Genomic DNA, 246,080 nt, shown 5'->3' with positions numbered 1-246,080 from the left:
CACAGTCCCTGGCCTATTGTGAGTTGTTTGTTTCCACAAACGTTGAGGCTTTTATCTTTCCATTCTGGAGGGCAGAAGTCCATTTAGTCCCAGTTGGGTGAAGATCCATGAGTCGGCAGAATGTGTTCCTTTCTGAGGATTCTAGGAGAGAAACTGTTCCCCTGCCTTTTCCAGCTCCCAGGGGCTCCCCGCATACCTTGGCTTGGGCCCCTTCCTGCAGCCTCCAAGCCAGCAATGACCAGTTGAGCCTTTCTCACACTGCCACCTCTGGTTCCCTCCTCTGCTTCCTTCTGCTACTTCTTTTTTTTTTTTTTTTTTGAGACGGAGTCTCGCTCTGTCGCCCAGGCTGGAGTACAGTGGCTGGATCTCAGCTCACTGCAAGCTCCGCCTCCCGGGTTTACGCCATTCTCCTGCCTCAGCCTCCCGAGTAGCTGGGACTACAGGCGCCCGCCACCTCGCCCGGCTAGTTTTTTGTATTTTTTAGTAGAGACGGGGTTTCACCGTGTTAGCCAGGATGGTCTCGATCTCCTGACCTCGTGATCCACCCGTCTCGGCCTCCCAAAGTGCTGGGATTACAGGCTTGAGCCACCGCGCCCGGCCCCTTCTGCTACTTCTAAAGACCCTCCAGATGCCACTGGGCCCACCCAGATAATCCAGGATCATCTCTCTACTTTAACTCAGTTGATCAGCAACCTTAATTCCCCTTTTCACTGTAATTTTTTTTGGAGACAGTCTCACCCTGTCACCCAGGCTGTACTGCAGTGGCATGACCTCGGCTCACTGCAACCTCCGCCTCCCAGGTTCAAGCAATTCTCCTGCCTCAGCCTCTTGAGTAGCTAGGACTACAGGCGTGTGCCACCACACCCGGCTAACATTTTTGTATTTTTAGTAGAGATGGGGTTTCACCATGTTGGTCAGGCTGGTCTCAAACTCCTGACCTCAAATGATCTGCCTGTCTCGACCTCCCAAAGTGCTGCGATTACAGGTGTAAGCCACTATGCCTGGTCTGCCATGTAATCTAACACAGGCACAGGTATAGCACATGAACATCTCTGAAGGGTCATTTTTCTGCCAACACAGAGGCTCATATGGAAATACTCTTTTTCTCTCTTTTTAGAGATAAGCTGCTTCTCTGATGCCCACACTGGAGTGCAGTGGCATGATCATAGCTCACTGCAGCCTCAAACTCCCGGGCTCAAGCGAGCCTCCCCTCCTGCCTCAGCCTTCCTAGTGTCTGGGACCACAGGCAAGCACCACCACGCCCAGCTGATTAAAAAATTTTTGTAGAGATGGGGGTCCCACTATGTTGCCCAGGCTGGTCTTGAACTCTTGGGTTCAAGTGATCCTCCTGCCTCAGCCTCCCCAAGTGCTGGGATTATAGGTGTGAACCATCACACTTGGCCAAAATATTTTAAAGGCAGAAGAAAGAAACCTTTAAGTAAAAAAAGTTTTAATATATGATATTAATATTTCATCTTTATACCAATGCAGTTGTAAAGTGTAATTTTTTAAATGGAGGATGGGACACCCAGATCTTCTGTGGCTCTGTCCACCTGGCCTTCAGGTCCATAGGCCTGTGTCCTTGCCAGGAATGAATGTCTCTGGGATGCTTCTCTAATAGGAGGAACCTGGAGTGAGACCAGGAACCTGGAGAACTAGCAGCTGGGTGATTGGAAAGGAAACCATCTGGGGTGGGGTTGGGTCTGCAAGGCAAGAGGTGTCTGGGCAGAGAAAGTAGGGCTGGGGCGGAGAGTCCTGCCTCATCCCACTCTCCTGCTCACTCCTTCCTAGATCCCTGTCAGGGCAGTAACCATGAGCAAGGCTTGAGGCTACTTCTTATAAACAGTGGCCCTGGGCACATTCCTTAGCTCACCTGAGCCTCAGTTTCTTGATCAGAAAAAATGGGGACAATAGCAACCAACCTATCTCAGAGGGCTGTTGTGAGACCCTGGGCCACTGTTTCTCAAACTGCCCCTGAGATCACCTACAACAGAATGGCTGTGGGGTGAAGTTTGAGAAGCGCAGCACAGGTGAGGTGGTGCGTAGGGCAGGCCCTCCCACACTGTAAAGTGCAGTAAAAGCTGATATTCCCACAGGCATCCTCAGAGGGGGCATATTAGACTCTTGAGCACTGATTCCATTCGAGGTCTGCGGCTTAGAGAGGACAGCAAAGTAAGGCACCACCAGGAGCTTGTCCCTATGGGCCAAGGACGTGTCTGGAGATGACTCCTGCCTTGTGGCGCTGTCAATGCCTCACTGTCCGCATTCTATCACGCCTCAGCTCCTGGCTTCCACCCTGGTGAAAGGAATCTTTCAATATCACCCACCCAGCCACAGATGCTTCTCTGCTTCTCTGGCAAGGCTGCACCCCTGGCTAGGTGGGCAGGGCCAGGGGCTCCTTGAGCCAGTCTGCAGCCACTGACCTCTCCAGCCTCCAGAGCAGAGGTACAGTCCCAGGGAGCGTGGCTGATCTGAAGGCAGTTCTGGCCTAAAAGGGGCCTTGTCCCTTCCTTGTCCTCATTGCTCTCAAGGCCAGGTTGGCAGCAGTAGCAGTGGGGTTGGATGCTACCGGATGGGAGAAGGTGAATGGACTCGGAGTGCAGAATCAAACTGCGGAAGCCAAGGGCCTTGGAGGGTCATGTACAAGGGACAACTGCAGAGGAAAATAAAGGAACACTTTGTGATTAGCCCTGACTCTGGCTGAAATCGCAGTGCAGAAGCATAGTAAGGAAGGACTGGGTGGTCTGGGTTTAAGGCCTAAGAACCACCTCTGCTCCTCTAAGCCTGCATTAGCCCTGTAACCTAAGGGTCCTGGAGATCCTAAAACCTTCTGCAGAGAAGGCTCCAGGTCCACTGGGCCTTGTGGGTGGAAGAGCAGAGTCACAGCCCTGCACTGGGGACGTAACAGGTGTGGCCTTGCTAGGGCCCTAGAATCGGACCAGAGTGGGTGGGAGGGGACAGAAGCTCCGAAAGCACCCCCTCCTTCCTGAAGCCTGTACCTCTCAGACACATCCCAGGACCCACTATGTGGTTCCCCATGTCTCTGCGTATTTTCATTCAGCTCCGAGTAGCTCTCCAAACTGTGTTCCAGGGAACCCCCGTGTTAACCTGTGAGGGCCTGGATCCAGGAAGGGGGTCCAGGTGGGGCATGCTGGGTGGGCTCTGGGTTTCTTTACAGGAGCTCTCATATATGTCCTGGTGCGGCCTGGGAATCTACTACTGAGTTGGGGGGTGGTCTAAGTCCGAAACATTCCTGACCTGCCCCTCAAAGAAAGGTCCCACTGAACAGTCTGGAAAGCTGTTTTGCTGAGCTCCTGTCACCAATGAGGCACGGGTGGAGTGTGGAGGGAGTTTCCAACACACAGTGGACCCCGCACAGGTGTCTCTCCTCGGGTGGTTGGGGAGGGGAGCACAAGAAGGCACTGAGGTCAGAGGGCAGCTGCCACCAGCACCTGGCACCACAGGGCAGTCTGGCCTACAGGGTATTTTCTAAACCTGGCATGTGAATGGGTTCCATGGGGCACCCAGCTGCCTCTAAGACAATAAGGGCTTGTTGTGAGAATAGGAATTGCAGCAGGCCCCAGGAAGCTGCCAGACGCACACGGGCACCATGTACAGGGCTTCTCAGAGACGAGAGCAGGGGACGGAGAAGTGTGGGATCAAGAGGGTGGCCGCGAGCAGGGGGCTGAAGCGAAGACCAAGGGGATTCATGAGCCAGATCCAGGGAGGGGGTCTCCCAGCCCCGCCTGCTCCACTAGACTCCTCTCCTGCCGGAGCCATGGCTGTCAAGGCCGCCTTCCTTAAGGCATCAGGGCCACTGCTTGTGCACACAGCTATCATCAGCAACGCGGATTGAGACGGGGTGTGAGTGCAAACTGGGTCTACTCCCCAGGGCTCCAGGGTTGGGGCATCCCTACCCGTACTGCCAGGGTGTAGGGATAGCAGGGAGCACTCAGGGCACATGTGTGCAGGCTGAAGGGAGATGTATTGGGTTTCAGAGAGGGAAAGAGGGCCCCACAGGTGCCCAGAGACAGTAACCCTCTGACATCGCTGCACCAGCAAAGGGGCCCCAGCTCTGGAGAAGATAAAATGCATTTTAATAGTTTGAAGTGCCATGAGGTGTCTGCATGGCACTACAGCCTGGGTGAGGGAGGACAGGGCCATCATACAAAGTAGGCGGCCAGGGCTGACATCTTGTCCTTGGGCCGTCTGGGGTTGGGCTTCCCAGGGGGCCTCCTGGCCCGGCCCCGCCCTCGACCCTGCCTTCTCCCTGGCCCACCACGGTGCATGGGGTGGCAGGAGGCCGCATGCTTCAGCTCCACCAGCTCCTGGAAGACGGGGTCACAGAAGACACAGCCCATGTGCTGCGTCTCGTCACCCGGGAGTGGGGACTTGGCCTTGTTGAAGTCCACGTCAAGCAAGGCGGCCTCACAGACACTGCAGGTGTCGGCAGACACCCGCACGCGATGGGCGTTCTCGAAGCAGTGCGCTACCACGCTGCACTTGTTGCAGGCCACCTTCCACTTGGGGCCCGAGGTGGGGTCCAGCACCAGCACGCCGCTCTCGCATTCCACACACTGGCCGATGCCCAGCATGCTCAGCGAGTGCTGGCAGGAGGGGTGCGTACACTCGTTGCAGCCCATGCCTGGTGGGAGAGGGGAGCCCCGTAAAGGCATGCCCACTGTGCCCACCTGCCCTCTGCGGCCTGCTCCCAATGCCTCAAGCTCCTGGATCCTTTGTCCCAGCAGAAGGAACTCTTCTTGGCCTCGCTCTTGGGGACAGCCTTGCTCATGCTTTGGCTCCTGGCTGCCAGTACCCCTGTTTTTTGCTTATCTGAAACCTCCTCAACTTTCAAGGCCCCTTGCTGGTGCCATCCCAGTGGGTTTCAGTCGACTCCATCCCTGCTTTGCTTTGCTGCCACAGCTCGTTACTGGTAATGCCACATGACCCTCGTGTCACTGGGCCACATGGGACTACCCTGTCAGCTGTTCTGGAGGCAGCAGGAGAGCGGGGATGGGGGTCTCACTTTCCCGGAAGCACGGGTGCAGACTGACGCCTGAGGAGGCTCTCTGCAGAGCACACGGTGAACGTGGGCAGACACCTCACTCCTGCTGGTTCCTGGTCTGGCTTGGTGCTCTCTGTCCTGTATGCCTGGACACATGCACTCCCTCCTCCAGTAATGAGGACGAGGATGAGGATGGAGGACAGTGGTGGACGCTGACTGGGGGTGCCTGCTCACCGGGTGGGTCCCCCGACTGTTCCATCCTTTTGCTCACTCAGCTCCAGAGGGAGCACTGCACACCTGTGCCCAGGTCCTGAGGGTGGACTAGGGTTGCCTGCTCAATTCTGACACAGAGAGGGGGTGGCACCACTGCCTGAGGCCTGACCAGTGCCCTAGTTACATCCAGGGTCTCTCGTCTCAGTGCCAATGAGTGCAGGAAAGGCCAGGGTGAGGGGTCCCCTCAGAGTCCATCCTGGTGCAAGGCAGGGGTTGGCACTGAACAGAGACTGCTGTTACCCATGGATAGGAGGGAGTGGCCGCACTCACCTTTCTTCATGTCTCGGAAGGGTGGGTGGTTGTAGCAGTAGGGGCACAGTGGGTAGCTCTTGCCCCGAGAGCCTGATGACCACAGGACCAGCTCGAAGTCATCCAGAGGGCAGCGGAGCTCCTTGTAGAGCTTGATGGTGCCATTCTGGGGGAGTGTGTAGGTCTCATCACAGTGGGAGCAGTGCAGGCGGCTTGGCTTGGCCTACGGCAATGCCAGGCAGGGGGCGTGAGGGTCACTGGGGCCACCACTTGGCCTGCACCCCCACTCCTCTCATAATACAAAATATGTAACCTGTCATGCAGAACCCGTGACACACTGCCAGGCAAGGAGCATGAGTCTCTGGCCCTTGTTCCATGCATGCAGAAAAGGCAATTCTAAAATCTCTGTGCGTACGTTAATGCCCATGATGGCAAGTGGCATGGTGTTAGGGAAAAACGCACCACGTGTATTTGCGCGGCCTAATGGCTGTGTGTTCTAGGGGACATGGGGACACTGGATATTTTTTTGGCAAGGCTGCTTTATGCTCATTCTTCTGTGACAACCAGGACAAAGAACATGATTCCTGCGTGACCAGCGATAAAGCTGAGGCCTACAGGGGTGAGGTAGCTTGCCTGAGTTAGTGTTCCCTGCACCTACCTGGATGTACTTCATGAAGCGGTGGCACTTCCCACAGCGTGAGAGGGGCTTGCCTGTGGCCGCCAGTGGCGAGAAAGACACCTCCATTAATTCATCCATGCCTGCGGGCAAGCAGAGTGCAGGAGTCATCTCCCTCCCAGCCTCCAGCAGAAGGCTCCGAGTATGAAAGGGTCCCTATAGATAGTGGTTTCTACTGCCCTGTGTGTCAGGGGCGCATGCTCCTGACTGTGTGTGGTGTTACTGCACCTGCTCTTTCAACCCAGTCAGGAGGTGTCACTGCCCTCGCCTATGGAGCCCAGATCTGGGAGCTGGTCCCATGTGGGGACCTAGGTCCCCAGGTATTGGTAGCGCTGACAGAGACACCCCTCTGGTGAGGGGCAGGCCGGAGGCAGACTCTACCAGCAATGGAGTCGACAAAGTAGTGGAACTTCCTCTTGAACACGTCCAGGGTATGGCCCAGGACCTGGCGGTAGTCGGCCTTGCCCTGGGCGATCAGGTTCAGCTGCTTCTCCACTGCACTGCGGATGGTGGGGAGCACCAGCTCTGCATCTGCAAGCGGGCAGGGGGCAGATGCTGCCCTGAGCACTCGCACCCAGGGCCATGCCACCCCCTCCCAGGCAGGGCTACTGCCCTGTTCACCTCTCCCGCTCTGGCCCGTCCTCCTGGCCTCTGCCCTGCCCACCAGTCCACAGCCTCAGATGGTACCAGGCTGGCTCTTATGACCCCAGACCTTTCCTGATTTCCCACCTGGAAATCTCAGGCAGAGTGGACAGGGACGTCCTGTGGCTAGAACCACATCACAAATGAGCTCCAGGCCGCCCTCGGGCCAGTTCTATGCTCTTTCCTCTCCCCTTGGCCCCTGGGGAACCTCCAGGGAACAGGGCTGAGGCACCTTTGCCTTCCCTTTTGGTTCCCTCACATGTCTGTTCAGCCTTCAAACACACTGAGCTCCCGCTCTGGGCAGGTCCTGGGGGTCCTGGGGCAGCGCCCCTTCAGCGGGTGTTGAGGGAGTATGTGTGGGGCTGGGGGATCACTGCAGGGCAGGGGCCTGTCTGGAGCGGGCAGCAGAGCCAACGTCCAGGGAGAAGTCAGGGAGCTTCCGTGGGCCCTGGAGGCAGGACTGAGGAACTCACCAATCTTGTAGTAGCCGTGCACCAGGACGATGCCGAGGTTGGTGGGCTTGAGCCGGCGCCCACTCTCCACGGTGACGTAGTTGCGCTGGCAGATGTTGTTGATATGCACAGGGATGCTGGCATCTGTGCCTGCAATGTACAAGGCCCCAGGGTTCCTGGCCTGCCTTGGACATGCCCCATTGAACCATGTGCTGTAGCACCTGTCACGGGGCTGCTGCTCAGGCCCTCACTGCTTCTGGCCACAGGAGGGAGGGCTGTGCCCTGAGCAATCCCTGCACTGTGCTGGGCACCAACTGCATGCATTTCATGTTCTGCCTTGAGAACACAGAGGCAGCCCTCCCTGCACGGGGTGCCTACTCCTGCTTTGCGGCAGAGATGACAGGCTCAGAGGTTAAGGAACTCTCCGAGGTCACAGCGCTTATTCTGCGCCTGGTAAATGTGACTTCTATGGCTTCTCCTGCCTGGATCCTGTGGCACCCACCTGCTCCCGGAGCCAGAGCCCCATTCCACCAGAACATGGAGGTGCTTACAAGCTCACTGCAAAGCTGCCCTCCGCTAAACCTGGACAGTTCTGCCCACTTCCTGTTTCCCACCTCCTCCCTCTCTGCAATGGCCGTCACAATCCCCAGGGCAGGCTCCCAGTCCCCAGGATTCCACTCTCTCACCCAGAGGAACTTTCTTGGCAGAGGGGCGCAGCAGAGGCTGAAGCATTCTGACTATGGCAGGTGCCAGTCAGAGGGGCAGAAAGGAGGCTCGGGCTCCCCACAAGCTCACCAGCATGGGCAGGTGACACACACCTTCCCAAAGTAGCTCGGAGAGAATCTCACATGGGAAGAAACTGGCCTTCAGGGGCTAGGGAGCCTGCTGAGGGCCCATGGCTCTTGGCACGAGGCCAGCTCTGCACCCTGTGTGGCAGGCTGTGGGTGGTGTGTGCCGCTACCACCCCAAGTCTGCCAGGCACCATGACGCGTGGTGTGGGCTCCTCTGCAGTGGCTCTGGTCAGGCCCTTTTTACACACTCCTGGGGGCTCAGTCACAGGGCCACCCTGACTACTCTCCTGTTGCAAAGGTAACACCAGAGCCCTCTTCACTGTCACAAAATTGTATTGCTGATTGGGTCTGGCTCACTGGCTAGCACAGGGCTGCCAGGAGCCAGTGTCCCATCAATGAGAAAGGGCAGAGGATGCAGGGGAGCAGAGTCCACACTCCACAGTGGGCTGAGGGCTATTTCAGGACCCTGGCAGGTGTCCTGGACCCCTGAGAGGAGCAAGCCCAGAGCTCTGCTCTCCTGCCAAGGTCGCCATGGTCACCAGGACCTCAGCCTGGGGAGACATTCTCTGAGAGTCCACCTATATGACTGCTGCTGGAGCAGAGCCTGGACACAGTGGCTGTGACATCCCACAGGCCTCCAGAGCCCGTCAGCCAGGGCAGTGCCACAGGGAACAGGCAGTGCCCAGCAGCGCGAGCACCACCTGGGGAGAAGGTTCCGGCAGTGAGGCTGGCCCCCAGCATGTGAGACATCACTCATAGCCCCAGGCCTGGGGACTTGTGAGGCCACCTCTCCTATGAGGAGTATGTACTGGTGACTATACTTTTGCTTTGATAAACTCCCCTGGGCTGCCCACTTTTGTATGGAAACTTCCTGGTCATCCTTTGGGGAGCCCTGTCCCTGGGACAGGCATTTCTGTTCTCTCCCAGGGAAGCAGCTCCTGTTAGATCTCATTTCCCTGTCACCTGATTTCAGGACAGACCAGGTTGGCTCTGTGGACTCAGGAGACTGCCCATATGATTTCTATGAGTCGCTTGGCATCTGGGCCAGTCTTCAGCCTTGTGGGCGTTAGTCGGCGTGTGCACATCCCACAGTGCACGAGGGCACATCTGGGCCTTCACAGGGAAGGCCAGGTCCTGAATGCAGGCCTCAGGAGGGGATGCCAGCTGTGGACCTGCCTGGCTGGCCACACACTGGGTCACCAGTTTCCAGACACCAGCCTGTGGACGGGTGCTGGGCTGGGCACACAGGGGTGGTGGGGCAGCTTTGTAAGAAGACTCAAAGCCTGGGTACTGGAGACGGAGCCGGCTCTGGGGCCTGGCCAGGCACACCCACCGATGCCATGCTTCTCCATGAGCGTGATGAGCTCAGCCTCTGTCAGGTAGTCGGGCGGGCTCGTCTGCTTCTCCAGCATCTTCACCTCACCCACAGGGAAGGTGTCGCCCCGCTGGCAAGTGGGCAGGCTCTCCTCCAAGGGCACGCTCTGCCAGGGCATGATCTCCGTGAAGCCTGGAGAGACATGCGCCACCACTCAGGGTCCCTAGCCTGGGTGGCTTGGGCCTCAGACCCTGGGCCTCCCATCCCCAGACACGATGTAGAATGTTTGTTTTGTCTGCCCGTGAAGGCGAGGAGGAAAGCTGGGCCCGCGGTGTGACCTGGGGAGAGGACGGTCTTCCCGGAGCAGGTGAAGAGCTCGGGCCCGATCCTGAAGGAGATGGTGCTCTGCAGGTACTTGCAGTCGTGGCTGACCGTGGCGATGAAGTGTCTGGTGATGTACTCATAGAGCCGCCACGCGTCACCCCCTGCAATAGGCCAGGGCTAGTCAGCTGGGAGCCAGCTGGGGGCTCTGGCTGTGAGGAGCCCCCAGTACTCTTGCTCAAGCAGCAAGGTCCTGCTTACAGAGCCGCTGTGTGAGACATGCTGCAAATCCCGGGGAAGGAGGAAAGAAAATGTGCAGGAAGGTCGGGCGCGGTGGCTCATGCCTGTAATCCCAGCACTCTGGGAGGCTAAGGTGGATGGATCACTTGAGGTCAGGAGTTTGAGATCAGCCTGGCCAACATGGTGAAACCCCGTTTCTACTAAAAATACAAAGAAATTAGTTGGGTGTGGTGGTGGACGCCTGTAATCCCAGCTACTCAGGGGGCTGAGGTAGGGTGAACTGGTTGAACCTGGGAGGCAGAAGTTGCAGTGAGCCGAGATCGGGCCACTGCACTCCAGCCTGGGTGACAGAGCAAGACTCTACCTCAAAAAAAGAAAAAAAAAAAGAAAGAAAATGCAGAGGAAAGGAACACAAGCCTCCGTACCTCAGTGGTTCCTTTCTGGCTGCAGCTCCCACCACCCTGCCCGACCTCCTGCCCCTGCTTCTGGCGGAACTGCTCTTCAGGCGTTGGCCTGTCCTTCCACTGTCTCGTGACATGACACCATTGCTTCAAACTCAGACTGTCCACAAGTGGCCCCTGTCTCTATTTGCACTGCTTTTCCTTCCTCATTTGCCTTCTCCTGGCACTCGGACCACTGGTACCACCTTAGGCCAGCTGGGAGGTAGGAGGTGTACCACCCCCTCCCCCATGCCACCACTCTCTGGCTTGGTTTCATTCATGTCCCCTGTTGTGTCTGCCCCTCGCCTCCCTGCACCAGCAGCTGCTGCCACCTCTTCACTCCTGTCCTGGCCCCACAGTAATGGAGTTCATCTTCCAGGTGGCTCCCCATCCCCACAGCCAGGGCAGGCAGAGGCTAAAGGAGCCCCTACATTGCCAACAGGGCCTGCAGCCTTCACTGTTGCAGGTTGCCTTTCCCTCCCTGGAAGCACGCCGCGTATGGGGTGACAGCGGTACCTAATTCGGCCTCTGTAGCAGACTTCATGGGGGTGATGGGGGGATGGTCACCAGCGTCGTGGCCTTTCCTCGGGCGGTTGATACCTTCTGCTAACAACCGCTTCACCTGAGGGAGAGAAGACAGAATAGAGTCTGCAGCAGGGCTCGGCTGCCTGCCTAGGTTCAGCTGAAGTACCAGACCTGGTCCCAAGGCCTCAGTGACACAGACACATGCTGGGGCCGGCCTGGCTCCACTCACCGTGTCGGCCCAGTAGGGGTGGTTGGCCTGCTGCCGCAGAGAGCCCTTCAGGTCAAAGTTCTCAGGGTAGTGGGTGGTCTCTGTCCGTGGGTAGCTGATGTAGCCTTGCGTGTAGAGCCGCTCGGCTGTCTGCATGGCGTGCTGCGGTCCCATGCCTGTGAGAGACAGGAGGCTCTCACAGGGCCAGGTACGTGGGGACGGCCACGTGCCTGCCCTGGCCTATGCACTGTGGCCTATGGACACAGTGGCTGTGACATCCCACAGGCCTCCAGAGCCCGTCAGCCAGGGCAGTGCCACAGGGAACAGGCAGTGCCCAGCAGCGCGAGCACCACCTGGGGAGAAGGCTCCGGCAGTGAGGCTGGCCCCCAGCATGTGAGACATCACTCATAGCTCCAGGCCTGGGGACTTGTGAGGCCACCTCTCCTATGAGGAGTGTGTACTGGTGACTACACTTTTGCTTTGATAAACTCCCCTGGGCTGCCCGTTTTTGCCGTTTGGGCTCCCCCATTGTGGCCGGCCCCTCCTTGAGGGCGAGGGTGGCTCTGAGCAGGCATGGCTGGAGTGCAGAACTGCTGGCCGGGTGGACACCTGTGCCACACAGCCTTGTCTGAGGCTGAATCCTACACCCAGGATGGGCCTGATGGGAAACGCCGCTCACTCTACCCCGCAGTGCATCCTCACGGGGCTCATGGCCATGGGGATGAGACATGGCCTTCAGAGCACCACTCCCCATGCACTGGCCATGGAGCCATAACCACGCCTCAGGGCTGGCTGATGACAGAGCTCCACGCAGCCCCATTTTGAGCCCTTGGGTGTTTTTGTCCTCATAGCACTTTGGGGCCACTGAGAGGGGCTTGTCCTGCTACTCCCTGACCGGCAGAGGCTGGCGCTTAGCTAGCAACCACTCCCAGCATTGCTGCCCTCTGAGGACGCTGGAGCCACCACTCTGAGAGGACACTGCCAATAGTTCCCTGCGGGGGGAGGCACCAATGCCTAGGGGCTGACAGCTGCCAGAGACCACCAGCTTTCCAGACACCCTCCTTGCTACTAAGGAGAAAAGGCTGAGGAGACGAGGCTGAGGGGCAATGTTCACACCAGTTCCTTGAAGGCGACATCTGGCTGAAGCCTCTCCCCTCAGCAGGGATAGCTGCTCAGAGACTTGGGATGTCCCCTCAGGTGGTGACCAACTTTACCACCTTTACAACCTAAGGAGAAGTGAAATCCTCATGAGGCTCAGATCCCCTCGAAGCCTCGGGTACCACGCTGCATCCCTGGGCACTCGCTGCTCCAGGCTGAACCTGCCTCCATGAACCTGCCTCAAGATGCCTTCTGGCGACTTGAGAGAAATATCCCTACATACCCAGAGAAGAGCTGGCCACACGCAGCATCTCCACGGTGTTCAGGGCCAGGGGCCTCTGCTTGGCCTTTTCTTTCCTGCTTGTGGCCTCCACCTGGAAGACAGGACAGTCAATGATTTGGAGGAGGATGAAGACACCACCATAGAGGGAATCAAGATGTGTGGATGAAGGGTCTGATTTCATTCATTTGGTCTCCCTGTTTCTCCAACTCATTCTTCCCAACAGTCTAAAGACTTGATTGAGTATTTATTCAGGACCAGGAAGGGAAAAAGAATAAAAATAATTAAAAAAAAAAAATTTTGGCTGGGTGCTCACGCCTGTAATCCCAGCACTTTGGGAGGGTCACCTTCAGGCGGGTGGATCACCTGAGGTCAGGAGTTTGAGACCAGCCTGACCAACATGGTGAAACCCCGTCTCTACTAAAAATACAAAAATTAGCTGGGCATGGTGGAATGTGCCTGTAATCCAAGCTACTCATGAGGCTGAGGCAGGAGAATTGTTTGAACCCAGGAGGTGAACGTTGCAGTGAGCTGAGACCACACTATTGCACTCCAGCCTGGGTGACAGAGGAAAACCCCATCTCAGAACAAACAAACAAACCTTTTTTTTTTTTTTTAAGAGACAGGGTCCTGCTCTGTCACCCAGGCTGGAGTGCAGTGGCACCATCAGAGCTTACTGTAGCCTTGAACTCCTAGGTCAAGCGATCCTCCTGCCTCAGCCTCCTGAATAGTTGAAACCACAGGCATACATCATCATGTCTGACCAATTTTTTTTTTTTCAATTTCTTGTACAGACAGGGTCTTGCTATGTTGCCTAGGCTAGTCTTAATCCTCTCGCCTCAGCTTCTCAAAGTGCTAGATTACAGGCATGTGCCACCATGTCCGGCTACTTTTTAAATTATTTTTTTTAGAGAGAGGGTCTCCCTGTGTTGGGCAGTCTGGTCTCAAACTCCTGGCCACAAGTGATTGAATATTCTTTTCTGGAGACTTTTCTAGTGAAAGAGAAAACCTGGAAGATTGAGGAGTCAGAGGGCTGCAGATGGAAATCCTACAGAAGCTGGCATCAGCCAAGCTACAGGGATGGCAAGTGGGGCCCGTCCCAGGGGAAGTGCTGCTCCTTGCTGTGGGGAAGGCTGCTGCCTGCCCCTGCTAGTATTGCTACCTCTTCTGCTTTTTCAAGAGAAGCTGGAAGGCAGAATTTTAGTATGAAATCTCATAATTTTTAAGTGCTGGTAACTATTCGGGAATTTGTGTAAACACCATACAGGTTAGTGGGGTGTATCCGTGAGTTGTGCTTGGTTGGGGTCCTACCACTACCTCTGCTGAACACTTGTTGGAAGAGACAACTCTTTGTTTTGCCTGTGGCAAAAACAATCCAAACAACTCAACTCCAGGCCCTTGCCCTTGTCAATCCCAAGTAGGCTGGTCATGGCAATGCCTTCTGCATTCCAGACCGACAGATGTGGGTGGCCAGTTGTTATGTGCAGCAGTGAAGCTGGGCTCCCCGGCGTGAGGCCTGGAGGTGGTAACAGTGTCTCTGCAGGAATGTGATCAATGCTGACAGCCTGGAGCAGCTTTAGAAGTCTCAGATGCCTGAGACGATGGCATGGCGGGCAACAGGGCACTCAAGGAACGCTGGAGAAGGACAAGGAGAAGGTGGCTAAGGAGGCCAGGCTGTGTTTCGATGGATCTGGTAGCTGTCACGCCTGTAGCATGTTTACTTCAATAGCCACAGACGTGGCCCCACCCGTGCAGCCCGGTCACCTCGCCCTTTTTCTAACAGCCAAGCAGCATGTCCTTTCAATTCATGGGAACCCTGAGTAAGAAACATAATCCCATAAAAGCACACAAGCTGATTGAAATTGGAATCCCAAGCCTATCCCCTGCTAGCTGTGACCTTGGACAAGTTCATCAATTTGCACGCAGGTCCCTCAACAGTTGTTAGCTTGAATCTCTGTGTGAGATGGAGTCCTGCCACACAGAGGTACTGCCTAGTGGGTCACGTGGAAAGGGGAGAGTGGAAGGGGTCTGACAAGGTCACAGGCGTGGACAGTGCTTGGTATGAAGCGGGCATGCAGTACACTGTGGCTATTGCATTGGGCAGAAATATCTTAGGAGTATATGGGGGAGTAACCTTTCGGCTTTCCAAAAAGATGTCTGTGTTTTAGAAAGGGGGAGGAAGACATGGCCTAGGATCACAGGCTGTTCCTCCAGCGGGAGGCATCCAAGGGCCACCCTCACCTAAGGCAACTGTGATAGGTGTGGGTGGAGCAGGCGCACCTGGGCTTCCTTCTCCAGCTTTGTCATGTTTAAAAACATCTGTGCAATCTCCCGGTCGAACACTCTTACTCGGTCCCAGTCCAAAAGGAGAGATCTGTCTTTGTCAGTGTTAACCTGCAGGAAAAAGCATAAAGTGTGAACGCACAAGAAAAAGTCTCCAGGTGAGCCCAACGCCAGGAAGAACCAGGACAGATGAAGCTGTTCCTTGTCTGGGAGCAAAATAGCCCTGGCTCTAATGGCTCACAGCTGCACCTGTTCAGGCGGGCAGATACACAGGCTGACATCTGGCCCTCTCCACCCCGTGCCCTGAAACCAGGCAGTCAGTCTCAGGAAGGCAGCCCGAAGCTGAGGCTGATGTGTCCTTAAGAAGCACATGAGCCCCTACTTCTCACACCACCCCTGCCTATCCCCAGTGCCTGGCCGGTGGTAGGTATGGCCACCACTGGTGTCCCAAGCCCCATGTCAGCCAGAGTAGCTCCAAGACAGGGTCTCACTGTGTTGCTAGGCTGGAGTGCGGTGGCACAATCGTAGCTCACTGTAGCCTTGGACTCCTGGCCTCAAGCAATCCTTTTGCCTCAGCCTCCCAGGCTGTTGGGATTACAGACATCAGTGACTGTGCCTAGCTGTATTAAGTCTTACAGTGAGCTTCCATGGAAGTTTTTATTTGAAGAAAGGGTTCCAGGAATTTTAAAAAGTTTGAAAGTCAGTGGCCTCAGTCCAGTGCTTGGACCTGACCACTGCAGCCACTGATTCATGTGGGGTGACCTCACCCTGCACTGCCAGAGCTGAACTCGTTCCAACTTATCCAGATTCAGCACATACAGGCCCAGTCTCTTCCCACTGTCCCCATGAAGGCTGGGGTCCCTCAGCCCTGGGCACCACAGACCATTTCCAGGTATAGCTGTCCACAGTTCTGCCCTTAGCCCGGGGCCTGCCGGCTGATGATGATGGAAGACTCTCAGAATCCGTGCCCCAAACCCAGAAAGCCCCAGCATGCATAGAGAAAGGCAAGGAACCTTGGCCTGCAGCACCCAGTAGGTCTCTGGTTTGAAGGACTGGATTTTATCATGTCTCTCCACGCAGAATCCCAGGGTTGGAGTCTGACACGGCCCAAAGGAGATGAGAGAGCTGTCTAAATCACCGTATTTCCCCTGGAAATATTTAGTCTGAAACCTGGAGGGAGTGGAGAGAAAGATATTTTGGTCACTGATTCACTCAAGACACTATTATGGCCACCCATGTGAGTCCAGCCCAAGGCCAGGGGTGGTGCATGAGGGAGGTGGCACCAGGTAGTGTCCCCGCTTAGAAGCCAGTGGGAGCAGAGTGGGCATAGCCTTAGGGAGGATTCATGTGTGTACACGGGTGACAGAGTCAGTGAGAGAGTAGACAGAGGTTTCTACTGTCTTGGGCCAGGGAGCCTTCTATTCTGTTCTATCTACCGCACACTCTCCTCAGGACCCAAAAGCACGGACACACTTTATCAAGCAGGGCATAGGTGATCTCTGCCAGCTAAATAAACAGTTTTCTTTAGGTCTTTTTGGTTTTTGTAGAGACAGGGTCTTGCTGTGTTGCCTAGCAGGAATGCATTAATGGGGATTCACAGATCATTGCAGCCTTGAACTCCTGGGCTCAAGTGATCCTCCCACCTCAGCCTCCCAAGTAACTGGGACTACAGGCTCATGCCACCACACCCAGCTAATAAAAACAAAATGTTTGGACAGGCACAGTGGCTCATACCTGTAATCCCAGCATTTTGGGAGGCTGAGGCAGGCGGATCATCTGAGGTCAGGAGTTTGAGACCAGCCTGGCCAACATGGTGAAACCCCATCTCTACTAAAAGTATAAAAATTAGCCAGGAGTGGTGGCGCACGCCTGTAATCCCAGCTAGTCAGGAGGCTGAGGCATGAGAATCACTTGAACCCAGGAGGCAGAGGTTGTGAGTGGGCCGAGATTGTGCCACTGCACTCCAGCCTGGGTGACAGAGTGAGACTCTGTCTCAAAAATCAAACAAACAAAAAAATACATTTTTTTTTTTTTTTTTTGAGACGGAGTCTCGCTCTGTCGCCCAGGCTGGAGTGCAGTGGCCAGATCTCAGCTCACTGCAAGCTCCGCCTCCCGGGTTCCCGCCATTCTCCTGCCTCAGCCTCCGGAGTAGCTGGGACTACAGGCGCCCGCCACCGCGCCCGGCTAGTTTTTTTGTATTTTTTTAGTAGAGACGGGGTTTCACCGTCTTAGCCAGGATGGTCTCGATCTCCTGACCTCGTGATCCGCCCGTCTCAGCCTCCCAAAGTGCTGGGATTACAGGCTTGAGCCACCGCGCCCGGCCCAAAAATACATTTTTGTTTAGCCTGGGTGCAGTGGCTCCCATCTGTAATTCCAGCACTTTGGGAGGCCAAGGTGGGTGGATTGCTTGAGCTTAGGAGTTTGAGACCAGCCTGGGCAATACAGTGAAACCCTGTCTCTACAAAATACACAAAAATTAGCCAGGCATAGTGGTGCACACCTGTAGCGCCTGTAGTGGAAGGCTCAGATAGGAGGATCTCTTGAGCCTGGGAGGCAGAGGTTGCAGTGAGCTGAGATTGTGCCACTGCATTCCAGCCTAGGCAACAGAGCAAGACTCTGTCTCAAAAAAATAATTTTTTTTCAAGCAATCCTCCCATCCTGGCCTCTAAGTGCAGGGATTACAGGTGTGAGCCACTGTGCCCGGCCTTCTTCAGGGTTGGTGAAATCCCCTGTTGCTCGTCCTGGCTCTGGGAGGCCTAGGGGCCCCCAAGGGGGACCAGTAGAGGCAGGTCTCTGGCTGAGGGAGAGTGAGGGTGTGCTCAGGACTCCGTGGGTGTGGCCAGCACCTGGTGAATGCACAGCCGATTCGCAGGTCCAGTTCCTGGCGAGCATCCACTGAGAGCGCCTCGTTGTGGTCAGGCTCACCCAGGCAGGCCATGGCATTACAGATGTCTGTGTCCGTGATAGAGCTAAACCTGGCCCGGAACACGGTCTTCTCACCACCATGGGCCTTGTTCATGACAGGCAGAACAGCATCAAGAACCTGGGGGTGGGGAGTGGCCAGCTGTGACCCACCTCCCAGATCCCTGCCACAGCTCCCCACCCCACTGTGAAGCCTGGCTCCTTCCAGGAAAGAACACGTGTGCTCAGCCCCTCTCCTGCCCCTGCCAGACCCTCCTCTATCCCCCGGCTTTCCCGAAGCCCTGGGCACTCCACAACACCCCACCACACGACTTCCTTTACTCCCATCTAGAAACATATTAGAACACTCACTCCCTTCTTACTCCCGCCCTCTCTCTTCTAATCCTCGGCTTTCATCCCCACCAAATCAGGAAATGCTACTGCCAAGTACACGAGGGACCTCTTTGTCCCCAGACCCATCCCACATGACCCGATTCCCTGCCTTCTAGGAGGGAGGGCTTGGAGGGGTGGGTGGAAATTTTAAGAGGCTGAAGAAAAGACAGGGAAGGAGAAAAGAATGAAGGCGAAAGGAAATGGGCAAGAGCAGGAAGGCCACGGGTGGTCCCAGCTTGTGGTGGGGGCAGCTCGGGCTAAAGCACAGCAGGGGTCCTGGAGCCGAGACTCACTAGGAAGGCCGTGCAGTGGGACTAGGGTCGCCGCCGGAGCCTGTCCACGCAGCTTCCTTACTGGGAATAAGTGGCTTCATTTCTGAAGGGAGAAAGCCCCATGAGCTGCCCCCATTCTCCACTCCCAGATGCAAAGGCCCCCAGGGAGGAGCCGCCCTGCAGGGGAGGAGGGAATCTGGGAAGAGACAGAGTGTGATCGCATTTGCTGAGGGTGCTGTACTGCAATGCCAGGTGCCTAAGCTCTGTCTCACTGACCAGCTCTTGAGCCACAGGCGAGAGCTGGGGGTACAGGAGCACAGGGGCGACCCATAGGGAACAACAGCCTGAAGGGCACCAAGTGAGACCAGCAGGCATGGCCACTGTGAGGGCATCATGGCCAGGGCAAGCATGGGGCATAGGGTGTGCACAGGGAGCTGCCACCTGCTTCTCTGCAGGGCTCCCGGGGTTGGCTGGAGGCGGGAGGCATCCTGGGTGGGGCAGGAGATGAGCAGAGCGAGGCCTGCAAAAGGAGCTCAGTGTTGAGGTCAGGAATCAGCCAGCATCAACCCAAGGTCCCTGAGAAGTCACGCTGGGCACAGGATGCTGAACACCAAGCTGCCCCATGACAGTCCCATTCTGAAACCTGCATCCACCCAATTTTGCCCCTCCTATGTTCACTCATACTGTGCGGCCCCAGCAAGCAGAGGCACAACTGACCACCTTTAATACAGCCTATGCAGTTAAAAACATCTATGGAATTCAAAATAAAGGGAGGTGAGAGGTGTTTTTAAACCAGTACAGTTTACTCCCTCCTTTGGCCCCAGGAATGGTGTGACTGCTGGTGTCAGTTTGGGGCTGGCGTCAGAAAGGCCAAAAATGAGGACCAAACTGAGCCTCATACTCACCTCAAAGCAGATGTTCTCCCCTTCCTTGTCGCAGTCCAGCCACAGCACGATGTAGTCGCAGCCTCTGCCCTCCACCTGCCACATAGCACACGTTCACATGCACCTGCTGCAGACCCAGCCCGTGCCACCTGCCCCGTGCTCCTATCCAGGACAGGGCTTGGTCCCAGGCCCTGAACCTCAGCTAGGAGGACTGGTACCTGGGCTGGGTAAGGAGCTGGCTGTGCTAAGGCTGGCTCAACCAACAGAAAAGAATTGAATTTATAATTGATGTTTTTTGGACCAAAAAAAAAAAAAAAGTGTAAGTGCAACATGATCTGAAACCCCAAAACTGCCCAGAAAAAGGGTTCCAATGAAATAACCCTAAATGAAAACAGCAGTTGTCTTGGGTAATATGATCATGAGTAATTTTTTTGTCTTTCTTTTTTTTTTTTTTTTTTTTTTGAGATGGAGTCTCGCTCTGTCACCCAGGCTGGAGTGCAGTGGCCGGATCTCAGCTCACTGCAAGCTCCGCCTCCCGGGTTCACGCCATTCTCCTGCCTCAGCCTCCCGAGTAGCTGGGACTACAGGCGCCCGCCACCTCGCCCGGCTAGTTTTTTATATTTTTAGTAGAGACGGGGTTTCACCGTGTTAGCCAGGATGGTCTTGATCTCCTGACCTTGTGATCCGCCCGTCTCGGCCTCCCAAAGTGCTGGGATTACAGGCTTGAGCCACCGCGCCCGGCCATTTTTTTGTCTTTCTACTTATCTGCACTTTCTAATTTTCCATAATCTGTATGCATTTGTTTTACAATTAAGGGGAAAAAAACCCCAGCCAAACAAGCTATTTTTTTTTTTTTTTTTTTGAGATGCAGTCTCGCTCTGTCGCTCAGACTGGAGTGCAGTGGCGCGATCTCGGTTCACTGCAAGCTCCGCCCCCCGGGGTCACACCATTCTCCTGCCTCAGCCTCCCGAGTAGCTGGGACTACAGGTGCACGCCACCACACCTGGCTAATTTTTTGTATTTTTAGTGGAGACGGGGTTTCACCGTGTTAGCCAGGATGGTCTTGATCTCCTGACCTCATGATCCGCCCACCTTGGCCTCCCAAAGTGCTGGGATTACAGGCGTTAAGCCACCGTACCCGGCCCAAACAAGCTATTTTAAAAGCAGAAGGCCTGCTCTCCAGGACTGAGGGTTGGCAATGGCAACAGCCTTGTGTGTTGGGGGTGCCTGCAGGTGCCTCGTGGGCCAGCAGGGGGCACTCAGAGAAAGAGCTAGCAAAGGCCCCCCTGTCCAAGGGGGATTAGGACTCAAGCAAGGGTGGCCAAGGACAGCTGTGGAGGGTGGGGAGCCCGGGTGTGCTCATGCCCAGGCCAGCCCCACGCACCTGCAGGAACTTCACCATGTTCAGCTTGGGGTTAGCTTCTTTCTTCTCCGTGGGAGCTTGGCTGAACAGTTCTGCGGGGTCCACTTTGTCCCATTTGTTGTATTTTCCTACAAACCAGTCACAGTGACATTGAGTCACACCTCACAGTTCACAAGGGCTCAACCTCCGAGACCATCATAACCCCAGGACGATGTTGGTTTCTTCCCACAAATGAGGAGGGGAAAGTTTGGAGAACAATTTGCCCAGGGTCATCATGATGATCAGAGGCAGAGCCTGGATGTGGGTTCAGGCCTCTGGTAACCCCCTCCCATCCAGCCTCCTTTCTGCTCGGCTGCTGAGCTGACACCACACTCCGGCCAACCACAGGAGCCAAGCAAGCCCTCTGGGGGCTGCCGCTCTGGCCTCACTTCCGGGACTTTCCCTGTGGCTGGGAGCATCATTCCTGGGCTGGCTCTCTTTGCCTGAGCACTGGACCCCACCACTGGTGTCTTCATTGACACTTCCAACCTGAGTTTCTGGAACTCCATCCTTCTACCCAGCACTCTGTGGGGGCACACATGTGCGCAGTCATTCCTGTTAAAGGACCCATCTTTTTGAGCCTCATGCCCAGCACATTCACCTACTCATCTACAGAGGCCCAGTTCTTGCATGCTCAGCTGTCTGGCTTTCTTTTAGGCCCATTTCTTTTTTTTCTGAGACGGGGTCTCCCTCTGTCATCCAGGATAAAGTACAGTGATACGATCATGGCTAACTGCAGTCTCAACCTCCCAGCCTCAATCCATCTTCCCACCTCAGCCTCCCAAGACTACAGGTGCGCACCACCACGTCGGCTGATTTAAAAAGATTTTTTTTTTTTTTGTAGAGACAGGGGTCTCACTATGTTGTCTAGACTGGTCTTGAACTCCTGAGCTCAAGCGATCCACCTAGGCCCCATTTCTTGCATCCTGGGAGAATGGGGTCAGACAGAGCCAAATTCAAATCCCAGCTCCCCACCTGCCAGCTGGAGATAAAACTTGGGGTCCAAATGCTCAGCCACACAACTCAGTCACCATCCTTGTCATCACTGTCATCAATGAGCAGCAAGAACAAGGGCTGAGGCTTTGCCATGTGCCAGGCCCTGTGCCGAGTGCTCTGCCCTCACTGTCACACTGAATCCTTACAGTCTTGGGAAGAAGATGGCATTGCTGTGAGACCCATTTCACTATGAGAAGCGTAAACTCACAGAGGCTGTCAGTACCCTCGTCTCCAGCCAGTGAGCCGGCAGAGCAGGGGGAAGAGCCTGGATCAGACTCTTGCCAACCACACGGCCCCATACCTACACCCAGCAGGTCACTAATACCAGCACTTCCAAGGTAATTGCTAACAGTAACAATACAGGAATGACAACGACAGCCACCAAATGACCGACAGACGATGGTCAACTCGGCAACAGCAGCAGCCTTCTCTCAAATGCCTGCACAGGTCAAGCCCTTCCTAAGATAGGTGCCGCCACTTTGTCTACATAGGACGGTGCACAGGGAATGCAGTAACTAGGGGGTACTGCTATGATGGGGACCCAGGGCTGAGCTCCAGAGCCTGGGTTCTGGGTACCGCACCCAGGGACCCTCTCATCACCACTCCATGATCTGCTGGCCTTATGACTCATGGAGTTGGGACAAACTTCCCTGCCTAGAGGAATCTCCTGGCTTCAACTGGACCCTGGCCAGTGCCATGCAGAACTCCCTTCTGTAGGATGGAGGGTAGAGGGGCTTACCCAGGAAATCCAGGGTCATCACGTGACCACAGACAGACGTCATCTTGAAGCGCACTGGCTGGCCAGCAAAGGTCCCAGTGTACTCGTGGACTGAACAGGCCCCGTTCAGCCCTTTATGTGAGGACAGGCTCCCTGGGGATGAGGAAGCACAAAGTGACTGGCTGCTTCAGCTGAGCTGAAGACACTGTGGAGACCCCGGCCTGGATGCCACCTCCCAGAGGGCCAGAGACCTTCCTCAGAATGGTGAGTGACAGCATTCTGCAGACTGCTGAGGGTAATTGGGCACTAAGAGATGGGACGGCACTCAGTGAAAACAGCATCTGCCAACAACCTAGCACAGAGCACTCTTGATGCAGAACCCCAGGCTGCCAGGAGCCAGGGGCAAGAAGGCAGGGGTGGGCTCTTTCTTTGTATTTATGTTTTCACTCTTCAATTCCGTTTTTGTCTCACTTCATTGAAACGTTATTCGTTTACTAAAATGGGACTCTAGATCTACTCTAGGTTACCAGGGACCTTCTAATTATTGAATTCTCACCCTCTCTACTGACCACATTCAGCCGTACTTTCTCAGGTTCTGGGCACCGGGCACCAGGCACCACTTTTGGGCCTCCTGTCCTCTGCGGACCATGCCTTCTCAGCTGAATGAGGGTCTCTTCCCCCCTCAACTGCTGGACCAAGGGGAGGTCAGGTAGGTGCCTGTCATTGCTGGGTACCCAGCATCCAAAACTCTTCCTATTTGGAGGGAATTCAAAGATGGGGGGAAACAGCACCCTACCAACCACCCCAGTGGCCAGAGTTGGGGGTGAGTGGCAGACATTCCCTCTCCAGCTCCCTGGTGTCTCAGTAGTGTCTGTGGCCACAGCTCAGTCCATTGGCTACTCTGGAGTGACGTGAGGTCCACAGGACAGTGGGAGTATCCAGGGGTGATAATGCCTGGGGCATAGCCTCATCAGACCTCAACTGGGGTGTGGTCCTGGCTGTGTCTCCTTCCTTCCAGGTCTGGTTTCTGCTACCTGTACCTAACAGCCCTGCCAGGCCTGGCATATGGACAATGACTGTCCTTCCACTTCACTGTAAGCTGTGCCTTGTGCCTTTTGGGAACCCCAGCTTTGGCACACTGCCAGGAATGGAAGCAAATGCACCCCACTGTGACATACTGAGATGCTTCATTACCACCTGGTGACCCGAACCAAATCTACCCCAGCCAGGGTGGAGTCACATTAGGAAAAAGAGATGTCCTGTAACACATAAACGGCCGTGCTTACAGACCAAAGCAAGAAAGCTTGCGCAGGGCTGGTTTCTCCTACCTCTAGACAGGATTTTGGCAATTGACTGTGCCAAGGACGGCTTTTCGGCAACCATGAGCACAGTCTTCATCTTGTCTCAGCCCTTTACGCTCCAGTTTCGGGGTACTGGCAGTGAAAAAGTTTAGACTCCACTCTTCTGCAGCACAGCACTATTATCAATGCTGACCCCTAAAGAGAAGAAAAGACACTCAGGATAGCAATGCTGTCAAAAGAACCTATACCACTACAAGGAAACTCACTTTAACAAAGAAAAAACAAGACCAACCTGAGGCAAGAAGAAGAAAAATTAGGGAATTAGGGACACTTGAAGACATCTGAGATAAAAAAACAAAAACAAAAACAAAAACAAAAACAAAACTACCAGGTCAACTGAAGTGGCTAAGATGATCCTGAGAATCTGGCTCCTTAGGTCAATTTGATTCCTAGATCCATGCTAGGAAGATGCCGGGACCTGGGGATCTCCAGTGATGGGTCAGGCCAGGTGGATGCCTGGCCCTCCTCTCTGGACTGGCTCTTCCACCTACAGGTGGACTCACCTGGAGAGAGGAACCATCATGGCCGAGAGCAGCACCACCCCCTCAGCTAAGCACTTGGATGCCCTGGGACACTTTACAAAATGCAGATGTTCAGGCTGGGCTCCCCAGGTCCTTCTGATCCATGATGGGCCTGAGACCCTCTGGCTAGTCGGTCCAGCACCAAGCAGACATCAGGGCTCTGTCACATCTATCTCCTACCTATTCCACTGCACCTTTTGCTTTGCAGGCCATGCTCTGGCCAAATTAAATCAAATATCATCATCTAAGCAAACACTCACTTGAAGCCTCTATGCCTGCGCTCCCCTGCCTGAGAGAAAGCTCCACCAGGCCTGGAGGGTGCAGCTGGACGGCCCACAGGCCCAGCTCAAGTCTCCCAACACCACTGGCAGGATAAGTCAGCCCTCCTGTGCCCACGGCTCTTGGGCTAGGTGACCATTCCAACCCACTCACATTATGCCATCATCAGCGACTACCTCACCCCCGAAATAGGACATGATGGGCTTTGTTCTGAATCACTATTGGTCTTTGCAACAGCTTTCTGTGCCTGATACATGACATTCAATACCTGCTAGCCAAGTAAAACAAAACCACATGAACCCTTTTTGTTTTTTCAATCATTTAAATGTAGCACTGATGTTTATAAACATAGCATTGTATTAAAAAAAGAAAAAAAGACTTGTATTGAGACAACTGGGAAACCTGCTGGGAAAAAAAATAAAGTTAGACTCCCTGTTTCCTAACTCCCACTAAAACCGATTCCAGATCTAGCAAAGGTTTGAGTAGAAACAATGAAACCAGAAAAATATTAGGAAAAACATGTGCTTTTAAAATAAATCTCATGAGCCGGGTGTGGTAGCACATGCCTATAGTGTCAGCCACTCAGGAGGCTGAGACAAGAGGATCACTTGCTTGAGGCCAGGAGTTCAAGGCTGTTGTGTGCCATGACTACACCTGCAGATAGAACAGCCACTTCACTGCAGCCTGGGTGACAGCAAGACCCTGTCTCAAAAAAAAATAAAAGCAAAATAAAATAATCTCAGCATGAAGAAAAACAACCACCTAGATGGGCATGGTGGCTCACGCCTGTAATTCCAGCACTTTGGGAGGCCGAGGTGGGCGGATCACTCGAGGTTAGGAATTTCAAACCAGCCTGGCCAACATGGCAAAACCCTGCCTCTAATAAAAATATAAAAATTAGCCAGGTGTGGTAGTGGGTGCCTTTACTCCCAGCTACTTGAGAGGCTGAGGCATGAGAATTGCTCGAACTCAGGAAGCGGAGGTTGCAGTGAGCCGAGATCATGCCATTGCACTCCAGCCTGTGCAGTAGAGTGAGACTCCATCTCAAAAAAAGAAAAGAAAAGAAAAAAAAAGAAAAAAGAAAAAGAAAAGAAAAGAAAAACAACCACGTAAATACCTTTGTGGCATCATGTCCAACAACACTCACGGAAGAAACTCAGAACTATAATGAGCTTGTGCTTATCATATAGGGAGAGACTCAAAGTCGTTGCACACACAGCAGACGAGGGTATGGGGAAGCTAAATGGGAACAACCTCTATGTGCAGCAATTCAGCGATCCCTCTCAAAGTACAAGTGCACATCCCAGCAATTCCACTCCTCAGAATGAACGTAATAGTCCAGTTATTTATTGAGCATCTACTACATGCTTGGCCTAGTCCAGGATTCAGGGAACACAGCACAAAGCAACATCAGGTCCTGCCTTCCCAGAACGCGTGCTGTAGTATGGGAGCAAGGGAGGGACAGGGCAGGGCTGGGTGACACCTGGGAGAAGAGTCCAGGCAGGAGCAGGGTAGGTGAGGTCCTTGGGAAGGAGATGGCTAGGCACAGCGGCTCGTGGGGCTGAGGGAGGGAGCAGGTGTGTAGAATGTGAGTCTGCTCTAGGGTGCTGGGAGGCAGCACAGGGTTTGTATAGGTGTGGGATAATCTGACTTCAAGTGTTAAAGGGACGTCTCTGGCTGCCACATAGAAGAGGATGACTGGGCCCTGGGTAGCAGTGGTGGAGGCTGTGAGGGAAGTCAGAGTCTAGGCAGACCTAGGATGGGAGGGACATGGGAGAGGGAGGGGAAGGTGAGTCAAGAATGATCTGAGGCAGGGGCTGGGCATGGGCTCACACCTGCCAAGGGCTCACATTTGTAATCCTAGTGCTTTGGGAGGTCAAGGCAAGAGGACCACTTGAGGCCAGGAGTTTGAGAAGAGCCTGGTTAACACAGTGAGACCTCGTCTTTACAAAAAAGCAAAAGGGACAACCCACAGCTTTGGCTTAGGGATGACAGGAAGGGAGACTTCAGGTGTGTTAAATGTGACCTGCCCATTGGACAGCCTGGGTGGCCTGGAGGAGGTGGCAGCAATGTGGAAGAAGGCTAGGCTGGGGGTCGGGAGATGAGGAGCTAGCAGGGTGAGTCAGGAGGGGTAGGGTCCCGAAAGCCACCAGAAAGAGCACTTCAGGGCAGTCATCAGCACCTGTGGGACCCTGACAGGCCAGGTGAGATGGCAGCTGAGACCTGACCATAGGGTCTGGCAAACTGAGAGCCTTGGGTAACCCTGATGGGGCCATCTGGTGAGTGATAGAGATGAAAACTGCATGGGGTGAGCTCAACAAAACCTGGGAGAGGGGAGAAGGCTGGTGCGCTGTCCCTTTTTGTTTTAGGATGGTGGCTGTGCCAGCATGTTCTCCACTGATGGGACTGCTCCAGCGAGAAGGAAAAGAGAAGCTGCGTGCAGGACGGGAAGGAACTGCGGGAGTGATGGCCTTGGGAGGGCGAGGGGCAAGAGAGGCAGTCAGTCAGCATCCAGGCGGTGCAGAGCTGCCACAGGGCTGCACTTCTCTTGGTGGAGGAGGAGGCATGGTATGGCTATCCACTGAGGGAGAACAGGGGGTGACACTGCGGGCAGGCCCACAGCAGAGGAAGCACTGGATTTAGTTAGATGGGAGAGTTCAGGTGAGTAGGAGGGAGAGGGAGTAGGGCAGGGTTCTAGGGGAGAGATTACGATGACAGAACCTGACTCTGAGCTGGGTGAAGAGAGAGGTGAGGGTTGGGGAGGGTCCACAGAGGGTGTGCTCTGTGGGGTCCAGGAAGCGAGGCACTAGAGCAGGAAGCGAGAGTCAAAGAAGCAACTCCCAGGGGGTGGGAGGCTCAAACAGGAATTACAGAGGGGCCCGGGGTTGGCATGCTGACCCAGGGAGGGCAAGGGCTGTGAGACAGGTGCAGAGTGAAGTCACCCGGGGAGAGTCACAGGAGTCAGTGGTGGGCCCTGGCAAGACTGTCCATGTGGACTCTGAGTCCCCAGGAGGCAGGACAGGGCAGTGCTGGAGTGGACTCAGGCTGGGCACGGTGGTGCCTGTGACGAACCACATCACTGGGGAGTTCTCTGCAGCATTATCAATCATGATAAAAGATTAGAAACAAGCTGATGTCTGTCAACAGGGAGGTGGTTAAATAAAAGCATGGCATTCTCTGGCCAGGCGCGGTGGCTCACGCCTATAATCCCAGCACTTTGCGAGGCCAAGGCGGGTAGATCACGAGGTCAGGAGATGGAGATTATCCTGACTAACACGGTGAAACCCCATCTCTACTAAAAATACAAAAAATTAGCTGGGCTCCGTGGCGGGCGCCTGTAGTCCCAGCTACTCGGGAGGCTGAGGCAGGAGAATGGCGTGAACCCGGGAGGCGGAGCTTGCAGTGAGCCAAGATTGTGCCACTGCCCTCCAGTCTGGGTGACTCTGTCTCAAAAAAAAAAAAAAAGCATGGCATTCTCTACAGTGGAGCATCTGGCAGCATTAGAAAGGAAAGCATCTGCTTGGTACATACTAACGTGGATCAGATCACTGAGATAAATCATGCTAAGAAAGCTGGGCACGTAACAATGTGTAAAGAGCACTGCCATCTGTGATCACACATACGTGCGCACACGTGTGCATTTGATTATGAAGAGGCAATATGTCTGGATGGAACATAAAACAAACAGTCCAAGCAGTCACCTGGAGTGGGTGTTAGGGCCTGGAGGTCAGGGCTAGGGAGGCCTCACCACATTCTCTTTTGTACCTTTTACATTTAGCACCTGGACACAAGTGACTGAGGGACAAGAATTAAGACAGGGGACTTTAAAATAAAATAAAACCAGAAAAATAAAGGAGGGTTGGAAAGGGCATTGTTCAGAAAGGATGCCAAAGGAACCTCCTTCACTAAAGGGGCTTCTGCTGCTCGTCATGCTGTGCAGGGGAAGAAGTCTGAGGTTGGCCTTGGGCTGTCAACCTTGTTCCCCACTTAAGAGATCACAGGACCACAGTGAAATCAGTAAGCTTGACCAGAAAGCTGCCCCAAATAAAATGACAATTTGCTTTTTTCCTCAAAATAAGTAAGTGGATGTTTCCCCTAAATACACAACCATCCCAGAGTGAAAGAGCCGAGGCCTTGTGGAATGATGGCACTGTCTGCAGATGCGATCTCCAGCCCATGACAGCTCCAGCTGCATCTCCCACGGCTCTGCTGCACACCCACCTTTCCTCCCCATGTGCCAGCAGGCTTCGGCCTAGGCCACTTTTCCCCCTTAGTCTACTTGCTCTGACCCTGGCCCCTCCCCCTCCTGAAGACTGCATCTGGCATCAGCCATCTGTCTCTCCCACAATTGTCAGGTTCATTGCCATATTTCTGGCACCCAGCATGCATTAAATGTCTGCTGAGTGAATGAATGAACAACCAAGGTGGTTGTGAGTGGCCTCTGCTCTCTGTTCTGGGGAAGTTTTGATTCTACCAAAATCAGAGGCCCAGAAGTGAGGTTTAAAAGAGACCTAGGTACTCCCCTTCCCTCACCCTGGGAAGCCAGAGGCCAAAAGGGAAAACTCGCAGCAGAGGCGGATTGTTCTGTGAGGGTGTGAGTTTCCCATCTCTTCCAAAGTAGGAAGTTTTGTCTTAAAATGTTTCCTCAGATTTTCTCATGTCTATGCCACAGAGTAGCCAGCAATTATGTATGACATAACGAGGACACACCAGGGACCAGGCAGTCCTGCCAGCATCCTAGGCAGGGACTGTGGGGTCAGAGAGACCAGATTTCCAGTGGCTGGACTTGGTTGTTCTAGATCCCGTGCCCCAAGCCTGATCCTGCCCTGCCTCTGTGAGCATTCTGATGGAACAGCAGCCCAGCTTTGCTTCCCTGAAGCACTCACCACTACACCTGGTACAGCCTTCATCTACTTATTTGGCTCGTCTTACAGCTTCTAGAATGTAAGTAAGCAGCACGAGAACAGGGGTTTTGCTTTCTTCATTCTCATGGTAAACAGACGGTGAGCAAATACTTTGGGAGGCTGAGGCAGGTGGATCACCTGAGGTCAGCAGTTCAAGACCAGCCTGGCCAACATGGTGAAGCCCGGTCTCGACTAAAAATACAAAAATTAGCTGGGCGTGGTGGCGCGTGCCTATAATCCCAGCTACTCAGGTGGCTGAGGCAGGAGAATCACTTGAACCCACGGGGCGGAGGTTGCAGTGAGCCGAGATCGCACCACTGCACTCCAGCCTGGGCGACAAAGTGAGACTCGGTCTGAAACAAAACAAACACAAGAAAAGAAACAAGCAGATTTAGCTTGGGAGTAGGCCTAGCAGTGGTCTGAATAGCATTAAAATTCCTAGGATTTACTACCTCAGTAACTTTACCAAATATTTCTAGAATCAGGAAAAGAGGGAAACAACCATTTCTTGAGCTCCTCCTTTGTACTAGGCACACCATAGTTACAAACACGATTCAGTCTTGCCAACAACCCCATAAGGCAGGTGTTGTACTTTTTTAAAACCGTGAGTAAATGGAGGTTCAGAACAATTCACACTAGTGTCAGGTGACCTTGGCAAAGGAATCCCAGGACTGGCTAGCCATCAAGACCAAGTTAGGCTGGCCTCTCAGGTCCTGTTTCCAAAGGTGAGAAGATAAAAAGGCAAGACGAGGAACATCTTACCTTTCACTTCTGCGAGAAATTATTGCCCCTGGATTCCAGCTAATTTGTTCACAAAAGTACCCTACTTCATTTTCAGATAACAGGTCAGAGAACCTGGGTGCCCTCAAAACCCATCCAGGGCCTAGGGGGCGGCGAGTGGAAGCTGCCTGGGCGTGTACTGCACCGATCTGGGCCCCGGCGGCTGCACAGCCTCCCTCAGCCTCAGTTTCCCTACATGTGAGACTGGGACAGCAGACCTCACCTGAAATTGCTGTGGGAGGGTTCGGAAAAAAAAAGTATTAACCACAGCGCCTGCTCCCTGCAGGCACAGGGCGGGCCCATCTCCACCTCCCTGAACCCCTACAGCAAGCCCCGCGGGAGAGGATCAACCCCGCCAGGGAAGAGGCAACAAGAATGCAGAGCCCGGTCCGGGCCCTCTCCCGAGCTCGCAGGTCCTCCGCCGGCCTACGTTGAGGAAACAAGCCAGAAAAAGGCCTGCGCTTCCCGCCTTTTTGAGCCGCCCGGCGAGGGGCCCATAGCCCGCCGCTCACCCGCAGCTACACCTCGCATCCAGCTCCGGTCCTTGCTCCCGGGGCGGCCACCGGCAACCCCTTCTTCCGGGTCCAGCCGCTTCTGGAGTCCCCGCGTCCGGTGTGCCAGCGTCTACCCTCCGGCTTCGGCGGGTCGGCGTTCTTAGGTTCCGTGGCTCGAGGATTCCAGGAGCACCCCAGGAAGCGAGCGGCACTTCCACGCCGCGGACCGCAGGGGTCCCCGAGCCCCGCACCCAGATTCCTCCCCCCGACGGAGAGACAATCACGACAATTATCATTACAATGATTATGAAAACTGGCTTGAAAACATCTTTGCTGTTAATAATTAAAATAATAAAAATGTACCGATGTGTGTATGGCAAGTTCTTTCGATGCTGTAAAAAAATCTGTGGAATGAATGAATGATCTGTGTAAAACATCTGGAAGACGAATTCTAAAATTAAGTTATTTATTTATTTATTTTGAGACAGAGTTTTACTCTTGTTGCCCAAGCTGGAGTGCAGCGGTGTGATCTCGGCTCACTGCAACCTCCGCCTCCCGGGTTCAAGCATTTCGCCTGCCTCAGCCTCCTAAGTAGCTGGGATTACAGGCACATGCCACAAGGCCCTGCTAATTTATGTGTGTGTGTATATATATATGTGTGTGTGTGTGTATGTGTATGTGGGTGTGTGTGTATATATATATTTTTTGAGGTGGAGTCTGACTCTGTTGCCCAGGCTGGAGTGCAGTAGTGCAATCTTGGCTCACTGCAACCTCTGCCTCATGGGTTCAAGCAAGGATCCCACCTAAGCCTCCTGAGTAGCTGGGACTACAGGCGTGCACCACCACGCCCGGCTAACTTTTTATATTTTTTTCAGTATAGACAGGGCTTCACCGTGTTAGCCAGGATGGTCTCAATCTCCTGACCTCGTGATCTGCCCACCTTGGCCTCCCAAAGGTTTTCATGTTTTTAGTAGAGACGGGGTTTCACCATGTTAGCCAGGCTAGTCTTGAACTCCTGACCTTAGGCGGTCCGCCTGCCTCGGCCTCCCAAAATGCTGGGATTACAGGTGTGACCCTTCATGCTCAGCCAAGTAATTTATTTGTTAGAGCATTAGGATTATGGAAGGTTTAAAATAATTCTCATGATCTTATTTTAAATAACACACACACATTTCCCTTGCTCCCTGTAGATTTTCCCAACCTGCCTTTTTTTTTTTTTTTTAAGACAGGGTCTCACTCTGTCGCCCAGGCTGGAGCACAGTAGTGAGATCACAGCTCGCTGCAGCCTCAACCTCGTGGGGTAAGGCAATGCTCCCACCTCAGCCTCCCCAGTAGCTGGGATCACAGGTGCCGGCCACCAGGCCCAATCAATTAATTTTTTTTTTTTGGTAGAGATGGGGTCTAGGGGGAGGGTCTCACTATGTTGCCCAGATTGGTCTCAAACTCCCTGGCCTCAAGTGATCCTCCTGCCTCGGCCTCCCAAAGTGCTGGGATTACGGGGGTGAGCCATCGTCCCAGGCCCCAACCTGCCTTTATTGGAATGATCTGTGTAAAATATATCTGGAAGATGAATTCTAAAATTATGTATTTATTTAATTTATTTTGATAAATAATAAGTAGCCCAGATAAAGGCTCTGGAAAAAGAAAAATTCTATAGGCAAAATTAAGGTTTGGAAATGTCATAAATTATGAGTCACGGTGAGACTTAACTGTCTTTTTTTTTTTTTTTTTGAGACAAAGTCTGGCTCTGTCGCCCAGGCTGGAGTGCAGTGGCATGATCTCGGCTCACTACAACCTCTGCCTCCCAAGTTCACACCATTCTCCTGCCTCAGCCTCCAGTGTAACTGGGACTACAGGCGCCCGCCACCACGTCCGGCTAATTTTTTGTATTTTTGGTAGAAACGGGGTTTCACCGTGTTTGCCAAGATGGTCTCGATCTCCTGACCTTGTGATCCACCCGCCTTGGCCTCCCAAAGTGCTGGGATTACAGGCGTGAGCCACCGCGCCCGGCCGAGACTTAACTTTCAGAGCAGAACTCTTGATGCCAAACCCACACCTTGGTAGATTCTCCGTTTCCAAAATGGCAACTCCATCTTCCTGGTTGCTCAGCACAGAACTTGGGAGCATCCTGGACCACCTGCAAATCCTGCCATCGCTGTCTTTACAATACAGATGCTCCTCAACTTCAGATGGAACTACATCCACATAAACCCATCTTAAGTTGAAAATATTGTGAATTGAAAGTATATTTTTGACTTCCGGTATTTTCAACTTACCATGGGCTTACCCAGATGTAGCCCCATCATGAGTCAAGCAGTGTGCAGAACACGTATTGGTTTTGCAGTTGAAAAATCCTGTAGGTGGAAACTGTCCTAAATCGCAGACTGTAAATCGGAGATCCCTTCAAGTCTCCCTGCCTCCCTGCCACCACCCTGATCTGAGCTCCTCCTCTTCTTCCAGGTCTCTAACTTGCCGCCCTGCAGTGTGTTCTCCACATACCAGCCAGGGCTAAGATCGGCTCTGTTGGGTGCTACCAGTTGGCTGAAAGAGACACCCAGAGGCCCTCAGCTCATTCTATCAATCCAGTTCCAGGGTTCATTCTGTGGAGCCGGAGGAAGGACCTGAGGCCTGGGCCAGCAGGAGGCGCTGAGTGGTCAGCTCTGAAGGCCTGGGTGTCAGGAAGCATTCTTGGTCAGAGCAGAGAAACTGCAGGTGCCTTGTGCTTTCTTCCCGGAGAGCCCCGCAGCCAACCCTCCACCAGCGCTTTGGGTCAGACTTTCTCATGGACCCTTAGGTTGACAAATGACCCAGATTCAAGGAACCTTTCGACTTGAAGGTGTCTCCCTAGTGGGACTCCCCTCAACCCCATCTCCACTCTGACCAGGGAGGTGGTGGCCTAGGATCGACTCAGCGGGAGGGGCCTTTCTTCTTTCCCCATGGCTGGGGAGAAACTGTGACTCCCCTAAAGGGCAGCGGCAGACTTGCACGCAGAGGCCTCCTCTAAGGAGTGTGGAGAGGCCATAAGAGAAACTCAGGTGCCCTGACCCCGCCATGGAACTTCAGGAAGCAGAGCCCTGGGGTGTTTCCACCATGGTCTCGACTTTTCTCCTCTTCCTCACCCTCCTCACTTACTGGGCAGGTGCCTGGTTATGGTGGATGGGATAACTGAGGGCTCCTGGGCCTCTCTTCTCTCTGGTTTGGCATAGGCTGGTCCATGATTTTGGTAATACTGTTAATAGTTAACGTCATGAAGTGCTTACTTACTCTGTTCTAGGCACTGTTCTGTTATGGACACATTTAATCCTCATTACAACACTAGAAATTAGATATTATTATCCTTATATTACACATAAAGAAGTAGGACATATAGGCCAGGCGCGGTGGCTCACGCCTCTAATCCCAGCACTTTGGAAGTCTGAGGCGGGCAGATCACCTGAGGTCGGGAGTTCGAGACCGGCCTGACCAACATGGAGAAACTCCGTCTTTACTAAAACTACAAAAAATTAGCTGGGCATGGTGGCGCACATCTGTAGTAGTCCCAGCTACTCGGGACGCTGAGGCAGGAGAATCGCTTGAACCCAGCAGGCGGAGGTTGCAGTGAGCTAAGATCGTGCCATTGCGCTCCAGTCTGGGCAATAAGAGCAAAACTCCATCTCAAAAAAAAAAAAGAAAAGAAAGAAAGAAGCAGGACACAAAGATGGAAGCGGCAGAGCAACCTAGTTCCAGAAGTTACTTTAAAAAAATTTTTTTTGACAGGGTCTCACTCTGTTGCCCAAAGTGCTGGGATTTATAGGCATGAGCTACCACGCACAGCCTTAAATATTACTTTCTTTTTTTTTTTTTTTGAGAGGAGTCTTGCTCTGTTGCCAGGCTGGAGTGCAGGGACGGGATCTTGGCTCACTGCAACCTCCACCCCCCAGGTTCAAGTGATCCTCCTGCCTCAGCCTCTCGAGTAGTTGGGACTACAGGTGCATACCACCATGCCCAGCTATTTCTTTTTTTGTGTGTGTATTTTTAGTAGAGACAGGTTTCACCATGTTGGCCAGGATGGTCTCGATTTCTTGACCTGGTCATCCACCTACCTTGGCCTCCCAAAGTGCTGGCATTATAGGCATGAGCCACCGCGCCTGGCCCAGATTACTTTTTGAAGTTTGAAAAGGGCAATGAAATCTGAGGAACAGGACATTGACTGGCTGCATGCTGAGGCCATCCTTCTCCCGTCTGGGAGAGGGACTTCTGTCACTGTGCTGTCCCCAGAAGTGGGTGGAGCTTAAAAAGTCACAGAAGCCTAAGTGATTTGCAGGGTATGTGGAGAAAGAGCTCTTGGCAGCCTCTCCTGTGACCTGAAATCAACATGTCTTTTTTTTTTTCCTTTGAGACCGAGTCTCGCTCTGTCGCCCAGGCTGGAATGCAATGGCACTATCTCGGCTCACTGCAACCTCCGCCTGCCGGGTTCAAGCAATTCTCCTGCCTCAGCCTCCTGAGTAGCTGGGACTACAGGTATGCGCCACCACGCCTGGTTATTTTTTTTTATTTTTAGTAGACATGGGGTTTCACCATCTTGGCCAGGCTTGTCTCGAACTCCTGACCTCGTGATCCGCCCACCTCGGCTTTCCAAAGTGCTGGGATTACAGGCGTGAGCCACCACGCCCGACATCAACATGTGTTTATACTCCTTTCTTCACAAAAGAAACAACTGAAGAACAACCAGAAGGTTCCAGCATATTCTGTGAACACCAGCAAAAAACCTACGTAAATAAATGATGGCAAAAGCAAATTATTTACACAGGAGAAACGACCTCCCTGCCTCTCCTAAAATATCGAAGGATATCATAGTGATAAACACAAAGCCAATATCCATAATAAATTTTATTTTGCCCAGTGAAATAAAAGGCAAGTCAGATTACTGTTGGAATGATGAGTGGTGTTAATTTCAATTCTTTATAATATTTTCTTATTTTAAGAAGAAATACTTGTAGTGGTAATTTTGGAATATGACTAAATGAACGTGCCTTTCATGTGGAAGAATAAACAAACAAGAATATTGGGCCAGGCACGATGGCTCATGCCTGTAATCCCAGCACTTTCGGAGGCCAAGGTGAGGGGATCACTTGAGGTCAGGAGTTTGAGACCAGCCTAACATAGTGAGACCCCGTCTACAAAAAATAAAAAAAAAAAATTAGCTGGGCATGGCGGCACATGCTACTCAGGAGGTTGAAGTGAGAGGGTGGCTTGTTCCCAGGAGGTTGAGGCTGCAGTAAGCTACGATTGCACCACTGCACGCCAGCCTGGATGACAGAGTGAGACCTTGCCTTAAAAAAAAAAAAAGGCCAGGCGCGGTGGCTCAAGCCTGTAATCCCAGCACTTTGGGAGGCCGAGACGGGCGGATCACGAGGTCAGGAGATCGAGACCATCCTGGCTAACACGGTGAAACCCCATCTCTACTAAAAACTACAAAAAACTAGCCGGGCGAGGTGGCGGCGCCTGTAGTCCCAGCTACCCGGGAGGCTGAGGAAGGAGAATGGTATGAACCCGGGAGGTGGAGCTTGCAGTGAACTGAGATCCGGCCACAGCACTCCAGCTTGGGTGACAGAGCGAGACTCCGTCTCAAAAAAAAAAAAAAAAAAAAAGTCAAGGAGCATGAGGAGAGAATGGGGAGATAAAAATGTTACCAGCTAGTACAAAGCCACAAGAGCCCAAGACAGGCCCATGAGATAAATGGAAATGAGAGAAAGAACATCTCTGAGAGTTCACCACAATAACCATTCTGGAAAACATCTATCCACTCATATCTTCCTTTATTCTCATACTCATCCAATATTTTTTGGGTACCTACTGATTGCCAGGCATTGTGGATGTGAGGGTGAATGAAACAGAAAAAAAGTCTGCTCTCTTGGGCCTTATTTTCTAGTTATTTGTGATAATTATCTTGGAAAATGTATATAAAACACAAGGCACAGTGTATGACAGTCAACAAAGTAGTGGCCACCACTACTTTGATAATCATGTTGGTTTCATGTTTGCAATGACCAACAGTCAGGGGTTAACCGAAAGACCCATACACATATCCATTACTCAAATAACTTTCTATGTGCTCCAAGTTGACTTTGCCAAATAGTATGAGCAATACCCCTAATGCTGCAGGGTGCACAGTGTCTCTATAGTGATGGTGTGAGTAGTTTCCGGGGGTGCAGGTGCCACCTGCTTCCTTGGTTGTTTCTAGGGAGCTGGCACATGCTACCTTTGTGTGTGGAAGTGGCTGTGGTGCAGGCCGAGGCAGGAGGATGAGTTGGAAGCAGGGAATATCTGGGAAAGCAGTTCATCTGGCCCTGGCCTAGAGATCCCTACCCACCACAGTCCTGCTTCTACAGGGCAATAGCAGACAACCCATTCTTTTCCTCTAATCCTACTGAAATGTTTAGCTTTCTCCCTCCTTCCCTTCTTTTTCCACTCTCCCTCTTCTCTTTCCTGCATTTCCTCTCTTGACTGAGGCCTGCGTGGGGTTTGCTGGTGCACCTACTGCTTCTTCCTAGGGATCCCCTGGAGAGGATTGTCTACTCAACCGCAAGATGGGGAAGGACTTATTGAAAAAGACCCACATGACCACCACTCTCCTGAAGATTTTCCAGGGATCATTTCCCTGAACCCTCCCACCAATCCTCCCAGCCAGGTTCCTCTGACCACTCTACTTTGCTATGGGACCTCGGAAGAGTCCCTTCTTTTCCAAGAGGATTTACTAGATGCCAGGCACTGTTCTCAGCATGTAACCCTTCTAAACAAGTAACTTATTCAACATACACGTAATGGCGTGAGGTAGGGACTATGATTAACTTTGTGATTCAAAATTCTTAAATTCATAGATGAAGAAACTGAGCCACGAAATAGTGGATGCAAACCACAGTCGGCTCTCCTAACCCTGACTCAGAGGCTGTTTTGTCCCTCAGCCTGGACTGCAGGAAAGCTTCAAGCAAGCTCTCAAGTGGGTGCAGGAGGAGGAAGGTCTTATGATCTTGGGGAAATTTGGTACAGATACTTCCAGGAGCAAGCATCCTCCAATATCGGACTAAAGAGCAATACTGACTCAGGCAAGGAGAAAGTGAGTGGGCAGAGTAAGGAGGAAAGCAAGTCTGAGGTCATGGCAGCACCTGTGCCCTCACACTGCTGGAACGACATGTCACCAGAAGGTACCTATAGGATGCAATGGGATTTCATTCATCCAATCTGATCTTACACTCTGATAGTGACATGTGGAACAGCTACAGTTACATGCCTGCATGGCTACATCATAGAAAGGCACATTGTGTGGATCAGAGGCTATTAGCCAGTCAGGGTTTGGGGAAGCATCTGATTTTTTTCAGCAGAGTAAGTAACGGCACAGTGCATCAAGCCCCCAGTGCATTTCTCTGTATCTCAATCTTCCTCTATTTGTGCTTTTCTGTTCCTCTGCCTGGAGGTTTTGCCTCCATTCAGGTCTCTGCTCTAAAACAGACCTTGTGTGTACTTTATCCCAAACAGTTCCCTTTCTACCCCTCAGCAGTGGGCCCCACTCCCTCTGTCTCGCCCTTTCCCAACCTGAAAACGTGCCATTTACCTGCCAGCTTGCTTATCTGCATGGAGCCCATGCTCCACTAGGGTAGGGACTTTGAGTTATTTCTGTTGCATCCTCTGCCCTTGCAAAAGTACCTGTCACCTGGGAGGCACTTAGCAAGTACTTGTTACCTAAATGGACAATGTGAAAAATCACCATGCTCCATTCTCAGGCCACACTGCTGGAGATGACTGTATGGTTTCTGGGCTAGCCCTCTGAGCGTGATGCGGTACACAGAGGAAGGTGGGTGCACAAGGACCGTGCTGTTCTGTAAGAATCCTATGAGGAATCTGCTGGGCACTATCACAACCTGGAGTCAGGGTAGTTCGGGAGGCACTGAGGTTGCTGCAAGATGGCTCATGAGAGCAGGCAAGCTCCCTCGCCTGGATGGAAGAAGGACTCAGCAAGCGAGGCACTGAGGACCCTTCCACTAAGTAAGGCTTTCTTACTCATCTCTGGTTCCAGGAGTTACATAGGTGGAACCAGGATGCCTACAACAGAGCTTCAGCAAGGACAGGAAATAAACAGAAAGTGACAAGCGGGCTAGCAGAATGGACTGAAGCCTGTTCTGTAAACCTCTCCCACCCAGCAGTAATTCTCTGGTTTTCCCTGGGCCTGTGTGTCAGTTTGGTCCAGGCCTTTCTATGCAGCCCCTACACATATCTTGGTCACTCATAAGTTCCCCTGTGTCTGTCTTCTGTCTCCATCTACATCAGCCTTGACTGTATTCCACCTACATGGTGCTGGGGGCCTGGGCCTGTGAACCTCTGACCCATCCTCTCCTGCCAGGCTCAGGCCCAGTTCTCAGCCGCTGTTGTTGCCGGGCCCCTCCCAGGGTGCCTGACTCCAGATCTCTGCCACACATCGAGGACTGGACTCAAAGGTCTCCTCTCTGAGGTACCTTCCCTGACCTGCTTTAGCAGCCACTCCTGATTCTTCTGACTTTGCCCTGTTGTAGGGACTTCCTAAATGGCTGCGACCCATGCTTTCCATGTATGCCCGGTCTGAGGACAGCAGCACCTGGCCCCAGCACATGCTCGATGGTGATCAGCTGACTGATGGCCGCGTGCTCTGGGTTTGGTGCCAGGCACGTGCTTCCTTCCAGTCTCCCAACAGCCCCCAGAGGTGTTCAGACTCCAGCATACAGCTCATGTCCAAAGGTGGGGAAGTCAGCTAAGGACCCACTTCATTCTATCCAGAAGCATAAGACAAAGAGAAACTGAATGAGTGGCCAGAAGAGGGAGTGTTTGCCGGGGAGGGCTGGACCTCTGGGGTCTCTGGTGACCTGGCGGTAGGGCTACCTGGATAACGTGTGGCTGGATAATGAACAGGTGAAACAGGCCAGGCTTTGCACTGGGAAAGGGGAGCAAGGGGAATGAAGAAAGCGCCAGACAGTTCCCATGGAAGTTTATTTTATGTTCCTTGCAAACAACATGTGGCCCCAGCTGTGATTCCAGCTGCCCTCTCTGACTTCTGTTCTCTGAGCCTGGCTTCTGCTCTTCATTCAAACTGCACCAGCTGCATAAGCAAGGGCAGCGGGGGGCTCCACTGCATGTCAGCCCGCTGCATGGCCTGCAGCTGCTTCTGTATCTCAGCCTGCAACTGGCACAGCTTGTCCTTGTTCACGGGACCCCAGGAGAGGCCATGCAGGTACATGCAGCAGTCGACTGGGATAGGATAGAGTACCTGCTTCAGCTCCATCAGCCCCATTGTGTGCTCCAGCAGGCTCAAGAGGCAGGCACTGGAGATGGGGTTGTCGGAGAGGCTCAGGGAACTGAGGTGGGAGCAGCGGCACAGGGCAGGCAGGAGGGCATTGAGGTGGACATCCTTCAGCCGGCAGTGGTTCAGGTCTAAGTGCTGCAGCGTCCCTGAGACCTCCCTCAGCAGAGTCCCCAAGGGCCCAGGGATCATGTAGGACAGGTTGTTGCCACTCAGATCCAACTTCTTCAGGCAAGTGGTATGAGGGCTCTGGGACAAGTAGGTGATGTCAGTGTCGAGAAGCCTGCAGTAGCAGATCTCCAGGGAATGCAGTGGAACCCATAGACAGCTGAGGAGAGAAGGGTGGCTATGTGAGGGCAGGGCCCAGGACCCCCGCCCAAAACACCTACTTGTTCATGAGGAGGCCAGTCCTATGGCCACCCCCTCATCAGGGAAGCCATTTACCAGCAGAGTCAGAAGCATGTCCTTTGGTGTCCCAAGGCCTGGCTCTCTCTCAACAGACCTACCAGGTCCTCCACGAACCCCTCCAACTCTAAGTTTCTCTTTGGTGAAAGGGAGACTCACATTATCCATACCCAATATGACTGCTGAGAGGAGCCACTTGAAAGAGCTTATCTGATGAGAAGCAACCATAGGCTGAGCCCATTATTCCTCAGGTTTGAGTTTGGGGAAGCTGCTGCTCGGGCTTCCGTTTAAGCCAGGGCCGGGGGTCCTGAATGCCCTATCTGGAAATTTCTAGGAGATGTGCACAGAGTTGATACTGATTGTCCTTCAGAGCTCTGTACCCACCTGTCTGGGGCAGTATGAGCTCAGAAGGAGAGGCCTAACCTGTGCTGTCTCAGGATCTTTCCTTGGGAACCAGTGTAACATTCAGCAGTGCCTGAAAAGGTTTGCTGAGTAAATAAACATTATTAGGACAGGCGCAATGGCTCACACCTGTAATCCCAGCACTTTGGGGAGCCAAAGTGGGTGGATCACCTGAGGTCTGGAGTTCAAGACCAGTCTACCAACATGGCGAAACCCCATCTCTACTAAAAATGCAAAAATTAGCCAGGCGTGGTGGCCCATGCCTGTAATCCTAGCTATTTGGGAGGCTGAGGCAGGAGAATCACTTGAACCGGGGAGGTGGCGATTACGGTAAGCCGAGATCATGCCACTGCACTCTAGCCTGGGTGACAGAGACTCTGTCTCAAAAAAAAAATTAAAAAATTAAATGAAATACATGGAAGCCCACTGTTTTGGACTAAGCTCCTGCACTAGACCTCAAAAGACCAGAGCAAACCAGAATGTAGTCACTTGTGCTAAGTGCCAGGTAATCAAACTGAACTTTGAAACTCGTCAGTTTTCCAAACAACAGGAGATTCACACCAACTAATCAGAAGTGGCCCAGGATGATAAGGAAGTGCCCTCTGTTTTAACCCTATAAGGAAAGTAACTGTCAACTGACCAATCTGCTTTTTGTTTTGGCTTTTTTCATCACTTTTCTGCTTATAAAGCCAGTCTCTTCTGCTCAGCTCATCAGAGCTCTTATTCTATTTTATAGAATGGGAGGCTGTCCCAATTTGTGAATCACAAACCTAAGCCAATTAGAAGGCCAGGCGTGGAGGCTCATGCCTGTAATCTCAGTGCTTTAGGAGGCTGAGGTGGGAGGATGGCTTGAGGCCAGGAGCTCAAGACCAGCCTGGGCAGCAAAGCAAGACCTTGTCTGTACAAAAAAGTTTTTAACAAATTCGCAAGGTGTAGTGGTGTGCATCTGTAGTCTTAGCCACTTAGGAGGCTGAGACGGGAGGGTAGCTTGAGCACAGGAGTCTGAGGCTGCATGAGACGTAATTGTGCCACTGCACTCTAGCCTGGGTGACAAAACGACCCCCTGTCTCTAAAGAGAAAAAAAGCCAATTAGATCTTTAAATTAAATTTGTTGTAATTTTTTTTGAGACAGGGTCTCGCTGTGTTGCCCAAGGTGGAGTGCAGTGTTGCAATCATGGCTCATTACAGCCTCAAACTCCTAGGCTCAAGCAATCCTTCTGCCTTGGCCTCCTGAGTAGCTGGGACGAAAGGTGCACTACCATGCCCAGCTAATTTTTGTTTTTGTTTTTGTTTTGTTTTTGAGATGGAGTCTTGCTCTGTTGCCCAAGCTGGAGTGCAGTGGCACGATCTCGGCTCACTATAACCTCCACCTCCTGGGTTCAAGAGATTCTCCTGCCTCAGCCACCCAAGCAGCTGGGATTACAGGCACATGCCATCATGTCTGGCTAATTTGTGTATTTTTAGTAGAGATGGGGTTTCACCATGTTGGCCAGGCTGGTTTCAAACTCTTAACCTCAAGTGATCCACCTGCCTCTGCCTCCCAAAGTGCTGGGATTACAGGCATGAGCCACCGTGCTTGGCCTTAATTTTTGTGTATTTATTTGTAGAAATGTGGTCTCACTTTGTTGCCCAGGCTGGTTTCCAACTCTGGCCTCAAGCAAGCTTACCACTTCAGCCTCCCAAAGTGGATTTTATTTTTATAGCAACATGCATCTTTCCCCATCAAATATGTTTCCAAAGCAGATCCCAGCCATCAACTGCATCTGAACCCTGGGTTCCCAGGCTGTACCCACAATTCCATGAGCATCTAAGAATGGGCCCCATTTCCTGTCTTGTTCCCCTGTCCTGACCTCACTTGGGAGTATTCAGGGAACTCTTTGGATGCCCCTGTCCACCCATTCACCTGAGTACATAATGTAGGTTGCCTGAGAGGTAGGAGTAAGACAGGTGCAGCTTCTGGAGGTGGCCCAGCCTGGTGAGCTGTGAGAGGAAGTAGCTGGAGGGCCGCTCGCCCCGTGAGGAGAAGGCCCAGTTGTAGTAGATGAGTTTGAGGCTGCGCAGGTTGAAGATCCTTCCCAGCTGTGTTGCAGATAGGTTTGGATCTGACAATGCCCAGAACCAGTCAAACCAGTCAAACACCTCCAGCTCCTGGATGAAATCCAGCTTGAGTGTCTTCAGGATCCCCAGCAGACTGTGGAAGGGCATCTCCTCAATGTGCAACTTCCTACAGCAGAGATGCAGGGCCCCGTGGCTCTGTTCCACTTTCGTCAGGAGGCTGGAGAGGAACTTATCTAACTTGAAGGGGCCTCGTAAGAAAAGATCAATGTGTATTTCCACTGCTTCCCTTGGCTGCTTTGGTCCTTTTTTCATATTCTCTGTTGGCTTGGGCCTGGCCGCGGCCTGGGGCATCTCTGCCTTAACTGTTGATGGTAACCAAAATGGGAACTTGGCCAAGGCTTCAGAAGCCCCTTTACTGTGGACTTGCTCAGAGTCCAGGGTGAAATCCAGCATCCTCAGTTCTGACTTCCTGTGGGGAGACGGATGTGATGAGATGCTGGGGAGCCCAGGTAAGATGAGCGGCAGCAGTCCTGGGCCGCTCCCCAGACCCCGGTACCAGCCCGCCTAGCCTCTCCTCTCCAATGGGCTTTTTGTCCCTCACTCAGGCTCCTTGCCGGCCCCTATTCCTCATACAGCTCATACCACCACCCCTAGAAGGTAAAAAGCCCACTCTTTAAAGCCTTGTAGCTGTACCATCAACCACTTAACTTACAAACATATAGTTTCCCCACTTGTCCCCCTAGCCGATTTAACGCTCCCCTCCCCTGGATCTCAGCTCACCCTCCCTCTGGCTCTGAGCTGAGGTCTTGCTCCCAGCATCCCCCTTACCTGGGACAAGCCCTGTGGGCAGAAAAGGCCTCCAGCCCATCCACCACAGCTTGCAGGCTGTCTTGGTTGGGCCACTGCACTATCAGAGAGCCCAGACGGAGAAAGGGGAAGGGCCAGGCCTGCACCAAGGCCTTCAGAGCCTTTCTGTGCCCCTTGGCAAATGCAGCAGTGAGTAGTGGCGGGAAAAGGTTCACCGTGAGCTGTTCCAACACCAGTAGAACTGAAGCCTCATTGCTCAGCAGGCTGTGGGCTGCAAGTTCCAAGAGCCTGAGAGGTGCTGGGTGGTTCACCTCCATGTCCCTGGAGCAGAAGAAGGTAGAAATCTTCAGAAGACTAATGGCTCACCATTGCTCCCAGGCCAACGTGGGAGATGCAAGTCTTTCGCATCTATCACAGAACCAAATGCTGGCTCCTCCCTCCATTCAGGACCAAAACCCCAACATTCAGGTCTTGTAAGCCTGAGACCCTGAAGCCCTCAGGCCCTGGGGACATGGGATCCAGAACTTCAGGGGTTTAGATCTATTCCTTGCCAGGCTGTAGAGGCTTTGAATTGACCCACACTTTCCTCTTCTGCCTTCACCATTAAGATCAAGAACACATAACTAAGGACACTGTCCCCAAACTCCACATCAATTCTCCTAAAGCGTATGTAGATTCTGAGCAGTTCTCATCACTTCCAGTTTTACCAAGCCATTATCTCTTGCCCCCATTACTGCAGTGGCCTTCTAACTTGTCTCTCTGCTTCTGTCCTTGTGCGCCCTGTGGTCAAACTCAGATCATGACACTCGTTTGCTCAAAACTCTAGTGGCTTCATTTCACTGTGAATACAATCCACCCTGCAGCTGCCCCTCAGAGTCTAGCATCCGAGTATCTCAGGGTCCACCTCCTGTCACTCCCCTCACTATTCACTCTGCACCAGCAACCTACACTGGACTCCATTTCTCTCCTCAAACACCAGCAACGCCCTGCTTCAGGGCCTTTGCGCTTCCTGTTTCCTCTGCCTAGAAGTGTCTTCTCCCAAATATCCTCATGGCTGGCCCCCTTACTTCATTCAGGTTTCTGTTAAAATTTCACCCTGAGAGGTCTTCCCCGACCACCCAAGTAGAATAGCACTCCCACCCCTTAATTACAGCTTTATCTTTCCTAACCTGATTTACAGCGCTTCTTATATCACCCCTTTTCTGTCTCTCTTACACACACACATACACACACACACGCACATGCACACACATAAATGCACACAGTCGCATATTATCTGTCTCCTCTCTGCTAAATTATAAGCTCCATGAAAAAAGGGGCTGTGTCTGCTTTCATTACTGCTATAGTCTGAGTGATAAACATAGTTCCTGACATACACCAGACAAGTAGTATATATATTAAATGCATTTCAAGAGCAAGTTTGCACAATAGACGCTTACCACAATGCCACTGATGGAGTTGAGGGTTATATGGAATGGAGGATATTTTTTTTCTATGCTCTCACAGAGCATCAGGTTCAGGTTAGTTATGGATTCTTTCAACTGCCCAAATGCCTCCTTTCTTCTGTCCAGTGAAATGCGGGAGTGTAGACCCATCCCATCACTTTCCACAGTCCACCACAGAGCAGGGCTTTGTGTAAGGAGGGGGAAGTTCTAGACCTGCACTGTCTGATGCGGGAGCCCCAAGCCACATGTGGTTACCAAGTACTTGAAATGTGGCCAGTGTGACTAAAGGACTGAATTTTAAATTAAATTAAATTCTAATTAATTACAATCTAAATAGCTTCACATAGCTAGATGCTACACTTTTGGACGGCAGAGTTCTAGAATCTATGCTAGTCAGAGACACAAAACATTCATTTACAGTCTCACAAGCTATGAAATCCATTTGCATGAGGCCACTATAGCCTTGGCAATAAACTGGGCGAGGACAAAGGACAGTATAAGAAAGGACAATTATTGGCCAATCATACATTGGAAGCTACCTAGCAAAGGCTTAAATACTAGCAAATCAAATCAAAGGCCTGACACATTAAATCTATAAATTGATTGAGCAAGAATGGTTAATGTTAGGTTTATTAATTATTAATGTCAATGCATTTGGGAAAATCAAAGAAGAAACAGAAGGGAAGCTTCTGAACCTGATACTTAGTAGTGGTGTTTTATAAACATTGCTTTTTTTTTTTTTTTTTTGAGACAGAGTCTTGCTCTGTCACCTAGGCTGGAGTGCAGTGGCGCAATCGTGGCTCACTGCAAGCTCTGCCTCCTGGGTTCATGCCATTCTCCTGCCTCAGTCTCCCGAGTAGCTGGGACTACAGTCGCCTGCCACCACGCCCAGCTAATTTTTTTGTATTTTTAGTAGAGACGGGGTTTCACTGCATTAGCCAGGATGGTCTTGATCTCCTGACCTCGTGATCTGCCTGCCTCGGCCTCCCAAAGTGCTGGGATTACAGGTGTGAGCCACTGTGCCCAGCCAACATTGCTTTAAAAGTTAGAAACAAGATGAAGATGGTGCGGCCACCATGAGAGTGTGCCCTGCACCTCCAACTCAGGAAATGCACCTGAGCAAGGGCCTCACCCACTGCCCTTAGGAATCCCTGGTAGCCTTAAGGCCCAAGTCACACCACCACATGCTGCTCACCAACAATGACTGGGGACAGATCAGTTCCTGGGAGACAATGTGACAGACTAGTTCCTGGGAGACACTACTCCTGTGACAACCACCTTTGGCTTGAGGACTCCCTTATGGCTTTGCCAAATCTTCCTGAGTGCACGTTTCCACCCAACCTTCCCTCCAGCTCTGCTTCACCAAATACAGCGATGCAGGTCTGTGGGGTCTCCATGCCTTCCCCACTCACTCCTCAATGCCCCTTATAGGGAGCTCCCCTAGTAAAATCCTTGGATGTTTTTCCGTCTTGGTATCTGCTTCTAGCAGGACTTTGATGGAGTTCAGGATGTGCCTTCCCAAAATACAGCAACTTAACATACTGAATATTTTAAGCTGAAGGAATTTGAGAAACAGCATGGGCAGGCAGGATTTTCTGACCTTCCCCTGTAGTAGGTATAAGACCCTCCTGTGAGAGGCGCTCCCCCTACACCAGAAGGAAAGGCATATCCTTATTTCAAAGACGAAGGCTTGCCAAGAGGGATCTGAACACATAGGCCCGCTGTTTCGCCACTTTATTAAACTTGGCTCATACTCTCATACTCCTTTTGTCTTATCATATTTCTCCATGACTAATCAAAAAATTGTTTTCTCTCTCTCTATAAACATACATATATACATATATATAATATGTGTGTGTGTGTGTGTGTGTGTGAGAGAGAGAGAGAGAGAGAGGAGCTGTATCATGGGTAATTTTGTTGATGTTTGAATTAGAAACAAGCATGCACATTATCAACATTGTTTGGGAAAGTTGTAGCCAGTGCAATAAGACACATAACAGTGGGACTGTCTATGGCAATAAAAAGAGGCAAATAATTATGTACATAGTGTAGGAAAAAAATGGTGTTGTGGCTCAGAATGTCACCCCGAAATACGGCACTTAGAAGGTCTCTCTCTGACTTTTCCCTGCTTTTCTGTGTGAGAGCTAGTCATAAAGGAATTCTCTGACCTTCCTCTCCTGAAAGTAGGTCGTTAGACCCCCATGTGACAGGTGTCCTGTCCTATACCAGGAGGAAAGAAATGCTACACAGAGGGGCCAAGAAGAATCTGAACCAACAGGCCTTGTTAAGTTCTCCCCAGCTTATTACCATTAGACCACAGGCTTTTTGTCCAATCATACTTATACATGACTGTCCACCCTTCATCAAACCTAAGCATAGATATATACAGATAGTCAGGTGCAGTGGCATGCACCTGTAGTCCCAGTTACTTGGGAGGCTGAGGCAGGAGGACTGCTTGAGCCCAGGAATTCAAGGCCTGTCTGGGCAATATAGTAAGACCACAGTCTCTAAAAAAAAAAAATTAAATTAAAAACTAAAGTTCTCCTTGGGTCTTTGAGTCTTCATTTCTGAAGGTTCCTGTTCACGTAAAACTTTGATAAATTTGTTACGGTGTCCTCTTGTTAATCTGCCTTTTAGAAAGAGGAGTATCAGCAAAGACCCTTGAGATGGGTGAGGAAAAGCTATGATTTTTTCTCCTCTACAATGGAAAGCAATGGATCCTCTGTAATGTACCCTTCTGGGTTATCAGATTTGAGCCCTATTCATTATCTTTGAGCTATTTTGTAACTTTATAAGTTGTAGGTAACTGATAGACATATAAATTCTGTCTGGTCTGGTAAGGATTTTCCCCTAACTTCTACCTGTGGAAAATTTTGTCTCCATCTGAAATTCATCTCAACATCCCTTCATGTTATAGAGATGTGTGCTGGCTTAACTCTTCTTTAACAGCTGCCTGGTACTTCACATTATATGAGCAAAATAAATTCTTTAATACATGTTCATTTTTATATCTGTATAAAGTCACAATTCTACTTTTCTGAAAATTATCTTTTAACCATTGAAAGCTAAAAAGGATAAAATAGGAAACAGCTAATATAATTAATAGGAGTATTTCTGCTGATGTGACTGCACAAGAGTGTCTAGTATTTCCAGCAAGAACTGAGAAGTAAATGTATACTAGCAGAAGTAATTTAGACATGTGAAATAAACCATTCACTCACTTTTTTTCTGTCATCTAGGGATAACAATAAATATGAAAACAGTATTAAGAATTAAAAAATTGGCTGGGCGCGGTGGCTCATGCCTATAATCCCAGCACTTTGGGAGGCCGAGGCGGGCAGATCACAAGGTCAGGAGATCAAGACCCTCCTGGCTAACATGATGAAACCTGAAACCCTGCATCTATAAAAATACAACAAATTAGCCAGGCGTGGTGGTGGGCGCCTATAGTCCCAGCTACTTGGGAGGCTGGGGCAGGAGAACGGCGGGAACCCGGGAGGCGGAGCTTGCAGTGAGCTGAGATTGTGCCACTGCACTCCAGCCTGGGCGACAGAGCGAGACTCCGTCTCAAAACAAAACAAAACAAAGAATTAAAAAATTAATGTAATGGAGTAAAAATAATAAATGGAAAGATATGTAAATGGATGAAGAGAGCAAATATTGAAAATACATAAATATTATAATTAGGACATTTTAAATAATGTCTAATTATAACTTTAGAAGAAACAACAAAAGAAAAACTAAGAGAAGACTATTGGAGAGATACTAATGTGAAATTAATTCAAACTGGCTGGGCATGGTGGCTCACGCCTGTAATCCCACCACTTTGGGAGGCTGAGGTGGGTGGATCACCTGAGGTCAGGAGTTTGAGACCAGTCTGGCCAACATGGTGAAACCCTGTCTCTACTAAATATACAAAAAAAAAAAATTAGCCAGGTGTGGTGGTGCACGCCTGTAATCCCAGCTACTCGAGAGGCTGAGGCAGGAGAATCACTTGAACCCAGGAGGCGGAGGTTACAGTGAGCCAAGATCAGGCCACTGCATTCCGTCTGGGCAAGAGAGTGAGACTCTGTCTCAAAGAAAAAAAAAAGAAGTTCCAACTTAAAGTTATTGGAACTTGAAATTATTCTGAGCCTTGAGAGAAATGTGGCTATGTGGCCTGAGTCATGTAATATGCAGTTGCGACTTCTACTTCTCTGATTATAGATCAACTTTCTTCCTTATTCTTGTACTACAGAAAATTAGGAAGACCAAATGGCACCAGATATAAGACCCCTTCAGATCACTACCTCTTCTCAGGGAGTAACAAAGTAATCTTTCTTGGAATATAGCATTCTATCATCAACCAAATCACTGTAAGGAATGCACTGGTTTTGTATGGAAAACTCTGTAATCCTGCTAACATTTCTCTGTCTCTGCCTATATAAGTGAAACCTTAACTTCACTGCTTTGGAACTTCGCTGACCCTGCTCATCTGGAGTGAGTGTTTCCTGGGTGGCTATACTCAAGCTTTGTGTGCAAATAAACTCTGTATTTAATCATGTATTCCGATCTCACTATTTAACATTAACACTAATATTACCACATGTTTACATAAAACAATATTATGTTGACCTGAGAACAGAAATCAATCCATGAAAACACACAGAGCAAGCTCTTCCAAGAGCTCATAGAATTATTGAAAGATCTGATTTTCATTATCCACAGAGCCTGACCACAGATAGCTTAGGCAAAAAGAGGAGCTTTCTAGGAGAGGATTCCATTGTAGCTTACCTAACTGAAGAAAGCTGTCTAACAAAGTCAAGGCCTTGGCAGCAGGAGGCCCTGTCTACTCTCTGCTCCCTATCCTTAGAGCTCTGTCACAAACCCAGCAGCAAAAAACCCTCCAGGATGGTTCCCTGTCTCTGTCTTCTCTCGCTAAATGTCAAATGGCTTTGAGAAGGATAGATTTGTAAGATGCACCACCTAGGAAAGAAAAAAAAACGCCTGCCAATAAAACTGAAACCTATGAAGGTAAGATCCATACTGATTTTTCTGAGATTTCAATCTCCGGCACATCCATAATGAACAATGAATGGGACTCCTTGGTTGGTGAATGAATAGTGCTAAAAGGTGGAGTACAGTGTTACACAGTGAGAAGATAATTTTTTGGCCAATAAACATATAAAAAGACATTCAATATTACTAATTAGGGAGACACAAATCAAAAGTACAATGAGATATTACCTCACATCCATTAGGATGGCTACTATCAAAAAAACAAAACAGAAAAAAATGTGTTGGTGAAGACACAGCAACATTGCAACCCTTGTACAATGCTGGGAATGTAGAATAGTGGAACTCCTGGGAAAACAGTACGGTGGTTCCCCAAAAAACTAAAATTAGATCCAGCAATTTCAATTCTAGGAACATACCCAAAAGGACTAAAAGCAAGGTCTTGAAGATGTATTTGTACACCCATGTTCACAGCAGCATTATTCACAACAGCCAAAATGTGAAAGCAACACAAATGTCCATCAGCGGATGAATGGATAAACAAAACGTGATATATAAATACAATGGGATATTATTCAGCCTTAAAAAGGAGGAAAATTCTGACACACGCTACAATACATATGGACCTTGAGAACATTAGGCTGAGTGAAATAAGCCAGTCACAAAAGGACAAATACTGTAGGATCCCACTTGTATTTCCAGATTGAAGATACTTTTAAATGGAAGACATTTTGAGACACAGCAGATGCAGAAAGAAGCCATTTCAGAGCTTCCCGTATCTGGCTAAAGGTAGAGCCTTCTAAGAATGAAGTTGTCATAAAGCCTCTCTTTAGGAGAGCTTCACTCCCAGACAGGGCCACTTGCAATGGGATGATAAATTGTATAAGAACACATTATCATCAAGTGTCATACCTTCCATTTATTCCCCTAAAAGGCCACTTATCTTTCCCATGGAAACTCTTTCTCCCCTCACCCTTTCCCCTATAAAGATGGTGTACAAATCCCTATCTCTAGTTCTTCAGGGAGCTTCTCATTTAAATGCTGCCCCATACACATGTAAAGAAATCTTGTAATCCCAGCACTTTGGGAGGCCGAGACGGGCGGATCACGAGGTCAGGAGATCGAGACCATCCTGGCTAATACGGTGAAACCCCGTCTCTACTAAAAAATACAAAAAACTAGCCGGGCGACGAGGCGGGCGCCTGTAGTCCCAGCTACTCGGGAGGCTGAGACAGGAGAATGGCGTGAACCCGGGAGGCGGAGCTTGCAGTGAGCTGAGAGCTGGCCACTGCACTCCAGCCTGGGCGGCAGAGCCAGACTCCGTCTCAAAAAAAAAAAAAAAGAAATCTTGTCTTTTCTCCTGTTAATCTGTCTATTGTTTGGTTACTTTTTCCCCCTGTTAATCTATTAATTTGCTCATTTGCAGCTCCCACACACCACTGGACCTGAGCTGGCAGAGGAAAAGCTTTCCCTCCCGCACAGTTATATAAGATATCTAGAGTAGTCAGATTCATAAAGACAGTAAGAATAGAGGTTTCCAGGAGCTTGGGTGGGGGAGAAATGACACAAGACATGGACCCCCTCTTAGCGGCCTGGAAGCTCCCAAACATAAAAAATTTTAAAACTCTTGAGTTCCTCCAAAGGAAATTCTAGATATCTAGCTAGTCCTAAAAAATAAATAAGTTACTTGGGGCTGGGTATGGTGACTCACGCCTGTAATCCCAGCACTTTGGGAGGCTGAAGCAGACAGATCACTTGAGGCCAGGAGTTTGAGACCAGCCTGGCCAACATGGTGAAATCCCGTCTCTACTAAGTGGTGCATGCCTGTAGTCCCAGCTACTCAGGAGGCAGAGGCATGGCAATCGCTGGAACCCAGGAGGTGGAGGATGCAGTGAGCCAAGATTGCGCCACTACTCTCCAGCCTTGGTGACAAAGCAAAACTCCCTCTCAAAAAACAAATACATAAAAATAAATAAATAAGTAACTTGATAAACAAAATGTATCATGTTTTGCAGGTTCTTATTTAAAAAAAAAAAAGAGAATAGTAGCCTAAAATAATTGCCAAGGAAATTAGATCCAAAGATGTTCAATTTTCCTATAAAAATGCAAAATAACATCTTAACATATATCTCTGAGTTGTCTTTCAGAAGCCCGGACCCTTACCAAATGCAACTGCTGGCTCATGGACCCTTGATAAGAGAGTTGAGGATTGAACTCTGACCACCATTCTTTGTTCTAAATTTCTTCCTGAGGGGGCTGGGTGTACTGGCTCACAGCTGTAATCCCAGCACTTTGGGAAGCCGAGGTGGGTGGATCATCTGAGGTCAGGAGTTTGAGACCAGCCTGGGCAACATGGCAAAACCCTGTCTCTATAAAAAAATACAAAAATTAGCCGGGCCTGGTGGCATGTGTCTGTAGTTCCAGCTACTTGGGAGGCTGAGGTGCAAGGGTTGCTTGAGCCTGGGAGGTGAGGGTTGCAGTGGGCCAAGATTATACCACTCCACTCCAGCCTGGGCAACAGAGTGAGAGCCAAGATTGTAACACTCCACTCCAGAGTGCACCATTCCACTCCAGAGCCTGGGCAAAATCAATAAACAAACACATTTTAAAGATGTTATTTAATCGGTTAATGAGGAAACTGAGAAGGTGTTAAAATCATTTCTAGGGAGAATCCAAAATAAGATCCAGAATATTGAAATGAATCTGCAAATGGAGGTAAAATTGGCTTCCAGTAGGCAGAGAAGCCAACTGAATAGGACAAAATGTACATGTCTAGAGACAAGAATTATGTCGCAATGCTATCACCAGTCTTCTAAAGTAGCTCAAAACAATGAAAGACTAGAGACAACCTGGAAGGGTTATGATCCACTTCAGGGGAAAACTATCCTATCCTATCCACCAAGGATAGGATAGAATCCATCATTTAGCCAGCTTACTCATCCCAGGCCATACTAGATTCAAGTTTGAGTTGTATGAGACTGACTAAAATTTACAGGGCTATTTCATTACCAAATTCTAAAACATACATTGACAATGATGCCTCTAAAAATTAAACTACTGACCAATCTCACTTACAAATATCAATGCAATGGTACTGTTAAAGACAGTTAATTGGGAACTCACGAGCCTGAGATGGCTCCAGCACCTTGAGTTCCTACTTAAGTCAACCAAAACCCAACTCAGTGTAAACAGTAAAATGAAATTTAAGCTTAACCAATCAGAAACTGCCAACTAACCTCTCACTAGGGACTTCCCACTTTAACCAATCAAATATGTTTTCTTTGTCTTGTTTCTGTGAATATTTCATCATATTTCCTCCATTGCCCCCTTTCCTACCCACCCACAGTGGAGCACTGAACTAGATGTGGTCTGGTGCTGCCTGATTCATGAATCAACGAATGCTCAAATAAAGTCATTTAAATTTTAACGTGCCCAAATGTATCTTTTAACAGCATCCAGCAGCACATGAAAATAATAATGGAGCATGAGTAAATGAGAAATATTAATAATGCAAAGAGAGTCCAATATGAGCACATCAAGTCACCATATATACAATAAAATTTACCAAGTTAATAAGTCAAAAGAGAGAAAAAAGAAACACTTCACAAAACAATTTCCCAAAAGAAAAAAATACGGCCAGGCATGGTGGCTCATGCCTGTAATCCCAGCACTCTGGGAGGCCGAGGCGGGCGGATCACAAGGTCAGGAGATCGAGACCACCCTGGCTAACATGGTAATACCCCATCTCTACTAAAAATACAAAAAATTAGCTGGGCATGGTGGCAGGTGCCCATAGTCCCAGCTATTCGGGAGGCTGAGGCAGGAGAATCGCTTGAATCTGGGAGGTGGAGGTTGTAGTGAGCTGAGATGGCACCACTGCACTCCAGCCTGGGTGGCAGAGTGAGACTCCATCTCAAAAAAAAAACAAAAAACAAAAAAAAGCCAGGCACGGTGGCTCACCCCTGTAATCCCAGCACTTTGGGAGGCCAAGACGGGCGGATCACGAGGTCAGGAGATGGAGACCATCCTGGCTAACACAGTGAAACCCTGTCTCTACTAAATATACAAAAAATTAGCCAGGTGCGGTGGCAGGCGCCTGTAGTCCCAGCTACTTGGGAGGCTGAGGCAGGAGAATGGCGTGAACCCGGGAGGCCGAGCTTGTAGTGAGCCGAGATCACACCACTGCACTCCAGCCTGGGCGACACAGCAACACTCTGTCTCAAAAAAAAAAAAAAAAAAAAATATATATATATATATATACACACACACACACACATATATATATAAAGATTATTACATATTATATTTAAACAAGCAAAGATTAACTGTATTGTTATCCTTGATTATCTGTTTATAGTTTAGTGAAATTGAAAATAACTGTAAGGGGATTATTAAATGAACCATAATACATTCACTATGATGGAATATCAGTAATTATGTTAAATGGTAATAAATGTACTTCAAGTAGAATGAGATAATTTGGACAGGCTATTATGTATTTATTTATTTATTTTGAGATGGAGTCTCGCTCTGTCGCCAGGCTGGAGTGCAGTAGTGTGACCTCCGCTCACTGCAATCTCTGCCTCCCAGGTTCGAGCGATTCTCCTGCCTCAGCCTCCTGAGTAACTGGAACTACAGGCGTGCGCCACCACACCCAGCTAATTTTTGTATTTTTTTTTTTAGTAGAGACGGGGTTTCACCATGTTGGCCAGGATGGCCTCAATCTCTTTACCTCGTGATTCACCTGCCTCGGCCTTCCACAGTGCTGGGATTACAGATGTAAGGCACCACGCTTGGCCTTAATTTTTTTTTAAAAGCATAAAAAGATTTACTGTGTAGTGTGCTTGATTATATTAAGATATACAGCTGGGTGCAGTGGCTCATGCCTGTAATCCCAGCATTTTGGGAGGCTGAGGTAGGTGTATTGCCTGAGCCCAGGAGTTTGAGACCAGCCTGGGTAATGTGGTGAAACTCCACCTCTACTAAAAATAAAAACGTAGCCGGGCATAGTGGCATGCACCTGTTGTCCCAGCTATTTGGGAGCCTGAGGTGGATCACCTGAGCCTGGGAGGTAAAGGCTGCAGTGAGATTGCGCCACTGCACTCCAGCCTGGGTAACTGCTGGGTAACTGGAGTGAGACCTTGCAACACCACCACCACCACCACAACAGATTTACATGCTACAAGCAAGTCTTTTTTTTTTTTTTTTTTGAGACGGAGTCTCGCTCTGTCGCCCAGGCTGGAGTGCAGTGACCGGATCTCAGCTCACTGCAAGCTCCGCCTCCCAGATTCATGCCATTCTCCTGCCTCAGCCTCCCGAGTAGCTGGGACTACAGGCGCCCGCCACCTCACCTGGCTAGTTTTTTGTATTTTTTAGTAGAGACGGAGTTTCACTGGGTTAGCCAGGATGGTCTCGATCTCCTGACCTCGTGATCCACCCGTCTCAGCCTCCCAACGTGCTGGGATTACAGGCTTGAGCCACCGCACCCGGCCTGCTACAAGCAAGTCTTAAAGTAAAAACAGCAAGATGTCATTGGGGCTGTTTTTCACTCTCCTCTTCACAAAGTGCTGTAAACATTCTTATCAGTGCTCAGGTATTCCTTTTAACTGGTTTGTTTATATTTCTCTAGGGGCTGGGGGAGGGAGACTATGGGAAATGTACTTGAGACTCCTTTTGTGGTAAAGTCTAAGCAGTCCTACTTCAAGTCTGAAACCTTCCAGCCAGATTAAATGATACAAACATGGGAAAATAAAAAGAAAATGGAATTAAATGACCATCGACTCACTACCCAGGATGGTATATTTTAAAATTACAATAGTAACTCCTAACATTTAACATTAAACAAGTGTTTAATATCAGTTTACAACCACTACTCTAATTAATCATCACACAACACAAAATTTAAAATGTCCGTAGCACCTTATTCCCATTTTACCACTGAGAAACACATTGTGTAAGTAACACAGGAAAGAACTGGAGCTAAGTTCTTTTTTTTTTTTTTTCTGTTTTTTTTTTTGAGACAGAGTCTTGCTCTGTCACCCAGGCTGGAGTGCAGTGGCCTGATCTCAGCTCACTACAACCTCCGCCTCCCAGGTTCAAGCAGTTCTCCTGTCTCAGCCTCCCAAGTAGCTGGGATTACAGGTGTCTGCCACCATGCTCAGCTAATTGTTTTGTATTTTTAGTAGAGACGAGGTTTCACCATGTTGGCCAGGCTGGTTTTGAACTCCTGATCTCAAGTGATCCGCCCACCTTGGTCTCCCAAAAGGAGCTAATTTCTTAACACCACACATTGGTCTCTCCCCTATGCAAAATGCTCAACTCAAAGGGCAGTTCTAAAGACTAAATGTGAGGTTGTGCACAGTGGCTGATGACTATACTCTTAGTGCTCTGGAAGCCAAGGCAGGGAGATGGCTTGGGGCCAGGGGTTTTGAGACCAGCCTGAACAACATATCAAAACCCTGTCTCTACAAAAAAAACAATAAAAATAAAGATTAAACGTGCATCCAGTTGCCTGCCCTATAGTTAGTAGTCATTAAATGATAGCATTATTCTTAAATTATTAATATTTACTTGTGCATAGCCTGGGGTCCCATGTAGAGGTTTCCCAACCATTTTGTTCAATCCGTATATTACAATATTGTATGGTGCACAGGTGAAAGTGGGAATGGCTTCAAATCTATGATTCCATAAGTCAATAAAGGATTAAGGCAAGAAAATAGAAACACAGTTGAAAATTTATAAATAAATCACAAGTTGGTGAAATTGTAAGTCAGGTTGATGTGGTAAGACAGTAACTGAGGGCCGGGCGCGGTGGCTCAAGCCTGTAATCCCAGCACTTTGGGAGGCCGAGACGGGCGGATCACGAGGTCAGGAGATCGAGACCATCCTGGCTAATAGGGTGAAACCCTGTCTCTACTTAAAAATACAAAAAACTAGCCGGGCGACGAGGCGGGTGCCTGTAGTCCCAGCTACTCAGGAGGCTGAGGCAGGAGAATGGGGTTAACCCCGGGAGGCGGAGCTTGCAGTGAGCTGAGATCCGGCCACTGCACTCCAGTCTGGGTGGCAGAGCAAGACTCCGTCTCAAAAAAAAAAAAAAAAAAAAAAGACAGTAACTGAGGAAATGGGACCGTCCTAGTTGCAGAACAATGTTCTGGTTGTGAGTTCACAAGTGGCAATACTTCAGAATGGGTACCACATTCTGGAGAATGGCTCTTAGCATTTGCAGTCCAAAAATTAAATTTAATCAGTATACAAATAATTATTTCGGGTCTTAGAAATTATTAAAACGAATCAAAGTAACCAAAAGTCTAATCTTTAAACCATATTGTCAATTATGTATGTATACATAGAGATAAGCCTTTCCTTAAGGTAGAATGTTCCATCCCCTTATTGCCCTGGCATCAATAACTCATTATTGCTCCCACATTGCTCACTGGAAATCATTTCCCTAACCACAGCACTTCTTCCCTGAATCTGCTTTATTTCCTGTAGCATTCATCACTATCTGAACTTAGCTTATTTTCTTCTTGATTGCCTGTTTTCTTCCACTAGAATGTCAAGCTCTCGAAAGTTTGTTCACTGCCATATCCCCAGCTTCTAGAACAGAGCCTGACACATGCTAGGAACTCAATACATGTTTACTGAATAAGTGAATGTAATCTGGAGGTTGTAAATCCAAGTTATATGGAAGTCAATACAAACTCGTTTCCCTCAACAGGTAACAGTTCTCTTTTTTTTTTTTTTTTTTTTTTTTTGAGACGGAGTCTCGCTCTGTCTCCCGGGCTGGAGTGCAGTGGCCGGATCTCAGCTCACTGCAAGCTCCGCCTCCCGGGTTTACACCATTCTCCTGCCTCAGCCTCCGAGTAGCTGGGACTACAGGCGCCTGCCACCTCGCCCGGCTAGTTTTTTCTATTTTTTAGTAGAGACGGGGTTTCACCGTGTTAGCCAGGATGGTCTCGATCTCCTGACCTCGTGATCCGCCCGTCTCGGCCTCCCAAAGTGCTGGGATTACAGGCTTGAGCCACCGCGCCCGGCCAACAGTTCTCTTATGACTGGATTTTCTTTACCTGTTTCTGAGAGTCAGTTTGTGCTCTCAGAAATCCCCTCTTAAATACAATTTGTTAGGCTTAAGCTGAGTTATAGAGTAACTTGATTTGACTTTTGGCTCCACATTAATCATTCAATAAAAGACAGCATGAGCTACAGGAGGGTCAGCTGTGGAGTAGGATGTGGAACTCATTCATTTCCTTATCCTTTTATCCTATATTAGTATCTTGTTAGGTGCAGGAAAAAGAGAGCTCTCTGCTGCCTCATTACTCAGTAATTACTCAGTAACTAAAAAATAAAATAGCAAACTTTTATTAGTTTTTCCAGCCAAAGGAAAATGCCCTTGAATGAAAATGGCTCCATACAGTGTCAAAAGAAAAAAAAATCTCTATACTGTAACAAATTTATCTTAATGACAAAACAGTTTAGAACATATGGGGTGGTGGGAGCATCTAATTCAGACTTGGGAAGTCCAGGAATGCTTTTCAGGGGAAGCAGTACAAAAGCTGAGACCTAAAGGATGTGTGGGAATAAGCCTGAAGGGGAGGGGGAACAAATTTTTGAAGCAGACAAAAGAGCAGACATGGATACTCGGCAGCAAGACAGAGTTGGGTATTACTGAAGAACTAAAAGAAGTGGCTCACGCCTGTAATCCCAGCACTTTGGGAGGCCAAGGCGGGTGGATCACGAGGTCAGGAGTTCGAGACCAGCCTGACCAACATGGTGAAACCCTGTCTCTACTAAAAATACAAAAATTAGCCGGGCGTGGTGATGCGCACCTGTAATCCCAGCTACTCAGGAGGCTGAGGCAGGAGAACTTCTTGAACCCAGGAGGTGGAGGTTGCACTGAGCCGAGATCATGACACTGCACCCCAGCCTGGGTGATAAGAGTGAAACTCTGTCTCAAAAAAAAGTTCCATCTAGTGAGAACCCCCTTTTTTTTCCCCCTCCTATCTCAGCCTTCCAAGTAGCTGTGACTACGGGCCACGCCTAATTTTTTTTTTTTGGTAGAGACAGGGTTCCGCCATGTTGCCCAGGCTGGTCTCCAACTCCTGAGCTCAAGTGATCCACCTGCTTCAGTCCCTTGAAGTGCTGGGATTATGGGGATGAGCCACTGCACCCAGCCAATATTCCTTATTTTAAATTTAAAAGCCAATAAAGTATATTATAGTTTTATTTTTAAAATGTAAAACATTACTCCTTCCTTAAGAAGGGAAGCAGATCACCCTGGATGTTTTTATTTTTATTTTTTAGATGGAGTCTTGCTCTTGTTTCCCAGGCTGGAGTGCAGTGGTGCAATCTCGGCTCACTGCAACCTCCACCTCCCGAATTCAAGTGATTCTCCTGCCTCAGCCTCCCCAGTAGCTGGGATTACAAGCCCCTGCCACCACACCAAGCTAATTTTTTTTTTGTATTTTTAGTAGAGATGGGGTTTCACCATGTTGGCCAAGCTAGTCTCGAACTCCTGACCTCAGGTGATCCACCCGCTTCCCAAAGTGCTGGGATTACAGACGTGAGCCACCGCGCCCGGTCTAATTTTTGTATTTTCAGTAGAGACGGGGTTTCATCATCTTGGCCAGGCTGGTCTTGAACTCTTGACCTCAGGTGATCCACCTGCCTCGGCCTCCCAAAGTGCTGGGATTACAGACACGAGCCACTGCGCCCTGCCTGGATATTTTATATTCTGCAGTTTGGTTCTGGCTAAATAGATGAGGCTTTAGTGATGAACAGTTTGGTACTGGAATTTTGACTCTACACTTACTGGTTGCATGACAGTGGACATTTTAAGCTAAGTTTCAGCTTCCCCATTCGTAAACTGAGGGCAGTAACAGAATCTACCTTCAGGGGGCGTTCATGAGACAGGCTTCCCTCCTGTTACTAAGCCCTCAGGATGCCTACTATTCTCTAACTCGGCAATCTTCCCGCAACCCTCTGGCCTCAGAGATTCCCTTTCTGTTACAAATCAATAAAGTAACCCTATCTCGTGATGTTAACTCCAAAGATATTTTAAGGAGGCAACAGGTTATCATTAAGGATAATAAAGAACCCTTCGAAGGGAGAAACCATGGTCTAACACAACGGTAAGGGAGCGCCCCCGTTGGGGTGATCGTTTGAACTGACCTAGGATTCCAGGGAAGGATAGGAGAAGGGCCCTGAAACAATTAAATGAACATTACATCAGCAAGGAAGTTCTCGGAGCCTCCGTGGACAGCCTCACTTCAGAGCCAGTGGGATCCGCTTCCAATCACAGCTGGGAACCCAAGGTCACAGGGGTGCCCTCCGGGAGCTCGCCGGGATGAGCCCAAAATGGCTGGCGGCTGTTGCGTGCCGTGGCCCCGCGTATCCGGCTGAACCGGAAGTCCGTTCCTCACCGGGCTTTGCGGGCTGCGAGCCGGTGTTGTTGCTTATTTTCTAGAGATTGGGTGTGGTGAGGCCCTTAAGGGCCCAGGCATGGAGCCCTGTACTAGATATTCATAAACCATCTCTGCAGTCTAGGCTAGGTTGGCCCTGAAAACCCCAGGAAGCTTGGGGAGCCAGGGAGAGACATGATGAAGTTGTGGCAGGGTGAGATGTGCCCCTTCCTCCTCCTAGGACTGGATGCAGAGAATTTGTATAAAGCTCTTTACTAACTGGAGTCTTAATTAAAGGAAAGGATTAAGGAAAGCCCTAAAGGATCTATGGGAATAGGTATCTCCACCGTGGCCTTGGTCTCAGCCATTCCTCTTTTTGTTTTTTGTTTTTTTTTGGGACAGGGTCTTACTCTGTCGCCCAGGCTGGAATACAGTGGGACAATCTTGGCTCACTGCAGCCTCTGCCTCCTGGGTTCAAGCAATTCTTCCACCTTAGCCCCGCAAGTAGCTGGGACTACAGGCGTGAGACACCATGCCTTGATAATTTTTGTATTTTTTGTAGAGATGGGGTTTCACCATGTTGCCCAGGTTGGCCTCGAACTCCCGAGCTCAAGCCATCCACCCCCCTTGGCCTCCCAGAGTGCTGGTATTACAGGCGTGAGTCACTGTGCCCAGCCTCAGCCATTCCTCTGGAGGTTTTCTTACAGCTTAGGAGTTACATAGCAACACAAGCTGCGATCTAAAGTCAGGCTCGGTGGCTCAAGCCTGTAATCCCAGCACTTTGGGAGGCTGAGGCGGGCGGATCACCTGAGGTCAGGAGTTAGAGACCAGCCTGGCCAACAAGGTGAAACCCTGTCTCTACAAAAAATACAAAAATTAGTCTGGTGTGGTGGTGTGCACCTGTAATCCCAGCTACTCGAGGGGCTGAGGCAGGAGAATCTCTTGAACCTGGGAGGCAGAGGTTGCAGTGAGCCGAGATCGCACTATTGCACTCCAGCCTGAGCAACAAAGCAAGACTCCCTCTCTAAAAATAAAGTCACACAGATCTGTGCTTAAATCCTGGCTATGTGTAACTTTGGTAAGTTACTCAAGTTCTGTAAACCTCCTATTTTTACATCTAAAATGCAGAAAGAAATTTTACTTGTTTTAGAGTTATTGTGACAAAATACATACACCACAGAGCACAGAGTCTTGTGCCCAGTAAGTGCTCAGTTGACACATGTGCTTTTAACATTATGTGCATTGATGCAAACTCTTCTACTTTGCTTTATCTTGTCCTAGTGGCATACGGTACCCTCTTGGCAAACCAGCTAGACCAAAACAGAAAGATTCATCACAGATTGAAAACTCTTTATTTTAGGAGAGTATAAATAAGTTGGTTCTCATTGTGTTACAAAGTGCAAAATAACATTGTAAGGTGGATTGTCACCATAGTTTAGGGCCTTTAGGTTCACGAAAGGATTTCCAGAGGAAGAGGCATCAAAATGAAACACTGGAACTAAGGAGGAATGAGCCCCGAGAAGAGAGGATAAACATTCCAGGCAAGTGGAATGTGTGAGAAGGCCCTGAGATGAGCTGGAGCATGGCAGGCTTGGAGAACTGAAGTTAGCCCTGTTTGAACTAATTTATTAATGAAGGAATGGAGAGAAGTCTGGAGAGAAGCAGGCCAGATCTTCTGTGGCTTTGTAAATCATGTTAAGGAGCTGTCGTTCAAATTATCCTTCCTGATCGTGTAGTTGTAATGTATGCATTAGATTAATAAATATATCTTAAAATATAGACAACATGCACTTAGCAAATTACAGCTACTTCATACATGGTAATGAGGCCAGCTTTCCATAGAATACCAGGTAAAGTGACATCTCAGTTTTATACATGATGTGGCATGAAGAAATGCCATACTTTAAGTGGTTGGTTGTGGCTCTTTCGGGAGTCCCCTTAGAGAGGATCTTGGAAGTATCTGGATAAAAATCTGGCTTGTAGCTGTTATTGCTAATTTAGCCTCATTCAGCAATTGTTTTGAGGATATATATCCCACCTGTCACACTGGAGAAAAGGAGAGTGAATGGGAGATACAATTTTGCTTCCTGAGAGAAACTTTCCATCATCTTACTTCAGGTATTGGCAGCAATGTCTAAAGCACTGATTTCCCATGGGCATGAGAGAAACATAGTGGTTATAACTGGGGTTTTTTCATGGGGTCAAGCTGCTTGGGCTTGTAACTTTACTCCCAAACAAGTTATTTGAGTAAGTTACCTAATTTATTTGACCCTTAATTTCCTAATTTATAAAATGGGAACAGGAGTCTCTTGACCATGAACTCATTAAGAGGAGTTAGTAAGATATTTCACAGCTAGTCCTACCCTAATGCCTGGCGCATAGTAAGATCTCAATACATCCTATTCATTATGATTATTAGTATTTTGCATCTTTTAATCTTTCACTTTTTTTTTGTTTTGTTTTTGAGACAGAGTCTTTCTTTGTTGCCCAGGTTGGAGTGTAGTGGTACAATCTTGGCTCACTGCAACATCCACCTCTGAGGTTCAAGCGATTCTCTTGCCTCAGCCTCCTGAGTAGCTGGGATTACAGGCGAGGGCCACCACACCTGGCTAATTTTTGTAGTTTTAGTAGAGACGGGGTTTCACCACGTTGGTCAGGCTGGTCTCGAACTTCTGATTTCATGATCCTTCCGCCTCGGTCTCCCAAAGTGTTGGGATTACAGGCGTGAGCCACCGCGCCCAGCTAGATTCAGTCCTAACCTGACTGCAGATACCATCTCTTCCCCTTCTTCTTCTTCATTTTCCTTTACATGACTTGTTAATACCTGTCATATCATATATTTGTGTGCCTGGTGCATTGTTTCTCTACCTGCTCATCATAACAAAAGCTTCATAACAGCTTTATAAGGAAACTGTGGAGGAGGCAAAAATCAGAATGTGCTTAATCAATGTTCTCTTCTAACGTAGTGATTTTTCTCTTGGAACTTTTTCTTCTTGAGACAGTTTGGGAGGGAGGTGTTACCTTTATTTTTAATGATGATTGTTCTTTTCTAAGCTGAAGGGATTTATTCAAAGTGATAGGCATAGCAAGTCTTATGATGAGATTTTTTTTTCAGTGATACTAATCAAAATTCTAGCCTCCAAAATCAACTCTGATAGGATTAGAAAAGGAAAACGAAGAAAAACATGTGTGTGGGGTGAGGGGGCTGTTTGGTACTAGGATGTGTGGGATGGAAGTTTTGGCTTGGAGCAGGAAGTAGACTAGTGTCAAAGACACAATACATTAGACAATTAAGGAGAAGATATTATTCAGATTATTGCAGTAGAGACAGCACCTCAGATCCAATGGCTAAAGTGTCTCGGCACAGTGGTTCTACCTTAGACTTTTTTTTTTTTTTTTTTTGAGACGGAGTCTCGCTCTGTCGCCCAGGCTGGAGTGCAGTGGCCGGATCTCAGCTCACTGCAAGCTCCGCCTCCTGGGTTTACGCCATTCTCCTGCCTCAGCCTCCCGAGTAGCTGGGACTACAGGCGCCCGCCATCTCGCCGGCTAATTTTTGTATTTTTTTTAGTAGAGACGGGGTTTCACCGTGTTAGCCAGGATGGTCTCGATCTCCTGACCTCGTGATCCGCCCGTCTCGGCCTCCCAAAGTGCTGGGATTACAGGCTTGAGCCACCGCGCCCGGCCTACCTTAGACTTTTATAGCGAGGGGTAAACAAGTTGCAGATGGGGTTGTTTTGCAAGTAGGGGAAGTCTGAATGTGGGGGGTTATCTGAACATCAAACGTTTTCTCTGCGGTTAGTTTCAGTGGGACAGACCCTTCTAATCTGCTAATCAATCAAAGAATGGGAGGTTGGAGCATATGGGTCTAACCTTGTGAGCAGGTTCAGGTAAAAGGGACTGTTTGGCTTCGCCACGGGTAAACAAAGGAGTCATCTTTGACTCATGGAAGTTGTGAGAAAGTAGATAATAAGTCTTATATAAGTCATATGGGGAAGAGTAGTTCTTTGAGGTAAACTCTTTCCAGAAACACAAAAGGATTTTTGAGGGGGTCAGGGAGTGGTCTAGAAAACAAAAGGATGAGGGTGCTTCCTAACCATCACTGCGTCCTGAGAGCACAGGGCTCAGGTAAAGTTCAACCTTGTCATAAGGTTGCCCACTGGAGGACAGAATAGGTGGGTACACTGCTAGAGTTTCACTGCCTTGAGACAAAAAGTGCCCCCAGAACTCAGCGTACTGAATCAGATGTACTCAGGTATAAAACCACGGATGCAGTTTAAGGCCTGGCTTGTACTGAGCTGGGAAAAAGTGGAGAATGGTCTCAAGGGAGTTGCTTTCCCATCCTTTTACCTCCGAAGCACAGAACTGAGCAGTTACAGTCTGATAGTCTCCCACAAGACTGCTTTTCCTAAGAGGCAGAAGTTGAAGACTGGTCCTGAGTGTTTAGTAGGGTGGGCAATGACTGTTTTTTCTGGTGCTTTCCACCCAAAGGCTCATCCACTCTACATCCTCTCAGCCAGCTGGAGATGACTGGGTTTGGTGTCTGGTCTTTATCCATTTCTTTGCCCTATAGAAGAGCCTGCTGTAGAGGAAATAACTCAGCCATTTCAAATGCAAAAGAGCATACAGGATTAAAGATGCCACCAGAAGCAAATACATTAGAAAAGAGGAACACAGAACTTAAAATCAGCGTAAATAAGCATATTAACAAGGGTAAAGGGTGCTTTAAAATAAAACGAGAAAATAAGATAATTAAGCAGAAATATGCATACAGAATAGCTGAATCAATAAAAAATACTGCTATGGGGAAAATGGATACAGCAAGGAACAAATGAGGGCATTTGAAGAAGATGTTGAATAAACAAGTTGGAAACCAGGGTGACAAACTGTCCCAGTCGCCTGAGACTGCGGGGTTTTGAAGACATGGGACTGTCAATGCTAAAACCAGGAGAGGCCCAGGCAAACCAGGACAGCTGGTCACTTTTGAATAGACATAAAAAATATAAAAGCAAAACTAAGAGCAATGGAGGAAAAGAAGTGCAAACATTCAGCTAATTGTGATCCCAGAAGGACAGGAAAATGAAAGAGAGAAGAAGAAATACTTGAAGACATCATGGAGATACCTTTTGTAGATTACAAAGAAAAAGCAAGGCTTCTGGTTTCTGGTCTGAAATGTAAGAAGCTTGGAAGTCATCGCTCCATTCTAACAAGTAGTAAGCTGAACAAACTGAAAAATCAGCTCTTCTTAGATTCACAAGAGAAGTGAGGCCACAGGACAAACTGCTTCTCCCCAAACTGAAGATACAGATGGGCAGATACAGAGAATCACAATTTACCAGAGCAGAAATCCATGAGCAGGAACCTCCATGGGAATCAGTGCTGGGCAGAGAAACCTGAATTTTGTTGATGAATTACTGTAGGCTCAGTGTAGATATATCTGAGAGATAACTCCAGGGGGTCCCAGCTATTGGGTGGGCCTCACTTTTCTTTTACTTCCTGGAGCTCTACCAGTTCTCACAGTAAGTATCAGAGAGAAATCTCAGACTCTGGTAGAGAGGGGAAGAATGACTTTGAAACATTCCAGATAATTCTGTTAAATGCTTTCATTTAACAGAATTATTATTAATATTTTGTAGAGACAGGGTTTTGCCATGTTTCCCAGGCTGGTCTTGAATTCCTGATCTCAAGCAGTCCTCCTGCCTCAGCCTCCCAAAGTGTTAGGATTACAGGCATGAGCCACTGCACCTGGCCAATTCTGTTTTTCACAAGATCTTCATTCAGGAGAGACTACCGTAAGTCCTCAATGTCATCACTAGGTTCTTGGAAACTGCAACTTTAAGCAAAATGACATACATATGTCCTTGAATAATGTCCATTTGTTCAATGTCATTTCCTTATAATGGTGATGAGGAAAAAAAGTTGGTTTTGCTTAAAGTCATAGTCAATAGTTTCCAAGAACCTATTGATATTAAGTGAGGACTTACTGTATTTAACCAGAACCTAATCTGTTAGGGTTTTATCAGAGCCTAATGACCTGGAAGAAGAGAAAACCTCAGCTCCAGTCAGCTGTAGCCATCCTTTCCCACCTAACAGTGGGGAAGAACTGAGAAGCACCTGCGAAGTTCCCAGTCCAGAGGCACAAGCTCACTAAAAGATCAAGACCTAGTCATGGAGATATTGACTGCTTTCCTCCCCTCACACCTTACCATATTACTAAAAGCCTATTTATTGCCGTTATTTTTATCCTATACATCATATTGGGCTATCAAGAAAAAATTACAGGCTGGATGTGGTGGTTCACATCTGTAAATCCCAGCACTTGGGAGGCCGAGGCGGGTGGATCACTGAGGCCAGGGGTTTAAGATCAGCCTGGCTAACATGGCGAAACCCGTCTCTACTAAAAAGAGAAAAAACTAGCTGGGCATGATGGTGCGTGCCTGTAATCCCAGCTACTCATGAGGCTGAGGTAGGAGAATAGCTTGAACTCAGGATACAGAGGTTGCAGTGAACTGAGATTGTACCACTGCACTGCAGCCTGGGTAACAGAGTTAGACCGTGCCTCAAAAAAACAAAACAAAACAAACAAAACCCCCCAAAATATATAAGAACTCATACAACTCAACAGCAAAAACAAAACAATTAAAAAATGGATAGGCTGGGAGTAGTGGCTCACACCTGCAATCCCAGCACTTTGGGAGGCTGAGGCAGGTGGATCACGAAGTCAGGAGTTCAAGACCAGCCTGGCCAACATGGTGAAACTGCATCCCTACTAAAAATACAAAAATTAGCTGGGCATGGTGGCGGGTGCCTGTAGTTCCAACTACTCGGGAGGCTGAGGCAGGAGAATTGCTTGAACCTGGGAGGTGGAGGTTGCAGTGAGCCGAGATCATGCCATTGCACTGCAGCTGGGGCAACAAGGGCAACAAGAGCAAAACTCCATCTCAAAAAAAAAAAAAAAAAAAAAAAAAAAAAATATATATATATATATATATATATATATATGGGACCTAAATACACATTTTTCAAAAGAAGACATATAAATAGTTCACAGATACATGAAAATATGCTCAACATCACTAATCATCAGAGAAATGCAAATTAAAGGCACAATGAAGTATCACCTCACACCTGTTAGGATGGCTATTATAAAAAAATCAAAAGAAAACAAGTGTTGGTGAGAACGTGCAGAAAAGGGAACCCTTGTACATTATTACTGGGAATATAAAATAGCACAGCTTTTATGACAAAACAGTATGAGGGTTCCTCAAAAAATTAAAAGTAGAACCACTATATGATCCAGCAATCCTAGTTTTGGGTACATGTCCACAGGAATAAAATCACTGTCAAGAAGAGGTATCTTCACTCCCATGTTCACTGCAGTGTAATTTACCGCAGTATTGTTTACAATAGCCAAGAAATGGAAACAATCTAAGTGTTCATTGACAGATGAATGGAAACAGAACATGTGGTGTATATATACAATGGAATATTATTCAGCCCTAAAAAAGAGGAGAAAAATTTGGACCCAAAGACAGAGGGCTGAGAAGCATGTGAGGATGGAGGGAAAGGTTGGAGTTACATTGCCACAAGCCAAGGAATGTCTGCAGAGACCCAAAGGGTGTATGTAATAGGCAAGGAAAGATCCTTTGCTAGAGATTTCAGATGATGTATGGTTCTATTAACACTGAATTTCACACTTCTAGCCTCTAGGACTTTGAGAACAAATTTTGGTTTTAAGCCACCCAGTTGGGTGCTTCTCTATGGCATCACTAGGACATGAATACACTACCCAAAGTGACTTACAGATTCAGTGCAATCCTTATTAAAATCCCCATAGTGTGGCTGGGCATGGTGGCTCACGCTGATAATCCCAGTATTTTGGGAGGCCGAGGGAGGTGATCACCTTAGGTCAGGAGTTTGAGACCAGTCTGGCTAACATGGCAAAACCTAGTCTCTACCAAAAATGCAAAAATTAGCCAGGAGTGGTGGCATGCACCTGTACTCCCAGCTACTTGGGAGGCTGAAGCAGGAGAATTGCTTGAACCCTGGAGGCAGAGGCTACAGTGAGCCTAGATTGCGCCATGGCATTCCAGCCTGGGCAACAGAGCGAGACTTCATCTTATTAAAAAAAAAAAAAATCTCCATAGTGTTAGGCAAAAGATGGAAAAACTCATCCTAAAATTCATATGTAATTTCAAGGGATGCTAAATGGCTGGAACAATCTTGAAAAAGAATAAAAGTTGGGGTAATCCAATTTCCCAATTTCAAAACTTACTGCAGACTGGGTACAGTGGCCCATGCCTGTAATCCCAGCACTTCGGGAAGTCGAGGTGGGAGGACTGCTTGAGTCCAAGCACTTGAGACAGCCTAGGCAATAAAATGAGACCATCTCTACCAACCCCTGCCCCCACCACCAAAACAAAAAACAATTGGGAGGCTGAGGCAGGAGGATCACTTGAGCTCAGGAAGAGGAGGCTGCAGTGAGTCATAGTCATGCCACTGCACTCCAGCCTGGGTGACAGAGCAAGACCCTGTCCCCCCAAAATTAAAAAGTTTACTATGAAGCTGTAGTAATCATAAAAGTGCAGTACTGGTTAAGGTAAACACATAGACCAATGGAATAGAATGGAGAGCCCAGAAATAAACTCTCGCATCTATGGTCATTTGATTTTTTTTTTTTTTTTTTGAGACAGAGTCTCGCTCTGTCGCCCAGGCTGGAGTGCAGTGGCTGGATCTCAGCTCACTGCAAGCTCCACCTCCCGGGTTTAAGCCATTCTCCTGCCTCAGCCTCCCGAGTAGCTGGGGCTACAGGCGCCCGCCAACTCGCCGGGCTAGTTTTTTGTATTTTTTAGTAGAGACAGGGTTTCACCATGTTAGCCAGGAGGGTCTCGATCTCCTGACCTCGTGATCCGCCCGTCTCGGCCTCCCAAAGTGCTGGGATTACAGGCTTGAGCCACCGCGCCTGGCCAGTCATTTGATTTTCAAGAAGGGTGCCAAGCCCAGTCAATGGGGGGAAGGAACAGTCTCTTCAACAAAGAAACTGTTGGGAAAACAGGATATACACATAGAAAAAAATGAAGTTGGACTCTTTCTATCGTATACAAAAATTAACTAAAAATGGATTGAAGACCTAAATATAAAGGTGAAAAGTACAAAACTTTTAGAAGAGAACATACAGACAAATCTTCATGACTTTGAATTTGGCAATGTCTTTTTTTAAATTTTAAAATTTTATTTAAAAAAAATAGAGACGGCCAGGCACGGTGGCTCAAGCCTGTAATCCCAGCACTTTGGGAGGCCGAGACGGGCGGATCACTAGGTCAGGAGATCGAGACCATCCTGGCTAACACAGTGAAACCCCGTCTCTACTAAAAAAATACAAAAAAAAAAAAAAAAAATAGAGACATGTCTCGGTATGTTACCTGAGCTGGTCTTGAACTCCCGGGATCAAGCAATCCTCTGGTCTCGGCCTCCCAAAGTGCTAGGATTACAGGCATGAACCACTGTGCCTGGTCTGGCAATGTTTTTTTAAACTGATACCCAAGGCACTGCAACACAAGAAAAGATAAATAAGTTGGATTTCATCAACATTTAAAACTTTTATGCATCAGCAGCCACTATCTAGAATGTGAAAAGACAACCCACAGAATGGGAAAATGTTTGCAAATCATAAACCTGATAAGGGCTTAACATACAGAATATATAAAAGAATTCCTCTGACTCAACAACAAAAAGAGAAACACCCAATTATAATATGGGCAAATGATCTGAATAGACATTTCTCTGAAGAAAATATACAAATGGTAAATGAACACATGAAAAGATGCTCAACATCATTAGTCACTAGGAAAATGTAAATTAAAACCACGGGAGATAGCAATTCACATCTACCAGACTATAGTCAAAACAAAATGGAAATAAGAGGTACTGATGAGGATGTAGAGAAAGGATAACACTTATACATTGCTGGTGGGATTGTTAAATGGTGAGGATCCTGTGGTAAACAGTTTGGTGGTTGCTCAAAAGGTTAAACAGAATTACCATATAACCCAGCAATTCTGCTCCTATGTATATGACAAAGAATTTGAAATAGGGACTCAGACAGATACTTGTATGCTGATGTTCACCACTGTACTCCCCAGAGCCAAACGGTGGAAACAACCCAAGTTCCCATCAACAGATGAATGGAAGAACAAAATATGGTACTTACATACCTAGAAGGGAATGAGGTTTGGTTACATCTGCAACATGGATGAGTGTTGAAAACATTATGCTAAGTGAAGTCAGCCACAGAAGGCCATTGTATTAGTTTCCCAGGGCTGCCATAAAAAAGTACCACTAAGTGGTTCACTTGAAACAATACAAATGTATTGTTTCACAGTTTTGGTGCCCAGAAGTCTGAGATGAAGGTTTCAGCAGGGCCAGGTGCTCTCTGCAGGCATTAGGAAAGAAAGGATCTGGTCCAGGTCTCTGTCCTAGCTCCTGGTAGCCTCAGGTGTTCCTTGCTTTTACCTGCGACTTTTCCCAGTCAAACATTTCCCTCTGTGAGTGTATGTCTCTATGTCCAAATTTCCCCCAGTCATAATGAATTAGGGCCTACCTTAATGACTTCATCTTCATTTTTTTTTTTTTTTTTTTAGATGGAGTCTCGCACTGTCGCCCGGACTGGAGTGCAATGGTACGATCTCGGCTCACTGCAACCTCCACCTCCCATGTTCAAGCAAGTGTCCTGCCTCAGCCTCCCGAGTAGCTGGGATTACAGGTGCCCACCACCACGCCCAGCTAATTTTTTGTATTTTTAGTAGAGACGGGCCACCATGTTGGCCAGGCTGGTCTCGAACTCCTGACCTTGTGATCTGCCCACCTTCAGCCTCCCAAAGTGCTGGGATTACAGGTATGAGCCACCGTGCCTGGCCAACGTCATCTTAATTTTATTACTTGTGTAAAGTCTCTATTTCCAAATAAGGTCACATCCTGAGGTACTGGGGATTAGGACATCATTATGTCTCTTTTGGAGATTTTCAACCCATAATAACCATTTACTGAATGATTTCCCTCATATGAAATATTTAGAATAAACAAATTTATGAAGACAGAAAATAGATTAGAGGTTATTGGAAGTGGGAAGGTGGCAGAATGAGAAGTTGTTACTTACAGGTACAGAGTGTCTGTTTGGGGTGGTGAAAATGTTTTGGCAATTGATAACGGTGATGGTTGCAGAACATTTTGAAAAGTAGTGACATGAAATGGTACACTTAAAATGATTTAAATGACCACTTTTGTTTATATATATATATTATCACAATGTAAAAGTTTATTAATTTCCATAGAAGGAACAGAGAAAGTTATCAGAAACTACAATGCAGGAAGCACCAAGCCAAGACAGTTTTATAGGGGAATGCTACTAAATTTTATCCTGAACAAGGACATCTCATTCTAAATGGGGTGTGTTGGAGGCATATCTCACAATGTCAGGGAAGGGACAAGAACACCCATTTTCATGTACTCTAGTTATTACTGTACTGGAGATCCCAGCCAGGGTGCTAAGGAATGAAAATTATGTTAAAGACACAGGATTAGAAATGAATAAATACAATTGCTATCATTGCAGATGATATAGAAAACACAAAGTATCCACAAATTATTTAAGAATTAGAAGGAAGAATAGCAATAGAAGTTCTCAAGGAGTGCAGGATGGGTGAGGGGCAGCATGGGGATGAGACATGCATTTAGTATCAGCAACGTATGCAACAAAAATTATTAAAACAATTCCACTTAATTAGCCTGTTTCCACCTTAATCACCTTTGTTCCATCCCAGTTGCTTCTTCTCCAGGTGACTTCACGTGAAGGGCCAAGGGTTCCATGACTCTCCATTTGCAGCATCAAAAGTTTTGGCACATCTTTCATCCTGCACTTCCCTGATTCCTTCTTCTTCTTCTTCTTTTTTTTTTTTTGAGATGGAGTCTTGCTCTGTCGCCCAGGCTGGAGTGCAGTGGCACGATCTCAGCTCACTGCAAGCTCTGCCTCCTGGGTTCACGCCATTCTCCTGCCTCAGCCTCCCGAGTAGCTGGGACTACAGGTGCCTGCCACTACACCTGACTAATTTTTTTGTAGAGATGGGGTTTCACCATGTTAACCAGGATGGTCTCGATCTCCTGATCTCATGATCCACCTGCCTCAGCCTCCCAAAGTGTTGGGATTACAGGGGTGAGCCACCATGCCCAGCCCCTGATTCCTTCTTGCTGTGCCTCTCATTCCTCTGCCTGAGAGGCCTCTCCTTATCTCTCTTGATGTCTGGTTGCTTCTCAACCCTCACCCGTCAGTCACTGGTAACATTCACAGACAAGTCTTTGTTCCCTGATCCTCACTGCTCCCCACCACCCAAGCAGAGTAGCCCCCAACCCACAACCCCAGTAGCCCTCCGTATGGGTCTTCTGTTGTTCTCACAGCACTTCTCTGAAATCAGCTTTCTTAATGGTTTGCTGACTTGTTTAGTGTTCTCAATCCCTTCGGCTTAAGTTTTTTGAAGGGAAAAACGGAAGATTTCCTTTATCTTTGTATTCCTCAGTGAGGAAACAAAGCAGCAAGTCAATAAATCCTGGTGGAATCAATGAGTGAATGAAAACTCTGTGCCAAGCACTTCATACTTACCTATTCCTTCCATAAACAATTCAGTAATCCCATTTCATAAGTGAGTGTCTTGGGAAGAAACTCACCCAATTGCTTGTTCCAAGTGGCAATGCTGAAGCAAAAGGAAAGAGAGATTGGGCAAACAGACCAGAAGGAAAACTGCAGGGAGAGCTTGTGTTTTTATCTCCAGCATTAGAACATCTCTTGCACAGTGTAGATTCTCAACCAGTGCCTTTTGACTTCATGAGACATTGAGCCCCCGCCCTGTCCAGAAACAGCAGTCACCACTAGGGTGTTCCTCAAGGCATTTCTTGTGTTGACAGTTTTCTTTTTTTTTTTTTTTTTTGTTTGTTTTTGAGGCGGAGTCTTGCTCTGTCACCCGGACTGGAGCGCAGTGGCTGGATCTCAGCTCACTGCAAGCTCCGCCTCCCGGGTTTACGCCATTCCCCTGCCTCAGCCTCCCGAGTAGCTGGGACTACAGGCTCCCGCCACCTCGCCCGGCTAGTTTTTGTATTTTTAGTAGAGACGGGGTTTCACCGTGTTAGCCAAGATGGTCTCGATCTCCTGACCTCGTGATCCGCCCGTCTCGGCCTCCCAAAGTGCTGGGATTACAGGCTTGAGCCACCGCGCCCGGCCGACAGTTTTCTTTAAGCTACACCATCCACTCAGGAAATCCATTGATACAGCTCTCAGACCCACTGCTATTCCCCTTCCCCTTCAGGTCAGCTGTGCATTTTCATAAGTTAGGCTTGAGGTAGAATTAATCAACTCCATGTCAGCCTGCTGTAGCGTTTGCACGCTGGCAAGTTCCACTCTGTTGAGATTCTCCCACCTATATCCATCCAAGTACACAACGCATTCAGCAGAGACAGGGTACTGCACATGCTTCAGCTCCTTCAGCCCTGCTAAGTGCTGAAGCACGTTCATGATGCCTGATGTGGAGATGACATTGTGGTGGAAGATGAGGGAGCGGAGGTGGGAGCAGCAGCACAGGGCAGGCAGGAGGGCTCTGATTTGGGCTTCCTTCAGCTTACAGTTTCTCAAGTTCAGGTGCTGCAGGGTGCCTGATACCTCACTCAGCAGAAACTCCAGGGGCCCAGGAACTATTTCAGACAGGTTATGGCTACATAAGACCAACTCCTTCAGCTGGGTGGCGTGAATGCTCTGGGACAAGTAGGTGATGTCATTTTCAGTAAGCCTATATCCATTGACCACCAGAGTCTCCAAAAGTTTCTGCAGACCACCGTGAAGAGACAGACACAGTTACTCCTTGGAAGTTGAAATGGAGCACTAGGTACATTTGGGAAAGGCCAGAAATCCTGCCTGGGAAATTTGTACCACCCCTACCTCAGTCTAAATGCAAAAGGGTGGAGCCAGCCTTCTATACTGGATAAGAACACAGAGCTTGGAATCAAATATTTCCCATTCCCAACAGGACCCCTCCCCTATTTCAGAGAATGGTGTCAGGCACGCCGACCTCTCTTAGTCTCAGCTTCCTAAAGAGCCACATAAACATAATCAGCACTCATGCTCCGTAAGTTGTTGTAGGAATGAATGGAATGTAGATGCAGCCCCTACACATGGTGTGGGGTAGGTTTTTACTGCATGGAAGGTGCTGCCCTATGTTCCTTTGCACCCAATGACCAGACTCCAGGAGAACAGCTCCTTATTCCAGGGTATGCCACAGAGAAGTCTGTGAGACATAAATGAGGGGAAGGGGTTGGCCAAGTTAACTGGGCTTAGATGCTGTGGGGACAATTGATTCTCCCAAATACCACCTTCACAACTTTCCATCCATAGTCACCCTTCTCTATGCAAGCTCTAGAAAACCAAGACCCTGTCTGATTATTTTCAAAGTTTTATCTCCCAATCTTAGCTCTATGCTTGGTATGGACTAAGTACTGGAGTGAATGTATGAGTGGATGAGATGCTAATTTCAGACATGTATCTTTTCCTTCTATAGCAGTCAACAACCGCTGGTTGGCCCCAGGACCCCAGCCTTGGAGTCTGTGTCCATCAGTGACTCTGCAGGAATCCAGGGAAGGGAAGTCTGGGCTTGCCTTTTACCCTGATGTGACAACAGAGAAGTATGCAGGGATCCTGGCCTTTGTATCTTCAGGGGAACTTTCCATATACTCACCTGAACATCTTATGTAACTGGCCTGAGAGGCAGCCAAAAGTGAGGTGAAGCTTTTGGTGGTGGCCCAGGGGACTGAGCAGGGAGAAACAGTAGGCAGGGAAGTCCCAGGGGATGTCACTCATGATGAGGTTGCTCTGCCCTACCTGGGTGAAGAACTGGATCAGGTCTGACACGAAGCAGGACCTACTCCTGTGGTGCAGTCGCACCTCTCGGATGGTCTCCAGCTCCAGCATTCCCAGGATCTCTATGAGGCTGTGGAGAGGCACTTAGTTAATGACCAGTGTCCAGCAGCGGAGGCGCAGCCAGCCATGGCTCTTCTCAACTCTCTGCAGTATGTAAGAGGAGAATCCATACAGGTGGAAGAAACCAAACAAACCATGTAAGAAAAGATCTGTGTGTATTTCTACAGGTTCTCGGTCATGTTGAGGCTGCTCTCGGGAACTGGGCATGGGCTGGTCAGCCTCTGGCTCTTCCACCATGTGTGTGATGACAAAGGGTGTGGACGAGGTCTCAGAGCGTTCCTCTCAGTTGGAGTGCTCAAAGTCATGGGTAAAATCCAGCACCTTGAGCTTTGATCTCCTGTGGGGATTGAGAAGCAGATCAGAGATGCTGACATTCTTTTTTTTTTTTTTTTTTTTTGATACAAGGTCTCACTCTGTCACCCAGGTTGGAGTGCAGTGGCATGAACATGGCTCGCTGCAACCTCCGCCTCCCAGGCTCAAGTGATTCTCCTGCCTCAGCTCCCCAAGTAAAGTAGCTGGGACTATATAGGTACACACCACCATGCCCAGCTAACTTTTGTATTTTTTGTAGAGATGGGGTTTTTCCATCTTGCCCAGGCTGAGGGATGCTGATTTTCAAAACAGTGCTGGTATGAGACCAGCAGCAGCAGATCTGGAGAAGGGGCCTCCATGCCAGCCAGCAGTCCTGTGCTCCCCTGTCTGCCACGCCTTCTAAGTGGCACTCTTCCCTCAGATCTTCCTTAGTCCTCACGCTTACACAGTCTTGGGACACCACCTGGGAGTTTAAGCCACAGTCTTAACCCCCTCAGCAGTATAATCAGCTCTGAACTATGTGGGTTCTTTCTCTGTGTGACCCTGGGCAGTGGCATCCAGGCTTCCCAGCAAATGATTTCTGCCACCAGTGGATTCTGGCACATCTTTGGACACATATCAGTTCCAAAGTGGAAATGGGAATTATAGTATCATTTCATGTATAAAGTTCTGAATCCAGCTGCCTTGCCCTCAACTCCCTGTGCCTCTACCAGCACCCATCTCTGTAGTTACCTGGGGCAAGCAGTGTTGGTAGAAACAAACCGCAGCTCATCTAGCACAGCTTCCAACAGGTCTTGAGTTGCTGACTCATCCCTTAACAATCCCAGATGAAAGCAGGGGAAGGGCTAGGCCTTCACCATTGCCATCACAGTCTTTGTGTGGTCCTCACTGAAGGCCGCAGTGGACAGTATAAGGAAGAGGCCCACGGGGAGCGCTCCCAGGGCACGCATGGCTGAGTCCTCATCACTCAGCAGGCTCTGCTCTGCAAGAGACTAAGATGGTCGTGTCTGCTCATCTCCACCAACCTGGTCCAAGGCAAGGGAGACTCCTGAGTGGATTTCACCGTTCTCAGCCTTCCACTGTTGGACCAGGACAACCCAGGACCACCCTTCACAGTGGCAACAAAGGATTGAGGCCTGAGGCGTCCCCCACCCTTCCTGCCATCTTGTAATTTCTGGTCATAAACCTCTAGCTCTTTCCCTGCCTGTGTCAGCCCCAGTGTCACTGGCCCCAGTACCAACTGGCTGAGTTAAAATTAAAAAGGGTTTTATCTCTGTCCCTCAATGGGCTTCAGAAAGTATAAATTGTTCCAAACTTAATTTATTGACCTTTCTCCAACATCATCATTGTCACCTCCAGGGGATTTTAAGGAGCACATCTGAACAACCAATCTCCTCCTCCCCAGTCCCATTGCTAAGAGAGTGCATGTCCTGAGGTTGTCCTTGCCTTCTCTGGCAGACAGGGCTTCTAAAATTGTTAAGGACACCTTTCCACATGGGCAGCTCTCCCCTCCCTCCCAGTCTGTGTGTGCATTTCCACCCGTGTTCACCAGGCTTCACTGGAATTCACAGATGAGAAAATAATTGTCACAAACATCAACCAGACATAAAAGTCCTTTCATGGGGCCAGTAAAATTTTGACACAAAAAGTCAGAAAAAGACAAGAAAAAGGGAAATTATAGTACAATTTCATGTATAAGGTTTGGAGTGAAATATTGCCAAGTGGAGCATAGCAGTGTCTTTAGAAAAGCAGGATCACAAAGGGTTTCTTCCAGGAATGAAAGGAGTGTTTATCAATGAACTTCCCCTTCCAATCACACCTGGACAACTGAACACAAGTGCCTTGAGCTGTCCCCTTTAAGCCCAAGTGAAGTAAAGGAAGACTTAAAGCCAGAAAGCCAAAAAAGAGTGAACTAGATATCTCCCCTCCCCCAGAAAAAGCAAACTTTTAGAATCTGAACAAAGTAGATCAGCAGAACTGGTGTGTGTGGAGTCCTAATTAGGGAAAAGGAGTCAACCTGGCAGGACACAGGGAAAACCGAAAGAGAAAGCAGATAAACTCTAAGTCTGTCTTTCTTCATGGTCCAGGACACACAGCCCTGCCACACAAATAACTCACAATCTTCCTCTACACAGCCACCACCAGACACCTGCAAGTTAGCTCACTGCAACCTTGGCATTATCAGTACTGCATGCAGCCCTCTTCAGTGCACAGCATAAACTCCATCCTATAAAATCCCCCGCCAGCCTGTGTTTCCTTGAAGTTGGCTTCTCTCTTGCAGCCTGCTTGCTGCCTCCCTGGCATCTTATTTTCCTACTCTCTCTAATAAAGCTGCCTTTCTTTACCTACAGCTGTCTTTTTTTTTTTTTTTTGAGGCGGAGTCTTGCTCTGTCGCCCGGACTGGAGTGCAGTGGCCGGATCTCAGCTCACTGCAAGCTCCGCCTCCCGGGTTTACGCCATTCTCCTGCCTCAGCCTCCTGAGTAGCTGGGACTACAGGCGTCCGCCACCTCGCCTGGCTAGTTTTTTGTATTTTTTTTTTAGTAGAGATGGGGTTTCACTGTGTTAGCCAGGATGGTCTTGATCTCCTGACCTCGTGATCCGCCCGTCTTGGCCTCCCAAAGTGCTGGATTATAGGCTTGAGCCACCGCGCCCGGCCCCTAGATTGGTCTTGAACTTGAACTCCTGGGCTCAAGCAATCATCCTGTCCCAGCCTACCAAAGCACTGAGATTACAGGTGTGAACCACTGCACCTGACCTATCTTGGTAAATTCTTTTACCTTCATGCTGCTGGTCCAGATAGCCGCCATTCCCTAGAAGCCAGAACCTATGGCTACAGGGTGTGGTGAAGTCAGTAAGAAACCAACCGTAGAACCCACAAAGGCCTCAGGAATGAGATACACAGGTATGTCTCTGGGTAGGGACTAAAGATCACGGCCAGCCAGCAGTGGGGCATTGCAGAGTCTTCACAAACATGCGTATTTATCTTCAACACTGACCGGCACAGCCAGAAACCCACACCTCGGACCCAGCCTTCCTCCAGTGTCCATCCTGACTCTGCATGGCTGCTCCCTGGAGCGGCCCGCAGCTCTTGTCTCACAGCAGGCCACTTTTCCTTGGGGAGATGGGAGGAGGGCACCCTAGGGCATGGTAAATGATCATTTTAAGGATCAAACTCTGAGATTATGACCTGACCTCCACATACATGTGACTTGAGAAGGGGGACCTGCTGAGAGAGGCTTGGGCCTGGTGGGCAGGCTGTGCAGCAGGCAGGGCAGGAGGCCAGGCCCCTGTCACAATCCTCCAATTGTTCTGAAGTTGGAGCTCCTCTGAAGTAGCTGGAGTCCTTGCTGCAGAGGCAGCTATGGTGAGTCGAGTCTGAACCCTCACCTCTGCACTTCTTTTCTTTTTTTCCATTTAAGATGGAGTTTCACTCACTGTGTCACCCAGGCTGGTGTGCAATGGTGTGATCTCGGCTCACTGCAACTTTCGCCTCCTGGGTTCAAGTGATTCTCCTACCTCAGCCTCCCGAGTACAGGCGTGTGACATCATGCCCGGCTACTTTTTGTATTTTTAGTAGAGAAGGGATTTCACCCTGTTGTCCAGGCTGGTCTTGAACTCCTGACCTCAAGTGATCTACCCGCTTTGGCCTCCCAAAGTGCTGCGATTATCGATGTGAGCCACCATGCTGGCCTGTGCTTCTTCCAAATTGTTCCATTTCTCTTAAGGAACATTCCACAGGAAGTCCACATGACTGCTACAGAAATAATGTACAGTGACTGGAGCTAATGCATGAAGCAAGAAATGCCTGGGAGCCTTAGGGCCGTCTCTGCTCTTGCCCCTCCTCTATGAGCAGACAGAGCTTCACATCTCTCTCATTTACCAAAAACAAATCCAACTACCATGCTGTTCATGTGTGATGTGCATTTTTTCCAAAATCTTAAGGGGACACAGCGCAAGCTCATGACGCATCTCTGTGAGACAATCTGCTCTCCTCTCCTCCACCTGTCTTGCCTGGACAGGGGTAAGGTGCCTCCCCGATCTGGACAGTCTTCTTCCAGCCAAACACCTTTCTCACGAGGTGCCGTGGGTTGCTGGCTGTGCCGGTGGTGGAGATAAATACGCATGTTTGTGGAGACTCCGCAATGCCCCACTGCTGACTGGCTATGGTCTTTAGTCCCTGTGCATCTAATTCCTGAGGCCTTTGTGGCTTCTACGGTTGGTTTTCCCCTGACTTCACCACCCCCTACTCTGCCTGTCTTGCCTGGACAGGGGTCAGCTGCCTCCCCCATCTGGACAGTCTCCTTCCAGCCAAACACCTTTCTCACGAGGGGCCTCCTGGCATTTCCCGATTGAATTCTCACACTCCCTGCTCAGCACCTGAAGGTCCTCATCAGTTCCCACCTCCAGTTGAGGTGGGTGTTGTAAGTAACACGTATTTCAGTTATCTGATTCTCAGGGCCTTCCACATTCCAACGCAGATCTTCTCCATTGGGATTTTCAGCCCAAGGCCATGGGTCTCTACGCAGCAGGACATAGTGAGCTGGGACCTCTGGTTCCCGCAAGTAGCTAACAATTTCAGCCACTCTTTTCCTTGTCCATGAAAACCAGGGCTGTTCGCTACTGCCTACTCATGGCCTAGGCCGGGCTGCCTGTCTAGTAAGACTTGACTCAGGTAATAGCTCTTCTCAGAGGTTTTTGGTTGGCCTGTGTCTGCTGCAGGTTCAGTAGTAAAGAAAAGGGTGGAGGGAGGGGCAGTTTCATTTCTTAAGCTCATCACCAAGACCCCAAGAAAGTGAATGCAGAGGTCTGTTTCTGGGGTGCATCTGAGGTAGATTAGGGGGGGATCAGCTACCCGAGAGTATAAATGTATCCATTTATCGAACCACTAATTATTATGCTGTGGATGGACCAGGTACTATCCTAGGTGCTGGAGATCTCAATGTGAACAGGCAGGATACCTGTCCTTGGGAGAGGTGAAGTGTGGCCCATGTTGACTTCTCCAGGAAGTGGGCTCCAAGACAGAGTTTAGCGTGTAGGACACTTATTAGGGAGTTTCTTTGGAATCAGTATATGTGGAAGAAATGAGGAGGAAGCAGGACTGGACAGAGAAAGAAACTGTGCTGCAGGGTAGGCCTGAGGTCCTCTGCCAACCCCACAAATAGCCCTGGAGCCAATATGCAACATCAGAGTTGTCCCACACTGGGCTTCTATACCTGGCCTTGATCAACCTTTGGAGGTGGGCTGACCCAGGAAAGGTATGACTTTGGGCAAGGCATCTCTGATCAGAAGTGAACCCTGAAGGGACTGACTGCCCATGGGTGCCTACCAACAACAATCTCAGCCTCAGGGGAACAGTGCTTCCTCGAAGGGGGATCTGGGAGGCACGCACGTCTCCATCCCAGGCACGTCCACCATGTGCGTGGTCAGAATGCACTGCTTTGTAAGTATCAGGGAGGGCTCCAGCAGGACTCCTCTATTCCTGGAAGAAATTCAGAAGAGGAAGGTTGGTGGCCTTGGCCACTGCATTTGATGCTCACCTTCTTCTTCCTCTATCATCCATTGTACATTTCCCTCAGTATTAGCAATCACCTCTGCCATCCTTAGCAGCTTACCAGGTGGCCTGCTTTAGACCTTCATCTCTGCAAGGTCTGAGCCCCTAGTCACCATGTCTTCTGTGGCTAGAGTTGCAGCACTTGTGTTTTTACTGACGCAACTGGGCAAGGGAATACTAAGAGATACAGACATAGATCACTATGGAGTCGAACATATTCTTATCTAACCCCGGGTTTAAATGCAGCCCTATCTTGGTCTTGTGATCTGAGCCATTTACTACTGCCAAGATGGGGACTTCTGTCTTTGCCATATGGGTGCTGGACACAAAGAGGATAAGGGGCAGTCACAGTCCCAGCTTACAACTCAATGGGATGCTACTCTTCAACAATGGGTTGCTGTTGGGCCTAACCAACTTTAAGATTTGGTGGGCTTGACACAACTTACCTTGTGACAGGCAGCTGTGGATGTGTGGTCGACAGGTATCTCATGGTCCTCTACCAGGGCCAACAGCACTGCAGAAGCTGTTTTACAAAACACATGTAATTCATTACTGCAGACTGCACTTAGCCTTGCTCTAGACCCTGAAGGGCCTGTGCTGTGATTCTCCCGCTGGAGCTCACTGCAAATTCCACATGGTATTTTTTCTTACCACCGATCCCTCCAATCCCCTAACTTCTGCCAAGTCTTATGGCCCAAGCAGCAGGGCTGTTTTCACTGCAGCCTGGTCAGGCAGCAGCAGACTTTGCTATGCCAGGCTGCATTCAAAGGTGGCAGCCTTCTGTAGACCGATGGCAGAGGCCAGAGGTGGAACATGTTGTTTCCAAAACCTGAAGAGTTCTGCCAGGCATTATGCTTGGACGATCTGACCCAGCCTGCCTTGACCACTTAGGCGCTCAAAACTGTACTCATATGACAGGTCCCTGAATCTTCATACAGATTTATCTCCTACTCTTTATAGTGCATGTTTCTTTTTTTTTTTTTTTTTTGAGACGGAGTCTCGCTCTGCCGCCCAGGCTGGAGTGCAGTGGCCGGATCTCAGCTCACTGCAAGCTCCGCCTCCCAGGTTTAGGCCATTCTCCTGCCTCAGCCTCCCGAGTAGCTGGGACTACAGGCGCCCGCCTCGTCGCCCGGCTAGTTTTTTGTATTTTTTTTTTTAAGTAGAGATGGGGTTTCACCGTGTTAGCCAGGATGGTCTCGATCTCCTGACCTCGTGATCCGCCCGTCTCGGCCTCCCAAAGTGCTGGGATTACAGGCTTGAGCCACCGCGCCTGGCCTATAGTGCATGTTTCTTATGAAGGCCTCCAACATGCTAGCCATTTCCTACTAAACTAACTCAACTAGCATGGTGTCAACATCACAGTCAATCAATGGGATATTCTGTGGGATGCCCAGATGGCAGAATTCTCCCACATCAATAAAACTCACCCTTATCTAATTTTCATGTTCTCGTCCCCCTCCATCATGCACCCTCATGATCCAGTCCCATGCCTAGCCCTTTGACTCCTGCTGGTACCTGCTGGTTAGGTCTTATGGCTCCTCTGGGGTATAGTCCCTTTTCTCCCCCTTTTAAAAAATGTTTTGAGACAGGGTCTCTTCTGTCCCTCAGACTGGAGTGCAGTGTCATGTTCATGGCTCACTGCAGCCTTGACCTCCTGGGGTCAAGAGATCCTCATGTCTCAGTCTCCTGGGTAGCTAGGACTACATGTGTGAGCCCACAAGCTCAGCTAATTAAAAAAAATTTTTTTTTTTGTAGAAGTGAATGTTCCACTATATTGCCCAGGTTGGTCTCAAACTCCTAGGCTCAAGTGATCCTCCTGCCCCAAACTCCTAGGCGCAAGTGATCCTCCTGCCCCAGCCACCTGAAGTGCTGGGGTTACCGATGTGAGGCACCTCACCCAGCCTTTTCCCCCTTCTCATGATGAGCACATCTCCTGCTGTGTTGTGCTGGGACTTAACCCTAGTCCTAGGCCAAGAGGGTAATTAGGCAAGATGGTGAAGAATGCATATTTTGTCTTAGTGAGAGAAGCCTCTGTAAACAAAGGAGTTTAGCTCTTAATAGGCTGAGTTAGTCCACTTCTGTAGGCTTAGGAGATGGAGGAAAATCAGTGACTTAAGATTTTAGAGGCCTCAATCCAGATAACTCTATCAATATATATGGGGGTGTTGACCAGGCAAGATAGTTCATGCCTGTAATCTCAGCACTCTGGGAGGCCGAGGCGGGCAAATCAGTTGAGATCAGGAATTTGACACCAGCCTGGTCAGCATAGAGAAACCCCATCTTCACTAAAAATACAACAAAACCCTAGGCATGGTGGCATATGCCTGTAGTCCCAGCTATTTGGGAGATTGAGACACAAGAATCTCTTGAACCTGGGAGGCAGAGATTGCAGTGAGCTGAGATTGTGCCACTGCACTCCAGCCCGGGCAACAGAGCAAGACTCTGTCTCAAAAAACCCCCCCACCACCCCCCAAAAAAAGAAAAAAACCTGACTTTTCTCCAGCAGTCTGGATCAATCACCGCAACCGGTCCAGTGATCCCTGATGGTTGAGCAGCATTAGAACCCCAAATTTCTAGGGTCAGACTCAGCTTCCAGTTTATTAAGTTCCATGCACTTAACGATTGTTCTGCTCGATTTTGGGTCAGCAGTTACATGAACTCCAGTGTTCTGGAGATGTGGCTCAGTGCAGGGCTATGGTTTCAAAGTTACTCAAGCAAAGCCACCAAAAGCCTGTAGCCCAGAATACCTGTCATAGGCCGTCCTGTCAATCCCTGAGACAGTCCCTTGTTGTTGAAGATGAAGCTCTTTGGCCTGCAGCTGGTTGCCAGAGCTTTCAGGAAAGCATCAGAGTGAAACAATCATTTCTGATGACAAAAGACTTAAAATGGCTGTGAAGAGCTCTATTAATTCCTCAAATGTTCATTGCTCTATGTTTTTTACTCTCCTTTTATAACTCCTACTGCCAGGCTATTGGCCTTTCTACTTCTATCCTCACCCTGGCATTCCCACTTTAGTAAATGACCCCACAAGTACTTCAGCTCCCATTCAAAGACCTTGGATTACACTTGGGTCCTCTCTCTTACTCAACAGCCCATCCTATGCCAAGTCTCACCAATTCTTCTGTCTCTCCCTCTCCACACACACACGTGTACAAACTTATTTACAAACAATTATTTTTAAAAATCTCTCTTCTGAGGTTCCAGCTCTTCTTCTTCTTCTCCTTCTTCTTCTTTTGAGACCTAGTCTCGCTTTGTCACCCAGGCTGGAATGCAGTAGCACAATCTCAGCTCATTGCAATCTCTGCCTCCTGGTTTCAAGTGATTCTCATGCCTCAGCCTCCTGAGGAGCTGGGACTACAGGCATGCACCACCACGCTCAGCTAATTTTTTTGTGTTTTTAGTAGAGACAGGGTTTCACTATGTTGGCTCAGCTGGTCTTGAACTCCTGACCTCAAATAATCTGCCCGCCTCGGCCTCCAAGGTGTTGGGATTACAGGTGTGAGCCACTGTCCCCAGCCTCTCTCTCTCTTTTTTTTTGAGACAATGTCTTACTCTGTCGCCCAGGCTAGAGTGCAGTGGTGTGATTTTGGCTTACTGCAGCCTTAATCTCCCAGGCTCAGGCCATCCCACCTCACCCTCCTGACTAGCTGGGACCACAGGCATGCTCCACTATGCCCAGCTAATTTGTGTATTTTTTTTGTACATACAGGGTTTCACTATGTTTCCCAGGCTGGTCTCAGACTCCCGGGCTCCAGTGATCCTCCCACCTTGGCCTCCCAAAGTGTTGGGATTACAGCCACCACACCCAGTCACAGCTTTCTTTTTAGAGTTCACCACAGTTTGAGTGATTATTTGGAATTTTTAAGTGGCAAAAATTACAACAATATATTTGTAAATGAAAGAGAATTGTGAAATGTATTTGAAATTTTAACTTTAAGATTTTCTTTAAAATACCCATAGTGAATGAAGAATATCAAAGTAACTATTGTTAAAAAATGGGGCTTCATTTGGGTTAAAACACAAGAATGATGAACATGATCAAAATTCTTCAAAGTGCTTGCTTGGAATGATACAGAGAGGATTAGCAAATACAAGTGATTTTTTTTTTTAAGAGATGGGGTCTCACTATGTTGCCCAGGCTGGTTTCGAACTCCTGAGCTAAAGCAATCCTTCCGTCTTGGCCTCCCCAAGTGCTAGGATTATAGGTGTGAGTCACCACTCCTCACCAACATGCTAATCTTTTTTTCTTTTTTTGAGATGGAGTTTCGCTCTTGTTGTCCAGGTTGGAGTGCAACGGCCTGATCTCAGCTCACCACAACCTCTGCCTCCCAGGTTCAAGCAATTCTCCTGCCTCAGCCTCCTAAGTAGCTGAGATTACAGGCATGCACCACCACACCTGGCTAATTTTTGTATATTTAGTAGAGACAGGGTTTCTCCATGTTGGTCAGGCTGGTCTTGAACTCCTGACTTCAGGTGATCCACCCACCTCAGCCCAAGGTGCTGGGATTACAGGCATGAGCCACCGCCCAGCGATGCTAATCTTATGAACGACAACCAACAACAAATTCTGAATACTAAAGTGTGCAAAATGTATTTAATTCTTTTCATAGCACAGATGAGTTAACTCACGATGTGTTGTCCCAGACACTGTGGAGTCATCTTGAATTCCATGTTCTAAACAAACACCCTTGGCCTGGAGGAATGCACTTGCATATCATGACAGGACCTAGTGTCTTAGATTTAGTCCGGAAGCTTTGAATTTTGAAATCCTCTTTGGAGCTTCTTCTGACACAGCATCTTTTCTCTCTGGAAAGGTAGATGACACCTGAAGAACACAGGCATGATGCGGTGTCAGAGATGGAGCTAAGAATTCTTTTTCTACCACACCCCAGGAAAAGCCTCTTCTGTTCCTGGTGAGGGTGAGAGCTCTGGCTGAGGATTTCCTCTTTCTTCTTTCTTCTCCAAAGAGGATTTTTCAGTCTCTCTGCAAATGGCTGCTTCACAGCTAGGGTTCGTCAAAACCCCTGGATCGTCATGGCCAGTGGTTTGCATCTCTCCAGCGCCACTCCATACGAGTGCCTTTCTGCATCCCGGTCTCATGATGGACTTCTGAGGGCCATGCTCCTCATTTGCAGGGCTCACAAATATTTTGTAAATATCCACCAGTGTTCTGAGAACTGGGTGACCCAGGACAAACTGACCATCTCCAGGGTTCAGGTCCCAGCCATGTCTAGCTTCCTCTTTCCTTTCACTGAAAACTAATGTCCTTTCTGTATCTATATGGACCTTTCTGGGTTCAGTGGTGTGGGAAAAATAGATTGTTGGTGAAGACTCATCTTCATCTCCCGAACTGCCATCATCGCAGTGTTCAGAGTGGGGATGGTGCTCAGAATCATTCCCTTGACCTTGCCTTTGACCTTGCGTTAGTTTTGACTTTAAAATGTCCTTATGAAAATTCCCAAATACGGAAGCCCATAGTCTTATCAGAGATCCCACCTTTTCCCTCTTCCTCTCCATTTCTTTTTCTTTCTTTTTGAGATGGAGTCTCACTCCATTGCCCAGGCTGGAGTGCAATGGTGTGATCTCGGCTCACTGCAACCTCTGCCTCCTGGGTTCAAGTGATTATCCTGCCTCAGCCTCCTGAGTAACTGGGACTACAGGTGCCCGCCACCATGCCCGGCCAATTCTTTTATTTTTAGTAGAGATGGGGTTTCACCATATTGGCCAGGCTGGTCTTGAACTCCTGACATTGTGATCTGTCTGCCTCGGCCTCCCAAAGTGTTGGGATTACAGGCGTGAGCCACTGCATCCAGCCTCTTTCCCTCCATTTGTGAACTCCATCCCAGGATCATGGTTGAGTTCACCCAGCAGGTTTTCTTGCCTCTCCAGTTCTTCCAGTCGAGCCCACAGTTCCTCATTTGTAAGCAAAGCATCCTTGGACTTGACATCATTTTCAAAACCTGAGGTTTGGGATTCTGAATGAGGTTTATGTGCAATCCAGGGTTTTCTCTTTAATTCAGACTTGTTTTGAAGATGTTTTCTTATGTCAACAAGATCTCCATCCCCATGGTTCCATCCCTGCAGATCTGCTGTGAATGCAACTTTAGATTCAAAGTTTCTCCTGGCTTTTGTAAAGTCATCTAGTGCCTTCCTCACACACTCCTTCCTATGCTCCACTAACCCTACTGCTTGCTTTGCAGAGTACTGGCAAAACCAGTTGTCCCCGAGGAGAACAGTGATTTTGTTGGTATCCACAAGCCTTCCTGGTATGAAGGCAAGAGCCCAGTTGGCACCATGAGTTTGCAAGACAGCCTATTGGGCAAGGTTTGGAGTCGCTCTTAGAGGGTGTTATAGTCCCCCTCTACCTTTTGCCAGTGTGTGATTTCATCTTAGCACCTAGAGATCATCTTTTCCTGTTCTCCTTGGAGCCTCGCAACCTGTTGGGGATGCAGCTGCTTGAAGGCAGCCGAGGAGGCTGCACGGTGGGGAACATGGTGGGGCTCCATGGCTCCTGGTTCTGTGTGTGTGCTGTGGTTGGCACTGCTCAGGCTGCTGTCCCCAGTCATGGAGACTGCAGTGCCCAGCTTCCTCCAGCTGGGTCCTCACGAGATCCTTCCTGCAAGCAGTGCTCCCAGCTCCTCAGTCCCTTCAAAAGATAAATCATTCTGGAGATGGGTGGTGGTGATGTAGCATGACAATGTGGCTACCTTCAATGCTACTGAGCTGCATACCGAAAAATGGTTAAAATGCAGAATTTTATGTTATGTATATTTTACCACATTAAAAAAAATTAGCTGGGCACAGTGGCTCACACCTGTAGTCCCAGCACTTTGGGGGGCTGAGGCAGGAGGATCGCTTTTAGCCCAGGCATTTGAGACCAGCCTGGGCAACACAGTGAGACCCCATCTCTACAAAAAAACCCACAAAATTATGTGGCCAAGTTGATTGCCTACCTGTAATCTCAGCATCTCCGGAGGTGGAGGTGGGGGGATCACTTGAGCCCAGGAGTTCAAGGCCTCAGTTTATTGTGATCACATCACTGTGCTCCAGCCTGGGTGACACAGCGAGACCCAGTCTCCAAAATAATAATAATAGTAATAAATAACAGTAATAATAAATAATAATAAATAAAAAATAAGTAATAATAAATAATAAATAAAAATATCCACTTTGGGCTGGGCACGGTGGCTCACACCTGTAATCCTACCACTTTGGGAGGCCGAGGCAGGCAGATCACGAGGTCAGGAGATCGAGACCATCCTGGTTAACACGGTGAAACCCTGTCTCTACTAAAAATACAAAAAATTAGCTGGGCGTGTTGGCAGGCACCTGTAGTCCCAGCTACTCGGGAGGCTGAGGCAGGAGAATGGCATGAACCCAGGAGGCAGAGCTCACAGTGAGCCGAGATCGCGCCACTGCTCTCCAGCCTGGGCGACACAGCGAGACTCTGTCTCAAAAAAAAAAAAAAAATTCCACTTGGGATAATTGTCACAAGAACTTTGCTGTTATGGTTGTGATTTTTTGGAACAATTTCTCAAGGTTCTAACTAAACCAAATCAAACACAACATTGATTTGAACGCCCATGCTCACAGCAGCTTTATTCACAGAAATTACAAGGTAGAAGCAACCCAGATGTCCATCGACAGATGAATGGATCAGCAAGATGTGGTCTCTCCACACAATTCAGCCTTAAAAAGGACGGAAATTCCAACACATACTACAACATGCAGGAACATTGAAGACTTTATGTAAACTAAGGGTACCCACCCCCTACCTCACTGTATTCATATGCTGAAATCCTAACCTCAAGGTGATGGTATTAGGATATGGGATTATTAGATTGAAAGTTTGGGAGGTAATTAGGTCACGAGGGTGGAGCTCCCATGATGGGAGTTATGTCCTTATAAAAGGGATTCCAGAAACCCCTCTTACCCCTTCTGCCATGTAACAAGAACACAGGAAGTCAGAAGTCTGTAAATGAAAGCGGGCCCTCACCAGAACCCAACCATGCTGGCCCTTCATCTTGGAATTCCAGCCTCCAGAGCCATGAGGCATGAATGTCTGTTGTTTATAAACCACCCAGACCATGGAACTCTGTTATGGCAGCCTTACCTCACTAAGACACTAATCTAAATAAACCAGTCCACAAAAGAACAAACACTGTATGATTCCACTTACGTGAGGTACCTAGAGTAGTCTAATTCATAGAGACAGAGTAGAATGGCGGTTGCCAGAGACTGAGGGGAGAGGGAAATGGAGAGTTGTTTAATGGCATGGTGTTTTAGTTTTGCCAAATAAAAAAGTTCTGGATTGGTTGCACAACACTGTGAATGTACTTAATGCTTCTGAGCTGTACACTTAAAAATGGATGCCTGGGCATGGTGGCTCATGCCTGTAATGCCAGCACTTTGGGAGGCTGGGGCAGGGGACTGCTTGAGCCGAGGAATTCAAGACCATCCTGGGCAACATAGCAAGACTCTGTCTCCACAAAAGGTTTAAAAAAAATTCACCAGGTGTGGTGGTGCACACCTGTGGTCCCAGCTACTTGGGAGTCTCAGGTGGGAGGACGGCTTGAGTCTGGATGTTCGAGGCTGCAGTGAGCTGTGATCACACCACTGCACTCCAGCCTAGGCAACACAGAGTGAAGCCCTATCTTTAAAAAGACAGTGGTGAGGCTGGGTGTGTTGGCTCACACCTATAATCCCAGCACCATGGGAGGAGGAGGTGGGTGGATTATTTGAGCCCAGGAGTTTGAGACCAGCCTGGGCAATGTAGCAAGACCCTGTCTCCACAAAAAATTAGCTGGGCATGGTGGTGCATGTCTGTGGTCCCAGTTACTTGGGAGGCTGAGGTGAAAGGATTACTTGAGCCTAAAAGATTGAGGCTGCAGTGAGCTATGATTGTGCCACTGTGCTCCAGCCTGGGTGACAGAGGGAGACCTTGTCTCAAAAAAAAAAAAAAAGGATAAGGTGTTAAGTTTTATGTTATGTGTATTTTCCATTTTCACAACATTTTTTAAAGAAACAGGGTCTTGCTATGTTGCCCAGGCTAGAGTGCAGTGGCTATTCACATGGGTGATCATAGGGTACTACAGCTTCCAATAACTCAGCTGGAGTTGAGATGATTCTGCCTCAGCCTCCCGAGTAGCTGAGACCACAGCTGTGCACAGCTTTGCCTGGCTCTATTTTACTACACTACAGTGTCTCTCTTTTCACATGGTTGTTGCAGTAAAAGAAAATTCAGTGTATATAGAAACATCACAAACAATTGTTTTAAGATTATATGTAAAGTGGAATTAAGTTGTAGACTCATATAATTGTCAATAGGTTTTCTACCATAAGAACTTTGGGTGGGGCACTTGAGAACTGATTCAGATGGAAGATGGTTCTAGGCTGGTGGAACAGTGTTGAGAATTCCCGAATATGTAGCATTCCTAGACCTCTGTCCACCAACTTAAAGCAGGTCCCCCTACCACCATGATCCTACATGGGGCATCCCCCTTACTAACCTATGGAATCTGGCCCGGCCTCTTTCTCTAGCCTACATTGAGACATTCTCCTTCTTATTTCTCTAGGCCTCAGCCACACTGCCCTTCTTCTATTTCCAAACACACACGAAGCTCTCTCCTGAAACAAAACCTTCCCACACACCACATCTCTGCCTAGTACATACACTGCTGGCAAATTGTGTATTGGGGCTGGGCCCTTTCCACTGTTCAGCTGTCACCCTCTTTTTTTCCTCTGTCAGGGGTCCTTTGAAAACTACTTATTCCAGACCAGGTTCCTGGACATTCTCTCTCATGATACTTATTAAAACATGTTATTGGCCATGTGCGGTGGCTCACACCTATAATTCCAGCACTTTGAGAGGCCGAGGCAGGTGGATTGCCTGAGCTCAGGAGTTTGAGACCAGTCTGGGCAACACGGTGAAACCCCGTCTCTCCTAAAATACAAAAAATTAGCTGGGTATGGCAGCGAGTGCCTGTAGTCCCAGGTACTCGGGAGGCTGAGGCAGGAGAATTGCTTGAACCCGGGGGGCGGAGGTTGCAGTGAGCTGAGATCGCACCACTGCACTCCAGCCTGGGTGGCAGAGCGAGACTCCATCTCCAAAACAAAACCGAACCAAACAACAACAAAAACAAAAACATGTTGTTGTAATTATTTTCCCACTAGACTCCCACAAGATTCCCCACTGGACTCTAAGTTCCACAGGGGCAGGGGCTATGCATATTCACAGTGTCTGCTCCTACTAAAGAGTCTCATAGAGCAGCCTAACAGGTTAGATCAAATAATAGGTTCATATAAAAACCCAAGTCCCAGTTTCTCCTGAAATGCTTTTCTCCTAAAACCCAAATTAAGAACTCTAGGCCTGTACTGGGAAGCTGCCTCCCCTTTCAGACAGGGTCTCCTCCTGATTACCACAATCCCTCCTAGTCTTCTCTTCAACTTGCCTCCCTATGTGGTCATTGCAGGCATTTGAGTTTGTAAACCCGAGTTTACAAAAGGGGATTAGAGAAATGCCCACATCAAATGATCTCACTCACCCGTTTCTCAGATTCTAGGTCCTGATGGTTGGCACACGTTGCAATGAGTGGGGTGGGGGGAGTCCAGCCAGGACCTCAGGCTGGCCACAGACTTCTTCAATTTCCACTCTCTCAGGTTTGGTCCTCAGACTGGAATTATGGTTCCTCAATTCTCTGCAGACAGGAAGTGTTGAGATCTGACTCTTAGTAGTAATTTAGGTGAGAGAAAAAGAGGAGGAGGGAGGTATCTTTGTATCCTATTTGTATCTAAATACCAGAAAAGGCAGGGAGTGGTGGCTTATACCAGAAAAGGCAGGAAGTGGTGGCTTACACCTGTAATCCTGGCACTTTGGGAGGCCAAGGTCAGAGAATCTCTTGAGCCCAGGAGTTTGAGAATAGCCTGGGCAATGTGGCAAGAACAAATCTCTATAAAAAATACAAAAATTAGTTGGACACGGTGGCATGTGGCTATAGTCCCAGCTATTTGGGAGGCTGACATGGGAGGACTGCTTGAGCCTGGGAGGTCAAGGCTGCAGTGAACTGTGATTGTACTACCGCACTCCAGCCTGGGTGACAGAGCAAGACTGTCTCAAAACAAACAAACAAACAAACAGAAAACAACCCGGGAAAATGGCACTTTGGGAACAAGGAACTTGGTCAACCTATTCCTTATTGAAGCAAATAATGTATACAGTGGTCCATTTCTAAGACAAAGTGCCTTGAATCGGCTTAGGTCAGCAAACTACAGAAGAAAGAGGATACACTAGGCCCCTGCTTAAGACAGCCAGTCAATGCCTGCTTGTCAGCCTCGCCTTCCCCACCTTCCCCCCTTAGTTGCCTTCACCAGAACCAAAGTACTTTAGTTTAAGATGAAAGTTTACTAGCCTGCGGCCGGGCGCGGTGGCTCAAGCCTGTAATCCCAGCACTTTGGGAGGCCGAGACGGGCGGATCACGAGGTCAGGAGATCGAGACCATCCTGGCTAACACGGTGAAACCCCGTCTCTACTAAAAAAATGCAAAAAATTAGCGGGCGAGATGGCGGGCGCCTGTAGTCCCAGCTACTCGGGAGGCTGAGGCGAGAGAATGGCGTAAACCGGGAGGCGGAGCTTGCAGTGAGCTGAGATCCGGCCACTGCACTCCAGCCTGGGCGACAGAGCGAGACTCTGTCTCAACAAAAAAAAGAAAAAAAAAAAAAAAAAAAAAAAAAAAGAAAGTTTACTAGCCTGCAAAATAGCTCTTTTTTTCTGTTCTTAGCCTGCCCAGCTACTTAGGTCATAAGTCAAACACTTGAAGAGCCCCGAAGGTAACTAAGATTACAATGCATTGTGGGCTGCAACATGCAGCAAAAGGACCCTAAGAAAACAAAAAACACCTGACACTCCTACCCAACAATCAACATGCGACGTCCGAGAAGATTATGACCCTGTAGTACTCAGCCTATGAGGAACCCAGGCAGGGACCTGTGCACTAGGGGATAAATTGCTTGTTGAAACTACTGGGTGTGCCTGTCTGTCAGACACCTGATCTTGCAAGACTGTCATTAAAAGTCTCACTTTCACTGTTCTCCGGGCCTCTCAGTCCATTTTGGGTTTGGATGAGTGAGATTGTTTCTCACTTTATGAAAAGCTGAAGGTTAAGTGAACTTGAGGAATACTGCCTCCTGCTGGCCAGATGCCATGTAAGCCTAGCCCACCAGCGGAGAATGATAAGCTGGAGTTCTGGAGGGTCTGATTTCCAAGGAATCACTCCCTTGGAAGCTCCTCTAATACACTCTAATGAGATTAACCTGATTAGGTCAATTGTTTGATAAAAAGAAGAGGAAGTTTAGTCACTTCCACATTCTTTGCCCACGACTAACCTCGATTGGATTTGGGGCTATGGTTCAAATGTTTGACCGACTTTTTTCATTTCATCTGTTGGACTTTTGAACAAAAGTTCTCTGAAAAGGAATTTAGAGGAAAGAGACTTATTCCAGTGAACAGTTAGAGTTTGCAAACCCAAGAGACACAACCTTTGGTACAAAAGGAAGTTGCATTCCAGAGAACAAGGGTAGGCTTTGTCTTTTCTAGAGAAAATTCCTGCTTAGGTTCCCACTCAGGTCTGCTTATGCAAATGAAAGATTCAAACTTGTTAGTTTTGACTGACTCTGGCTGGGCTCTGATTAGTCAAAGCAGGTCACAGTCTACTGGTGGCGTAAACAGGAACAGGCAGCTATGTTAAGTCCCAAAGTTTTTCCAGAAACTCCAAGTATGTGTGTGACTTCCAGTCAGCAAATAGCCACTTAGCTTTAATTTAAATTTAGGCCCAGGATTCATCTTGAGGAATCGGCTCTTTCAGGGTTCACAGACCCATCAAAATGTCTATCAGAATGGTTGTGTTAAAAAGCAAATAATGGGCCGGGCATGGTGGCTCAAGCCTGTAATCCCAGCACTTTGGGAGGCCGAGGCAGGCAGATCACCTGAGGTCAGGAGTTCAAGATCAGCCTGGCCAACATGATGAAACCCCATCTCTACTAAAAATACAAAAAAATTTAGCTGGGCATGGGGGTGTGTGCCTGTAATCCCAGCTACTCGGGAAGCTGAGGCAGAAGAATCACTTGAACCCAGGGGGCGGAGGTTGCAGTGAGCCAAGATCATGCCACTGTACTCCAGCCTGGGTGACAGAGCAAGACTCTGTCTCAAAAAAAAAAAAAAAGCAAATAACATTGCCCTGTGCCATGAGCCACACACTCAAATATTTACATAGATACAGTGGAAGTAAAGAGTAAATATGGGCCGGGCGCGGTGGCTCAAGCCTGTAATCCCAGCACTTTGGGAGGCCGAGACGGGCGGATCATGAGGTCAGGAGATCGAGACCATCCTGGCTAACACTGTGAAACCCCGTCTCTACTAAAAAATACAAAAAACTAGCCGGGCGAGGTGGCGGGTGCCTGTAGTCCCAGCTACTCGGGAGGCTGAGGCAGGAGAACGGTGTGAACCCGGGAGGCGGAGCTTGCAGTGAGCTGAGATCCGGCCACTGCACTCCAGCCCGGGCGACAGAGCGAGACTCCGTCTCAAAAAAAAAAAAAAGAGTAAATATGGCTTGATGTGAAAAATAAATTATAACCACTGGAATTTCCTAAAATGTATTTTATTGATCTATAGTGTTAATGCACAACATCCACAAATATCTATATGATGACTGTTTAAAATTCAAGTTAAAATACAAAATGTTAAGTAGTATTTACCTACTTTTACTTTGTTAATTTATGACTCTTTGGATTTGAAATGAGATTTGATATCATTGTATGTATAGACACTCATTGACTTCTTGTGTTATATACCAATAAGCACATTGTTAGGTTGAAAACATCATAAGTCAAAAATGTGTAGCTGGGCCAGGAGCTGTGGCTCATGCCTATAATCCCAACACTTTGGGATGCTGAGGCAGGAGGATCACTTGAGCTCAAGAGTTCAAGACCAGCCTGGGCAACAAAGCAAGACCCCATTTCCACAAAAAATTAAAGAATTAGCCAGTTGTGGTGGTGCATGCCTGGAGTCCCAGTTACTTGGGAGGCTGAGGCAGGAGAATCACTTCTCCTGCCCAGGAGGTCGAGGTTGCCAGGAGGTCGAGGCTGAAGTGAGCTATGACTGTGTCACTATGCTCCAGCCTGGGTAACAAAGTGAGACCTTGTTTTTAAAAGAACACACAGAATGTAGCTGAGTGGGGCTCCTGCTCACTGCCACCGCCAGTGTCTGAAGAATGGTTCCCACTGAATGCATCTCAATTTGGAACCATAATCAAGTAGAAAAACTGTAAGTCCGTTCATTATAAGTTTGGGACCGTCTTATCTGTGGTCTCATGACAGAATACTGTTTAAAAGTGTAGATCCATCAGAATGCTGATGAATTTGTTGTGAAATGCTTCCCCTTGTGTTGCTTCTATCTGATCTATGTGTAGCAGTGGCCGTTTTTTTTTTGTTTGTTTGTTTTTTTAAGTGAAAAACAAATCATGTGCTTCCCTTGATTCTCTCCCCCTTGAAGTTTCCCTTAGAGAACATTCCCTCCCTTCCCTTCCCAGTCCCCACCTCAGAGATGGAGCAACCTCTCCCTTTTATCACACTTCTTCCACTCTGAGGCTCTAGGCGATCAGTTCTGGGTCACTCCCACCCATATGAAGGTTTTTGATGATGCTTGCAGGAATGGGCCCAGATAATTTTCGTGTGGGCAGAAGGTAGATTTTTAGCAGCTCTTGTTAGAGGTCACGTAGGAGATTGTCTCAGCTTCAGCTGCTATTGTAAATACCGATATTGTAGACTGGGTGGGTTGAAAATACCAGAAATGTATCACTCAGAATTCTGGAGGCTTGATGTCCAAGATAGGGCGGGTCTGAGATCAGGGTGTCAGCATGCTTCAGTTCTGACAGGAATCCTCTTCCAGGCTATAGACTGCCAACTTCTTGTGTCTTCGTGTGGCAGAAAAAGGGCTAAAAAGATCTCTAGCGCATTTTTTTTTTTTTTTTTGGACAAAGTCTCACTCTGTTGCCCAGGCTGGAGTGTAGTGGTGTGAGCGGCATGATCTTGGCTCACTGCAGCCTCCGCCTCCCAGGTTCAGGCAATTCTCATGTCTCAGCCTCCCAAGTAGCTGTAGCTGGGACTACAGGCGTGTGTGACCATGCCCAGCTAATTTTTGTATTTTTAGTAGAGATGGGGTTTCAACATGTTGGCCAGGCTGGTCTTGAACTCTTGGCCTGAAGTCATGCACCCGCCTTGGCCTCCCAAAGTGCTGGGATTACAGGTATGAGCCACTGCACCCAGCGGGGCCTCTTTTATAAAGGCACTAATCCCATGCATGGGGTTCTGCCCTCATGACGTAACTACCTCGTAAAGACCCCACGTCTGAGCACCATCACACTGGCGGTTAGGATTTCAGCTTATGAATTTTGGGAGGACACCAACATCCAGTTCATAACAGGATAGTGTTGTCATCCACAATTTTCTTTTTTTTTTTTAAGGGACAGTGTCTCGAACCCTGGTCTCAAGTGATCCTGCTGAGTCAGCCTTCCAAAGCTCTGGGGTTACAGGCATGCACTACCACAGTCAGCCACATCCACATTCTTAATCTCCACCATGGCCTCATGAGCCTCGTCCCCTGTCAGTGGGCTGGGGCCTCAACACAGGTAATACACATATTAGCTGAGGCTCACGAACCCAACTGACTTGTGTAAGAATTTCCAGCTGGTCCCGCAGAGTAAGAGGCTGAAGAGTGGGGAGCAATGCTAGTGTGGCCACTGCTACAGCTCTTGGGCAATATTGACTACTCGCAACCTGTATGTGTGCCCAGGTGCTGGGTGAGCATTTCACTCCACACGAGAGGCATGATTCACTCATTCATTCGTTCATGCCGTTATACTATAGTGAACAGTAAATTCTTGAGTAATATGGGGTTTAGGGGAGCCAGTCCCCTGTTCGGTGGAAAATCTGCCTGGCTGTATATAACTTTTGACTCCCCCAAAACTTAACTACTAATAGCCTGCTGTTGATTTGAAGCCTTATTGATGATACCAACAATTAACACATATTTTGAATGTTAAACATATTATGTACTGGAGTGCAGTGGCACCATCTCTGCTCACTGCAACTTCCCAGGTTTAAGTGATTCTCCTGCCTCAGCCTCCCAAGTAGCTAGGATTACAGGCGTGCACCACCACGCCCAGCTAATTTTTGTATTTTTAGTAGAGATGGGGTTTCACCATGTTGGCCAGGCTAGTCTCGAACTCTTGACCTCAAGTGATCAGCCTGTCTCAGCCTCCCAAAGTGCTAGAATTACAGGTGTGAGCCACTGCGCTGTGCCTGTACTGTATTCTTATAATAAAGTAAGCTAGCGAAAAGAAAATGTTATTAAGATAATCTTAAGGAAGATAAAATCTATTACTATTCATTAGGTAGAAACAGATGGATTATCCTACTGGAGGAGGAGGAAGAGGAGGGGGTTGATTTTACAGTCTCAGGGGTGAAAGAGGCATAAGAAAATCTGTGTATAAGTGGACCCAGGAAGTTCAAATTTTTGTTGTTGAGGGTTAGTGGTATACAGGGGACACTAGGTAAGTTAAAGGTTGGGCTGGGAACGGTGGCTCACACCTGTAATCCCAGCACCGTGGGAGGTTGAGGTGGGAGGATCGCTTGAGGCCAGGAGTTCGAGACCACTCTGGGCAATATGGTGAAATCCTGTCTCTACTAAAAATACAAAAATTAGCTGGGCATGGTGGCATGTGCCTGTAATCCCAGCTACTTGGGAGGCTGAGGCACAAGAATCACTTGAACCTGGAAGGCAGAGGTTGTAGTGAGCTGAAATGGTGCCACTTCACTCTAGCCTGGGTGACAGAGTGAGACTGTCTCAAACAAACAAACAAAAAGATTAGCTAAAGGTTGAACTTTCAGTGATGAATTTAACAGAAACAATCTCATAGAGATTGTGGACAGAAGAAACAAGCACAGATGCAGTTAAAACCCATGATAAACGCCCTGGCAAAAACAAGTATTAGGCCAGGCGTGATGGCTTACGTCTGTAATCCCAACACTTTGGGAGGCCGAGGCAGGAGGATTGCTTGAGGCCAAGGGGTTCAAGGCTGCAGTGAGCTATGATTACACCACTGCACTCCTGCCTGGGCGGCAGAGACTCTGCTAAAAAAAAAAAAAAAAAAAAAGAAAAAGAAAAAGAAAAAGAAAAAAAAAGAGGTTGGGCATGGTGGCTCACACCTGTAATTCCAGCACTTTGGGAGGCCGACGTGGGTGGATCACGAGGTCAGGAGATCAAGACCATCCTGGCTAACACAGTGAAACCCCATCTCTACTAAAAATACAAAAAAAAAAAAAAATTAGCCGGGTGTGGTGGTGGGTGCCTGTGGTCCCAGCTACTCAAGAGGCTGAAGCAGGAGAATGGTGTGAATCCGGGAGGCAGAGCTTGCCGTGAGCTAAGATTGTGCCACTGTACTCCAGCCTGGGTGACAGAGCAAGACTCTGTCTCAAAAAAAAAAAAAAAAAAAAAGAGCACCTGGAGGAAGGAGGTTAGTTCTGAGGGATTGGGATTCATCCTGGCATTGGGACCATGGACAAAGGTCCTGTGGTGACAAGAAGGAGCCTGGTGCCAGCCTGGCTTAGCACCACGTGAGAGCAGAGGGGTGGAAAGGCACTAGGTAAGCATGCCTTCAGATGAGAAATGAGGGAGATGGGGACTGCGGGACCCTGACATGAGGGAGGAGGAAAGGAGATAGGGAGAATGGGTGACCAGAGGGACCACTGAACCACCGAGGGCGGGGGCTTGCTAAGATCAGAGCCATGTGCAGGAGAATGAGCTGCAGTCTTGGACAGACCTCCCGGCACAGCTGGTCCAGCCATCAATGGCCATAACCACGTGCATGATTGCAGGTGGAACCGGAAGAACCAACCAGGCAACCCACACAACTGGGGAACTAATCAAGTCTTGTTTTAAACAACTACATTATGGGTGGTTTGCCATATAGCAGTGGATCACTGAAACAGAGTCTAAAATATCTATTAGGCCGGGTGTGCAGTGAGTAGCTCAATGCTAGTAGTAATCCCAGCATTTTAGGAAGCTGAGGCAGGAGGATCCCTTGAACGAGGAATTTGAGACCAGTCTTGGCAACACGGCAAGACCCTGTCTCCACAAAAAATAAAGAAAGAATTAGCTGGGCGTGGTGGCACGTGCCTGTAGTCCCAGCTACTTGGGAGGCTGGGACAGGAGAATTGTTTGAGCCCAGGAATTCGAGGCTGCAGTGAGCTGTGATTGCACCACTGCACTCCAGCCTGGGCAACAGAGTGAAACCTTGTCTCTAAAAAAAAAAAAAAGAAAAAAAGAAAAAGAGTCTACAAACCAGGCAGGAGCACTGAATGCCTCCTGTCTCCCCTGAGACCCTTGTAGACCTTGAGGTCTGTCACAGAGCTCACCAACCTTCTCTTGGTCTAGAATTATCTATAAATAGTTGAGTGTAGCCGGAGAGGACTGAATACATGGTGTTCTTCAACCCCACCAAACTGCTGTGCCCTGCAGATGATCCTTGAGCCCAGGTGTTGGTGCACTGAGGACAAGGCTGAGGGGACAGAGGCGGGAACAGCTGCCCAGGGCCAGGAGAAGGCAGAGTTCAGAGTGTGTGACCTACATCTAACTCTATATTCTCCAGGGGTCTGAGACCATTTCCAGCAGGGTCTGGAAGGTCCAACCATTCCCCAGCACACACAGTCACCACTGGATACAATCCTTCCCTGTGAGTGGTGCCAGGGTCCTGGGGCAGTGAAGTCTGTGAAACAAAGTTGGGACCAGAGTGTCTCTACTGTTGAGGGCTGGGCTTATTTGCTCTCTAAATATAACTGTAAGTGCAAGTAGAAACACCTATCTTCGATCTTAAAAGGATCAAAAAGCTCTGACAGTGTCAGTGGTAGGGCTGGTGCAGGGGCTGCAGCAGTGCTGGTGCACAGGTACGACCTTCTCCTGCCCTGATTCCCAAGGACTGGTGCTCTGGGACAGGTCTGGGAGGCGTATTTCTCTTTCACAAATACATACACGACACATGCAGGAGCTACTGGATGAGGGAAGAAATGAATGAATGAGTGAACAAAGCTTCCTTTCTCCTCTCCAGAAATTAGCGTTCACCTGTTAGTTCCCCACTGCACACCAGCCTGTACAGAGGAGGGAGGGGCAACAAGTCATAGATGTGGTTGCAGCCGTGACTGGACAGAATGGTCAAGACGTCCTGTATCTGCAGAGGCCCTCCGCAGCCCTTGCGTGGGCAGTGGAGCTGTTGGCCAGAGAGGCAGTGGGAAGAAGGGTGGGGCTCCCAGAGTCGGCCCAGCTGGCTGAAACTGGTGCAGTCTGCACCTCACCAGGCACAGTAGATGTGAGGCAGCTTGACATGGAGCAGGGGGCTCATCTGAGCCTCAGGGGTGGTTGCTCTATCAAGTGTTTGCGAGTAAACAGTCCCAGTGGACACCCAGCTGCTCAGTGCCATCTCCCGCACCCAGGGCCACTTCAGCCCTGATCACAGGCCCGCACAGGTTCCAGGGAGGGGACACTTTAGCTTTGTGTGGGAGGATGAGTATGTGGGATCAGAGACTTTAAGTCCAAATTTCCCTTAAATTTTTTTTTTTAATCTTGCAGGTAGTATGCAAACATACGTTTAATTAGTTTATTATTTTTATTCTCATTTATTTTTTCGAGGCAGTGTCTCCCTCTGTTGGCCAGGCTGGACGGCAGTGATGAGATCTTGGCTTACTGTAACCTCAACCTCCCAGGCTCAAGTGATCCTCCCACCTCAGCCTCCCAAGTAGTTGGGACTGCAGGTGCCTGGCCACTATGCCCAGCTAATTTTTATTTATATTTTTGTAGAAATGGTGTTTTGCCATGTTGCTCAGGTTGGACTCAAACTCCTGAGCTCAAGTGATCCTCCCACCTTGGCCTCCCAAAGTGCTGGGATTATAGGTGTGAGACACTGCATCCGGCTCCCAAATTTCCCCTTTTTATAAGGATACCAGTTGTACTGACCAGGGCCCCACTTCTGTGACCTCATTTAACCTTCATTAGCTCCTTAAAGGCCCTATCTCCAAATACAGGCACACTGGGGGTTAGAGCTTTAACCTATGGATTTGGGGGATGCAATTCAATCCATCACAGCGCCAAACTGCACCTGCTCGGTGAGCCAGAACGCGGGTGGGGAAGATGCCAGGGCCCTGGTGCTTCTTTCCCTAGCCTGAGTCACTTTGCTTGGTTCTGGGAGGCAGAGGAGCATGGGCTGAAGGCAGTGCTGGAGGGTGGAAGGGACAGTGCATCCCAACCTGCTCTGGGCCCCCAGTTGTACAAAGCAGGTGTTTTCACCCCCCGAGGATGTGTCCTCCCTTTCTGGCTCACCAAGCATTTAAGTGTGGACAGAAAGTTATTTCTCTGGGGCTCAGCTTCTTCAGGGGGAAGTTGAGGTCACATCCCCTGAGGGACCTGAACCCAAAGGTCTCCAGGGCACTGGCCCCAAAGTCTCCAGCAGGTGCTTCCTCCCTGAATGCTTCCACATGGCAAGATCAGAGCCACAAATGCTGCCCCCACACTGTTCCGGTAACCGAAGAAAGTCTGGGATGGTAGTGGCCAGGAACGGGGTGTGCCACAGCCCCACCTCTCAGAGCAGGGAGGAGGATACTGCACCAGCCCTTGGGGACCCCAGGCACCGTGGCCACAGGAGTCAGAGCTCTGCGGGTCTGCACCATGTCCTGGGCTCCTGTCCTGCTCATGCTGCTTGTCTACTGCACAGGTGAGGGAACCCCCAGAGCCCAAAGACCCCTGCCCCTTCCTTCACCCCCCTTGCCCCTACGGCCCGCATGCTTCTGTGTCACCAGGTTGCAGTCCTCAGCCGGTGCTGCATCAGCCGCCGGCCATGTCCTCAGCCCTTGGAACCACAATCCGCCTCACCTGCACCCTGAGGAACGACCATGACATCAGTGTGTACAGCGTCTACTGGTACCAGCAGAGGCCGGGCCACCCTCCGAGGTTCCTGCTGAGATACTTCTCACAGTCAGACAAGACCCAGGGCCCCCAGGTACCCCCTCGCTTCTCTGGATCCAAAGATGTGGCCAGGAACAAGGGGTATCTGAACATCTCTGAGCTGCAGCCTGAGGACGAGGCTATGTATTACTGTGCTATGGGGGCCCGCAGCTTGGAGAAGAAGGAGAGGGAGAGGGAGTGGGAGGAAGAAATGGAACCCACTGCAGCCGGGACACGTGTCCCTTGAACTGAAGACAGAAGGGGCATGCATCCCCTTGGAGAGGGTGTCATGGAAGAGGGTGGAGCCGTGGCCTGAAGCGCCGAGGAGGCCGAGCCACTCCGCATCTCCTGGTCCTGCAGTGTTGCCGTAAATCCCCACTGGAGACTGCACTAGGGAATTAAAGCTGCTTGTGACTTTTTGCTGAGTTTGGTCTGACTGTTGTGCGATCTCGTAGTACCAGCCTCGGGCAAAGGCCCAGGGCCCCGGGAGACTGGTAGATCACAGTCTGCTCAGCTGAGGCATTGTGGTGAGCGCTCACCTGAGTCCCCACTTTTGTGGGCCATGGGAGGCAAGGGGTTGACTAAAACACCCTAGAGGGGTATCCCTGCCAAGGACAGGACCCTCTGGTGTCATCTAATTCTGCCCAGGGGTTACAGGGTAAACAAGCTTAGAAAGCACCAGGCCTGGGCCTCCGGGGAGAACAGGAGCCAGGTGATAGGCCTAGAGCAGGTTCTCCACCTTGGTCCTATTGATGTTTTGGGCTGGACAGTTCTTGGCTCTGGGGCTGTCCTGTGGATTGTCGAATGATGAGGGGCATCTGTGGCCTCTACCCACCAGATGCCCCTTCCCAGTTGTGACAAACAAAAATGTCTTCAGACATTGCCAAATGTCCCAAGGTGGTAAACTCACACTGATTGTGAACCACTGGTCTAGATGAGCAAGTAAATGCATTTACTTATTTGCACAAGAGTGGCAGGTGCCGGCAAACATGTTCTTTTCTTTCTTTTTTTAGAGACAAAATCTTGCTCTGTGGTCCAGGCTGGAGTGCAGTGGTGCAATCACAGCTCACTGCAGCTTCGAACTCCCAGGCTCAAGTGATTCTCCTGTCTCAGCCTCCTGAGCAGCTGAGACTACAGGTGTGCATCACCAGGCTTAGCTATTTATTTAGTTTTATTTTTGGAGAGAAGAATGTCTCACTATGTTGCTCAAGCTGATCTCAAACTCCTGAGCTCAAGTGATCCCCCTGCTTGGGCCTCCCAAAGTGCTGGGATTAGAGGTGTGAGCCACTGCACCCAGCCCATTTTCTATAAAGAGGCAGATGGTAAATATTTTTGGCTTTGCGGGCTACACGATCTCTGTCACAACTGCTCAATTCTGTCCTTGTAGCAAGAAAGCAGCCACAGACAATATGTGAACAAAGAGGCATGGCTGTGTTCTTATTAAGCTGTATTTACAGAAACAGATGGGGCTGTGCTGGGCTGGGTGTGGTGCTCAGGCCGCAGTTTGCTGAGCCCTGCTCAGGAGCACTCCAGTTCCTGTCTCCAGGTTTTAAGCAAGCCATGCTTGGTGGGACAATCAGAGTTCCCCTCAACTTATCCTGCCTGTGACCCCAGGCAGAAGCCTCTGGACCCATGGAGATACCTAGAGGCATGAAGGACGTGGTCTCACTGAGACTATGTTGGACTGGCTGGGTGAAGCAGCAGTGGGGAGCTCCCCGCAGCCCTGGCCCACAGCAGGGCCCCCTGAGCCCGTGGGTGGTGGGTCTGAGTATGCCTTGCAGAGAGGGACTCTCTATGTTGGGTGTCCACACAACCTGTAGACATGCCTCATACTCAGAGAGGTGCCGGCAAACCATCTCCCTTGTAACCCCAGCTTGGCTGAGCACATCCTTTCACCACAGCTAAGAAGATCCTGAGGCATCTCCCCAGAGAGGTGGGCACAGGCCAGTATCAGCCAATATCAGCCTTCCATGTGTGGTCACAAGTCCCCCTCTTGTTAAACAGCGGTCTCCTGCACTCTGGGAGGCCAAGGCGGGTAGATCACCTGAGGTCAGGAGTTCGAGACCAGCCTGACCCACATGGTAAAATCTCATCTCTACTAAAAATACAAAAATTAGCTGGGTGTGGTGGCGCATGCCTGTAATCCCAGCTACTTGGGAGGTTGAGGCAGGAGAATAGCTTCAACCCGGGAGGGAGAGGCTACAGTGAGCTGAGATTGCGGCACTGCACTTTAGCATGGGTGACAGAGCGAGATTCCATCTCGAAAAAAGAAAAGAAACAAAAAAGAAACAGTGATCTCAGCTTATGCCATACTCTATGTACTGGGTTCTTCGTGCATCAGGCTTTTACCCCTGGGCCAGGCCCACATTTTAAAACATTATTATTTATTTGTTTATTATTTTATTTTAGAGATAGGATCTTGCTATGCTGCCCAGGCTGGACTGCTATGGCTGTTCACAGGTTCAATCATGATGCTCTACAGCCTTGAACTCCTGGGCTCCAGCGATCCTCCTGTCTCAGCCTGCTGAATGGCTGAACCACACGTGTGAGTTACTGCACCTGGCCATGGCCCACAGTTTTAAAGGCCAGCTAGATGGTTCCAGAGGAACTCTGTCTTCTGCTTGTAACCTGTCCCTCTCTTGCTTTCATCCTTCATGATTCTGGGACTCCATGCTATGACAAGAAATCTAGAAAGCCAGGAGATGAGTTGGACTCCAGTATCATCCTCATGCCCCCGCCCCATTAGCTCAATGGAAAATGAGACCTGGAACTCAGGCTCGAGGCCAGACTGAGCGTGAGTCTTAGCTCTGGAGGAGTCACTTAAAATCTAAGCCAACATTTCCAATGTTGTATGTAAAGGGGATAATCATAGAACTGATTAACTTATATAAAAAGTTTTTATCTGACTGGGCGTGGTGGCTCACTCCTGTAATCCTAGCACTTTGGGAGGCCGAGGCAGGCAGATCACCTAAGGACAGGAGTTTGAGACCATCCCAGGCAACATGGTGAAACCCTGTCTCTACTAAAAATACAAAAATTAGCTGGGCATGGTGGTGGGTGCCTCTAATCCCAGCTACTTGGGAGGCTAAGGCAGAAGAATTGCTTGAACCTGGGAGGCGGAGGTTGTAGTGAACTGAAATTGCACCATAGCACTCCAGCCTGGGCGACAGAGTGAGACTCTCTCTCAAAAACAAACAAACAAAAAGTTTTTATCCATCATGACTGCTCAACAAAATAATAGTATCATGATTTCCCCATCAGTCACCTGCCTGGCCTTCCCTCTTGTCAAATCCTTTCCTTTAGTCTGAGTCATTTCTCACCTTGACCATTATTTGGTCTCCTTCCCATCCATCCTCCTGCTACCACTCCTCATCTTTTTGCTCCTAGATCTGACCTTGCCTGCATTCCTCCTCTCTAACCCTTTATTGTCTCCCACACTCTAAGGAACACATGTAAGCCACATCTGTAATTTCCAATTTCCCAGTGGCTATATAATTTTTAAAGGGTAAAAACAAATAGGTGAAATTATTTTTAATGTTATATTTTATTGAACACAATATATCCCCAATATTACCAATTCAACCTATAATCAATATAAAAATTAGTTACTAGATAGTTGAAACTTGTTTTTCTTTTGTATTCACTTTCAAAAATCTGGTATGTATTTTATACCCACGTCTTGGATAATTGGGACCAGCCAAGGGGTCAAGAGCTACATACGGCTTGTGAAGAGATCACTTGGGTTGAGGGGATGCAATTCAGCCTCCTTCCCATGACACAGCCTTTGAAGGCTGGCTCAGGCTTGGTCCCAAGTCCCATTTCTTGTGCACCCTCTCTCCCTGTTTCTGCCATGTTAAGCCAACTGCAATTGACCAAACACCCGAGTCTCTTGGTTGCTTCTAAACCTTTGCCCAGGCTGTTTACTGCCAGGACTTCCTGTCCCTTTGTGGTGGCCTCCAGCTGGCTACATGGACTCGGGGCTCCACAAATGTTTCAAATCTTACTCCTTGGGCAAGACTTCCCTGAGCTCTTCATGCAGTTATTAACTTCCTCCACTGTGCAAACAGCATGTTTTCCTAACTATATTTAGCATCTACTGCACCGTTCTAAATTTATTTAGCAAAGCTCCCTCCCGTACTAATCTGCAGATTCTAAGTGGGCAGGATCTACTCAACCCATTGATGTGCCTGATAGACACTTGGCAATTATAGTTGAATGAACAAATGAATGAATGTGTAACTGAATAAACTCTCGGGTTCCAAGGACACTGCCACTGTGGGATCCCATTAGGTGGCTGGGGTCACCACCTTAGGGAATTGTGATTCCCTAAGAAGGGAGAACCAGCCCAGACCTTCTCTCTATCACATTAGCGACTGGCCACATTTCCTCTCCTTTCCCTTTTTCTCTCTCCCCCACACCATTCCTGCATGACAGTGAAGAGAAAATCCACCTGGTCAACCGAACTACAACTTTTGGCCTCATCCCTATCCCTCCCTCGCCTTCTGACCAGGGCCACAGTCACCCTGTGGGTTCTTTGCCTCGAGCGTCTCTCACGCCCTTCCTCCTCCATATCTCTGAGACCAGCCTCCAGTCCCCCTGGCCTGCTCTGTTGCCTTCTGGCTCTTTGTCGAACCCAAGACCAGGGATACCCTTCTAAAGAGTCAGTTCCTTCCATCCAGCCTCCTTTTCATAATCTCTATCAACCCCAGATAAGGAACCAACCCAATCCCTCACCCTGACACATAAGGACATCTGCAGTTAGGATGCAAATGACCTTACCTAACTTTCCACTCCCACTTCATGTGCTCAAGTCCACTCTTAGTGGTGTATTCTGCCATCCCTCACCAAGCCATTTAAAGTGCCTGATTGTCATTCTATATTCCATTTCTCTCCTTGGACTATGATATGCTTTCTTTGTCCCCCAGCAGGACCCCACTCTCCACTGACACACCCAGTTACAGTTACAGTTGCCTCCTTCCCTGGCCCCTGTGGAAGGAGCTGCCCAGGCCTTTGCTCTCAGAGCCTTCTGCATTCCCCACTGCCTGCAGCCTCCTTACATTGGACAGTCATCATATTTCCCATGTGTCAAATGTAGAAGTCCTCCGTGGAAATGCTGTTTATTAATATTAGTTACTTTGGGGCTGGGCGCAGTGGCTCACTCCTGTCATCCCAGCACTTTGGGAGGCTGAGCCAGGTGGATCACTTGAGGCCAGAAGTTCGGGACCAGCCTGGCCAACATGGTGAAACTTCGTTTCTACTAAAAATACAAAAATTAGCTAGGCGAGGTGACATACACCTGTAATCCCACCTACTTGGGAAGCTGAAGCATGAGAATCACTTGAACCCGGGAGGCGGAGGTTGCAGTGAGCTGAGATCATACCACGGCACTCCAGCTGGGGTGACAGATGGAGACTCTGTCTAAAAAAAAAAAAAAAATCAGTTACCCAGAGCAGGGGTATGGCCATGGATGCTGTGGACTGACAGCGACCAGCCTCTCAGGTGACTCCACTCACATGACTCCCACTGAGAGACTGCAGTGTGGCCAGTGAGCAGACAGACCCACTGTGGGTCTGTCTCAGGGTCTGCGCAGAGGGCACCCACAGCTGTGCCACCCCCCAAAACTCCCCAGGGCTGGGGCAGTAGAGCCTGTATTTGCTGCTGGGGACTCACTGTCAGATCTACTCTTCTGGGGAATATCAGGTGCTCACAGTACAAGTTCCCCCAGGGCTAGACTTGTCAGAACCTCTAGCAGGGGTGACTACAAAAGGTCCAGAGAGAAGAGGGGAGGCTTCTGTCTCACTTCCCCTTGGGTCTGGAGCACTGCGTAAGCATCCCCGAGTTAGTGGAGGCATCTTAGATCCAGAGAAGCAGCCGGGGATCCTGGATCCCCGGTTGCTTCTTTGAGTCTGACTTAAAGCTCACGAGGTATCTCCTGGCCTGTGCTGGTATCAACGTTATCACATAGTCACCAACACTGAGGCCACTACTCAGGGTCTGGGAGAGTCTGGCAGATGCTTCCAGGGATGTAGAGAAGGAGGCCTGCTGAGTCAGCACAGGCTGGGAGAGGGAACCTGCAGACACAGACACTCGTGGGTGCTGGGGCAGAGACCAAGATTATGTGTCTTAATGGTCAGAACCACAGGAGCTAACACGAGCTAAGGAGGTAACCGTGGACACCTGAAGCCTGCACTCACCTGTGCAGTGAGAGTGGCGTACGATGGGGAGAGGGGTCCAGGCCATGGTAAACACTGCCTCCTAAGGCTGCAGAGGGCTGGTGGTCCTGGCTTCTTTTGTCTTCTCCATTGTCCTGTAAAGGAAGAGTTGTTCACACAAATTTGTTTTGAATACGAGTGATCTCTGCCCCGCCCTGAGAATCGATTGAGATCTGACTTTGGTCTGAGGTGTGAGACCCAGAGTTGGCCCCCTGGGAGAGACCAGGTAAGAATCAGCTGCTGGTACCTTCCACAGACTGGTGAGCAGGAGCCTTTGCTTAGCCTGGGAGGACACAGCTGCAGCCTGAAGAGGAGGCTATTATTGTAAGATAAGGCATGATGTCAGTATGCTTACACAGTGCTCTAGACCCAAGGGGAAGTGAGACAGAAGCCTCCCCTCTTCTCTCTGGATCTTTTGTAGTCACCCCTGCTAGAGGCTCTGACAAGCCTAGCCCAGGGATGACTTCTATTGTGAGTACCTGATATTCCCCAAAAGAGTAGATCTGACAATGTCACGTTCTCTTCTTCAGTTCAACTTGTAGCATGATCCATAGCTTTTTCTTTCTCACCTTATTCATGTTTTTGCAGGCAGAAATCTCTTGCTCAGAGATGACAACTTCTCAGTAGAGATGTTAGAGTAATCAAAAGAGGCTGATCCCAGTCACGCCCCACTCAAAGTCCAGGAGTGACTCAAAATGCCGGTGGGAGCTTCAATTTGGTGGTTTTTTTTTTTTTTTTTTTTTGCTTGTTTGTTGTTTTTTTGGTTTTGTTTGTTTTGTTTTTTGAGACGGAGTCTCACTCTTGCCACCCAGGCTAGAGTGCAGTTGGCGCGATCTCGGCTCCCTGAAACCTCTGCCTCCTGGGTTCAAGCTATTCTCCTGCCTCAGCCTCCTGAGTAGCTGGGATTACAGGCGCCCGCCAGCACACCCGGCTAATTTTTGTACTTTTAGTAGAGACTGGCTTCCACTATGTTGGCCAGGCTGGTCTCGAGCTCCCGAGCTCAGGCAATCCGCCTGCCTCAGCCTCCCAAAGTGCTGGGATTACAGGCGTGAACCACTGTGCCCAGCCCCGTTTAGGTTTTATGACACAATACCAATCTGTAGAAATGAATTGTGTTATGTATACTAGCAATGAACCATCAAATATTACAAAATAAAAGCAGCACCATTTATCATAGCACCAACAGGAAAGGCTTAAGGACAAATTGAGAAAAACAAAGTTTTGTAACCTGAAAACTACAACAAAAGATAAAAAAGTGTTAAATAAATAGACACTATATTCCCAGTTTGTGTTTCCAAATACTCAATGTGGTGAAGATGATAAATCTTCCCAATTTGTTTGATAGATTCACTGCAAGCTTTTTCTGTAAAGTAAGTTTGCAGTGAATAGGTAGAAATTTTAGCAGAGAAATAAAAGATATAAGAAAACACATCATGGAAACGTAGCTCTGGTATGCTAGCCCCAAACTTTGAGCTCTGACTCAAGGGAGGTGGGCTGTGGTCAAAGTGAGCAGGGACCCAACCCTCACCTCTGACTTCAACGTCTTTTAGGTTCTTATTTCCAGGCTGGGCTGAGTCATCCATCCATGATGTTGGGCTCAGAGCTCAGGAACATTATCTGCATCTGGAAGAGCAGCAGCATTGCGACAAACAGTGTGGTCTGGCAGCAAAAGTCTCCAGGGAGGAGCCCTGGAAATGTGGGCCCTGAGCGTTTAACCCTCACTATCTTAATTACTGTAATTTTTGCGATGAGTTCTAACACCTGGTAGGGAAGAATGTCTTAGGAGAGTGTTGGCTAACCTTGGCTTTTTGAATTTTCATGTAAATTTTAAGTATTAATTTATAATTATATAATTTTAAAAAGTCAGTATCTTCCAATTAGTTTGGAGAACTGAGTGACATCATACAAAATTAAAAATTGCAAGACAAATTTTAACACAAAGTTTTACTTAATTGGCACATGGGATTTACAACTGAGTACTATGACATAGTAAACAGGAAAATGAATTCTTTCTGCATGTTACTGTGAGGTATCGTTTCCACCATTACAACCATTAAATAACAGTGAAATAAACTCATTTTAGAGACACACATTCAAAGTCTTATAACAATAAAGTATTGAACCAAGTTTTCAAACTTAATAAACCATATTTAATCACATTTTTCACATCAAAAATAAATTATATACTTTCCTGATTTAATATATTAAAGGCAAATTCATTGACAACAAAACCTTGAAGAAGTAACAACATTCTGAGAGTGTTGACATAGTTCATGTTTCGGACATGAAGTGTAATTCAATAAATGCTGCCAACATTTTTCAAAGAATCTCAAGTGTAAATTTTTAAAAATCTCAATTCTAAAAGGACATAACTTACGTGCACATTTCTAAACACAAAGGAAGTTATTGCCAAGGAAATAATGACCAGGAAATAATAAGAAAAGGGATTTATTTTTTATTCCTTTAGGATTATTTTAAGAATTTCTCCCTAGCTTAGCTAATTATCTTCAGATCCCAAATACTATATTCTCAAAGATCACACTATCACCTACTACATCACACAACAAGTTATATGGTGTGAAAGGAGATAAATCTCGGGACTCCCAGATGGACAGAACACAATGTCATCTCTCTGCTCACCTGAGACAAATGCACATTTTGTTGCTGCTTCTGCTCTATCCCTTCACTAAGCCAAACTAAGGCATAAGTGAAGATTCCTCTCCCCTCCTCTCACATATAAATTGTGTATGCAGAAAAAGGCTAATCGGAGACTCAAAAGAATGCAACCATTTGTCTTATCTATTTATGACCTGGAAGCCCCCTCCCATGCTTTGAGTTGTCCTGCCTTTCTGGACAAAATCAATGGACATCTTACACATACTGGTTGATGGCTCACATCTCCCTAAAATGTATAAAAGCAAGCTGTAGCCAGCCACCTTAGGCAGGTCCTCAAAACTTCCTGAGGGTGTGTCACGTCCATAACCTCGGCAAAGTAAATTTTCCAAATTTATTGAGACCTGTCTCAGATATTTTGGGTTCACAATGGAAAAACTTACAGAGAGAGGTCCTCAACTTCCTGCTGGACAGAGCTGACTCGAGTCCTCTTCGGTGATCCCAGGGAGTTCTCATCAGACCCCGCTCTGGTGGAAGAACACGCAGACATTGGGTATCTTTGGCGTACACAAGTGTGCGTTTGCTTTACAGCGCAGCATTAAGAAGTCTAAATAAAGATTTTCTTGTCTTGACAATCTAAAACAAAGGGCCCACGAATCCCCCAAGTAACTACTCGCTAAATGTGTTGAATGCAAAGTGTAGGTAAAATGAGGGTCTTTTTAGGGTATTGCTTGGAACGGAAGTCAGGGGACCTCGGTTCTGGCACTAAAATGGATCCCTCATTTGGAGCGTTATGTTGTGGAGGAAGGGTAGGAAATAAGAGCTGTTTGGTAATAGAGTAAGGGAAAGAGGGTACATATCATATGGAAGGCAAATTTAAGCAAATGGCAAGTAACATTTAAAAGTATGTTCGGTGGCACAGGGTGGGATCATCCCTGGCTTTGGCCATTTCTGCAGACTGGCCAAATCTAGGTAAATTCCGGCAATGATCCTCTATTTAACCCCTAAAATTTATCACCATCAAATGCATGACTACAGTGGCATGATCTAGAACTTGAATATAGTGAATCTAGTGCAGGTGGAAATTTGGAAATGCCCCTAGAATATCTCAAAATTAGGTTTCAGAAATGCTAAGATCTCTGCCAAATGGTTTTCTTTTTTTTTTTTTTGAGACGACGTCTCGCTCTGTCGCCCAGGCTGGAGTGCAGTGGCGCGATCTAGGCTCACTGCAAGCTCCGCCTCCTGGGTTTACGCCATTCTCCTGGCTCAGCCTCCCGAGTAGCTGGGACTACAGGCGCCTGCCACCTCGCCCGGCTAGTTTTTTGTATTTTTTTAGTAGAGACGGGGTTTCACCGTGTTCGCCAGGATGGTCTCGATCTCCTGACCTCGTGATCCGCCCATCTCGGCCTCCCAAAGTGCTGGGATTACAGGCTTGAGCCACCGCGCCCGGCCTGCCAAATGGTTTTCAAATAGCTAACTGTGATTGGGTTTTTTGACGTAGTTTCCCTCATACATTTTTTGTCCTGGGAGTGGGGGGTTTGGAGGTAGAGACTGCTTTGCCACGCTGACTCATGAATATGGTAAAAGTACAGGTGCTAAAAATATATTCTCTAATTAATTATGCTCCTATGTAAGTGAAAAGGAAATTTGAAAATTTTAGTGGACAACTACTTCTTCTGAAACTTTTAAGGTCAGATTTCTTTGTTAGTTTCTCTTTGATACTCATTTCATCCTGACAGCATGCCTCCCCTCCCCCACCTTCTCGTGGTTCTATAGCTAGAGCAGCAGTACTAGAAAAAATAGTCTATTCTATTCTTAATGTAAAGAATCCTACTTCCAATTTTACATAAAACTAAATTAAAAATGTGCTTTACCAAAGCATTTGCACTCCAGGGCTCATCATTTAGGTCTAAGTCTTCTGTAACTGTGTCATTAAATTTATACCACTTTCCTTTTCCACACCCCCTAGAACCCAGAGATCAGACAAACATAACGTTAAAAACAAACATCCTTATCCCCAGCATTTATCTCTATGCACTGTCTACAAATAAAGTGGCTGATTACCCATTTTAAACATTGAAGAAAAATGTGGCAACAATTATTTCAATTTATAAACTTTTCGAATTGAAGGGGTAAAACCAGTTACAGCAAGCTTTAAAAATTCAGAATGAAATGAGGTCAAAGAACAAAGCCAGCGTGTCCTGCACCACAAAGGTGAGTGTGGATGATAAGGGAGGCGGAGAGGACAGCAGAGAGGCTGCTGGCCGATGGATGAGCAAGCACCGCCTCCAGAGATCCTCCCCACCTGTCCTTCAGGAAGGAAAAGCAGGGGTCTGCCTGTGCTGCCCGTTGTATGTAATGACACTAAGTGCATAGTTTTCTGTGAGGGCACTTTTTTTTTTTCGGGAGCCCTCCACCTTCCTAGATTTATACATACTTCACCTATCTTCACCAATTTCCAAAGAAGAATTCTACTGAGCCATTCCCAAAACTGTAAGGCTCCACGTTCAGCATCCAGGGAAACTATGCTTTAGCAAAAAGACCATATTAATGTAGATTAATAACAGCAGGACCCAACGAGGTCAGATACAGATAAGAAGATGCGATTTCCTAGTTTAATTCCAGAATAACTATCTCTTCAGTTAATTACAGTATCTCAGAAAGGCCAAGTCTGGGAAAGCCTGAGTAGCCCCTGGCTTGAGCATTAAACATTTTCCTTCACAGCAGTGACAAGGCTGCCCTCTAGAAACAAGGCTCCTGTGACGAGATCTGCCTGTTCAGGAGCAGCAGCTGCTTCAGACAAGGGGCTTCTCGGAACACGGGGCCACAGCCTTTCACATGGCGAATGAAACATGAGAACGGAAGAAGAAAGAATTGAGTGAGGAAATAGTTTTTAAAAATTTCAGGAAGAGAAAAAGTTACCCTTATTTGTTTTTTTTTTTTTGAGACAGAGTCTCGTTCTGTCACCCAGGCTGGAGGGCAGTGGCATGATCTCCGCTCACTGCAACCTCCACCTCCCAGGTTCATGCCATTCTCCTGCTTCAGCCTCCCAAGTAGCTGGGACTACAGGCGCATGCCACCATGCCCAGCTAATTTTTTGTATTTTTAGTAGAGACGGGGTTTCACCATGTTAGCCAGGATGGTCTTGATCTCCTGACCTTGTGATCTGCCCGCCTCGGCCTCCCAAAGTGCTGGGATTACAGGCGAGAGCCACCGCATCCGGCAGTTACCCTTATTTGTTCATCGTGTTTACTGGAGCATCTAATCTCCCAGTCAAATCCAAATCTCATTAGGTCAATTACCAAGACACCAGGTCAAAGCTTAATGTAAGTCCTTTCCACTGAAACAGAATTCACAGACATAAACAAATACATAGAAAAGGTAAACCTGACAATGAACACAATCCAGCTTGCTACAAAGTAGTCGTCTAACTTTCTTTTCTGTTTTTTCTCTGTAATTTAAAATTGACTCATGTGACAGAAACTTGGTGTTGGTGACTGGAGTCCAGTGAATCAGCTGGGTTGAGCCACAGGGTGTGGGAGAGGAGTCAGGAAATCTGATTTTGGCTTGCTACTCATCACAGCGATTCCCAGGAAAGTTGCTGTACCTCAGGCTTCTTGTCTGTGAAATGAGAGAATATTGCCTGGATACCTCACAGGCTGATCATTTCAAGGAAAGGTTAAAAAATAAAGCAACATACAAACCTAAGAAATATGTTTTTTGAGGACAGATACTTTATAATGGGTTGATAAACTACACCAGTGGGCCCAGTCCAGCCTGCCATCAGCTCTTGTAAAGTCTTAAAGCACAACCATGCCCATTTGTTTACTATTGTCCATGGGGGCTTTTGCACAATGGCAGCGAAACTGAGTAATCAGGGACCGTATGGCACTGAAAGCCTAAAATATTTACTTTCTAGCTCTTTACTAAAAAAACAAAAACAAAACCAAAAAACAACTCGCCAAGCCCAATCTAAGACATAACTTTGCATTTGATAAATGAATATGTAAAGACACTTTTTTTTTTTTGTAAAGGCACTTTTAATGAATTATTTTATACTATTTTTTTTTTTTTTTGAGACGGAGTCTCGCTCTGTCGCCCAGGCTGGAGTGCAGTGGCCAGATCTCGGCTCACTGCAAGCTCCGCCTCCCGGGTTTATGCCATTCTCCTGCCTCAGCCTCCCGAGTAGCTGGGACTACAGGCGCCCACCACCTCGCCCAGCTAATTTTTTTTATTTTTTAGTAGAGACGGGGTTTCACCGTATTCGCCAGGATGGTCTCGATCTCCTGACCTCGTGATCCGCCCGTCTCGGCCTCCCAAAGTGCTGGGATTACAGGCTTGAGCCACCGCGCCCGGCCTATTTTATACTATTTCTACTGCATGTATCTTCATCTTCCTTTTTTTTTTTTGAGATGGAGTCTCGCTCTGTCGCCCAGGCTGCAGTGCAGTGGCGCCATCTGTGGGACTACAGGTGCCCGCCACCACTCCAGGCTAATTTTTTTTTTGTATTTTTAGTAGGGATGGGGTTTCACCGTGTTCGCCAGGATGGTCTTGGTCTCCTGACCTCATGACCCACCTGCCTCGGCCTCCCAAAATGCTGGGATTACAAGCGTGAGTCACTGCATCCGGCCTTCCTTCTAAATGGTCATGACCCCAAAGCTCCTTCCTGGTTATAAAGTGACATGATAGAGAAATTCCTTTTGGTTTTGTGGCTTTTTAATTTGACTACAGTTCTCTGAAGAGACAATACAATGCTCACTGCATTTTAGGGGTCTCCTCCCCAGAACTGACCTGTGGAGTGCATTTATTGGGATGGTAAAGCTTCCTTTAATTAGAGTGGATGTGAACACTAAAAACACCCACATACCTAGACTCAAACATGAAGAAGAATTGTCCAGTGTGCTTCGACATCTTTGAGGCTTCTAGGCCCCAAAGGAGCCACGTGAGTTCCCCTGCTCCCTGCCTGGCTTGTTCCCCTGTTGGCTGAACCAGTGTCCCCCATCAATCCTCAACCTCACGTGTCTCCATCTCCTGCCAGCCCATTAAACAAGCCAACCACATCCTCCCACAGGCACCAGAGGCCACCACACCCCCTTGTTCCTGCCTCCACGCCCCTCTGCTTCACTCTATTCCTGAGTGCACCCCTCGTGTGGCCCTGCCTGGTGCGTGGCGTCCTCTTCCCCAGGCCATGAGTATATGTAACTCATAAACTGCTGTCAATCACACATCTGTCAAGCGCTAAGTTTCATGTGTTCAGCTACCTTGTGCTCTTTAGGGTGGGGCATTCTTCCTTCACCAACATGGTGAACAATGATAACAGAATGGGGTGCAGCTGGGAGCCACCAACAGCCAGGTTATGGGTAAATCATTTCTTTTTTTTTGAGACGGAGTCTTGCTCTGTCACCCAGGCTGGAGTACTGTTGCGCAGTCTCGGCTCACTGCAACTTCTGCCTCCTGGGTTCAAGTGATTCTCTTGCCTCAGCCTCCCCAGTAGCTAGGATTACAGGCATGCGCCACCACACCTGGCTAATTTTTGTATTTTTAGTAGAGACAGGGTTTCACCATGTTGGCCAGGCTGGCTGGTCTCGAACTCCTGACCTCGTGATCCGCCCACCTTGGCCTCCCAAAGTGCTGGGATTGCAGGTGTGAGCCACCACACCCAGCCCTGGGTAGATTATTTCTAAGAAAGGATCCTGGCAAAGCACCACAGTGTTCACTAAAGTTAATCCCTTCCACTGCACAGATCAACTTGCTTTTTACATGAAGTTCGTTTCATTTGAGAAAAGCACTGGGACAATGAGCACCAAAGAGATTCTTCCCTATGCTGTATTACGTGGCAGCAGGCCGACCTCCCGCTGATAATCAGAGTCAATTTTCCCTGCAGGTTGTGACTTTTTTCTCTTCTGGATGGTTTCCTGCACTAAAAGTGATCAAGCAGCAGCCTTAGCTGAGAGTTCAGTGAGACTCCTGCCCACTGCTGGAAGTAATTTCCTTCTGGAAGTCAGGACTTCTCAACATGTAGAACTTGAAATTGCAGGGACCAGAGCATACATTTCAAGTGAGTCACAGACAGTTATGAAGAAGGTGGCACCATCTCTATTTTCCATCCCTTACACCAAGTGAAGACACAGCGGTGTTACATAACAATCATTGATTTCAGGTGTATACTCTGCCCTGGAAAACAGTACCTGTGGTAAATTGAATATGGCTGAAGATACTTTGCTATGGGTCCCACTGAGATGTCACTGAGAGGGAGAGTCTATTTCCCTCCTCCTGAATCCGGGCCAGGTCTGTGACTTGTGTGGTTAACAGTGTGCTACAGAAGGGATACCCCATGAGGCTGGGACAGTGGCTCATGCTGCAATCCAAGCACTTTGGGAGGCCAAGGCAGGTGAATCCCTTGAGTCCAGGAGTTCGAGATCAGCCTGGGCAAAGTGTTTGTAAAACCCCATTTCTATAAAAAATACAAAAATTAGCCGGATGCAGTGGCAGGCACCTGTAGTCCTACCTAATCAGGAGGCTGAGGTGGGAGGATCACCTGAGCAGGGAGGTCGAGGCTGCAGTGAGCTGTGATTGTGCCACTGTACTCCAGCCTGGACAAGAAGAGTGGGAGGCTGTCTCAAAAAATTAAAAAATAAATAAATAAAAAATAAAACAGTGGACGGGATAAAGAAAACGTGTTACTTATACACCATGGAACACTATGCAGCCATTAAAGAAAGTCATGTTCTTGGCAGCAACGTGGATGGAGCTGCAGGCCATTATCATAAGTGAACTAAGTCCTGAACAGAAAACCAAATGCTGCATGTTCTCACTTATAAGTGGGAGCTAAACCATGAATACACCTGAACATAAAGAAAGGAACAACAGACACTGGGAATGACTACCAGACGGGAAAAAAAAAAAAAAGAAAAAGGGAGAGGGGGAGTCTGCTGAAGACCCAGTCTGTGGGTCCTCCCCTCATTACCTGGGTTATGAGGTTGTTGGGACCCCAAGCCTCAGTGTCATGCAATCAACAGATGTAACTAACCTGCATGTGTACCCTTTAATCTATAATAGTAAGAGTAAAGAGCATTGAAAGAAAAAGTCAAGATTAGAAGCAAAGAAAATAATAAATGAAAAAACACAATCTATAGTTATCCAAACAATCCACGACTGTCACAAACACAGAACGAGGACCCAATGGACAGAATGAGGCAGCCAAATACTCAACCCAACATGCTATGTAGGGAACATATTTTTCAAAACACCAAAAAGACACAACGGGAGAGAGTCTAGTTCAATCAATGATTTTGAGAAAACTCAATATTCACATGCAAAATACTGAAATAAGACGTTTACATTGCATGATATACAAAATCAACACAAAATAAATTAAAGACCTAAACTCAATCTTGAAACTGCAGAGGTCCTATAAGAAAACATAGGTTGGGTGTATATTTTAGGAAACCTGTATCTACGCACACAGGCTGCAAAAGGTGAAAAATAATCATAACACTAAAGGGAAAATTAGAGGAACTACACGCACAGACAATGCAATGGCTTGGCTATTTATATGTGTGTGTGTGTGTGTGTGTGTGTTTTGTGGGGTGGAGGTTTGGATATAAAAATTACTGCTAACATATGCAAATATAAACGACACTAGTGACACTTTAGAACTTCTACAGGGGGAAGGAAACAATGAAATAAACTAACAAAATACAACCTAAAGACTGGGAGAGAATTAAGGAAAGTTCTACCTCTGAAAGAGATTGTTATCTAACACCTACAACACACTGATTCTACTAAGGGAAAACAACAAAAACAACAACAACAAATACCAAAGCTGAGAGGATCTGAATAGACATATGTAAAGAAGACAGGAAATGGACTCACAGGTAACAGTTTCTCAGTATCACTGATCCTCACGAAAAAGTGAATCAAAACCATACTCAGGTACCATATAAGTCCAGTTAAAATGAATATTAAGAAAGAAAAAAAATCAAAATTGTTGAAGGTGATGGCTGGTGTAGACTTGCAGGAAGGAAAACTCTTGTACGCTCTTTGTGGGAATGTAAATTAGTATACACGCTATGCAAAACTGTTGGAGGTTCCTTAAAAAAGTAAAAGGTCAAAGTACAACTACCACTCCAGGTAGCAACCCCACCACTGGGCACACATTTAGAGGAAACGAAACCCCTGCATTGAAGAGGTATCTGCCTTCCCATGTGTCCAGAAGCACTACTCACAATAGCCAAGATATGCAATCAACCTAACTGTCCATCCACAGATGAAGAGATAAAGGAACCGGATATATACACTATGGAATGCACTTCAACTGTAAAACTTCTGGAAATCATTGAGCTGCAGCCATGTGAAGAAACCTGGAAGACAATTAGGTGAAATGAAATGAGCCTGTTAGAGACCCACACTGCATGACATTAGGCAAATGGAATCCAAAAGACACTGTCTCCTAGAAGCAGAACTTTCAATAGGTGTTACTAGAGGCTGGAGAGAGGAGGGGGCCTGGGCAGGGATTGCTAATGGGTACAGAGTGATACTCAGAGACTCAGAGGTGAGGAATCCATTCTGGTGTTCTAGTCCACAGCAGGGTGCCCAGGGTCAACAACGTCTAAGGGAATTTTTCAAAATCAGCTGGAAAGGATGGTTCTGAATGTTTTCTCCACAGGGAAATAATAAGATGCCAGACACCACGATTTGATCATGACACTACGTATACATATATCAAAATGTCCCTTGCACCCTCTGGTTATATACATACACTCTATAGCAATGAAACTGCCATCAACTGTTGGGAGAATTCATTCTAATTGGAGTGAGATAGAATCTGAGTGTGGTTTCATTTATGTTTTGGTGTGAATCAGCCACATTGATAATCTTATCTTTTACCTGTGCATCAACCTCATGTTTTCAGGTCCTCTGCCCACTTTTACACATCAAATTAAAAACAAATTAATAATAACTTGGCAAATATAACTAATGACGCAAACACACAAAATCAAAACCACCACTCAGATTCCATCTCACGCTAGATGGAATGGATACTACAAAAAATAAAAAAAAGTGAAAAGTTTTAAAAGACAAAAAATGATGGTGTGGATTTCCACAGAGGCGGAACTTGTCTCCACAATTCATTGAAACATAAACTAGCATACACACTAAAGAAACCACTTGGAGGTTCCTCCAAACCTTAAAACTACAACTACCATTTCATCCAGCAATTCTACCACCAGGTGTATACACAGAGTACATGAAATCAAGCCATGGAAGAGATTATCTGCATTCCCAGGTGGAATCCAGCACTATGCAGAATGGCCAAGATGAGAAATCAGCCTGCCTGTCCATCCGCAGATGAAGGGATAAGTAAACTGTCCCATGCGTAGACACTGGAATACTCTTCAGCTAGAAAAATACAATGAAATCCCATCACGGGAGCCACATGGTTGCACCTGGAGGACATGATGGTAAATAAAATGAGCCAGGCAGAGACAGACAAACCTTGCATCCTCTCACTCATGTAGAAGCTGAGAAACTTTATCTGTAAGACCTAGAAAGCATAATCATGGTTACCAGAGGTTGGGGGGAGGAAGGGAATGGGCAGGGATTGGAAAGGGGTACAAAGTTCCCCACAGATGAGAGGAAGAAAATCCTGTTTTTCTATTCCACAGGAGGGTGACCAGGGTTAACAGTATTAGATAGCTTGAAAGGAGGATACAGAAGCTTCTCATCACAAAATAATAAACAATGGTACAAAATTACAGAGACACTAAATACCCTGATTTCGTCATTCCACAATGTATGCAAAGACCAAAATGTCGCACTCTACCCTCTCATTGTATTCCTTTACTATTTGGCAAATTTATTTCAAGAAATATAATACATGATGCTAAAATTCACATGGGACCCTGAATCACCCTGAATTTCTTCCAAAGCAATCCTGAGACATCCAGACCACATCAGATGCATCTCACCCACTGAGTTCAAATTTCATGGAAAAACTGAGTACCTGCTTCCACATAGCGCAGTGGAACACAAAGGAGGACCCAGAAGTAAACCCACACACCAAAAACCGTCTGACCCTCAACAGAATCCACAAAAATAAGCAAGGGGGAAAGGATGCCCTCTTCAATCAACGGTGCTGGGATAAGCGGCTAGCCACGTGTGGAAGAGTAACACTGGGCCCCTACCTCTAACCAGACACAAAAAGAAACCCCAGATGAATGAAAGGTTTAAATGGAAGACCTCAAACTATTAGAATTCTGCAAGAAAACATACAAAATACCTTTCTCCACACAGACTTTGGCAAAGAATCTATTTGGCTATGTCCCCAAAGGAAATGACAACAAAACTTGACAAGTCAGGCTTAATACTCTAAAGAGCCACCACACAGCAAAATAAATTAGCAACAGAGTAACAGACAGCCTACAGAGTGGAAGAACATGTTCCCAAACTGTATCTGATCAAGGTCTAATATCCGGAATCTTCAACGATCTTATGCCAATCATTCAACAAGAAACAACAAAAAATCCCGTTAATGTATGGGCAAGGAACGAGAACACACACTTCTCTAAGGACAATGTGCAAGTGACCAACGAAGAGGAAAACATGCTCAAACTCACTCCTCAACAGAGAAATGCCAATCAAAAGCAGGTCGAGATACCATCCCACACCACTCAGAACAGCAATGACTATGCAGACAGAGAGAGATACTGGCGAGGCAGCTGAGGAGAGGAAATGCTGATGTGGTCTTGGTGGGGAAGCAAACTAGTACAGACACTGTGGAAAGAAGTTTGGAGATTTCTCAAAGAGTTTAAAACTACCATCCAACCCCACAATCCCACTCCTGAGGGTCTACCCAAGGAAAATATATCCTTCTATCTAAAAGACACAGGCACTTGTATGCTCATGGCAGTGTTATTCACAATGGCAATGGAACAGAATCAACCTAGGCGTTCATCAACAGTGGGTAAGATAAAGAAAATATGGCAGGTGTACACCACAAAACAGTACACGGCCCCCAAAAATCGCATTTTTGGCAGCAACATGGATGGAGCTGCAGGTCATTATCCTAAGTGAACTAAGGTCAGAACAGAAATCCAAAAGTCACACATTCTCACTTATAAGTGGGAACTAAACTATGAATGCACCTGAACATAAAGAAGAGAACGATGACACCAGGAATAACTACTAGACCAAAAAGAAAGATCTGAGAGTCTGCATTTCTAAAAGGTTCCTTTACCCGCAAATCCACATATGTGTATTATTATTACCAAGTTAATAAGAATGGTCAAAAATAAAAAGGGAAGCCATTAGTAGAAACCTTAGTCTTCCTCTTCATCCTTCTCCTCCACTGCATGGGTTGGGATGGTCCTCAGCATCTTGATCCCCCAGGTCACTGACATCAACTCCAAAACTCATGCCAAGAATGTCCTTCCCTCTTCTCTTTCCTTCGGGTCATAATGAGTGTCTATTTTTCCAGCATCTTTCTCCCAACCTGTGTTGACTCAGCCACCCTCTGTATCCGCCTCCCTGGGACAAAAGGTCAAACTCATCTGCACTCTGAACAGGAGCTACGGCAGCTGCTACGTAGACTGTCCCCAGCAGAGCTCAGAGATGGGCACCAGGTTCACGATGCCAGTGGGCAGTGGTGCTGTTATTGCATTCAGTGGGTATGGAGTGGTTGTCCAGGCACAGACAGACAACCACACAGCAGGAACAAATGTACGTGCTGAAATTTAACAAAGACAGAATAAGGGACACTTGGGGAATAGAGGTCTCAATTGCAGAAACAGTGAGTGCCTCAATAGTTAGAGAACTGGGGTCATCTCTGCCATGGCTAGGATTCCTCTCTCCTTCATCTTCCTCAGTCATTAAAGATTGCATTGGGGGTAATCAAAGGATGCTGAGGCCTACTACTCACTCCCAAAAAAACACCAGCAAGCATTTCAGCAGGGAAAAAAGAAAATGCTCACAAGGATGGGGTTAGATTTAGCCATAAACCAGATTATGTGGCAGGAGGGAGAACATATCCCCCATTTTTGGCCACTCAGAAACTGGGGGAGCTAATCTGAGGAAAGGCACCAACACCTATTCATTAGTGTTTCAGCTCTGTGTGGTCACGGGTCTGTGTGAGGTCTCAGCAGCTGCCTCTCTCAAGATCTCCCCACAGGACAGCAGGGTGAAACCTGGGGCAGGAAGACAGGGGAAGCTGATTTGCATAAAGAACTTTTTTTATCCTGTTGGCTCTGGGGAGGCATGAAAAGGCCCTGCGGAAAACAAACTCCAGCTGAGAAGCCTGAGAACACTTGGCCTTCATAAGCGTCCCCACCATGGCCTGGATGATGCTTCTCCTCGGACTCCTTGCTTATAGCTCAGGTCAGGGCTTGAAGGGACTCTATCCTTGGGGGGACCACAGAAAACAGGGTCCAGGTTACTGTCATCCACATGATCACAACTGTGTCTCTCCTGTTCATTTTAGGAGTGGATTCTGAGACTGAGGTGACCCAGGAGCCATCGTTGTCAGTGTCCCCTGGAGGAACAGTCACACTCACCTGTGGCCTGAGCTCTGGCTCAGTCTCTACCAGCAACTACCCCAGCTGGTACCAGCAGACCCCAGGCCAGGCTCCACGCACGCTCATCTACAGCACAAACACTCGCCCTTCTGGGGTCCCTGATCGCTTCTCTGGCTCCATCCTTGGGAACAAAGCTGCCCTCACCATCACGGGGGCTCAGGCAGACGATGAATCTGATTATTACTGTGTGCTGTACATGGGTAGTGGCATTTCCACGGCGATTTAAACGTATGAGGAAGTGCAACTAAAACCTCTTTATATACTCACAACAGTTCAGCCCTTACAGATAGCAGGGAAAGTGACAGGATGGAAATGGTCAACACGGTGAGTGAGGAGTCTCCTTGCCCCAGCCTCTGATGCAGGGGTTCACTGCCAGGTGCCTCATCCAGTCTCTCCCCGGGTGTGTCCACCTCCCCAGTGTGACTGTTCCATGGCTGTGCTTCCTCGCCACTGAGAATAATGTGGAGGGAGAATTATCTACAAAATATATAAGCTCACAGTGAGTCACAGAGACCCCTGTGCTCCAGGAAGACACTTCTTACTCAAAGAGAATTAACAGGCATATGCTCATTCATTAATTTGACCATGGAGGCTGACTTAATATTTTATTTATCACCTAAGTGGGAGCATTTTCAGGGAGCTTGTTAAAAATGCAATTCTCCAACCTAAACCTACTAAGTCAGAAACTTGTGTTGGTGCCAGATAACCTGTATTTAACACCTGCACATGAGATTTTTCATTAGTGTTAATGTTTGGGAAGAGCCTATTTTTATTATTATAAAATTATTCGTAGGGATTTCCATTTAAAATGATGTCAGGTTAATATTCCATAATCCTACTCTCCTAAATTCCCATTTAAAACCCCCCAAATACTTAGAAACAGATTTTTAAATCTCAAGCCATAGCAAAAATTATAAGTTGATTAATGCAGACAGACTTGGGAGGAATTTCGAAAAGCGTAATTTCTTAGGTGCCAGGTGTGCTCACTCGTGCCTATGATCCCAATACTTCGGGAGGCTAGGCAAGAGGACTGCTTGAAGCCAGGAGTTTGAGACCAGTGTCTTCCACATAGTGAGACTCCATCACCACAAAAGAAAAAAAAAAGATATGTCCCTTCAGGAATTTCCAAAAACATGTTTCCTTTGAGTATATTTAGTGGTCCATATGAATATCTGTTACTGAAAACCATCCCATGGAGGACTGGCTTCCAGAATCCCTTCTCCCTCCCACTGAGCTCACCTACCTGTGGCTCTGGCTCTCAGGGTCTTTGTAGGACACAGGGCTCAGCCTTCCCTATCCTCCACCTCTAATTACAGATTGTTCCACAGGATCATGGTTCCGCTGAGATCCTCTCCCATAGATACGTACTTGTCCTGAACAGTGTCTCTTAACGTAATGTTGGCAAGACGGGAAGGACTGAGGGGTGACGGAGCCTTGTAGCCACCAGAAGATGGCAGTAATGTCACTGCTGAGCTTTGCTGGGGCAGACTCAGGCTCCCACCCTCCTCCCTTCCTCTGACTCTTTCTTTGGGCCAGCCAGGGTCCACGAGCTTTCTCCACTCAATCAAGGCTCTGGGGTCACCTCAGAGAACCTCTCAATAAGACAGAGGAGGTGCTTCAGGGGATCTAACACAAGTGAGGGCAGATTTTAAGACTGCTCATGCACAGAAAAACCCTATGAAAAGAAACAAACCAGCCCTACTTGTGTCTGTGCACCTGAGTCCTTAGGACTGTTTTCCTGATCTCCTGGCTGAGTCAAGATTGCAAATGTGTGATTTATTATCCAGATCAAGAGAAATCCATGACAGTTTATGAAGACAAAGATGACAACTACCCTATCTACTTGTCACACAATTAAGACACTGGCCTTAGATCTGTCCGTGCCCTGGAACATTCTGGAAGAAGAGGGTGAAGGTTACTTGGCAAGTGTTGGGACTCAGACATGAGGATCTCATCATGACCCAGAGGGATAAAGGTGGGATCAGTTGTGAGGGTAGAAAATGTGGATTTCTTAAGGCCATTTTGTTGGTCCTTTTCTCATTGCAAAGGATTTAAACTGAAATGAACATGATTTTTCTAATAAATGGTTATGAGAATTTCCATTACATTTAATTGTATTTCCTGCCTTAATGAAAATAAGTATAGAAAATAAGAAATAAAACATACTTCCATAACGCATTACAGATTGTGTATCTTTAAACTAGAGGGAATCATTACTTTTAAAGAAAAGTTACAAGGGTTGTTTGCATTTTAATCTGGGATCCTACACGATGGCTACAGACACAGCTGTTGTTTGAGGTTTTAGCCTGGAGTCTCTGCCAATTCAATAATAGAGGCAATAAAAATAGACGCAAGTATTATAAAGTCAGAATTCATTTATTTTGAGAGTTTTGAATGCTGTGAATATCTACCAAGAATAAAATAAATTGTACTGAAAATTTATTAGAATAAATTTAAAAATGCCAAATTCACAACTGATAAAATTATAGTTAAAAATTCATACATTTTTCTGTCTCAGTATAAAAAATAAACATTTAATGTATCTATTAGAAAATAATTAACAATTTTGTAAATGATATAAAAGAGAATTTGAACAAATGGTGAAACATTTTCTTATCTGCAGACACCAGATTAAAAAAATTCAGGCCAGGTGCAGTGGCTCACACCTGTAATCACAACTACTTTGGGAGGCCAAGGTAGAAGGATCTCTTGACCCAAGGAGTTTAAGACCAGCCTGGGCAGGGATGGGTGCAGTGGCCCCCACCTGTAATCCCAGCATTTTGGGAGGCTGAGGCGGCGGATCACAAGGTCAAGAGATCAAGACCATCTTGGCCAACACGGTGAAACCCTGTCTCTACTAAAAATACAAAAATTAGCCATACATGGTGATGCATGCACACCTGTAGTCCCAGCTACTTGGGAGGCTGAGGCAGAAGAATCGCTTGAACCAGGGAGGCAGAGGTTGCAGTTATCCAGATTGCATCACTGCACTCCGACCTGGTGACAGAGTGAGACTCCGTCTCAAAAAAGTTAGCCTGGCACGGTTGCATGTGCCTATAGTTCCAGCTACTAGGGAGGCTGAGGTTGGAGGATTGCTTGAGCCTGGGAGGTCGAGGCTGCTGTGAACTGAGACTGTGCCACTGGACTCTAGCCTGGGTGACAAACTGAGATCCTGTCTCGAAAAAACAAAAAATAAAAAGAACAAAAAAACCCCGAAAGTAAAACAAAAATTCAACAGCATGCAGATTAATAATGTTAGTGCTTTATTTTTTAAAATTATTGTTAACTTATAGGGATTTTCCTCTGAGAAGGTGCACTGGAGGGTGTCAGCAGAGCAGATAGCCCAGACCCCTCAGATTTCAGAAGCAGGGATTTATGGTAAATGAAAAATGCCAGTAACTTGTCAGCTTGCACAGGCAGCTATGCCCTCTCTGTGTCAGGCTCTGTGTCAGTAGTAGTGTGTTCCATGAATCCTTTTCAGAGTCCTGCATGTCATCTATGTTCACTCAGCCAGGCCTGTCACCTAGAAGTAACAGGCAACTCCTCCTGCACTGGAATTAGTGGCAGAGTCAGGTGAATAATGTGGCCTGGCCACACCACCTCTCAGCAAAAGTCCCCAATGGTGATGCCCCATAGTTCCCAATCTTTCTTAAGTGTAATTAACTCACTTCAATTGAATTAAAAAAATCAATCACTTCACTATGACACATAAGGACATTCACCCTCTGGCTTTAACGATCCTTGCCTGCCTTGTGATTATAATTCCATGTGCCCAATACTGTCAAAAGATGTATTTTGCCATACCCTCCACATGCATTTCATATGTGTGATTCTTATTTCCAAATTCTATCTCTCTTCTAGGAATACGGTGTGTTTCATTTGTCCTGCTGCAGGACTCCTCTCTCCACTCAGATTAAATTATGAAATTCCAGATAAGAAATTAACTTGGAATACTGTTGGATCAATGGCAGAAGTAAGCAAAATAATAAAGATATTTCAAAATGCAGATTGATTTTTTAAAAGTAAAAATGTCACATACTTCACTTAGAAGATAACAGGCTGTACTACAAATTCATTAAACTATCCCCTTCATGCCATGGGCCAGTCATGTTCCTGAACTTAACCTCTGTCTTCTCGGGTGAAGTTACAGGCCAGGACAGCATCAGCCACCCACAGTCCTAGTGGTGGAAGCTGGGAGCAGAGGCAGGAGCCTGTGCCTGTGGCCTTGGCTGGGTGAAGGATGACATTTCCAAGGCTTCTTGCTTGGCAGCCATCCTCACGTGCAGATGGCCTGGCAGCAGCACTGCAAAACCCAAGCATAGGATGCCCCACTGTATGGCCCAGTGGTAACTGTGGTGGCCATTGGCATCTGGGGCAGATGCAGCCATATGAGTTGGCGGGCTGTGGCAGCCACCCCAGTGATGGTTTCCACCACTCCCGGGTGGTGGTGGCTAAAACCACATAGTAGGATTTTCAACAGCAGTGGTACCATTAAGCAGAGCTCCTGGAGGAGGACTGGAAGCAACTGCTTGCATTGAAAGACTGTAGCTATAGTGGAATTATTGAACCACATTATATTTGCAGCAAGGATGCAGAATGTATTACAGATTATAGGAAGCAGTAGTTGAGGTTAATCTAGTAGAGAGCCATGAATATGAGAAGGAAGCTGTCTACTGGGCGGATGCTATCATAGCCGCAGGAGGTGATGGTGTAATGCTTCTACCAGTAAGTAAAGTTTTGTACAAACTTAAAGCAGTTATGGGGTAAGCCCTGGTCCAGCACTACCTGAGGGTCACTTATGTTGGCCTATTCAATACACACATTTCTTCCCAGAAGCCTTACCAAAGGTCTATAGTAGTGAGTTCGGTATGGAGGCAGTAATCAGGTCATATCTGGAAGGAACCGGCATAAACTCCAATCCTGTGAGACATCGTGGACAGCAACTAAATTCGAATCAACAGAGTAGAGCCCTTGACATTGAATGAGTTTGTGGTGAAAGATCTGAGGCTTCAGGACTCTGACATTTGTGAATGAGAGCACTAAATGAAGTCGTTATTGGGTAACGTCTATCCAGAATATCTTATGCTTGGGCTGTGGCACTGGATAATCTAAGAAGTAGACCCACTCTAAAAGACTGGTTTCCCACTGTGAGATTTCAGTTGATAATGGTCCATGCAAAAAATGGAAGAGTTCAGGGCTCAATGTGTGAACTGGAGCAGGATCAAAGGTCATTCAATATTAACAGGGTTGCAAGTCAGGCTGTGGAGCATGATTAAAATATTGCAAATGACAAGGACATTTGAGTCTTGCATTCAACTGAGAATTGATAGAATAACAAATAAATATAATGAATCACTGTTCTAGAGTCCAAAACAGCCAAAAGTAATTTTTAGTATTCAAGAACTAAAAAGTAAGCAGTTTTCTCAAGCATCCATGAGCATTGTTTCTCCTGACAGATTTGTGCTTGTTCTCACTGCTGGGACACCTGCATGGTTGTAGATGAAGGAACATCTTTTGATGTTCCTATTTTTATATCAGACAAAACAGACTTTAAAGCAACAACAGTTATAAAAGACAAAAAACGGCATTATATAATGATAAAAGGATCAGTCCAACAGAACAATATCACAATCCTAAATATATATGCACCTAATACTGGAGCTCCCAAATTTCTAAAACAATTATTACTAGACCTAAGAAATGGGATACATGGCAACACAATAATAGTAAGGGACTTCAATACTCCACGGACAGCACTAGACAGGTCATCAAAACAGAGAGGCAATAAAGAAACAATGGACTTGGCCCAGCGCGGTGGCTCAAGCCTGTAATCCCAGCACTTTGGGAGGCCGAGACGGGCGGATCACGAGCTCAGGAGATCAAGACCATCCTGGCTAACACAGTGAAACCCCGTCTCTACTAAAAAATACAAAAAACTAGCCCGGCGAGGTGGCGGGCACCTGTAGTCCCAGCTATTCGGGAGGCTGAGGCGGGAGAATGGCGTAAACCCGGGAGGCGGAGCTTGCAGTGAGCTGAGATCCGGCCATTGCACTCCAGCCTGGGTGACAGAGTGAGACTCTGTCTCAAAAAAAAAAAAAAAAAAAAGAAACAATGGACTTAAATTATATCCTAGAACAAATAGATTTAACAGATATTTACCTAGAACAAATAGATTTAACAGATAACCCAACAACTTCAGAATATACCATATTTTAATCAGCACATAGAACATTCTCCAAGATAAATCATATGATAGGCCACAAAACAAGTCTCAGTAAATGTAAGAAAATTGAAATTATATCAAGTACTCTTTCAGACCACAATGGAATAAAACTGGAAATTAACTCCAAAAAGAACTCTTAAAACTATACAAATACATGAAAATTAAATAATCTACTCCTGAATGACCTTTGGGTCAACAATGAAATCAAGAAGGAAATTTAAGAATTGTTTGAACTCAATGATCATAGTGACACAACCTATTAAAACATCTGGGATACAGCAAAACTAAGAGGAAACTTCATAGCATTAAATAGTCTGAAAGAGCATGAACAGACAATCTAAGGTCACACCTCAAGGACTTAGAGAAACAAGAACCAACCAAACTCAAACCCAGAAGAAAAGAAATAACAAACATCACAGCAGAACTAAATAAAATTGAAACAAAAAATACAAAAGACAAATGAAACAAAACTGATTATTTGAAGAGATAAACAAAATCGGTAGACCATTAGCGAGATTAACCACGAAGAAAAGGGAGAAGATCCAAATAAGTTCAATTAGAAATGAAACGGGAAAATTACAACCAATACTACAGAAATACAAAAGATAATCAAGGCTACTATGAACACCCTTACGCGCACAAACTAGAAAATCAAGAGAGACGGATAAATTCCTGGAAAACAAGTTATTATTTGAAAAAGACCATGGCTGGGTGTGGTGGCTCATGCCTGTAATCCCAGCACTTTGGGAGGCCGAGGTGGGCGGATCACGAGGTCAGGAGTTCGAGACCAAACTGGCCAACATGGTGAAACCCTGTCTCTACCAATAATACAAAAATTAGCTAGACGTGGTGGTGCATGTCTGTAATCCCAGCTACTCAGGAGGCTGGGGCAGGAGAATCGCTAGAACCCGGGAGGTGGAAGTTGCAGTGAGCCGAGATTGTGCCATTGCACTCCAGCCTGGGCAACAAGAGTGAAACTCCATCTCAAAAAAAAAAAAAAAAAAGACACTTGAACACATTTATAGCAGCACAATTTACAACTGCAAAAATACAGAACTAGCACAAATACATGTCAACTGATGAGTGAATAAAGAAAAAGTTATTTTTTAATTTTTAGTAGGAATTTCGCTCTTGTTGCCCAGGCTGGAGTGCAATGGTGTGATCGCAGCTTACTGCAACCTCTGCCTCCCAGGTTCAAGTGATTCTCTTGCCTCAGCCTCCCGAGTAGCTGGGATTACAGGCATGTGCCACCACACCCGGCTAATTTTGTATTTTTAGTAGATATGGTGTTTCTCCATATTGGTCAGGCTGGTCTTGAACTCCCAACCTCAAGTGATCTGCCTGCCTTGGCCTCCCAAAGTGCTGGGATTTCAGGCATGAGCCACTGCACCCAGCTAAAAATGTGATCATATATATATACACACATGGTATATACATATATACCATGAAATACTACTCAGACATAAAAAGGAATAAAATAATGGCATTTGCAGCAACCTGGATGGAGTTGGAGACCGTTATTCTAAATGAAGAAACTCAGGAATAGAAAACCAAACATTGCACGTTCTCACTTACAAGTGGGAGCTAAGCTTTGAGGATGCAAAGGCATATGAACGACATAATGGACTTTGGGGTCTCGAGGGGAAGGGTGTGAGGAGGGTGATGAAGAAAATTCTACATATTGGGTATAGCGTATGCTGCTTGGGTGATGGGTGCATCAAAATCTCAAATCACCACTAAAAGCTTTTCCATGCAAACAAACACCATCTGTTCCCCCACAACTACTGAAATAAATAAAACTGAAAAAGGGGAAACATTATCACTAAAAAAAAAAGAATGAGAATGGGTTCTATAGTACATACATGAAACACAATAGTTTTGGAATTGTCTTAGTACTGTGGTGGCTTTCATTTAGTTTATGTTGTAAATATTACTTATTACATTTGTAGAATAAAATGTTACTGCCTTTCTTTTTTCCCATGATGATAATTCATTTATTTTTGGAGGAACTCAGTTTTGTGTAACTCTTGATCCACTTAGGGTAAGCAGTCTGAGAATGTTTGCAAGAAGTTCCCAGTGTTGCAGGATGAAATAGTTGGTATCTCATGCCATTTATTGAAGGTGTTTTGTTTATTTACTGGTGAAAATGTCTAATTATTGACAAACATTTATTGAAAATCCACTCTGTGCCATGTACTCCTATGTCAGGTGTTAGACACACATTGATGAATGACACAGACTCTATCCTGATGGAAATGGCACCTAGCAGGCACCGGAGTAAGTTCTGTGAGTGCCAGGATGAACAGTCAAATTGAGCACTCTTAGATTTGCCAACATTTAACATGCTGTTCTTACCAATTTCTTTTAAAATAAATGTTAGTGTACAAAGGTAATCTAAGTTGTAATATATATCCAGAAATGTCTATTTTCCTTAGTTAAGGGTATCTGCAAGACACTCACAGCAAATACTTTATAGTATGCATCAGATATAAATAAAAGTAAATGAAGTCAAAAGTGTTTTTCTCAGAGCTGGATCTAGTTTCCTACTTGACTTTTTAAAGACACACACAAAATACTGCATTATAAAGAAGTATTGTTCCACACTACGGAAACTCCCCTAATAGTTTTAAAACACTTTCTTAAAAAATGCCAACTCTATCTTTAATCTGAAGGAAATCTGACTGTCCAAATAGCTCTGTTGATATGTAACATGTGAATACATTATGTACTATGTAAAATTATGTATAAGACACATTTTAAAAGATTTTAAAATACTTAATGTGCTCACTTTGTGCTATAACTTCTAACATTTCACCTCTGTGGTGATGACTTACTTGCAAGAAATGAGGGGCAGCAGGGTGCAGGTGCAGATTGTGGTTGGATGGGTTGGCTGACCCCAGGGTCCTCTGAGCTAGTCTCAGAATCGCTGTCACCATGACCAGTCAGTTGCAGGTGATCCAGCAGCTGCTGAAGGCTGAGAAGTGGGCCACTGAGAAGGTGTCAGAGGCCCACAAGCAAAAGAACCAGAGGCTGAAGCAGGTCAAGGAAGCAGCTCAGGCTGAAATTGAACAGTGCCACCTGCGGAGAAAGAAAGAGTTCAAGGCCAAAGAAGCTGCAGCACTGGGATCCCATGGCAGGTGCAGCACTGAAGTGGATAAGGAGACCCAGGATAAAATGGCCATCCTCCAGACCTACTTCTAGCAGAACAGGGAAGAAGTCTTGAATAACTTTTTGGCCTTTGTCTGTGACATTCAGTCAGAAATACATGAAAACTACTGCCTAGATGGATAGGAGAAGAGAGAAGCACCAGTTTCATGGACTGGCATTTTAGATGCTCTTGTGGAATAATAAGCTCTAGCAAAGTTCTAGGTATATTCTTATGAGAAGGGATTGAATTATTTTATTATTTTGTACACAGTTGTTCCCTTCACTTTTTAGAGAGGAGCAAATTTACCTTCTTTGTACAAACTTAGAACTAAAGATTTCATCTTTTTATCTCAAGTTTCTTAGAAATTTAATAGCTATATGCTGTTTTTCTATGCCTTTTGGCTCAAGCAAAATGTATCAATGATGACTTTTTCCTTTTTAGATCTAATAAAACAACAACAACAAAACAATTATTTGAAGAAAGAAATGGGGGAATAAAAGAAAAAAATGAAGAAAGGAATGGTTCAAATATTCCCCTCCTCCAATGCTTTATTGAAGTTCAGGGACTTTGTGAAAAAGTAGTAAATAGTTATTTGTAACCTATGTAAATCAGCAGCCAGTCTTAAAGTCACCCATTCCTTCCAACAGTTAGAACAGTGACTGCTAGTATAATTGTTTGGGCTGCTTTTAGTTTCTCTAAAAATTACTGGATGATAGGTTGGGCACAGTGGTTCATGCCCGTTTAATCCCAGGACTTTGGGAGGCTAAGGCAGGTGGATCACTTGAGGCCAGAAGTTTGAGACCAGCTTGGCCAAAATGGCTAAACCCCATCTCTACCTAAAAAATGTTATATATATAAATATACACATATAAATATATACATATATACATATATAAACATACATATAAATATATATATATATGTTTGGTGGCACACACAAGTAATCCCAGCTACTCAAGTGGTTGAGGCACGAGAATCGCTTGATCCTGGGAGGCAAAGGTTGTAGTGAGCTCACACCACTGCACTCCAGCCTGAGTGACAGAGAGAGACTAGACTCTGTCTTAAAAAAAAATTACTAGATAATAGAATTCAAGAATTTGTTACATATTATTACTTGGTGTACTGACAATCATTTAAAATTAAAGACTCCTTAATTTAAATTTGTCATCCAAACAAACCAGAAATGAGAGGCAAAAGACGTCAGAATAGCAGAAATGTTTTTCTGAAAGTTAACCTTTTAATGGCAAGAATATGTGAATAAAATCCAACTATCTTTTAAAATATTCATTAGAATAAAATGACCAAGTTTATAATTAATACAATAAAACATATTGTTTCTTATATAATTTAAAACATATTTCAGAATGTTTATTATTCTGCTCTCATCAAAATGATAAACTTTCAAGTGTATGTATAAGAAAACAACCACAAAATTCAGCAATACAGGAGATAATTTGAACAAATGGTGAAATATTTACTAACCTGAACACAGAAACTGAAAATTTCAGCAAGTAGGAGATACGTATTGCAGACATATTGTACTATTGTATTATTGTGTATTTTATGTGTTTTACCTTAAGATAGTGCACAGGTGGGTGTCAGCAGAAGAGAGAGCACAGGCCCTTCCGACGCCAGTAGCAGGAGTTAGTAAATGACAAACACCAGTCATTGATCACCATGCAGGCGTGGCTGCCCTCTTTGTCTCAGCTCCATGCTAGAGGTGATGTGTCCAGTGTGCTCTTCCAGGGCCCCGCACTCTGTGCTCACTCAACCAGTCTCATTTTCTAGAAATAAGGGTCACCTCCTTCTGCACTGGAACAAGCAGCAGAGTCATGTGAATAATGTGGCTTGACCCCACCACCTCACATGAAAAGCCCCAAACAATTATGTCTGCTGTTTCCCAACTTGCAGGGTTCTCTATTAGGGCTCTTGTTCCCGGTCTGGCCACTTGGCCTCATTTACTACTCTGGGTTTCTGTCTGAGGATGAGGGTGATGATTGCTGATCAGGATGTGGAAGAAGCCAAATGCTAACCCAGAGCATCTGCCCCACAGGGAAATAAGGCACAAGTCTCTTGTCTGATCCCACACTATGACCTCTAAGACCCATTCTCCCCTCTTGTCACCAAAACCAGAATCAGGAAAAATTTCTGCAGGCGTTTCTCCATCCTGGATCAAGGATCTGAGACTCTTCACTGAATCTGTGACCTTCTATCTAGCCAATATTTATACTGAGCTATTAAGATAAACATCTTAGCCTGGTCATTGCCACACAGGCAGGCAAGGCAGCTCAGGTGGAAAATACTTTTGGTCATCCCATGTGTTTCACATGTCCGTGTGAAGAGATAACCAAACAGGCTTTGTGTGAACAACATGGCTGTTTATTTCACCTGGGTGCAGGTGGGCTGAGTCTGAAAAAGGAGTCAGCTAAGGGTGGTGGGATTATCATTAGTTCTTATAGGTTTTGGGATAGGTGGTGGATCTCACAAAGTACATTCTCAAGGGTGGGGAGAATGACAAAGACATTTCTTAAGGGTGGGGGAGATTATAAAGAACATCGATCAGTTTGGGTGGGGTAGAAACAAATCACAATGGTGGAATGTCATCAGTTAAGCTATTTTCACTTCTGTGCATCTTCAGTTGCTTCAGGCCATCTGGATGTACATGTGCAGGTTACTGGGGATATGATGGCTTAGCTTGGGCTCAGAGGCCTGACATTTCTGTCTTCTTATATTAATAAGAAAAATAAAACAAATGGTGGTGAAGTGTTGAGGTGGCGAACATTTTTGGGGGTGGTATGGAGAGATAATGGACAATGTTTCTCAGGGCTGCTTCGAGTGGGATTAGGGACAGCGTGGGAACCTACAGTGGGAGAGATTCAACTGAAGAAAGATTTTGGGGTAAGGGGTGATATTGTGCAGTTGTTAGAAGGAGCATTTGTCATACAGAATTATTGTTGATGGCCTGGATATGATTTTGTATGAATTGAGAAACTAAACGAAAGACACAGGGTCCGATTCAGAGAAGGAGAATAACAGGTATTAAAGGACTAAGAATTGGGAGTACCTGGGACATCCATTTACAGAGTGTCAAAGGGGGTTCAGCACAATTATTTGCTTGGTTGCCGAGTTTTTGGGCTCTATCCTTGAGTTTTTTGTTTTTTTTTTTTTGAGACGGAGTCTCACTCTGTCGCCCAGGCTGGAGTGCAGTGGCCGGATCTCAGCTCACTGCAAGCTCCGCCTCCCAGGTTTACACCATTCTCCTGCCTCAGCCTCCCAAGTAGCTGGGACTACAGGCGCCCGCCACCTCACCTAGCTAGTTTTCTTTTTTTTGTATTTATTTTTTAGTCGAGATGGGTTTCACCGTGTTAGCCAGGATGGGCTCGATCTCCTGACCTCATGATCCGCCCATCTCGGCCTCCCAAAGTGCTGGGATTACAGGCTTGAGCCGCTGCGCCCGGCCTATCCTTGAGATTTTTTATGTTGTCATATACCAGGCCAGATTGATTTAGGTAAAAACAACATTCTTCATTTAAAAATATACAGAGTTCCCTCTCTCTCTCTCTCTCTCTCTCTCTCTCTTTTTTTAAGCAATGAGTAAGTCAGGACCTCATCAAATTTGGAGGAAAGAGAAAAAAAAGTCTCCCCATCCCCAGCACTTTGACACTTCCTTGAAATTGGATTACATATGAGATAGAAACAAAGAAGAAGAAGAAGGCAGGTGTCATAATGACTCTCAGGAGCCACTGAGTCTGTGTTCATGATGCATTATTGTGCCAGTTGCCTCCCACTTCTTGTGAAGGCCTTTCTTTATTTCTTGAGATGTGCTCACAATGAAACAGCTACAGGCCTATCATCTGCTTGCCTTGCCAGTTATAGCAACCATGAAAATAAATTTGCAGCATCATATATAGCCTGAATATTCTCAAAAGATGATTCCAATAGCTCTAATCACAAAATAAGTTTTCCACAGAGTAGTTGTACATGCTCTCAGCTTATGTAAACTTGTGTTTTTATTGGTCTTAAAGCAAAATTTTTCCTAAAATTGAGAAAAGAACTAAAGTTCTCTGTCATTATATGAAGAAAGATACAGCATCTAATATTGTGAATTTCTCTATTTTAAGATGTTTTCAGACATCAAGACTGGATAATAAAATTATTTAACAATTCATAACATAAATTTAGAAATGAAAAAAAGGTTTATGCTATACTACTAACACATTTTGTTTGAGCATGGTTGTCTTATAACTTTTTGGTAGTTGAATGAAAATAACCGCTACTTGTGAGAAAACTGAAATAGACTAGGACATAGTAGACAGAGACAGAAAGAAAAGGTACATTAACTGTGCCACATAGCAAAGAAAGTTTACAGTATGTAGTCATTAAATGTACTTGCTTATAATTATATAACCAATGATGTATAATTTTAAATGCAATGAAGTCAAATTCAGAATGTTTTATACTTAATATATGTTTCTGAAAGAAATATAAAATCTTTTGAATGAGGGAGATACTTTATATGTGTAATTACTTATAAAGGGAGAAGATTTTTGCAATGGTTTGTACACTTTCGCTATAAACTATAATTCAAGAGATTCAGTAAGAGTAGCTTTTTGTAACTTAAATATGCTATAATTTCCTTGCATACATTTTTGCCTTTGATCATGTATTTTATTTAACCTGCTAATATGGTAGAGAATGTACATACAATAAGATTACAATAAGAATTACTAAAATAATGGTCCATGACAAATTTAGTTTTAAGTGCAATGGGAAAAAAAAGTTTAATAAAAACAGAGATATTCAGTATGTGGCTTTTCATAGTTTGTCTCCTGTATTATTCCTATCATTTATTCTGTGTTTCTAAGGTTAAGCAATATTAAGATTAGGTACAAGTGTTGTAATGTGCTTTTAATTTTTAAATGTAAATGTATCACATGCCAATCATATTCAAGTTATGTACGATTTTAATAATTTTATACAGGTTGCTTTGAAAAGAGAGTAAATTTGAGTTAATATAACCAATAATCACAGAAATATTTATAGTGCAAATATTCTCAGCAATATTCAAATTGTTGGTTAATTCAAAACAAAGAGATACAAAGCAATATTTTGTATAATAATTTTTATCTAGCTTAAGTTATAATATTTTAAATTCAGATTAGTCACATACCATGATATAATGTTTTTGGTTTTGTTTTTTTGAGACAGTCTCGCCACTGTGCGATCTCGGCTCACTGCAACCCCTGCCTCCCAAGTTCACATGATTCTTGTACTTCTGCCTCCTGAGTAGCTGGGATTACAGGAGTGTGCGACCATGCCTGTCTGTTATTATTATTATTTTTTTATTTTTAGTAAAGGCAGGGTTTTGCCATGTTGGCCAGGCTGGTCTGGAACTCCTGGCCTCAAGTGATCCGCCCACCTCCACTTCCCAAAGTGCTGAGATTACAGACATGAGCCACTGCTCCCAGCCCTGATACAGTGTTTGAAAGTAGTGGGTGAATGATGCATTTGAGATAGTAGAGACCTATTTGGAGCATTAAGTGAATGCATCTTATTCTCTTGTTTCTTTTAAGAATATATTCTTTACCATTCTATGCAATGGTTTATATCTGCATATTTTCTAGGGCTGTCTACATGAAACACAAATATTTGGATACATATAGAAATAAAAGTCACTCATCTAAAAACTTTTCAACCTGACACATAAATTCGGGTTATTTGAAAATGGAATGGTAAAGTGTTACTGAAGAACTTTTACTATGGTTCACATTTGGTAATATTTGCCTAAAACAAAACCTGAAAAAACCTTGATTTTATAATGTAAACATCTGAGGTCTAAATTAATCAATAAAATAATTTTTGTGTTTTAATTAATTATATTTTATTTTGATGCTGTCTAATTTCATAATACATTTAATACTAGCTGAGGCTCATTAGAGATAAACTAGTGAATTATCATCCCATTAAGATAAATTTTGATTCAAGGAAGTAACATCTTAAGTTTACTATATTTAAATTTAGGAGGAATTTACTAAATCAAGTACCAAGATTTTATTTCTGCTACTAAATGGAAGATATATGTAAAATTTAAATACATTCCGTTACTCAATTTATTCTTTAATGTCATGAGAGTGAATATAGACAGCATATTTTACATGGAGCATACAAAGCCTTATCTTTATTGACTTACAAGTAAAATATATGTATGTATATATAAATAATTATATATGTAATTTAGATATTAAATGACAGAATTTACTTATTTACTTGTGTATGATGGAATTTGATTCTAGTAATTATTCCAGATACAGTAACTGGTTGAAAATGGGACATGAAGTAAACTGATATGCTTAAAAGTAACTACATCAAGTGAATTAATTATATTGTCTCCAAGCAAGGCAAGACCACCCACATGAGATAAGGAATGAGAGGCTACTTATTTTGACCAAGTTAGCTCCATGACTTGGGGAACCAAGGACTCCATGCACATGGATGCTTCTTTTGTACTTCCACCCCTGCCAAGAAATATGTTTCCACTGCAATATTTGGGAACCCATTATTTCCCAATTGATGCTTTCATTTTCATATAAGACAACAGTTGATACTCCAAAATCAACTTACATTTTAATTAACCAAATACAATGTTCCTAAAGACAAAGAGAAACATTTCATAACAATAAGAGTTAAGCCAACAGGAAGATAGGGAGTAGGAAAAAACAGAGAAAATCAATAAACCAAAATCAAATGCTTGAAAAGATAACAAAATTGACAAATGTTTACTTAGGCTAAGCAAGAAAAAAAGAGAAGAGACTCAAGTTGCTAAAATCAGCAATAAAAGAGAATCCATCACTGCTAGTAATACAAAATAAAAATAAAAGACAATGTAATGAAAGTCTTAACGCTAAAAAAATTAGATAGCCTAGATAGAATGGATGAAGTCCTAGAGTGATACAAACTAAAGTAGACTAATGAGAAATAGAAAATCTTAATAGACCTACAGAAGGTAAAAAGATTGGATTGTAATTTTAAAAACTTATAATAAAATTCCCATCTCAGGTAGCTATCACTCTGAGAAATTAATATCAATTGTTCACCTACTCTTGCAGAAAATAAAAGGGGAGACAACACTACCCAACTCATCTTATAAAGCCAGAATTACTCTGACACCAAAGCTATATCACAAAACAATATGGACCAGTATCTTTATTATTTTTCAGAGAGAGTCTCACTCTGTCACCCAGGCTGGAGTGCAGTGGCCCAATCTCAGCTCACTGCAACATCCATTTCCCAGGTTCAAGTGATTTTCCTGCCTCAGCCTCCCAAGTAGCTGGGATTACAGGTGTCTGCCACCACGTCCAGCTAATTTTTGTATTTTTAGTAGACATGGGGTTTCACCATGTTGGCCAGACTGGTCTCGAACTCCTGACCTCAGGTGATCTGCCAACCTCTGCCTTCCAAAGTGCTGATATTATAGGCATGAGCCACTGCGCCTGGCCCATTATTTAAATAAATTTAAAAATCTTTAACAAAATACTGCCAAACTGAATCCAGCAACACATAAAACAGATTACACACTATATGCAGATGTGATTTACCCCAGGAATGTTACATTGATTTAATATTTGAAAATCAATGCATGCAAAAACTGTATTAATAGAATAAAACACAAAAATACATGAGCATCTCAATAGACAGCATTTGAGAAAATATTACACATTTTCATCACAAAACACTCCAGAGTTATGGACAAGAAGATAACTTTCTAAAACTAGTGGTAGTTATCTATGAAACCCACAGCTATCATTATACTTATCAATGAGAGGGTGAATGACTAATCAGAATGACCACTCTCGCAAATTCTCCCTTTTTCACCTTCCTGCTCCCATCATCCTCTTTTGCTCCTCTATCTTTCCAAAAACATTTCTCCCCATCTTTTCCCAAAGTCTTCTCCCCTTTCCTGCTGCTCATCACCCTTTTATCGCCCTTCATCTACCCCAAAACTTTTTTCCTCACCCCCCAAGCATCTTTTCACAATGCTTTCTCCCCACTACTGCTCACCAATCTCTTTTTTTTTTTTTTTTTTTTTTTTGAGACGGAGTCTTGCTCTGTCGCCGGGGCTGGAGTGCAGTGGCCGGATCTCAGCTCACCGCAACCTCCGCCTCCCGGGTTCACGCCATTCTCCTGCCTCAGCCTCCCAAGTAGCTGGGACTACAGACGCCCGCCACCTCGCCCGGCTAGTTTTTTGTATTTTTTAGTAGAGACGGGGTTTCACAGTGTTCGCCAGGATGGTCTCGATCTCCTGACCTCGTGATCCGCCCGTCTCGGCCTCCCAAAGTGCTGGGATTACAGGCTTGAGCCACCGCGCCCGGCCTCACCAATCTCTTTTCCCCACTCCCACCCGTCTCCCATATGCCACTCTTTTTTCACCCTTCATCTACCGCAAAACAATTTGTCCATTGCCGTTTTCCCAACCCTCTTTCCCCTGCTGCTCGCCACCATCCTTTCCCCGCTCCATCTACCCAAAAACTTTTCTTCCCACTGTCTTTTCGCAAATCCTTCCCTCCCTCCCGCTAACCCATTTTCCCCACTTTTACCAACCTCTCTTTACTTCTCCCACTTGCCACCCTCTTTTCCTCCTCCATCTACCCAGAAACTTTTTACCCACCATCTTTTTCCCCACCGTTTTCGCAAAACCTTTTCTCTCTCCTGCTCACCCTGCCGTTTTTCCCCCTCCAGTTTGCCAACCTCATTTCCCCCTCCATCTACCCCAAAACGTTTTTTTCCCACCATCTTTTCCCCATTGCCTTTTTGCAATGCCTTCTCCTGCTTGCCATCCTTTTTTCCCGTTGGTACTCACCACCCTCTTTTCCTCCTTCATCTACCCCCAAACTATTTTCCCCCTCTTACCACTCTGGTCACGCTGCAATTGCCATCTCGACCACCAGTCACAGTGAGGCCAGCAGCGGTGCCCCAGGCTCCAGCCTCCAGCCTCCAGCACTTCGCAGGTGTCTTCTGCTTCTCCTCTGCCTTTAAGTTGGGCAGGGAGCAGCTCCCTAGCCAAACACTAAAGAACCCGGCATGGTTTGACTCCCCCAGCCTCAGCATACTTTATATGTGGAGTTATGCAAATGAGTTCTGGGACTACATTTTCTGATTGGATGAGAGAAAAATCTCTAGGCCTACTCTGATTGGACTTTATTATCATGTTCTGATTGGATGAGAGCAAGTCTTAAGACAACCAATCAGAACATGATAATAAAGTCCAATCAGAGTAGGCCTAGAGGTTTTCTCTCATCCAATCAGAACATGTGGTTCAGGAATTCATTTGCATAACCTCCCTATATAAAGCATGTTGGCGGGGGTGGGAGGGGGGCCGCGCGCGGACGGAGTCAGGGTGTGTCAGGAGTTCCTGTATTGCACGTACGTGCTCGGCTTAGAGGAGGAAGAGGAGAAGAAGGTGAGGATAACTGCGGCATAGCAGTTTGCTTCGTTGCTCTTGGTCGTCGCGCCGGAGACTGCAGCCACCAGAGCAGTAGGAGAGTGGCCCACGGCGGCAGCACGGCCAGAGTGGTAGGAAGGCCGTGGGGCAGGTATACTATCAGAACTGCACTGCCTGCCTGCGGTGGGGGCAGGTTGGGGGCGCTATCTGGGGTTGCATTGCCTAGGAAGATTCTGGGCAGTATTGGGGACTGTGTTACCTGCGGAGGTAGAACAAGGGAAGGGGGACCGGGGGATGCTATTGAGGGCTGGGTTAGGTGCGCGATCAGGGGCCGTGCTGACCATCAAGGTGGGTTAGGTGTGTTATCGGGGCAGGGGCCGCTATGGGGGCTACCCTGGCTGTGGCTGACGGGGGTTGGGGCACTTTCTGGGGCTGCACTGCTGGTGGTGCAGTGGTGGTGGTGGGTGGCGTATTAGGGGCGCTGTCTGCTGCAGTGTTGTCTGTGGCGGAGGGTGGGTTGGGTGTGCTCTCCGAGGTTACAGTGCTAGCAGACAGGTTTAGGGTCACTGTTGGGTGTTGCACTGCGTGTGCCAATTAGTAGGTCGGGTGTCCTATTTGGGGCTACAATGCCGGCAGTGAGGGGCGGGTTAGGGGCACTGTTGGGTGCTGCACTGCCCATGGGAAGGAGTGGGTTGGGTGCACTATCAGGGGCTACACTGCCCAAGGCAGGAGGATGGGTGCGCTATCCTGGGCTTCACTGCGCATGGCGGGGGGCTGGTTGGGGACGCTATCACAGGTTGCTTTGCCAGTGGCAAGGGGTGAGTTCAGTGTGATATTGGGGACTACATTGCCGGCGGTGGGGGGTGGTGGTTGGGGGCGCTATCAGGAGCTTGCGCTGTCAAGAGAGAGGCGGGTTAGGTGAGCTATTGGGAGCTGCACTGCCCGAGGTGGGGGGACGGGTTAGGTGCGCTACTGGGGGCTAAACTGCCCACAACTGGCGGGGTTTGGGGTCTCTGTTGGGGGCGTTGCACTGTCAGAGGCGGGTTAGGGGCACTATCAGCTGCTGCACTGCCCGTGGCGGGGGTCAGGTTGGGGGCGCTATCGGTGCTGCAGTGCTTGTGGTCGGGACGGGTTGTGGGCACTGTTGGTTGCTACACCGCTGGTGGTGGAGTAGTTGGGGGTGCTATTGGGGTTACACTGTCAGCGGTGGCGGACAGGTTAGGGGTGCTATGGTATGCTACACTGCCATGGAGGGTAAGGGGTGGGGTGTTGGGGGTGCTGAGGGCTGCATTGCTGGCAGTGGGGGGCGGGTTAAGGGCACTATTGGGGGCTGCACTGCTGGCAGCAGGCAGCAGAGGTGCCAGTGACAGCAGTGGCCTCCATGGAAGGGACCATCCTCCCCTCCATGGCTCCAGGCTTTACAAAGTGATCTCCTTCTCCTCGTACTCAGTGCAGAGGGTATACAGTGTTTCTGCAGGAATACTGAGCACGGCAGGGCCCCTCACACCTGCCATGTTTATCTGGCTTACCTCCTCTTGCTCTGTGTTGTGGAGACTGCCTGGTACACGGAGTAACGTGCACCACGTCGGGGACAGGGCTCTCTGGGTGGAGGCGTCAGGAATGAGAGCCCGCACTTGGGTGGTGAGGGCTGGCTGGGTCTGACTTTTTGTTGCTCCTGTTCCCCTAGGAGCGCAACCCCGGTAGGCCCAGTGATTCCTGTGGAGTGGGGAGCCGGGCACTGTGGTGTCTCCAGTCCCCACCACAGGCTCTAGTTCATGGTCAGCTTGGGTTGAAAGGAGAGGGTGGACTTTGGAGAGTGGTTTTAGAAATGTTGTACATAGTGAATATTTATAACCTAAGAAACAGAAAATAAAGTGGAAGGGTACCGGCATTTATTACACCTAACATTACTGTCCCTTTTAATTTCGGTCAACTTGCTCACACACAGAATCCTTCACAAAGTTAATTTTCATAAACCTTCTGTAACTTGCTTAAACTTTATTTTCTTACAACTAAAAATAATTTTTAAACTTTCTAAGTTTGCCAAAACTCGCTTTTTGGGGGAAAAAAATATTCCCATGCCTTTTAAAAACCAAAACACAATTTTTCTTTTCAATGTAAGCAGTTTCAATCACATACCAGATGCTGAGTCCAGGATACAAATCGGAACTGCAGATAAAGTCTAACTCTCTTCCAGCATAGCTAGGAGACACGACTAACTCCACCTGTCCCCCCAGGCCTTACCTAGAAATCTAATGGCTCCAAACCAGGTAAACTGAACAATTTTCCAAAGTCAAAGAAGCAGTTTGTGACATTAAGTACAACTAGATAGCTTATTCTGAAGAGACAGTGTCTAAATTTTTGTCCAGAGTAGATTGGTTACAGTTTCTTAGGTGTATTTGTCAATACATTGCCTCCGTGTTTTAAAGTGTATAGAACTTTGAATATGCTTTAACCTCATATAGTCCTTTGTTTATAGGGTGTTTAATATTTCTAAAGACTAAAGATGTCACAGCCCTCTTTAAGGTTCAGTAATATTAAGATTGGAAATTTACAGGGTTAGAATCCAACAAATTCAAAGGAAAATTGTTAAATTATATAGGTGTAGAGCAGGAAATGAAACCCAGGTTCTAAGCTCTAAGTGGGGCCATACAAGGGCATCAGTGACTGGGCATAGAATTGGAAGAAGTACAGGATGGTTCAGAGAATGAGCTGTAGAGTCTCACTCTGTGTGAACATGAATTTATGTATGTATGTATGTATGTATTTGAGACAGAGTCTCACTCTGGAGTGCAGTGGTGTGATCTTGGCTCACTGCAACCTCTGCCTCCCAGATTCAAGCAATTCTCCTACCTCAGCCTCCCCAGTAGCTGTGATTACAGGCACACACCACCATGCCCGGGTAATTTTTGTATTTTTTAGTGGAGTTGGGGTTTCACCATGTTGGCCAGGCTGTTCTCGAACTCCTGACCTCGTGATCCACCCACTTCAGCCTCCCAAAGTGCTGGGATTACAGGCATGAGCCACTATGCCCAACCGTGAACATGAGTTTTTAAACTGCATGGTCCTTTGGGGTCCAGCTTCTCCATTTGTACAATGGGGACAGTACTAAGGTTTTCTTTTTCTTAGTTGACTGAATTATTTCCATAGTCTGCCGTCTTGCTACTCTTGTTAACCCACATGAGAGGACCTAAGGTAATTTCTGACAGCCTGGGACTCCTTGTGCAAAACAGAAGGTGCCACAGACCCCATTTTAGGAGAAACCTTTGTTTTCCTCTTGGAACCCCATGAACCGTAAGTAGACAGGTCCTTCTCAAAATCTAAGGCTCTGCTCTGTATTGCCTTGCTTTAGCCGACTTTTTTTGATTTGGGTGGGCATCAAAAATTAGGGGAGAGAGATCTAAAGAAAGTTGTGGATATGAACATGTGTTTATGGTAAGATAGGTTATGAAGGAAAGAAACCTTATATGAGAGAGGGTCTTGTATGGCAAATTCTTGTCCTAAAGTAGAATGACTAATTATTTAGGAAAGCAGGAAATACAAGACAAGTCAGAAAGTCATAAGATGGGAAAGAAAAGCTTACAACTGGCAGATACTCTCCTGTCTAGAAGTGTTGTATGTGTGATGTTTACATGAAGGAGCTCTAATTAATTGGATTAATAAAAGAGAAAGAAAGCTCTTAAATAATTTGTTAGAAAAATAGAAACCCTAATGGGCCTTTTATTTCATGTGACTTCAGTAACCTTTGGGAAATAAAGTTTTACAATTATTGGTGGTAAAAAGTCTCCAAAATGTAGACATTTAGTCTAAATTAAGTCAGAGGTTAAATTGGCTAAGTGCTTTAATGTCACAAACTGCTTCTTTGACTTTGGAAAATTGTTCAGTTTACCTGGTTTGGAGCCATTAGATTTCTAGGTAAGGCCTGGGGGGACAGGTGGAGTTAGTCATGTCTCCTAGCTATGCTGGAAGAGAGTTAGACTTTATCTGCAGTTCTGATTTGTATCCTGGACTCAGCACCTGGTATGTGATTGAAACTGCTTACATTGAAAAGAAAAATTGTGTTTTGGTTTTTAAAAGGCATGGGAATATTTTTTTCCCCCAAAAAGCGAGTTTTGGCAAACTTAGAAAGTTTAAAAATTATTTTTAGTTGTAAGAAAATAAAGTTTAAGCAAGTTACAGAAGGTTTATGAAAATTAACTTTGTGAAGGATTCTGTGTGTGAGCAAGTTGACCGAAATTAAAAGGGACAGTAATGTTAGGTGTAATAAATGCCGGTACCCTTCCACTTTATTTTCTGTTTCTTAGGTTATAAATATTCACTATGTACAACATTTCTAAAAACCCCTTCACTGTAATATTAAAACGTAACTGTGTTCTCTTTGTATTGCCTCTTTTCTCATCCTGAAATTTCTTTTTTTTTTTTTTTTGAGGTGGAGTCTCGCTCTGTCGCCCGGACTGGAGTGCAGTGGCTGGATCTCAGCTCACTGCAAGCTCCGCCTCCCGGGTTTACGCCATTCTCCTGCCTCAGCCTCCCGAGTAGCTGGGACTACAGGCGCCCGCCACCTCGCCCGGCTAGTTTTTGTATTTTTAGTAGAGACGGGGTTTCACCGTGTTAGCCAGTATGGTCTCGATCTCCTGACCTCGTGATCCGCCCGTCTCGGCCTCCCAAAGTTCATCCTGAAATTTCAATAGTAGATTTAGATTCAGAGGATGTTGGTGAAGCACCTTATGAGAGTGTTCTAAGTAAATTTAAGGCGAAGGGTTTTCTGTACATGGGTGGTTATCACAGCATCACTTGTTGCAGCAGAAGACTGGGTATCGACATCAATGTTTATCAATGAGGAATTGTTTAGATAAATGATGATTTGTGTCTTGCATGGCTCGACTATTCAAAAGCACCCTCTTTTCCTCACTTGCCTTTGGTTCTGGGCCTAGAGCTTTTCAGAGGTTACTCTGGACAATGGACTTCTGTGTCCTGTGACTAATCTGGACAGCAGCTTCCTGTTTCATTCTTCACCATCTTCCAAAAATTTGTGAAGATAATTTCTTCCTTGATGATCTATACTGTTGGTTTACTTTGCAGTTAATGATTTCATGCGTTCACTAGATTATCTGTGTGAAGGTGTGGGGTGTATGTGTTCATACTCTGGAGGGAGCAGAGGAAGATAGCCACAGCCAAATGAGTAATCTTACACTAAATGTTCATTATAGGAATGTCGATACGTTCATAGATGGTAAATCTGTCAGTAATGTTTACTTGTATGATTCTTGGTTAAAACCACTCTCACTGGTGATAACTGCTGAATGGATCATAGGTGTTATACTTACTTGTGGGAATTGCATTCAAACCACCAATGCCTACCTACTCGATTTTTGTTGCCTTTTGATTAAAAACTCTTGTGAATGTTTCCCTGGCATGCAAATATGGGAACTGCAGTTTGATTCTAAGTAGAAACTCTTTGGTAGTTGAAATGCCATAAGAAGACACACAGCTGTTAATGGGCGACAATTCACTGTTGGTTAGGAATTTACATTGCTACTTACCATATCCTTCTTTTTTTTTTGAGATGGAGTCTTGCTCTGTGGCCCAGGCTGGAGTGCAGTGGCCGGATCTCAGCTCACTGCAAGCTCCGCCTCCTGGGTTTACACAATTCTCCTGCCTCAGCCTCCTGAGTAGCTGGGACTACAGGCGCCCGCTACCTCCCCCAGCTGGTTTTTTGTATTTTTTTTAGTAGAGATGGGGTTTCACCGTGTTAGCCAGGCTGGTCTCGATCTCTTGACCCCGTGATCCGGCCTGTCTTGGCCTCCCAAAGTGCTGAGATTCATATCCTCCTTTATCCAGACTTTGTGCCAAGAAAATGAAATTCATTTTTAAAATTTTTATCTAGAGTAATTGTACAATATGGCTGTTATCAAACCTGATGCCATAATTAGTAGAAAAGGTCTAGAAATTAAAAGAAAACTAAGTAATATTTTCTAACTATGGTTAAATTAATTGCAAAATAACATCCTTTTGATTGTCAGATTGGAGACAAGCTTATTGCTAAGGGTGAAATCTAAAGCGTTTGAGCACTTTATTTCCTTACAAAGACTCAATCTACTTATGTGTCCTTCTGTAAATAATCCTGCTCTACCAGCATCCTATGTAAATTTATAAAAGTATAGTTCTTATGTTAGATTGTAACAAATGTTCTTCCTTGTTTAATTATATGCAATGCAATCTTGTTATAAACTCACATTAGCTCGTCTTATTCCCTGTATGTTTGTTGTAAAATGTGTAGTCCTTTTCAACATATGATAGCTCAAGGATAGATTTAATATTTTGTTTTAGAACCAAACTCTTTTATCTTATATACAGGAAAATTATATTCAGATTCAGAGATCAGCAAACATTTCCTGTACAGGGTGAAATGGTAACTATTTTCAGGTTTTCTCAGCTTGTGGTCTCTGACAACTAACCTCTGAAGTCATACCAAGGCAGCAGCAATAATGTTTAGATGAGTGACTGGGACTCTGTTCCCATAAACTTTATTTACAAAAACAAGTGGTGGGCCAGATTTTGGCTGCAGGGTATAGTTTGCAGACGCCTGAACAATGACTTTTTCTTGAAACAACACAATTGAATTGAGATTTGAAAGAATGTCGAAGCAGCAGTGTTTGGGGTAATATCTGAGATTTGTCATCTAACACTAGGAAAATCAGGGATGTAGACACACAAGAAGTGAGTTCAAGAGTGGAGGATTAATAGGTGAAAGAAAAAGAGAATAGCTCTCTCTTCTGCAGAGAGAGAGGGGCACCTGAGTGGGTCTTCCGGTTTTGTGGTGAAATGCACAAGATTTTATAAAGGAGCTTGAGGAGGTGGTGTCTGACTTACGCAGGGCCCGAGAGATTGGTTGAACCAGGTGTGACGTTTGCATAGCACATGAAGAAGATGACTATCCCACCCTAATCTTTTATTATGCAGATGAGTTCTCTACCTTACCTGCGGCACCGTATTGTCTGTTCCGTAGTGTACTTGTGGTTGACAGAGAAAAGGGAAGGTGGAGCCCCCGTGTTGAGCATGCCTGGCCCACAGGTAGCCTTTTCCTATCGGCACAGCTGCTGGGATTCCCATGTGAACTTATCAATGTCTGTAGCTCAGTTTTACAGGATGCTCTTCGTTAGAAAAGAAATGATAACGGGGGCCTCTTTTCATTAAAAGGAAAACCTTACCTAGGACTTCCTTACCCTCATTATCTGCCTACATAATTTCTGCCTTCATCAATGTTGCATATGCAATAGAGAAGGTGACATGTAGGGAGCTGTGCCAGCAGGGGTTGGATATCTCTTGATGAGCTTCCCATCATGCATTCTTCTTCACCTGTGGCAACATCAGCATTGATTATAGCATCTCCAGTAAAGTAGATGGGTCCACAGGTCATGGAACATATACTAGCTCTGCCAATTATATGTTGATTTAAATAACATCATTCTCTAAGGGCAGCCTTTTCCCCCCCAGATTCTGGTATGTATGTGGAGTTGGGGAGAGACACCAAACTGTACTCCATTTCCTTATGTATTGCTTGTACTTTTAAAAGTGTTTCAAAGATTATATCACATACTAGTAGTTTACTGTTTCTTATTCAAATTTGTTTTAATAGTATGGTGAATGTTTTCAAAATTCTATAGATCTTTGGGTTGAGGTGATACTATAAAGTATGAGTTCATCTCATTTTTTTTGTGCTATCTTAATGACATTTCAGAGACATAATGCATATCTACAAAATACTTCACCTCTCTCGAAAACAGTGAAAGGCTACATAACAGGACAGACAAAAATAAAGGTTTGGCATAATGGCTCACACCTGCAATCCCAGCACTTTGGGAGGCCAAGTTGGGTGGATCTCTTGAGCTCAACAGTTCAAGACGAGCATGGGTAACATGGCGAAACCCATGTTCACAAAAACTACAAAAATTAGCTGTGTGTGGTGGTGTGTGTCTGTAGTCTGAGATACTTGGAGGGCTGAGGCAGGAGAATAGCTTGAGCCTGGGAGGTCAAGGGTGTGGCGAACTGAGATCACGCCACTGCACTCCAGCCTGGGTAACAGAGCGAGACTCTGTCTCAAAATAAATAAAAATGTATAAAACAAAGAATGTTTCTCACTGTAATAAAGGAGAAGTTATCAAGCTTAAGTGTTGATTAGATTTAATCTTTGATTTCCAGGCACTATGTTACTTAAAAAACATGATTTTTGGATATTTGGAAGTTCAAATTGGAAACTCAGGAAAAGGAGTCACTAAGGTGTTGAGTATTCTTTTTTTTTTTTTTTTTTTGAGACAGAGTCTCGCTCTGTTGCCCAGGCTGGAGTACAGTGGCCGGATCTCAGCTCACTGCAAGCTCCGCCTCCCGGGTTCATGCCATTCTCCTGCTTCAGCCTCCCAAGTAGCTGGGACCACAGGCGCCTGCCACCACGCCCGGCTAATTTTTTGTATTTTTTAGTAGAGATGGGGTTTCACCGTGTTAGCCAGGATGGTCTCGATCTCCTGACCTTGTGATCCGCCCGTCTCGGCCTCCCAAAGTGCTGGGATTACAGGCTTGAGCCACCGCGCCCGGCCAAGAGTATTCTTAACACCTTAGTGCCTATGCAGTATCGACAAAGCCAATGGAACCAATGGAGCATTTGCTTTCATAATAGAATGTAAGTGTTGCTGGGTGTACTCTCAAATCAAATTGAGCTCACATTATTGGTGTCATTTAATATAATTACTGAATTTCTTTGAACCCAGTTTCCACTTTTAAAAAATTATTTAGCTCATTAGGCTCAAAACTTCTCTTTGTTACATTTTATTACACTTGAGTGGCATGCGAACTGAATTTTGTCATTGAATTTTCTTTAAAAAAGGTAAAGCATGGTTAAATTTTAAATTATATCCTTCCTAATAATTTGGATATTTTCGTTGCTATAAGAGTAAGTTGTACTAGAGTATGAGTTACAGCATTTATGAATTAAAACCTAATAAGATAAAGTAATTTTGAAAATAGATTATTTAAGAAGTACTTATAAAGGTATGTATGCCTTTATGAATGATTCAGAAAGCCCTGTTTTCATGAAATTGAGTTAACATTTTGAAGCAATTCACTTCAATAGAAATATTTTAGAGTGTCTAGATCATGCCTTAAAAACTCTGTTATCTTGGGGGCTTGAAAAGAGTCATCTTTGTTTTATTTTTGAGCCACTTCAAACCTTGTGCCCTATAGATTTTGCTGAGGTTTTTATAGAAAATGCATTGTAAGCTTGTGGTTTGTTAAGCCCAGGAAACAAACTTAACTTGTTTTACATGTGATCCCGTGACACCTGGATTTGCTTACTCTCTAGTTGGATATTACCAAAGAAAGAGTTATTGTAGAAGCTGAGGATAAGATAGTGCTCACTGAAGAACAAGTTGTTTACTTCTATAGTCAAATGGCAGACCGGGTATGAAAGTTTTTTTAAAGAAAGTCATTGTGTGTTTAAATACAGTGTGACCGCCTATAAGCTTTAAATCTTTATTACAAAAAAGCAAATGAGTAAATCTGACCAACTAAATAGGCTCCCCGTATCCCTGTTGGTGTCCATATCATGGAGATGACAATGATAGTGGCTCTGAAGAAATCTTCCATAGAAATAGTGGCTGCCAAGCAAAACTGGATGGTTTGATTGTGTTTTGTTGGCATGAAGACATCTTTATGTCATGTCCTCCAAAAGCCCCTGCATGAGTCCTCTGGAAGTGAATATCCAGTCCTTTCTTACAGATTTTTATTCTGGGTTAAATTATAGGCTCTTCGTCATCAGCTTCACAAGAATGCTTTAATCCTTTCTTTTCTTAAGGCCTTCCTCTCAGGCTTTTCCCTGACCAAACTCTCTCTTGTCTCGGGGAATATAATAAAGGCAGTGCTTTGAATTAGAAAGTTTACTGGCTTGGGTGTCAGGAGACCTCACTTCTAGAAATGCACTGTCCAACATGGTAGTTACAGTTACTAGCCATGTGATCATTTGAATTTAAATTCATTAAGATTAAATTGCATTAAAAATTTGACATCTCAGTTGCACTAGCCACATTTTAAGTGTTCAGTACTCAAATGTGGCTACCATATTGGAGAGAACAGAAGAGCGTGTGCATCATCACAGAAAGTTCTTACTGACCAGCCCTTCGTAGAACTAGCGGCACCACTCACACCATGTCCGTTGGCCCCAGCTTTTACATGTGTAGAAGGAAAGGGTTACACCAGTTGCATCATCATCAATTGTAAACTTTTGAAAAAATCCAATTCCTGTGCCTCATTCTAGACTAAGTCAGGAACTCTAGGTTTGGGCTCCAGAAATACATATTTTAACAAGCCCTCCAGATGACTTAGAAACATCCTAAAAATTGAGAATATTAGACTATTGTTAAGATTTTCAGTCCTGCTAGCTTTGAACTGCTACCACTCAAAAATGTAGGATACTAGAGGCTGGGAAGGGATAGGGAGAGACTTGTTAAAGTCATGAACCAAAAGTATCTGAGACAGGTTACGATCAATTTTGAAAGTTTATTTTGCCAAGATTAAGGACACAGCCTCAGGAGGGTCCTGATGACATGTGGCCAAGGTGCTTGGGGCGCAGTTTTGTTTTATACGTTTTAGGAAGACATGAGACATCAGTCAATGTGTGTGAGATGTACATTGCTTCTGTCTAGAAAGGTAAGACAAGTTGAATCAGGTTTGGGGATGGATGCTTCCAGGTCATAGGTAGATAGGAGACAAATGGTTGCATTCTTTTGAGTCTCTGATTAGCCTATCACTGAAGACACAATCTACATGGGAGATGCCGTGGAGGTATAGTCACTCATGCCTGAGTCTGGCTTAGTGAATCTGCATTTTTACGTAAACAACTGGGCAGAGAAAGCTCATCAGATACACATTTGTCTCAGGTGAGGAAAGGGATGACTTTGGGTTCTGTCCTTTGTCCCCTACCTGTGAAGATAATCTTACCAATTTACATTGCCAGTGTGAAATTCAACAGAACTGTTTTAGGATAACCGATCTTGAGACTTGCAAGAAATTTCCTTTCTGACAAATTATGAGAGAGGTATATAGCTTTTGAAATCTTTGTAGTTATCTTATTTAGAAATAAAACGGGAGGCAGGTTTGCTTGATGGAGTTCCCAGTTTGACTTTTCCCTTTGGCTTAGCGATTTGGGGATCCAGGAGATTTATTTTCCTTTCACAAAGGATATGAAATTATCCTGCTCTGGTCACTATTCATTTTCTGTTTGAAACATTACTGTGTCCCCTGTGAATATATACAATTACTTGTCCAATAAAGAACAAAAACCCCCAAACAATAAAAATGTATTGTTAATAGGAGATTCATGAAAGCAACATTCTCTTACCCAAGAAGGAAGATTACCACTTATAGAATCTAAGAAGTGACAGTTTTTAGTCTATTGAACCTTTATAAACATACCAATATCCAGTCCTAAAAATTAGAAACAGTGTATCTGAGAAAGTACACTGTGATGTGCTGTATTAATTCATAAAATGGAACCTGTGCTTTGATTTAACAAGTTCAAAACACTATTGTGTAGTCTTAAGAAGTGATGTTTTTGAACATGTTGAGCCTTTATACAAAAATACAAATATTTAGCCCTAAAAACCAGAGACAAGCTATCTGTGAAAACGCCTTGTGATGTGCTGTTTTATATCACAGAATTGAACTTGCATTTTGATAAAACAGCTTCCACACATCTACAGCCGTCTGATCTTTGACAAACCTGAGAGAAACAAGAAATGGGGAAAGGATTCCCTATTTAATAAATGGTGCTGGGAAAATGGGCTAGCCGTAAGTAGAAAGCTGAAACTGGATCCTTTCCTTACTCCTTATACGAAGATTAATTCAAGGTGGATTAGAGACTTAAATGTTAGACCTAATACCATAAAAACCCTAGAAGAAAATCTAGGTAGTACCATTCAGGACATAGGCATGGGCAAGGACTTCATGTCTAAAACACCAAAAGCAACGGGAGCAAAAGCCAAAATTGACAAATGGGATCTCATTAAACTAAAGAGCTTCTGCACAGCAATAGAAACTACCACCAGAGTGAACAGGCAACGTACAGAATGGGAGAAAATTTTTGCAATCTACTCATCTGACAAAGGGCTAATATCCAGAATCTACAAAGAACTCAAACAAATATACAAGAAAAAAACAAACAACCCCATCAAAAAGTGGGCAAAGGATATGAACAGACATTTCTCAAAAGAAGACATTCATACAGCCAACAGACACATGAAAAAATGCTCATCATCACTGGCCATCAGAGAAATGCAAATCAAAACCACAATGAGATACCATCTCACACCAGTTAGAACTGCAATCATTAAAAAGTCAGGAAACAACAGGTGTTGGAGAGGATGTGGAGAAATAGGAACACTTTTACACTGTTGGTGGGATTGTAAACTAGTTCAACCATTATGGAAAACAGTATGGCAATTCCTCAAGGATCTAGAACTAGATGTACCATATGACCCAGCCATCCCACTACTGGGTATATACCCAAGGATTATAAATTATTCTACTACAAAGACACATGCACACGTATGTTTATTGCGGCACTATTCACAATAGCAAAGACTTGGAATCAACCCAATGTCCATCTGTGACAGACTGGATTAAGAAAATGTGGCACATATACACCATGGAATACTACACAGCCATAAAAAAGGATGAGTTTGTGTCCTTTGTAGGGACATGGATGCAGCTGGAAACCATCATTCTTAGCAAACTATCACAAGAACAGAAAGCCAAACACCGCATGTTCTCACTCATAGGTGGGAACTGAACAATGAGATCACTTGGACTCGGGAAGGGGAACATCACACACCGGGGCCTATCATGGGGAGGGGGATTGCATTGGGAGTTATACATGATATAAATGATGAATTGATGGGGGAAAAAAAGTTATATTTCCTTTTTTTATATATTTAATGAATATAAAAAATAAATAGAACATACTCATTGCAGTTTTAAACATCAGATATAACAAATACTCATATTGGTGAATCTATAATTTCTTTCATAATTTATTTTTGTTTTTACAAACTGTACCATGATAAAGATTGACAAAATTGCTCATGTGGAACAGTATTCTTTAACATTTTTTAAGTTAAGCAAGTGCAAACAAAATAAATTTGTTGTCGTTGTTGTTTAAGTAGGAAGCTCTCCTGAGTTTAGTATTTTGCAACTTTAAGCTGAGAATACTGTCAGAAATAAATTTGGAAAATGCCATTACAAGAGATTGAGAGTGAGCAGTTAAACAGAAAGAGGAAGGAAGGGAGGAAGGAAGGAAGAGAAGAAAGGAGGGAGGGATGGAGAAAGGAAGGAAGGGAAGAAAGGAAGAAAGAAGGGAGGAAAGGAAGAAGAAGGAAGGAAGAAAGAAAAAGGTAAGGAAGAAAGGAAAGAAAGAACAGAAAGCGTATAGGGCTGTTGAACTGTTGAGAATCAGATATTTTCCCTGCCCAAACTGATAATGGGCTTCTTACTTAGCTGACAACATAAGGATGAGAAGTAAGAGGACAGTAATGGCTGAGGTTCTCAGAGCAAGATGCCAGAGAGGAGGCAGCTGCACAGAGGAAGGTCTCTGTGACTCTGCATATGGCCCTTTTTGCTTCTGCTGACCACAAAATGGCCACATGGAGGGGGCTGTAATTTAATACAGGTTTTCTTCCACTGGAACTAAGGATTAGGATTTTTTTTTCCTCCTGTTTGTTGCCACTGTATCTACAAATCCCAGAATTAAGCCTGGCACACACACACATACACACAAACAAAACAACAACAACAACAAAAAGCAAACAAACCCAAAGTAATGACATGTTTCTGGAATGAAAATGTGGATTCATCTAAACAGAATTCCCAGTAAATAGAAAGCAGATCTGAGACTGAGAGCATTATTTCTACTGCCTTGAGACATGTTGAGATTGAGTTCTGAATTGATTCAAGAGGAAACGTTAAATAAGAACGTTGGGGCCGGGCGCGGTGGCTCAAGCCTGTAATCCCAGCACTTTGGGAGGCCGAGACGGGCGGATCACGAGGTCAGGAGATCGAGACCATCCTGGTGAACACGGTGAAACCCCGTCTCTACTAAAAAAAGTACAAAAAAAGCTAGCCGGGTGAGGTAGCGGGCGCCTGCAGTCCCAGCTGCTCGGGAGGCTGAGGCAGGAGAATGGGGTGCGTAAACCCGGGAGGCAGAGCTTGCAGTGAGCTGAGATCCGGCCACTGCACTCCAGCCTGGGTGGCAGAGCGAGACTCCGTCTCAAAAAAAAAAAAAAAAAAGTTGGACTTAGCATCTAGGGAACAGAAGAAGTCTATAGACTTGAGCCATTGGGAAAGTGACCAGTAGGATGGATTGGATCCAATGAGTTCATGTGGAGACAGTGGAGAAGGATGTAATGGGCCTCCCAATACTGAGAAAAGAAACCACAGGGAGCAGGTGGATGGTGGAGCAAGTTGCCGAGCACAGAAGGCAGCTTCCGTGAGCAAATGCACTGCAGAGTATGGCTGAGATTTATGAATATCAGCCGATGTTTAAATGAACTAAGGGATAGTAAGTTACTCATCAGCAAAATGCTAATTAAACACAGAGCTCAGAATCCTCCATTAGCTCAGTGAAATTCTAATCTTCAACCCTTCAACCCCAAATCCCACAAAGAGCCATGGTTCTCTCAGGAACAAAGAATGAAGAATTTGCGAGCTCAGTGCCCACAGAAGAGGCTTTCTCTGCTGGCTTAAGAGGTTGAGGAAAGGGAATAACATGACTATCACAGACTGTGCATGCCAATCTTTTCTTTATTTTTACACACCATGGGATGCTGTGAGCTTTGCAGCTGCAAACCTTAGGATTCATTGTTCTTTCTTCATTTTATCCATGAGAAAAGCAATTATATTAGCTAACAGGAGATCAAAATACAAATCAATTTATAGAAGAGTAGCTGGAATCCAGATTTAATATATGGGAGGTAGAACACTAAAAGCATATGCACATTCTAAGTCATGTTCAAAGAAGACATGAGATATTTGCACTTCTCACATCGGCATCTTTAGACAGCAGTCATCCCCTCTGAATGACTTAACACCTTAAGTTGTCATTTATATATATGTTTGCACCTCTCACAAACTGAAATTCTTTCTAGGATAGAGAAGCCATAAAGTAAACATGCACAGGGTATTATAATCACAGTATCAGGGAATCAGACTATGGATATGTGAACAGAAATGATGACCTGGCTCCAACCCCAGGGGTCAGGGAGGGGCTGGGCAGCCAATGGATGGAAACACATTTGCATGATCAGCCCTTCTTCTACAGAGGGTGGGGAAGAAAAGGAGGCCTGGGGCAGCTCAGCCCCACTGTGGGGGTCAGGGACTGTGTCTACCACAGCCTGGACTTTTCTCTTTTTTGTGCCCCTCTCTCACTGCATAGGTAGGAATATGCCCCAGAGGTCGGGGCAGCCCCCAGCCTGATTCTGGCTCTTCTGGTAAAGATCCCTGAGAAACATTACTCTTGATTCTGCCCCATCACCCATATGTGTCTATGTTTGCAGCGTCCCTCTCCCAGCTTATGCTGACTTAGCCACCCTCCCTCTCTGCATCCCTGGGAACATCTACTAGACTCACCAGCACCCTGAGCAGTAACTTTTAGTGTTGGTCGCTACTGGATATTCTGGCACCAGCAGAAGCCAGGAAGTTCTCACGGCACCAGCAGAAACTGGGGAGTAGTAGCTCAGAAGCTACCAAGAGATCAGGAACTACTACTGAGCTACTACTCAGACTCAAAGGCCAGGGTTTTACAGTTCCCAGCTGCTTCTCTGGATTCAAAGATGCCTCAGCTAATGCAGACTTTTCTGCTCATCTCCCGGCTTCAGGAAGAAAGTGAATCTGATTATTACAGAGCTGTAGCTTATGGCTGTGGGAGCAGCTTTAGTTCCTCACAGTGCTTCAAAGCTTCGCTCTGAAACTCTATTTATTGAGAAGCTTCTTTGGAGATCCTGTAGAGGTAACTTCTCTCAGCAATGTATGTCCATGAAGAGAAGAAAGAGAAACTGGTGATGCCTGCGACACGAGACATGCTCAGGCGTCTCAGGAAGGCACAGACAGAGGAGGTAATAGAGGCCGAATGCACAACCACATAGGCTCTGGAGTAATATAGCAAGAGTTTATTCAGTTTTCTGCAACTGGAAATTCCGCCTAGCACAACCGTGTCCATCCACAAATCACTTTCAGCGTCTCATTCCATAAAGTGTGAACCTTTTGGCCCTAGTGATAGATCCGTAGCTGAGCTATCAATACTCACCCTGGAGAGAAACACATTTTTTTCTCTTTCTGAATCAGATTACACATAAAATAAACATTGCCTCTACAGATCCTCACTGTAACATCCCTCAAATCTTCCCTTCGTCTTCTTTGCACTGCTGTGTCCCTTGGACCTCCTGATCTCTCCTGTGGGGAGTCTTCAGGTCTTAGCCCAGTTCCACATTAGGTATCAGAGATATGTACCAGTGTTTTTCCTGTAGTTTCAATTCTTCAGCGACCAAACCTCTAAGGACGATAACCACCAGAAATTAGACCAGCATGAAACCCCACACAATCTTATTTCAGCTCTCATCCACATATACCCTGGTTTTCTGCTCTCCACCACCCTTGGTCAGTTGGTTTAGCATCACAGTGGAATTCATGCTTATTCATGCTTTAAGTTTCCAAAGCAGCAAGCATGACTAGGCTAGACCTGGGGACCCTCTTCCATTGGGTTCTATATCTGTGTTGTGATCTACCTGGAATATCTTCATCATCACTGCTGGAATCCTATCTCCTGTTGCCAATGCAAGCTCTAGAGACACAAACATCAGCAAGAAAGTTGTTACACAAAGGAGCTCACCCATACTCCCTAACGCAGCTGAGTCTATGTCAGCTCACACAACAGCACCTGCTCTTTCTGCTGGTTTCTCAGACTTACGTAGGCTCTATGGAGTCAGAGGCCTTCAAAATGTCATTGTGCAAATTTGAAACATTTCAATTCAGAGAGAGGACCCACTTTCAACTTCTCACTCACCGTATCCTCTGTGTCATTAAGACTGTCATCACCAATCTCATCAACCTGGAAATTCAGTGGTAATAAACAGGCTTGATGTTAGATGGGTTCAATAAACAGATCTTGTGCCAGGTTGGAGCTGCTGCCCCTGAGACTGTTCTGAGAGGATGGGACTGTTCTCTCTGTAATGTAAACATAGACTTATTGGGCAATAGAAATGTGGTTGGTGTGATGAGAGAGAATGTTTCATTTTATTTAGTTAATTAAAATACAAGCAGACACATCTGGATAATGATTACCACCCTAGATATCACGGCTTGGTTTCTTCTTGCTGCTTATACCAAAATGTGCAAGCAAAGAGACAAAGTGAGGGAAGAACTCTTAGGCAAAAAAAGAAGCAGAACTTGATAATTTGGGAATTTATCAGTGTAAGCTATGACCATGCTCACGATTTCATGCTTGTTCCCTAACAAGCATGTTCCTTGGGACTTCACTTCCTTCTATCTTCCTCCTTGCTTAGCTGGGCTGAGGTCCCAGCCTCCCACATGAGAAATGCAGCAGTCAGGGAGTCTTGTCCTCTGTAGGCAGGTGTCCACTTCTCACATAGACATCTTCAGAGAGCAAGCAGGTGCTTCTTCCCCACCCAAAGCATACATGCTGAAAAAGGCCAGAATGAACCTTCATTAACTCACTGATTTGTAGGATGACCCCTAACCTCTGAGAGCCTCACTTCACTCTCTTCTTACAATGAACACAAGTGCCCTTCCCACATGTGAATGTCAAATGATGCATCAGATGTGATATTTTAGCCAAAAGCTGTAGGATGCATGATGCTCACCCAGGCCTACATTTTCTAGCAGATGAGGCTGACAGCTAAATCACTATGCTACTGTGTGTGTAATTCCATGTCCCTCTGCACTTTCCACAGAGTGTCACCTCTTGACCCCTTCACTTATCCACTGTGGAGCCCAGGCTGCAAGACAGTGATGTATCCCCACCAGCTGGCTCATATCTTGCTTATTGCCTATGGGTCACCCATACTGGAGATTATCTGCAAACCCCTGCCTGGATGTCTTTCCCAAAGCCAGGACATGTCCATTCAGTACCATCAGTCACAGGAAACATAGGGATTATTTTTGCAGCTAATAGGATATTGAAGAAATGGCTAAGTGTGACTTCCATGCTAGAACATAAAAGACTTTGAGATTTTCATCTGGCTCTCTCTAAGCTCATGTGATCTGGAGGAAGGCAGTTGCCGCATTGTGAGGATATTAAAGAAGCTTTGAGAGAAGGTTCATGTGTCAAGAACTGACCTTCATGTGTCAAGGCCTCCTGCCATCAGCCTTGTGGTGCAGCTAGCTTGGAAGTTGATCATCCAGTGCAGCCAAACCTTCCTATGACTGTAGCCCTGGCCAAAATCTTGATGGCAACATCATGGGCAGACCTGAGCCAGAACACCTGCTAAGCTCTTTCCAATTCCCTGACCCACAAAACTATTCAATTCTACATGTTAGTTTTAAGCTGCTGCCTTGCAGAGTGATTTAGTATTAACTAATAAAAACCAGACCAAGGTACATGAATAGAAACATGGAAGTAGGGGCTGGTTTGTTATTGATGTCTTATACCTCTTCATTCTGCCTTGGCTAGATTTTTGACTATATGTTAATCAAAGAATATGAGCCTCTTCCCCTTGATATTTCAAAATTGAATTCCTCCAAATGTGGGATGCAATTTTTCTTTTCTTTGTTGTTTTCTCCTTAGTCTTGAACAGAAGTGAAGACTATGGACACTCCACTTCCAAATTCCTTTTAACAGTAAGGAGCACCCATGGCCGTTTCTGCACATTAAACAAAATAGAGAGATGCTATTTTAATAAGAGGGTCACCCAGTAGAAATGGAATGAAAAATGTATGTAATATATTATAATTCGTTGATCTTGGAAGTGAACTTCCCATATTGCACTTGAGAAGAGGAGCTCATTTTTATCTACTTCAGGAGGTGAGAATCAAGTGTCAGCCTTCAATGAAGAATGTCCGTGCAGGGAGGACAATACAACCCTTTAGGGCTCTTCAGTGAAGGTGGAATTGAAGATCTTCTTCAAACTGAGGCAGCAAAGGATGATGGAAGGAGGAGAGAGCCTGGGATGCCATAAAGTTCTACCACAATGATTTTGGTAAAATTTCACTTCATGATGTCCAGGGGACTGAGGTGATATGAATAAGTAAATTTGTATCTCAGGTGACAAAGCCTGGTGTCAGCCCTGGGGCATCTTCCTCGCTCCTGTTCCCTCTGTCCCCACTTCACTACAGTGGTCTTCTAGGTTTTCACCTCTGCATCCCTCATGCCTGGCACACTGATGCCTTGCCTTGGTCTTCTCTAATATTTCTGGAATGGACTGAAACATGTCCCTTTGCACCATGCAAAGGAGACACCACACTCATCTCTCAGGGTCCAGGGCCCAGGCTGTGCTGACCCTCCCATCCCTGGTGTTGGGGTGCCAGGGGAAACATCCTGTGTAGTAGGAGAGGTAGCAACATGGAAGCATGGCATGGCCTGACAGCAAAAGCATCCAAGATGGAGCCCCAGAAATATGAGACATTTCAGCATCCCCAATACCAAACCATTTGAGGTGTGATTATATGCATACTCTATGCCACCATCTGAGAACCCTGCAAATCCTTCAGGAATGTCCGTTGCTCATTCTCAGACCCCACTTCCCACTCATATCCAGGTCACAATTGCCTCCTCCTCTGCCCTCTGTGGAAGGACCAGCTCAGGCCTTTGATCCCAGAGCCCTCTGCATTCTCATTCCACTGCAGCCTCCTCACATTAGATGGTCATATTTCCTGCATGACCTTTTCCTAGAAATTCAGAAGTCCTCAGTGGAAGGCTGTTTATTAATATCAGTGACCTTGGGACAGAGCAAGGGAGTGGCCCATGGATACTGTGGACTGACAGTGACCTGGATCTCAGGTGACTCCATGCACACAATTTCCACTGAGAGACTGAAGTATGGCCAGTGAGCATCAGGGGCATCTGGGGGTCTTTCCTAGGATTTCCACAGGTCTGTCACCTGCTAAACTCCCCAGGGCTGGGAAGTGGAGCCTGCGCTCACTGAAGCCAACTTAGCAGCTGTGTCCTCCCTGGGCTAGGTAGAATCTCCTCCTCAAAGGTCTGTGGAAGGGCCCAGAAGCTGCTGCTTTCCTGGTCTCTCCTGTGGAACAAGCACTGAGTCTCACACCTCAGACCCTCCATCTAAAAAAACAAGGTCAGATCTCAACTGATGCTGAGGGTGGGGCAGAGATCATCAGTGTATCAAATAAATTTACATGAACAGCCCCTCCCCACCAGGCAAGTGGAGAAGATATAAAAGGCTTGAGCAGCCCAGTCCAGCACTTGATTTTCAGAAGAACTGTGTCCACCATGGCCTGGATTCCCACTTTCCTCATGCTCCTTCCTCACTGCACAGGTAGGGACAGGCTTCTGGTGTTCAGTCAGCTCCTGACCCTGTATCATCGTCCTTCAGCTCATACTCCTAAGCAGCATAACTCTGGTCTCTGTTCAGCACACATGTTTGCAAATTCCTTCTCCCAGCCTCCATTGACTCTGCATCCCTGGGAACGTCAGCCCGACCCACCTGCATCCCTGGGAGTATCAACCCAACCCACCTGCATCCCTGGGAGCATCAGCCCAACCCACCTGCATCCCTGGGAGCATCAGCCCAACACACCTGCATCCCTGGGAGAATCAGCCCAACACACCTGCATCCTTGGGAGCATCAGCCCAACACACCTGCATCCTTGGGAGCATCAGCCCAACCCACCTGCACCCTGAGCAGTGGCTTCAGTGTTGGTGACTTCAGGATATGGTGGTCCTGAAACCAACCTAATAGTCCCATAGACAGTTTTTTTTTTTTTTAAATAAACATGTAAATTGACCCTTCTGGTCTTAAAGCTTGAAACTTAACCTTTGTTTTATTTAAGTTCCTTCTCACCTAGAGATTCTTACCTTAATTACATCTACAAAGATTCTATTCCCAATAGTCACATGCTGATTCCAGGCAGTTATATATTTTATGGGGGCCATAATTCAACTCTCTGTAGTCACACAGTTCTGAAGCTGCGGAGCAGCCATGCTTAACCACCGACTCAACTGCCTTCCATCATGGGCTTCTCATGTGGCAGCACACAGCACACTGCTGGTTCTACCACTGGGAGGGGACAGCTTTGAGATGGGAAAGATTTAAGAAAAGCATAGTTAACATCTGAATTTCTCATCCGCTTTGAGAAAGCATCCTGCGTTTCACCCCTTCGTGAGACTTCTAGGTTGGACTTCGAGTCCTTTACAGTCAGTTTATTAGTATGATTTCCATGCACATTAGGGTTGGGAGAGATCTTCAGGTTCTTACAGATGTAAGGACTGTGCTCGTGGAATCAAATATTGGGTCATCTTGAGGATCAACACAAGGTCACTGACACTCAATGTTTACTGAGATTGTTCTATGGCACATTATAAAGCTCCATCCACTAACCCTCCCAATATCCTGGGAGGTAGGCACCTCTATCCCATTTGTCACAGTAGAACACCAAGGCCCAGTGACACGAAGCCCCTTGCTTGGGGGCACATAAGTGGGAAGAAAGCAGAAAACAGATTCAATCTAAGTCATTCCAATTCCAAAGGCTGGATTCTTTTCCTCTCCTGCTATACTGAAGTCATTTTCTCAATTTCAGAGCTGCCACAGCAAATAGAAGTGACAGGATCACCATCCTCTTAGAAAATCCATTTACCCCTCCCTCATCCCATGCATCATCACAGTCTGTGAAAACATTTCCACATCCACAATTTCACTGAGACCCTGGGAAAAATTAGCCCCCTTCATAATGATGCAAATGATTAGGGCATCATTGTTATTATGCTAATGATGAAAAATCAAAGCTTGAAGACTGGAGTTGGTGAGGATAGCAGTGGTCAGACCAGAGTGGTCCCTCCCTATCATCACAGAGTGTGTAGTCTAGAAGGGAAGACAGAAGATAAAAAAGTAAACACAAAGTAGCTGCAAATAGTTATAAATGCTGTAAAAGATTAATGAACTAGTTGCTGCTATATGAAATATACTTGAAGGGGAGTGATTGTGAAGCTGGGACTTGAAAGTTGAGTGATAGCCAAAGTTTAGGAGTGGAGGGCAACCCCTACCAGAATGAACAGCATTTGGGGAGGTCCTGGGGTAGGAACAGTCTTGATATATTCAAGGAAATAAAAGAATACTCAGGTACTGGGGCATAGGAAGCAAGGGGAAGGGGAAACAGAATGATGTTAGGAGTTCATTGATGAGAACTGGTCTTTGAGTCAGTCGCAGGAGTTGAAACTCCATCCATGAGAAGCCACAGAAGCATTTCAACAGGGGGAAGACAGGATCCTAGTTACGTATTTTTTTTTGAAGAAGAGTGTTCTGTGCCAGTGGAGAGAATGCAGGGGCAGGAGGCAAGAGATGAATAAGCACAGAAACCAGGTGGGAGACTCGCTGGCTCCCAAAAGTGAGATGATAGTGGCCTGGGCTTGAGTGGAGCACTATCTGTGGAGCACCACAGATAGTGAACTGGACTCAGACCCTGGAGATACCCAGAGATGAATCTGGAGATAGAACTGATGTGACCTGCTGATAGATTCATTAGATAGTCCAAGGAGGAGGAATAACTCATTTGAAAGCCCTGTTTTTATACTCGGGTTTCTAAGAGAAGGTTGGGCTTTATCCCTTTTTTCAGCTCTTGGAATTTCCATAAGAAACTCCTTGCTGCGAGATAACATCCTGATGCCTCAAGAGTAAGTGATTCACAGCATACACACAACTCCAGCACCAGCTTGGATGCAAGACAGGTAGGTCTCTGGTGGCTCACCTCCCAGTGCCAGGGGGCCCCTAAAAGCAGGACAGATAAAAGGCTCTCTTGTAGACAGAGATGGCCTCAGATCACCCAGAGCTGCAGCAGGAAGTGTAGTCTTGGAAATGTGCCTTCAGATGTCTGGGCACCTTGCCTACGAACTAGTCTTACTGTCTCTCTTGAAGACAGTCACCAATACATCTTTTCTTGTCAGCTGATTTTGGGGTAAGGAGTATCAGCCTCTGCAAGATTTAAAGACTTCTGCAGGAAGCCCCCAGTTCTGTTTTGTAATCAGAAGTGGTCTTACTCCTCTTCTAGGGTTCTGGGCATTGATGGCCACATCAGTCACAAGGTCCCATGCCATCACGGCGTCACTGAGAATTAGGCAATCTTGAGTGTCTGACTTGGAGACCCCGTGAAGGTATGGGAAAATCAAAGCATAGGGTGGTCGAACAATTTGCTCAAAGTTATGCAACAGTTGTAGATGTCTTCTTGGAAAGGACATGGAGACATCTGCCTTAGCAAACATCAGGGAGAGAGGTGTTCTAGGGAGCCTACCAGTGTATAAACAATAATAATAATATTCTGTCTTCATTATCACTGCATTCCCCGGTCATAGTATAGGGACTGCACACAGTAGTGCTACCAGTATTTGTTGGAGGAAATTCTATATTTACTGAGGACTTGCTAATGGGTGCTGGGTCTTTATTCCACTTTCTAGATGATTGTACCCAAGGAGAAAGAGAAGAGCTGGTAGAACTGGGATATGAGCCCCATCTGCTTGGCCCCAAAGCCTGCCTTCACATTGCCACTACCTCACCTGTAAGCAGAGCTCACTCACCAATATACAAAGCATTTAATACTTAGCCAATACGAGAAGTACAGTCACCATGCTTTATGGGTTACATAGAGTCCCAGCCAAATGACCACCATGCTAAGTGGCAGGGCCATGTGGCCAACCAGCCCTGCAGAAACGCATGAGGCTTCATTCTGCCTTTGGACTTTTTTTTTTTTTTCTGGGGCCTCAGTTTCTTCATCCAGACATGTGGTGGAGAAAAACAGTTGCTAGCCACATAAAAGTGCTTTGAGTATAAAAGGAGATCATAGAGGAGAAAAATGTTTGACCAACTGGAAAGTGGTGTGTACACTGGTAGAAACTGATTATTTTAATGGCTCTTTTGCAGCTTAAACCTCTCATCCATGCTGTTCCCTGTATGTGGGCCTGCCCTAGCCCAACCCATTCACCTGAGAAACTCTTACCCTTTCCTGAAGCCTTCTTGAAACTTTCAGACTGACTCAAAATCTCTGTTGTGGGCTTCTGTTGCACACTATTTATCTCCTCCAAACTGACATTCTGTTTGTAGTAACATGATCATTGTATGACTTCCCATGACACAATAAGCTTTGTGGGGCTAAGATTACATCAGCCATTCTATCTACTCTATATACTCAGATAGTAATTATTTGTGTGTTGACCAGATACATTTCTAGTGGTCACACCAGAAAGTATCTAGATGGTACCTAGTACCTAGATACTGCTCAGTAATCATAGAACAGAGTCACTGACTTCATGGAGCTAGCATGTGGAATGACAAAAAATAAACAGTAAAATACAGTGTACTGCCAAAGCATGATAAATGCTATAGAGAAAAAATAAAGCAGTGTAACATTAATCTTTATTGACTGGTAAATAATCACAATAATTTTCTTGTTCATTCAACAACCCTTCTGGTCTGTGAGATCCTTCAAGGCAGAAGTTGTGTCTGGCTTGTTCATTTCTGTAATCCTGGTGATGGGCACAGTGCCTAGCATATAGGAGGTATTCAGTAAATATTGATGATTTAATAAGTAAAATGAATGAGTGAAAAATGAATAAGCCAATTAATCAAATAGAATGAACAAAAAGATGAATGGATGGATGGATAGATGGAAGGATGGATGGATAGATGGGTGGATGGATGGATAGATAAAGGGATGGGTGAATAGATGATGTGATAAACTGAATAATGTTCTTTCTCAGATAGGTCCATGTCCTAATCCCTGGAACCTGTGAAAGTAACTTTATGTAAGGAAAAAAAAAATAGACGTGATTAAGTTAAGGATCTTCAGATGGGATTATCCCACATTTTCCAGATGGCTTTGATTTCATCACAATATCAGTTATAAAATGTAGGTATGAGAGTCAGAGTGAGAGGCATAAGTAATGAGATGAAGAAATTAGAGCTTGGAGTGACTTGAGGATGGAGTAAATGGCCACAAACCAAGGAATACAGGTAGCCACTAGAAGCTGAAAAAAACCAAAGAAACCAATTATTCCTCAGAGCCTCTAGAAGAAATCGGCCATGCCAATACCTTTAGTTCAATGAAAGTGATTTCAAACTCCTGACCTCCAGAACTGTAAGAGAATAAATCTGTGCTGTGTTAAATTATTAAGCTGATGATGATTTCTTATAGTAGCAACAGGAAACTAATGCAGATTTATAGATAGGTAGGTGGGTGGATGGATGGATGGGTGGGTGGGTGGGTGGATGGGTGAATAGATGGATGTGCAGGTAGATAGGCAGATGTGAGGATAGGTGGATGTGTAGATTGATGGGTGAGTAGATGGGTGAAGAAATAAAAGAATAGTTGTGCCAGTAGATGGGAGGATGAGTGGAAGGATGGATGGATGGATGGGTTGGTGGATGGCTGAATAAATGGATGAATGGATGTGCAGGTAAATTGGTGAATGGGTGGATGGGTGGTTATATAGGTGGATGGGTAAGTAGGTGGGTGAATGGATGGGAGAATGAATGTTCAGATAGATGGGTGGATGCATGGACAGAAACTTGGATGGATAGATGGATGAATGGATGGGCAGGTGTGTGTGTGTGTATGTGTGTGCGTGTGTGTGTGTGTGTCTGGATGGTTGGTGGATGGGTGACTAGGCAGAAGGATAAATGTGCAGGTAAATAGGTGAATGGGTAGATGAGTGGTTGTGTGGAAGGATGGTTGGATTGAGGAATGGATAATGGATAGGTGAGTTGAAGGGGTGAGTTGGTGGTTGGATGAGCATCCACAGACATTCAGATGGATGAATGAAGAAAAGAGTAGAAACATACACCTGATACGGAGACATCATAATCTTGGAACTTAAACATTAGCATTGGATTAAGCAAAAGGTAAGTATTTCCCACAGGAAAAATCAGAGCAAGGTGGTCCAGGGCAAATTCATAAACACACAATGATAAAATTGACATCAAGTCACAGATGATGGCTTTGTAGTGGTCTAAGAGCACTGGTGTGTTCTCGTGGTCTCACGGCTTATAACTCACAGGTGACTCCATGCATGCCAGTCATCAAGGAGACTTTTTCCCTTAGGGCCACTTTCCTGATACCAAGCTGAGGAAAGTGGTGTGGTAAGGGAGGCCAGGTTTACAGCCAGAATTTCAGGTTGGCTCCAAGCTCTGCCATTTGCCAGCTTGCAGCCTTGGAAAGGTGGCTTTACTTCTCTGAGCTTGGGTCGCTTGTGGTCATCTAGAGAAACTAATGACAACTTAACAATGTTATTGTGGGGTTGAATGTGAGGTACGAGTGTCAAGTGTTCATCCTAGGCCGGGCATACAGTAAGTGCCCAATTAACCCCAGATCCTCTACTGCTACTTCCCAGTGTATTTAACTTGTTCTCTATTCTCATTTGGGTCACTTCCAACTTTCTCTATTTTAAACAACGCAACAGAAATCCTTGCAGTCAATGCTTTGCATATGCCCATAATTAATCCCCTGAGGTAGAAGCTTCTAGAAGTAAAAATGGCTGAATAAAAGGAAATTTTTTTTTTTTTTTGAGGCAGAGTCTCGCTCTCTCCCCCAGGCTGGAGTGCAGTGGCGTGATCTCGGCTCACTGCAAGCTCCGCCTCCTGGGTTCACGCCATTCTTCTGCCTCAGCCTCCCGAGTAGCTGAGAGAACAGGTGCCCACCACCACACCCGACTAATTTTTTGTATTGTTAGTAAAGATGGGGTTTCACCATGTTAGCCAGGATGGTCTCGATCTCCTGACCTTGTGATCCGTCCGCCTTGGCCTCCCAAAGTGCTGGGATTACAGGTGTGAGCCAACCTTGCCAGGCCCAGGAAATGAATGATTTTTTGTCTTTTGATACATATCAAAAAATAGAAGGGACCTCTTGAAAATATCATCCCACAAGCCTTAGTGAATACTGGAGCTGCCAGATTTAGGACTAGCCGCCTTAAAATCCAAGACACAGTTTAGGTAGTTTCAGATGATCTATTTAAGTTCCCTTATTGTACAGATGGAAAAACCGAGGTCCAGAAACAGGTGGAATAACACCAGTGATGAAAACCAGCATTTATTTGGACTGGGAATGCCACTACGCTAAGCTCCTTCTGTGCATGGGAGTATTCCTAGCTCATAAAACTTCTCCAGACTGGGGTTCATCCTCCCTTTACATAGGTGGGGAAATGAGGCCCCCAGTGAAGTTAAGCAGCTAGCTCTCCTAAGCAGGGAGGCTGGGATTTGAACCCAGGCATTCTGGCCTCAGTGCCTGTGATGTAACCCTTTGCTCCCCAGAATCACTGACTCCAAAATCAAAAGCTGAATGGACATTAGATTTAAAGGGCAGAGTGTCGGGGAATCCAGCAGGAAGGGGTGGGATTTGCTACAGTATGAGTGCCCTGAATCCCTTCACCCTCCACGCTACCACTAAGCCAGTATCCCTGATCAGGTGCCATAAGTAAAGTCATGCCTGTCTGGGTCATGAAGTGGATGGCACTGCCAGCTTCCAGGTCCCTGGTGCCCCGTGAGTGCATTCCCAGTGCCACTTACATATATTTCAGTTCCAGTGTTTTGTACATGCTGGTTCTACTCTGCCCTAGCACAGTATGCTAGAAGAGGGCCAAAGACCCCACAAATAACAGGCTGCCCGCATTGGAGTTTCTACTGTCTTCCTGCCATGTGGTGGTCACAGAAGGCATTGTGAAACCTGTGGCAATTTAAGCAGCTTTGTGACAATTCAAAGTGGAGCCACAGAAGGACTTCTAATGCTAAGTCTATCACTGGCTTGCCATGTGACTTTAGAAAGCTGACATGACCTCTCTGGGCACACTCCTCCCCATCTGTAGCATCTAAAACAACATCCTTAACATTCCCACTGGCTCTACACAAATTCCTCAAAAGTCCCTAGACCCATGAGCATCCTAATGGCAAATTTCCCACCAAATCCAGCCTTCGCCAGAGCTAAGATGCCCCCTCACCACTACTACAGGCCATGGTGCTCCATTCCTCACCTCCAAACATTTGGAAATCAACTTCGTAACTTTCCACTTTGCCATCACTCCATGAGTAACCATAAATCACTGGAGAGTTAGGTTGCATATTTTTACACATCACCTGTTTGAGTGTCTATACTATAGACACCTGTTTTAGAAAATATAAATAAAGCATACAGAACCATTAGAACTCTGAATTCTGAAAAGTATGTAAGAATTTGTCTCCACGCAGATTATACATATTGTATTAAAACATCATAAAGGGGGTTAATAAAATGGCAAAAAGAAAGGCAGGAGCTCAGTATCTCAGGCAACAGGGAAAGGTGGAAGCCATCTTTCTTTGATGCCTGTTAAAGGTTGCAGCAGATGAGCCCGTTATTCTGCCAGGAAATGTGCTTGCCACTGGCCTACGGGGCCTGTCATAAGAGATTGATCTCACCTTGGTTGTTCCTCTTCACACTTGGCAATACTTTGTGCTGACTCGATTTTTTATTCTATGCGTTCCAAATCCAAATTTCTTCTGTGTTGTTTATAACAGATTTTCAAGCATGTGGAAACCCAGAAATCTGCAGGAAAATGTCAGGGCCACAGAGGCAGTCTGTCTTTTCCCTTTGACTAACTTCTTTCCATCACTTGCAGGATGTGTTATGGGAGCTGAGCACAGGGTACAGGGCACCAGGACAGAAAAGTTTCCCCCAGCCCCAGGGGTTAAGGGCAGCTTTTTTTTTTTTTTTTTTTGAGATAGTTTTTCTATCACCCAGGCTGGAGTACAGTGGCAGCATCTGACGTTCTACCTCCTGGACGCAAGTGATCCTCCCACCTCAGTCTCCTGAGTAGATGGTACTACAGTTGCACGCCACTAAGCTGGGCTAATTTTTACATATTTTGTAGAAACAGGATTTCACCATGCTGCCCAGGCTGGTCTTAAACTTCTGGGCTCTAGCAATCCACCCACCTCAACCTCCCGAAGTGCTGGGGTTATAGGCATGAGCCACCGTTCCCAGCCCAAGGGCAGCTTTTGAATTGCTGGATTTACTCTGATCTTCAGAGGGCTGAGTGGCCTCATTAATTGCTGTTGCTGAGTGCCCATCATGGGCCAGCATCTACCTACTCTGAAGCAGAGACAGGAGACTCCAACCTCTGCCTAGACAGAGATGACAGGGAAGGTTCCTGCAGGAACATGTTCAGCACCCACTGGATACCAACGATTGTGACACACAGCAGCTAAGGTCTAGAGGTTCATTGAATTCTTGCATGCAGGCATGGTGAGAAACATTTTACACAAACACATCATATTGTCCCAGCCTTTCTATGGTGTAAATGTATCACTTCAATTTGGCAAATTAGGAATGGAGGTTTCTCATATGATGTGCCGACACCACACATCCAAGGAGGGCAAAAGCTGAGTTTTGAACTCTGGTCTTGTATGTGCCAGAGCTCATGTTGTTCTGTGCCGAGGATCATCGAATTCTTGCTGCAGAGGGCCAGATCAGAAATATTTTAGGCTTTGTGGGCCGCAAGGTCTCTGTTGAGACTACTCAACCCTGCTATTGTATTGCCAGAGCAGCCCTGCATTAGCAAACGGGGATACATTAACAAATGGGCATGGCTCTGTTCCAATAAAACTTTACTGACCAAAACAGGCAGTGGGCCAGATTTGGTTCATGGACTGTAGCTTGCTGACCCCTCCTCTCCCAAGGCTGCCCCTAATACGATCCAGGCACTTGATGTTCCACAGTGAGTCACCAAGATCATTTTACAGATGCTGAGCTTCTAGAGACTGAGTCCTCCAGAAAATGCCATTATTGTCAGCATGAGAGTCATAATCACCTTCATAGCAATCCCGCAAAGTGGGAATTTTAATCACACTAATTTTACAAGGAAAGACACAGACTCAGTGAGTTCTCATGTTCAAGTTTGCAGGCTGAGGCAGTAGTAGACCTGGGTTTCAAAACCATTGGTCTACTGATCTTTTTAGGGACCGTGTGACTACAAGCAGAGGCCAATTCTGGTGGGAGCTAGAACTGTTCAGGGAGTCAGGCAGAACCCAGGCAGGCACTGGAGCAAGATCGGCCTCAGCTACAAGTCTTCATAACCAGAGTAAAAATGTTGGTCCCTTCACCACTGGCGTTTCTCATGATGACCATGGCCAGAAGGCAGTAAGACAGCCCTACACACAGCAAGAGAGGCTTGGAGTGAAGCTTGCTACATGTCTAGATGGAATAAAAAATGGGTTAGCTGAACAATTAGCGAGTCTTTGCTTTATCTACAATGCTAGACATTAAGGAGTGACAGAAAGATCAACAGGGCATAACCCCAGCCCTCAAAGAACCCCAAATTCTGGGTGGTGAGGCACAAACACAAAGCACTGCAGTGGTCAGACTGGAGACAGTGCAAGCCTTGAGCCCACTGATCAAAAAATCCAATACACAGAATTGCTCTTTTCCTGAATGCCTGTTTGTGGCTCTGACTGGTCACAGAAGCCAGTTCACAGAGATATGGTAAACCCACTCCATCACCAGCATCCCAACTTCAAAAAAAGATAAAGTATAGGGAGAAATGTACTAGCATTTATTAAGGGTTGCATATGGGCTAGGAACTAGGATATTAAACTCCGTCAAGTCCTCATATTAGTGCCCGTGGGCATGCATAATTGTCTTCATTTCATCAATGAGGAAACTGGAGGCCAGACAAGTGAAGCCACTTATGCAAAGTCACACAACGAAGAAGTTCAAGATTGAGCTATGACTAGGCTAGCAGGAAGTCTGTTGGACTCCAAAAAGCTGGGCTCTTTTCTCAGCATCATATGGAAAGAATATTTATAAATGGCCAACAAGCACATGAAAAAATGTTCAATATTCACTAGACATGAGGGAAGTTCAAATAAAAACCACAGTGAGATACCACCTCATACCCATTAGGATGGCTACTATTTAAAAAATAGGAAAGGAAATAAGTGTTGGAGAAATTAGAACTCTGTGCACTGTGGGTGGGGATATAAAATTGTGCAGCTGCTGTGGCACCATTGAAGAAGGATGGCAATTCTTCAAAAAATTAAACATAAAATTATCATATAACCCAGAAATTCTGCATCTGGGCATATACCCTGAAGAATGGAAAGCAGTGTTTCAAAGAGATATTTAAACTCCAATGTTCATGGCAGTATATTCACAATAGCCGAAACATGCAACAACCCCTGTGATCAACAGATTAACAGATGAGCAAAATATGACATATTCATCCAACCCATACATGTGGAATATTATTCTGTGATAAAAAGGAAGGAAATTCTGACATAGTTACAACGCAGTTGAACTTGGAAGACATGATATTAAGTGAAATAAGCCAGTCACATTGTTAAATACTGTATGAATCTACTTATGTAAGGTACCTATAGTAGTCAGATTCACAAACAAAAAGTAGAATGGGGTTGCAAGTGACTGGAGGTTATGGAGCAGGGAATGGGGACTTTATTTTTCCTAGGTACAGAGTTTCACTTTTGCAAGATGAAAAGAGTTCTGGAGATTGATGGTGGTGATGGTTGCATAACAGTGTACTTAATGTCACTAAACTGTACACATAAAAATGAATAAGATGGTAAATTTTATGTTCTACCAAAACACACATCACATAGAGAGAGAGAGAGACAGCACACATCTCTCTCTCTCTCTCTCTCTCTCTATCGACTGAGAGTTCAGAAGGCATATGAGCAGCTGGGGGAAACAGGGCAGTGAGTTGGTCTGCTGAAACTGTGGTTCAAGTCTCAGTGCTCAGTGCTGATACTGCTTAGCCCTGAGCGCTCAGCTGGCAGCTTCTGATCTCCAAGCAGCAGTTGGTACCTCCATCCCATAGGAACATTATCTCTTCCTCCTTTCCATGCTGAATTTGAAAATGCCCTATAAATTCTAAAGCACTGTTCCCTGCACTCTTGCCATTTTCCATTCACATCTGTCATTGGAGGTTCACGCTTCTGCGACCTTGTGGATGGAGTCAAATGCCTTCCCTGCTGAAGGCCCCACCGCTACCCCCCAGAGCCTTGTTATCTGAATTCTACTTCTGTCTTTCATGCTCTTGGCAATTGTGGTGTCTCCTCTGGAGGGAGTGAAAGGGCCTCTGGTGTCCCTCTCTGTGCCAGGACATTGCTCAGCACAGATGTGGGGACACCTAAGAGTTTGATGCTTAAATTTCTTCTCTCTGGAGCTGGAAGGGAAGCAGCATCTCCCCTACACAGAGCCCTCCTCCCTTGGGAGGGACATGAAGAGGCTGCATCTTTGTGGAACCAGACACTGGAACCAGGGGAGCAGGGGAGCTGGCCCCAGACTGGGGCTTGTGACATAGCGCTTCTCTTCACCACCAAAACATTACCAGAGCCCTGAGCAGGAGCAGGGAGAATGCACTAGTCTGAACCTCACTCCCCTTCACCTGGGGAAATTATCCTTTTCTGCTTCCCTACAAAGCACCTGTGGATTCCTTCATTTATTCGCTCAATAAAGAGATATGTACTAAGTCCCATAAAGAACACCCACCTTTACTGTCATTTTGAGGCCCTTCATAAAGTGCTCAGCAACAGCCTGGCTCCTAGCAAGGCTTCAACATGTCTGTGTGTGCCCCCTGGCAAAGGTTATTGTCTGAATTTTCTGAGAGCTGTCCCACCCTCTGAGATCACAGGCCAGGCCTGCAAAAATCTCTTTTCACTTTTTTCCACCTGTGCTTTCTGGACGGATGCTCCAGCCTGTGAATCCTTGAATTCTAATCTCCATATGGGTCAGTCCATCATTAGCCAAGGTCAAGTCACAAGTGCCTCCTATCATTTCTCATTTATGGGTGGCCCTTGGGCCAGCACCATAAAGTGGGATCTGCTTGGCTCATAATAGTTAGTATCACACGCTCCAGGGAAGGAGCTGGGAAAGGAGGCTTGGCAGCTGGCCTCTCTAGACTTGCACATCCTTCTCCAGGCACATAAATACTGATTAAGTCATTAAAGATATATTTATGAAGTCTATATATGTGCACAGGCCAGGCATCATGCTAGTCTCTGGGTACCTAGTAGCAGAAAAGACCAACATGAATCATGACCCAGCATGAATTGTACACACCAATGAAAATATCCCCAAACTCCAAGACACATCACTGTGAACTGGCGTGATTGGCCTGGTAGGAGGGCCTTCAGGCTTCATAGTGATAGAACAAGATTTGGAGTTAAGGTGAGATGAGGGACACGTGACAGTTGCCTCATTTATGAGTTCAGTAAGCATCAATGATGGAAACCGGGGGCAGTATGGCTCAGGACAAAGGGCGTGGCTCCAGGACTAAGAAGCTAAATCTCTGAGCCCCTCTCCAGCCCTAACACTCTGATTCTGTGACTCTCAGATTCTTTGGGTACCTTCTCTTCTTACAGTACAGAAAAAATACAGCTAACTTGTGTTGAACGCTGACTGTGTGTTAAGTTAGCTCATGGAATCCTCCTCTCCCACCCTGTGATTATTTTGTTTGTATGTATGTATGTATTTATATTTTTTGAGACGGAGTCTTGCTCTGTCGCCCAGGCTGGAGTGCAGTGGTGTGATCTGGGCTCACTGCAAGCTCTGCCTCCCAGGTTCATGCCATTCTCCTGCCTCAGCCTCCCAAGTAGCTGGGACTACAGGCACCAGCCACCACGCACGACTAACTTTTTTGTGTTTTTAGCAGAGATGGGGTTTCTCCATGTTAGTCAGGATGGTTCAATCTCCTGACGTCATGATCTGCCCGCCTTGGCCTCCCAAAGTGCTGGGATTACAGGCGTGAGCCACCGTGCCCGGCCACCCTGCAATTATTGATGCTAAAGAAATGAGGACTGCAAGAGGAGACATCACGGCCTCTAAAACTCACAGTGAGAGTTGGAACTTTCAGAGTCAAAACTTGCAAAGAAGAGAAAATGGTCTGCCTTGCATCTTTGTGTTTCAATAATCAAAACCTACCCACTTCTCTGCCTGCCTTTCTTTCTTCTTTTCTTCACTGTTCAGTAGGATAGAGTGTGGAAACCCCTGATGTGTGGTCAGGAACAGAGGAGACACTCAGTACCTGTCTCAGAACATTGACTGCTGAGGAATGGGAGGTTGGGGCACCAGCACTAGCCAAACAGATATATGCTTGCTCATTTCATTGTCTCAGCATCCCTAGCATCTAGGCATGGTTGGCATCATTTACAGATGACACTAAGGCTCAACAACAGGAAGCCACTTTTTGAAATTCTCCAGGCCTCCCTGACTCCAAAGCTCTGGGTCTTCGTGCCACAGTGTTCAGTGGAAAGACCTGGGGGCAAGAACAGAAAGGTGAAAAAGAAATGATAGTACAGGTTGTTGGCAGACATGTTTTGGAGAATGGTCACTTCAAATTGTGAGCCTGCAACAGGGAAAGGAAATGTTTCAGCCTCTACTTTGGGCCTTCTAAGGTTTAGAATTCTACCAACATTCTGATTATTCTGACAAAACAGTCAAGGATACAGGCGGCTCCATTCACCTGGACAGCCTGAATCATGTATGAGTGACAACTGAAAACAGTAATTAACATTCACTAGGTACCAAGAACTGTTCACCACGCTTTACTTTAATTGATTTCATCTTCACAAAAACTCCATAGTTATCACCTTTGTTTCACAGATGAGGAAACTGAGACATAGAGAGATGATACGACCTGTCTGTATCCACATGGTCATGCTGTTGAGATGCTGCTATGGCAGTTTCCGAATCCTGGTGCTTAGGGCTGGAGATCATGGACTCAACTTTAATGAAATATCATCTTCCCAAAACCCACAACAGTAGGACACTGGCTGGGTGAATTAGGAAGTGTCCACTCAATGGAATGCTGCACAGCAATCAAAAGTATCATTGTAGTCATCTAGAAAAATGTATAGTGAAAAAGTCAGACTCACATTTGTAATCCCAGCACTTTGGGATGCTGAGGCAGGTGGATCACTTGAGGTCAGGCATTTGAGAACAGCCTGGCCAACGTGACGAAACCCTATCTCTACTAAAAATACAAAATTTAGTTGGGTGTGGTGATGGGTGCCTATAATCCCAGCTATTTGGGAGGCTGAGGTAGGAGAATCACTTGAATCTGGAAGGTGTGGAGGTTTCAGTGAGCTGAGATCGCATCACTGCACTCCAGCCTAGTCGACAAACTGAGAAGCCATCTCAAAAAAAAGTCAGATGCCAATTTACACATTGTATTATTTCAACAATATCTAAAAGTGTCAAGGAGAAAATGGAGGATATTCCAGATTTCAGCTATTCATTCATTCATCCATTTATTCATCTATACATTTGCCCATCCACCCAACAACCCATCTATCCATCCATCCATCCACCCATCCATCCATCCATCCATCCTGCCAGCTACCCATTCAAAGGGAGGATGCTGCTGACTGCCTCACTGACTCAGCAATTTCAGAGTACTTGTACTCCATTCCCCATCCCTTTTTCCCATGACTGTGATTGCTTGCCTCAAGCCAGTATGTCCACACACTTCCCTCCTCATCCTCATTCCTGCATTCCTGAACGTTTGAAGAAGGCCTCTGGGACCAGAAACTTTAAGAAGGTATTTGTCAGCATAGTTGGGGCTTGGAGTTGGGTGCCTAGGGAAGTGGGATGTCCAGAAATAATCTTTGATGAACAAGTGATGCATTAACTGATGAATGCTGTCAAAACCCTTCTGCCCATGAGACTTGCGAAAGACCAGCAGACAGCTTATAAGGCTTTATCTCAGAGAACCATTGGCTGGAAGCCCACCCAGCCCGCCCATGTGAACAGATGGGCAATGCTGAGGCTCAGAGAAGAGAACCAGCTTTCTGAACATCACTCAGCAAGCCTCAATTCTCCATGTAGATTGTAGCCAAATAGAGGTGGGGAATAACAAACATATCCAGCCTTCCCTCTTCTGGAATCCACAGTTCTCTAAATTGCTAATTGCATCCCCTTGTCATCAAAATTCAGAAGAATTTCTAATTAGCTGTTAAACTTTTATTAAGTTTTATGCTACCCAATGCAGGATTAGGCAGAACAGCCGGAACAATGGCATGGAGATGGGAAAGACTCATTGACAGGAGTTGTTGTAGGGCTGAAAGAATTGGGTCTTTATTTTATGGATGACAAGGATATAGGGGAGTGGTAAAACCTAGGGATATGGCTCCTGGTCTTCCGAATAGCTGAAAACACTAGGGACACATAGAGCCTCATATAGGGCAGCACATCCCCTTTGCTGTTAATCTGTCTGGGTTTATGTTACAGGAAGCATCAAGCCAGCAAGGGGAAGAACAATAGAGCAAGAAACTTGGGTGAAGCAGAAGGCAGTCCATTACAGAGTAAGAAATGGCATGGAGCAAGTGATTCAGAACCAAGACTCTGAACAGTCAGGTAATTTTGGAGCTCCTCTTTTGCCCTTGACAATATATTTCCATGGACACAGTTCAAGAGTGCAGGCAATGGAAACGGTAGGGGATTGAACTGGAGGAAGGGGAGATGAGGGGCTGGGAGCTGACAAATTTATTCAGAGAATTCCTTGCAATGACACTGAAGTATCTGCAGCTACAGGTGCATAATAAATACACCCAAAACTTTAGCTGAGCTAGAGTGTGTTGAAATAATTGCAGGTATCTAAAAATTTAGGCCTGGTTTGCTTAGACATTCCCCCAGTGCCCATTTCTTCCCTTCACTGGTCTTTCCTGGATCCAGGCTTCAGCGAGCAAAGACTTCTCCTGTTAAAGAGAAAAGCAAGCTGGAGTGCAGAGGACGCAGCACTAAACTGGGAGTCAAGCAATGGAATTACAGTCCCCACCCTGTGGCAAACATGCTGACTTAATGAGCTGAGCTGCTTGGAGCAAGGCTCTTTCCCTCTCTGGCCTGAATTTCCCCATTTTAAGATAATGAATTATTCTAGAGCATCCGGTATTTAAAATCAAGAGATTCCACATAAAAGTTTATAACTCCTCCTATAAATTCAGACTGGAGACACCAGTCTCACAATCCCACTTGACCTCAAAAAGCTGAAATCAAGTGGTAGCTTTGTTATTTAGGTGGGGCATGCATCCCCACTACTTTCTATTGCCTTATAACTTCCTTCTCTCGCTAATGTTATCAACTGGCCCTTATAAGCTTATGTTTGTAATTTCTAGATATTACCCCTACTCCAGCTTTATCAATCCACAATAAACTCACTCTCACACAGGAGCCAATGTCTGATAACCATCACCTATGACTATGTCTTGTCAACACTAATTAACCCTGAGTGGTGCCAATTCAGCACCCTGGACAGATCACATAACGAGCTACTGGAGACCAGCAAGTCCTCTCAGAGCCCACCAAGTCCCACAAGGAGCCACTCGCTTGCCCAGACTGAGAATATATTTACCTCATAGCCTGGAACGTCATCTTGTTATTGTCAGCCAAGCCTTAAATCTCCACTACTTCTGCTCTCTGCTTGCTTGATTTGTTTGTAATTTTCCCATTTCTTGTGATCAGGTTGGAAGGGTCGGGGGTCGGGGGTAGGGTGAGAGATTCTTCTCTGCGAAGACCTGTCTAAATGGCCTATCTTTTGAGTGCAAGTGCTCTTTCCCAAATGCTATCCTCCATGCTGCTATAAAGAATGACAGTTGTGATATCATGTATTACCGCTGTGGGCTTTCATTGCTGATATCTGCTTTTCCTTCCAAAAACTGCTGAGTGATTGAGAGGCTAAGGTTGCTTTTTTTTGAGATGTATCATAACGCCTTCTTCATGAACAACTAGGTCAGGCAACATGGATCAAAAATAAAGGAAAATTGTCAGGTACCTCTGAGCTGTGTCTTGCTGGCATCTCTTTGCAAGTTCCTTCCATGGCATACCCCCAGGAGTTCATGGGTGTCAGGAGATGAGTTTGTGAAGCTGGTTTAAGTTTCTTATAATTACTTATCTCAGCACTCAAACCCCACCACAATTTGGGAGCGCTGAGTCTCCACTCTGCCAGGCACTGTGCTAAGGACTAGGACATAGGAGAGAAAAGGTGATGTTTCTGTTCTCAAGAAGCTCCTATTCCAGTGGGTCAGACAGACAATTAAAAGAAACGTATGAAATATCCAGCAGTGATAAGCACTGGGATGAAACATATCTGAGTAAACAGACGATGACAGTGGTGGATACTTTAGATTAGAGCCATCAGGGAAGGCCTCTTCATGAGGTGGTATCTACATAGAATCCTAGCTGCAGTGAATGTTCAGGCTTTGGGGAAGAGCTCTCTGGGTTAAGGGAACAGTAAGTGCCAAGTTATGGCAGCTACAACATGATTGGAATGCTCGAAGACTAGAAAGAGGTTGTCTGTGGCTACAGCAGAGTAAGGGAGAGGAAGAACAGAAGACGCTAAAGTCAGAGAGCTGGTCCTCATCGTGCACTGCTCCCATTGACCTTGGCTTTAAGTATTCACTTGGGGTCTCCAGAGAAACAGGACCAGTAGGATACACAGAGATGTAGATAGAGATGGAGATAAAGATAGAAATAGAGGCAGAGATACAAAAAGAGGCTTATTTTAAGTTATCTTCTCATGGAATTGTGAGGCTGGCAAATCTGAAATCTGCAGGGCAGGTCAGCAGGCTGCAAGCACTCAGGCAGGGGCTGATGCTGCAGTCTTGAGGCAGATTTTCTTCTTCCTCAGCAAAACCTCGGTTCCACTGTTCAGGCCTTTTAACTGACTGAATGGAGCTATCTGGATTATTGAGGACAATCTTCTTTTCTAAAGTCAACTGATGGGAGATGTTAACCACTTCTACAAAATCCCTTCAGAGCATCATGTGTGGGGTTGAGTAACTTGGTGCCATAGCCTAGCCAGGTTGACACATACAATTCACCACCACGGGCTCTTTGAGATCCTGCATTTTTCTCTACCATGTGCCTCTGCTTTCGACACCCTCTCTGTGCATAGCTCCAAGTGTGTCTCCTACCATAATGACCAGCATGGTGTCTGACCTAAGGATACGGTAGAGATGTTATTTTGTTATTTTGTCAGTCACCTCAAATATTTTTAGAGGAATGAGAATACATTTCAAACGAAAATATATGATTTTCGTGTCCCTGTCTGGGATTTAAATGCTTAGATTTCAGAGACAGGAGTTCAGTACTGGGGGGAACTGCTCATATATTAGTGAGAAAGCAAGAAAGTATAGGTGATGAATGCATTTGATTTTGGGTTAGGTCCAGCAATATTGGACCCTTAGACCATTGCTGGCATAATCATTAGCAGGATAAATGCAAAGATCTCTGATCGCCTGGTTCCTGGGGTGGGAATGGAGAGAGGAAGCAGGAGACACAATAATCCTTTACATTTGTAAAGTATTAGCCACAGACCATTTTATGTCCATGCATTCATTTGAGTCTTACAGCCCTTTTTGTGGGTAAGGAAACTGGGGCCCAGAGAAGGAAAGAGACTGCCCTAAGGATACACAGCCATAAACGAAGGTTGAACCAAGTTAATAATGTAGGTCTCCTACCTGGGCCCTCCAATTCTTCTCCAGCTTCCACCCTGTCTTCCACCTCATGGAAGGAGGGCTATTCTCGGATGTAGAACAGGCAGGCTTGCCCCATCTTCTCCAAGGCTCTCAGAGGGCAGATGGATGAAGGAGTGGCCTGTGAACCTCCGAATCATCTGCTTGTTCTCTGAGCTTTTACATAAGAGCAGAAAGACAGCTCTAGACTGAGTCAGGGCATGACGTTATCCTTAAAGATTCATCACCCATGAATGTGTCCCCATACCCCATCCCCACTCTATATCCCTGTATCTTTAAAGATACATCACCCATGAATGTGTCCCCACACCCCATCCCCAGCTTGTATCCCTGTGGGGAAAAAGAATGCCAAACCCTCTCTGTGAAGCTGCCCCAAGTCTTTCCAGGCTGGGCTCTCCCCGACTCCACTTCACCCCATCAGGCATTCACTGTTAAATTCATATTCCCAACCCCAGCGCTGGTCTTGACAGCCCTTGCTCAAAACTTCAGCTCTCTGTGGACTTCAGGAAGGAAGACCAACTCCAAAGCATGGCTTTGGAAAGCCTCCATGATTGTCCCACATAAAACTCCTGCAGTCTCCCTCAACCCTCCCACCTCCCTCCTTGTGGGCAAAGCACTCCATCCACTGGAAAACACTGCTTTTTGCATTTAAATATCCTTGAGAAAATTCTATTCTGCTGTAAGAAAGAAAAGAGACAAAATGTACTGTATTAAAGTTGAGAATACCTGTTCATCAATCATCACAATTAGGAGAATGAGAGAGCAACCGACAGAGTGGAGAAGATAATTGCCATAGTATCTTCAACAAGGAACTCATATTCAGAACACATAAGGAACACCTAGTAACCAATAGGGAAAGGGAAAGGGTAGAGCACCCAGTGGAAAAAAATTAGGTAAAAGACTTGAATGGGCACTGCACCAAAATAAAACGAGCAAATGGCCAGTAAACATATGAAAACATTTTCAACTGCATTAGTCATCAAGGTAATGCAATTAAAACTACAATATTATAACATCTCACCCCCACAAGAATGAAAATGAAGTAAAATGAAAATGACAGAAAATACCAAATGCTATTGAGGATATGCTGCTCAAATGCAAATTTACTTCTGGTAGGAGTACTAATTGGTAGAACCATTTTATCAGCATCTGCTAAAGCTCAGCATATGCATGGCCCATGACCCAGGAAGCTTACACATAGGTCATATCCAGCAGAAATATGTACTCATATTCACCCAAAGACATGCAGCAGAATGTCATTGCAGCATCACCCATTATGGTCCCAAAAGGAAACAACTGAATTCTCCAGCAACAGCAGAATGGGCAAATAAATTGTGGTATATTAACATATTGTGATGTTGCATAGTAATGGCAAAACATGAGTTACAGTTACACATGACATGCATGGATTTCACAAACCATAGTCTTAAGCAAGACAAGTCAGAAATAAAAGGCAGGAAAAAATCATCTATGGTGCTAGAAGTCAGCTTAGATGCTACCTGGGAGTCACAGGAAGAGGTGTTCCAGAACTTCTGCAGAGTCTGCCATACTCTCTTGATGAGGATGCTAGGGTGCAGGGGAGCATTCATCTTGTGAAATTGTATCAAGTTGTACACTTGTCTGATATATTTATACTATTAAGAAAAACTGTAAAAATCCACCTGCATTTGATCCCCAGGGCAAGTTCTTCCTTGTCCAGATGAACTCCCATTCCCGTTTTATTTCACCTATTCTGTATCTGCCTGGGGTCCTCAAGGCATGTCCAGTATGTTTGTGTGCCTCCCCTGCCACTTTGTGAAAGTTCTGAGGGCAGGAATTGGATCTGGTAGAATTCATTATCTTATCCACCCTCTGATCGATGTTGCCACATAGTACATGCCCAGAAAAGTACATGTTGAATTGAGAACATATGGCAGAGTGGGAGAAAAGATGTTAAATGCATAGACATGAGTTTCAGTCCCACCTCAGGACCTTTGTACTTGCTGTTTCCATTGCGGAAGCATCTTCTCTTGTGTCCACATGGCTTGTCCTTTCCTCACTTCATCCAGGTCTCTGCTCAAACTCACTTCATTAAGGAGTCCTTCCCTGGCCACCCTCTGTGAAATAGCACCACCTTTTCATTTCCCAATCTCTTTTCTTTTCGTTTTTTTGTTTTGTTCTTGTTTTCAGAACTTGAAATCATTTGATACATTACATATTATATATTTATTCATTTACCTTTTCTCCTCCACTATTATTAATAGAAACCAAACCCCAGAGGAGCAGAAACTTGATCAATTTTCTTTGTTGCTATAATTTCAAATGCTAGAATGACAGTTGTCACTTAGTAGGTTCTCAATGAATGTTTGTTGAATGAATGTGTGAATTCATGAATGAGCAATGCTGGCCATTTTCTTGCTGTGTGACTTTTGGCTGGAGGTGAGTGTCTCTGAACCTAACTTTTTCTCATCTGCAAAGTGGGGCTAGTACTAGCACTTCTGTCAGCATATACTTCCAGGAAATGGTAGCTTCCCTTATCACCATAGCTCATTTTCCTAAGATGCACATCTGGAATGTTTCAACATCTCTGAAATCAGGTGCCTCTTACAGTTGGCATGCCATTGCTCACTTGGGAGTGGCCATGTGTATTTGGCTGTATTGTACTCCTGTGCCTCACAACAGACCTGGCATATGAATGACTGGGAAGAAGGGATGTCAGTACTAGACCAAGAGTTGGGATGCCTGAGTTTTGCCAACATTAGTCTTTGTGACCTTAGAAGAGCTTGTTATCATTTCTAAGCCTCAGTCCTTTTAGTGCTAACATGGAGAGATGGACTGAGTAATAATTAAAGCTTTTTCTAGCTCAAACTCTGGTGCTGGCATCAATGTACCAAGGGGTGGGCTCTATCCTATTCATACACAGTGTGTCCCTTCTCCAAATCCTCCCATGAGGGCCAATTGCCTCAGAGTCCCATTGGGACACACAGATACCTCAAGCATCATATACACAAAACCAAGTTCAGCATCTTTCCCCAACCTGCTTCTCTGTCCCCTGCAGTCACCTTGCTGTCCTGGGAGTCATTTCTCATCCTGTCCTCACTTCTTCTTCCAGACAAACACCAGGTTTCCTCACTGTGTTCCCCAGTGTCTCTGGACTCCATTCACTTCTCTCCTCCTCATCACCTCTGCCCTGGTTCAGATCACTCCCAGCTTCATCTGCCCTGATTGAACTAATCCAGTAAGAATTTGTTGAGTTCTGTTATGTAACTGAGCTGCCTCCGATACAGGAGGTAGAAAGAAATTATTTAGGCAGATAATGAGAGTAAAAGAGTACTCAGCAAAGCTTCCCTTCTAACAAAAAGCAGCCCCCCAATTTTTTTCTAACGAAGAGCAGCCTGAAAAATCAAGCTGCAACATAGATAAACAAGTTGGAAGCTTGCACGGGTGAATGCTGGCAGCTGTGCCAATAGAAAGGGGCTACCTGGGAGCCTGGCATACCAAACATGGAGGTTCTATGTCCCTTTTTTTTGGTTACCATGTGTGCAATAAAGAAATGGGCAACATGGCACCAGCCAAGCAGAGAATCCATCTGCATAATGAAAGATTAGGGTGGGGGCATAAATCAGACACTACCTCCTCAAGCTCATCTATAAAACAGCCTGCTTGTCACTGTGGACCTGCAACCCATTCAGGATCCCTCTCTGTGTAGGAGAGAGCTCTTCTCTTTCTTTCGCCTATTGAACCTCCACGCTTAACCTCACTCTTCATATGTCTGCATCCTTGATTTCCTCTGTGTGAGACAACAAACCTCAAGTATCACCCCAGACAAATAAGCCTGCTTCACCTCCACAACAGAGAACCCAACATCAGCATCCAGAACCGCAGAAGTTTATTTTCCCCTCATTTATCACTCTTGATGTAAAATGAGTTGCTAAAGTCTGTTCCACGAACCCATCCTGGGACTCAGGTTCCTCCCACCTTGTAGCTCTGCCATCCCCACAACGGGATTGGCAAGCTATCTGTAAAGTATCAGATAGCCAATGTTATTTTTTTTTGAGACAGGGTCTCACTCTGCCAACAAGGTGGAGTGCAGTGGCGATCACAGCTCACTGCAGCCCCAACCTCTCAGGTTCAAGTGATATTTCCACCCCAGCCTCCTGAGTAGCTGGAACTCCAGGTGCATGCCATCATGCCTGGCTAATATTTTGTAGAGAAAAGGTTTGGCTATGTTGTCCAGGCTGGTCTTGAACTCCTGGACTCAAGTGAGCCATCCACCTCAGCCTTCCAAAGTGCTGGGATTATGGCAGTGAGCCACCACACCCGGTCCAGATAGTCAATATTGTAGACTTAGCCATGAAAATTTCTGTCACAACCACTCAACTCTGTCACTGTAACAAAAAAGTAACCACAGACAATAGGTAAATGAATGCATGTGGCTGTGCTGCAACCAAACTTTATTTTAAAAAGAGATGGCCAGCCAGTATAGGTTCACAAGCAAAAGTTTGCCAGTCTTTGCCCTAGAGAATAATCCTTATCTTCATAGATAAAACTGTTTCCCATCATCCTGATTACATTCAAGACAAACAGAAAAAGAGGGAAATGGGGCAAGTAGCTCCGTTTTGATATGGAAGTGTGAAAGTTACACCCATCACATCTACTCACATTTCACCGGCTAGAACCTAGTCACATAGCCACACCTAGTTGCAAGGGAAGCTGGGAAATGCAGTCTCTGGCTAGGCAGTCCTGTGCCCTCATAAGCTTCAGGGGATTCTAGTAGAAAAGGAAGAAGTAGTTGAATAGTGGGGGACCGTTAATTGTCTTGACTATGGTCTCCAAGTCTAAAGTCCTGGCCAGCTCCTCTCTACATTAGCCAAGGCACTGTTTCCCCTTTGTCCATCCAGTAGGATTGATCTTTCAAGAGTGCAAACATAATCATGTTGCTCCTGTGCCCAAGAGCCATCAATGGCTCACTTTGACTTCTGAAATAATAGAGTGAGTCAACCAACACTTGTTAAGTTCTGTTGTGTGCAAGATAATATGCCATGGAATGAGGTCTCACTGGTGAAACAAACAAAATACACAGTCCATGTTTTCATGGAATTTTCAATCTAATGGAAGCTAAGTACAAGCTTCCTTCATTTAGCCCACAAGGTCTTCAATGACTTGAACACTCCCTCAGGCTAACCCCATCTCCACCCAGACCAATATTCATCCTCCACAAAACACCATATTTCATCCTACCCGGGGGCCTCTGCACATATTTACTCCTATATGGTATGCTATCCCTTAACCTATCCCCTATCCATCACCCAGCTAATACCTGTGCCTTCTTTAAGAGCCAACTCAAGCATCATTTTTTGTTAGAAGCCTCCCTGGCCATTCCTTCTCTGGGTCAGGTGTCCTTTCTGGGCTCCCAAAATCTGTCTTCTTCCCCCAGAACTTTATTGATCACTCAGGGCTGGAATCATCTGTTTTCCAAATAGCCTACAGGTTCCTCATCAATATAGGACTCTGGTTCATTCACTTTGTACCTCTAGTGCTTTGCAGTATGGCTTATAAAGAGGAGGGGCTTTAATAAATTTTGGAAGACAGGAAGGAAGGGAGGGAGGAAGGAGGGAGGAAGAGAAAGAAGGAAGAGAGGAGAGAGGGTGGCAGGATTTAAATACACTCTGGGCCCCAAAGCCTCTCACTTTACATCTGGCCACAGTCCCTGAATTTTTACCTTTAGGAAGAAGAAATTAATGAGTCTCTACTGACATTCTAAAGTCCCTTCATTTTTAACTTAGCCAAGCTCTCACCACACCACACTTCACTGTTGGAAGCCAGAGAAGCAATTATTCCTGCAGAGTCCCCCCCACCCCTCCGGTGCTCTTAGGATCCAGAGACTCCCAGAAGCCTGACATCTGGGCATGTTTACATCTGGGAGACATCTAGGGTCTGCCCAGGCTGCTTTGAGTCCAAGCTGACCTGTAAAATAATATAGCAATATAATTCATGAAGATAAATGTAAACATTTTATGGCATGTATGTAACTGGAATCCATATTATATCTTTGAGCACTAGGAAAGGCTCAGGCTGAGAACAGGAGCTTTGTATAGTTTGTGGGGGAATAATGGAGGTGGACTTTGGAGGGAGAGCAGATATGAGAGGTTCTGAGCCGTATGTCATATGCTTCAATCAGGCAGTCTCAGAGGTCCCAGGTTTGGTTCTCTGGTACACAATGGGAGAGAAAGCTAAAGCTACTGTACATACTGCAATGGGACTCATTGATGCCCCAGCCCAGGGCAGGAAGCATACATCAGCACAGTCCATCAGGGGTAGAAAGCGCGGCCCGAGGAAAGCTCTTACCTGGTTGAGCAGCATCCGTATGATCTACAGGGGTATCGGCTCTCTGCTTCTTCCTGCCTTGTGATGGGCTCCCAGGCCCTGATATCTTTTCCAATATGCAGCTTATTAATTGCTACATTTGACACTGGCTTCTAATTGACACCCAGAACGTTCCCAAGAACAAAAGTTATTCTGATCCTCTGTGATTTAGAAAGTCTCAGATAATGTGCAGGGTGGCTCCTCAAAGTGGGCAGTTCCATGGACACTGCTGCTGATTATTGCGAGTTATTAAAAGGAACAGAGTCAGTCCCCCAGCCTGGCAGTGCTGCTCTACAGGCACCCTCAGCCCTGGTCCCCGCACTGCACCGACTGGACACAGTTGACAGGATTGAGTCAGTGGGACACCCTATTCTTTTACATTCCCAGTCATGGGCTCAGATTCTGCAGTTGTCTCACTGCTTGAGGGAGGAGCCTGCATCAATCACCCTCAAAGAAGACATGAAGTTATTTCACCTGTAAAGGTAAGAAACTGTTTGCAGCACTGGATGCAGGCTTGGGGAAGACGAGGTTTGTGAGGATGTTGAGAATTCATGCAGCTCATCCTTCAGCCCTGTAGCTTTCCAGAGAAGTGTATAATGGGGGTCACTTAGGCATGTGAGTAACTGATTTGGTGAAAGATGCCACTTCAGATCAAAAGTGCATTTCCCCTTCCCCAAGTTATCAGCAACACTGAAATATACTTGACTAACTTTATAGAGAAAGATTAAGAGACAGGATGAGAGAGATGTAAGGCCTCAGGAATATTTTAACCAATAGAAAGCAGCCTGCTGGAGGATGCATTTCCAGTATGATTAGACTGATTGAAAACCTTGAAACTAAACACTTCCAAAGGAGAGTGGGACCCATTTCTTCTGGGAATGACAACAGAAAACATAGTAGAGAAAACCAACAAACCAAAAGCAGACACTGTTTCAGATCTATTGAAAATCCTCAAGATAGTCTTATAATACAATATTTGAAATAGGACACAATTCAAAGAAACACTTGTTATATCAAGAAGTAGAAAAATCACCACTTGAATGAGAAAAGGCAATCCAGACATTAACACTGAGATGATTTAGGGCTGAAAGTACATGACAGGTATATTGAAATCAGTCACCATAAAATCCTGTTGATGAGCAATTTCAGGTATTCTTGAAACAAATGAAAAAGGATAAATTTTCAGAAAAAATAGAAGTCATAAAATCAAACTAAATACAAACAAAAATAAATAAACAAAAAATAAAAAAAAACTCTCTGGAGAGACTCAAAAACAAGTAACTACGAAACTAAAAGCCAAGCATTAGAGAAGATACCTACCAGTGTTAACTAGAGAAGCACAAGCAGTAGTTGTCACAGCCCTGCAGGGCGAGCAATGGATCTGCTCAGAGGTGAGAGGCCTGAAAGAAACTCCTGGTGTCTCTGATGGTGAAATCTGGCCCCTAATCCTAGGGTTCCTCCCCCTTCGTGCTTGGAGGGCTAGACCTTTCAGTGACGGCTCCCAACCTCACCCCGTGTGGCCTCTCCAGAAGGCAGAGCCCATTCTCACTGATACTCCCCACCTCCAGTAACACAAAGTGAAAGAGACTGTCTTAACCAGAGTACTGTGCCTTGGCCTATCTGAACATATTTCAGTGAGCATAGGATGCTGAGCAGAGGCCCCCTGGACAGTGGCTGGAATTGGGAGCAGTGCAGGATGGAAGGTCAGGGGCACTGAGCAGCTGCACCTGCCCGGGGTGGACATGACTGCCGTATCCACCAGAGGGCGCTGTGGTCTAAGCAACTAACCAGAGCTCCCCAGATCCTCTGCTGTTTTCCCTCCACCTGCTGGTGTTTCTGTGCCCTCCAGATGGTGTTGCTCCCCCCTCTTGTACAACCTTTCCACTTTTCAGTCACAACCTTGTCTGGGGTCAAAGGAGGGGGTTGTGCAACCTCCAGAAAGGGAGAAATTTGCATGGAGCCCTCCCACTCTGAGGTTATGAGTGACAGATAAGAAGGGCTGGTGGGCTCAGTCCTGGCTGGGGCTCAGGAAGCAGAGCCTGGAGCGTCTCCATCATGGCCTGGGTTCCACTACTCCTCACCCTCCTCGCTCACTGCACAGGTGGCTGCCTGCAGGGGATTCAGGGAGGGCTCCTGGATGTCACCTGGGCTGATGATCTGTTCCTCCTGCCTGGGAACCAGTCCTCATCCCTCCCCGCTGATCTCTATGTCGCTCTCTTCTTGCAGGCTCTTGGGCCAACTTTATGCTGACTCAGCCCCACTCTGTGTCTGGGTCTGTGGGACAGAAAGTCGTCATCTCCTGCACCCGCAGCAGTGGCAGCATTGGGAGCTACTACGTGCAGTGGTACCAGCAGCGCCCGGGCAGTGCCCCCACCACTGTGATCTATGATGACAACCAAAGACCCTCTGGGGTCCCTGATCGGTTCTCTGGCTCCATCGACAGCTCCTCCAACTCTGCCTCCCTCACCATCTCTGGGCTGGAGACTGAGGACGAGGCTGACTACTACTGTCAGTCTTATGATAGCAGTTATCACACAGTGCTCCAGACCCATGGGGAAGTGAGACAGAAACTCCTTAGAGTATCTCTACCTGGGCCAGCCTCATCTTGTCTCCACTGGGGAGGGTAGCTCTCCTTTCTCTCCTGCCTAAGTGCTTGAGGTGAACTTAGCTTATGACTTCCTCTTTTCCTTTTCAGAATACCAATCTGTTCTTCCACACCTTGATGGCTGGTTTTCTGATATGTGCATGATCAATTGTGGGATAAACGTAGTTTATAACAGGGTCTCTGAGCCACACTATTATGGATGTTCTGGTTGGGGTCTGCCTTGTACAGCATAAGATATTCAGTTGCATCTCTGGTCTCTACCTTTAGATACTATTAACACCCTCCCCTCATTGATGACAACAAGACTGTCTTGAGACACTGCCACATGTCCCATGCTTGGGGACAAAATCATCCCAGATTGAGATTCTCCGTTAGAGAGCATGTCCTCAACTACTAGGAAGCTTGACTTTGAAATGTATTTATGCCATTCTGCTGAGCATGAGCTAGTTTTTAATTTTTATGTTTCTGGTTGCCATCTATGAGACAAAAGAATAACACCAAACTTCAGTGTTTGGATGGTTGAGTGGTTTTCCAAGCAACTAGAAGTCAGAGATTGTGCTATTAGAGGTGTAGAAGGCCTAACCAGATCCTGTAACAGAGTTTAGCTCTGACTAGGACAGCACACAATGCTTTCCATCAGTCTGCAAGCCACAGCCCCACAGGCCACATGCAGCCCAGGAAGGCTTTAAATGTGGCCCAACACAAATCTGCAAATTTTAATAAAACATTATGATATATTTTGTAATTTTCTATAGTTCATCAGCTATTGATACTCTTGGTATCAATACTGTTAGTATCAATTTTATGTGTGATCTGAGACAATTCTTCTTCCTCCATTGTGGCCCAGGGAAATAAAAAGATGGGACACCCCTGCTTTGCACTTTTGTACAATGCACATGGAAATATAATAGACCCTTCTTCCATCCAAGGTCATGTGACTCAGCCATTGAAAGGTGGAAGTGCTGAAATGAGCTCCATATGAACGGACGTTGAAAAATTATGCTCAGTGAAAGGAACAAAATGCAAATATCCTGAAATGAATGACTCAAATCTCCATGATAGGTAAACTCACGGAGGCTGAAAAGATCGTGAGCATCCTCAAATGCTGTCATAATTTAGGTGAAAAGGGTGATTTCAGAATTGGATAGAAAGTGACCTACTTCAAAAATAAGCTGGAAATACCTCCACGAACAGAGGTGATGCTTTGCGGAATCCTAGGTGGAGAAGTATTATCAGGTGCAGATGAGGTCTTTACCAATACTTCCTGTTTTCTTTTGTGCCGAGACCAGCTCATTCAGGGAGACCCTAACCCAGCAGCGCTAGAGGAATGAAAGACACACTCAGAAATATAGAGGTATGAAGTGGGAAATCAGGGGTCTTACAGCCTTCAGAGCTGAGAGCCCCGAACAGAGATTTACCCACATATTTATTTACAGCAAACCAGCCTTTAGCATTGTTTCTACAGATATTAAATTAACTGAAGTATCCCTTATGAGAAACAAAGGGATGGGCCGAATTAAAGGAATAGGTTGGGTTAGTTACCTGCAGCAGGAGCAGGCCCTTAAGGCATAATCACTCATGCTATTGTTTGTGGCTTAAGAATGCTTTTAAGTGGTTTTCCACCGTGGGTGGGCCAGGTGTTCCTTGCCCTCCTTCCCGAAAACCCACAACCTTCCAGCACGCGGCGTTAGGGTCATTAAGAACACTTTACAGTGTTGCAGAGGTTTTGTTTATGGCCAGTTTGGGGGCCAGTTTATGGCCAGATTGTGGGGGGCTTGCTGCCAACACTTTTGTAAAATTAAATGTGAATAAGAACACCGTGCTTGCTCGCTTACCTGTTCCTCAGGTCATTTCCTGTGGTCTCTAAGAACAGTCCCTCTGGCTTCCCCATCTCCTCCCTGAGCGCCAGCCTCTGGGGAGTGAACAGCACAATCAAGCCCATGCCTGCGAGACCCTCAGTGAGTCAGCAGGGGTGTGTCCTGGTGATGTCAAGGGGCATGGGGTCAGCTGGGGACCTGTGAGGCTGTTTCAGGAGGTGAGCGTGTCTGGCCCTGCCAACTGGGAAGCTCCTCAGGAGATTGGAGGGGAGCTGAGTGCACAGTGAACTCACTGAGCTGAGATGGGAAGTGACTGCAGCTGTCAAAACCTTCAGGGACACTCAGGCGGTCTAGGATCAGGCTCTCTCACCCTGTGGGGCCTGGTAGGTCAACTCCTCATCCTCCTCTTCTTCCTCAAGACAACAGAGACATTGCCTATGGCTGAGGGGTCCTGGAGGTGATCTGGGTGCAGAGACATATTTGAATGTAGGACATTCTCTCCCGTTGAGACCTGTAGAGACTAAAAGAGCCTTAGGAACTTTCACTGTTACTGCTGGAGTCTTGGGATGCAGATCTCTTGAGCACCTGCACCATGACCTGGCCCCTCTGCTTTTTGTCCTCTTCCTTCCCTGCCCAGCTAAGGCCCGTCCTGCTCTGGGGAGAAGGTTCCATGCGGTCCTCAGCCCACCTCTGCTCCACTCCCTTCCTCACAGGGCTCATTGTTCTCTCTGTCTCCACCCTCCTGGGTCTATGATCCACATGATGCTGACAGCCTCCTTCACTGACCGAGTCTCCAGGACTGACAATGACAATCACCTGCCCTGGAAACAGCCGTCATACTGTCAATCAAGGCACAACTTGGATTCAGGAGCACCTGGGACATGTCCCCAAACCTCAGACCCAGAGGGGTAACAACTATCCCTCAGGGACCTCAGGGAAGTTCCCCAGCCCCAGAGGCAATTTGGCCTCCCTGGTCATCTCTGGGCTCCAGGCTGGGGAGTGATTTTCACTATTTAGCACAGGCTGATTTTCACTATTCACTGCAGGCTGATTTTCACTATTCAGCACAGGATGGCAGCCTTGCTGATTGTTCTCTGATTATCTGGATGCTCTGTGACTCCTTCTGTGCATCTCTGGGATCATCATTCAGACTCACCTGCACCCTGAGCAGTAACACCAATGTTGTTTGCTATGACATTTACTGGAAACACGACAAGACAGGCAGCCTTGCCTCCCTGGTCTTTACCAAGATTCTACTGAGCTCGAAGCAGAACCAGGGCTCAGGGTCCCCAGCCTCTTCTCTGTGTGAGTGGATGCTGCCACCAGTGCTGAGGCTTTGCACACCTTTGAGCTCAAGCTTGAGGATGAGGCTACTAATGGCACAGTAGTGCCTCTCACAGTGTCATGGATGAGACGTTCTCTCTAAAATAGAAGTCTTTTTTTGTTTGGCCCCTTTGATAAGTAGATTCTATAATTAATCAAATTTCTTTTATGGAGGGTAGAGACACTGGTGAAAGAGAAATGGGGAAGGACTTGGCATGGGGGGTGGGTGGGCTTCAGACCCGGCTCTGAACCCCCTGAAAGGAGAGAGGGAAGAGGGATCACTAGGAACTGCCCCAGCCCACAGGCAGGTCAGACGTCAGATAAAGCCTCAGCCGAGGGAGTGGGTTCTTTCCCAGGGGTGATCACTAGAATTGCCCTGCTTCCTGCAGGAAGACCTGGCTGGAGGGAGCCCTGGGCTCCTCACTGCCTGGAGCCAGCCCAGGGGCAGGGGATATGTTAGTTACCTGTGATGCTCCTGCAAGTTCTCCTGAAGAGGCATCTGAGTGGGACGCTTCCACGGCCACCAGCAGCACTGCTGCTGCACCCCTCTCCGGACACGGGCAGTGCCCTCCTCCTGCGGCCTGCGCATCCACCTGAGCTCCGTGTGAAGTCAAAGCTCAGGCATCTCAGGGCGTTGCCCCCGCAGGCCCTGCAGCCACCGAGACCCTTATATGCCCTGAGCTGCATGCTAGAGAGAGAGGGGTCTGTGGGAGACCTTGGCTCTTAGCCGTCGACTCCTCTGGGGAACACCATGAAATCCTCAGACTGGGGATGTTCTCTGGAGCCATCTTTATCCTCCTCTTCTGCCCAGCATCTCCTGCTCCATGACCTGAGTCCTGTCCCTAAACCCCTGTTACATCCCCAGTGTCTGATCCATGCCAGCCCTTCCTTAAATATGTGTCGAACCCATTTCCCATTTGCCCAAGAAATGAGTGCTGGCAACTAGCTGCACTTTTTTTTTTTTTTCTAAATGGGAAATGGGTCAATAAATGAATGAGTGAATGAATGAATAACAACGCAACCTGAGTCTCCTGTCACATGTTATTTTAAGACCTGCATTTGTTTTTATAAAGGAGGAAAATGAGTCCCTGCAGCTGTGATTGCCTCTGAATTGAGTTAACTTGTTTCCACACTGTCATGCCATGGTCACAGTGGGACAGACGTACACCAAGCTCACCACAGCCTTTCAGCCCTGCCTTTCCGCCTGCACCGCCTGTGGCTGTCATGGCATCAGGGCTTCTCTCAGAGTGGGCCTCTACCCACCACACACTCTGGGCCATCTCCTCCTCTCCGACAGCCTGGGGTTCAGTGATCCCTGTCCCTGTGTCCCACCTCAGAGCACCTGCCACTCCACGCTTTCCCTAATTTCTTTGCCACTGTTTCTCCAGCCTCCCAGGAATGTCCCCTGCCCAATCTCCTGTCCCAGGTTCTAGAACTTGTCCTGGAACTTCCCCAGAGCTGAGTCTCTAATAGCAGAACTGATGACAGCCACAGCCGCGGTCAAGCCTCTAGCCAGCAGATGGAGGAGAATCAGCCTGAGGGCCCCGCAGTATCCTCCCTGCTGCACACCTGGGCCCATATCCCCCTCCACATCTGCAGCCCCCAGCTCGGAGTCTGCCTCAGCGTCTCCTCCCAGCACCTTCCTCAGGAAGGGCCTGAGATCTTGCATGGTGTGTTTCCCCTCGGTGAACTCCTAGTCACAGCAGCATCTTGAGCAAGAGCCTCCTGGTGAAGCGATCCTCTTGGTGCTCTGCCCTGGCATTGTGTCCTCAGCTCCAGGGCAGATCACACACTTTCCTGGACCAATATTACACGCAGGCCACCCCTGCTGGCCCCCTGCCCCGCAGAGGGAGGCCCGGGGTCAGGGATGGCACCAGGACCACAGCTCCATTGTTCCCTGAAGGAATTCTTCCCGCATGTTTGAAAGACAAGAGTTAAGGAAGCAAAGCAGAGGGAAGATTCTGATCATTGCAAAAGGAGAAGTTTGCCTGCGGACCAGCAGGGGGCGCAGTGAGACCTCTGTGTATTTCTGCAGAAGAGGTGCTCACAGCTGGGAAGCCCTCAACTGACAGAGGCCCAGGGCTGCTCCTTCACTTCCTCCTGGGACTCTGCAGCCTTGTCCCATCTGTGCCTGGCAGAGTCCTCTACACTTGACCTGTGTGTGGTCCCAGCAGCTGCTTCTTTCTCTGGTCCTACTCGTGGGGCAAACTCTTGCCTCATGCCAGCCTCCCTGTCCAAGGGCCTGGTCCCTGTGAATGCACCTGGGGGAGAGTCAATGGGGGAACTCATTTGCATGGTCAGCCCCTCCCCTGTGAGCCCAGTGACGCTGTGATAAGAGCGGCCTGGGGCAGCCCAACCCTGGGTCTGTGGCCTCAGAGGTAGCCGTGTCCACCATGGCCCTGATTCCTCTCCTCCTCCTGCTCCTCTCTCACTGCACAGGTAGGGACAGGGCTTAGAGCCGAGGGTGGCCCCCAGCCTGATCTGTCCCCCATGACTCAGATCCCTCAGCAGCTGCGCCCTGACCCTGCTTCTCACCGTTGTGTGTCTGTGTCTGCAGGTTCCATCTCCCAGCCCGTGCTGACTCAGCCGTCCTCCTTGTCTGCATCCCCGGGAGCAACGGCCAGACTCCCCTGCACCCTGAGCAGTGACCTCAGTGTTGGTGGTAAAAACATGTACTGGTACCAGCAGAAGCCAGGGAGCGCTCCCAGGTTATTCCTGTACTACTACTCTGACTCAGACAAGCAGCTGGGAACTGGGGTCCCCAGTCGAGTCTCTGGCTCCAAGGAGACCTCAAGTAATACAGCGTTTTTGCTCATCTCTGGGGTCCAGCCTGAGGACGAGGCCGATTATTACTGTCAGGTGTATGAGAGTAGTGCTAATCACAGTGAGAGAGACAGATGAGGAAGTGGGACAAAAACCAAGGTTTTAAGCTTCTCATGTTTACTGAACTGGTTAAGAACTTCGGTGGTTAATAAAATCACATTAATACTGGATTGTTGTTAAAAATGGTGCCACATTATAACTGTCTCCCATTTTTCACATAATGCCCATAGTGACTCAGCTAAAATCAAAACACAAAAACTTATACCAGTACTAAGAAATACTAACATTACTAACCAATTTCTACTAGTAAAAGAATTGTGAAACAGGTGAAATACATCCAGATGGCATAATACATAATACCACTATATATAAGAGAGTTTTATAAAATTATGTATCATGTATATGTATAATATATGAAATAAAATGTCAGCAGACATTAGCGTCTCCCACCAGTAGCCAGCAATCCTGCCCCACCTCTAGAATAAATGGTTACCATGGATTGAATACGCGAACAGCCCTGGCAGCTCTGCAGGATGACTCTCACTGTTTGTTATTGTTTTATTTGTTTTTCAGATTGTTTTTCTTTCCTCTTTTTTTTTTTTTTTTGACATGGAGTCTCGCTGTCACCCAGGCTGGAGTGCAGTGGTGTGATCTTGACTCACTGCAACCTCCGTCTCCCTGGTTCGAGTGATTCTCCTGCGTCAGCCTCCTGAGAAGCTGGGATTACAGGCACAGGCCACCATGAGCGGCAAATTTTTTTGGATTTTTTAGTAGAGACGGGGTTTCACCTTGTTGGTCAGCCTGGTCTCCAACTCCTGACCTCCTGATGCGCCGTACTCGGCCTCCCAAAGTGCTGGGATTATAGGCGTGAGCCACCGCGCCCGGCAATTCCCAATAGCTTTTCTGTGAGTGTAATTCCACAATCATCTTTTAAAGTGTTCTCAGAGCTAAAGGTTGCTGGGCACCTAAATGATGTTTCATGACAGTTTTGGGTGATTTTGCTGCATCTATAATTTTCTGTATAAGTGAGAACTGCTTAATTTGAAAGCTAATTTCTTGCAGTGTAAATCTGTTCATTCCTGGTAGTCTACTTTCTACAAAAGTGTATTTTTACACAACATTAAAAAATGGTGTACCTTCATCTATGACAGTACATTAATTTTGACAAGCAGCTTTCAGGCATAAATTAAGAGAAGTGTTTTATATAAAATGTATTATTTTGAACAGAGTTTGTGATGTGGTGGTTATGTTGTTGAAATTTGAATTTTACAATTCTTAGAAACTTATATTGATGCATTCTTGTTACCAAATGATTGGCCCATTACATTTTGATAAAAATAGATTTGTTGTTTTGGAATCATTATTTGTCTAGAAATGGTCAATCTTTTATTTATTTATTTATTTATTTATTTATTTATTTATTTATTTTTGAGGCGGAGTCTCGCTCTGTCACCCGGACTGGAGTGCAGTGGCCGGATCTCAGCTCACTGCAAGCTCCGCCTCCCGGGTTTACGCCATTCTCCTGCCTCAGCCTCCCGAGTAGCTGGGACTACAGGCGCCCGCCACCTCGCCTGGCTAGTTTTTGTATTTTTTTTAGTAGAGACGGGGTTTCACCATGTTAGCCAGGATGGTCTCGATCTCCTGAGCTCGTGATCCGCCCGTCTCGGCCTCCCAAAGTGCTGGGATTACAGGCTTGAGCCACCGCACCCGGCCGAAATGGTCAATCTTTTAGAGAGAAATACTTAACAGAGGATTGTGGGAAGTTTTTTTTTTCTTCTTCTTCTTTAAGGGATAGTACCAGGTCTTACTTAAATGAAAGTCTGAGGCTTGCTGATGGCAGAGTGACTATTCTGTACTCGACTGATGTTTAGAGTAGAATGTCAGGTGCTCTCAATTGTTTTTATTTACGTTTGTGATTTTGTTATAAGGTAATCACATGGTATAAGACTCTGTGACAAGATCAACCTACTGCAATATAGCATGTTATATTCCCCTAAGAGATTTAAAAGCTGATGGCATAAATGCCTGGAGCCAACCTCGGCAGTTATTTCAGAGCAGAAGATACTATCTTAATACTTTTAAATTCTTTTAAAAGGCAACATAGGATCATTCTTTATTAATGTATAAATGTCTGCAAAGTTTGTGTGGTTTTTTTGAGTTAATGTTTCCCACCCAAAATCTATCATACTGCCACTTTGCCTAATTGTAGTCATATTTATTAAGTAATGCAGTTTGTACTTTTGTAACATTTTGTGATTTTTGTACAACATTGTATTTGTATAACAGAGCAGTTCCCAGCTTATTGAATGAATAAAATGTAAAATCCTACCTTACAAAAAGATCTGTGTGGCTGATGGAATTCGGACACTCTCCTCCAAATGGAAAGTGATGTGTTTCTTTAAAGTCAAGGTAGAGGAGTTTTCATGCCCCTATTGAGGTTTTCATGCCCCTATTGAGGCATTTTCAAAACATGCTCTTAATTTAACATTTAAACATACCAGAGTCTTAGAATGTGTGAATAGTAACATTGGTTTGATTTTGTAGTAATATTAAATCTACTGGAAGGATATTCTCCTTTGAAAAGATTCTCAGCTCAGTGATCATAGAACCCGTACTTGCGTTTAATTCAATGAGGAAAGACATTGAAATGCCATGCTAATATCCTCAGTTGGATGGTTTCTCCCTTCCCTAATCAGCCTATGAACATGTCAATGCAGTACTCCACAGTTTAGGCTTAGGTACAGTAGAAAGGATGCTGACTGAGCATTCATTTTTAATAATTGCTATTTCAAAATCACATGTTTGGCCATGAGACAGGTTGCCACTCACTTTATGCTCTGCCTAGGCAGGGATGGGTCCTGGTAGACACATGAGCATCTTTGTTTTGTTTCTCTCTCTCTCTCTCTCTCACACACACACACACACGCACACACACACACCCCTCTCTTCTCTCTGGGTACACATTATTCTGTACATCTTCAGTTTCCAGAATTCTCTGCGTCTCCAGCTAGAAGTCAGGGCTTAGCCTGTGGTGATCCAGCCATCCTCAGGGTTGAATCTCCACGAGGTCACAGGAACCACCAGTGGCATGGAGGGTTGGGGTCCCGCTCTCAGGTCCAGCCAGGAAATGCTCTAAACCTCTGTTTTTGGAAAAGTTTAATGCTGGGGAATCACAAGTCAGGTCCCTGCTTCCAGTCCGCAGTTCAGCCTCCCTGACTTTCTCTGGATTCCAGTCAGTGCATGAAGATGATGGTGACATTTATTCAGGGACAGCACAGCAGCCTCAGCGCTGCTCACACAGTGCTCAAGGCCATGGGGATGAAAGACCTGACCTTACATGTGCTGTCAGGACTGGGGTTGTCCCTTACCTAGTCACCTCGTGTGGTCCCTCTAGCCAGGCTGAAATTCTGCTGAGAAATCTCCTGCCCCAACTCAGGGCACATGGCCTGTCACATCAGGTACCTGGTCCCCTCTTCCCTCCACCTTGCACATCTCAGACATGGGGTCCATTGACATAAATTTCTAGGTGCAGTTGGCCTCCAGGTAAAAGAAGATCATTCTTCTAGTCACAGGGTGGGTGAAGGAACAGTATCTTTGTCCTGCACAGGCTGAACCCAGGAGCAAAGGCTGCAACTGTGCCCAGACCACACAGGTATCACCCTAATGACTCAGTCCTGAAATCTCTGTTATCCTCTCAGGCTGATGTGTACAGTTATTTTCTGCTCAACAGTCCATAAAGCATCTTCTTTCTTCTAGTCACCCTGGTTCCACTCTACAATGGCCTCTCCCATATGGATTTTACGGTTCCCGCAGTAAGATGACTCTGAAGTTCATAGAAGGAGTTTCTCCTGGGGTTCCACAGGGCAGCAAATTAGAGCTTTCCTCTCTGCAGGACCAGATCTATGATAGGGTGATCATGACTCTAAAACATAGAAATTATTTTGGAAATATACCACAGATAATACGCAACCAAAGAAGAAAAAAAATAGTTTCCCAATACTTTCCCATCTTAATAAATATATTTTCCACCAATATTCTCTTTTCAAGGGTAATAACTATTTGAAAATTAAGTGGCTAATTCCAATTTTATCTTCAGGATAAAGTTATTATATTTCAGATCAAATTTATTGAGGTGGAAGTTATATAAATAATATATATCGATGTTAAGTTCACAGATTGGTCGGTAGTGACTAACATATATATACACACATATGTAATATATATAAGCATGATTTTTGTTTATATACCTGTGTGTTTATACACATTTATATATACAAATATCTATCTATCATCTATCTATCTATCTAAAGATGCAATTCTTTTAACCAACCAAAATGAAGATATGAAACATTTCTATCATTCATAAACGCCTCTTGTGCCAATTTTCAACCAACACCTCTTGTGCCAATTTTCAACCAATGTTCCACACACCCAGCCCCAAGGACGCAGTGATCTGCTTTCTATCACTATAGCTTGGATTTCTGTTGTATAGCATTTTATCTTCTGAGAGACATAAAATACGTATTCTGTCATATCAACCTTGTGATACTGAACATAGTAGCTTTATAATGTATTCATGTTGTTCTGTATGAGCAATTTGTTCTCTTTGTTATTGTGGTGGTGGAGGACTGCATTGTGTGTACATATTCTACTGTTTTTACTTTATTCGCTTAGGGGGAAACATTTTGGTTGTTTCCAGTATGATGTTATGAATAATCTTGCTATGTAATTTCATGTATAAATAATTTTGTGGATGCACATTGTTATTTCTAGCGGGTAATTAACGAAGGGTAGAATGCTAGGGCACAGGAAAAAGCATAAGTTACCTTTGTAATTAATGACCAAACTGCTTCTCAAAGTGTGTGTGTTCCTTCCAGCAATGTGTCAGAGTCCCACTTGCCTTACATCCTCTTCAATAAGTGACAATATCAATCTGTTGACTCTGATTCATTATTGAATTTGCTTAATGGAATATCGATATGAGCTATCAATTTTGTATTTTTCAGACTCATGATATTAAATGTATGTTATGTGCTTATGGGTCATTTACTTGTCTTCTTAGATAAAGCGCCAGTACAAATCCTTCTCTCATTTTTAATTTAATCCTTTGCATTTCAGCTGTGCTGATCACTTCCTTTTTTTAAATTTTTAAATTATTATTATTATTATACTTTATGTTCTACAGTACATGTGTACAATGTGCAGGTTTGTTACATATGTATACATGTGCCATGTTGGTGTGCTGCACCCATTAACTCGTCATTTACATTAGGTATATCTCCTAATGCTATCCCTCCCCCCTCACGCCTCCCCACAATAGGCCCCAGTGTGTAATGTTCCCCTTCCGGTGTCCAAGTGACCTCATTATACAATTCCCACCTGTGAGTGAGAACATGCGGTGTTTGTTTTTCTGTTGTTCTTGGATAGTTTGCTGAGAATGATGGTTTCCAGCTGAATCCATGTCCCTACAAAGGACACAAACTCATCCTTTTTTATGGCTGCATAGTATTCCACAGTGTATATGTGCCACATTTTCTTTTCTTTTTTTTCTTTGAGGCAGAATCTCGCTCTGTTGCCCAGGCTAGAGTGCAGAGGCGCGATCTCGGCTCACTGCAGGCTCCGCCTCCCGGGGTCACGCCATTCTCCTGCCTCAGCCTACCGAGTAGCTAGGACTGCAGGCGCCCGCCATGATGCCCGGTCAATTTTTTTGTATTTTTAGTAGAGACGGGGTTTCACCGTGTTAGCCAGGATGGTCTCGATCTCCTGACCTCATGATCTGCCTGCCTCCGTCTCCCAAAGTGCTGGGATTACAGGCGTGAGCCACTGTGCCTGGCCGTGCCACATTTTCTTAATCCAGTCTGTCACTGATGGACATTTGGGTTGATTCCAAGTCTTTGCTATTGTGAATAGTGCTGCAATAAACATATGTGTGCATATGTCTTTATAGCAGCATGATTTATAATCCTTTGGGTATATGCCCAGTAATGGGATGGCTGGGTCAAATGGTATTTCTAGTTCTAGATCCTTGAGGAATCGTCACACTGTTTTCCACAATGGTTGAATTAGTTTACAGTCCCATCAACAGTGTAAAAGTGTTCTTATTTCTCCACATCCTTTCCAGCACCTGTTGTTTCCTGACTTTTTAATGATTGCCATTCTAACTGGTGTGAGATGGTATCTCATTGTGGTTTTGATTTGCATTTCTCTGATGGCGAGTGATGATGAGCATTTTATGACAAACCCACAGCCAATATCATACTGAATGGGCAAAAACTGGAAGCATTCCCTTTGAAAACTGGCACAAGACAGGGATGCCCTCTCTCACCACTCCTATTCAACATAGTGTTGGAAGTTCTGGCTAGGGCAATCAGGCAAGAGAAAGAAATAAAGGGTATTCAATTAGGAAAAGAAGAAGTCAAATTGTCCCTGTTTGCAGATGACATGATTGTATATTTAGAAAACCTCATCGTCTCAGCCCAAATTCTCCTTAAGCTGATAAGCAACTTCAGCAAAGTCTCAGGATACAAAATCAATGTGCAAAAATCACAAGCATTCTTATACACCAATAACAGACAGAGAGCCAAATCATGAATGAACTCCCATTCACAATTGCTTCAAAGAGAATAAAATACCTAGGAATCCAACTTACAAGGGATGTGAAGGACCTCTTCAAGGAGAACTACATACCACTGCTCAGTGAAATAAAAGAGGACACAAACAAATGGAAGAACATACCATGCTCATGGATAGGAAGAATCAGTACTGTGAAAATGGCCATACTGCCCAAGGTAATTTATAGATTCAATGCCATCCCCATTAATCCACCAGTGACTTTCTTCACAGAATTGGAAAAAACTGCTTTAAAGTTCATATGGAACCAAAAAAGAGCCTGCATTGCCAAGACAATCCTAAGCCAAAAGAATAAAGCTGGAGGCATCACGCTACCTGACTTCAAACTATACTACAAGGCTACACTAACCAAAACAGCATGGTACTGGTACCAAAAGAGACATATAGACGAATGGAACAGAACAGAGCCCTCAGAAATAATACCACACGTCTACAACCATCTGATCTTTGACAAACCTGACAAAAACAAGAAATGGGGAAAGGATTCCCTATTTAATAAATGGTGCTAGGAAAATTGGCTAGCCATAAGTAGAAAGCTGAAACTGGATCCTTTCCTTACTCCTTATACGAAAATTAATTCAAGATGGATTAGAGACTTAAATGTTAGACCTAAAACCATAAAAGCTCTAGAAGAAAACCTAGGTAATACCATTCAGGACATAGGCATGGGCAAGCACTTCATGTCTAAAACACCAAAAGCAACGGCAACAAAAGCCAAAATTGACAAATGGGATCTAATTAAACTAAAGAGCTTCTGCACAGCAAAAGAAACTACCATTAGAGTGAACAGGTAACCTACAGAATGGGAGAAAATTTTTGCAATCTACTCCTCTGACAAAGGGCTAATATCCAGAACCTACAAAGAACTGAAACAAATTTACAAGAAAAAAAACCCCATCAAAAAGTGGGCAAAGGATATACTTCTCAAAAGAAGACATTTATACAGCCAACAGGCACATGAAAAAATGCTCATGATCACTTCTTTTTCCTGAGTCTTTTCTGCTAACCTACATTGTGGCCATGCCCAGGGCTCCTCATTGTGATCAGGGAAAGGCCTGCGGAAGCGCAGCTGGCATTGACAATGCCTCTCAGGAACACTAGAGGGCGCTGTAGGCCAAACGCCGGAAAAACAAGGATGGCAGCGACCTGTGCCTCCTGGTCTTGGGTCCCATGGACACGTGGTCACTGATTTGTAACAACTCAGCAGCTGAGACCTGACCAGGTGAGTGCCCCTGGGAGGGAGCTCATTTGTAAAAAAGACCAGCCCCCACTAGGTGCTAGGAGTTATAATGACAGTGTGGGGGCTGACCCTGTGGGTGTCCTCCTAAGGATCACAGCTCTGGGCTGTCTGCAGCATGGCCTGGGCTCCTCTCCTACTCACACCTCTGGCTCTGTGCACAGGTCAGGGGGACTTTCTGGGCAGAGGATGAGGGAGGGAAGACAACACTCAACCTCTTGCCCTGTCTCATCTCCTCACCTTTTGTTCTCTCACTTGTTTCCAGAAGCCACTTTCCAGGCTGTGGTGACTCAAGAGCCTTCACTGTCTACAGCTCCTGGAGGGACAGCCACTCTCCCCTGTGGCTCCAAGTGCTGGGGCCATCACCACCACCAACCATGCCCACTGAGCTCAACAGAAGCCCAACCACCTACCCCAGGACTTATTAAGTGACACAAGCAACTGGGTCCCAGGGGTCCCCGCCTGATTCTCAGACTCCATGCTTGGACACTAGGCTGCCCTCACCATCACAGGGCCCAGCCTAAGGACCAGGTTGAGTATTACTGTCCTCTGTGATACAGCGATCATCTCCACAGTGACAGATGCAGAGGGGGACCTGAGGCACACACACCCTGGCTCAGCCTCACACTTTGCTTCCAGCATCTCCATGTTTTTTACACAGAGGCTGCATCTGGCTAGTGTGGGCTCAGGACACTTCTTCTCTATGGCCCCAGAGGATATGGTTAAATCTACTGTTCTAAGCTCCAAAGTATTTTACTTTTAACACAGCATTTTACAATAATGATGTCTTTGTAAGAGACAATATAAAGATCAATTATGAACTGCATATTTATGAATAGGAGTGGCAAAAATACACACACACACACACACACACACACTGAGTCAGACCAACCAGCACTGAATTACCAAGAGAAAAATTTGATATGACAGTGTTACAATACAGAGCTCTGATTCCTTGCATAATGCTAAACATAGCAGTGGATTATATAGTGTGAAATTTAGAAGAAACATAATGAAAATAGGGAGGAAACCACTTGTTTGTTTCACTATATCTTTAGAAAAGTCTCAAACAACATAAAATAAAATCAAAATCCAAAAAATAATGAAGCTAATTTCCAAAATGTAATGCTGAATATTTAGTAAGACCATTTATACTGCAGAAAATTTTGCTGTCTTCTCTGTATCTTACTTCAGTTTACCAAACGTGATTCTCCCTGGTGCTGCAGGAAAACCTCAGAGTCATAGAAGCAGAAAAGCACTAGCCCCACTGCCCTCAGTGTTTGTTGCCTCCAGAGACTGTAGGACTTTGCAGGGTTTCCTGAGGGCTGGAAAGTGTAGGCTCCAAAGCTGCAGGGGAAATGGATCACACAGGGCAAGGGTCCGCTGGAGAAAAACTTAGAGAGGCAGGCTTTGTTCCTCTCTAAATCAAGCCTATTACAAAGATTAGGTGACCTGGGCCCTATGTCTCCTCCATTAGATGTTGCCCAGGAAGAGGTCTGGACCTTCTCCCAGGTTCTGCTCTAACCCTCTCCTTTTTCTGTCTGTGCCAGGTGCAGGTTGAACCTCCCAGTAAGGAAAAGGCTCTGGGACCATACTGTTTAGCTGGCTAGTTTTTGGCAAAGTCACTTACTTTTACTGGGTGTTTGTAAAAAATACAAGCCTCAGACAACGCTTATAATTTGCATTAACTGAGCAAGTTATGCAAATTATAAATTTATTCATAACTAAAACACAAACGTGTGTGTATGTATGTGTATGTATGTACACTGGTGGACAATAGCTCCTTCTATAAATTCAGTTAATAGGAGAGTGTCTTAGTTCATTTTGTGCTGCTATAACACAGAGTAATTTATATGGAACAGAAATGTGTGGACTCAGTTCTGGAGGCAGGGAAGTCCACTATCAATGTGCAGGCATCTGGTGAGGGCTTTCTTGTTGTGTCTTCACATGGCAAAAGATGAAACAGTAATTTTGACTGTTTCCACTAACAGGAGCCCTTTTTTATAATTACATTAATCCATTCATGAGGGTAGAGTCCTCACGACCTACAACTCCTCCGATTAGGCACCACCTTTCAACACCTTTGAAGTGGGGATTAAGCTTTCAGCACAAGAGTATTGGATGGGACAGAAACATTCAAACTCCAGAAAAGGGATATACCCTATAATATATACTCTTATAGTAACTCTATTTTACAGGTTGTAATATGGAAGTTAAAAAACAAGTCAAAAATTAAAATTCCCTCAAGGAAGCCATTTCTGAAAGGCAAGGGAGTGTCTTCTCCATCACATCTTCTCTTGACAAGCAAGTCCATGGACTCCGCACATTCTTCACCTATAACATCCCATCCGGTGTTTCCTAAAATTCAATAGATTCTCTTTCAACTTTCTCTCAAGCTCCTCACAGCTCACCTTCTGATTCATCGCACGTAACTGCCTCCCTGAAGCCCCAGTAACCTCTCAGATCACACCCATTCAGGCAGCCAGCCCCTTGACCTCACAAAACTGAAGGAAATCTTGTTTTGCCTTTGGCCTGGCAATATTCCACCCTTTCTGGATGTGAATCCCTTGGTTCCTGGCAGCCCAGTTATCCTGAAACTTCTTGTGCACCTCAGTGTTTCACATTTTCTATCTACATTGTGGGGTTTCCTTCATCTTCACCTGAACCCAAGGATCCTTCAGTACACATCCCTTATTCCCTCAGCTACCAACTTTCCCCCTACTTCTTGCTATATGCAGGAACAAGGCTGTCCAGCTCAGCTTGCTGTTTCCTCTTACTACCTCACACCCAACGCAAGGTGTTCAGTAAATATCTGCAAATGCAGACATTGCTTTCCCTCTACTGGCCACAGAGTACTGGGCCCAGGATGAGGCTGAACTGGGAGAATCTGCTGTGGACCTGCTCTCAGCCTGAGAGCTGAGTGGGGCACCCACTGGGACATGCACCTATAACCAAGGAGGGGACATGGGCAGCCTCATCCTGTGTGTGAAAGATGGCTAGGCCAGGATCAATCCCTGTTCATTTAGATGGGAGGTAAAGAAAACAAAAATTCACTCTGAAAATTTCTCCAGTGTCAAAAAGGAAGCAATACAGGCACATTAAAAAAAAAATAGCATCTACTTGATACTGAGTTAAATTCCATGTCTGTTGAGTGCTAGAAACATAGTCAATTAAAAAACTCTCTGTTAACAAACAAACATGATGAGACAATCTTTTTTTTTTTTTTTTTTGAGGTGGAGTCTCGCTCTGTCACCCAGGCTGGAGTGCAGCGGCTGATCTCGGCTCACTGCAAGCTCCGCCTTCGGGTTCACGCCATTCTCCTGCCTCAGCCTCCCGAGTAGCTGGGACTACAGGCGTCCGCCACCTCGCCGGCTAGTTTTTTTTTTTTTTTTTTTTGTATTTTTTAGTAGAGACGGGGTTTCACCAGGTTAGCCAGGATGGTCTTGATCTCCTGACTTCATGATCCACCCGTCTCGGCCTCCCAAAGTGCTGGGATTACAGAGACAATCTTAAAATAAAGTTAGTTCATGCATTCAAGTTAAATGTGTGAAATATGTTCTTTCAGAGAGTAAAACATTTTATTTAGGTGACTAATTTGTACATAATGTTAACTAATCTATTTTTAAAACTTGATGCATTTAAAATATCACAGTAATGGACACCACATGAACTACTCATCCATAGAGATACTAAACTGATGATGCTTCTGTTCTCTAACCACACGGGGTCTCTGTCTGTCTCTCTCTCTTTAACTCTCAATAAATGACTTACATGTATGTAAGTGTGTGCGTGTGTGTGCACATATACGTACATACACACCATCTGGTGCATATATTTCTAGAACTTGTTTTTGAAATGGAGACTCACTCTGTTGCCCAGGCTGGAGTGCAGTGGCACCATCTCCGCTCACTGCAAGCTCCGCCTCCCAGGTTTACGCCGTTCTTCTCCCTCAGCCTCCTGAGTAGCTGGGACTACAGGCGCCCGCCACCATGCCCGGCTAATTTTTTTGTATTTTCAGTAGAGACGGGATTTCACCGCGTTAACCAGGATGGTCTCGATCTCCTGACCTTGCCGTCCGCCCACCTTGGCCTCCTAAAGTGCTGGGATTACAGGTATTTCTAGAATTTTTTAAGTCATATACAAACTTTTGTTTCTTTTTGTGGTTTTGTTCAATGTAATATTTTTTCAAAGTTTGATTTTAATAACAAAAATACTGCATATTCTTTCACGACAAATATTCTTAAATGCGCTTGTCATTTTTAAACAGACTGACAGCACTCACACCTGAGTATAATCCCATATAAATATTTTCTTTAGCGCTCTATTTGCAGTGGTTGATTCTAACACCTCTCACAAACCAGATTCCTGTGGGTCCTGGGCAGGGGATAGAGCAGTTGGGAGGCAGGACTGACTCCAAAGGGCTCAGATCACCACGTTGCAGGAAAGTGTGTCTGTGTCAACACTGGGGGTGCTCAGGGCCCATTTCTGAGGGATCTGGGGGTGATCAGAGCTAGTGTCAGTCACCTGCCCTGCCTGGTGCCCTCTGCTCCAGCTCACAGCTGTGACCTGCCCACTCCCTGGAACCACGTAACCTCACCCCTGCCTACCTCCTGATAGCCTCAGGAAGAGGGGCCTGATCCTTTTTATTAAGATAATCAAAAATTTAAAAAAATGGAAGTACTACAATTTAAAAATAGTCATTGTTTCCCCATTTAAAGTCTTCTTCAGCCATGGTGTGTGCTCGCACCCTTTTGGTTCCCTGAGATCAAGAGACCCAAGAGCTCCTGTGTCACTGTCCCTGAAGACATCACCGTAGAGATCTGGCTTTCCTCAGAGAAGTCAAGTTCACGGAGACTTCTGTGCTTCCTCCAGTGAAGCTAAGATGCATGTGGCAGGCCAGTTTCTGAATGGAGAAACTGTGTCCAGTGAAGTTTACAATAAACATTATCTTCAGAAATGAGGAAACAGAAAAAGATAAATTGAAAAACTGATGAAGTCTGTGGGTAGAGGTGTGATTTTATGTTTAATTTGACGTATGTTTCTAAGGTTCCATGAGATTATATAGTTGAGTATATGTCCTCACTCAAATATCATGTTGAATTGTAATCCCCAATGCTGGAGGTTTGGCCTGGTGGGAGGTATTTGGCTCATGGGGGTGGATCCTCAGGAATGACTTGGCCCATCCCCTTGGTGCTGAGCTCTCTCTGTGAGTTCACAGGAGATCTGGTTGTTTAAAAGTGTGTGGCATGCCCCTCCTCTTTCTCTCTCTCTCACTCACTGCTGCTTTCACCATTTGATGTGCCTGCCGCCCCTTCACCTTCCACTATGATGAAAGCCTCCCGAGGCCTCCCCAGAAGTCAAGCAGACACCAGTGTTATGCTCCCTGTATAGCCTGCAGAACTGTGAGCCAACTAAACCTCTTTTCTTCATAAATTACTCAGTCTCCGGTATTTCTTTATAGCAATGCAAGAACAATCTAAAACAGGCATGTTAAATATGTTTGACTTATGGCTGACTCCTGCAATCCCAGCACTTTGGGAGGCCGAGGTGGGTGGATCACGAGGTCAAGAGATTGAGACCATCCTGGCCAACATGGCGAAACCCTGTCTCTACTAAAAATACAAAAATTAGCTGGGTGTGGTGGCGGGCACCTGTAATCCCAGCTACTTGGGAGGCTGAGGCAGGCGAATCACTTGAACCCAGGAGGCAGAGATTGCAGTGAGCTGAGATAGTGCCACTGCACTCCAGCCTGATGACAGAGAGAGACTCTGTCTCAAAATAAATAAATAAATAGATAAATAAATAAATAAATGAATAAATAAATAAAAGAAAAGAAAGACTCGATATAATTTAATTTGTGGTCTTTACAACATCTAGTGCGTAGTAAACAGACCAAAATACTTATTAAATTTTTTAAAAAGGAGAGAGATGGTGGCTAGGTAGGCAGACAAGCTTGCATATGACTACCTGAATGAAAACACACTTCACAGAGCATTGGTGGGATTAATATGGAAATTTTTTTTATTCTTGAAATATGCTATCCTTTCTTGTGGAAGAAGGGTGAAAGAAAGAAAAGATGAGCAAGAAAGAAATTAGAAACAGAATCCTTGTCTCTTTAGATAAAGGCCACCTAATGTAACATAAAATGGTCAGCTTGCGTATGGCCCTAACTCTTTGCTGTGATTCAGTGACAGAGCTCCCCCAACCTGCCCACCCTGTGTGATGTCCTGTTTAAAGCTGAATTGCTTTAAATCTTCTAAGCCCATGGGGTCTACATATGCTGCTGCTGTATTTACCTGTTATAGAGGACTCACACTTGATCTAAAGCCAGCTTTTGTTGAGGGGCTGGAATCAATTCTTGAAAGCATTCTGTTGTAGTTTCTCAGTATCCCTGTGTCAACAGATAATCATTTCTAGGTTACTGGGAATGATACTGTTATTTTACCGATGAAAACAGCCATGATCCCAGGCTATGTTTCCTTCACATCCCCAGTTTCTATGCTGTGTGTGGGTCCATTGGATTGGTGGGTGTGTAGGCCACAAGTGGTAGTCAGCAGTGAGCTTGTCCATTATGGAGGACAGGCCAGATGAGTGCAGAGGGTGCACAAGTGAGTTGCAACAGATGATGGAAACCAGGTTATACCCAAGTCCTTTGTTGAGCACTTACTTGTTACTCTGTCTAGGGCTTTTAGCTCACAGGATTTGAGCATTTCTGGGTTCGTGGTGGTAATATTAGCAAGTATACTCTACAGTTTCAATTGCATATGTCCTGGGCCAGCTGCTATAGGTATGACCTCAGAACCGCAGGTGTGGGCCACGATTTCCTACATGGTCTCTTGCAGCTCCTGTAATCTGTAACCTGACCAGAAACATCAAAGTGTGTTTGTGACTTTTACACTAAGGACTATGGTGAAATAGTAAAAACGAACCTGCAGCAGCCAGGTTTTAATGGACGCTGAGGACATTTCATAATGGTGAGCAATGCCTGGGAGCTCTGTCAGCCGGAGCACCTCACAGCTTAGACACACCTCCTGAACTCCTTCACATGGGGCCTCATGAGTCAGCAGCTGAGGCATAGAAAGAAAACACATTCCTTTCTGTGTTCTGCTATTTCACCAGGAGAACTGCATCCCTCACTTGTCTTTTACAACATAATTACAAGAATGCCCCCTCTGAGATGTTCCCAAAATGTCTGAGTGATGAGAGAGACACACTGTTCTGTTTTATTGAACTCCTAATATTTATAGGATTGTCTGTGTATTTAGATGTTCTGCCTGAGTTGAAGCCTCTAAAATGACTGACAGTTTTTGATACGTGTTAAGTTAGACCCAAGCGTGGTGCTTGCACAGGCGTTTCAGTCATCACTGTCTCAACTCAGTCACTGGTGACACATCCAAGGACACTAAAAACCAGCACCCTGAGGACACTGAAGATGGACCTGTGACCAGCAGTGGGTGCTGTGCACAGTCCCAGGCCCTGCCTGGGGGCTCCTCACAGTGGGGTGAGCCTCACTGGCCTCAGGCTGGCAGAGACAGAGCTGCCCCCGTGTTCACGGTGAGACTCAGTGGCCTGGTGCTTTCAAGGCCTGGCAGAGGCTGCTGGGCAGGGGCCAGTGTGTATTCTCAACAGCTGCTCCCTCCACAACCCTCCTGGTCTCACGCTCATAGCAGCCTCAGCTTCCTCCATCTCAGGTCCCCTCAGCCTCCTGAATCAGTGGCCAGATTGAATCTAATGGATCCAGGAAGGTCAAAGTCAGGGGTGATTTTACATAAGTAGCTTTTCTCCCCCTGGGGCAGTTGGGAGAATAGTACAAGCCTGGAACAGCCCAGGCTCACTGTGCAGCCTCAGGACAGGGCTGTGTCCACCATGGCCTGGTCTCCTCTCCTCCGTGTGCTCCTCTGTCACTGCACAGCTGGGACAGGCTTCCAAGACTCACAGCAGCTCCCCAGTCTATGTCAGCCTCTAGGCTCAGAGCCCCCAGAGTTGAATCTGGCTGGGGCCCCATTTCCCACGCATGAGTGTTTGCAGGTTCCCTCTCCCACCCTGTGCTGACTCAGCCACCCTCTCTCCTTGCATCCCTGAAAACATCAGCCAAACTCACCTGCATCCTGAGCAGTGAGTTGACTACTCAGGTTGACCCCACATTTCTAGTGCTTGTCTCTCTAGTTCTTTGATTGGAAAGATGTTGGATGACTAGAAGTTGTCTGAGACCTAGGCTTTATGAATCCAACCCCCATTAAATCCAGGAATCTTTTTAACGAATAAAATGAATCAGGACCCAGTGAGGATGGGACATGAGGGTTCCTCAGGACAGTAGTATGGGGAGAACATCTAAAAAGAAAGGAGGGGTTCCACTTTTCAGAATTGTCTTTTTATATCCATCCCCATATTGAGGAAAATTATAAAATTAGACTAAAATACCTTAAATATATAACATGGTCAAAAGAAAAGAGGTATTACCAGGATAATATTAAATAGCAAAACAACTCAGAGGCAAAACAGAGCAAGAGACACTCTTTTCTGACAGCATCATTCTTATGGGCTATAATGCCGCGGCTTGTACAGGAGGAGCTGAAGGAATCTCACAGGCGACCCTCACGACAATGAGAACAACAATAACAAAATAAGTCAACCTCTAAAAGAAGCCCTTGTAGAATCATCCCCAGGTATGAACCACCTGGAGGCTCAGCAGAACATTAAGCCTTAGATTTGGTTCAACATGACCACAGACTGGTGATGACCACAGGCCCCTGGGAGCAACACACTCACATGCCTGTTGATCCTGATATCTGGTAAATCATCACTGTGCATCCTGAAACACATCCAGTGATTAGCTCTTTGCAGACAACTAACATGAAAGAAATAATGTCTCAGCTGTAAACACTGCAGAGAGGATCTACTCATTCTACTCCCTTAGGTCATGAGTGAAAGATCCGTTTGCAAGGGTCAGGATGCCCTTCCAGAAGAGCTGGGTCCATGTCTGAGGGGCCAACCGACTTGGGAATCTGAGCCCAGCAGGGGCTGCTGTTGGACTGTTCCTGAGAGGGCAGGGCCCTGGGCCGGGCTGCATAGGAAAATACTGGCTCTCACACACTTGAGCAAGCAGTATCCTCACTGAAGTGTGACTTCCTGCACCTGCACCACTGAGCAGAAGCCACTTCCTGCACCTCACGAGCCACTGAGCACCAGACTTTAACACACACCAGTGCTTCCTATTTTATCCTCCACCCTCATGGAGTCCTTGTCCAAGCCTGCTCTTCAAGCAGAGACAAATCACACAGCAGGAACAAATTTGCTCAAAGGAACTTGAAATACAATGCTGCCTGGGCATAGAATGAGAAACACTTGGAGTTGGGGAAGCTCCCATCCTAACAACTTAGACTCAGCAAGAGCCCTGGGGCTTCTCCAGCATGGCCAGAATCTCACTCCACTTCAAAATCCTTAGTCCTTAGACCAGGAGTTCCTTTAGGGATCAGGTCAAGGTTTCTGGGTGTACATTACCACTGCCTTTCAGTCCTATCGTCTGGGCATGAGGAGCTTGTCATCTCATTCTATCCACCACTTCTAAACCTCCTTGCAGAGTGCTGGGTTAGAGAGTGCTAACTGCCATTTATACAGTCTGGACCTTTGTACAAAATTATAAATACACACACACAAACACACATACTTATTTTGATGTTCCAGCAAAAGAGTAAAACTAAACTCAACAGGAACAGAAACAGATTTGAATAATACAAGACAATCTCATTAATGAACATAGAAGCAAAAATTTCTCAGAATACTAGTAATTAGAGTTCAGGTCACATCAATGAAGGACTACTTTGAGCATCTGGGAGGATGTGGGTTGAGACATTTGCACAGTCATTGGAAGATGGTGAACATGATTTTTGAAAAAACAGCAGGTTTAGAGATATCAACCAGAGGTCAGATGCTTCAGTTAGAGAAAGATCCTCTGAGTTCTCAGTGCTGCTTCCCTGAAAAGCTGTGGGAGAAGGAAATGTAGTGACTGGACACAATGTCCGCGAACTCATTGATCCTTTGGCCTCCCATGGGCAGCAGGCATCAGCGTGGTCTTATAGGGATGAAAAAGGTCATCCCTCAAAAAAGACTGACCATTTCCCCAGAAATTAATAAAGAAATATCACAATATTTTCACCAGTGCATTTCTGTTTGAGTAAACATGTTGGGTGAAAAAATATATAATATACACTTTTCTAAAGGAAATTTTTATGTCACAAAATTGTAGAATTAAATTTTTGTTTTGGATAAGAAATCAAGAAACAATCACACACATTCTTATGATCTCATGATAAACCAGGTATAGGAAAGGAAGTCACAACTCCAAAATTCATCTAAAAAGTGAAGATTTTGATTGAAAGATAAGAGGGTTGTCATGTTCCAGACAAAGTCACTACCGTTCATGGTATTGAAAGCGGTTGGTATAAGTGCCTATCACTGCCGATTCACCCCAAATTTCTTGTGTATGTTTGCATCTTAAACACGAGCACACACAGAGGGAAACAGCAAAACTAGACAACAGATTTACTTTTTTGAGTTTCCAACTGGAGGAGAAAATGAACAAAGAGTAAGAATATCACATGATAACGGGTAGAGCAGTGTTAGGAAGGTGATAAGGAGCAGTTCAGCCGTCCCAGCTTGGGGCGATCTTAGTGGAGCAGAGTAACCTCCTTTCTGCTGACACCTGACTCTCTACAGTAGATGAAGAATAAATAACTAAACATAAAAAACTCTTAGGGAAAATATTGTCATGATGTCAGTGCTATTAATAGTTCAGTTAATAATTCTGTAAGAATCTACAGAAACTTACTGGCTTTTATATTTGGAATCACAACCTGAAAGGCTGCAGAACATGAAAGAAGAAAACTCAGATGGCAGTGTTCATTCTCTTTTATATTTTGAGTTTCCTACAAGAGCTGTATCTGTTATTATGCAAAAACAAGCAGATAAGGAAACAAGAGTTATCCAGCCTCACGAGTGGATAAAAACATGCACGGTTTTTGTTTGCAGGCACAGGTGAGTCATTCAGACAGGGCTGCTGCGGGTGACTCGTTTCCGCTGACAATGGAGCCTCAGCAAAAAAGTGTCACAGCTTGGGGATGATTTGGTATGAAGGGTTCGGAATCGACTGGAGGTGACTTCATTGAGAGTCTGCAGTGAAGCTGGCCTTGACTGAATGACCTACCCGAGGCCTCCCATGTGGCCTGGGTTTCCAGGAAGCTGGGCAGTCCCAGAGAATTCAGAGGTCTGACTTGGTTTACAAAGTGTCACTTCCACAGAAACTGTCAGTGCCAAGAGATCACTAGTGTCAGGTCTGGTTAACAGGGAGGGGCCTCCTCTCACCCCTCAGTGGAAGGTGAGGGGGAAAAAAACGGAAAAGCTGTCTTCACATCAACACAGGCAGATACCACTTTAAGGCATACTCTGTGGCAGGGTTCCCACTCCAGAAGCTATGGTACAGGATGTGTCACCTATGGCATGCGCCAAGGGAGGGTAAAGGTGAGTTACATCTGTCTCCATCACCATGAGGTTTTTCTGACAACTAAATATAAACATGTAAGGTGTCTCACAGCACAATTATGTGAGAATAAATGCAGTGCATGCCTTCAATGTTGCTCTATCCAGGAGGCTTTCCCTCCACTCCAGGTGTGAGCACGTGGCTTGCATGCCCCTTCAGCTCCCTGCACTGTGGTCCTACCTGCGGCTGCCACATTCTCAGCCCGAGCATCCCTACACAGGCGCAAACGCTATGGTTCAGGCTGGTCATCGCTCTGGGTCCACAGTAGCTGGTCAGAGAGAAACTGTCTTCAGCCCTGCCCAGCAGGAGAAAAGAGCATTCCAGACTGATCACCTGGGTTCCTGTCATCCAGGCAGAAGTCCTTGTCTGTCTGGAGGCTCAAGACATGACTGTGCTTCCTTTGAGGACTCCTTCCACACCCAGGCTGTGGGCTCCACTGCCCTCCTCAAGCCCCATGCAACGTGTTCTATCCCTGCCTCTGTTGCAGGCAAACCTGCTTGCCACAAGCTCCCTGCACATAGGATGCTGGGGTCCTCCCAAGGGCTGCTCTTCCTGGAGAAGAAGGAGAACCAGGTATTAAGGTCTATCTGAGCATCACGGGAAGGAAATGATCCGATTCTGACTCCAGTGGGCACACACCCTTGGTGCTTTGTGTCTCCTGCTATTCCAGCCATAGGAGCAGGGGAAATGTGTGAGTTGTGGTCCTAGCTGGGAATAATCAACAAAAGGTGAAGGTGAGAGAAGGACACTATGCACAGTGTCACCTTGTTATCCTCATTGTTTCAGCCTGAGTCCTGTGTTTCCTGAAAGATCCATGGCTCGAGGTGGCACTCCCTATCAGGGGACAGGAATCAAAGAGGAGAATCTCTGATGGAAAGATTCACAAAGGAGGAGGGAGATAAAAACTGGGCAACATGTTCAGGGTGAGAACGATGGCTTTGTGTCAAGGGCTATTTATTTAGTGTCTCTCATTCCCATTATTAAATAATTTAAAAACAAAAATTGCCTTTTCAATGAATTTTCAGGAAATTCTAACCACCATTCCTTTGTTAAATATCTAGATATGGACATCTACACATATGCATATATATGTGCATATATAAAGACATATATTATATGATATATATGTGTATATGCATGTGTGAATATATTTATATATATATACATGCAAATGTATGCACAAACACACGGAGAAATTAAGAAATATGGGAAAATAGGATACTTTCTTGATTTCTTAATAATGTCTGTTTATATCTAAAGAAAAGATACCCCTAAGGTTGAACCACTAGAATCATTTTATTTTTAATGTGGAACAATAGAACACTTATTGCCCATAAAGATATTGGATAACTCATTTTTCTAGCAATATGAGAAATAAGCAAAAGTGTAAAACATTTAAATTAAATAATGTAATTCAAAAAATACAAAGTAATTCGTATTTTTAGTTGCCATGTTTATCTACCAAGAAGACATTATATTATTCTGATGTTCTTATACACTGTTGAATTAAAACTTGTTAAATACAAATGTATATGTGCGAATAGCATATCAACATTTATTTTTCTTTCATATATTTTCAGAAATCACTTTAAAATGTAGCAGTTCATAATGTTGACAAAATATCAAAATCTATAAACTCTGGGTTTAAAAAACAATGAAGTACACAGTACACATAAGAAAATAGTGTCAAAGCTCACTACTATAAGAGACAATGATCAATATTGAAATTTTCTCTTACGTGAAGACACTCAAAACATTTTAGCAGTGACTCGATAAGATTGTATCCATTCTCTTATGCTTATATTTATGTTTAAATTGTTGTCCTTGAGAAGGAGCGTGGGTAGGTATGAGCAGAGGTGACTGTGCGGATCCAAGATTCTAGCCTGGCCCCCTTGATACAGCCCATTACCCTAGTCCCATCTGATCTCATACATGGTCCATCGTCATCTTCTGACTTGAGTGGGGAGAGAGATGGCGGGTAGAGAGAGAGGAAAGAAGTTAGTTCAGAGCATTGGAGACATGGTCAGAGAGTTGGCAGAGGGAGGGAGGGAGGGAGATACTGTGGGTTCATGTGGTGCTTTGCCAACGGTGGATTGGCTTCTGAATGAAGCATGAAGTCATTGAGAGTGTGGAACAGTAAAATGATATTGCAAAATAAACTAAACAGATTCCAGTGAGCCTGTGGGGAATCACAAACACCCACAGCTGGGTGGAGAAACAAGTGCCGCCATCTGGAGAAAAGTTCCTCAGCAAACGAGGAGAAGAAGTCACTTCTCCTCATCAAGCAGACCACTGTCAAGAAGAAGTCCACCTGTACGGCGACACAAGCAAATGTTTATAAAGAGATCCCTATTGGGAGTAAAGCATTGGAAGCAACGTAGGTGTTCAACACAAATGGAATTCATAACACAAGTAGAAGATAAAATGCCAGCCAGTTGGAAGTAATACAGTAACTTCTTGGCCAGGTGCAGTGGCTCATGCCTGTAATCTCAGCACTTTGGGAGACCGAGGTGGGTGGATCACGAGGTTGAGAGATCAAGACCACCCTGGCTAACACGGTGAAACCCCGCGTCTACTAAAAATACAAAAAAATTAGCCTGGCGTGGTGGCGGGTGCCTGTAGTCCAGGCTACTCAGGAGGCTGAGGCAGGAGAATGCCGTGAACCCGGGAGGCAGAGCTTGCAGTGAGCCAAGATCACGCCACTGCACTCCAGCCTGGGCGATGGGGCAAGACTCCGTCTCAAAAAACAAAACAAAACAAAACAAAAACAAACAAACAAAAAAAACTTCTTATGCAGCGCGAATAAAAATATACTTATCAGTTGAAAAACAACAACAAAAAACTCTCACCAAATTAAACAAAAGCAAAAGCTCTCAAGAAAAAAAACAATGTGCCACTTATTTAAAAGCAGAAGTATGCATAATGAATTCTTCACGCTTATATAATGGGCGTTTTGGAAAGTAGACTGGAAGCACATTACGTCCCATAAATGGGTGCCTTAGGAAGAGATGGTGACACATATAATGGCTAAAAATGGAAGAAATCCATTCAGAGGTCTTTTAGTGTCTCGTGATGATAGTGCTAATAATATTATGTGAGTAAATTCCAAAAAATTAAAACAGAAAAATATTCTTGATGTGGGGGTTGTAACAGATGAGTAAGTAAAGCGAGGATACATGTGCTGATGCAGTGGACGATAAGCTCTCTGCAGCTCATTGTTAGTGAGAAGGGCATTGCTTTGCCAGAAACCCCTTTTATTTAGATTTCTCAGGGTCCCTGGGTCCCTCTCCAGCATCAGGAGCAGCTTCAGAAGAGGATCAGGAGAGCCAGTGACTCTCTGGCTACCACGGCCCAGGTGTGTCAGAGAGGTAAGAAGGGTTTGGGATCTTGGACAGACTGGGACAGTGGGAGAAATTCCTGAGATGTCCCTATCCAGCTTGGAAACCACTCAGGGCCTGCAGGGAAGTTTAGCCATCAGGGTGCTCACGAGACTTGGTTTGGGCTGCAACTCAGACCTGCTGGGACCCAGGGGTCACCATGAGCCAGGCCACCTCCACCCCTGGGTCAGCTCATCTCCTCCCTCTCTCCTTCAGATCTGTGAGTAACCAGGGCGTGGAGGCCCAGGAAAAGTCAGGCAGCAAGATCTTATTTAAATGCTGTGACTCCACCCCCATGAAGGCTTTGGGAACTATAAAGAGACTTAGGGGAGCTCAGTCTCCAAAGCAGAGCTTCAGCAAGCACAGTGGGAATCCGCACCATGCCCTGGGCTCTGCTCCTCCTGACCCTCCTCACTCACTCTGCAGGTGAGAGTGGACCTTACCCAGGGACACGGGGGATCCACACCCACCTCTGTTCCAGCTCCTCCGCTCCCTGGCTCAGTGGACTCTGATCTTGCTCTCACATTCCTTTCTGTCCCCCTTACAGTGCCAGTGGTCCAGGCAGGGCTGACTCAGCCACCCTCAGTGTCCAAGGACTTGAGACAGACGGCCACACTCACCTGCACTGGGAACAGCAACAATGTTGGCAACCAGGGAGCAGCTTGGCTGCAGCAGCACCAGGGCCACCCTCCCAAACTGCTATCCTACAGGAATAACAACCGGCCATCAGGGATCTCAGAGAGATTCTCTGCATCCAGGTCAGGAAACACAGCCTCCCTGACCATCACTGGACTCCAACCTGAGGATGAGGCTGACTATTACTGCTCAGCATGGGACAGCAGCCTTAGTGCTCACACAGTGCCTCAGGCTAGTGGGGAAGTGAGATAAAAACTCAGGAGCTCCCTTGGCCTCACTGAACACGTGGGGACCTCACAGAGCACTGTTTAAACTGGATCCCCCCCAAAAGACAAGGGATGCATTCACAATAGTGTACATTATTTAGGACTGTTAAAAATAGGAACACGAAGTGAAATTAGCAAGCCTGCCTTATTAACATTATTAACAAATGTGTGTAGGGAACATCATTGTTTATATATTAGTAGTTACATGTATATAAAACTAGCTCATGAGCATACATATGCACTAGCAGTTAGTAAAAAGGAAACACTAGGTTTAACTAAGGAAATATTTCTTATTCCAGAGTTTTCTTATCCATTCCGTTTGAAGATACTGGGATCAATGCCCTGAGGGTGCAGCTCTCTGGCCTTAAGAGTCCATTCAGCTGGGCCACCAACAGCCCCTCCCTTCTGTGGTCTGCTCATGCCGTCTTCTCATTAGAATCCCCTTCCCCTCTGTCACAGGGATCCCTAGACTCCTCCTCCAGATCCAAACGTGTCCATCATATTTGGTTGAGGCCTCCTGAGCCCCACATTACTGTGCACCTTAACACCTGCACACTGAAAACAGTGTTCCCATGTGTGCTCTTCTTTTGCCTCATCGCTGTCCTCTAACAGCCATGGGCAGTGTGTGGAGAGAGCAGGGGTACAGTTGGAGCTCTGGGCTACAGTTGACAGAGATGTTGACAGTTTGAGAAAAAGAAAAAAGCTATATAGCTGTTTTCAGGATAATTTTCCATCAAGATAAAAATCCATGCATGAAAGCATCGCTCTTCCAATGATGGATGTATGGAGGATCCTTCTCACTCTGTTGTTGGGTAGTGACACCTGGAAAACTTCCTGCTTTATCTACTATGCAGACAGCTGGTAAAGCACTCGACTGACTCTAGGGAAGTTGACCAAACAGTGTCCTCACTGATGTGTGACTTTTCTCCATCTGTAAGGCCCCACTGCCCTGTCACCTCCTGAGTCTGCCTTTCCCATTGCGTTGCTTTAGATTTGAGGCATCTCCCCCTTATCTCTTTAAAGTCTTTGCCCAAGTCTGGTTCAGGAAGTGCTGACACACGGTGAGAACCCAAGGTGTATATGGAAGGAGTGATTCTGCTCCTAGGAGAGCCTGGCCAGGGGATACCACGCAGCTTGTGGGCATCCTCCCCACAGTGGAGCTTCTGGAGACAGAGCTCTGAGGTGTCCCCACCACACCCTGGGGCCTTTCTCCCCCAGTTCTTTATAAATGGGCATTTGCCAGGGCTTTAGGGGAAGAGGCCGCTGAGGTCACACAAGACCTGCCTTCTTACTCTGGCTCACAAGGCACAAGTGAGCTGTGACCCCAGACTCTGTGTCAGTGCTGTGGTCACTTGGTCAGAGCTCACTGTCTTGTCTAAGGGAAGCTCGAGAAATGTGGGTTGCTTTGACGCAGTCTGGCACCAGCAGCTCCCATCCGGAAGCACTCGGAAGGTGCTGATGGCTGTTTACTCTGCTGCACCCTGAGCAGGAGGCTGACCATCATCGCAGACCTAGGATAACAGCCTCAGAGCTGAAATATTCCTCCTGCCCTGAGAAAAGTGGGCTAAGGTTCTCCCTTCTGCTTGCGTTACCCAGTGGTTTCCTTCCCTTTCATCACCTGTGACCAACCATGTGCTCACTGGGTATACTCATGCTGTCATTTCCGGCACAAGAGCCCAAAGATCTAAGACCATAAAATGCATTTGGTCTTTCACGCTGTCTATTCCCATCAGGGCAGACATCTCTCCATTAATACATTTTGTTAAATTTTCTTGTCTAATATTTTCCTAGCAGTGATGAGTAATGAGTGAGGTAAGGGGTAGCTTTGCATTTTTTTGATTTCAGGGAAAATGTCCTCCATGCAGTAAGTCGCTGACTCTGGACCAAGACATGTGCGTGTGTGTTTGTGTGCGCACATATGCATACATGCACACACATGTGTGTTGCCATATCATAAACAGATTTATTTATTTCTGTATTCTTAACTGATTTTCGTTAGGGATAAATGTTAAAACGTGCCAAACATGTTAAAAATCTATTAATACAATATGATCTTTGGTTGTGATGTAATACTACGGTATTATACCAAACCTTTATTAATGTTGAAGCCAATCATTATTTTGAGTATAAATCCCACTTCACAGTAGAAATGTGTAAATCTGCTGTTGAAATCAGTCAGTTCCTCAAATTTCCTGGCTCAGGTGAACCTCCCACCTCAGCTCCTTGAGTTGCTGGGATTACTAGTGGGTGCCACCATGCCTGGCTAATTAAAAACAAATTTTATTTGTCTTAACATATTGCCCCGTCTGGTCTTGAACTCCTTGGCACAAGCAATCCTCCTGCCTCAGCCTCTCAAATGAGTTAGCTAACATTTTATTTTAAGTGTTTGCATTAATATGTTTATTTTGTTTTTACAATTTTAACTTTTATTTTAAATTCAGGTGGTACATATGCAAGTTTTTTCCAAGGGTATATTGTGTGATGATGAGGTATATAATTTTATCTTTTTAAATTGTTCTTAATACATAGTTCTAATTTAAATGTCAACTTTTATTTTAGATATAGCAGGTACATGTGCGGGTTTGTTACATGGGTGTATTGCACCCGGGTAGTGAGCCTTGTACCCAACAGGTAGATTTTTACACCATTCCCTCCTCTCCCTCCCCATTTTAGTAGTGCCCAGTGTCTATCGTTCTCATGTTTATGTCCATGCATGCTCAATGTTTATCTCCCACTGAAAAATGAGAACATGTGGTGTTTGACTTTGTGTCCCTGTAGTAGTTTGCCTAGGATTATGTCCCCCTGCTCCATCCATGTTGCTTCAAAGGACATTATTTTACTCCTTTTTATGCCTGCATAGTATTCCACGGGGGATATAAACTATACTTTCTTTATCCAATCCACCATTGACGGGCACCTAGGTGGATCCCATGTCTTTGGCATTGTGAATAGTGTGGTGGTGAATTTACAGGTGCATCCGGCCTTTGGGTATAATGATCTATTTGTCTTTGGATAGATACCCTGTAATGGGATTGCTGGGTCAGATGGTAGCTCTGTTTTAAGTTCTTTGAGAAGTCTCCAAACTGCTTTCCACAATGGCTGAAATAATTTCCATCCCACCAACGGACGGTGTATACATGTTTTCTTTACTCTACAACCTTACCATTGGCTGTTTTTTTTTTTTTTTTAACTCTAATTATAGCCATCCTGACCGGTATGGCAGGATGGCATCTCATCGTGGCTTTGATTTGCATATCTTGATGATTAGTGATGATGAGCATTTCTTCGCAGTTTTGTTGGCCACTAATTTAGTGCAGTTTTAAGTTCATAGCAAAATAGAGAGGAAGGTAGAAAGATATCCCGTATCCTCCCTGACTCCACACACGTCCACCCTACCCCTTATCAATGGGTCCCACCAGAAATGTACACGTTCTGTAATTGATGAACCACATTGACAGGTCATCATCACCACAAGTCAGTAGCTTCCTTAAGGAATTTATCTCATTTATGCACAGTCTATGGCTATGGGTTTGGGCAAATATATAATGACATATATCCACCATTACAGTATTATGCAGTGTATTTTCACTTCTCTAAAAATCTTCTGGCTCTACTGATTCATCTCTCTCCCCCAACCCTTGGAAGTCGATGACCTTTCTACTGTTTTCCTTTGTTTGGCTGTAATATACTTGGAATGGTTTCCTCCCTTTTTGGACTGTAATATACCTGGAATCATGTATCATGTCACTTTGCAGGTCAGCTTCTTTTACTTATTAATAAGCATTTAAGTTTCTTCCATGTCTTTTCATGCTTTGATAGTGTGTTGTCCATAAACATGTGGAATATATTTTTTCAATTACTGTTTGTTAAATGACAGTGACCAGTCAGACGACAGGAAGTCTTAGACCCCCCAAGAACACAGAAGATGGACTGAGGATGGCAGGGTCACTGAGGACTGCACTGGGTGCTCTCATGGGGGGCTCAGTAGGGGCGTCCTCTAGTTCCAGTGAGCCTGGGCTGTGATGGGCACTCAGAGAAGGGTCCTCTTTAGCCTACCAGAGCCCCTGCTCACAGGCTTATCAGCTGTCCCGGCAGCTTTCCCTCCCAGGACCTTCCGTGGGGCAGACAGAATCTCGCAGCCTCTTAGCCCTTCCTACCCACAAGACCCTCAGCAAACAATCCTTATTCAGTGCTCAGGGAGAGGTGGGGCAGACAGCAGCTGGGGCCACATGTGCATGACCAGCTCCTCCTGGCTGAGGCCCCCAGCAGGGAATAAGCTCAATCCATCCCACTGGACCACAGGGGACTGTGCCCACCATGGCCTGGACCCTCTCGTGCTTGTCCTCCTCACTCCCTGCACGTGTAGGGACAAGGCCTAGAGTCCTGGGGCAGTTCCCAGCTTGTGTCAGCCCCTCTGGCTCAGACCCACCAACAGCTTAACCCTGACACCTGGTCCTACAATGCAAATGTTTGCATTTCCAGGTTCCCTCTCCGAGGCTGGGCTGACCCAGGTGTCCTCACTCCCAGCATCTTCATGCAGATCAAACACACTCACCTGCACTCAGAGCATTGGCTTTCATATCGGCGGCAAAAAATCTGGTCCCCACAGAATCCAGGGAGCCCTCCACCTATGTTCTGAGACTATGCTTAGACTAAAATGAGTACCAGGCCTCTGGGGTCCCCAGACTATTTTCTGGGTTGAGAGGCTCCTCCAGAGGCTCAAGTTCTTTGGTCCTCTCTGGTCTTCACCTTGAGGATGGGGCTGATCACCTCTCTCAGATAGGCTGACAGGGCATGGCTTACACTGTGCTCTAGGCCAGTGGGAAAATCCCCTCTGCTTGTGCTGCCTGGGCTCCCACTAGGCCCCTGCTGTTTTTGACAACAGCCAGCACTGGTGGTGACAGCTTCAGCCACGTATGCCCCACGGTGAGAGTCTGCAGCCCTTCCATACAACTATCACTTGCAGAATGTCTGCATCATTACTAATAGCACATTCTGAGCCTCCTCACGTTTATGTGGGCAACAATTTCGTTTCCAAGACGTGCACATGATACAGGAGATTTATTTACCAAATAAATTTATTAGGAATCCAATTGTAATTAGAAGATATTCATCAGTGATCGGGGGAAATATCTGGTATAATTAAAATAGAATTTAATGAAAATATAAAGAAGCAAATAATGAAGATGTGGGCAGAGAGTCTGGAAACCCCAAGGGAGATGGAAAACCATGACCAGCAGCAGTGGGCTTGGTGATGTCCCTGCAGGGTGGCAGACATAGAGTAGGGGAGGCAGAAGTGAGCTGTGGATTCTTCCAGGCTGTGACGACTCCACGTGAGGGCAGCTGGGGAGTAAGCAGTCCAACTACACCAGCCTCCCTTCCTCAGGGTGGGAAAAGGCATCAGAAGAAGCCTGACCTTCCTGGCGTGCTCAGCTGTGTCAGTCAATAAAGTAGAAGGCTGTGATTCTATGGCCATTAGGGGCCTCTGTGGGTCTGACAAGAGAGAAGTTTCCCAGGAGGCAACTGGCTGAGCCTGCTGTCTTGGAACTGGCTGCAATTACTCCATGAGTGTGTGACTGTCCTGTAGCTGGAACTGCTCTAGTCCTATAGGAATGATAAAAGTTATTTCTTCCTTTTCCACCCCAAATGGAAGTCCTATCCAAGGAAGAGTCCAACCCTCAATCACAGCACAGGTCAGAACTGGAAAGAGATCATGGCAGCAACACATTTGCAGGAGGGGATTCAACTGAACTAAGATGAAGAGAAAGGCTAGAAAAGACCCAGGCATGCCCAGGCCACATGTGGACCCCAGGAAGCTGTGCTGGGCATCCCTGCATGGATCCATGGGTATTCACTGGTAATATACAATCCACATGAGAATGCTGCCTGCTAGCTTCTGGCCCTCACATGCAATGAGATTGTTGATGCCCCCTCACCCCATGGAGAACTCCCGACCTGCCGCCTGCTTCCATTCTAAACTGAGAAGCAGCAGCAACAGCAGCAACAAAGTCAGCACAGTTCAGGTCTCTGCCGGTAGTGACCACAGCATTGGGAAGGGAAAGTGGGGATAGAGATCTGTGACTAAGAGGGGTGCTGTGAAGTGTGCTGTGAAGATGAGGGGCGTTGGATGGTTTCACATTGGAAGTCACATGAGGATGACAGATGGCAGGTGTGTGAGTGCAGAGGCTTCACGGAACTGGGACTGGACTGTGCTGTGACCCGGTCATTCTCCCCAAGTGTTCTCTGTGCCCATCCAGTGCCTCACAGTCTCAGGCATTCACTCCACCCGCTTCTGCAGGTGCCTGGGGCCTCCCCTGGAGGGCAGGTCTTTCTATGCAGATCCCAGGTGAACCAGACCAAGGTGTCCTTCCTTCTGCCACGGATGCTCCTCCTTCCCCTGCTCCTCTTCATGTTACCTTTTCAGCCTCTCCAGGGGGCCCCAAACCTCAGAGCTCCTGTCCCTCAGGACATTTACCAGCTCCCCCCAGCCCTAATACCCTGTCATTTTCAGGCACATGAAGAGCATCCTGACATCGCCAACCCCACTATTGCTGGTCATGGTTTTCCATCTCCCCTGGGGTTTCCAGACTCTGTCCACATCTTCATAATTTAGTTCTTACATTTTCATCAAATTCTATTTTAATTATACCAGATATTTCCATACCCTGATCACTGATGAATATCTTCTAATTATAATTGGGTTCCTAACAAACTTATTTGGTAAATAAATCTTGTGTATCATGTGCATATCTTGGGAAGGAACGTGAGGAGGCTCAGAATGTGCTATTATCAACGATGCAGACAGTCTGCAAGTGATAGTTATATGGAAGTGCTGCAGATTCTCCCAGTAGGGCATACGTGACTGAAGCTGTCACCACCTAAGAGCCCACTCTCCTTTGGTCAGTTTCCCAGTCACAGCCCTGCCTCTGGACCACACTCCTCCATGCCCCTCTGAATGCATTTTTTTTCTTTTTTGTCTTTGCTTCTCCTCTCACACCTACCTAAGTGTCACACCGTCTTTGTCCAGAACCAGGATGCAGAGCCTTGGCTCACCTCTGTGTAATGAACACAGGAAATGGGTAACAGTCACCTATGGAGAAGGGGCCCCTCCCAAGGTAATCAATGTGTGGCATTTCATGTGCCCCCTCCCAAATGTCCTCATGCCATTCCTCACTTATACAGATAGGTCAGATTTGAGGTAGACACAAAACGAGGAGGGGACTCATGGTCTACGATGGCCCTCACATCTGAGAAGCCTCCTTGGCAGTGCTTGGCAGTGCTTCTTTCTTCACAGCATAGACCATACTCTGATGAATGAACATAGACTTTTGTCCTAAAATATGTCTTCATTTCTTTGTCATGTGCCATTTTAGGCATTAATCAACTTTTAAGGTACCATTCCTATATCTGAAAAGCGTACACTTTATGAATCTCTGAGTCTTCCTGAAGAAGCTAAATGTCTGATATTTTCCAGGAACATGTAAATACGTCATTGAAAATATTTCTGTAAAGGAGCAGATAATCCCATAAAATGGAATTTAAAATACATGGAGATAATATGAGAACACAATCGCAGATGTCAGGTGTAATAAAAGAAAACTTGAAAAAAAATAAAGTTGGTAATTTTGGTCCTCCTCCACAAATTCCCCAAATGTACAAGATTGGGGGGAAATGTTGGAAAAGTTCTCTTTGATGTCCTTGATCAAGGACATCATGTCGTGGCCATGGAAAGGGGAATAAAAGTCAATTGGAGGGAGAATGAGGAAGGAGGTATTGTAGGTTAGAGGAGAAAGTGTGAAGTTGTTAACAATCAAAGCGGCCCGAGTGTGTGAGAACATAATGCCCACGCCCAAGTGACATCACCCATGACACAGCACCGTCCTCATTACTAATGCACCCATGGTGTGACCACAACAACGGTCTGAGGACGGAGCCCCCTCAGTGATCTTCATATAACTTTGTCACCTGCCATCAAGCAGAGGTAGTAGCTTTTAAAATACACTTTTCACTCATACTTGCATAATGTATTGAATACATAAATTAGTTTCCTCAAGTGTAAAATGAGTGTTAGTGCCTTTGTATCCCCTTAAAGTAGCAGCCGTTCTTATAGCTCCATGTTAATTATTTAATGCATCATTCCCACACAGTCCCCCATGATGGCACAGCCTGCTGCTCAAGCATTGCAGAGTTTCCTTTCATGTTGACATCTGCGTCACTACCTGGCACCTGGCTTTCCAAAACAGAGAAACTAACGCTCATCACAGGATCCTAAGCAGGTCCTAGAAAATACCTCCTATGAGAGCAGCATAACATCCAAGTGCTCCACAAATAAGAACTTCAAAGTTATATTCTTTCTTTCTTTTTTTGAGAGGGAATCTCGCTGTATCTCCCAGGCTGGAGTGCAATGGCGTGATCTCTGCTTACTGCAAACTCTGCCTCCTGGGTTCACGCCATTCTCCTGCCTCAGCCTCCTGAGTAGCTGGGACTACAGGCACCCGCCAATACTCCCGGCTAATTTTTGTATTTTTAGTAGAGACGAGGTTTCACCATATTAGCCAGGATGGTCTCGATCTCCTGACCTCGTGATTCGCCTGCCTCTGCCTCCCAAAGTGCTGGGATTACAGGCATGAGCCACCGCGTCTGGCCTATATTCACTTTTTTAAACCTTACCCAGAAAGCCAATCCATCACCAACTGTAGAGATTCTCTCCAAGCCTCCTTCAAAACTACCTGGTCTATTGACTTTCCATTCTACCTTCATGAAACTTATTGATTAAGGGTTCTAATTAAATTTTCCCCTGACTCACACCTGGGCCCACCCCTTTCTGTGTCCTCAGAGTCTTTCTGCTCTCCTGGTGTCTCTGATGGTGAAATCTGAATCCTGGTCCCAGGGTTCCTCCCTCTTCCTGCCTGAAGGGCTGGGTCTCCTCTTAGTGAAGGGCGCATGACCTCACCCTATGTGGTCCTTCCTGGGAAAGGCAGAGACCTTGCCTCTGTTTCCTTCAAACAGAGCCCATTTTCCCTGATACTCATCACCTCCAACAACACAAAGTGAATCTCAATGTCTTAACCAGAGTGCTGGCTCTACTGGGTTTTCGCTCGTCTGAACAGATTTGAAAGTTTAAAAGTACAGTCAGCACTGGATGCTGAGCAGAGACCCCCTGGACAGTGGCTGGAATTGTGAGGGTTTCAGGATGGAAGGACAGGGAGCCTGGGCACCAGCACCTGCCCAGGGTCAACGTGACTTATGCATCCACCAGAGGGCGCTGTGGTTCAAGCCCTGCTCAGGCTCCCCAGCTCCTCAGCTGTTTTCCTCCACCTGCAGGTGTTCTGTGCTCTCCATGGGGTGTAGCCCCTTCTCCTTGAATAGCCTCTTCATTTCTCAGCCAGAGACAGTCTGAAGTCAAAGGAGGCGCTTGTGCAGGTTCCAGAAAAGGAGACATTTGCATGGAGACCTCCCACCTTGAGCATTACAGTGAAAGATAAGAAGGGCTGGTGGCTCCTTCCTGGCTGTGGCTCAGGAAGCAGAGCCTGGGGCGTCTCCACCATGGCCTGGGCTCCACTCCTCCTCACCCTCCTCGCTCACTGCACAGGTGGCTGCCTGCAGGGAATTCAGGGAGGGCTCCTGGATGTCACCTGGGATGATGACCTCTGCCTTCTCCCTGGGAACCAGCCCTGATCTGTCCTCACTGATCTCTGTTTTGCTTCTCCTTGCAGGGTCTTGGGCTGAAGTTGTGTTCACTCAGCCCCATTCTGTGTCGGGGTCTCCGGGGCAGACAGTTACCATCTCCTGCACCCGCAGCAGTGGCAGCATTGGGAACTACTACGTGCAGTGGTACCAGCAGCGCCCAGGCAGTGCCCCCACCACTGTGATCTACAATGATAACCAAAGACCCTCTGGAGTCCCTGATCGATTCTCTGGCTCCATCGACAGCTCCTCCAACTCTGCCTCCCTCACCATTTCTGGACTGAAATCTGAGGACGAGGCTGACTACTACTGTCAGTCTGCTGCTGACAGCTACAATCCCACAGTACTCCAGACTCATGCGGAAGTGAGACAAGAACTCCCCAGAGCATCCCCACCCTGAGTCAGCCTCAGCACAAAGAGTGTGCCTGTGGCTGATCCTACAGTTTAAGCCTGCGAGGAAGTGAGAATCAGCCACAGGCCCCTGCAAACGGTCAGTGGACCTTGTTCCCACATTGTCTCTATTTGAAAAAGTGAGATAAGTTTCACTTCGCATAAAACGTACAATTAAATTGTTTTACTGTGTTTACAGAATTATGCATCTATCACCATAATCTAATTTTAAAACATTTTCATCACCCCACAAAAAACCCTCACAATTAGCAGCCGCTCTTCACCTTTTCTCCCCAGCACTGGTCACTGCTAAAGACTTTCTGTAAAGAGCACGCAGTTAAAGACCTAAGAAACTCAGTGATGCCAGGCAGGTAGGTTTTTTACATGCCCAAACATGTAATAATAAATTCCTGAAACCAAAGATAAAGACACAATTATGAAAGCAGACAGAAAGCTTTAGAAGATGTACAGAAAATCAACCATTCAAACAATGAGAGGTATTTTATGAGTATACATTGAGACCAAAAGGCAGTGTTGTCTTCTTACAATGTCAAAAGAAAGAATGAAAGAACTGTTGAGTCATAATGCTGTATCCAGGTAAAGATTTCCTTTTTTTTTTTTTTTTTTTTTTTTTTTTGAGGCGGAGTCTCGCTCTGTCGCCCAGGCTGGAGTGCAGTGGCCGGATCTCAGCTCACTGCAAGCTCCGCCTCCCGGGTTTGCGCCATTCTCCTGCCTCAGCCTCCCGAGTAGCTGGGACTACAGGCGCCCGCCACCTCGCCCGGCTAGTTTTTGTATTTTTAGTAGAGACGGGGTTTCACTGTATTAGCCAGGAGGGTCTCGATCTCCTGACCTCATGATCCGCCCGTCTCGGCCTCCCAAAGTGAAGATTTCCTTTTTTTAAAAAAAGGTAAAAAATAAGACTTTGTCAGATGAAGAAAACCTGAAAGAATTCATCTAAAAAAAGAATCAAAACAAATCAACTCTAAACCAAAATTTTCAAGTGGAAGACAAATGATAATGGAGAGACACATTGAACCTGAAAAATGCAGGAAGAATAACCATAAATATAGTAGTAAAAGACCAAGTTTTTAGTTCTTCAGTTCTGGAAAATATGCATACCAAAAGCTAAGTTGTAGCATCTTTGGTATAATTTCTACTTATGAAAAATATAATATATACATATATATGACAACTTCAACCAAAAGAGGGGACTGTAAGGGGTCTACGTGACTGGGAAAGTATTAGTCCTGTTATTACATCTAAATAGATCATGAATAGTTATGTGTACATGTTGAAATCTTTACAGCAACCAGTGTAAAACTGTACAGAGATACCAATATAAAATCAATATAAAAATCAAAAGACCCCACTAAATAGTACTCAAAGAATCCAAAAGTAGCAGAAACAGAGTGGAGAGGAACAAAAATTATAGAGAAAAAGGAAACTTATACTAAAATTGTAACCTTAAATCCAACCATGTGAATAATTTCATTAAATGTAAATGAACTAATCACATATATTAAACACAGAGTTTGTCACATTGAGAAAAATAAAAAACTAGAAACAACCATGCGATTCTACAATAAACTCTAAATAGAAGTATATACACAAAAGTAAAATGATAACACAAATAAACACCTAGTTAAAATGGCATAAAGCATTACTTCAATGTTAATTGCATCATTCTGATTTTGTATATTGCGTGCTGTGTTTTAAGATGTCACTCTTGGGGAAAACTGGGTGAAGTGTAACTAAACCTTTATTACATATTTTTTTTTTTTTTGAGACGGAGTCTTGCTCTGTCGCCCAGGCTGGAGTGCAGTGGCCGGATCTCAGCTCACTGCAAGCTCCGCCTCCCGGGTTTACGCCATTCTCCTGCCTCAGCCTCCCGAGTAGCTGGGACTACAGGCGCCCGCCACCTCGCCCGGCTAGTTTTTTGTACTTTTTAGTAGAGATGGTGTTTCACCGTGTTAGCCAGGATGGTCTCGATCTCCTGACCTCGTGATCCGCCCGTCTCGGCCTACATATTTTTTCACCTTAACACGTGTCTGTAATTATGTTTACAGAAAACATTAAATGAAAGTAAAAGGATGGAAAAGTTTATGAATTAATAACATAAACATACAATGTGGATATTTCTTTCCGTTTCTTTTTTGCTGTTGTTGTTTTTTGAGACAGAGTCTCACTCTGTCGCCCAGGCGGGAGTGCAGTGGCACAGTCTCGGCTCCCTGCAACCTCTGCCTCCCAGATTCAAGCGATTCTCCTGCCTCAGCCTCCCGAGTAGCTGGGATTACAGGCACCTGCCACCACACCTAGCTAATTTTTGTATTTTCAGTAGAGATGGGGTTTTGCCATGTGGGCGAGGCTGGCCTCGAACTTCTGACCTCAGGTGATGTGTTCACCTCGGCCTCGCAAAGTGCTAGAATTACAGGCATAAGCCACAACACCTGGCCTTTATTGTTTTGTTTTGTTTTTGACACAGTGTCTTACTCTGTTGCCCAGACTGGAGTGCAGTGGTGCAATCATGGCTCACTGCAGCCTCAAACTCCCAGGCTCAAGCCATCCTCCCACCTCAGCTTCACAAGTGGCTAAGCCTTTGGGCAAGCACCACCATGCCTGGCTCATTTTATTTATTTTTTGTAGAGACAAGGTCTTACTCTGTTGCCCAGGCTGGGCTGGAACTACTGGGCTCAACTGATCCTCCTGCTTTGGCCTCCCAGATGGCTGGAATTACAGGCATAAGCCACCACACCTGGCCCAGTATAGATAATTCATGAGTAAAAAATGTAATAGTTGAAAAACAGATTAGATGTGTTCTTATTATTTCCACATAGCAGGGTACTAACTATAGGACATTGGGACGTACTTGTGAATAAGAAATGAAGGTTTTAAAAAAGATTAAAAAAAAAAAAATAAGTGCCTAAAACCGACTGATGAGGGGTTTACCCAATGCATGAGCAGCAGAAAGAATTTAAGTTTTTGCACCCAGGATATTAAAAAGCGGAAAGGTAGATTTCTTTTTTTTCCTGTTTTACTTTTTTGGGGTTGCTCTATTTGATCTAATTAAAAAGCCTATTTTAATGCTGATGGAAGACAAGTCTTCTCTAATTTAGTCCCAGTGAGATTGTCTCCTCTGGGCCAACAATGCTCATCTAGAACTTGGAATTTTGAGAAATCCATTCTGAGGTGATGAGCAGCAGCATCAGAAAAGTTGATCCAGGTCATCTAGGACCCTCCAGGGAAGGGCTCAGGCCTGTCACAGAGGCCTGATAGGAACTGGGGCCCTGCAGTCAGTCTGGGACATTGCAGCTCTCCTGACAGGGTCCCAGCAGGTGGGAAAACACTCAGGGTCTCCCTAGGGTTTGAGCAGATGGCAAGTTCCCCATTCCCTGATTGGCCCAAAGCTTTGACCTGCTAGGACCCGGGGCCTATCAAAGGCCAGGTGTCCTCTCCCCATTGGAAACCTCCCCAGGCTCAGCTCTTCTCTTCGCATTCTCCTGCTGGCCTGGGAGCATCCAGGCCAAGGGGTGATGCGGGGACAGCCCTACATTAAGTTTTTATTTCAAGGTAGAAAATCTGTCCCCTTGATTGTCTGGGAAACTCTAAAAAGTCTAGGGCAGCCCAGAGTCTAAAACAGAGCTTCAGGGACTATAGAGTCAGAGTGCAGAAACTTCTATTCCATTTACTCTCTAGCAACTTACCTAATATCAAAACCTATGGTTATGCTATGTTTACAAATACGCATGCACATCTATGAATATGTGTTCATAAGGACATGCACATGCACCATTACGTTTAAACGTGTATGCGTGTACACACCAACTGATGTAAAAATCACTGTTTCATGTACTCAATTTTCCTTTGTGTTTACCCTCTTCTCTCCACTTTTAAAAATATTTATATATTTCTAATTTGGGAGACTACTAACTGAGATTATTTTTCATCTCACTGAAAAAACAGCTTTAGAATTTCCTTTAGAGCAGTTCTGCTGGTGGCAAATTCCATTGGGTTTTGTCTGAAAAGTAGCCATTTTCCTTTATTTTTTCTGTTTATTATATAGAAAGATAATTTATGTAAAGAAAAATTGACAGGTTTTAATTATACAGTTTGATGTGTTTTTACAAATGCAGATGCTCACGTAGCCAACAGTCCAATCCATTCTCACAACATCTCCATGACTGCAGGATGGAGACATTCTGTTCCCGTCAACGTAAATTATCCCATTACAGCTCCCAAATACAATGTGTATGAGAGACACCTTTCTCCTGAGGACTTCTTACAAAGTGGGGTGTACTGTGTGTCCTGTTCCCACTGAAGAGGGCTAAATGGAAAACTAAAGTCTGAAATAAAATAGGAGGCTACCCTGACGAGGGGACTCATTTTGCCCTTGGACAGAGAGCAGGCAGTGGTCAAGGCCCTGGTCGGGGCAGAGGCCTCTGTCGGGACTCCCTGGCATCTGGTCACAGACACGATGGACCTGGGCCTAGGCAGAAGGGGGTGCTGTTGGTCTGCTGCGGAGGACTCTGTGGGGTTGTCAGCTGGGAAATCAGACACTTGAACTTGGTCTCCACGCAGGGTTCACTGGGCCAGCAGCTGGGCCCTCTCTGGGCCCTTGGAGAGCCTCAGGCCAGGCCCAGCCGAGTAACCCCTCCCAGAAATGTCACCCCACCACTGGGACTGACACTCTGGCACAGGGAGTGATTTGGTTGGGCAGAGGAAGAGGAGCACATTTGCATGAAGGGCCCCCCTTCCTCCTCTGGGACTACAGGGTGGGTAAGAAATACCTGCATCTGTCAGCCTTAGCAGAGCTCTGGGGAGTCTGCACCATGGCCTGGATCCCACTCCTCCTCTTCACCCTCCTCCTCCACTGCACAGGTCAGGATGGCCCTCAGCACCCTGACCTCCAGCTCACTGATACCACCTCCCAAACTTATGCCAGGAATGTCCTTCCCTCTTTTCCTGACTCTAGCCCATAATGGGTGTCTGTGTTTTCAGGGTCTGTCTCCCAGCCTGTGCTGACTCAGTCGCCCTCTGCCTCTGCCTCCCTGGGAGCCTCGGTCAAGCTCACCTGCACTCTGAGCAGTGGGCACAGCAGCTACACCATCGCATGGCATCAGCAGCAGCCAGAGAAGGCCCCTCGGTACTTGATGAAGCTTAGCAGTGATGGCAGCCACAGCAAGGGGGACGGGATCCCTGATCGCTTCTCAGGCTCCAGCTCCGGGGCTGAGCGCTACCTCACCATCTCCAACCTCCAGTCTGAGGATGAGGCTGATTATTACTGTCAGACCTGGGATACTGGCATTCACACAGTAACACAGGCAGATGAGGAAGTGCGACAAAAACCTCAGCCTGTTTACGGTCTTGTTCTGTGACAATTTTCAATTTTCAAATATGTTTTATATGTACACACTCCACTTGGAAGCACCTTCTGGTTTGAAATGTTTCTACTCTCAATTTTTCATTCAGTTTTTCTGAAGTCTCAGGAAAACTAAAAAGAGAAACAAAAATCTCATGATGACTATGAGATATTGCCTAATTTTCCAAATGTGCAGAATTTAGTGCCTGTGGAACTAACCATTTTCCCTTGACAGAAGAAAGATGAGCCTTAGAAATTGTTTCCAAATCCTGAAAGAGTCATCTTTCCGTGTATTTGGGACAGATTTAGAGAGTGCTGACCCTGCCCCTTGAAAGATGTTAATTGCCTCTCAGTGCCCACGTGAGGAGGGAGACTGAGGAATCAGAAGCCTACCTAGGGCTCCCCTCTCTCTCCTTTCAAAGTTCACTCGGTGTCACATTGCCCTAGAATTTATGCCTGGTGCTGGCAAATATTTTTAAATTTATTTTTTAATCTTTTCCTTTTCTGCAGTCGAATTTCTTGAGGGGCTGAGAAGAAGAAATAGGCCCAGAGAGAAGTAAGGCAGTTGGGTGCAGTCTTTAGACACCCCAGGGAAAAGAAAGAGGGAGCAGCTCCCGGTGTCCTGGAGGGAGGCACTGCCCTGTCCCCATTGGGCTTCCTGCTATGATGTCCGCTAGCGGAGGCTCCTCAGGGAGCCCAGCCTCCCAGAACGGCCCTGTAAACCTCACAGTGAGCTGAGCAAGTACATCCAGGAAGGAGGGTCTGTGGAGATGTGAGACTAAGGTGTGTTATGGCCTAAGCACTGCCCATCTCCATCCTTCTCAGAGATGACTAAGTGAACAGTGGAGGAGACAGGATACATGGGTGCATGTGGACCTCAAGCAGCAGGCTGTTCTGGGATCTGTCCCTAAAGCTTGTGCTGGAGACCCCATATGAGAGCCACCCCCTGGCCGTGGGCTGGAGCCCTCTCCCCGCTGCTCACAAGAGCAGCAGCTGTGTCCTTGTAGACCCCCAGGGAGCCACACAACAGCATCAGCCAGGACCACCTTCTTCCTGTGTCAGCTTTTCAGGGAGGGGTCAAAGTCATGGTCCAGGAGGGGGCTTGGACAGCCCAGAGGAGGAGGCTGGTTGGTGTGAAGGATGCCCTCCTCAGCCTGAGCTGCTGGAGGGGTACAAGGCACTTGGAGAGCCCAGGCCCAGCTGATAATCCTCAGGGTGTAGAGCCGTGTGTGGGTCTCCACTGTGGCCTCTCCCCCCTTCTCCTTCACTGCACAGCTGGCTACGGCTCAATGTCAGGGCTGGTGATCAAAAGACCAGGGATTATACATGTGTCTCTTTCCCTGACCCACCTCTCACCCTGTGTCTGTCCTAATGTCCAGGGTCCTGAGCCCAGCCTGTGCTCACCCAGCTGCCTGCAGTGCCTGCATCTGTGGGGCAGATGGGTACCAGCTCCTGCACTAGAAGCAGCAGAAATGCTGGGCACGGGCATGTGCTCTGGTACAAACATCCCTTTGAGTGACCCCAAGCTCCACATATATAAAAGCAGTCATTGTCCCTTAGGGGCATAGGCCCAATTCTGAGGCTCCCGTTTGGAGAACATGGCCTCTCTGAGTATCTCTGGACTCCATGTAGAGGAAAAGGCTGATTTTTATGCTCAGCCTGGGACACAAGCAGCAAGGCTGAGGCAGTGCTGCAGGCCAGTGGGCAGGTGGGAGAAAGACCTGCTGCCCATCCAGCAATGGGGCTTCTCTGTGCAGCCCCCGCTTCTTGGGCAAGTCAGCTGATTAACTTTGGTTTTCATTTGTTTAGTAAAAATTTAGATTTTACAGCTCACTCCAGTGAACACAGTGTGGAGAGTGTGTTCCTGTCCTTTCAATTCCACCCTCACATCCAACCCTTGGCGGTAACATATTGTTGTATTGTCTCATATTAAGAGAAATTCCTCCATATCAAGATCAGGCTGTCTTGGAAACCAAGTCCATAATGGATCAAAATAGGACCAGGGTCATCGTGTCTCACTCAGGATAGTCGACTCCCAAAGGTCTGTTTATCCACCCCATTCACTGAGAACCTACTATGCGTCAGGCTCACATCCAGGGGTTCAAGGCACATGATGAAGAAGAGAGGAAGGGACCCTGTCCTCATGGAGCTGACACCAAGTGGTGGAAGAGATAAGGCAATCAAGTAAAAATGTCAATGCAACAATATGATGTCACCACCTAGTGAGGAGAGGAGAGCTCAGTTGGGCGTTGAGGAGCCATCGGAAGGTCGGGCAAGGAAGACACAGGATCTGACTCAAGTTTATGAAGAAAAGTTCAGATGCCTCAGAGAAGATGAACAGGGAAGCAGGAAGTGTGAGGGCCATGGGGCCAGCTGGGGTCATTGGAGGGAGAGGTCAGGCCTAGCCTGTGTTTGTGAGAGGAGGAACTGAAGCCTGGGTGAGGAGAGAGGGCTCAGGAATAGCCTTGAAAACTGGATGGGGTGGATGCGAACCCCCTACTGAGGGGGCCTCCATGAGCAAGGAGGCTGGGGGTGGTCCTGAGCTCATCCCCATGATGGAAACTTCGACAATAGCCTCCCAGCCTCTTTCAAAGTGGTCATAGGACCCTTTTCTCTCCAAATGGCAAGGGGGGAGTCCCACTGTGAGTTTTATTTGAGGTGTCTCTTCTCCATGCCCTGTCCTGTCCCTAGGCTAAATTCCCATGCGCAAAGAAGATACTGTTCAGTCTCAGGTATCACATTCACACACAGATGCTCCAGAGTGAGGGAATGCACTCTGACCAACCCACCAGGAATTCTGCCTTTGAGAAAACTAGAGCAGATCACTCACACCATCCTCCCTGACAGCATCATGTTGACCAGCGGGTTGTCTGATGGGTTTGGACAGCACAATGCAGATCCCTGTAGTTGCAGCTGGGGTCAGTCACATGCTCACCTCATGGCTGGGAGACTTTGGGTCCAGACAACAGGAAAAAAAGGAGGTTTGCCCATGTGATCCCACAATGTGCATCACTCTGTCATCCACTCCCATCCTTAGTTGATGTTGGGTTTGTCCTATAGATGCTGGGACGTGAATAGGATCACAAGCCAGGTAATTTTTGGCTCACAAAGTTGCAGCTCAAGCTCCCTAATGTTGCTGATATTCTTCCCCCAGACCAATTTTAGACAGACACACTATTGCCATGCAAGCACTGACCTGAGATACAGATAGTCTCAGGAGAGGGAGGGAGCAGATACACATCCCCATGATGGCCTCCTTGTCCCAGAGCGGGTAAGAAAGGCAAGGAGTTCAGGAAGCCCCAGGAGTGGCCACTGCCCACCACCACCTGTGCACCTGTCCTCCACCTGTCCCTCCCTCAGGCGAGAAGCAGCCTGAGGGCCCAGCACCTGCACCTTTCCCAATGTCCACACACTCCAAGTGGGGCCTCCTTCTGCTCCCCTCCCTTAGTTACTGCTTTCCAGGACACCTGTGTCATTGCTGAGAGTCTACTTTTCACGGCGCCATTGTCCCAGTGGTCTGGGATCAGTGTCAGCCTGTTTAATTCAGCTCTGTCTCTGTCCTTTCAGGACACCAATCTAGCTATGAAAGCTCTAATTGAATTTTCCTTTTTTTGCCCTCAAACCTTAGACTCTCCTTCTCAGTGTCTCTCTAGAATATTTTGTCTCTACCCAGTAATGTCAAGTTATGTTCAGGACTACAGCCACTTCTTTCCCCAAATTCTGCACCTTCTTTTCAGTTCTCATTCCCTCTTATGGCTTATTTTCCACTAACCAGATGATGCCAAACATTTATCTATTTTACCTCCTTCACGAATAAAAAAGAAAAGCATTTATCTGCAGCCCATTGTCACAAAGAAAGGAACAGACGAGAGATATCTTCTAGAAAAATACAGGGTGAACAAGGAAAAAGTTTTAATTCCTCGTAGGAACTACTCTATGATCCAAGAAAATAAATTCCAGAGATTCAAGAGTTGACTCCATAGAAACAACAGTGTAAATACAGTAGGTACTACATTTTCTTGGTTTTCTCAATGAATAACCTCAAAAGGGTTAGAGTATGATTATAAAAAAGATGATATATTACTTTCAAAAATGTAAGATGAACATGTCACAAATTTTAATCAATTCATATTTCTGAAAAGACCAGCAAAATGGTAAATAATTTTAAAGAACACTTTAAAACACACTGAGCTTCTATTCCACCAGGGCAGGACCTGTGAGGATAATTTCCTGTGTTAGAGAAACACTGTCCTAAAAAATAATAATAGAACTCTAAGCTCTGAATTTATCTTCTCCTGTAAGACAAAATCTACAAAGTGACAGGATCCCATTTATATAAATTATCTAGCAAAGTATCTATAGATTTGGGACACTCCCGTCTCATGCCTCCCATCCTGGCTGTCCTCAGGTGGAATCTACTCTCCTTCCGCCCATGTTCTCAGCCTTCTGCATGCTTCTCTCTGCTGACACATGGCTTCTCCCTGCCTTCCTTTCCAGCAGCCTTAACAGATCAGGCCCTGCCAGTGAGTAAGCTCCTGGCCCCGGGAACCACATTGCATGTTACTGGATTTCTGAGATGCTTGCCCTGCCAGGGACTCTCTTTCTGAATCACGATCCCTCTATTCCTGGGAATTCTGTTCTCCTGGATTCTGTTATTCAGCTCTGTATTTCTCCCTCCATATCCACTTTGTGAATTTCTCTACATCTTCACCTGAATCCCAGGAAGCTTGAGGACATGCTGATACTTCCTCAGTTCTCATGTCACACCCTGTTCCCTCTTCCTCTATGATCCCACCAGGTCATCCTGCATCAGAACCCTGAGTGCAGCAGAGGCTTCTCTGGCCTCCTTACCCCCAATGGTAGAAGGGAGGAAGGGAGGCCCCCTGTGCCCTTCCATCCTTGTGCTCCCATTAGGGTCAGCATGAAGCAGGGATGAGGCTGTCTAGATCATCATGGCCTTCCCAACACTGAACTCTGGGCCCAGCAGAAGTCAATAACTGTTTGACAATTGAAGACCTGCCTCTCACCACACTGGCCACATTGTACTGGACTCAGGATTGGGCTGAACTGGAAGAGTCAGCTGTGAACCTGCTCCTCTCTCTGCCCTCAGCCTGAGAACTGAAGGGGAACCTATCAGGGAGAGCACCCATGGGCAGGGAAGGCACATTAGTAGCCTCATCCTGTTTGTGAGGCTCTGCTCAGCCTGGGGAACCCCTGTTTATTCAAGGCGGAGAAGAAGGAAAATGATTAACCAGCGCGAATCCAAGCCTGGCCAACAGGCAGCATCTGCAAGGTGATGAGTTGAGGGCCAGATGGTCAGAGATGGATCTACCATCTCTCAGGCGTGTCTCTCCATGTTGCCCTTTTGTGCCATCCAGGGGTGAGGTTTCACCCCACTGAGCCCCCACCCATCTAGATGGGCTCCGCTGAGAGAAAACCCCCTTTTCTAGATGAGCCTACTGAGGCTCAAGGGGCAGATGTACTTGGTGATGCACCTTCTTCCCTTAGAGACTGATCAGCCTAGAACACCCACCCCTGAGTGGCCTCCTGGTCCCTCATCAGCCCAGCCCCACCCAGATCTCCATGAACCTGAGCTGTGAGAGAGAGAGGAGGGTAGAGTAGGAGGAAAGGAGGCGTCCAAGCCATGGTGTGGATGTTGCAGGAACCCCTGGGTCTTCAAGCTGAGGCTGGATATGGCAATGTTCTTTTTATCTCCCTCAAATTTTTTGGTAAAGGGTCAGTGCTTGTCTGGTTCATTATTCAGACCTGATTCCTTTTACCACTATCATAGGCACACATTTCTGAGTCTTCACGCCAGAGAACAGCTCCTCTCTAAAGGGGAGGTGTAGGGTGGCTGTGAGTTCTGAGTTTGCCCCTTGGGAGGAAGCAGCTGCTCTACCATGTGCACTGGCCTGTAAGCAAGAGCCCAGCTTTGCTGAAATAGGAACCATCTGAGTTTGCTTCAGGCCTTGCTGACCTCAGAAGTTTCACATTGTCCCCTGGTGACTTCTTCACAATGATATTAGTGGTGACGGAACAATGCAGAACAGAAGGTCTTCCTTACTTTCTTTCAACAAAAAAATGGTGTATTATCCAGCCTGACAGTACCCTAGCTGGACACAGGGAAAATAATTTACATTTTAAATAAATCATGTTTGTTATTTTTTTCATTCTCATGAGTGTGAGATAAAAGTAATGCCATCTCAATACCAAAACAAAAAAACACACAAAAAAACAGAATCTGAGGAGACTGAAGTGTGTCCATTGAGAGACAGTAAGAATAATTTAGTCCAGCTCCCCTACCTGGCTGTGAAATTCAATGATCCAGTGTCCCACTCTACAGACAAACGTACAAGTTTTTCACCCAATGCAGACAGAAGACATTGTATTGAATTCATGAGTCCCTGTTGAGAGCCACAATAGGCTGGTGCGGCACAATGCATTATGGGAGGCACAGAATGGAGGGACAACATGTACTCAGTGGATTCTGCCCTCTTATCACACTGAGTCACTGCAGAGACTGCTCACAGGGTTTCTCCACTGCATTCTGTTCCACATAAATAAAAACCAAGAGCCATAGGATATTAGTCAATTATATTTTCTCCTTCAGTGTCATACTTGAGATCTCTATCATATTTGAAACTGGACTCAGAGAGCTTAAATTATTTTGTTGCAATATATATTATGTTTACCAAAATTACCTAGACTACGTTGTTTTTGAAAAATAAATCTTACAATTTATTTGACTTCCAAGATGATATTAAACTTGAATGGTCAGCATATCAGCCAGTAGTGTGTCTGGGACTGGATAACAGAGAGTGCTTGAGGTTCATTCCTGAAGGGTCTGGGTGTGCTCAGAGCTGGCATCATCCACCTGTTCTGTCTCCTCCCATCTGCTAAGGCCTCACAACTGTGAACTTCCAAACCCCTGGGACATCACAACTCCACTCCTGCTCATTCCCATGATCCCCTAAGGCACAGGGCCCTGACCCTGACCCAAACACAGAGTGGGATCAAGAAGCTTAGAGGTTCTCACTTGCATAGATGGACTCTCTTCCTCAAGGAGTATAAAGAGAGGGAGAAAGACTAGGGGAAGCTCTGCCACAGCTGTAGGCACAGAAGGCAGGACTCAGGCCAATTTCTACCATGGGCTGGTCCTCTCTCCTCCTCATAGTCCTCACTCACTGTACAGGTGACCAGACACAGGGCCAGGAGAGGAGCCCTGGGAAGCCCAAGGGACACTGCTATCTCTTCTTGTCTCTAGAACAGTATCACCATCTCTGCATCTCTTCTACTTCCAGGGTCCTGGGCCAAGTCTGTGCTGACTCAGCCTCCTTCAGTGGCAGGGTCCCCAGGGTACAGGGTCACTATCTCCTGCACCGGAAGTGCCACCAGCACTGGGGGTGGTTTTCATGTCAATGAGTATCAGCAGTTCCCTGGAATGGCTCTAAAACTCCTCATCTATGAAAACAGCCATTGGCCTTTAGGGTCCTGTCCTTGGCTCACAGGCTTCACTGAGCACTTCTGGGCTCCAGTCTGGGGATAAGGCTGACTATTTCTGCTTATCTTGGCACACAAGCATTAATGCTCACACAGAACTGTAGGCCACTGGGGAAGGAAGACAAAAACAGGCTGTTTTTCCAGTGAAGGTATTTCCCTGTGTAGCCCCCAACCCATTCACCAAATAAGCTGCTTAACCGTGATTTTGTTTGGTGGACAAGATGTGGAGTATCAGATGGACTGAAGCAAACATGGTCTAAATTACGTTTCCCAGTCTTCTCTCAGTTCTACCTTCATATCCAACCCTTGACAGTAACATATTGTCATACTGTCATATATTGAAATAAATATCTGTATTAGTCCATTCTCACATGCTATAAAGAACTACCTGAGACTGGGTAATTTATGAAGAAAGGCTCACAGTCTTTAACTGACTCACAGTTCTGCAGGCTGTACAGGAAGCATGACTTGGAGGCCTCAGGAAACTTACAATCATGGAGGAAGGACGAGGGCAGGAAGTACATCTTGGTATGGCAGAGCAGGAAAGAGAGAGAAGGGGAAATACTACACACGTTTAAACAACCAGAAGTCACGAGAATTCACTCATGATAGTGAATCATGAGTACAGCAAGGGAGAAATCTACCCCCATGGTGCAAACATCTCCCACCAGGCCCCTCCTCCAACACTTAATATCATAATTCAGCATGAGATTTGGGTGGGGACACAGAGTCAAATCATATCAGTTCCTCAATACCAGGGTCAGTCTTCTCTGGGAACCAAGTCCATCATGGATCAGGACAGCACCAGGAACACAGCACCCACTGTGTCTGACCAAAGAGCCTCAGACGCCAGATGTCTGTCCATCCACACTATTCAATTAGCACCTACTATGTGCCAGGTTTAGGTCTAGGGGCTCAAGAAACAGGGTGGACAAGACGGGAAGTGTCCCTGTCCTCATGGACCAGACACCATCTGGTGGAATAGATGAGACAATTGAGTAATAATATCAATGCAATAATCATCAATTAGTGAGGAGAGGAGAGGAGAGCTCAGTAAGGGTTGTAGAGGAGCCATCAGAGGGTTGGACAAGGAAGACAGAGGATCTGAGCTAAGTTTGTGAAGAAAAGTCCAGATGCCTCAGAGAAGATGAACAAGGAGGTGGGAAGTGTGATGGCTGTGGGTCCAGCTAGGGTCACTGGGAGAGACTGCTTAGACCCAGCATATGTTTGTGAGGAGGAGGGACTGAAGCCTGGGTGAGGGGAGAGGGCTCAAGGCTGGCCTTAGGACATGGACAGGATGGTACTGAGTCACCCTGCTGAAGGAGCCTTCATGGGCAAGGGGGCTGAGGGAGGCCCTGAGCTCATTACTTCAATGGAAAGATCAAACTCCCTGTTAACCTTTGTCAAAGGTATCAAAGGGACTTTTTCGTTCAAGATGGCAAGAGAGGAATCTCCCTTTTAGACTTCTTTGAGATATTCTTTCTTCGTGACCGTTTCTTGCCCCTGGATGAATACTCACATGGGAACAAATTACCTCCTCAGTCCCAGGATTTCAATTTGGACACAAACCCCCCGAGAATGATCGAGACCTGCCATCCCTGACCCACTGATCAGAAATTCTGGCCTTCAGGACAACTTGACCAGAACACTCACACCATGTCCCCTGACACCATCATGGTGATTGGGGTGAACTGTCAGATTGGTTTGGGTAATACACATCCTGTCCCTGGAGTTGCAGAACCTGTTCAGAAAGATAACGGTGTGGACAGAGGGAGGCTAATTCCAGCCACTTCAGAAAGCAAGAAAGACATGGAGACCACCCTCGAGCTGGCACAGCATCCCTGGGTCTCACATGTATCTCCAGTGACTGGAAAAGGAACTCAGATTTAACCGGTTCTGTTATCTCATCAGTCACTCTCCCTTTACTACTGATTCCTGAAGCCCCAACAAAAGCAACACTGTGGGATTATGGTCATGGAATGGAGGCCTTGCTGCTGAACTTTTTTTTTTTTTAATTCCAAAAAGTACAACACAAATAATGCATATTAACTAAAAATTATAAAAATGTATTTAAATGATGTGACAATGAATGTATAAGGGGTTAATAGGAGAAAATAATAAACAATGTTAAAAAAAGACAAAATACCAATACTTTATAAGAGTTATACTATGTTGGCTCGGCGT

The 246,080-nt window shown here is 46.3% G+C and overlaps 4 protein-coding genes, 1 pseudogene and 4 gene segments (V, D, J or C); 6 read left to right on the top strand and 3 right to left on the bottom strand.

Annotated features, from left to right (window-relative positions):
- Positions 1–4,081: 4,081 nt before the first annotated feature.
- TOP3B (DNA topoisomerase III beta) lies at positions 4,082–31,037 on the bottom strand. Of its 3 annotated transcripts, XM_033234044.1 has the most exons (19): positions 30,722–30,779; positions 23,693–23,860; positions 22,386–22,517; positions 20,633–20,739; positions 19,270–19,344; positions 18,386–18,467; positions 17,645–17,841; positions 15,812–15,968; positions 14,796–14,909; positions 12,519–12,609; positions 11,159–11,313; positions 10,921–11,026; positions 9,742–9,888; positions 9,422–9,595; positions 7,319–7,447; positions 6,585–6,734; positions 6,186–6,286; positions 5,549–5,750; positions 4,082–4,645 (listed from the first exon to the last, which is right to left on the bottom strand). In XM_033234044.1, exons 7-19 carry the CDS (start codon positions 17,815–17,817, stop codon positions 4,164–4,166), a joined length of 2,181 nt encoding a protein of 726 aa, XP_033089935.1. In that variant the 5' UTR covers positions 17,818–17,841; positions 18,386–18,467; positions 19,270–19,344; positions 20,633–20,739; positions 22,386–22,517; positions 23,693–23,860; positions 30,722–30,779; the 3' UTR covers positions 4,082–4,163. The 3 variants fall into 3 exon arrangements, with proteins under 3 accessions (XP_033089935.1, XP_033089933.1, XP_033089934.1); XM_033234042.1 differs by lacking the exon at positions 18,386–18,467 and having other exon boundaries at positions 30,722–31,037; XM_033234043.1 differs by lacking the exons at positions 18,386–18,467; positions 22,386–22,517; positions 23,693–23,860 and having other exon boundaries at positions 4,164–4,645; positions 30,722–30,811.
- Positions 31,038–39,688: 8,651 nt separating this feature from the next.
- LOC117096621 (PRAME family member 20-like) lies at positions 39,689–60,503 on the bottom strand. Its single transcript, XM_033234067.1, is given in 5 exon segments — positions 39,689–39,830; positions 39,833–40,338; positions 42,721–43,344; positions 43,704–44,003; positions 60,346–60,503. Coding segments are annotated over 5 exon segments (1,467 nt in total). The 5' UTR covers positions 60,348–60,503; the 3' UTR covers positions 39,689–39,795.
- Positions 60,504–73,739: 13,236 nt separating this feature from the next.
- Positions 73,740–125,250, bottom strand: LOC117096641 (melanoma antigen preferentially expressed in tumors-like). Its single transcript, XM_033234101.1, has 8 exons — positions 125,077–125,250; positions 111,705–111,788; positions 110,177–110,271; positions 91,938–92,090; positions 76,574–76,866; positions 75,664–75,866; positions 75,431–75,539; positions 73,740–74,380 (listed from the first exon to the last, which is right to left on the bottom strand). Exons 7-8 carry the CDS (start codon positions 75,518–75,520, stop codon positions 73,865–73,867), a joined length of 606 nt encoding a protein of 201 aa, XP_033089992.1. The 5' UTR covers positions 75,521–75,539; positions 75,664–75,866; positions 76,574–76,866; positions 91,938–92,090; positions 110,177–110,271; positions 111,705–111,788; positions 125,077–125,250; the 3' UTR covers positions 73,740–73,864.
- Positions 101,880–102,862, top strand: LOC117096647 (immunoglobulin iota chain). Its single transcript, XM_033234105.1, has 2 exons — positions 101,880–102,206; positions 102,292–102,862. Exons 1-2 carry the CDS (start codon positions 102,161–102,163, stop codon positions 102,681–102,683), a joined length of 438 nt encoding a protein of 145 aa, XP_033089996.1. The 5' UTR covers positions 101,880–102,160; the 3' UTR covers positions 102,684–102,862.
- Positions 123,507–124,110, top strand: LOC117096652. The segment is given in 2 exon segments: positions 123,507–123,636; positions 123,740–124,110. Coding segments are annotated over 2 exon segments (366 nt in total).
- A 7,646-nt stretch (positions 125,251–132,896) lies between the features above and the next one.
- Positions 132,897–133,347, top strand: LOC117096653 (annotated as a pseudogene).
- A 57,272-nt stretch (positions 133,348–190,619) lies between these two features.
- On the top strand, positions 190,620–191,431 carry LOC117096646. The segment is given in 2 exon segments: positions 190,620–190,814; positions 190,940–191,431. Coding segments are annotated over 2 exon segments (447 nt in total).
- Positions 191,432–230,400: 38,969 nt separating this feature from the next.
- On the top strand, positions 230,401–231,065 carry LOC117096650. The segment is given in 2 exon segments: positions 230,401–230,555; positions 230,680–231,065. Coding segments are annotated over 2 exon segments (417 nt in total).
- A 4,748-nt stretch (positions 231,066–235,813) lies between these two features.
- On the top strand, positions 235,814–236,427 carry LOC117096648. The segment is given in 2 exon segments: positions 235,814–235,915; positions 236,036–236,427. Coding segments are annotated over 2 exon segments (426 nt in total).
- The last annotated feature ends 9,653 nt before the right edge of the window (positions 236,428–246,080 follow it).

This window comes from Trachypithecus francoisi, unplaced genomic scaffold (genome assembly GCF_009764315.1).
Source record: "Trachypithecus francoisi isolate TF-2019V2 unplaced genomic scaffold, Tfra_2.0 Lachesis_group14, whole genome shotgun sequence".
In the NCBI taxonomy this organism is placed as follows: domain Eukaryota; kingdom Metazoa; phylum Chordata; class Mammalia; order Primates; family Cercopithecidae; genus Trachypithecus; species Trachypithecus francoisi.
This window is presented reverse-complemented; position numbering and strand designations above follow the sequence as displayed.

Coding starts and splice junctions, on each gene's coding strand:
- TOP3B (XM_033234042.1), bottom strand. CDS start 23,762: ATGAAGACTGTGCTCATGGTTGCCGAAAAGCCGTCCTTGGCACAGTCA. Junction 20,740..22,385: donor GATGACCCTGGATTTCCTGG/GTAAGCCCCTCT, acceptor ACTGGTTTGTAG/GAAAATACAACAAATGGGAC. Junction 6,287..6,584: donor CTTTGTCGACTCCATTGCTG/GTAGAGTCTGCC, acceptor GCTTGCCCGCAG/GCATGGATGAATTAATGGAG.
- LOC117096641 (XM_033234101.1), bottom strand. CDS start 75,520: ATGCTGGAGCTGGAGACCATCCGAGAGGTGCGACTGCACCACAGGAGT. Junction 74,381..75,430: donor TGATCCAGTTCTTCACCCAG/GTAGGGCAGAGC, acceptor GGTGGTCTGCAG/AAACTTTTGGAGACTCTGGT.
- LOC117096647 (XM_033234105.1), top strand. CDS start 102,161: ATGTCCTGGGCTCCTGTCCTGCTCATGCTGCTTGTCTACTGCACAG. Junction 102,207..102,291: donor GCTGCTTGTCTACTGCACAG/GTGAGGGAACCC, acceptor CTGTGTCACCAG/GTTGCAGTCCTCAGCCGGTG.